At 37.8% G+C, this 238,822-nt stretch overlaps 1 protein-coding gene, 2 non-coding genes and 1 pseudogene across 7 annotated transcripts; 2 read left to right on the plus strand and 2 right to left on the minus strand.

Moving 5' to 3' along the window:
- Nucleotides 1-36,192: 36,192 nt before the first annotated feature.
- LOC112627293 lies at nt 36,193-36,291 on the minus strand. Its single transcript, XR_003120136.1, has one exon. It is a non-coding gene; the product is annotated as a small nucleolar RNA U13 (small nucleolar RNA).
- A 1,666-nt stretch (nt 36,292-37,957) lies between these two features.
- DMXL1 (Dmx like 1) lies at nt 37,958-213,941 on the plus strand. 5 transcript variants are annotated; one of them, XM_025388443.1, is made up of 45 exons: nt 38,001-38,162; nt 38,460-38,561; nt 62,946-63,071; nt 66,557-66,628; nt 69,508-69,586; nt 74,507-74,639; nt 78,812-78,878; nt 80,489-80,667; nt 83,414-83,603; nt 85,571-85,739; nt 92,762-92,974; nt 96,967-97,220; nt 97,329-98,013; nt 98,103-98,224; nt 107,985-108,074; nt 108,683-108,785; nt 111,016-111,135; nt 111,424-111,645; nt 112,872-114,554; nt 116,059-116,166; nt 128,751-128,920; nt 129,439-129,536; nt 130,836-131,001; nt 131,804-132,065; nt 134,697-135,787; nt 136,630-136,821; nt 140,005-140,081; nt 142,113-142,240; nt 142,754-143,002; nt 154,653-154,831; nt 159,112-159,251; nt 161,956-162,041; nt 163,334-163,535; nt 168,835-168,952; nt 172,007-172,069; nt 181,207-181,293; nt 184,751-184,872; nt 185,219-185,360; nt 188,983-189,043; nt 197,935-198,062; nt 202,621-202,713; nt 204,372-204,463; nt 205,773-205,825; nt 209,181-209,398; nt 212,131-213,941. In XM_025388443.1, the coding sequence occupies exons 2-45, from the start codon at nt 38,475-38,477 to the stop codon at nt 212,353-212,355; spliced, it is 9,144 nt and encodes a 3,047-aa protein (XP_025244228.1). In that variant the 5' UTR covers nt 38,001-38,162; nt 38,460-38,474; the 3' UTR covers nt 212,356-213,941. The 5 variants fall into 5 exon arrangements, with proteins under 5 accessions (XP_025244227.1, XP_025244231.1, XP_025244228.1 ...); XM_025388442.1 differs by having other exon boundaries at nt 37,958-38,561; XM_025388446.1 differs by lacking the exon at nt 172,007-172,069 and having other exon boundaries at nt 37,967-38,009.
- On the minus strand, nt 90,477-92,008 carry LOC112626397 (annotated as a pseudogene).
- On the plus strand, nt 102,705-102,812 carry LOC112627165. The gene has a single exon (XR_003120034.1). It is a non-coding gene; the product is annotated as a U6 spliceosomal RNA (small nuclear RNA).
- Nucleotides 213,942-238,822: the final 24,881 nt, after the last annotated feature.

Here is a 238,822-nt window from a genome sequence, read left to right on the forward strand (position 1 = left end):
ATAAAGCATTAGGGATACAAAGTGAATAAATGTATAAAAACTTAGTTTTAATGGAGTTTACATTCTAGTAATCCTATTTCTGCCTTTGCCTTCCTTAAAACTATTCTCAATCCTGCAGCCAAAGTGATCCTATTAAAACATAAATCAGATGTCACTTTTTTGCTCAATGCCATCCAATGACTTCCCATCTCAGAGTCAAAACCAAGGCCCTGCCTACTACAAAACACATAGCCTTACATGATTTGCCCTGCCAACCCTGACTCACCCTCTTTCCCCGTCACCTGCTAGTCCTCCCCATGCACTCCCCTTCAGTCATGTTGGCCTTGCTTCTCTTCAGACTGGCCAGCCACACTCAGGGCCTTTGCACCGACTATTCCTTTTGCCTGGAATGTTCCTCCTCCAAGTATCCATATGGCTAACTCCCTCAATTCTTTAAGATCTTTAACCACAAGGTGCTTTCCCAAGTAAGTCTTCTCTGGCTACCCTTTTTAAAATGTTAATTTTAAAATTCACATTTTATATCCTCTTCTTCCTTGTTCTTTTGTTTTTCAGTTTCTTGTCATCTTATAATATATTCTATGCTTTATTAATTTATCTTGTTTATTGTCTATCTTTCCTCTTGAAAGCATACTCTATAAGCCCCTGGATTTATATGTTTATTCACTGACAATGTAAATGGAAATCAAAGCTTCACAAAAGAATACTTATCCTCATTATCTGTGATTTACTAGGACTTTTTATTATTTATTTTGTTAAAAATACTGGTCTTAAGCCACTAGATAGATTTCATGACCCACTCATAGATCATGATCCACAGTTTAAATGACACTGCCTTAATGAAAGCTTTCATTGTATCTGATAAATTTGTTTCATAGCACATCACAACTCTGTGTGTGTGTGTGCATATGTGTGTGTGTGTGTGTGTTTATTCCCTGCCCTACTGTGGGTCCTATGAGGGGCTGAAAAGTCAGGGCTGCCTTACTCACTGCTGTTTCCAGCACCTAGCATAGTACCATAACAAGTCCAAGTCATGTGCACACAGAAGTTAAAAGGGAGCAGAAACTGTAAGCGGAAGTTAGCCACCAGGAAGACAATGAACAGAAACACAGAGGGAAGTAGAAACCGACCCATGAAAGAGAGAGACAGAGCTGTACTTCCAGTTCTCAGCCCATAAGTTTTTTTACCCCCGTTCTTTTAGACTGAGTTTTTGTTTTTTGGAACTAATGCTACATTAGTAGCAGATGAATTAAACATCTTGATCAATCAGAGCAAACAATCCAAAAACTTCAGTAAAATAAATATCAATAGTTTCTAAATTTTAGGAAAGTGATATTGGGTAAATGGAAGGATTAATTTTGTAGTCTGGAGACGGGGAAGACAGAAAACCATGTTTGCTTCTGTAGCCCGCATGTCCCTCTACCACCTAGCCAACTGGCTTTGCTCTGCGGCTTAGCTCTGCCACACAGAAGGGCTCCTGCCTGGCCCCTTACCCTATAGAAGGAAGGATAACCTACAGTGTTTTAGGAGGATGCTTTCAAAGGTAAATGGAACTCACGGGAGTGATCTCTCTCTCTCTGTGTCCTCTCTTTTAGGAGGCTTAGGTAAAATAGGTCTGATCCTCACTCAGGGAAGTGTCTAGGTTAGTAATCCAGGCCAGCTCAAATTTAGGTATTTGGACTTGCTCTTTTCCATTTTAGCACATTTGTCTCTACCTCATTTTATATAAGAATTATAGGCCAGGCACGGTGGCTCACGCTTGTAATCCCAGTTCTTTGGGAGGTCGAGCAGGTGGATCACAAGGTCAGGAGTTCGACCAGCCTGGCCAATATGGTGAAACCCTGTTTCTACTAAAAATCCAAAAATTAGCTGGGTGTGGTGGTGGGTGCCTGTAGTCCCAGCTACTCGGGAGGCTGAGGCAGGAGAATCGCTTGAACACAGGAGGCAGAGGTTGCAGTGAGTCGAGATGGCGCCACTGTACTCCAGCCTGGGCAATTGAGTGAGACTCCGTCTCAAAAAAAAAAAAAAAAAAATTGTAAAATCTGAGATTCAAATTTGACCATTTAGATGGTCCAATCTAACTCACTACATTCTGTATTGGAAATAGGAGACAAAACCTCAGATAGAAATAGTGTTCTTATGAATATATTGTTTTTTGTTTCTCATATATATAAAAATATACATATTTAACCACACACACATATACAGGAATATGTATTTTTGGTATTATTTTACATTCATTAATTATTTTACTTTCATAAATTTCCTTAGTAGTGACAGACTTATCCATAAAGCTAACAAACACTAAGCTTCAGTGCTTCACATTGCTTGGGCCCCTTCTAAGAAATGAAACTAATTTTGTCTATTATTTTGAAGAAGTCCTCTCAAACTGTATAATCTTCACGCTCCATAAAGTCTGGATCTAACTATACCTTCACGAATGTTATCGGTTGTATTGGCTGAGTAGGGTTAAAGGTTTCAGGAACTCAGGTTTGACCAGCAGCCCTAGCTCTCATAAGGAAAAAAAGAGACAGTATAATAATAATATATAGGCCAACAACAGAGAAGTCCACTCATTTAATGCTTACTATATCTAAGAACCTTCAAATCTGCAAGGCTATGTCTTTCTTTCTGAAAGCAAAAATTGGGGTATAATGTAGGGTTGCAATTTATCCCATCTATTAGAAACTTTTGGTGGCAGGATGAAAAAGAAAATCCTTGCCTTTCTCAGGAATGGAATTTTTCTGTTCACTAAGTTTCCTTCTGACCACGGCATCTCCAAAGCCTCTGCAGCATATGTGCAGTGAGCAGCCCAGAAGAAGGCTGAGTACAGTGTATGAGACTGCATCAATGCATATAAATTGACTTGAATGATAATTCCAGAGTCATTACAAGCTTCGTCTTTTTTTCAGTCAGTAAAGCTTAAACAATGAGTTCTTACGTGGTCTTACTATCATGAGACAGCAGCAGAACTGCCCTCAGGCTCAACACAAAGTCACCCAAGGAACCAGCAGCCTCTTGGAATCATCGAATATCAAATGGACCTTTGCTGCATGTACTCAACCTTCCAAAGTAGTGTTAGATACCGGCAAGAAACACATACTAGACCCAGGATGCACCACAGGACTTTATGTTTATCTCTGGCCATCTTTAGCCTGAACATTAAGGTTAAAACAAATGTGTTGGCTGGGTGCAGTGGCTCACGCCTGTAATCCCAGCACTTTGGGAGGCCGAGGTGGGTGGATCTCCTGAGGTCAGGAGTTCGAGACTAGCCTGGCATGGTGAAACCTCATCTCTACTAAAAATACAAAAATTAGCCAGGCGTGGTGGTGGGTGCCTGTAATCCCAGCTACTCAGGAGGCTGAGGCAAGAGAATTGCTTGAACCTGGGAGGCAGAGGTTGCGGTGAGCTGAGATTGCACCACTGCACTCCAGCCTGGGCAACAGAGTGAGACTCTGTCTCAAAAATAATAATAATAATAATAAAAAAGAAACAAATGTGTCAAGCACTCTGCTACATACTTTTGCTTATATTAATGCATTTAATATCATTCTTGCCATTTGTGAAAAGCCTAATATTATCTTGTTTTCCAGGCTATGACAGTGCTTTATAGCCTAAGAAATGTTCACATTTACTTGCATTCTTATAGACAAAATTATTCAGCTTTCTATAGTGAAATTGCAATTATCTGTGATGGTTGGGCATTTGAGTGTTTTATATACAACATTTGAGTTAATTTTTTTTAAACGTAGACTATAGTGTATAATATTAAAATTATACTTAACTGATGCCTGTAATCCTAGCACTGAGGCTGAGGTGGGAAGATCCCTTGAGCCCAGGAGTTTGAGACCAGCCTGGCCAACATAGTGAGACCTTACCTCTACAAAAAAAAAATTAAAAATTAGCATGGCAGCATGCTCCTGTGGTCCCAGCTACTCGGGAAGCTGAGGTATTAATAGGAGGATGGCTTGAGCCCAGGAGGTCAAGGCTGCAGTGAGCTGTGATCACTCCACTGCACTCCAGCCTGGGCAACAAAGAAAGATTCTGTCTCAAAAAAAAAAAGAAATATATATATATATACACACACACACACACACACGCACACACACACACAAACATATACATATATATAATATGTTTAAATCTTTGATTCAGAAAACTTTTGAGGTTCTTGTCCAATCTTGGTCATTATTATAAATTCTACTATAGGCTGGGCATGGTGGCTTACACCTGTAATCCCAGCACGCTGGGAGACGGGGGTGGGCAGACCACTTGAGGTCAGGAGTTCGAGACCGGCCCTACTATAGGCCAGGCATGGTGGCTCACGCTTGTAATCCCAGTACTTTGGGAGGCTGAGGCGAGCGATCACATGGTCAAGAGAACGAGACCATCCTGGCTAACATGGTGAAACCCTGCCTCTACTAAAAATACAAAAAAAAAAAACTTAGCTGGCCACGATGGTGGCAGCCTGTCGTCCCAGCTACTTGGGAGGCTGAGGCAGGAGAATGGCATGAACCCGGGAGGGGAGGTGGAGCTTGCATTCCCTCAGCCTGGGCGGCAGAACAAGACTCTGTCTCAAAAAAAAAAAAAAAAAAATTACAGAAAACTGATTTGAATGCAAACTAATTTCATGATTATCTTGTAATATTAAATGCAGAAAAAATAGTTATTTGGATAATCTGATAGTTTGGATGAGAGATAAATAAAAGTGTACTATAATGGTCAATTCTCCTAATTAACAAGATATTAAAATATATATTTTTAATAGTGTGTTTATTTTTATTGTGATAAAATATATATAACATAAAATTTGCTATCTTAACTATTCTTAGATGTACAATTCAGTAGTGTTAAGTCCATTTACACTGCTGTGCAACCAATACACTATCCGTCTCCAGAACTTTTTTATCTTCCCAAGCTGAAATTCAGTATCCATTAAACACTAACTTCCCATTCCCCCTTCTCACAGCCCCTGGAAACCACCATTCTACTTTCTGTCTTTGTGAATTTGACTACTTTAGGTACCTCATATAAGTGGCATCATACAGTATTTGACTTTGTGAATAGCTCATTTCACTTAGCATAAATGTCTTCAAAGTTCATCCATGTTGTAGCATGGGTCAGCATTTCCTTCCTTTTTAAGGCTGAATAATATTCCATTTTCTGTAATACCACATTTTGTTTATCCATTCATCTGTTCATGGGCATTTTGAATTGCTTCCATCTTTTGGCTATTGTGAATAATGCTGTACGAATGTGGTTGTACAAATAGCTGTTTGAGTCCTTGCTTTCAATTATTTTGTGTGTATACCCAGAGGTGAAATTGCTGGGTCATGTGGCAATTTTTTTTTTTTTTTTTTTTTTTTTTTTGAGACGGAGTCTCGCTCTGTCGCCCAGACTGGAGTGCAGTGGCCGGATCTCAGCTCACTGCAAGCTTCGCCTCCTGGGTTCACGCCATTCTTCCGCCTCAGCCTCCCGAGTAGCTGGGACCACAGGCGCCCGCCACCTCGCCCGGCTAATTTTTTGTATTTTTTAGTAGAGACGGGGTTTCACCGTGTTAGCCAGCATGGTCTCGATCTCCTGACCTCGTGATCCGCCCGTCTCGGCCTCCCAAAGTGCTGGGATTACAGGGTTGAGCCACCGCGCCCGGCCCATGTGGCAATTTTTAATTTCAAGAGGAAACACCATACTGTTTTCAACAATAGATGCAGCATTTTACATTCTCGCCAGCCATGCACAAGGGTTCCAATTTCTCCACATCCTAGCCAACACACATTTTCTTTTCTTTCTTCCTTTTTTTTTTATAATAGCCATCCTAATGGGCATGAAGTGGTATCTCAATGTGGTTTTGATTTGCATTCCTCTAATGACTTATGATGTTGATTATCTTTTTATGTGCTTATTGACCATTTGCATATCTTCTTTGAAGAAATTTCTATTCAAGTTGTTTTTAGTTAAGTTTTTAATAGGCATTCTCTTTTTACTGATACAAAACATTTTGTGTATTTATGGGGTACATGTTAGTATTTGTTATATGCATAGAGTGTGTTATAGTCAAGACAGGGTATTCCAGCTATCCATTACCTTGAATATTTATCATTTCTATGTATTGGTAACATTTCAAATTCTCTATTCTAGCTACTTTGAAATATACAATACATTGTTGATAAAAATAGTCACCCTAGTCTGCTACATTGGGGCTTATTTCTTCAAATGTATGTATGTGCCCCACTAATCAACCTCTGTTTATCCCCTCTTCCACCCACATCTTTATCCCCTCTTCCACCCACACACTCTTCCCAGCCTGTGGTATCTATCATTCTATTCTCTATATCCAAGAGATCAACATTTTTAGCCCCCACATATGAATGTGAACATGTGGTATCTGTCTTTCTGTGCCAGGCTTATCTCCTTAACATAATGACCTCTAATTCCATCCATGTTGCTGCAAAGGACATGATTTCAAAGAAGACATATTTTTTGAATTTGTCAGTTATGCCCAGATGACCCTGGAGCATCTTGAAGTGTCATAAAGCAAGGAAATGCTGAAACAAAACAATGATCAGATGGGCGCAGGGCTCTCACCTGTAATCCCAGCTACATAGGAAGCTCAGGCAGGAAGATCTCTTTAGGCCAGGAGTTCAAGACCAGCCTGGGTAACATAGTGAGACTTTGTCTCCAAAAAAATTTTTTTTTAATTAGCAGGAGGCCAGACATGGTGGGTCACGCCTGTAATCGCAGCATTTTGGGAGTCTAAGGTAGAGGATCGCTTAAGCCCAGGAGTTCCAGACCAGCCTGGGCAATATGGTGAGATGCCCCCATCTCTTAAAAAAAAAAAAAAAATAGCCAGGAGTGGTGGCATACCCCTGTAGTTCTAGCTACTCAGGAGGCTGAGGCATGAAGATTCCTTGAGCCCTGAGGCAGGAGGATTCCTTGGGTCCAAAGCTGCTGCACTCCAACCTGGGCAACAGAGCTAGACCTTCTCTCTGAAAGAACCAAAAATGAAAAAATAAACAACAATGTAGGTACGTCAAAGCAACATTGGAGCTGACTGAAAGAATTTCCAATGGCCAAAGTTGAAACAGTTTGAGCCACAATATAAAATGGCATTGGATTATAAACCAATGTATAAAATAAAATCTATGAATCCATGCTGATATAAACAAATGATTGGATAAATAAATGAGCAAGGGAGAAAAGACAAATCTCTCATGCAAAAAAAATTCCAGATAACTTATATAGATATTCCACCCTCAAGAAAGGGGAACTTAACTTCCAACTCCATAAGTGTGGTCTGTGAATAGTGACTTCTTTCCAAATAGCACAGTATAGGAAGGAGGGAAAAATAATAACTTTCCAATGGAGAAACTTGACAAACACTGTGTCAGCCAGGTGATCAAGGTCAACATGACCAGTGATAAATCAGTTGGTAAATGTAGCCTTAATATTATGTGATGAAAATAGTACTTCAGCCGGGTGCAGTGGCTCACGCCTGTAATCCCAACACTTTGGGAGGCCAAGGCAGGCAGATCACCTGAGGTCAGGAGTTCAAGACCAGCCTGACCAACATGGAGAAACCCCATCTCTACTAAAAATACAAAATTAGCCGAGTGTGGTAGCGCATGCCTGTAATCCCAGCTACTCAGGAGACTGAGGCAGGAGAATCGCTTGAAACCTGGGAGGCAGAGGTTGCAGTGAGCTGAGATAGTGCCATTGCACTCCAGCCTGGGTAACAGAGCAAGACTCTGTCTCAAAAAAGAAAATAGTACTTCACCTCTGTGGTCTTCTCCCAAAATCGTATAACTTCAGTACAATCATGAGAAAACAATCAGAGAAACCTCCATAGAGGGATATACTATAAACTACTTTACCAGTACTCCTCAAAACTGTCAAAATAATCAAAAACAGAAAATATCTGAGAAAGTGTCATAGGCAAGAGGAGCCTAAAGACACATAATAACTCAATGTAATGTGATATGCTTAATGAAATCCTGGGACAGAAAAAGCATATCAAGTCCAAGAAATATAAATAAACCATGGACATTAGTAAAGAACAATGTATCAATATTGGTTCATTAATTTTAACAAATATACTTTTTTTTTTTTTTTTGGAGACAGAGTTTTGCTCTTGTTGCCCAGGCTGGAGTGCAATGGCACAATCTCAGCTTACCACAACCTCCGCCTCCCGGGTTCAAGCGATTCTCCTGCTTCAGCCTCCCGAGTAGCTGAGATTACAAGCACGCACCACCACACCTGCATAATTTTGTGTTTTAGTACAAAATTAGTACAAATTTAGTACAAAATTCTCCATGTTGGTCAAGTTGGTCTTGAACCCCTAACCTCAGGTGATCCGCCTGACTTGGCCTCCCAAAGTGCTGGGATTACAGGCGTAAGCCACTGCATCCGGCCTAAAAATATACCATATTAATGAATGTTAATAATAGAGAAAGTGGTATGGGGTGTATGGGAATACTGTACTATCTTCTCAATTTTTCCATAAATCTATAAGTGTTCTTTTAAAAGTCTATCATTTTAAAAAAGTTTTCAGTTATTCTAATAAAAGCATATCATTTACACATTAAATCATATTTTCTGTTTAGTTGAAGTCATTTTAGGAGGCTAATATTTGTGAATCTTTAAAAATTTATGCCACAAATAGGCTTAATTCTACTTTAAAGTGAAATAAGCAACTGATCTGATTAATCTAATTTATGGAATGCTTTTGATATTGTGTGGATTTTTTTAATTAGCAAAAAAACTAAATTCAACAAGAAATCCTTCTTTCAATTTATTTTATTTGACAAAATGACCAGAAACCTACAGAAGCTATAAAATTTCTTAACTAGATATTTCATATGGAAGGGAGGAAAAGTTTTTATCCCTTACATAAAAAGGTTATTTCAGAACTGATCTATACCAAAATTAAAACATCTTTTGAAGTTTTATAAAACAATAAGTTAACATACGACTCTCCAACCTTGTAATTTTCTAGCACCTTTTATCTGTGCAGTCAGGCATTTCACAGCACCTTACGATACATTTACAGTGACTTTTCCTGAATGGGAGAAGCAGAGGAGTCAAATGACTTATACTAGATTCTCCATGAGTCAGAGGTACAACTGTTCCAATGAGTCATTACCTATTAGTTCTAAAGTAATTGTCAGGAGAATCATTTAAACATAAACCCCACAAATCATAGAAGGAAAGAACATTTTAAAACATAGCTATTTTCCTACCAGCTTTTAACAATAACTGGTTTGAGAATAAATTTAGAGGGATTCAAATACCTAAAGACATTGTTAAAATGCAATGCAAAGATAAAGATTTTTGTTTGTTTGTTTGTTTTGAAACGGAGTCTCACTCTGTCACCCAGGCTGGAGTGCAGTGGTGTGATCTCGGCTCACTGCAACCTCTGCCTCCCGGGTTCAAGCTATTCTCATGCCTCAGCCTCCCAAGTAGCTGGGACTACAGGTGGATGCCATCACGCCTGGCTAATTTTTGTATTTTTAGTATAGAAAGGGTTTTGCCACATTGGCCAGGCTGGCCTCAAACTCCTGACTTCAGGTGACTCGCCTGCCTTGGCTTCCCAAGATATACTAATATCTGTTACATTTATGATAGCCTACATAGGAAGTACATTAGACACGTCAATAGTTTTCTTTTTTCCTTTTTTTTTTTTTTTGAGACAGAGTCTTGTTCTGTTGCCCAGGCTGTAGTGGTGCAGTGGCATGATCTCGGCTCTCTGCAACCTCTGCATTCCATGTTCAAGTAATTGTCCTGCCTCAACCTCCTGAGTAGCTGGGATTACAGATGCCCACCACCACGCCCAGATAATTTTTGTATTTTTAGTAAAGATGGGGTTTCACCATGTTGGCCAGGCTGGTCACGAACTCCTGACCTCAGGTGATCTGCCCACCTCAGCCTCCCAAAGTGCTGGGATTACAGGTGTGAGCCACTATGCCTGGTGACAAGTCAATAGTTTTCTACTAATTCCGTCATTAGTATCTGGTATCCTGGCTTGTAAGATAACCACCTGATAAGTAATCTAACAACACTGTGGCAGAAAATATAATTATACAATTATTAGATGGTATAAAACAAGAACATCTGATCACAGAGTTTTTGCTACTTTGACCTTTAGTGATAAAGTTTCTTATGAAAACACACACCAGAAATAAAGCACTAATATTTTGTATACAAGTCTAAACTTTTATAATAATTAGTTCTCACATAGACTAAAAAATAGGTTGGGCCAGATACCCTTGTTTTCAAATTATGAAATGTAAGATTGTGCTATTAAGAGACTGTATTTCAGACAACCCATTTAAAGCAGTGTGGTTTTAAAAAGCGAATAATAAGTAGGAAAACACTTGATCTAAAGCTCACTGGGGAAAAGATACGTTAACGTAAGAGATCCAATAATTCTAGAACGGTATGACATTGGCACAGGAATCTCTAACCTTGTTGGTGGAGGCCTATGAGGTCAGTAAGATTGTGTGCCAAGCAAACAGCAGATTCTAGTCAAATTCCTGGTTACCTGGTTACAGTATTTGATAATGAAAAATGAAAACCTTGTTCTTTTTAGTTAGTACATGTTCTGTTAGTATAAATTTATAGTGACAGTGAGACACAGGACTAGCTGGATTTCCCAGGCGGACTAAGAATTCCTAAGCCTAGCTGGGAAGGTGACCGCTTCCGCCTTTAAACACGGGGCTTGCAATTTAGCTCACACACGACCAATCAGATAGTAAGGAGAGTTCACTAAAATGCTAATTAGGCAACAACAGGAGGTAAAGAAATAGCCAATCATTTGTTGCCTGAGAGCACAGCAGGAGAGACAATGATCGGGATATAAACCCAGGGATTTGAGCCCGCAAGGGCAACCCCCTTTGGGTCCCCTCCCTTTGTATGGGAGCTCTCTTTTCAAGCGCACTCTTCCGGTCCCTGTTGGTTACGGTTGCAGCTGAGCTTTCACTCGACATTCACCTCTGCTGTTTGCCACGGTGGCAGACCCGCGGCTGACTTCCATCCCTCCGGATCCGGCAGGGTGTCCGCTGTGCTCCTGATCCAGTGAGGCGCCCATTGCCACTCCCGATCAGGCTAAAGGCTCGCCGTTGTTCCTGCATGGCTAAGTGCCTGGGTTCATCCTAATGGAGCTGAACACTAGTCACTGGGTTCCACGGTTCTCTTCCATGACCCATGGCTTCTAATAGGGCTGTAACACTCACCACATGTCCCAAGATTCCATTCCTTGGAATCCATGAGGCCCAGAACCCCAGGTCAGAGAACACTGATGGCTTGCCACCATCTTGGAAGCTCAGCTCTGGGAGCAAGGACCACCGCCTCCCCCACCCCCACCCCCTCCACCCCTTCCCCCCCGCCTCCAGCAACAACAGAACTAATAAAACTCTGGGACCTTGCGGTAAGAGTATATGTAACATAATATAAGGTAAGTAGATCCAGCAAAATGGTATTAACTACAGGAAATACCCAAAAGCCTTCATTAGAAAGGAATCTTGGCCAGGCGCGGTGGCTCACGCCTAGAATCCCAGCACTTTTGAAGGCCAAGGCTGGCTGGTGGATCACCTGAGGTCAGGAATTTGAGACCAGCCTGGCCAACATGGTGAAACCCTGTCTCTACTAAAAGTACAATAATTAGCTGGGCATGGTGGTAGGCACCTGTAATCCCAGCTACTTGGGAGGCTGAGGCAGGAGAATTGCTTGAATCCCAGAGGTGGAGGTTTCAGGGAGCCGAGATCGCGCCATTGCACTCCAGCCTGGGCCACAAGAGCGAAACTGAGTCTCAAAAAAAAAAAAAAAAAAAAAAAAAGCAATAACCTTATCTTTAGCCTAGCTCCTCTATCCTGCCAGCATTTGCGTTTTACACATTTTTAGAGTTACCCAGTGGGTCTATTCCTGTTTACCTCACTTCTCTGTTCTTCCCTGTTTTCCAGTCCATCAAGGTCCCAGCATACAAACACAGAGCATAAATAATTAATTCCAGAGCAGTCACGTTGGATATTGTGGTGTTTGGGAACAAAACTTTTATATGGCACTTTCCATTCAGTATACTTTGTTGAACCACGTAAACTGCCTTACTATTCATGGGTAATTTGTTTGGATATGGGAATTGGTTCATAAAATAGAAACTTAAATTGAACAGGCATTTAGTGAAATTGCACTTTCCTTGATGATGCAGGTCTGTCTTAGACTCTAGTCTCGACAAGCTAGTCTAGAACTTCTGACCACAGGTGATCCACCCGCCTTGGCCTCCCAAAGTGCTGGGATTACAGGCGTGAGTCACCGCGCCCAACCTACGATGATTGCTTTTAGAGTGCAGGGAGATGTAGAGATAAAAGAAGGGATAATGGGCTGGGTGTGGTGACGCACACCTGTAATTCCAGCACTTCAGGATGCTGATACAGGAGAATCACTTGAGTGTAGGAGTTCGAGACTAGGCTGGGGAACATATTGAAATCCCTGTCTCTACAAAAAATAGAAAAAATTGGCTGGGCACGGTGGTTCACGCCTGTAATCCCAGCACTTTGGGAGGCCGAAGTGGGTGGGTCACCTGAGGTCAGGAGTTCTAGACCAGCCTGGCCAACATGGTAAAATCTCATCTCTACTAAAAAATATAAAAATTAGCCGGGCGTGGTGGCAGGCGCCTGTAATCCCAGCTACTCGGGGGGCTGAGGCAGGAGAATCGCTTGAACCCAGGAGGCAGAGGTTGCAGTGAGCTGAGATTGCGCCATCACACTCCAGCCTGGGGGACAAGAGCAAGACTTCGTCTCAAAAAAAAAAAAAAAGAAAAAAGAAAAAAAAAAAAATTAGCCGGGCATGGTGGTGCATGCCTGTAGTCCCAGCTACTTGGGAAGCTGAGGGAGGAGGATCACTTGAGCCCAGAAAATTGAGGCTGCAATGAGCTGTGATCATGCCACTGCACTCCAGCCTGGGTGACAGAATGAAACCTTGTCTCAAGAAAAAAAAAAAGAAAGGGCACTGTGCAAATGGATTAAGCCTAATCTGACATGAATTTTGTCCCACGTGACAAGATTAAAGCAACGACAAAGAATTTCCTGATATAAAAGTCATCTTCTTCACTAACAAACCAACTCAAGAAGACACTTGCTTTATATATATATATATATATATATATATATATATATATTTTTTTTTTTTTTTTTTTGATAGGGAGTTTCGCTCTTGTTACCCCAGGCTGGAGTGCAACGGCACAATCTCAGTTCACTGCAACCTCCGCTCCTGGGTTCAAGCGATTCTTCTGCCTCGGCCTCCAGAGTAGCTGGGATTACAGGCACGCGCCACCATGCCCGGCTAATTTTGTATTTTTACTAGAGACAGGGTTTCTCCATGTTGGTCAGGATGGTCTCGAACTCCTGATCTCAGATGATCTGGCTGCCTTGACCTCCCAAAGTTCTGGGATTATAGGCAAGACCCACCACACCCAGCCATTTTATTATTTTTTAAAAAAACAGGCCGGGCACGGTGGCTTACGCCTGTAATCCCAGCACTTTGGGAGGCCGAGACGGGCGGATCACGAGGTCAGGAGATCGAGACCATCCTGGCTAACACGGTGAAACCCCGTCTCTACTACAAAATACAAAAAACTAGCCGGGCGAGGTGGCGGGCGCCTATAGTCCCAGCTACTCAGGAGGCTGAGGCAGGCCGAGGCAGGAGAAACCCGGGAGGCGGAGCTTGCAGTGAGCTGAGATCCGGCCACTGCACTCCAGCCTGGGCGACAGAGCGAGACTCCGTCTCAAAAAAAAAAAAAAAATAATTTGTAATCTACACTTTGAGCAACTGGCTTCTTTTAAACATTATTTAAAACCAACAATTTTAACATCCTATTAAGTTTGTTCAAACTATACCGAATTTTTCCATTTCATAAACTAATTTATAGCAAATGGCCAGTGGGGAGAAACAACTCTTCTAGGAAAAAACTGAATCTGGCATTTACGGGCTGAGCCAAATGTCTGCTTAGATTAAATGAGATGTGACAAAAATCAGTATTAGTGCTTGTCCTTGTAGTGAGAAAAAAATAATTAAAAAAAAATCAATCCAGGCATGATGGCTTATGCCAGTAGTCCCAGTTATTTGGGAGGCTATGATGGGAAGATCTCTTAAGCCCAAGAGTTTGAGTCCAGCTTGGACAAAATGCAAGACCCCATCCATTAAAAAAATAATAAATCTAAATAAATAAAATGAAAATCGGTATTAGAATATGTCTAGGCCAGGCATGGTGGTTCACGCCTGTAATCCCAGCGCTTTGGGAAACTGAGGCAGGCAGATCACAAGGTCAGGAGCCCAAGACAAGCCTGGCCAACATGGTGAAATCCTGTCTCTAGTAAAAATACAAAAATTAGCTGGGTGTGGTGGTACATGCCTATAGTCCCAGCTACTCGGGAGGCTGAGCAGGTAGGAGAATTGCTTGAACCTGGGAGGCAGAGGTTGCAGTGAGCCAGGATTGCGCCACTGCATTCCAGCCTGGGGGATAGAGCAAGACTCTGTCTCGCAAAAAAAAAAAAAAAAAAAAAAATATATATATATATATATTCGAATATGTCTAGAAGAATACCCAAAACACACAGTGATCAGCTCCAGGAACTGGGTGGCTGGAAGACAAGGGCAGGAGAAAAACATCTCACTATATACCCTTTTGAATTTTTGAATTTTAAACCATATTAATGTACTATCTATTCAAAAAAGGAAATAGAATTTTTTTTTAAATTAAACTAACAGTTTCCCTTGAAATATTATGAAGACCGATAACATAATCTATTGGGAAAACCCTATTCTTAAAACAGTCAAATACACAGCAAATGCCACCCTATCCCTCAGGTTAATGAGCTGTGCTATCTTGCAATCAGGAAGAATGCAGTCAATCAAGTGTCTTTTAGAGTCAAAGAGCAGTACTCCAAAAAGCCATATCCATAATTATATTTCATTGTGTGCCATCATATGTTATTTAATATGCTCATTAGGGTGAAAAATGGGTGTGGTTCCAAAATTAAATCTTTCAGCTTTATGGATAAAAGGGTAAGTTAAAGTACAAAGGGAAAATAATGTTAAGCTTCTTTTTCTTTTTAAACCTCAGAAGGTTTTATTAATCTCAAGACTGACAGACACAAAAACCAAACTTTGATAAAGGAGATGGACAAGAACATACACAATAGATTATGAATTATTCAGTATAGCCTATTTTAAATCCTGCATTTAAAAATACTTCTGACAGGCGCAGTGGCTCACACCTGTAATCCCAGCACTTTGGGAGGCTGAGGCGAGCGGATCACGAGGTCAGGAGTTTGAGACCAGCCTGACCAACATGGTGAAACACCATCTCTACTAAAAATACATAAAATAGCCAGGCGGGGTGGCGCAAGCCTGTAATCCCAGCTATTCAGGAGGCTGAGGCAGGAGAAATGCTTGAACCCGGGAGGCGGAGGTTGCAGCGAGCCGAGATCATGCCACTGCACTCCAGCCTGAGCAAAGAGCGAGACTCCGTCTCAAAAAAAAAAAAAAAAAAAAAAAAAAATATATATCTATATCTATATATCTATATTATATGTACTTTCAGTATTGTTACTACTGATGGGGATTAAAATGATTGAATCTGCTAGTAACAACAAAGAAAATATCTTGGAATTACTTTTCTTTAATACTAGTATCAAGAAATTTGATAGAGACAAAACTGCAGGCAGCCGGGTATATGTAAGAGGCAGGAGAACATAATGGCGATAGCACTTTTTTAGGCCCACTTCTCTGACCCTATCTCTAGCTCTATGCCAACACACTTTTCTTCCCTTCCTTCCAATAGCTTGTCCCAGGCAGCAGGAATTGTAGAAACTGTCTCTGGACAGGTATACAAATAACTAAACAAATATCATACAGCTAATAAATGATAAACACCAGGAGCAAAGTGCTATGGACGCACAGAAGCATAGCTGGTGGTATTCTGACCTGGCCACTTTCTAGTGCTATGAGTACTGGCGTTGCCATAGCAACATCCTGGTAAATGAAGATAAAGTTTAGATTAAGGGCTGTGGTAGAGGAAACAAAATTTAATAAACAATCTATTGTAAGTACAGTATATGAATGGGTACATATAACTTTGCTTCCCCTTGGGAATTAATGGCAATTTTTTTTCTGCTAAAATATTTTGTTTTCTCATCTTGGCCCACATAGAGGAAGTAAAAAAATAAAAGAATATAAAAAAAGAAAAACAAATTTGTTAACTTATTACAATTTTAAAAAATGTTTCTCTCTTTAAATGATGGGTGGCAGTGCTATGAGTATTTGAGTGCAATTCATAATGTAAAACCTCTGTTGTGCTTTGGAATGCATTTGAGGAAGAAGGGAGTTAAATCTTCACCTTCCTTATTGCATTTTGCTTAAGCTAATACTACAATTAATTTTAATCTATTAAGACGTTAATGATGTTTAAGCTGAGTAAATTGGATGAAGGAAAATGCTAACTAAAATTTCAGAGTTGGCCCATAGAGAAGGTAATTCAAACTCCAACATACATGTGAGGCATTTAAGTCCAAGGAAAGAATATGTTATTCTTTTCTTTTTTTTTTTTTTTTTTGGATGGAGTCTCGCTGTCTCACCCAGGCTGGAGTGCAGTGGCGTGATCTCAGCTCACAGCAACATCCACCTCCCGGGTTCAAGTGATTATCCTGCCTCAGCCTCCTGAGTAGCTGGGATAACAGGCGTGCACTGCCACACATGGATAATTTTTGTTTATTTAGTAGAGATGGGGTTTCGCCATGTTGGCCAGGCTAGTCTTAAACTCCTGACCTCAGATATTTGCCCACCTTGGCCTCCCAAAGTCCTGGGATTACATGCATGAGCCAACGTGCCTGGCTTCTTTTCTTATTACTATTAAAAATGTTTTCCTAAATTCTCCATACTTTCTCGATGTCTACTCTAACGCCAACTTGCTATACTTCTTTCAGCTGCTTCTAACATTGAGCTAAGACGAGATTAGATACCGCAGGATCTAGTGATAGCATAAACAACCTCCCTCAGCTAAACTGGCTTGAAACAGTAAGGTAAAACAAAACAAAAATATCTTAGAGACTGAGCTGTGAGGTTCACAGAGAAAAGTTAAACATTCAGTGTACCAACAGGGGCATTCATCAACAATATTTATATGAGTGTCTACTATGGACCAAACTTAGGATTGTTCTAGGATTGTTTATAAATGTCTATATCTACAATGAGAGGCCCTAATTCTGACCACATTTAAATTTGATAATGATAGTTAAAATGAGGAAATACCAGAAGGGGCTTATATGCCTTGTTATTTTATTTATTTTTATATATTGTCAATAGAGAAGAGATCTCACTATGTTGCCCAGGCTAGTCTAGAACTCCTGAGCTCAAGTGATCCATCTGCCTCAGCCTCCCAAAGTATGAGGATTACAGGTGTGAACCACTGCCTCAGCCACCTTGTTATTTTATTTAAAATAACAATGACAACCATTAACATTTACTATTAGTAACATAATATTAAGTATTTACTGTTAGTCAGAAACTGAGCTAATCACTTCACTTATCTAAACCTCTCTTACCTCTCTCTTATCTAACTCCATGAAGAAGGCACTGGTTTTTGAGACAGAGTCTTTCTCTGTCATGCAGGCTGGAGTGCAGTGGCACAATCTTGGCTCACTGCAACCTCTGCCTCCTGGGCTCAAGTGATTCTCCTGCCTCAGTCTTCGAGTAGCTGGGATTACAGGTGCTCGCCACCACGCCCAGCTAATTTTTGTAGTTTCAGTAGAGACAGGGTTTCACCATATTGGTCAGGCCGGTCTCCAACTCCTGACCTCAAGTGATCCGCCCGCCTCAGCCTCCCAAAGTGCCAGGATTACAGGCGTGAGCCACTGCGCCCAGCCAAAGGCACTGTTTTATCATTTTACAGATGGGGAAACCAAGACAAGGACACATAGTACCATGGCTGACCAAAAAGCCCATGTACTTACCCTGCTGTACAAACTTTTGGGATTTTAGTGATGAAGAGGAACAGATTGGTATGATCTATATGACTATGAAGTGATACACGCCGGTGGGGGTGACTCATGCCTGAATCCCAAAACTTTGGGAGGCCAAGGCGGGTGGATCACCTAGGGCAGGAGCTCAAGACCAGCCTCCCAAAGTTCTGGAATTACAGGTATGAGCCACCACAACCAGCTCATATTCAAAATTCAGAGAAAATGAACTCTTAGAGATGTCAAATCATTTTTGTAAGATTATATGTTGATTAAGTGGCACAGAACCTAGTCTCTCTGACTCCAGAGCATTTCTAGGATTTCATTTTGATCTAAACCCTAGGGAATGGGAGAACACATGTAAAATATTTCTCTCACCTAAAACGTAAAACAAATGATGGCAATGTGCCATGAACAAGGAAGTTAGCTTAACCCTCTAAACCTGAGATCCAAAACTAAAAGGAAAAAAAAGGATATGACATGTTTCTGTTTCCACCATTAGGTTTTTCATTGCTCATACTCTGAAATTAATATATTTATACTCTTTATAATATTTATTTATATTATTTATATTAATATGACAATAAGGCTGGGCGTGGTGGCTCCCGCCTGTAATTCCAGCACTTTGGGAGGCAAAGGCGGGTGGATCGCCTGAGGTCAGGAGTTCGAGACCAGCCTGGCCAACATGGCAAAACCCCGACTCTACTAAAAATACAAAGATTAGCCAGGTGTGGTGGCAGGTGCCTGTAATTCCAGCTACTCAGGAGGCTGAGGCAGGAGAAGTCCTTACACCTGGGAAGCAGAGGTTCTGGTGAGCCGAGATTGTGCCATTGCACTCCAGCCTGGGCGACAGAGTGAGACTCTGTCTCAAAAAAAAAAAAAAAAGAAAAGTTAAAAAATACTGAGTAAGGGCATTGAATTGTGGTTCAGATGGCTTAGTGTAATACTTCTCTTCATGTACAGTGTTTACTAACAACAGTGCTCCATAACAATAATTAGAAAACCATCAGATGATAGCATGGAATGTGGGGTTTAGGTTACAAAATGATACTACAAAAACAGAAATGGTATTTGTGTGTACACATCCACAGATACAAGCACATACCCAGACACATAAAAAAGTACATATTTGTTATTCAAGTATAAGAATATAGGCAGCCAGGCGTGGTGGCTCATGTCTGTGATCCCAGCACTTTGGGAGGCCAAAGAGGGCAGATTGCTTGAGTCCAGCAGTCCAAGAACAGCTTGGGCAACATGGCGAAACCCCATCTCTACTAAATATATATAAATTCGCTGGGCATGGTAGCATGAGCCTGTGGTCCCAGCTACTCAAGAAGCTGAGGTGGGAGGATTGCTTGTGCCCAGGTGGTGGAGGTTGCGTTGAGCACCACTGTACTCCAGCCTGGGCGACAAGTGAGAGACCCTGTCTCGAAGAAAAAAAAAAAAAAAAGAATACAGGCCATCTTTGTAAATATTCTGAATATCCGAACATAACTGCTTTCCAATTGAATAACATCTGGTTAAAAGTAAACACATTCTCATGAATTTATGCTTATCCACAATCTAGAATGAGGTTTTAAAATATTGCAGCAACTGGGTTATGGTGGGAGAAAGTATGTCATTAGAACTGAATATGTGGCATGATTCTTAAGCTAAGTTTTAGGGCAATTAAGAAATAAGTAAGACTATCAGAATTAAGATATATTTATAATAGTAAAAATCAGAAGCTTTTCAGCTAAAACATTCTATGTACTAATACAAAATTATGCTTTTACCAAATCCTTCCCCTTACTCCAAATGTCTTTCTTTAAGGTAGGGATCAAGGTACACATATTTTCCACATTTGGAAATTATGTTCTTTGGTAACAAAGAAAAGATAATACAAACTGTTTGTAGATCCCTGGACCTGCCACACAAAGTTTGCAGGTCCCTGGACTGGCCGAGCTGCTTCATAAACCTTGCTTAAGCTGCCTTTGCTTACGCTACCCACTTTGCCTGGAAAGCCTTCCCTTTCCAGAACAGTCCAGAAGAAACTGTTCCATATCCATTACTGTTCCCTTTCTCAAGAACTGACAATTTCCTTCATATGGCAAATCCTGTTTGCCTGACAGGTTACTTCTGTAAGATTATTTATATTGGTTATTGCATTTACTTGATCACATGCTTCTCCCACATAACTGGATTGTGAGCTCTGTTGAATGCTGGCATTTTGCAGACTCCTTGATTCTCTTCAAATATGTAGCTTTTTGAAGTATCATGAGGGCTAAGATCTTAGTTAAGTGCCAGAGCATTCCTACTTTAACAATAGCTACCTCCTTAGGAAACACTACAATACTCAAAATTCTTTAATTAGCTGACCATTCTTTTTGTTGTTGTTAAGATAGGGTCTCATTCTGTTGCCCAGGCTGGAGTGCAGTGACATGATCATAGCTCACTGTAGTCTCAAACTCCTGGACTCAAACAATCCTCCCACCTCAGCCTCCTGAGTAGCTAGGATTACAGGTGCATGCCACCATGCCAGGCTACTTTTTGAAACAATTTTTTTTTTTTTTTTTTGTAGAGACAGGGTCTCACCATGTTGTCCAGGTTGGTCTTGAACTCCTGGTCTCAAGGCATCCTCCTGCCTCAGCCTTCCAAATTTTGGGATTATAGGCGTGAGCCACTGAATCCAACCCAGCTGGCCATTCTTAATTGGGCTCCTCCTGAGATCAAGAACTCAGGAGCACTTTAATTAATGAACTATCCCCAAACATATCTACTTTCTCTGGAAATGTTAACATTCTAATCTAGCTAACAAGCTCTAGTGAGCACAGTGAGTTTAAAACTGTCCTTACAGGGTTAACAAGAATTCTGGAGAGAAATATAGTTATAGTTAAGCATTATCAGGCTGTACTTTGACCCACTTCCTCATACCCAAAAGTCATCAAACACTAGATGCTGACAATTTGCATTCCCATTTTTCCTTTCAATAGGATTTCTGATGTTAGAATCATAAGCCTTTGTTTAAGAATTGCTTAAGCAGGCCACGTGGGTGGTCACGCCTGTAATCCTAGCACTTTGGGAGGCTGAGGCGGGCAGATCACCTGAGGTCAGGAGTTCAAGACCAGCCTGGCCAACAAGGTGAAACCCCGTCTCTACTACAAATACAAAAATTAGCTGGGCGTGGTGGTCGGTGCCTGTAATCCCAGCTACTCAGGAGGCTGAGGCAGGAGAATCACTTGAACGTAGGAGGCGGAGGTTGCAGTGAGCCAAGATGGAACCACTATACTCCAACCTGGGTGACAGAGCAAGACTCCATCTCAGGAAAACAACAACAACAACAAAAAGAATTGCTTAAGCACATCCTGAATTCCAGCAGAACAGCTGATGCCAACCAGTTTAAAGACCCCCAGGAACCACAGAGGACTGAATCAGCATGATAATACAGTTTCTTCATCTGTCGCATGACTTCACCCTGTACTCTTTGACCAATCAATGATATCCATATTTCAGCCCAATCTACAACCCTTAAAATTCCTAGCCCCCTCTTGCCTGCCACCATGTAAAATGTGACTTTGCCCCTCATTCACCTTCTGCCATGACTGGCGAAGCCTTCCCAGCCATGTGGAACTGAGATTGAGTGCTTTGTGGGAGCAAGCCCTGCTTTTCCCTTCGGTTTCTGAACTGTACCTCCTTGGCAGATTAAAGCAATGAAAGGGGTCAGAATTTATTGGTGTTAAGAAGTCAGCCTCAGCACTAAGAGAAAGAAGGAAGGAAGGAAGGAAGGAAGGAAGGAAGGAAGGAAGGAAGGAAGGAAGGAAGGAAGGAAGGAAGGAAGGAAGGAAGGAAAGAAGGAAGGAAGGAAGGAACGCAATGAAAGCATTGTAAGAAATATTTATATGGCAAATGTTATAGAGAAAAACCTCAAACCAAATTGTATTTCAAAAAATGTTGGAGGAAGTGTTATATATTTTTATGTGCTTAAGAAAACAGTTAAAAAGAATTTCACAGCATTGGGTCTATTAAGTACATTTATTCCAGTGATTTCCCGGATATTTCCAAGTTCCATTTAAAATAGACATCTCCTATCAAGCAATCCTTTGAAATTACTTATTCTTTTATGGTTGTAAAGAATGGAAATGTAGTGCTTTTAATGGAAACCCTAATAAATGGAAGAAAAAAATCCTAGCCCCAAGCCCCTTGAGGAGATGGATTTAAGTTTCCTCCAGTCTCCTCATTTGGCAGCCTTCTGATTAAACCTTTCTCTGCTGCAACATAGTGTCTCAGCATATTGACTTGCTGTGTGCATGGGGCAATGGATCTATTATGGTTACAAGTTCTGCCACTTCTGGCAAGGGGTTATATTCTAGGGGTGAATTTAGTTATTTTTTTAACAGTGTAGTGTAAGTGACATTTTTCTGTTTTAATGTTAAAATATGACCCACCAACAAACAAGGTTAAGTCTGGATTTTCTAAAGGAATTTCCAATCTATTTAATGTACAGATATTTCACAAACACAGGTTAGACAATCAAGAGTTTCCTTTTCTTCAGGTGATGGAAGGAAAGTAATAGGATTTTCCAAGATTATAACAATGATTAGAAATATGTAACAGAGAAGGTAATAGGATTTCATAATAGATAAGCTTATTTACTAAGAAATGTTGTATATATTCAGTGAGAACCAAAGATTATACAGCATGAAGGACCATGACATTTAAAGGAGACTCCAAAAACAAAAACAATTGCTGAAGTTTCTACTAGTTTAGCTGCTGTGGCTACTGTCAGACAAACCAAACAAAGCTGCTAAAGGGCTCTTTTTTTTTTTTTTTGAGATGGAGTCTCGCTCTGTTGCCCAGGCTGGAGTGCAGTGGCGCGATCTCGGGGAATGAGGCTGGGTATGGTGGCTCACGACTGTAAACCCAGCACTTTGGGAGGCCGAGGCGGGCAGATCACCTGAGGTTGGGAGTTCGAGACCAGCCTGACCAACATGGAGAAACCCTATCTCTACTAAAAATACTAAATTAGCCAGGCTTGGTGGCATATGCCTGTAATATCAGCTACTCGGGAGGTTGAGGCAGGAGAATTGCTTGAACCAGGGAGGCAGAGGTTGTAGTGAGCTGAGATCGCACCACTACACTCCAGCCTGGGCAACAGGGTGAGACTCTGTCTCAAAAAGAAAAAAAAAAGAGAAAGAAACATCGTAGGCTAATTTGTTTCAGATGCAGATATCCAGGCTCTTGGCCTCCTGAGCATCTGGGAGAATTCCAGGAAGAGTTAGCCACTACTACAAAAAATCTGCAGTCCTCCCAAACTCAGTAGAAACCAAAACACAGAGCTACCGTAATCAGATTTATTTTCATAACCAGGTTCATGTTTTGGTTTTTGAAGTTTTGCTTGCTATTCAAGTATGCTACTCAAATCTCAAATCGTTGCTCTCAGCTTCTGAGCTTTGTGAGTTTAAATGAAATCTGCTCATATCTGAGGTTCCTCAAGCAAATATTTCTTGGTTTTATTATCCTTTTTCCCAGTGAATTATACAGCAGACAGTTTGGTTGCCTACCCAACAGCCATTTCCAGCCCCTCCTTTCATGCACTACTTTTTTTTTTTTTTTTTTTTTTTGAGACAGAGTCTCACTCTGTGGCCCAGGCTGGAGTGCAGTGGTGCGATCTCAGCTCACTGCAAGCTCCGCCTCCCGGGTTCACGCCATTCTCCTGCCTCAGCTTCCCGAGTAGCTGGGACTACAGGCACACGCCACCATGCCCGGCTACTTTTTTGTATTTTTTTAGTAGAGATGGGGTTTCACCATGGTCTCAATCTCCTGACCTCGTGATCTGCCTGCCTAGACCTCCCAAAGTGCTGGGATTACAGGCTTGAGCCACTGCACCCAGCCCATGCATTTCTTTTTCTAAGGCTAAAAACGCTAATTTTCACTTCCCTAGCCACCCTTGAAACTAGGGGTTTGCAATGTGGCCCACTTCTGGCCATTGATATATAATAGGAAGTTTGCTTGGTAGCTTTCTAGAAAGATTTTTCTTCCTGATAAAAGAAAGGTAGAAAGTGAGAAGCATGCTTTTTTCCTTCCCCACCTTCCTGCTTTTCTGTATGTTGTCTGGTGAGAACAAAACATTTGGTGCTTCTATAGCCCATGTGTGCCCATCGGGGAAAGCCTACACTTTGCTGCTGAACAATTCTGGAACTATCATTGTTGTATGACTCAATTGTATGTCTTTATTTTTAGTTTTTCAGAGACGGGGTCTTGCTGTGTTGCCCAGGCTGGCCATAAACTCCTGTCCTGGGCTCAAGGGATCCTCCTGCCTCAGCCTCCTCTGGCATACACAGCTGGGAATATGGGCACATGCCACAGCCTAATAATAAATATTCATAAAATATATATTTAATAACATATTATAATAATATATATTTAATAATAAATATTTTTTATTTAAGCCACTGCTAGTTGCCTTATCTGTTATGTACAGCCTAACACATACAATATAAATATTATTTATGCATTAGAATATTTAGTATAGCCATCACATTTGCATTTGTTGATTAGTAAACATATGGTTAATGCTTCATTTGTTCCTTTTCTGGAATGACTGCTAGAAAGTTGAACAGTATATGGAAACCTTTGGAGCAATCTAATATTTCAATTAAAAAAGAAGAGAGAAACATACAGACTACTACATTCACTCTGTATAGAAACATCATTAAAGAGACCCATAACCAGGAATTGCCATCATAATATGAATGTGATTTTTAAACTCAATACTTTTCTAATCCTATTCCATCTCTTACATTCTCTGCTTTTTAAAAATAGCTTTATTGAAAGATAATTCACATACTATACAATTCACAGTTCCTCTTTAAAAGGAATTTGCATCATACTTTGTAGAATGAAGACTATTAAGTTTAACCTTTCTGTCTAGATAGTCTCTATCTCTACATTTACCATGTCCAAGACCAACCCCTCCACCCTTGATTCCTTATCTCCTGGGTGTTTACTCCATTAAGAGTCTTTAATGTCCTTCCATTTATATAGGGAGCTACTTCTTAAATAGGCCTTTCCAAAGGAGGCATAGCAGTGGGGTGTGACACAAATGGGGTTAGCTAAGCCCTGTGGTCAGACAGTAAGAGGTCTGGGCAGAGCAAGATTGCTGACTAGACCCAGGCAGCAGGGCTTGGCAAGTTTAGGAGACCAAGCAGGCTTTAAAGCTTCTTTTAAAGGTAGCAATCAAGGTCAGAGAAGCAAATTAATTAGACTTTTCAAAACAGTGGTCCTGAGCCACTGCTAGAAAGGACTTGTTCTCTGCAGCCTAGGAAGCTACCGCCTTTTTATCTACTGTAGTGTAGGTATTCTCCAGTCATCATCTTTCCCTGTGACAGCCTTGTAGATATCAAGGCAATTTAAAAACTTCTTAGTCCCCAAAAAGCAACCAAACAAATAGATTTAAAAAAAAAAAAGATTGAAGGAAAAAAAAAAGATACTGTCTTCATCTATTCAAGGGTTCTCAGTCTCCAGGTCAGATTCAAGCCTCCAATTGAGTCCCTCCTGGCGAGTTAATTCTTCAGAGTCTTGTCATTTTTTTCATAGATTTCCTACTTCAGGATCCTGCTTGAGAAAAGGACAGTAAGTAAGTAAAAGGGCAAAGACAATTTACACAATGAAGGTCTCCTAATGTCTTCATCATCTAATCTAACATTGATAACCCCCACTTTACCAAAGTACATTTCTGACAGTCACTAATGACTTTCTAAAATCCTAAATCCGATGTTCTCTTAGACTTCAATTCTTTTTACTCTCTGAGCAGCAACCTTTTTTCCCCACCAGGCCCTTCCTAAAACCATTGTTCCTCAATGCCTCTCCTATCCACCTGACTGCATTAGAAGAGTTGATCCCTCGACTACTAATATTGGGTAGTCACTAAGCTTTAGTTCGTAGTTCTCTACTCCACTTTCTTCACTGTCTACCTTGGAAATCTCCTCCATTCCTGAGGCTAAACTCTTGACAAAAGATAACTCTTGGTTTTGTATTACCTGCTCTGACAGCATTCCTGAATCCCAATTCCATCTGTCCAACTATCTTCTGTAATAGATGCCCCATGATTACTTCAGATTCTAATGCTAAAATTAGTCTTAGCCTTACCTACCCAAAATGGCTTATTCTACTATTTTCTCCCTATCTTACTACATTAGTAAAATATCATTTCCTTAGTCATCCAACCCTGCTAATACAGTGGCTAGTTTCCACTACTACTTTTCTTTTCTCTCTCTCTTTTTTTTTTTTTTTTTGAGACAGAGTTTCACTCTTGTTGTCCAGGCTGGAGTGGAATGGTGCGATCTCGGCTCACTGCAACCTCTGCCTCCCAGATTCAAGCATTTCTCCTGCCTTAGCCTCCTGAGTAACTGGGATTACAGGTGCCTGCCACCATGCCCCGTTAATTTTTGTATTTTTAGTAGAGACGGAGTTTCACCATGTTGGCTAGGCTGCTCTCAAACTCCTGACCTCAGGTGATCCACCCACCTTGGCCTCCCAAAGTGCTGGGATTACAGGTATGAACCACCGCACCCAGCTTCCATTACTTTTCTAAAATAAATCTTCAAAATGTTTTCCCTCCTTTTTTCCAAGACAAAAACTTTTCTAGAAAAAATATTAAGCAAACAAATGTAATATGTCAGACACCAGACTGCATTATCTATAATAAAAATTAAAAATATGTAAAAATACCATTATATATTTTAACATTTCATTTTTTAAAAAATAGAGATGAGGTCTCTCTCTATGTTGCCCAGGCTGGTCTTGAACTCCTGACCTCAAGCTATCCTGCCTTGCCCTCCCAAGTTGCTGGGATTATAGGCATAGCCCACTGAGCTTGGTCAAAATATTTCATTTTAAAGAACACAAGCTTGAGGGTGAGATTTTTTTTCTCCCCAGAAATATATGCAGTAGAGCAACAATTACTTTTTCACTTATAGCAAAAGATATTTCTTTTATCTACCTTTAGCTCTTTAGATTTAGAGAGCAAAAGACCTACTTACTGAAAATCCATTATTGTTTAATTAAAGCAGTATGTGCAAACCTGGAGCTTTCCCTGTACGGACGCTTTAAATCCAGGAACTATAATCAAAAGCCTCTGCACAGAGAATATATAAGTGTTCTTCTAGAATACAGGGAAAGGTATTGTGGATATTTGAATTTCTAGCAATTTCAGTGACAGAAATGAGTGTTTTCAGAAAGCTGCTTACTGAAATTCTTTCTTAAAAAAAGTTATCTCTTTTTTTTCCTTTCTGCTATACCAGGAATGAAAACTCAGCAGGCGAAAGATTAAGCAATTCACCCATTCCTCAACTCTGCTTTCTTCTATTCATTGAGAACTCTGTTACATATTTTTCTGTAGAATTTTCACCTTGTGTCTATACTTTTATTTTTAAAAATCCTTTTCCACCCGGGTGCAGTGGCTCACACCTGGAATCCCAGCACTTTGGAAGGCCCAGGCGGGTGGATCTTGAGGTCAGGAGATCGAGACCATCCTGGCCTCGATCCCATCTCTACTAAAGATGGGAAACCCATCTCTACTAAAAATACAAAAAATTAGCTGGGCATGGTGGTGGGCGCCTGCAATCCCAGCTACTTGGGAGGCTTAGGCAGGAGAATGATGTGCATCCGGGAGGCGGAGCTTGCAGTGAGCCGAGATCGAGCCACTGCACTCCAGCCTGGGCGACAGAGCAATAATCTGTCTCAAAAAAAAAAAAAAAAAAGGTTTAAAAAATCCTACTACTGGCAATTAAAGTTAGTTTTGTTAAGTTATGTATTAAGCACGTTTCAGGAATCATATTCTTGCTTTTCTCTAATCTCTGGTGTTCTTCTCTCTGTTAATTCACATGCTTAATATTTTCTAAAGATGCAGGAAAACGAACTCTCATGTTGGTGGAAATTTAAGTTATCATGTATTAGTCTTGTGATCCAAAGTGACAGAAATAGAATTCAAGCCAACTTAAGAGAAAAAAAAAGTAGATAGAGGTTGGGCATGGTGGTTCACACCTGTAATCCCTAACACTTTGGGAGGCCAAGGTGGGAGGATTGCTTGAGGTCAATATAGCATGACTCCTCTCTCTCTCTCACTAGATAGATATATATATATGTAAAGTAGGTGGGGAGGATTTTGTGCTCACATAATTGGGTATAATGGACATTAAACAGGACTGGACCAAGAGTTCAAGTGAGGTTGTCATGGCTTCCTTTTACTCCCTATCAAAAAGTTCAGCTCTACTTTTCTTTCTTTATTCTTCCTAAAACACTCAGGGGTCATTTATGTTCAGGCACAATGTTTAACTACTTCAAAAATGCAAGAGTTCCCTGCTGGATGCAGCAGAAAATCCTGGAGAAAGATTCTGATTGACCCAACTGGGGTTCTTCCCTGAGTCAATCACAGTAGCCAGGGAAACAGAGTTGAGGCAGTATAGCCCTGATTGGGAAAGGGCATGTGTTCTGTGTTGCCGGACATAATGGACTTAAATCCCAGCTAGCTGTGTGACCTTGGGAAATTACTGATCTTTACTGTTTTCATTTCCTTATCTGTAATCTAGGGATTACACTGTAAAGATTACATTCTGTGTAGAAATACACAGAACAATCCCTAAAAAGCAGAATATACTGCATAAATCCTACTGAGTATTTTTATTATTGGTCATGTGTCTTTCCTTGTGGTTTGCGTGGGAGGGGTTGCTATGAGTAGGAGGTGGTAGTGGAGATGGAGAACAGTGTAGAGTGGTGGGCAACCAAAATAGATTAGCTGCTAAATACCTTTCTGAAAGGTAATTTGAAAATATTCATCAAAAACTGTAAAAATAGGGTCAGGCCCAGTGTCTCACGCCTGTAATCCCAGCACTTTAGGGAGTCCAGGAGTTCAAGGCTGCAGTGAGCTCTGATAGCAGCACTGCTCTCCAGCCTGGGCAACAGAGATCCTGCCTCAAAAAAAGGAAAGAAAAACATTGTGAAAATATGCACACCCATTAGAGACTAGCTGCATAGTGTATGTTATATACACATAATGGATTACTATGTTGTCATTAAAAATGATGCTAGAGAAGTATATTTATTTATAGGCAAAGATGTTCACAACAAATTGTTGCATTTTAAAAAAGATTATAAAATGATTAAGCTATAATCCCATTTTTATTTTTTGGTAAAAAATGTGTATAACAGACATACAAAAACCTATTAATAGTAGTTACCTTTAAGTGGTGAGATTTGGATTATACTTTGTAAAAAATAAATAAATAAAGATGAAGTCTCACTATATTGCCCAACCTGGTCTGGAACTCCTAGCCTCAAGTGATCCTCCTGCCTTGGCCTCCTAAAGTACTGGGATTACAATTGTGAGTCACCATGCCCAAGATTTAAATGAGTTTTACCTGCTTTTTTTCTTCTGTATTTTCAGATTTTTTTGATAATGAACATATTTACACATACATTTTTTAAAAAATTAAGTAAATATATTCCATCATTTTAAAGTAATTCTCTTCTTTCCAAGAATTACACTCCCACTTTCCACTTATAAGACAGATAATACTAATTTTTAAATTCACAATTTGTATATTTATTATTGTTCTTCATATTTATTTTATCTTCTTCATTTGCTATCACATTAGTTATTTTTGCAATTTCATAATTATTATAAATGTTCCTTTTACACCAGAAATTTTATTTTCAGCCTGGCACAGTGGTACAAGCCTGTAGTCCCAGCTACTTGGGAGGCTGAGATAGGAGGATCACTTGAGCCCAGGAGTTTGAGACCAGCCTAGGCAACATAGCGAGACTCCATCTTAAAGATAAAGATAAAGAAAGAAAGAGGTTTTATTTTCAGCCACGCCTGTGTATTTCTCGCTCTAATTTAGTAATGTTGTAAAATTATGTCATTAATTTATTTAGTTCTGAAATCTTCCTTCTCTTCTCATTTGATTATCATCTCATCTCTGAGGTTTTAATTGAATTTGTATCATTACATTACCATGCAAAGCTACCTGAGAAAATTTTCTTCTTTTGGGAGAGCTATGCTTCGTTTGCTTCTGGATTTTGCATGCTAGATTTTTTTCTTTTTTAACCCTCCTCCTTCCCTTTCTTTTTTCTCCTGTACAGAGGCAGTATAGCATAACAGTTAATAACTTCTGCCTCTACCCCTTACTATGTGACTTGGGCAAGCAAATTTACTCTGTCTCAGTTTCCTTACTTGTACAAGGAAGAAAATAATAGAGGAAAATAATCGGGGAGGAGGGAATAATAGTATCCATCTCTTCAGATTGACATGAGGATTAAATGAGTCAATACAGAATGCTTAGAATAAATAGTACTTAGTTTACTAAATATTCACTTAATGTTAATGATTACAATGATTACATAATTGGTATTTCTTTTTAATGTGCCTATGGTATCTAACTGGCGTCTATACTGCTAGACTTGGTTCCCCTGTCCCACTTTGTGAAATGTGTAGGATTTATGTAATCTACTTCTAATGAACTCTCTGATACTTGCCAGACTCATAATCCTCTTCACATGGGAGTTACCACTGGAATTTGGACCATTCCCTTAATTCAGAGTAGGGCCCTGGAGCCTATGTGTCTGCTAACGAGAGGTAGCCCAGGTTGTGGTTGTTCATTTCTCTTTTTATTCATCTCTGTTGTCAAACTAAAAGAAAAGAAGCTGAGGCAGAAATAATATAGAGTTTATTTGGGCCAAAGTAGAGAACAGCTGCCTGGGACACACTTCCAAATTGTCTTGGGAAGTGCTCCGTTCAGACCTTTGCTACAAGCAGATTTTTGAAGGCAAAAAGGGGACAGGGAGTGGGCTTATACAAAGTCATTTGTCAGGAATTCTCACCAGTTCACAGGAATAACATTGATTAGTGATTGGCTATATATTGTTGAGCTACAGTGTGTGGGTTATACTGTCCAGAATGCAGCATTGTTAGATTAATTTATAGTTACTTGTAGCAATAGCTAGTATAGCTGGTAGTTTCTTTTCTTTCCTTTTTTTTTTTTTTTTTTTTTTTGAGATGGAGTCTCACTCTGTCCCCCAGGCTGGAGTGGTGCAATCTTGGCTCACCACAACCTCCAGCCTCACCATAACCTCCAGCGGGTTCAAGTGATTCTCCTGCCTCAGCCTCCCCAGTAGCTGGGATCAAAGGCGGCTGCCACTACGCCTGGCTAATTTTTGTATTTTTAGTAGAGACAGGTTTCACCATGTTGGCCAGGCTGGTCTTGAACTCCCTACCTCAGTTGATCCGCCCACCTCGGCCTCCCAAAGTGTTATGATTACAGGCGTGAGCCACCAACCCCAGCTGTGAAAGCAGTTTCAAGAGATTACACAGTTCAAGGAGAGAGATAGGATATGAATGCTGTCTCATTTTAATGCCTTTCTGGGCCTGATAATTTAAAAGGGCTTACATTCCTCATATAAAAAGTGTGTGTGACCAGGCATGGTGGCTCATGCCTATAATCCCAACACTTTGGGAGGCCGAGGTGGGTGGATCACTTGAGCCCAGGAGTTTGAGACCAGCCTGAGCAACATGCCAAAACCCCATCACTACAAAAAATACAAAAATTTGCTGGGCATGGTGGCATGTACCTGTGGTCCCAGCTACTTGGGAGGCTGAGGCAGAAGGATCACCTGAGCCTGCCAGGAGGTCAAGGCTGCAGTGAATCGTGATGGTGCCACTCCACTCCCGCCTGGGTGACAGAGTGAGACTCTCCTCAAGAAAAAAAAAAAAAGTATGTGTTTGTGTGTGTGTACATGTATATAATTCTTTCTTTGTCCCTCTCTAGCAGCTATTTCCACTTCCCTCAGGCAGAAGACATAAAAAATAAGAATATACAGTAGTTCCTGTTCACATCTTTCTAAATTTGGATTATTTGTACAAATTCTTTTTTTTTCTTTTTTTCTTTTTGAAACAGGGTCTTCCTCTGTCATGCAGGCTAGAGTGCAGTGGTGCCAATCATGGCACATCGCCGCCTCAATCTCTTGGGCTCAAGCGATCCTCCTACCTCAGCCTCTAAAGTAGCTAGGACTACAAGCATGCATCACTACCCCTGGCTATCAAATATCTATATAACCTATACTATTCCTGATGAATTTTGCTGTAGGCAAGGTTGCTTTTGGCAGTAGAGGCAAGTTTCCAGAGTAACTAACATCTTCATTGCACAGACACCCTCATATTATTTTTGTGAGATAATGAGGTTAGAATGCTTGTGAAATTCAAGCAACATACTGCCCTTGATTTAGGCTTAGTTATGAGACTAAGAAGTTCCCTTACTCCTAACTTCCCTCATCTATCAGTATTGGCAGTGGGGACCGAAGCCCCTATAGGTGGATCTAGTGACAGAGGCCCTGGGAGAATAGGGATTTTTTTTTTTTTTTTGAAACAAAGTCTCGCTCTGTCGGCCCAGGCTGGAGTGCAGTAGAGCGATCTCAGCTCACAGCAACCTCCGCCTCCCAGGTTCAAGTGATTCCCTGCCTTAGCCTTCCGACTAGCTGGGACTACAGGCACGTGCCACCACACCCTGATAATTTTTTGTTCATTTGTTTGTTTATGAGACGGAGTTTCACTCTTGTTACCCAGGCTGGAGTATAATCGTGTGATCTCAGCTCACTGCAACCTCCACCTCACAGCTTCAAGCGATTCTCCTGCCTCAGCCTCCAGAGCAACTGGAATTATAGGCACCCGCCAGCACTCCTGTCTAATTTTTTGTATTTTTAGAAGAGACAGGGTTTCACTATGTTGGCCAGGTTGGTCTCAAACTCCTGACCTCATGATCCACCTTCCTCGGCCTCCCAAAGTGCTGGGATAACAGGCATGACCCACCGCCCCCGGCCCTAATTTTTGTATTTTTTAGTAAGACAGGGTTTTGCCATGTTGGCCTCTGGACCTCAGGTGATCCGCCCACCTGGGCCTCCCAAAGTGCTGGGATTACAGGTGTAAGCCACCGCCCCCGGCCAAGAATAGGGATTTAGATTGGTCTCTTTGGGGTGGGGGAGGAGGGTAATGACAAGGATTTCAAGAAATCAAGAGTGGGCAAGACGCATGATTATTTCCCAATTTGACCTATCTTCCTATATGCTCCTTTTCTTTCCAAGAATCTCAGAATTTGGCCTGCTTGAGTTTCTTTACACTATCACTACCCACTGACTCTTACGAAATTCCCCCTCCTCCTGAGATCGCACCACTGCTCTCCAGCCTGGGCGACAGAGCACGACTCTGTCTCAAACAAACAAACAAACAAAATCCCCTTCCTCTTGAAGACTAATATTGAAGACAACCTAAGTTATCTTTGGCTTGCCAGTCTCAGAAACCACATAGCACTTAGGTTATGTAAGAGATCTTGCTGCTAGTAATAATGCAAACTATATAAGAAAAGACTTCCTTTATTTTATTTTTAATTTTTTATTTGGTTTTTAGAGACGTGATCTCACTGTTTTACCTAGACTGGACTTGAACTCCTGGACTTTCAACTGATTCTCCTGCCTTAGCCTCTTGGGTAACCGGGACTACTGGCGCTGCACACAGCAAGACTTTTTTTTTTTTTTTTTTTTTTTTTTGAGCCATCCTTTCTCTCTTATTTTTTTAGAAACTAAAAAAGAAAACCACCGAAGTACACAGTCAGTGAGCATTCAAAGGATGGATTGATACAATTCAATTATAGTTGAGGGGATAATTAGACTCAATGATTCTCCAGGATTTTTTTTTTTTTTTTTTAAAGACAGTGTCTGTTGCTCAGCTTAGAGTGCAGTGGTGTGATCATAGTTCACTGCAATCTGGAACTCCTGAGTTCAAGGATCTTCCTGCCTCAGCCTCCCAAAGTGCTGGGATTGCAGGCGTTAACTACCACACCAGGCCCTTCTCCTGGATTTCTTGGATTAGCAGGTGGATTTGTGAGCCTTGGGTAGAAGTAAGGTGGAGACTGTGAGCAAGTAGAATGGAGGCATGCAGTGCTGTTTTCTAGACCCGCAGTAAGGAAACAGGAAGGGAAGGATGAGGAGCAAACAACCTACAATTTACTTTCACCTCCTCTACCTTCTTATTAATCTTCCCATAAGGTCAGAATCCTGTCAAAGTCACACAATAAATCAGGAATAGATTTAGGATTCGACAGAACCTTATTAGGGGAGTTTTACAACATTAGGAGATGATCCATGAGGAGCAGCAGCTTGGAGGCAAAAGGAATTTTGTTTATTGTTGTTATTTTTTTTATTTTTATTTTTTGTGAGACAGAGTCTCGCTCTGTTGCCCAGGCTGGAGTGCAGTGGCACAAACTCTGCTGGCTGCAAGCTCCATCTCCCGGCTTCACGCCATTCTCCTGCCTCAGACTCCCAAGTAGCTGGGACTACAGACGCCCGCCACCATGCCTGGCTAATTTTGTTTTCTGTATTTTTAGTTGAGATGGGGTTTCACCGTGTTAGCCAGGATGTTCTTGATCTCCTGACCTTGTGATCTGCCCGCCTCGGCTTCCCAAAGTGCTGGGATTACAGGTGTGAGCCACCAGGCCCAGCCTGTTTTTTTAAAAAAATAGAAATAGGGCCTCACTATGTTTCTCAGGCAGGTCTCAAATTCTTGGTTTCAAGCCGTCCTTCTGATTTGGCCTCCCAAAGTGGGATGGATTAGAAGAATGAGCCACCTTGCCCACCTCATTTTTGTTGTTGTTGTTGTTATTTTGTTTTTGAGACAAGGTGTCTCTCTGTCACCCAAGCTGGAATGCAGTGGCACCATCACAGCTCACTGCGGCCTCAAACTCCTGGGCTCAAGCGATCCTCCCACGTCAGCCTCCCAAGTAGCTTGGACTACAGGCATGCACACAACACACTTCATTTTTTAAAATCTTTTTTTTGTAAAGATGGGGTCTCCCTTTGTTGCCCAGTCTGTATTTTTCATAGAGCCGGGGTTTCGCGATGGTGGCCAGGCTGGTCTGGAACTCCTGAGCTCAAGTGATCCTTTTGCCGCAGCCTCCCAAAGTGCTGGGATTACAGGCGCAAGCCACTGTGCCTGGCCAGTAATTTAAATAAACACTAACAGATGCACAGAGCTGTAGAAATGGCATTGCTAAACAAAATGTTGTGAATAATCAAGTTAAACTCCCTAATTTTACAGATGAGGAAAGTCAGTCTTAAAAATTAAACAAGCCGGGCGCGGTGGCTCAGTCCTGTAATCCCAGCACTTTGGGAGGCCCAGGCAGGTGGATCACCTGAGGTCAGGAATTTGAGAGAAGCCTGACCAACATGGAGAAATCCCGTCTCTACTAAAAATATAAATTAGCCGGGCGTGGTGGTGCATGCCTGTAATCCCAGCTACTCAGGAGGCTGAGGCAGGAGAATCACTTGAACCCGGGAGGCAGAGATTGCAGTGAGCCGAGATCATGCCATTGCCCTCCAGCCAGGACATCAAGAGTGAAACTCTGTCTCAAACAAACAAGCAAACAAACTTAAACAGGCTTTTTCATGGTCACACAGCTAGTTACTTTGAGAATCAGGAATAGATCATAGATTCCCTGACTACTCTTGTTGCTCAGGTTTTTTTGTTTTTTTTTTGAGACGGAGCCTAGCTCTGTGGCTCAGGCTGGAGTGCAGTGGCGCCATCTCGGCTCACTGCAAGCTCGGCCTCCTACGTTGACGCCATTCTCCTGCCTCAGCCTCCTGAGTAGCTGGGACTACAGGCGCCCGCCACGATGCCCGGATAATTTTTTGTATTTTTAGTAGAGTCGGGGTTTCACCCTGTTAGTTAGGATGGTCTCAATCTCCTCTGACCTTGTGATCCGCCCGCCTCGGCCTCCCAAAGTGCTGGAATTATAGGCGTGAGCCACCGCGCCCGGCCTCTTGTTGCTGTTTCATTCTCATATATGGAATGCTCTTCAAAACTAACAACTAGGCAAAATAGAATGAGTAAACATGTAAATTATGGGCCAGTCACAGAACTTATGTGGGACCCACACAAGTACATACAACAATCCTGATTCTGGTTCTAAAATATAAAATTAAAAAGCACTTGAAGTATAATTTGAAATAATAAAAGACAAGTCAAACTGTAGGTATGTTAGACCTCAAAAATATATCTATTCTTAAAAAAGACAAATTAAGTTTTGTCCGTCATCTTATGAAAAGCCTGGAATACATAATGACATTCATTATTTTTTGTAAGTTTTGGGATTTCCCCCCCCCCACCCCACATCAGGTGGGTAATGTGCAGATGGCACAAGGTTTGAGGGAGGGACATCTCACACAAGTGTGAACACACAATCATCACACTTATGAACTACAAAAGTAACTCGTAAGTAGCTTTTTATTACAAGACAAAGTAAATGTACATTGCAAAAAATGCAGTACAAATAAAAGGAAATAAAGTTACTAGTACTTGTCCCATCCAAGTATTATTATAGTTTGAAGTCTTTATACTACAAAAAAAAGCATATAAAAAACAAATTTAGTAAAATTCTAAAAACCACTTGTTTCATTTGGGGAGTTTCTTTCTTTCTTTTGTAGTTTCTCTGGTTGCCCAAGCTGGAGTGCAATGGCGCAACCTCGGCTCACCGCAACCTCCGTCTCGCAGGTTCAAGCGATTCTTCTGCCTCACTTTCCCGAGTAGCTGGGATTACAGGCGCGTGCCACCACGCCCGGATAAGTTTTTTATTTTTAGTAGAAACGGGGTTTCACCAGCTGGTCTCAAACTCCCAACCTCAGGTGATACCCTCCCCCGCGCCCGACTTCCCAAAGTGCTGGGATTATAGGTGTGAGCCATCATGCCCGGCCTATTTGGAGAGTTTTTTTGAGGGTTTTGTTTGTTTGTTTGTTTTGAGATGGAGTGTCTGTCACCCAGGCTGGAGTGCAATGGTATGGTCTTGGCTCACTGCAACCTCAGCTCCCGGGTTCAAGTGATTCTCCTGCCTCAGTCTCCCGAGTAGCTGGTATTACAGGCGGGAGCCACCACACCCGGCTAATTTTTGTATTTTTAGCAGAGATGGGGTTTCACTATGTTGGCCACGCTGGTCTCGAACTCCTGACCTCGTGATCCGCCCTCCTCGGACTCCCAAAGTTCTGAAATTACAGGTGTGAGTCACTGTGCCCGGTCTATCTAGAGAGTTTCTATACACATTCATGCAACGTTTACAGAACCCTTGAATGGGTGGGACTGGTGCGGTGCTAGACATTAGGGGCACACTTGTGTCCTGTTTCTCTCTATCCCAAAAGGGCTTACGTATACAGGGGGAGACATAAACAGATATTTGTCAATTATAATACAAAACTTGTGTCAAAATACAATGAGAGTTGAATCTGTTTGTAGCTGTGACTCTGATCGTTCTGGAATTCCTAGGTTCTTTTCCAAAACAAAAGCTTAATGCTGAGCTGGTGTGTTGTTATTGCCAGCACTATTTCAAATCATGTGTTAAGGTAACTTAGGCTAAGAAAATACCACTTTACTACTTGTCAAGTAAGTGTTCGAGCCTTTCAAAAACCATCCCGTTTAGGCACTTGGAAACACGCGCAAAGCTGGAGAAACCAATAAGCTGCTAACGTAGACGTTTCAAGGGTCACATTTACTTAAGAGACACTCGGGCCGCCAGGGGAGCGGTGCATATTGGGACTTGTAGTCATACCAGAACCGAGGAAACTGCAACTCCATTTAGGATGCACTTCTCCCCTTCAAATTTTCTGGCCCAACAGTTAGATTAAGCCCTAACCTAAAGCATAACTTACCACACCTCACTCATTCTGGGTTCATCAGGCTTCTGCCAGGCTTATCATGTTCAAGCTCAAACGCACGGCGTTCTCCTGTACAAGCCTCAAAGAGATTGGCTTGTCCTCGGCGGTGGGCGGAACCCTAGATGGACCGGGGGTCGGGATTGGCCAGTTTCTGACTAGAAGAGGCGTTTTTATGTTCACTTGCTGATAAGTATACTGTGGTAAAAAGTGAATCCTTTACCACAGTAGCAGCTTCGCCGAGCGAAGTCTCGCGATATTTCGGCCGCAGGGCTCTACAGTCGCGTAGTGAGTGGCGGAGGACTGCGGGGGTGGCGGGCACCGGAGCCGGGAAGGGACAGGTCAGGCGGGGAGTGCGAGCGCATTCTGCCTCCGCCGCTCGGGCTGGGTCAGGAGTGGCTGCCCGAGGTCCTCTGGTGGAGAGCGCGGTCTTCCTGGCCAGTGAGTCGGCCCCGGGTCGTGGCTGGTGAGGGGACCCTGAGCTTCACCTGGGCCAGCGCGGGCAGTGACAGGTGCGCGAAGGAGCCCGGCGCTCCGCCCGCTCGCCGACCCGCCCCCTCCGGGCCTCGCCCTCCAGGGCTCGGGATGAGTCGCGGGCCCCAGCTGAGCGGCTCCGGCTCCAGGCGCCTGTCGCTGCTTCTGCTGTCGCCACCGAAGAGCGGCCGCCGCCCCTGAGGGAAGGAGGGAGGGAAGCGGCCGCTGACCCGTGGCATGAGCTGGATGCGGTGTCCGTTGCAGGACTAGGGCGCCGACATGAACCTGCACCAGGTGCTGACCGGGGCTGTGAACCCTGGCGACCACTGCTTCTCCGTGGGCAGCATTGGCGACCAGCGCTTCACGGTGAGTGAGGGAGGCCCTCGCGTCGCCCGTGGCCCGGCCTTTGCCCGTCATTCTGGGCCAAGCTCGGCCCAGAACGACGGGCAGAGGCGCGAGCGACTTGTCGCCCCAGGGTTGTCCCTACCACCCAGAGCTGGGCAGACCTGGCCCTTGAGAACTAAGGAAGCAAAACCATTTCGGTCAGTGAGATACTGTTTGGAGCCTGAACTCAACTTAGAGAATGTTTTGTAGGATTTTTAAAGTTTTTGGTCTGACTTCCTTGGACCGGGGTGCTTTGCCAAAGTCGTTTGTCCAAAAATCTTTGTTGAGTAACGAGTTGGAGGCTTTTTATACCATTCTGTAGGTTCAAATTATTAAATTTAGGAATGATGGGGATTGGGTTCATTTTGTATTCTAAGTTAAGGTCAAGTATCTTTGTACTTAAAAAAAGTGGGTGTCTCAAAACAATTACCAGTTGTTTGCTATCAACAACTAGCTTTGAGAACAGTGCTTTTCATTTATTTTCTTTTCAAATTCCCTGAGAAATAACTTCGGAAAGAAAAAAAGCCTTTTCATTTTTAACAATGTTTCTTGGATATTTTACAGTAACCCGGTAATCCCAGGTTAAGGTTGCTTAACTTGCTTTTCATTGGTCACATATTGACAAGAAGAGGGCACCAGACTTCGGGCTACTTGTCAGTATAGTGGCATTTTCTGCCTTAACTATAGTTTTTTTTTTTTTTTTAAATATAACAATTTCAAACTATAAGTCAGTAATTGCACATGATACTTTTGTCTACATAAATTTATAATGCTAATGATTTTTGCTACAATTTGTGTAGATACCTCTTTAGTTGTGATTAAAAGTAAAACTTGTTACTGCCTGGGAATACTGAGTGCTGTAGGCATTTTTCCTTTAAAAAAAAAAAAAGTAAAACTTAATTTTGTATAAGTGACACAAAGTAAACAACGTAACCAATGCCCCAAGTTTAGGAGTCTTAAATTTCTAATCTTTTTCTCTGCTTTTAATTTTTCTGTGGTCTTCGTTGCTCAGAATAAATAATACTCAGCATTTAACATGGTGCAGGCATTTAATGCCTGAATTGTACTTTTAGAATTGTGCCAACAAGCATTTTGCTTTCAAATAGAGACTGTACCTCTCCTTTAGATTGACTTATACACATCTTAATTCATTGGGATTCCGATTCTAAATGTTTGCCCAGCCTGAATACTTGGGAAAAGAGTGAGCTCTGAGGGTCCCAGTGAGCAACTATAATTTCCTTACAGCTGGGCATTGCTCTCTGCTCTTGCTACTTAAGAGGGAAATAAAACATCATCCTTAGAAGGTTTTCCTACTGGGAAATTATAGGATAATAATGTTGCATTATCTGTCATTTGCTAAGGTTATATGAATTCTTTCTCCAGTGTAAATTCTAAGAACTTTTGCTTTTTAAAAAATTTTGAAATGAGGGCCGGGCGCGGTGGCTCAAGCCAGCACTTTGGGAGGCCGAGACGGGCGGATCACGAGGTCAGGAGATCGAGACCATCCTGGCTAACACGGTGAAACCCCGTCTCTACTAAAAATACAAAAAATGAGCCGGGCGAAGTGGCGGGCGCCTGTAGTCCTAGCTACTCGGGAGCCTGAGGCAGGAGAATGGCGTGAACCCGGGAGGCGGAGCTTGCAGTGAGCTGAGATCCGGCCACTGCACTGCAACCTGGGCGACAGAGCGAGACTGCGTCTCAAAAAAAAAAAAAAAAATTTTGAAATGAGGGCTCCCTCTGTCACCCAGGCTAGAGTGCAGTGGCGTGATCACAGCTCACTGCAGCCTCGACCTCCCTGGCTTAAGCCATCCTGCCACCTTAGGCTCCTGAGTAGCTAGGACTACAGATGTTAATCACCACGCCTGACTAAGTTTTCTATTTTTTGTAGAGAGGGGTCTCCTTATGTTGCCGAGGCTGATTTCAAGTCCCTGGGCTCAAGTGATCCTCCCACTTATGCCTCCCAAAATGCTAGGATTAGAGGTGTGAGCCACCATGCCCAGCCCTAAGAATTTTTTCTAAGAAGGCATTCACAATCTGTGTAAGCAGTGGTGTGAACTTCAGAGCATATACAGTATGATGGCCTATTTATATACCTGGATGCATTCCTCTATAAAACCTTGGTGAATGTCTCTGTATTATTTTTAAGGAGAGATCAGTTAATATGCCAAGGATTAGATAGATGGTCATCCTGTACCATCACGTAGCTTGTTGGTCAGTTCTGCTGAATTTTAAAGTTCGTTTCCATAGAGTAAGATTTAATCTCCCACCAAGCCTGCTGCAGATTTCTTCCAGGTCTCTGGAAGCATTCAGTAAATAAAGTAAAAATAATTTTTAAGTATAAAGAGATCTCAGCTCTCTTTAGTTTTGATGGAATTTTAAGGATTTGACAGTCATGGTTTTCCTTTGCAGCCTATCCATCCCTGACTCTTTAAGTTGATTACACTCATTATCCTGGACACTTATATACCCCTTAAATTTATCTCTCTTGAAATCACCCTTTTTTTTTCCTCTCATTAAAAGGCGGAATCTATTGTTTACTTCTTGAGTAGTTTTTTTTTTTGAGATGGAGTTTCACTCTTGTTGCCCAGGCTGGAGTGCAATGGCGTGATCTCATCTCACTGCAACCTCCGCCTCCTAGGTTCAAGAGATTCTCCTGCCTCAGCCTCCTGAGTAGCTGGGATTACAGGCATGCACCACCATGCCTGGCTAATTTGCATTCTTTAGTAGAGGTGGGGTTTCACCATGTTGGTCCGACTAGTCTCGAGTTCCTGACCTCAGGTGATCCACCTGCCTCGGCCTCCCAAAGTGCTGGGATTACAGATGTGAGCCGCTGCACCCAGCCTTGAGTTGTGTTTTTAACCTCTTTTGATTTTGACTTTTCTTTGATAGGAAAATAGCAAACATTAATGGTAGATGGTATGTGAAGACTAAAATATCCCTCAGTTGCATTTTACTTGAAGTGGAGCATGACATCTTCCTCTTGTAGTTTCCCTTGAAAAATTCTTTTATTCCTTCTGGTACTTTGTGCCTTCTCTTAGGACAGTCCTGTTTTTGTAATTCCTCCCTTTGCGTGTTTGCAGATATCTTACCTGTTCTTGGTTTGAAAGATTACAAGATGTGAGATCTTGTTTTACTCATAAAGTCTGACAGGTTTTAAATGGAAATGAAACTGAATGCCACTTCTCCTATTTTCTAGATTTGAAAATATGAAATTACCAGTGCAGGTTAATCATATCTAAGTATTAGATACTTTTTTTACTACCTCAACAGGCATCAAGCTGTTTTGACTTTGCTCTTAGTAAGAAATCCTCTTGTGGGCAATGACTATCTCTGCTGTGCTTTCAGAGCACTTTCTTTGCATCTTTATTATATCATTAACCAGTCTTGCCTTGTGTATTGTATGTGTGTGACTTCCCAGCCTTCATTGTGAGCACTTAGAACAGTGACTGAAAGAGTGTTTAAACCTAACAGTAAGGTCATTACTTGGAGTTGATTTCCAGTGTGGTCCCTTATAATTAGCTGTTTATCCATTAGCAAGTTCTACTCTTTGAATTTCTTTTTTTCTCTGTGTAAAATGGGACTAAAATAGTATTATTCATAGAGTTGTTACATGAAAAAGTGCTAAGCTGTAAGTCTGTGGTTTAGCACATGAAAAACTCTCAAAAATGTCAGTTTTCATAAAATTAAGGTTATATTGTAATGCCTAACAACAGAAAGTACTTCGTAAGTCGTGGTCGAATTAATGAAAAATGGATAGAGAAACCTTACAGTAATATAATTAATAATTGCTGTATTTAAGAATAGCTTTAATCATTTAGATTTGAGTCCAAATGAATATTCCTGTTAGTTTCTTTTTTTTTTTTTTGAGATTGAGTATCACTCTATCACCCAGGCTAGAGTGCAGTGGCGCGATCTCAGCTTGCTACAACCTCCGCTTCCCAGGTTCAAGCTATTCTCATGCCTCAGTCTCCCAAGTAGCTGGGATTACAGGCACACACCACCACGCCCAGCTAATTTTTGTATTTTTAGTAGAAACGGGTTTCATCATGTTGACCAGGCAGGTCTTGAACTCCTGACCTCAAGTGATCTGCCTGCCTCAGCCTCCCCACATGCTGGGATTACAGGCGTGAGCCACCGTGCCCTGCCTGTTAGTTTCTTTTTCAAAGTCAGTTGTTAGGCATTTTATCATCAACATCAAGTGAGCAACTAGGGGAGACTTCAGGTATACTCAGCAAAAATTCTTTATTTTTTCCTTATTTACTGGAATGCTTCCTTCATGCCTTTTTCCTTGTTAATTTCCTACTGCTCTTAGTAGGAAAATTTTTTTAAAAAAATTAAAAAAAAAAAAAAAGGAGACAAGATCTCCTTATGTTGCCCAGGCTGGTATCTAACTCCTGGGCTCAAGTGATCCTCCCACCTCAGCCTCCCAGGCTGCTGGGATTGCAGATGTGAGCTTCCATGTCCAGCCTACAATTTTTGTTTTTAGAATTAAATATAATCTGTTTATAAAAGGCAGCAAGTTAAAAAGAAGACTAATTAGAATCTACATTTCTAGATTCTATTTTTATGCATACTGTTGATATGATACATTTTTTTTCTTTTTCTTCTGTAGTTTATCCATACTTAGGGTTGAAACTGTGAATTGAATGACATGGAAAGGGAGATAATTTCCGAGACAGAAAGATTGTGCCAATATATAGGACTTCCTATCTCTGATTTGGAGTTTAAACACCTTGGCTATGGGAGGGAAAGCAAATATGTTATAGCTCCAATTTCCCTTTAGTATTAGAAAACTCAATATTTCCAGCTAAGGGAATCTGGATTAGAAATCAGAAGACTGCAATTATGAGAGTGTCATTAGAGAAATAGGGCTGAATAAGCAGTCTTCTTCATCAGCTTTCTGTAATAAGCATCCTTGAGTTTAGCTTTGTTGTGTTCACTTTAAGGAAACTTTTATTGGTAGCGGTGTGATTGTCAAATCAGGAGGATGGGAAGGTTTTTTTTTTGAAAGGGGACATGTGAGTCTTTGTGATTGGGGAGAATATAGAAGGGGAAAGATTGCTACTGCTCATATGTGAAGAAAGAGAAAGATGTTTGTGGTGCATATAATAGTACAAGTACTAAATTGGACTTTAAAATATGTTGGCCTGTTTTAAAACATAAAGTTTTTTTTTGTTGTTTGTTTGTTTGTTTGTGAGACGGAGTCTCACCGTGTCGCCCAGGCTAGGGTGTAGTGGCGCCATCTGGTTCACTGCAAGCTCCGCCTCCCGGATTCAAGCCGTTCTCCTGCCTCAGCCTCCTGAGTAGCCGGGACTACAGGCACCCACCACCATGCCCAGCTAATTTTTTGTATTTTTAGTAGAGATGGGGTTTCACCATATTAGCCAGGATGGTCCCGATCTCCTGACCTCGTGATCCGCCCGCCTTGGCCTCCCAAAGTGCCGGGATTACAGGCGTGAGCCACCGTGCCCTGCCAAAACATAAAGTTTTATAGTGTTAAAGTACCTTTAAAATAATTGAAATGGTACTAGTTCTCAATACTTTATTATATTTTAAAGATAATAATTACTGCATGCCAGACTTAAAACCTGTGTCATTTAAACAGGACATATACCAGAAAGGAATTTTTTGGGGGTGTTTACCTGGTATTGTTGATTAAAACTAGAATGCTGACTGTTACAGCCTTGAATTTTATTGAAATTTAGAATATTTGAGAAGATTCTGTGCCAAAATTTAAAGTTGAAAGTTATATTTTGATTATATGCTTGATAGCACATATGTGACTCAGGTTGAAAGTTACATTTTGATTATATGCTTGATAGCATACATGTGGCTCAGTTCTTCCTGTGCATCGTGTTTAGTTTTAAAGTTGATAAACCTAATGCTGTATGTGCCTAATAGAAGGATTTTCATTTGTCAATTTAATTTTATTGGTTAATAATAGATTATTCTGATTACAGATCTTTTATTATTATTATTTTTTAATTAAAACATTTTTAAATAAAAAGAGATGGGGGTCTCACTATATTGACCAGGCGTGACCAGGAACTCCCGGCCTCAAGTGATCCCCCCATCTTGGCCTCCCAAAGTGCTGGGGTTACAGGGGTGAACCACCAGGCACAGTGCTATTTTATTTTATTTTTTTGAGGCAGGATCTTATTATATTGCCCAGGCCAGTTTGGAACTCCTGGGCTCAGGTGAGCCTCCCTGTGATTACAGGTGTGCCCTACTGTGCCCAGTGGTTATAGATCCTTTGACAGAAGCAGCTGGTGACATCGACAGTTTATTTGATAGGCTGGTGCTCCTATTATTGTTTTGATAACCTCCTACATTATAGTCGGGGCACCTTGAAATGAATTTTTGTGAATAATTTATTTTAGACAGATCTGTAAAACCAGTTTTACATTTTGATTTAGAAGTTTCATGTGTTGTATTACATCTTAGGTTTTGTTTGTTTGTTTGTTTTAAGACAGGGCCTCACTCTGTCACCCAGGCTGGAGTGCAGTGGATCTCAGCTCACTGCAGCCTCTGCCTCCTGGCTGAAGTGATCCTCCCACGTTAGCCTCCCAAGTGGCTAGGACCGCAGACACGTGCCACCATTCCTGGCTATTCTTTTTTTTTTTTTTTTTTTGTATTTTTTTCGTCTCTCTCTCTCTCTCTATATATATATTTTTATTTATTTATTTATTTATTTATTTATTTATTTTTTAAAGTACAGATAGGGTCTCGTCATGTAGCCCGGGCTGTTCTCAAATTCCTGAGCTCAAGCAGTCCACCTGCCTCAGCCTCCCAAAGTACTGGGATTACAGGTGTGAACCACCATACCTGGGCTGTTTTAGGTTTTTATTTAAAATCAGGTAGACAGATTATTTTTATTTAAGAATTTAGTGGTACAAGGATTATTTTAAAATCATGCACAGCCCATTCTGTTTCATTTATTTATTTAAAACAATTTTTTAGAGGTGGGGTCTCTTTGTGTTGCCAGGGCTAGTCTAGAACTTCTGGCCTCAAGCGATCCTACTGCCTCAGCCTCCCAAGTAGCTGGGACTACAAGCCTGTGCTGCTGCACCTGGCTCATATTTTCACTTTTATTTTCACAAACTTTCTAGTATTGAGAACATGGAAACTGGAGATTTAATATGCGCTTTTCTTTTAGAAACGAGACCACTTACATGGATTTGGAGCTTGAATTATTTGTCCGGGCACTGATTCCTCTGTTCTTAGCACATATTTGTGAGATATTTATTTTATTTATTTTTTTGAGGCAGAGTCTTGCTCTGTCACCCAGGCTGGAGTACAGTTGTGGGATCATAGCTCACTGCACTGTCAACCTCCTGGGCTCAATCAGTCTTCTAACTTCAGTCTCCCAAGTAGCTGGGACCACAGGCGTGTGCCACACCAGGCCCAGCAAATTTTTTGTTTTTATTTTATGCGGAGATGGGGTCCCACTATGTTGCCCAGGCTGGTCTCAAATCCTGGCTCAAGTGATCCTCCCACCTTGGCCTCTCAAAGTACTGGGATTACAGGCATGAGCCACTGCACCCAGTCTGTGAGATCAAGGAGTTCATATCATGCTTGTGTCGCAGGATGAAGATAACTATATGGAAATCAGACTTTAATTCTTGAGCTTATTACCTGTTGTTTCACAGTTATTGCTACACATTTTAACTTCCTAATTTATATAATTTAGCATGAGTTAATTTAGCAACACTCTTTGTTGCCAGTATCCTTTAACTCTCTTAACCCTTTTTGTTTACACCAGTCTGATAAAATTCCACACACTTGATCAGTCTCATGTTCCTGTATATCTTGTGAGCACTACTAGACGATGTAAAGAAATTCCTGTGGGAGGCCGGGCGCGGTGGCTCAAGCCTGTAATCCCAGCACTTTGGGAGGCCGAGACGGGCGGATCACGAGGTCAGGAGATCGAGACCATCCTGGCTAACACGGTGAAACCCCGTCTCTATTAAGAAATACAAAAAACTAGCCGGGCGAGGTGGCGGGCGCCTGTAGTCCCAGCTACTCGGGAGGCTGAGGCCGGAGAATGGCGTGAACCCGGGAGGCGGAGCTTGCAGTGAGCTGAGATCCGGCCACTGCACTCCAGCCTGGGCGACAGAGCGAGACTCCGTCTCAAAAAAAAAAAAAAAAAAAGAAATTCCTGTGGAAAACAAAGTCATGTTTGCCAACCTCAGATGGGACCTCAAAGCTTTCCAGGAATCCTCCCACCCATCTGCTCATTTTTCCTTTCTTGCACCTTCTGAAACCTCCCACTCCAGTGCTCTCTTAACTCATGTAAACTTGTTGCCTGGAATCATTCAGATGGCAGCTCCCTCATTTTTGACTACAAGCCGAAAAATCGACTTATATCAGCATCCATTCTTTCCTTCTCTTCTCCTGGTGCAGTAAAATAGATGTCCCCCAGAATTGTCCAGGGTTAATCCGTCTTCCTGGTGCCCTGGATCTTATCTCTTCAGGCTGTCTCTGGGATCTCAGCCCTAAAGTTATCTCTACTTTTTTCTTTCCAGAGGTTCTAAGACATGCTTTAAACTCTCATCTTGAAAAACAGCCAGCCAGAAAATCCTTTGATGCCACATCCCTCTTTATCTTTGACTTCAGAGTCAAAGTCCTTGAGTTGTCTGTATTTGTTGCCACTTTTATGTCCTGCTCACTTCTTAACTCACTGTACTTTGGCAGCTTTTGTCTGCTTAGTCACCGGTAACCACATTGATGCTAATTTGAATCAACAGATCTCCTCTGTATCTTGCTTTCTCTTTGGCATTTGTCATGTTGATCATTTTCTCCTTCACTTTCCTTGGCTTAGTTATACCATACTTGCCCCCCAACCCCACCCTCTTAGTCGTTCTCAATGTTCTTTGCAAGATATCTTTCTTGTCTATCCCTTAAATATTGGTGACCGTCAGGACTACCAGGCCTTGGTCCTCTTCTTGTTTCATTCTACATGCAGCTCCTGGTGTATAGTCTGTGATGGTGAGATCCCTGTCTTGAGCTTCATATTGATAATTTTAAATACCTTTTGGATTGTTCCACTTGAAGTTACTACAAATAATCAATTTTAAAATGTTTTGCACGCCCATAATCCCAGCACTTTGGGAGGCTGAGGCAGGTGGATTGCTTGAGGTCATGAGTTCTAGTCCATCCTGGCCAACATGGTGAAACCTTGTCTCTACTAAAAATACAAAAAATTAGCCAGGTGTGGTGGTAGGTGCCTGTAATCTCAGCTACTCGGGAGGTTGAGGCAGGAGAATCGCTTGAACCTAGGAGGCAGAGGTTGCAGTGAACCAAGATCGTCCCGCTACACTCCATCCTGGGTGACAGCAAGACTTCGTCTCAAAATTAAAATAAAATAAGTAAAATGTTCCATACTCAGTCAACTCCCCTACCTTGGTGCACCTTGCAACCCACACCCCCATTTGTTTTGTTTGTCCTCCTGTGTTCATTATCTCTGTGAATGGTTCCATTATCCAGCTATTTTTTTTAAGCCAAAGATTTGGAAATATCCTTAACACCTAATCCATCTACATTTTTCTTATACAATCAGTCAAGCCCTGTAGATTCTGTCTTCTGAGTAATTTTAATGTATTTCCATTTGTCTTTTCAGTAGTGCTGTTACTCTGTTGAAATAGCCTTTTAACCTGTGTCCCTGTATTTAATCATGCTTGTCTTCAACTTAAACAATACTGCCAGAGGGACCATTTTAAAAGGCAGATTAGGATAAAGTGTGAATTCTTCCCAATGCATTTTACTGTACTTTTCTAGTCTCTCATCACTTTTCCTCCTCCCTGCAGTAGTTGCCTCCCTAAACTTTAGCTGTATCTAACGTCTTTCCATTTATACGGTAAGAAATGCTTTCTTATTTCCAAGCCATTTCACAAGCTGTTCAGGCAGCGTTTCAATTCCCCCTCCCTATGCAAAAAAGGCGTAAATCTGGCTAACTCATCCCTAAAACCTTGGTTTAGATGTCCCTATTCAGACTAGATGATCTTCCTATTTGTAGCCTATCTTGTAATTGCTTTTTCAGTTGTTACCCACTAGAATTGTACTACCTCTAGGGGCAGTGACTTCATGTTGCATTCCAAACAGCTGGCAAGGTAGGGCCTAGTAAATACATGAGGACAAATGGGACAAAGAAAACCTGTGCTGGAATCAGAAGAGCTCCAAGGACTAAGCTGTCTGTTGTGGGCAAGGCAAAGAAGACAGCTGCGTTTGGGCTGCCTCCCCTTCTTCACTCCCAGCTTAGAATCCTCAAAAAGTCAAATCCAGATGACTTCTTGGAAGGCCTTGGGGTAAGGAAGTGTGATTTCAGCTTTCCATTCACTCCCCACAGAAATAGCACTCTTTCTTGATTCATTTAACTAACATTTATTGATGCCATATGTGTGCGAGGCATTGTTTATTGGTAGCTAAAATCTTTACCTGAGTCAGAACCTTTTTAAAATAAAACATATTTTAATGTGTAAAAACTGCTTGAGAACATACTTTGACTCAAACGTCTTCAGACTTAAGTCAATTAACAGGTATATATAGTTGGCTTCTGGTTACTTTTTGTTTTTATAGGAGGAATAAGAACCCCTAAGTATTGGATGCAAGAAGTGTAGATGAGAAGTTAATTTGAAGAAGATATAGAGCTGCAGAAACAAAGATTGAAGACCAACTTACACTTTACCAATTTTAACCAGAGGTGCCCTTGCTTAACCTTTTCGTTTTAACTAATGGGGACAAATTGAGTCTGTACATGGAAAATTTTGTTCTTGTGTGTATTCGAAGGTAATTTTTGTCCATAAGTGATAAAGGATTTAAGAAAAGAGTTCCTTTGGAATTAAAAATTGAGTTTTTACTGCATTTGGGGTCCTGCTATCTAAAAATATGAGAAAGAATTATGAATAAACATGATTCTTGCCCTTCGGGAGCCTAAGTTTATTGTTGTCTGAATTGATTGCTGACATAATTATTTCCCAGAGAAAGTTTTAAGATAACGTGTGTGTGTGTGTGTATGTGTGTGTATTTATATGTTCTTAGAATGCTTTATAAAATCAATTTTTATTTTTTTTGTTTTTAGTTTTTTTTAGATACAGAGTCTTACGGTGTTTCCCAGGCTGCAGTGTAGTGGTGCAGTCATAACTCACTGCAGCCTCAAACTCTTGAGTTTAGACAGTCATGCTACCTCAGCCTATTGAGTAGCTGGGACTACAGACATGTGCCACCATGCCTGGGTTATTTTATTTTTCTAGAGACAGGGTCTCACTCTGTTGCCCTGGCTGGAGTGCAGTAGTGTGAACACAGCTCACTGCAGCTTCAGCCTCCTTGGCTCAAGTAGATCCTCCACCACAGTGTCCCAAGTAGCTGGGACAACAGGCACGTCCCACCATGCCTGGCTAATTTTTAAAATTTTTTGTAGAGTGGGGTCTCATTGTGTTACCCACACTGGTCATGAACTTCTGGGCTCAAGCAGTCCTCCCGCGTTGTCCTCCCAGAGTGCTGGGATTATAGACGTGAGCTACGATGCCTGGCCTTATTTTATTTTTTAATTGATGAATAATAGATGTACATGCTTTCAAAGTGTGATAATTTAATACATTCATATAATTTGTAAAGATTAAATCACTGTACTTGGCATATCCAGCACCTTAAATATTTGTGTTTATGCTATAACTATTCGAATTCTTCTAGCTATTTTGAAATATACAATGGATTATTGTAAACTACGGTTATAGTACTGATCTGTCTGACACTAGGTCTTATGACTTCTATCAAATGTTTATTAGTACCAATTATTCAACTTCTCTTCGTCCTCCCCACCAACACCCTTAGCCCTCTGTTAACCATCAATCTACTCTCTATGAGATCCACTTTTGTAGTTCCCACATATGAATGAGAACATGTGATATATTTGTCTTTCTGAGCTTCGCTTATGTCACTTAGAATGACCTCCAGTTCCATCCTTTTTATTGTTTATTTCTTTATTTATTCATTTGAGTCAGAATCTCAAAAAGGCTGGAATGCAGTGACCTGATCTTGGCTCACTGCAACCTCTGCTTCCCAGGTTCAGGTGATTCTTGTGCCTCAGCCTCCCGAGTACCTGGGATTACAGGCATGTGCCACCATGCCTGGCTAATTTTTTTTTTGTGTGTGTGTGTATATATGTGTGTGTGTGTATATATATGTGTATGTGCATATATATATGTCTGTGTGTGTATATATATGTCTGTGTATATATTTAATAGATATGGGTTTCGCCATGTTGACCAGGCTGGTCTCAAACTCCTGGCCTCAAGTGATCTGCCCACCTTGACTTCCCAAAGTGTAGTTCCATCCTTATTGCTGCAAATGGCAGGATTTCATTCTTTTTAATGGCTGAATAATATTTCATTGTGTACATATACTACATTTTTTTCATCCATTGATGGGCACTCACTTAGGTGGATTTTATTATCTTGGGTACTGTGAGTAGTGCTGCAATAAACATGGGCACATAAATGTCTTTTTGATGCATTGAATTCCATTCTTTTGGATATATACCCAATAATGGAATTGCTGGATCGTATGGTTGTTCAGTTATTAGGTTTTTGGTTTTTTTGAGATAGAGTCTTGCTCTGTTGCCCAGGCTGGAGTGCAGTGACACAATCTCGGCTCACTGCAACCTCCGCCTCCTGGGTTCAAGGGAGTCTTCTGCCTCTGCCTCTGAGTAGCTGGGATTACAGGTGTGCGCCACCACGCCTGGCTAATTTTTGTGTTTTTAGTAGAGATGGGGTTTTATGTGAGACAGGCTGGTCTCAAATTCCTGGCCTAAGGTGATGTGCCTGCCTTGGCCTCCGAAAGTGCTGGCATTACAGCCCTGAGCCACCATGCCTGACCAGTTACTAGGTTTTTGAGAACCTGCATACAGTTATTCATAGTGGTTGTACTAATTTACATTCCCACCAACACAGTACAATGGTTCCCCTTTCTCTGCATCTTTTGAGAACATCTGCTGTCACCAGTCTTGTTAAAAGCCATTTTAACTGGGGTGAGATGATATATCTTTGTAGTTTTTATTTGCATTTTTCTGATGATTTGTGATGTTGAACATTTTTTCATATACCTGTTGGCCATTTGTATGTCTTCTTTTTAGAAATGTCTGTTCATATCTTTTTCCTTTTTTTTTTTTTAAGACAGAGTCTTGTGCTGTTTGCCAGGCTGGAGTGTGGTGGCTCGATCTCGGCTCCCTGCAACCTCTGCCTCCTGGGTTCAAGTGATTCTCCTGCCTCAGCCTCCAAGTAGCTGGGATTACAGGTGCGCACCACCATGCCTGGCTAATTTTTGTATTTGTAGTAGAGATGGGGTTTTGCCATGTTGGCCAGGCTAGTCTCAAACTCCTGACCTCAAGTGATCCGCCCGCCTCGGCCTCCCAAAATGCTGGGATTTCAGGCATGAGCCACCGTGCCTGCCCTTTTCCCCAAAAGGGTTCTTTTTGCTTAAAATTGTTTTGGCTATTTGGGGTGTTTGTGGCTCCACATAAATTGTAGGGTCATTTTTTCTATTTCTGTGAAGAATGTAATCTGTATCAGAATACCAAAGACAGTCTTCACAGAAATAGAAAAAACGATCCTTGGCCGGGTGCTGTGACTCACGCCTGTAATCCTGGCACTTTGGGAGGCTGAGGCGGGTGGATCATCTGAGGCTGGGAGCTCGAGACTAGCATGTGACCAACATGCAGAAACCCCGTATCTCCTAAAAATACAAAATTAGCCAGGCATGGTGGTGGCACATGCCTGTAATCCCAGCTACTCGGGAGGCTGAGGCAGGAGAATCGCTTGAACCTGGAAGGTGGAAGTTGTGGTAAGCCGAGATCGCACCTTTGCACTCCAGCCTGGGCGACAAGAGTGAAACTCCATCTCATAAAAAAAAAAAAAAATCCTAAAATTGTTTTCAGTATGGTCATTTTAACAATATTAATTCTTCCAGTCCATGAGCATGGAATATCTTTCCATTTTTTGTGTGTCTGCATCAATTTCTTTCATCAGTTTTATAGTTTTCCGTGTAGAGATCTTTCACTTCTTTGGTTAAATTAATTCCGGCTGGTCACGGGGGCTCATTCCTGTAATCCCATCACTTTGGGAGGCTGAGGAGGGGAGATCACTTGAGGCCAAGAGTTCAAGACCAGCCTAGCCAACATGGTGAAACCCTGTCTCTACTAAAAATACAAAAGAATTAGCCGGGCATGGTGGTGTGCACCTGTTGTCCTAGCTACTCGGGAGACTGAGGCATGAGAATGGCTTGAACCCAGGAGACAGAGGCTGCAGTGAGCCAAGATTGGCACCACTACGCTCCAGCCTGGGTAGCAGAGTGAGAATCTGTCTCAAAATAAATAAATAAAATAGTAATAATAATAATAATAAATTCCTGGATTTTTTTTTTGTTCTTTGTAGCTGTTGTAATGGGATTGCTTTCTGATTTCTTTGGCAGATTGCTCACTGTTGGTGAGCATACAATGGTATATGCTGTTCTATACACCATTGGTGTATAGAAATGCTGCTGATTTTTGAATGTTGATTTTGCATCCTGGAATTTTACAGAATTTGTTTATCCATTCTAACAGGTTTTTTTGGTGGAGTCTTAAGGCTGTTCTGAGTATACAGTCATATCATTTGTGAACAAGGCTAATTTGACTTCTTTTCCAATTTGGTTACTCTTTATTTTTTTCTCTTGCTTAACTGCTCTGGCCAGGACTTCTAGTACTGTATTGAATAAAAGTGGTGAAAGTGGGCATTCTTGTTCCAGATCTTAGAGGAAAAATCTTCAGTTTTTCCTTATTTAGAATGACGATAGCTGTGGGTTTTTCATAAATAATCTTTATTATTGTGAGGAATGTTCCTCCTATGCCCAGTTTGTTGAGGGTTTTTATCAAGGGATGTTAAATTTTATCAAATGCTTTTCCAGGATCTATTGAAACTATCGTATGGTTTTTGTTCTTGTTTCTGTTAAGGTGATATATCACATTTATTGATTTACATATTGTATTCGTCTCTTTTCATGCTGCTGATAAGGACATACCCAAGACTGAGCAAGTTACAAAAGAGGTTTATTGGACTTACACTTCCACGTGGCTGGGGAGGCCTCTCAATCATGGCCGAAGGTGAAAGGCACATTTCACATGGCGGTGGCAAGAGAGAGAATGAGAGCCAAGCAAAATGGGTTTCCCCTTATCAAACCATCAGATCTCGTGAGACTTATTCACTCCGGCGAGAACAGTATGGGGTAAACCACCTCCATGATTCAATTCTCTCCCACCTGGTCCCTTCCACAACACATGGAAATTATGGGTGTACAATTCAAGATGAGATTTGGGTGGGGACACAGAGCCAAACTATATCACATATGTTGAACCATCCTCACGTCCCTGGTATGAATGCCACTTTATCATGGTGAGTGATCTTTTAGTGTGTTGTTCAATTTGGTTTGCAGGTGTTTTATTGAGAATTTTTGTATCTGTCTTCATGTGTGATATGGGCTTGTAGATTTTTGTTGTTGTTGTTTTGTCTGGTTTTGGTGTCAGGATAATGCTGGTCTCCAGATGAGTTTGAAAGTCTTCCTTTCTCTTCAATTTTTTTTGAAGTGTTTGAGTAGATTGGTGTTAGTTCTTCTTTAAATGTTTGATAGAATTCAGCAGTGAAGCCATCAGGTCCTGAGCTTTCCTTTGATAAAATACTATTTATTATGGCTTCCATCTCATTACTCATTATTGATTTGTTGAGGTTTTCTATTTCCTTGTGGTTCAATCTTGGTAGGTTGTATGTGTCCAGGAATTTATCCACTCACTTCTGGATTTTGTTGAATTTGCTGGTATATAGTTGTTCATAAGGATTCTTTTTATTTCTTTGATCTAGTTGTTATGTCTTCTTTTTAATTTGTTACTTATTTGGGTCTTCTGGTTTTTTGTTAGTCAAGCCAAAGGTTTATTTATTTTCTTTAACTTTTCATTAAAAAGTTTCATTTCGTTGATCGTTTTGTCTCAATTTCATTTATTTATGCTCTGATCTTCATTTTTTCCTCATATGAATTTGGGTTTGATTTGCTCGTGGTTTTCAAGTTCCTTGAGGTGCATTATTAGGTTATTTGAAGTCTTTCTACTTTTTTTCTTTTTTCTACTTTTTAAATGTAAGCATTTATTGCTTTCAACTTTTCTTAGTACTGCTTTTGCTATATCCTGTAGATTTTATGTTGTATTCCCATTTTCATTTGTTTTAAGAAAGTTTTAATTTCCTTCCTAATTTTGTTACTGATCCATTGGTCATTCAGGTGCATATTTGTGAAGTTTCCGAGGGTTTTCTTACTTATTTCTAGTTTTATTCCATTGTAGTGAGAAAAGATACTTTATATGATTTCTCCTTTTAAAAAAATTGTTCAGACTTGTTTTGTGACCTCAGATATGTCTATTTTTGGCAATAGTCTATGTGCTGATGAAAATAATATGTATTCTGCAGCGGTTAGGTGGGTGTTCTTTAAATGTCAGGCCTATTAGATCTAGTGTATCGTTTAACTGATGTTTCTTTTGTTGATTCTTCTGTTAGATGATCTGTCTATTACTGAGAGTGGGGTGTTAAATTCTCCTACGTTTTGTATTGCATTCTATTTAGATCTATTCACGCTTGCTTTATTTTTAATTAATTAATTTATTTGTTTGAGACAGAGTCTCATTCTGTTGCTCAGGCTGGAGTGCAATGGCGCGATCTTGGCTAACTGCAACCTCTTTCTCCCAGGTTGAGGCGATTCTCCTGCCTCAGCCTCCCGAGTAGCTGGGATTACAGGCACCCCCACCATGCCCAGCTAATTTTCGTATTTTTAGTAGAGAGAAGGCTTCACCATATTGGCTAGGCTGGCCTCTAACTCCTGACCTCAGGTGATCCACCAGTCTCGGCCTCCCGCTGGGATTACAAGTGTGAGGCACCATGCCCAGCAGTGTTTGCTTTATATGCTTGAGAGCTCTGGTGTTGGGTGATGGAGATATTTATAATTGTTATATCCTATTTCTAGATTGACTGCTTTATCATTATATAGCAATCTTTGTCTCTTTATAGTCTTTGATTCGTAGCATATTTTATCTGATGTAAGTATAGCTAGTCGGGCTATTTTTTGGTTTTCAGTTGCATGTAATATCTTTTTTCACTCCTTTACTTTCAGTCTATGTATGCTTTTATTGGTGAGGTGGGTTTCTTGTGGACAGTATATAGTTGGCTCTTTTTTCTTCATTTATTCAGCCACTCTGTGCCTTATAATGGGAGAATAAAGCCCCTTTACATTGTGTTATTAGGTTGGTGCAAAAGTAATTGTGGGTTTTCCTTTTAAAAAAAATATTATTGGTAAGTAAGGATTTACTACTGGCATTTTGTTGTTTTTCTGGTTGTTTTTCTACTCCTGTCTTCCTTTCTTACTGTTATCCTTTGTGGTTAAATGCTCTTCTCTGATAGTGTGTTTTACTTTGTTACTGTTCATTTTTAAAGAATTTATTATTGGTTTTGGCACTGTGGCTACCATGAGGGCTCACATAAAACATCTTATTGAAGTGCATTATTGTCTTAAAGCTATGACAGCTTATATCTCAAAGAATAGAAACAAATAAAAATAAAATTCTATATTCACATTTTTGGCTTTCAGTTATCTTAATTTGCATGTTTTTATATTGCTTATCTCTTAAAAAGTTACTGTAGATATTGTTTTTGATAGATTTGTCTTTTGGGCTTCATAATAGAGTTATGAATAGGTTACATACCACAATTATAGTATTCTTCTAAATTTGTATGTGACTTAATTTTTCTATTGAGTTTTATATCTTCCAAAAAAATTTTTTTTTTGCGTGTTAGTGGTTTTTTTGTTTCATGTTGAAGAACTCCCTGTAGCATTTTTGCAAGTCTTGAAGGTGGTGGATTTTGTCACCCTTTGGGAAATACTTTATCTCTCCTTCATATTTGAAGGATAACTTTGCTGGCTACAGTATTTGTAGAAGACAGTATTTTAGTGTCACCTAGCTCCTTCCTGGCCTATGTGGTTTCCCTTGATGAATCTTTTGCCAGACAAATTGGAGCTCCTTTACATATATATATATTTTTGAGACAGAGTCTCATTCCATCACCCAGGCTGGAGTACAGTGGCATGATCTCAGAATCACAGCAACCTCTGCCTCCTGGATTCAAGCGATTCTCACGCCTCAGCCTCCCAAGTAGCTGGAATTACAGGTGTGCCCCACTTCACCCTGCTTATTTTTGTATTTTTTAGTAGAGATGGGGTTTTGCCATTTTGGCCAGGCTGGTCTCAAACTCCTGGCCTTAAGTGATCCACCCACCTTGGCCTCCCAAAGTGCTGGGATTACAAGCATCAGTCTTGTGCATAGCTGCTTCATTTTTGATGCTGCCTTTTTATTTATTTATTTATTTATTTTTTTAATTTTGAGACAGAGTTTCACTCTTGTTGCCCAGGCTGGAATGCAATGGCACAATCTTGGCTCACCGCAACCTCTGCCTCCTGGGTTCAAACAATTCTCCTGGCTCAGCCTTCCTGAGTAGCTGGGATTACAGGCATACGCCACTGCACCCGGCTAATTTTGTATTTTTAGTAGAGACGGGGTTTCTCCAGATTGGTCAGGCTGGTTTTGAACTCCAGACCTCAGGTGATCCGCCCGCCTTGGCCTCCCAAAGTGTTGGGATTACAGGCGTGAGCCATCGCACCTGGCTTTTGTACTGCTTTTAGAATTTTCTCTTTGTCCTTGACCTTTGAGAGTTTGATTATTTTATGCTTGGGGTTAGTCTTTTTTTTTTATTTTGGAGAAGGAGTTTCGCTCTTGTCGCCCCCCCCCCACACCCCGCCCATGCTGGAGTGCAATGGCTAGATCTCGGATCACTGCAACCTCCACCTTCCGGGTTCAAGCGATTCTCCTACCTCAGCCTCCCAAGTAGCTGGGATTATAGGCGCCTGCCACCACACCTAGCTAATTTTTGTGTTTTTAGTAGAGATAGGGTTTCACCATGTTGACGAGGCTGGTCTCGAACTCCTGACCTCAGGTGATTCGCCCGCCTCAGCCTCCCAAAGTGCTGGGATTACAGGCATGAGCCACTGTGCCTGGCCACTTGGGGTTAGTCTTATTTGGGTCAAATCTGTTTGGGTTTTTCTGGCCTTCATCTACCTGGATATTTATGTCTTTCTAAAGTTTTGGAAAGTTTTCTGTTATTTCTTTGGATAAGCTTTCTACTTCTTTCTCTTGTTCAAATCCCTCTTGAATGCCAATTCTTAGATTTCATTTTTCGAAGTAATTTTTTATATCTTGTAGGCAACTTCATTACTTTTCTTTTTTGTTTTTTTGTTCTCTGTATGTTTTTAAATAGCCTGTCTTTGAGCTCACTGATTCTTTCTTCTGCTGGATCCGTTATTCTGTGGAGAGCCTCTAATGAATTTTTTAGTTCAGCAAATGTATTTCTCAGTTCCAAGATTTCTGTTTGAGTTTTAAAAAATATTTCAATATCTTTATTAACTTTTTCTGATAAATTTCTGAATTGCTTGTTGTGTTATCTTAGAGATCACTGAATAGTTGTTTCCTTAAAACTATTTTGAATTCTTGGTCAGAGAGCTCACATATTGCCTACTGGTTAGGGTCAGGTACTGGTTCCTTGCTTTGTTTGGTGAGATCATGGTTCTGTGTTTGCTGCATGCATTCATGTGTTTGTTTATTTATTTATTTATTTGACAGTGTCTTGCTCTATTGCGTAGGCTGGGGTGCAGGGGTGAGATCACAGCTCACTGCAGCCTCAATTTACCAGGCTCAAGTGGTCCTCCCATCTCAGCCTCGTTAGTAGCTGGGACTGCAGGCATGTGTCACCACACCCAGCTAATGTTTTTATTTTTGTTTTTTGTAGAGGCAAGTCTTGCTGTGCTGCCCAGCCTGGTTTTAAACTCCTAGGCACAAAGGATCCTCCTGCTTTGGCCTTCCGGTGTTGGGATTATAGGTGTGATCCACTGTGCCTGGCCTGCTGTTTCTCGTGGATGCGTGCACCTGTGTCTTTGCATTTATGGATTAGTTATTTATTGTAGTCTTTGGCTTGTTTTGGTTTATATTGGGTATCTTTATTTAGAGATTCTTCACTGCTAAGCCACTGCCCCTTTTTAGGCTCCAGGTGTTGGCCTTAAGTCCAGGTTCACCGTGGCTGTAGTAAACCGTCAAAGGGCCGCGCTTCCTAAAGTGAGGAGATCCCACAGGAGGTGTCTCAGCAGAGTGGGAATGCTGGCTAAGGGTTCATGTGCTGGAAACCTGTGGGACAAACCTCCTACAGGGTAGTGTTACAACTGAACAGCCTCTCTCTTGTGGCTTGTCCTTTGGCTGAGTTATGGAGCAGTATTTTCAGGGATGCGGATAATAGTACCTGCCCTCTTTGTTTCTCCCTGTCCTCAGAGATATTTCTTTAGGCACTTGTGATGCTTCTTATGGGTTAGGGCTGTTACAGATATCCTGCTAGAGAACCCAAGATGGTGGGGAAGCTAGCTGTTCACCATAATCTCACTTTTTCCAGTATAGAAACAATGTTTGGGGAAGTTTTCTATGCCCTAGGTGCTGGGCAGAATTGGGGGAGGGGTGTTGTGAATGTGGAAGTCTCTTTGTCTTTTTTCATTTCTGAAAATTATCTTTTTTCATTCCTGTGGCCCCAGAACTGTCTTGTCTTCATATTTGAGTTCTGGGTTATTTCTGGTGATAATTTCAGCACTGTATATTTGTTTTGGATTTTCTTTTTATTTAAGAAAAATTCTTTTTTTTTTTTCCATATGGGGTCTTGCTGTGTTGCCCAAGCTGATCTCAAACTCCTGGGCTCAAGTGATCCTCTCTCCTTAGCCTCCTGATTAGGCGGCATTACAGGTGCCACATTGTATGCATCTATGTTTCATTTCCTTTGGAGGTGAGTGAAACACCACCTTTTTGGAGCCACAATTATTATTTTTTAAATAACAGCTTTTTTGAAATATAATTTACATACCATAAAGTTCACCCTTTCAAAGTGTCAATTTTGGTGGCTTTAGTGTATTAACAATGTCTATTGCCACAATCTGATTATAGAACATTTTCCTCACCCCCAAGAGAAATCCCGTGTCTATTACCAATCACTGTCTATTTGCCACTACCCCTAGCCACTGGCAACTGCTATCTTACAGCCACTTGCATTGCTTGTTTGCTTATTTATACCAACTGCCTTACTGACTCTATGAATCTGTCTATTCTGGAAAGTGAAATAATAAAACGTGGTCTTTTGTAAAGTTCATCCATGTTCTAGCTTTTATTAATACTTTTTATGGCTTAATAATAATCCGTTGTAGGGATATATACTATATTTTGTTTAGCCATGCACAGTTGATAGACATTTGAGTTGTTTCCCTTTGTGGCCATTATGAATAATGCTGGTATGAGCGTTGATGTACAAGTTTTTGTGTAGACATTTGTTTTCAGTTTTCTTGAATACAGTCATATCTTGTTTTCTTGCCGTTTCCTTTATTGCACTTCAAGTATTATGATTTTTACAAATTGAAGTTTTGTGGCAACCCTTTGTTGAGCAAATCTGTCAGTACTATTTTTTCCAGCTGCATGAGCTCACTTTGTGTCTCTGTCGCATTTTGGTAATTCTCAAACTATTTCACACTTTTATTATTATTATTTTTGAACAGAGTCTCGCTCTGTCACCCAGGCTGGAGTGCAGCAGCACCATCTTGGCTCAGTGCCACCTCTGCCTCCTGGTTTCAAACAAGCATGTCTGGCCAATTTTTGTATTTAAAGTGGAGACGGGATTTCACCATGTTGGCCAGGCTGGTCTTGAACTCCTGACCTCAAGTGATCTGCCTGCCTTGGCCTCCCAAAGTGCTGGAATTACAGATGTGAGCCACCATGCCTGGCCTCTTTTAAAATTATTATTATACCTGTTATGGTGATCAGTGATCTTTGTTACTATTGTAATGGTTGTGGAGTGCCAATGAACTGCGCTCCTGTAGGACAGTAAACTTAATAAATGTTTTGTGTATTGTGACTATACCACCAATTGGCTTTTCTCTCATATCTCTTTTCTGCTCAGAGTTCCCTATTCACTGAGACACAATGATATAGAAATTAGAATAGTTACAACCCTACAGTGTCTTTTAAGTGTTCAAGTGAAAGGAAGAGTTGCACATCTCTTCCTTTAAATCAAAAGCTAGAAATGATTAAGTTTAGTGAGGAGGGTGCGTCGAGATGGGCCAAAAGCTAGGCCTATTGTGCTAGTTAGCCGTTGTAAATGCAAAGGGCAAATTCCAAAGGAATTAGAGCAAATCTAAATTGTAAACATGTAAAATTCAACACAATATTTTGAGAAACAGTGACAATTAGTATTCTCAAAATTTAATATCAAGTAGAAAAATTAGTTTCTAAATTATGTGAAAGACAACTTCTCTTAAAATTAGCCTTTGGAATTTATTCTTGCTAATGGTCTTATGACAAGTCCTATGATCCCATCATGGATATTTATATAGGAGAGGAGATCATCATGTGGTTTTTTTGTTTGTTTGAGCCAGTTCTTTTCACTTTGTGATACTAGTGGAATCATACTTGATTATTCTTTCTTATTTTTAGGTAAAATTCCAGGCAAACATGTTAAGTAGGCTAGGCCCTGTTGGTGCCATGGAAATAGCAGGAAACCAAGAATCAAGAGATCAGGTTCTGAAGCCCACTCTGCCGTTAAGACGCTATCAACTTATTTGGGCCTTGATTTTCTTTTCCATATAGCACATTCATTTGTATGGTCTCTCAAGTGCCATTTTAAATATTTTTTTGATAGCATATACAGAATAATTTTGGTTTTGGTAGGAATTAAGATAAAGTATATATGAAGTTTTTTTTTTTTTTGAGATGGCGTTTCGCTTTTGTTGTCTAGGCTGGAGTGCAGTGGCGTGATCTCAGCTTGCTGCAACCTCCACCTCCTGGGTTCAAGCGATTCTCCTGCCTCAGCCTCCCAAGTAGCTGAAATCACAGACATGCATGACCACGCCCGGCTAATTTTGTATTTTTAGTAGAGACAGGGTTTCTCCGTGTTGATCAGGCTGGTCTTGAACTCCAGACCTCAGGTGATCTGCCTGCCTCCGCCTGCTAAAGTACTGGGATTACAGGCGTGAGCCACTGCGCTCAGCCTGAAGTATAATTTTTAAATACATGTGCTTGTGCAGAAATGAGGAGCAAGTAGAGAGTTGATAAAAACTTTATGAACTCAGGTTGGAAAACAGTTTGTGTTAAATGTTTTATTATTGTAACGTGTTCCAGCCTATAATATGAATCCTAGGAGAACAACCATGTACCTGTAATGGAAGAAACTCCTGTGATCAAAGAAGGTGGTAGGGAAAAGGATACACACAAAAAGAGTTCTAGTTGGGAGAGTTATGTTAACTGTTGTAAAATTGAAAAAGAGCTATGAAATGCCTGCCAACAAGTCTTGAACTGTGTATACTTTCTTTTGTTGTGGTGACTGTTTTTGTGAAATCAAATGTTTCATTTATTCCATTTATAAATTATTAGCTGCATTCTAGGCCCTTGTTTTAGAATTGAAGACTAGAGTAGAGAACAAGATGAACTTGAATCCTTCCTTTTTGGAATTTAACTTTTAACAATAGATATGGACAATAAACAAGACATTTAAAAATTGTGATATATGCCATGAAGAAAATAAACCGTAATGTGATAGAAAGTAATGGGAGAGATAGTGGTTGGGAACTGTGACCTGAATGTTGGAAAACAGCTAACTAGAAAAGACCAGGCAGATAAACACCTTGAGATGGAAAAAGGAACAGAAACAAGAGCCAACTGAGAGAAGGAAAGAATAGCCTGAGATGGGGTTATGGAAGGACCACCATTTAGGATACTGACCATGGTAAGTTGTTGAGATTTTATTCCAAGTGCAGTGAAAAACTATTGAGGGGTTTAAGCAGGGAAAATTACTTGGCGCAATAAACATTTTTCAAATATCACTCTTTGTGGAAATGCATTAGAGGGAGGCAAAAATGGAAGTTCGCTATTAATAGTAGGAAAGGAGAGAAATATCGTGGTTTGGTTTAGACAAGGGTCATTCATTGGAGATGAAAAAAGTGGACAAAGTTGATGCATATTTTGCAGATAGGACTGACAGAATTTGCTAATAGGCTGTATATTGGGAGGTAAGGGAAATAGTTCCAAGTACAGATTTTTTTTGAAGAAAACATCTAAAATTGGTCTTTTAAAACATTTATTCTCCCTGCCTTAAAACATGATAGTTAATACTAGTATTCTACATGGTAAATGTTTCCTTGACACTTCTATCATTTTTATTTTATTTTGTTTTTTAGGCTTATGCATCTGGATGTGACATTGTAATACTGGGAAGCGATTTTGAAAGATTACAGATAATCCCAGGAGCTAAACATGGAAATATTCAAGTGGGATGTGTAGACTGTTCAATGCAACAAGGCAAGGTTTGTAATCTTGTAATATACAAATTTGTTTGGAATATGGTTTTTGTCAGGATAATCTCTGAAGTATGTATTTCCTATTGAATTAGAGACTTGACTTTGTTTCAAAGATAGTGTAGCTAGAAAAATTTTTGGCTCTCTAAGATGCATTCCAAGAGTGCCAGAAATTCTATTCTTATATAATTTTAAATTATAGCATCATCTTCTCTGAGAAAGAAATATAGTACTTACTGATATAGAATGAGTCTAAAGCTTACGTATTTAAAAGGTGATTGGATTGGGGGAAAGGAGTAACAATAAATCTTCAACATTTACAAATAAACTAAAGGAAATGATTTAGAGCTTGTTTGTTTGTTTGTAAACAGGTAGTTATCTCCTTGTAACTTCTGTGTAACAAGGGCTGTGTAACTTTGTGGAAATGAAAAACTCTTCTAGAGTTTATAATATTCTAAGCCCATAAGAAAAGTGAAAAACTTTATCTGGACTTCTATTTGCATATGAAAAGTAAAAAGGTAGCCTTGAAAGTAAAATAGTAACAACAAAAACAGAGGAAACAAAGTATAAAATTCTTCTAGATCAGGTTAAATACAGTTCCTATAGTACCAGAATGAGAAAGTCATACTAGTAGGCAAGGCAGCATAATATATAGCTTAAAATAACTCCATGTAGGCATAGATGGTAAGGCCTATGTATAGTTGTAGCAAGACTGGACTGAACTTTGCAAATATACTCATATGGTTCCACTAGAACATTTTGTGTAAGGAATCAAATTCGTCATATAAGAGTCCATGAACCCAATCATTTGTTTTTAAATCTAATCTTCATTTGAGGTAAACCTTCTAGTATTAAAAGTTGCTTCCTGGGACCTAAAGATACTAATTATAAAAGGAGTTTCTGTTTTCTCAATCTTTACCTATTTGTTGAACTACTATTCTTTTTGTTACATGGTATTCCTTCCCTTTAATATAGTTACAAGTATCCCCTATCTTTTGTTGAGGCCTCTGATGACTTCTTGCTATACAACAAAAATGCTCTTTATTATGGAATGCTGAAAATCCTTTATTTTTTTATTTTTTTTTCTTTGAGATGGAGTCTCACTCTGTTGCCCAGGCTGGAGTGCAGTGGCGCAATCTTGGCTCACTGCTGCCTCTGCCTCCTGGGTTCAGGTAATTCTCCTACCTCAGCCTCACGAATAGCTGGGATTATAGGTGCCTGCCATCATACCCAGCTAATTTTTGTATTTTTAGTAGAAACGGGGTTTCACCATGTTGGTCAGTCTGGTCTCAATCTCCTGACCTCGTGATCTGCCCTCATTGGCCTCCCAAAGTGCTGGGATTATGTGAACCACGGCGCCCAGCCTATCCTTGAGATTTTTATTTTCATTCTCTTCATGTTTGTTTGGTCTCCTAGCTCTTCTGTTCTGTAATCTTTCTTAACTGTATAAAAACTTGCTTAATACTATCTAGACTCACATGGAGTTGGTTAATGTTAAAAATCTAATTTAATACTTTCCAATATGGGCTATCTTTTTGTAATAGACTATATGACAGTCCAGGTTAGAATGAAGAAATCATGGCCAGGTGTGGTGGCTCTTGCCTGTAATCCCAGAGCTTTAGAAGGGTCAAGGTGGGCAGATCGCTTGAGACCAGGAGTTTGAGACCAGCCTGGGGCAACCCTGTCTCTATAAAAATAAAAATAAAAAGTAAATAACCGGACATGGTGGTATGCTTCTGTAGTCCTAGCTACCTGGGAAGCTGAAGTGGGAGAATCACTTGAGCCCAGGAGTTCCAGGCTGCAGTGAGCTCTGATTGCACCACGCACTGCAGCCTGAGTGACAAAGCAAGACCCCATCTCTAGAAAAACAAAAAGAGGAATTAAGAAGTCATTTGGTTTTATAATCATTCTAATGAAGAAATATTTTCTTCATTTACAGATATCGGTATTATCAGAGTGGTTCCTTAAAGTATCAGGAAGAAAATTGGCAGGTTCTGGTACCCGGGGACTTTTGACTGTTTGCATTTAAGAAGGAAATGTTCTTTGGGAAGCCAAGGCAGGTGGATCATGAGGTCAGGAGTTCAAGACTATTATGGCCAAAATAGAGAAACCCCGTCTCTACTTAAAAATACAAAAAAAAAAAAAAAAAAAAAATTAGCTGGGCATGGTGGCAGGCGCCTGTAATCCCAGCTACTCAGGAGACTGAGGCAGGAGAATCGCTTGAACTCGGGAGGCAGAGGTTGCAGTGAGCCGAGATCCCGCCATTGCACTTCAGCCCGGGTGACAGCGTGAGACTCTGTCTCAAAAAAAAAAAAAAAAGGAAATGTTAACATCATAGGCACCTGTATTTTTATTACTGCTGTTTTTTTCTTCGTACTGTACTACCACCTAATTCATTTTTCTGAGAAAATTAATCCTCATTTATCCTGTTATTCATCAGCTTCAAAATATTCTTAGCCCATTACCTTGGAAAAGTTCAAATTGTTCACCTTGGTGTGAGGCATTTTACAACCTGGTTCAGACCTGCCTTTTTAGTCTCAGGTACTCTATTCTGTTAGAAGGAGCACTCTCTTCTTGGTGGGATGGTGGTCATTCACCTCTAAACATATATTACCTGTTTTAATGTTTACACCTGTGTTCATACTGTGCCCTATTTATAAAGTTGAATACTTGCTGCTTTTTTGAAATCCCACCCATAATTAAAAGCCCAAATTAACACTTCCTTCAGATCAGTGCAGCACAAGTGAGATCTATATCCTAAGAACTCAGAATACTTAAAATATCCATTCACAGTTTTTTTCTCCATATGTATGTTGTGTCCTCATACCTTCCTCTTTACTAGATCATATGTTCTTTTTTCTATCCATGATCCATTCATTTAATCTCTCTCTGTCTGTCTGTCTCTCTCTGTTTGATTTCTGATATTTTGATGTTCTTCATATGAGACTCACTCAAGTTTTAGTAGTAGTGACCTTATAAGACAGAGCCAGGAAAGGTTATGATCCATCAATTTAAAGAGTAAATTCAAAGGATAAATAAAGTAAAATATGTTTTAAAATGTACTCAGGAGTTTCTAGAGGAATAGACCTAAGTTATATTTTTGAAACGTTAATATACACTGACAGAATTATGAATTTTGAGGATGGATGACAACAATTAACATTTACTGTGCATATTGTATGTCACTTATTATATGCTAGGTGTTTTACAAGTGTTATTTCAACCCTCAAAATAATGCTGTTAGGAAGATAGTGTGCATATTATGAACACTGATATGGAAACTAATGTTTGGAGAGATTAAGTTGTTAGTTACATAGTAAGTAGCAGTTTAGGATTCTAATGCAAATGTGATAGTCTTCAAAACTGACATTCTTAAGCATCAGTGAGTGAAATTGTGTGTATTGGCATAAAGTTACAGTATTCATTTCTTTGCTTTTTTTGATTCATAAGTAAGTTAACATATCCCTGATAAGTTCTTTTTTTCTTTTTAAAAGATTGCAGCATCTTATGGAAACGTTATCTCCATTTTTGAACCAGTTAACCTACCGAAACAAAAGAAAAATTTGGTCAGTAATTTATGATTTTTTCTTTTAGGAATTGAAATGTGTTAAGTATTAAAAGAGCATAAAATCAGAGTGATCATCGAGTATATCAGTATAACTTATATACTATAATTGAACCTACATGTTAAATTCCATTTTGATATTAAAAATATATTTAAATTTTTCATTGGAATAGTTAAAATAAATCGTGCCGATGAATTGTTAAAATGCTTTATTATTTTATCTCTGAAATTTTAAATTTTATAATATTTCAAGAGTCAGTAACCTAAAGTTTGGCACTTACTTTATTGCTAGTATCAAATACCCTCGTCCAGCCATATGTAGTACTTTTTCTTTGTTTTATAATCTACCTTTATACAGGTTTTTTGCCTCTTCAGGGCTTAACTTTCTTGCATTATTTAGATCATGTAATACAATCGTTAATAGGTCAGTGAATGTTTTTCTTTATAAGGAAGCTGTACTCAGAAATAGTTCTGAAAACTGGTTACCCAATAGTTTATAAATATTTGGATCATGTTAGTAGATTTTATAGGTTCTTTAATGCTCATGCCTGTAATCTTCTCTACTTAAGAGGCTGAGGCAGGAAGATTGCATAAGGCCAAGAGTTTGAAACCAGCCTGGGCAACATTTTTAAAACAGTTTAGCCAGGCATGGTGGCGCATGCCTATAGTCTCAGCTGCTCAGGAGGCTGAGACGGGAGGATCATTTGAGCCCAAAAATTTGAGGTTGTGGTGAGCAATGATTGCAGCACTGCATTCCAGCCAGGGTAACACAGAGAGACCCTGTCTCTGAAAATAAAAATAAAAACAAACCATCTGAAAAAAGATAAGTATAGTGTCATTGAAAGAGCAATGTTTTGGGGGTCATAGGACTGATTTCTATTTCTGAGTCTGTCTAGCTAGTTGGTCTTAGGTAAGTCAGCCTTATGAAATTCTTTGCTCAACTCTCAAATTGATTAATATCTATTCAGTCTTGATAGGAATATTATTAGGCTAACATGTCAAAGACCATTTAGAAATACATTAATTATAAAGGACTAAACTGTTTTAATAGCAGACATACCTTTATATATCTTTTGATAGTTTTCGTATCATCTTCACTTAGCTCGTTAGTATTTTACAAATTACTTCAAACCTAGTTTGTACAGCTATTATTTCTTCTTTTTACGAATAAGGCAGTAGAGTAGGCTCAAAGAATATAGTGACTTGACCAGTGAAACTGCTGGTAAGCCACAGAACTAAGAGTAAAACCATCTGTATTGATTCCTAGGTGTGAGCGTCCTTTTCTTATCTTGTGTTGATGAAAACTATTTTCTGAGTTAATTGATATTTATCTTTAAATTTCACAGTAGTGTTCACACTTCTGATTTCTATTTGTTTTTACAGATTGCCTAGTGAATCCAATATTTGAGCCTCTTTAAGGCTTAAGAATTAGTAATTGGCAGTACTAAAAAGAAATTTTTTAGGTGATTACCCTACCCAGCCCAATTGAACAGTGTATTTCAATACTCAATAAATATTTATTAAATAAAATAAGTGGCTTTTGAAAATCACTATGTTATGTTAAAATGCCTTTATTGGGAAAGATAAAATAGAGAATTTCAGTGTTTGCCCATTTTCTCCTTTACTAATTATGAATATAATGTATAAAACTCAAAAAGAGGCTGGTTTGTTGGCTTATCAGCACTGACTTTGCAGAAGGGATAATAAAAACTTGAAGAAGGGCTAAAGTGGATCAAATGGTAAAGTTACAGACTTGAAAGATGTATAGAATATATGATTCTAGAATATAGTCTCAGAATCTTCAGATCATTGTAAAAATATTTCCTTTTCTTTGTATATTACAGAGTATTCTTTTAAGATGGTGGTCTTCATGAGAATTGCACATCACAACTACTGTTTGTGCCCAGATCCTGCCCTGGGAATTTCTAAATCTGTAGCTGTAGGATTGTGTCAATGCACTTATATGTCTTGTTCTAGAGAGGGTTCTGGTATGTACTGTGATTGAAAGACGTTCCTGCAAGACAGTGTTTCATGAAAGCATATTCTGTAGGTCACCTATGTCAAAATCACCTGGGGTGTTAAAGTACAGGTTTCTGTGCCCCATCCTGAAACTTTTGAACCTGAATTTTTGGGCACAGGTCTTGGAAATTTGAATTTTTAGTAACATCTCAGGCTATTCTTTGTTGTACCAAAGTTTGAGAGCCACCACATTAAGAGAGTATGAATCTCAATCTGTAATTGGGCTGTGAACTTAGTGTAGGCCACAACCTGAATTTAAAAAGAGAATGAAAGTATCAGAGTATGTCACATGTAATAAGGATAAACGTAGGTTGTATTTATTTGTATGTGTATGTGTTCTGGGTCACAATACATTGTATATTTCTTACTGATTTGCAGGCAGAAAAAAGGGGAAAATTTTGCTTTAAGAAGTTGTAAGGCGATAAATTATATAGTAGTATCAAAACGTTACATCTTTTATTCTGAATATTCCCACATACCATTATGATCTCAGATGGGGATAAAACAGTAAAGGAGAAGAAAACATCAAATAGTAAAGCCACAGACACATTTAAAATTAAATTTTTAACTGTAACTGTAGTAATAATAAATTAATAATTAAATCTGAGGTTAATAAGACTGTTATCCAAGGTAGCATATGGTTATTGGCTGTTTATACTAAAGATAGAATTTTGACCACCAGTAATGGATATTCTCTCACATGTCTTCTTTATCATATATTCTCTATTTTTGTTGACTGAATTGAACATTTTGTTATCTTTAAAATTGTGTTATTGTAAGAATAGCAAGCGTAAACGTACACATTTGACAGAGAAAAGATGCCAATCATAATGGGCTAAATGACTCTTTTCTTAATTTTAGGAATTATATAGTCAGTGGCAGAAAAGTGGCCAATTTTTTCTGGAATCAATAGCACACAATATAACTTGGGATCCCACAGGTAAGAAAATAAGCAGGATTAACTAAAATGAAGTATCATTTGCCTAGTTGTTCTTATTTTTATTACTCTCATGTATTTTACTTCTGCTGTGTGTAAGATTGTGGGGAATACCAAAGAGGTAAAATGGATTACCCTTTTAGAGTTTATACTGAAACGAAGACAGATATGCACTGTAAGAAATGAGAGAATGTTCTAAGTGCCATAATAGGATACCCATTGTTTTTGGAAAGAGATATTTCTCTGGAGAATTAAGGTTTTATTGAAAAGGAGTCTTTGGACCTGAGAGTAAACAGACTTTAGCAATGAAGCTTGAGTAGATGGAACAGGAAAAAAGTGAAGTTTAAGAAAATATATGCCGGGCGTGGTGGCTCACCACTTTCCCAGCACTTTGGGAGGCTGAGGTGGGCAGATCACCTGAGGTCGGGAGTTCGAGACCAGCCTGACCAACATGGAGAAACCCCATCTTTACTAAAAATACAAAAAATCAGCCAGGCATAGTGGCGCATGCCTGTAATCCCAGCTACTTGGGAGGCTGAGGTTGGAGAATTGTTTGAACCCGGTAGGTGGAAGTTGCAGTGAGCTGAGATCATGCTATTGCACTCCAGCCTTGGCAACAAGAGTGAAAATCCATCTCAAAAAAAAAAAAAGAAAATATAATGAATATTTGTATCAATTATCTATTTCTGCATTAGAAAAGCATCCTCCAAAATGATGGATGGCTTAAAACATCCATCATTTTGTTGCTTATGATTCTATTGGTCAGGAAGGCTCTGTGGGAATGGCTTGTCTATTGTTCCATGTGGTAGTGACTGAAGCAGTTTATCTGCAGCTAAAAGATCCAAGAAAGGCTTTGTTCACATATCTGGGCCTTGCTGCTTACCATCTACTGCAGTGCCTTTGTTCTCCTCCACATGGCCTCTTCTATGGCTCTCTCTAGCAGAGCAGCCTGGATTTTACATGGTGGCTGCATTCTGAGAGTGAAAGTGGAAGCTACAAGGAAGTCCCAGAATGTTATTCCTGCCACATTATATGGTCACAAGTCCAGCTAATATTAAGGGATGGCAGACATAGACTCCACCTCTTGATGAAAGATATGGCAAAGTCATATTACATGGCGGCATCAACATAGGGAGACATAATTTATTGGGAGCCATTTTTGCCATTCTACAAAAGTGACCGAAGGCACAGAGAAAGAAAGCATAAGATACATTATAATAAGGATTAGTACTTCACTGGGCTGAGTCTTAGTGGTGGTAAGGAGATAAGACCTTACCGTGTTATAGGAGACCTTTAAAGTCATGCTAAAAAATTTGAATTTAATTATTTATGGTTGTCTAAAAACTATAGATTTTCAAAAGAGGCTAGTAATGTAAGATTTATGGTTTTGCGAGATTGGTCTGCCAGCAGTGAGTTAGAAGGGTCAGTGGCAAATGGAACAGGAGAAGGAGTGACCTTTGGAGAGGTTGTAGTCTCATTAGTCTGGATGAGAAATAAGAACTTATTTCAATGCCTTTTCCATAGTAGGTGCTGAATTAATATTAAATGAATTAATGAATAGTGAAAGGTATACATGGATGTGAAATGTGTTTAGGCAGTAGAATTGACATTACTTGACAACTGGATTTGAAATACTTTGAGAGTATCTATGACCACACAAAGAGTAATATGTAGGAGTTAGAGGTAGTGGAACATAAGGTGTTAATTGGATATGTGGACCTTGAGAAGCTTGTATATCATAAAGCAATGTATAGACATTTGAATCTAGAACATAGAAAGTTATCTTTAGGGCTGGGCACGGTGGCTTACACCTGTAATATCAGCACTTTAGGAGGCTGAGTGGGGAGAATTGCTTGAGCCGAGGAGTTTGAGACCAGCCTGGGCAATATAGGGAGACTCCCATCTCTACAAAAAAATTTTTGGCAAGTTAGTCAGGCTTGGTGGCCAGCACCTGAGGTCTCAGCTACTCAGGAGGCTGAGGTGGGAGGCTTGTTTGAGCCCAGGAGGTTGAGGCTGCAGTGAGCTGTGGTCGTGCTACTGCATTCTAGCCTGGGTGACAGCAAGACCTTGTCTCAGAAAAAAAAAAGAAAAAGGAAAAAAAAAGTTATCTTTGGAACATAGAAATAGAAGTCATCAGAGAGAGAAAAATATTTTTAGATGGTGTTGGTAAACTGATTAATGCCTTTCTTTTGTGTCCAAATTTACTATTGTATCTTGCCTAAATCATAAGATTTTCTGTTTTAGACTTTTTAAGCTTTTTTCCTGCTTTAATATCCGTAATATCCTGCTTTAATATCCATAATTTAGTATCTGTAATAGCTAATTCTTAGAGTTTGAAATCAGTATACCATATTATATCTTACCTACTTTTGTTCCATTCCATACCTGGGATTAATTTTGTATTCTGTATTAAATTCTTAATCTTTTATGGGATATCTTAATTTATCTTCAGTTTATATTAAGCAAAATAAAACTTGTATTTGTTGGTAAGTTCAAAAGTGGAATAATCAACATATTTAAATGGAATGTTTCATTACTTCTTGTGCTTTTTTTCTTCCCCTGTCTGTGAAACCTTCTATCTAGTTGCTCTACTGTTTATTGAGCTTCTGCTTAGTACCTGGCCTGTGCTAGAGACTTTGTGCATATTATAGCTAATCCTTACAACAACTGTATTTAAACCTCAAATTTTGTAGATGAGAAAAATGGAAACTCAGAAATTGCCCAACTAGATCAAATTCACATGGATAATTAAGCATCTTACTTGCGATTTAGACACAGGGATTTCTAATCTAAAGTCTATGCTAGAGATCCACTTTCCTTTTGAAACAAGAAAACGAGGGCCAAGCATGCTGGCCTGGCCCATGCTTGTAATCCCAGCAGTTTGGGAGGCTGAGGTGTGAGGGTTGTTTGAGCCCAGGAGTTTGAGACCAGCCTGGGCAACATAGTGAGACCCTGTCTCAGCAAAAAATTTTAAAAATAGTGATTATTCTAGAAATAAACAAATCTATAGTCTTTAATTGCCAAGGTGAATACCATCTTTATTGTCAGTTTTTTTGCCAAAATTGCTTGTCTTTTGTGTGGATGATAGCATGACCTTCTACTTAATTCCCAAGTCATAAAGTTGGGACTCTGTCCTTTAAACCTCTTGTTTTTTCCCTGTATTTATTTGGTGTCAAACCTTGGCAATTCTTTTTTTCATTTTTTTCTTGAGACAAGGTCTTGCTCTGTTGCCCAGGCTGGACTGCAGTGGCACAAGCATAGCTCACTGCAGCCTTGACCTCCCAGGCTTGAGTGATCCTTTCATCTCAGCTTCCCTAGTGTCTGGTACTACAAACACATGTCTAACTAATTTTTGTAATTTTTTTTTTGTAGAGACAGGGTTTCACTGTGTTGCCCAGGCAGGTCTTGAACTCCTGGGCTCAAGCAGTCCTCCCACCTTGGCCTCCCAAAGTGGTGGGATTACAGGTGTGAGCCACTGCACCCAGCCTTGACAATACTTTTTGAAACGGTTTTCAGATGCTGGCTTTTTAAATATTTGGTTGAGATCCTTATGATTTACCATCTGAATTTTTAATTTTTAATTTTTTTTTTTTTTAGGCAGAGTTTCACTCTCTTGCTCAGGCTGGATTGCAATGGCGTGATCTCAGTTCACTGCAACCTCTGCCTCCCAGGTTCAAGCGATTCTCCTGCCTCAGTCTCCTGAGTAGCTGGGTTTATAGGCATGCTCCACCACACCCAGCTAATTTTGTATTTTTAGTAGAGATGGGGTTTCTCCACGTTGGTCAGGTTAATCTTGGACTCCCGACCTCGGGTGATCCACCCGCCTTGGCCTCCCAAAGGGCTGGGATTACAGGTGTGAGCCACCATGCCTGGTCTACCATCTGAATTTTTATAGTTAATTAACCAGGTTTAATAGTTTAATAGTTGGTTAGCCACACATTTATGTTTTCCTTGATGTTGTCTGTCTCTAGAGTTGTTTTCTAAGAAGTATTTTTAACCTTTGTATACTAGAGTCTTTAAAATCTCGATGAAAGTTACAGATTATCTTTCTGGAAAAATGCATATATTGTATGTGTGATTTTTGTATGTTATCTCAGTAGAGGGGGACTCACAGGCCTCGCCATCTGTTGACTGCCCCTCCTCCAGTTAAGCCTTCTTGTTCTAAAATACAGATCCAGTTTTATAACAACTCCCCCACAATCCCCCACTGCCACTTGAAAATCTTTTACTCCCAACTACCTATAACCTTGTTGAAACGCTATGAACTTGAAAAAGTCTTCACAGTCTCACCTTGGCATTTTTTCCATGGTAATTTTTTTTTCTAGCCTTTCCGTGTATGTTATTCCTTAACCTATACCAGGTTAAGAGGCATTCTTAGGAAAATATATGAACTTATATGTCTTCATGCCTTTGTTCATGTTAGGTTTCCTTTCTGAAATGCCTGTCTCTTCTGCTTATTCATCCATTAAGAACCAGGTTGCATTTCATCACTTTCCTGGCACTTTTACTACAGGTACACATTAATGTCTCCTTCCTGTGGGCTTCCATAAAGCTTTGCACACATTTCTATCATGTATATAACACTTTTACATGGTATCGTATTTCCATGTCTTTCTACTGAAATATGAACTCATGAAAAAGGGCAATGTTTTATTTGTCATTGTATTTCCAATGTCTAGCACAGTGCCTGGGACAAAGAAGATGCTCATTAAATATTTGTTAAATGAGAGATTATAAGATTTCTTCCTTTCTATCTCAAGCTATTTTAACAAAATTAAAATACAGCCTTCTCCTCTGTTCCTCAAAATGTATTTTTTTGATATTTGACTTTTTTAAGAAGTTGTTTTATGTGAAATTCTTGAACATGTAATTTAAGTCACTATTAAATATCTAAATATAAATGATGAATAATTTTTTTTTTAGGCAGTCGTCTTTTAACTGGTTCGAGCTATTTGCAACTCTGGTCCAATACGAACTTGGAGAAGCCAACTGAAGATGAAAATTTAAATAAAACAGATCTTAACTTTGGAGATTGGAGATGCATTTGGCATTGCAAGTAAGCAATTAATTAGGGGAGTAAACTGATAAACCTATTGTTCTATGTGGTTTTATTATAAATGTATTTTAGTTGTATAAAACCACACTGACATAAAAAAGTGTTGCTTTTTAGTCTCTGGTATGCTTTTTCTTATACATAAATAATTTTCTATTTCCTGTGTTCTACAAATACATTTTTTAAAAATGTCAAATAAAATAGGAAGAAACATAAATGTGTAAGGCCTATATGAAGACCATTAAATACAAACTTGCCAAATTATATAAAAGTTAGATGACTTTCATGCATTTGAATGGAAGACTTCCTATTGTGAAGAAATCTATATTTCCCACATAATCTATATATTGAACATAATCCTTACCAAAATCTGAGTCGAATTTCTATTGAGCATGGTTCTAAGCTCTGCTTAAAAGGACAACTATGGGAAAGTCAGAGAAATTCTGAAAGAAAGGAAGAATAAAGATATACAGTATAGTAAAATGAATTCTCATGCCACAGATGATCAAGCATTTTGTTATTGATGTAGGAATGGACAGATTAGGATCCAGGATTAGACTCTGAAGTGCAACGATGTGAGGCTCACTGCAATTCTTACTGCCTCCCCGGTTCAAACAGTTCTCCTGCCTCAGCCTCCTGAGGAGCTGGGATTACAGGCACGCGCCACCACACGCAGCTAATTTTTGTATTTTTAGTAGAGACGGGGTTTCACCATGTTGGCCAGTTTGGTCTTGAACTCTTGACTTCAGATGATCTGCCTGCTTCAGCCTTCCAAAGTGCTGGCGTTACAGTTGTGAGCCACCATGCCCAGCTGTAAGGTAGTATTTTATAGTAAGGAAAACTAGCTAGCTCTGTAGAGGGGAAATTAAGTTAGAGTCTTTCATACCTGATACCAAAACAAATGTGAGATGGAGGAAAAAATTTCTATAAAATGAAACAAAAATATTAGAGGAAAATACAGGTGAGATTTTATATTTTAGAGCTACATTGTGCAGTATGGTAGCCACTAACTGCATGTTATTATTGAGCACTTGAAATGCAACTAGTCCAAACTGAGATGTGCTGGACTTCAAATATTTAGTATTAAAAAAAGTGTAAAATATCTCTAACATTTTAAAAAATATGTTGAAATTAAAATTTTATATATTAGGTTAAATAAAAAATATAATTAATTTTGCCTGTTTCAACTTTTAAAAAAAATGTGGCTGATAGGAAATTTAAAAGTACATGTTTGGCTAAGTTTGTCATTTATGTTATATTGCTGTTTGACAAGAAATGCTGCTTTAGAGTTAGGGAAAGACTAAGAATGACTCCCAAACTGGAAATGGATAGGCTAGGAATAATTAATAGTTCTAACCGTATCAATAAAACGTTTCTATAAAGCAAAATGTCCACAAGGAAAGAAACACAAACATGAGGAGAAATATGTGCAGTTTTGGGCAAATTCGTTTTTAAAAGTAGGCCTTAAATTAGTTAGAAAAGAACAGGTATCACAATAGTAAGCAACTTTGGGCAATGGAGAGAAAATTTTAAGAAGGTATAGAACATATTAACAATAAGTGCGATAAAAGGTGTTCTCACTTGAAATCAAGAATGTGAAATTTCAGAAAAAGGATGAATCTTATGTAATAGTGTTTAGAGAAATAGGTACTCTTGTATACTGTCAATAAGGGAGTAGAGTACAGTTGGTATTATTTTTTGAGATGGTGTCTCACTCTGTTGCCCAGGCTGGAATGCAATGGTGCGATCACAGCTCACTGCAAGCTCCACTTCCCGGCTTCACGCCATTCTCCTGCCTCAACCTCCCAAGTAGCTAGGACTACAGGCCCCCACTGCCACGCCTGGCTAATGTTTTCTATTTTGAGTGGAAACAGGGTTTCACTGTTAGCCAGGATGGTCTCGATCTCCCGACTTCATGATCCTCCTGCCTTGGCCTCCCAAAGTGCTGGGATTACAGGTGTGAGCCACTGCACCCACCCTGATATTGTCTTTTTGGAGCATACTTTGGAAGTATGATTCAACAGGCTTAATTTTTTTCATGTCCTTTAAATAAGTTTTCCAGATTTCATTCATTCATTCAACAAATATTTGTTGAATGGTTCCAGGCAGCTATAAAGATGCTTAGAATATTGCGATGAACAGATAGGGGTAGATAGAAAATAAACCAGTAGACTGGTATAATAGGATCTTAAGTGAAACTGACTAGATTTATATGAAGTGATAGCATAAATATCACGTATCAAAGTAAGGCAGACGTCCCATATGTAGAATTTACAGAGGAGATTTCAAAGGAGTTGGTTCCATGTATTTTGCAATCCTCGAATAGGTAATGGGTTAACATGTAGAAAGGGAATAGAATTTTGCATAAATAATTCTTTAGAAAGAACTGTAGGCCAGGCATGGTGGCTCACGCCTGTAATCTCAGCACTTTGGGAGGCCGAGGTGGGCGGATCACCTGAAGTTGGCAGTTCAAGACCAGTCTGACCAAGATGGCGAAACCCCATCACTACTAAAAATACAAAAATTAGCTGGGTGTGGTGGCACATGCCTGTAATCCTAGCTACTTGAGAGGCTGAGGCATGAGAATAGCTTGAACCCGGGTGGCAGAGATTTTCAGTGAACCGAGATCACACCACTGCACTCCAGGCTGGGCAATAGAGTGAGACTCTATCTCAATAAAAAAAAGAAAAAAAAATAGTATTTTGTCTTAAGGATATCCTTAGGATTAACCAGATGTTCTGAAAATGTGTGTGCAGGCATGTTCACTTCTCTTTTTGTTGTTGTTGCAGCAAAAATTAGAAAACAGCAGTGAAAAATTATTTGAAATCATTGTAAACATATACAATGGAGTATCATAAGCCAATAAAATAATGTAGATCTGTACACCTGGAAAAATATACACATCTTTTGCATCTATATGCAAAGATGTTCATGACAAATTTTTGTTGTTGTTGTTTGAGACAGAGTTTTGCTCTGTCACCCAGGCTGAGTAGAGTAGTGTGATCTCGGCTCACTGCAACCTCCACCTGCCGGGTTCAAGCAATTCTCCTGCCTCAGCCTCCCAAGTAGTTGGGATTACAGGGGCGTGTCACCACACCTGGCTAATTTTTGGTATTTTTAGTAGAGATGGGGTTTCATCACGTTGGCCAGGCTGGTCTTGAACTCCTGACCTTGTGGTCTGCCCACCTCAGCCTCCCAAAGTACTGGGATTACAGTCGTGAGCCACCGTGCCTGGCCTGTGTCATATTTTTAATGGGTGGTAAATAATATGACTTCAGTTTCTAGCCCTACTTCTCCCACCTTTTTCTGCAGAAAGTAGAGAGAGCAGAGAAAAGGATTTGGAAGTTTATGTATTAAAATGTTAAGATTGGCTTTGTCTGAGGAAAGGATGTGGCAGTATTGGTGAAAAATATTAATGATTTCATTTTCTTTTTATCTGCCTGTATCAACTTTTCTACAATGTATTATGCTTAAAATCAGAAAAAAAAAGTTATTTGTATCTGAAATGAAATGTGAGAGAATTCCTCTTTGGATATCTTTACAAATAAATTTAGTATTGACCTATCTAATCATGAATTTGGTCAAAGAAAAGGAAAGTAATGATAGTGGTGGGTGTCTTGAGATCAATATATATGAGTAGCTGTAAGGGAAGGCAATGAAGAGAAATGAACCAAAGTTCCTTTGAGAAGAAAAGGCAAGTATGTACCAAGTATATAGGTGAAGCTGGTAGGCTGAATCCCTAATTGCTGCAAGTCCCGTGTTAACCCACATATAATCTTTAATTAGGTAAGTATTACCCTAAGGCAAATTTATTATATATTATCCCTGAAAATGTATGTTGGCATATAGGGATCCATGGTTCTGGAAACTAGATTTCCAGATTTAAAAAATGAAACCATTCTCTCTCATTCTAAGGGAATGAAAGTTAAGACTTTTTTGTTTTAGACTTTAAAGATTTTGACAAGCCATTCCTTCCATGATTTTATGGATGGATGTTTTTATATTTAAAGTTTGTCTTACTAACTAGTTCATTTTTCAGGTACACAAAGATGTGAGTGTGAAACTTATAAAATTTTCTGTCTTTTGAACCAATTGCTGATGTATAATTTTGAGAATATTGAACTTTTTCTTTTTAGTTTTCATTGCAAATTTTTCCTTATCTGTTTAATTTACAGAACTGCTTCCCAAGTTCATTTAATGAAATTTTCACCAGATGGAGAATTTTTTGCCACTGCTGGAAAGGTAAATTGTGAAAATGCTATTGCCAAATTATGTGTTTATAGTTTACTTTGAAACTTTAAAAACATTAACTGGCTTCATTCTTTTATTTATTTAACTTGAAAATAATAATTTCCATTAACAATTTTTTGTTTGTTTGTTTTGAGATAGAGTCTCCCTCTGTCACCCAGGCTGGAGTGCAGTGGCGCAGTCTTGGCTCACTGCAGCTTCCGCCTCCCAGGTTCAAGCAATTCTTCTGCCTCAGCCTCCCAAGTAGCTGGGACTACAGCCACGCGCCACCACGCCCGGCTAATTTTTGTATTTTTTAATAGAGATGGGGTTTCACCATATTGGCCAGGCTGGTCGCGAACTCCTGACATTACAGGCGTGAGCCACCTTGCCCGGCCATTAAAAATTTTAAGTAGCAGAAATTGACTACATTATTGTGGTGTTAAAAGACTGTGTGATATAATTGAAATAACACAGACATAGGGGCAGATCTGGATATAAATCTGCCATTTACCAGCTTTATCCTCTTGGGCAAGTTAATCTTCTTGAGCCTTTCTTTTCTCATATGTAATATGAGGAAAAAAACACCTACCTCATAGATCGTTAATCATAGGATTAATTTAGACAATATAGGCAGTATAGAGTCACCGGCACAGTGCCTTTCATGTAGTATACAATCAATAAAGCATAGCTTCAACTTACATTACGTTTTAGCTGATGTATATTAGGCTGTTTTTAATATATAAGACTTCATAGGCTTTCTAGAAAGATACTAGTAACCATTTCTTTAGTGTGCATACTTTGTTATTACCTGTTGATTTTAAAGCAATGTATTGCTTTGAAGTTATTTTTATTCATTGGTTCATAGAACATTTCATGAACTGCTAATAAGTCAAGTTATTGTTCTCATGGCTCAAAGCCTTCTGCAAACTAAGAGTGTAAGATACTCTAAAACCACAGTAAGGTTTTTGTTTTTTAGGAGAGAAGTGGAGCTGTTTATTCTGATTGACTTTACAGGTGGGAACTCAGTTATAGCTTAAAAGCAGTACCTGGTACATTCTAGTCTCCTTTGCTTTTCCCTTATTTCCCAAATTAGGACTATAAATTTGATTGTACATAGAGTATTTTATGTAGTATTTATATATTAACTTGTTATTTTCATCATCAACATTTTCTTTGAAAAGTCACATGAAAATTCATGAAAAAGTACTTGGTTGGTTTTTTTTTCCCAATAATTAGCAGTCTTCATAAGTCTTCTAGTGGTATTGATTTTTTTTTTAATATTTGGCTTACTGGAAAAGAAATCCTTAGTTTTATCTTTCAGTCTTTCCTGAATGACTCCATTCCCCATACTCTAGTAATCAGCAAGCGTTTTTCTTGAACACATTACACACATTCATGCACTTCAGTTTTTAAAGCACAATTAGGGAATGCTAATAGAAAAGTACCAGAATCAGAATTTTGTTCTTAATTCCTCTGTGCCCAACGTCTCTTCCCATCCCCAAGTTCTTGCCATTGGGGAGAAGAGTCTTACTTTTGCTGTTTGGAGAAAAGTCTTACTTTTGCTATTTGATTTAATCTTTAATTCTGATCTGCATGTTTTTCTGGTTTCTTTTTTTCCTTAGGATGACTGTCTTTTGAAGGTATGGTATAATGTAGAAAACTGGCGGACAGCTGTTACTTCTCCAGATAGAAGTTCAGAAAAACAATCCCAAGGAGAAACTGACTTTTCTTTTGTGTATCTGGCCCATCCTCGAGCCGTAAATGGATTTTCCTGGCGTAAAACAAGCAAATATATGCCTAGGTCAGTGGATTGGTCATTTTCCCCCACGTATTAAGGAACATCATCTTTGTTACTTTTGATTGCTTCTCTCACTTTTGAGAGTTCGTAGTTAATAGGACTTCTGAGCCTATGAAGATTGGAGTAATATTAAATAGTCTCTGGCCTGCACATCTCTGGCTGTGGGTCAACTATGTTTGATGCTTAGGATAAGAGCCATATTAAAGGAGTTTAAGCTGGGATAATTTACTCCATATCAGATGTCTTTAAGTCACAGAGTTGTACGTATTTTCTTTTTCTTTTTGTTTTGTGTCTAATCCTGTCATCTTTTTTCTCCAGATTGTTTGTTTATATTTTTACATAAATACTCTGTCATCTTGTACCTACTAGTATCTCTTCCCTGGTTTTCTTCTTTTAAAAAATAGCTTTATTAAGAGGATATACCATTAGTTCTTGTATGTTTATTTGACTGCACCCGCCATATCTGAGGAATAGAAAGAGTAGGTTAATACCCTACATTATTCTTCTTTGAAATGGGTGTAAGTTTTTTTTTTTTTTTTTTAATTTATTTATTATTATTATACTTTAAGTTGTAGGGTACATGTGCATAACGTGCAGGTTTGTTACATATGTATACTTGTGCCATGTTGGTCTGCTGCACCCATCAACTCGTCATTTACATCAGGTATAACTCCCAGTGCAATCCCTCCCCCCTCCCCCCTCCCCATGATAGGCCCCGGTGTGTGATGTTCCCCTTCCTGAGTCCAAGTGATCTCATTGTTCAGTTCCCACCAAATGGGTGTAAGTTTAACCACACAAGCACACAGTGACACACACATACATACCCCCAGTCCCTTCTTTTTTGTCTGTAGTTCTGGAAAGAGTTAATATCGTACTGAATTTTAGTAGGTTATAGAGACCTATTACTTAAATACACGTAGAAATTCCCTATTTTTGTTTGTTTGTTTGTTTTTTGTTGTGTTTTTGTTTTGTTTTGTATTGAGACAGGGTCTTGCTCTGTCATCCAGACTGGAGTGCAGTGCCCCAATCATGGCTCACTGCAACCTCCACCTCCTGGGCTCAAGTGATCCTCCCGCCTCAACTTCTCAAATAGCAGGGACTACAGGTGTGTGCCACCATGCTGGGCTAATATATTTTTTTCTTTTTGGATTTTTTGTAGAGATGGGGTGTTGCCACGTTGCCCAGGCTTGTCTTGAACTCCTGAGCTCAGATGATCTGCCTGCCTCAGTCTCCCAAAGTGCTGGAATTACAAGCATGAGCCACTGTGCACAGCCAGAAATCCCATTTTGTACCATATGGCCATTTTCAATTTGGCCACACCATGTGGCATTTTTTTCCTAACTTTTCACTGTTTTGTGAATTTTGCTGACTAGATGTTTTGAGCTATAGTGTAGCTATAGCCAGGACAGGGATAGAGAAAAGAGAATGAGAAAAAATGGAGTGAGTTGGGTGTGAGGATGGGGAAAGGAGGAGAAACAAGGGGTTGGGGAAGGAAAGAAAAAAAGATGCTAGGAAGGGAGAGGTAGGGGACAGAAGGAGAGAGGTAGAAAGGGAGGGTGGCCTGGAAAGTCTGTGAAAGCAAAGAATGGTGGGAGAGGGAAGCCCAGAGAGGAGGTAGAAAGAGAGAAGAAGAGAGGGAAGTAGACAGAGGAGAGGGAGCCAGAGGGAGAGAGATGCAAGAATGGAGGAGGGAAGGAGAAGGAGAGAGCAACCAATACAAATCATGCTGTTCTCCCTTCTCTTCTGCAACTTCTTTTTTAGTCAGGTAGGTATGTTTAACAAAGTGGCTACTAGGCAGTATTTTGATTTCTTTTCTCATTACTTTAACTCACTGAGTTACTGATAAAACCTGCTGATTGTTCCATTTTTAAAAATCAGATATATATGCTGGAACAAGTTGCTACTACAAAATATTGTGACTTTTTCTTTCTCTCTTGTAAAGTTACTGAATTCCCTGATGGAAGGTAGTCCTTGTTGATAGGGTTTCAGCCTTTGAGTTCTTGATGCTTATGGGACTTATTAACATATATGTAATTGATTTTTGCTTTTATTTTAAGGAGGTGGCAAAAAGGAAATTAACTGAAAGTCAAGGATGACTAAGGAGGGGAAGTGTTTAGTACTTACTTTATCATGAATATTCAATTCTTGCATTTCACTGCTTTGGGCATCTGTTAGGCAAGGAGAGAATAAGTGTACTCAGTAGTTACTGTCGGTTTTTGTGACTGTGCAGGTGCCTTTATAGGAAGTAGAAATGAAGCATATGATATAATTCAAAGAACTATCCACTCAAATCAGAAAATTTTATTACAAGATGTGGTTGTTTCTTGTGTGTCAATTGAGAGATTGTGGCTTAATCTCAGTCTTTGTTTTTTTAGATGTAAAAAGAATCTTATTGAGAGCTGGGATGGTGGCACACACCTGAAATCCCAGGATGAGGCGGGAGGATTACTTGAACCGGAGGATTGCTTGAACCCAGGAGTTTGAGAGCAGCCTGGGCAACATAGTGAGACCACATCTCTTAAAAAAAAGAAAGAACTTTTGGCAAGATTATTGAAACAAGAACTACTGAATTCTAGGCAGAAAAGACATAGATTGGCAAGCATTTGCTGTGATGAAATCTATACATATTGATATTTTCTTCATTAGCATCTTAGTTGGTACATTTAAGTAATTACAGAAATATCGTAGAATTGTCTGTGATACTATGTGGTATTTGTATTTTTGCTTCTAAAATCTTTTCATTCCTTAGGGCTTCTGTATGTAATGTACTGTTGACTTGCTGCAAAGATAATGTGTGTCGTCTTTGGGTAGAGACATTTTTACCAAATGATTGTTTGCTATACGGAGGTGACTACAGCCATTGGACTGGATCAATTAATTTAACAAATAACTTCAAGAGAAATGCTTCCAGTAAAGAACGAGTTCAAAATGCTTTAGAAGTGAGTGTTTTTGTTACATTACTTACTACAAGTTTTAAAACCTTTGGTACATTGCCATTTTGGTAACAAAGTAATGTTATAAAAAATCTGTATCCTAGGAAAATCATTCTTAGAAAATTTTCAGTTCTATTTGGTTCAAAAATATCTTTTTATCTAGATTTTGTCTGAAACACAAAACTACCTGTAATTATGAAGTTAATCTTAGGTTTACTGATGATGATGATAAAAGGTTGATTACATTTGACTTAGCTGAAATAACGTAAAGTAAAATCTGAGAATGCAAAGATTTAACTCTAAAAATAACTTATTTTTCCTTTCATAGAGCTTGAGTAGTTTATCCTATTCTGTTTTTCTACCATTTTATCTTTAGAAACCCCACCCCACCCCCCAGAACTTGGGGTCTTTACAAATTAATATTGAAAGTGAAAGTCAATTTTTGGTTTTTGGACATGCTAAAGGTAGAATAGTAATACATTTGATCATAGCCTAAAGGCTGAGAAACAATAGAATAGTAATATAGATTCTTTTTTTTTTTTTTTTTTGAGGCAGATTCTCACTCTGTCAGTCAGGTTGGAATGCAGTGGCATGATCTTGGCTAACTGTATTCCTGGTCTTAGCCTCCTGAGTAGCTGGAATTACAGGTGCACATCACCATGTGCATGCCCAGCTAATTTTTGTATTTTTTAGTAGGGAGAGGGCTTCACCATGTTGGCCAGGGCTGGTCTCGAACTCTTGACCTCAAGTGATCTACCTGCCTCGGCTTCCCAAAGGGCTGGGATTACAGGCATAAACCATGGCGCTCGGCCTATTATTTTCTTAATATTGAAAACAGGAGGTGATTTTATGTTTTGTGGATTTGTTTTTTTTGGGGGAGGGCTGCTTGTTGTTTTTTGAGACAGAGTCTCTCTCTGTCACACAGGATGGAATGTAGTGGTGTGGTATCAGCTCACTGCAATCTCTGCCTCCCGCATTCAAGCAATTCACCATCCTTAGCCTCCCAAGTAGCTGGGATTACAGGTGCGTGCCACCACGCCTGGCTAATTTTTGTATTTAAAGTAGAGATGGGGTTTTGCCATGTTGGCTCAAGTAATCCTCCCACGCAGGCTGATCTTGAACTCCTGGCCTCTAGTGATCTGCCTGCCTTGGCCTCCCGAAGTGCTGGGATCACAGGCATGAGCCACCACGCCCGACCCTGAAAATAGAAGTTATTTTAAAACAATTTATCTTTGAATGCTTTGTATGATTATGCAGCAACTATTTTTCTAATTTGAATAGTATTCTCATGGCTCAGAATATAATAAATTCTATATTGATTCAACAACGAATAGAATGGTTACATGTAGTAATAGCTGAAAGAAGTTATTGACCAGGAATCTGAAGACTTGTTCTACCTTTTGCCCTGTCTCTTCTTAGCTAGATGATCTTGGGTTCTATATAGACTATTTTATCATATGAAAGATGAGAATAACAGTATTTACACTGCCTGCCTCGTGGCATCAAATGGGATGATCTCTATGAAAATGCTTTGTAAATTATGAAATGTCCCATGTGCAATGGTAATATTGTTTAATACTATGTGGTCATAAGGAGTTAGCTATAGACAAAAGAGGACAGTGTGTGTAGAGACGTCATTCACAAACAATAGTATTGGAAAAAAAAATTTTTAACATTTGATTTTAGGAACTACATTCTAAGAAAATAAGCCTAATAAAAATTGCAAAATATTGTGTGAGGATTAAGAGAACATCCAGGTACTTTAAGTCATAACTTTATTCTTCAGGTTCAAATTTGCTATACCAAAATATTGAAAGATGTTTTTACATATAAAATGTTAAAAGACGTTTTTACATATAAAACATATAAAATGTTCTGAACTAGGATATATGTAACTTCTGAAAATCATTATGTAACCTACACATGTACGACTTTTGACAATATAGGCATTAGTTTTGTTTCTATTCACACAGGTAAATCTGAGACATTTTCGAAGAGGTCGGAGGAGATCACTTGCACTTGTGGCACATACTGGATATCTGCCACATCAGCAGGATCCTCATCATGTGCACAGGAACACTCCACTGCATGCCAATGCACTTTGCCACTTTCATATTGCAGCCAGCATCAATCCAGCCACAGGTAATGAAACATTGTTCAAAACATGTTTCTGAAATTGAATAGTTTGATTTTATGACAAGTAAGTTATACTTTTAGTTTTCAAATAAGTAAAATATTGGAGGTGACTTTCTTAGCCCACTTTTCATCGTAGCAAGCTCACTGATTTCTGTTTGTTTGCCCTTTAAGACCATGATTTGACTTGTGAGTTAGGATCTTGATAAGGCATTGAAGTTCATTATTAGTTTATTCAAAAGATAGTATTTGAACTGTTACTTAATAAAGGTTAGTACTACGGATGTAGTATTGTATTTTTTTACTTTTTATTTTTTGTCGCTGTGTTGCCCAGGCTGGTCTCAAACTCCTGGCCTCAAGCAGTCTTCTTGCCTTTGCCTCCCAAAATGCTGGGATTACCAGCATGAGCCACCATGTCCAACCTCTAAAAGTAGTATTTTATAATTATCGTATAGTTGTTAAAATCTTTGTGTTTGGTACTTGATCTTTGGATCCATTCCATAAAGAGGGCAGAAATATGTAAAAGTTATTACTGGGAGAATTAAGAAACTTATCTCTGTAGTCAAATATGTACTATTAGACTAAGAGATCTAGAATATCTGGGTCTACCTATGAATTTGAAGATTTAAGTACTTACTATTTTTGAGATAGGGAATCCCTCCTGTTACCCAGGTTGGAGTATAGTGGCATGAACATGGTTCACTGCAACCTCGACTTCCCAGGCCCAGGTGATTCTTGCATCTCAGCCTCCCAAGTAGCTGGGACTATAGGTGCATACCACCATGTCCAGCTAATTTTTTGTATTTTTAGTAGAAACTCAGTTTCACCATGTTGTCCAGGCTGGTCTCGAACTCCTGGGCTCAAGAGTTCCACCTGCCTTGGCCTCCTGAAGTGTTGAGATTATAGGCATGAGCCACTGTACTTAGCCAGGACTTACTATTTTAGTAACTTTTTTTTTTTTGGACAGAGTCTTGCTCCGTTGCCCAGGCTGGAATGCAGTGGTGTGATCTTGGCTCACTGCAGCCTCCGCCTCTTGGGGTCAAGCGATTCTCATGCCCCAGCCTCCTAAGAAACTGGGGTTACAGGAACGTGCTACCATACCCAGCTAATTTTGGCATTCTTAATAGAGACGGGTTTTCACCATGCTGACCAGGCTGATATTGAACTCCAGGCCTCAAGCATTCTGTCCGCCTCGAGTAAATAATTTTTATGATTCTAAAAACTAGTTTGTCATAATTGGAGCCTGGAATATTACTTGAGAAAAATATTAAAGGCAATATTTGCATAAGATGTTATTTGTACAAAAAGTGAAAAGTAAAAGCCTACTTTTCACCTCTACTCCACCTTTGTCCCTCTCTCTAGAAGATAACCACTAACAACTATTGATGAGTTTTTGTTTGTTATGAAATATTCTTTTTTTTTTTTTTTTTGAGACGAACTCTTGCTCGGTTGCCCAAGCTAGAGTGCAATGGCATGATCTTGGCTCACAGCATCCTCTGCCTCCTCGTCAAGCAATTCTCCTGCCTCAGCCTCCTGAGTAGCTGAGATTATAGGTGCCCACCACCATGCTCAGCTAATTTTTTATATTTTTGGTAGAGACGGGGTTTCACCATGTTCACCAAGCTGGTCTCAAACTCCTGACCTTGTGATCTGCCTGCCTCGGCCTCCCAAAGTGCTGGGATTACAGGCAGGAGCCACCGTGCCTGGCCTTTCTTTACCTTTCTTTTAAAAAATAGATTTGGAGAAAATTGTTTATACTCCTTGAGTTCATTCTAGCCTTTACAGTTTAGCAGACACCAGCATGATCCGGGTTTGATTTAATGTGATACTTAAATTTTTGCTTACTTCCACTAATTAGGGATTATTTGCAACAACTCACTGGATTTGTACTTCAGTATACTCATTTTTACATTCATATCAAAAGTAACACCAAGGAGCTGGGCACGGTCGCTCATCCCTGTAATCCCAACATTTTGGGAGGCTGAGGTGGGCGGATCACCTGAGGCCAGGAGTTCAAGACCAGCCTGCCCAACATGGTAAAACCCTTTCTCTACCAAAAATACAAAAAAAAAAAAAAAAAAAAAAATTAGCTGGGTGTGGTGGCAGGCACCTGTAGTCCCAGCTACTTGGGAGGCTGGGGCAGGAAAATTGCTTGAACCTGGGAGGCAGAGGTTGTAGTGAGCTGAAATTACACCACTACACTCCAGCCTGGGTGACAGAGCGAGACTCCATCTCAAAAAAAAAAAGAAAGTAATACCAAGGAACAAATGCTTTTTTAGCTGAGGTGACTGTCTTGAATGCTTTCCTTGAACATGAGAAGGGAACCTCAACTTCAGTCTTGATGCTAACATATAAGCAGTCTGTCTTAGAAATAGCTCATTAAAGAGGTTGATAGGTCAGTCTATTAAGTAAAAACTAATTGTTGTTGATATTAAGATACATACGTTACTAGTTCCTTTGACATTATGGTGATGACTTTTTTTTTTTTTTTGAGACAGAGTCTTGCTCTGTCGCCAAACTGGAGTGCAGTGGTATAATCAAGGCTTGCTGCAACATCTGTCTCCCGGGTTCAACCGATTCTTCTGCCTCAGCCTCCTGAGTAGCTGGAATTACAAGCAGGCGCCACCACTCCTGGCTAATTTTTGTATTTTTAGTAGAGTTGATGTTTCAACATGTTGGCCGGACTGGTCTCGAACTCGTGACCTTGTGATCCGCACGCCTCGGCCTCCCAAGGTGCTGGTATTACAGGCGTGAACCACTGCGCCCAGCCAACTTTTTTTGTGTGTGTGGATCAGTTTAAAATTTGCTTGTTATCAAAATTCGTTATAAATTAAGATATTTCTATTAACAGAGCTACAAATTATAGACGTCATGTGAATATTTTAAAGTTTTAAAACATTTATGGTTAAATGAATTATGCTATATGACCTAAAATATGTAATTTAATTTCCTTTACAATAGATACATTAAATTTACCATTTAAATCTGTTACTACTAATAATAGTGGCAAACATTATGTTGGAAATCTTTTCTTTTACATCACATTGTTATGTGGATTTTTGACAGTAGAAACAAAAATACAGAAATGCAATATATGAATATAACTAAATGCAGAATGGTGACTTTTTTCTCTTCGAGGGTAAAAAGACTTTTTTTCTCTTCTAGTGAAATAGAGAGACAGCATAAATAGAAAAAGATTGGTTCGTTAGCTTTACAGTTTTGCCTAGAAATTATCTATGAATGCATTTTTCCCCCTGCTACTTACCGAGAGTATAAAAAGGGAGTTAAAGGAAAGTTTCCTTGTTGGTTACTACAAATTATCTATGAATGCATTTTTCCCCCTGCTACTTACCGAGAGTATAAAAAGGGAGTTAAAGGAAAGTTTCCTTGTTGGTTACTACCATAAGAAAGATGCTATATTCTATTTTAGCAGGGCCAATATATGGGAAATATCTAAATTAAATGTTGTAAAAAAATGAATTAGTAATGAGATTCTAGCTAAGGAGGGCACTAAATGAGGATTATATACATATTTATTTATTTATTATTGTTTTTTGAGACAGAGTCTCACTCTGTCACCCAGGCTGAAGTACAGTGGTGCCATCTCGGCTCACGGCAAACTCTGCCTGCCGGGTTCATGCCATTCTCCTGCCTCAGCCTCCTGAGTAGCTGGGACTACAGGTGCCTACCACCACTCCCGGCTAATTTTTTGTATTTTTAATAGAGGCAGGGTTTCACCGTGTTAGCCAGGATGGTCTCGATCTCCTGACCTCGTGATCCACACGCGTCGGCCTCCCAAAGTGCTGGGATTACAGGCATGAACCACTGCATCCGGCCAATGTATATTTTAAAAATCCAAAACAAAGGTTACTATAAAAAAGCTCTAGATGCATTGTAAGCATATAGGTTTTTTTCTTTTTTCATGTGTATTTTTAAACAATGGAAGGATCAACTGTGTTAGACTAAATTATGTTATTGGCTGGGTGCAGTGGCTCATGCCTATAATCCCAGCACTTTGGGAGGCCGAGGCAGTGGTGAAGTCAGGAGTTCAAGACTAGCCTGGCCAACATGGTGAAACCCCGTCTCTACTAAAAATATAAAATTAGCCAGGTTTGGTGGTGCATGCCTGTAATCCCAGCTACTTGGGAGGCTAAAGCAGGAGAATCACTTGAACGTGGGAGGCGGAAGTTGCAGTAAGCTGAGATTGCGCCGTTGCACTCCAGCCTAGACAGCAACAGTGAAACTATGTCTCAAAAATAAAATAAAATATAAATATATGTATTTATTACATTATTGTATATGCTTCATTGAATGGAACCTTTGTATTATAATTATCGAAAAAGCAGTTTGCGTCATATTATGGCAATTTATCCTCATTGAAAATCTTGCAGTATCCTTTTATTTTGGAATAGCCTGTCAACAGTCATACCACCAGGACATGAATGTATAACAACAAAATGTTCTTTTGCATTAAATTGAGGATATCTGTTCAATGAAAGACAAAAAGGAAAATGTAGGAAATGTACTTAGAGCTGTTATTTCTAAGTGCACAACACCATGGACAATTCAAGGCATCATAACCTCCATCAAGAACAATAACAAAAAAAATTTTTGTCAGGCTGTTAAATCCATCATTATAGACAAAACTGGTGAAGATTGATTAGACAGATTCATCTAACACTGATGTCCAAGCTGGCATTGACAACTAATGCATAACTGGTGGTCAGTAGAGAATTTAAAAGATCTTCACTTTCTATTGTTCTTTTTCAGGGATCTTGAAGAGTTCTGTTCTAAAATATGTTGTTGAGTTGAGCTTCTCAGTTTGCTTTCTCATTCTCAAACGGATACCGTTTTTCCTCTAATTATTTGCCCTGTGCTTAAATTCCTTTTTGCTCTTGGCGCCGTTGGAGCTCAGTTTCATGGTCCTTCAGTTTTTGAACTTTTTTTTTGACCTTCTCTTGAACACCTTCTCCATCTCTGTCTCCATCTTCTTCATTTTAGCTACATGCTCTCTTCTTTCCTCTTCCGTTTGTGCCAGAGGGCTCTTAGTAAGCTGCCCTTTATTCTTGTTGTTACCAACTCCATTGTAAGTCAGCTGCCAATTTTTTGCTTCTGTAGTTTTCGTAGTGGGCATTATCAGGAACATCTTTCAAGTCTTGTATGTGTGTTCCTATCAACATACTCCTTTGAATTGTAAAATTACAGTGTTCACCATATTCAACATCAGCAACACCCCTAGGATACTGCTTTCCTCTGACTCTCTTGCCATTAACTTCAATAGTAGTATTACTGCCTACCACAGCAAGAGGTACACAGTCCTTTTTCCCTTTTTTTTTTTTTTTTGGAGACAGAGTCTCACTCTGGCTTCAAGTGATTCTTGTGACTCAGCCTCCCAGGTAGCTACGATTACAGGCACATGCCACCATGCCCAGCTAATTTTTGTATTTTTAGTAGAGATGGGGTTTCGTCATGTTGACCAGGCTGATCTCGAACCCCTGGCCTCAAGTGATCTGCCTGCTCCGGCCTCCCAGAGTGCTGGGATTACAGACATGAGGCGCTGCACCCAGCCAGTCCTTTATCTTTTTAACAAGTTTATTTTCTTCATCTTATGTTTTTGGAAATTCATATATTTAATTTTATGTTCGTGGATTTCTTTCATTATCTGTTTTTAAACTATTGACGTTTCTCTGGTATCAGCATGTCTGCTTTGGCAATAAGTGGGATGATACTCACTTTTTCAAGCAAAAACTTCATAAACTTAGTATCCAATGGTTTAAGTCCATGTCCTGAAGGAGGAATGAAGTATAAACAACACTGTACCCTGTTATCAGGCATCTGACATCTGTTTTATCATGATTCTCCATTTAGGTGGTCCTCAATTTCCTGTCAGTGTAGTCAGTAACCAACAATTACTATTACCCATTGCAACTCTAAATCCTAGGATATCAACTCTTGTGAGCAGCAACTGAACACCACCTTCTTTGATTAAAACTTTGTGTAGTTCCACCTGCACAATCTTTTTAATTCTGTGAGAAGGATCTGGATACTCTGGAGAATACAAATCTGTGAGGAATAATGAGTCGATTAGTGTAAAGTTTCTGAATCCAGATTTACCAACTACCATAAGTATGAATTCCAACCCTCTTTTCACTGATTTTCTGGATATTTGATTTGGGAGATCGGAAAAATCCCACATAGACTTCAGGGTTCTTCTGTTGAGCTACGATGCTGCTGTTGATGCTTCTCTCCTCAGCAGCGGATCTCTTGCTGACTGGCATCTCCTCCCCACTCCATGACTAGCCCCAGCTGGAAATCTTATTTAGAGGTTAAATAAAATGTATTCCAGAGATTTAAAGATAAATATTATAAATTTATTCAGACCTGTAGAATGTACACCACCAAGAATGAACCCTAAGGTAAACTATAGACTTTGGGTGATAGTGATGTGTCAGTGTGGATTCATCAATTGTAATAAATGTAGTAGTGGATGTTGATAATGTGGGAGGCTGTGCATATGTAGGATGGGGAATATGACTGTACCTTTGAATTTTGCTATGAACTTAAAACTACTCTAAAAAATAGTCTTTAAAAAATCTCAAAATAGGCCGGGCACAGTGGCTCACGCTTGTAATCCTAGCACTTTGAGAGGCTGAGGCAGGTGGATCACGAGGTCAGGAGATCAAGACCATCCTGGTCAACATGGTGAAACCCTGTCTCTACTAAAAATACAAAAATTAGCTGGGCGTGGTGGCACATGCCTGTAATCCCAGCTACTCAGGAAGCTGAGGCAGGAGAATGGCCTGAACCAGGGAATTTGCAGTGAGCCAAAATCACGCCAGTGCACTCCAGCCTGACAACAGAGCGAGACTCTGTCTCAAAAAAAAAAACTCAAAATAAAATTACAAAGTGAAAGAGAAAGACTTTCAGGCAAACAAAATATAAATGTAATAGTAATAAAAATATGAAACCATGGATATTTCATATGCTAGAAGGTAAAAATTTTAATTTTACAATCTTTTTTTCTCTTACAGACATTCCACTTCTTCCATCTATTACATCTCTGAGTCTAAATGAAAATGAAGAGAAGACTGGACCTTTTGTTGTACACTGGCTAAACAATAAAGAACTGCATTTTACTTTGTCCATGGAAGTTTTTTTACAGCAACTTAGAAAAAGTTTTGAACAACCATCTTCTGAGGCCAGTGTAGAAGATTCTAATCAGGCAGATGTAAAATCTGATGAAGGTAAAACTTTAAGAAGAAAGAAAAATTTAAAGTTTTGTTCAAAATAGCAGACATTTTCGTATTAGGGTAAAACTAGCTACTTGTAGGAAATAAACTCCAAAATTGCAATGACGTGATCTAAACATGGACTAGCTCATTTAATAATCTAGTGTAGATATTTCTGTTCCAGGTGGCTTTCTTCCACATGGTTATTTAAGGACTCGGGCTTCTCATTCTTCTGGTTTTGTTAGCCCTTAGGACTTTCCTCTATAAAGGACTCTCTGTAGACTGGCAGCATTGGTGTTACCCAGGAGCTCGTTAGAATGCATGTCTCAAGGTCCACACAGACCCACCAAACCAGAATCTGCAGTTTAATGAAATTTCCAGGTGGTTTGTATGTACATTAAAGTTTGAGAAGCATTGGAACTAGTACCTTAAATTTCTCTGCCTTTGGCCTTCAGTTGGTATAGAGAGAGAGGTAGAGAGAAAGAAAGCATAGCTGTTTTCTCAGCCACCTTGATTGACACATATCACTTACACTGTCATTCAGCTGACAAGAACTAGTCACAGGGCCCGTGTAGTTCCTGACTGTATAGGCTTTATATACTGAGAAATGGGAAGTAAGAAACTGTGGTGGGCAGCTAGCCATGTGTTTTGGTTTTTTTTAAAGTTTTCTTTTAATGTCAAGATTGTTCGTGATCATTAGGGAAGAAAAATCGAACAAGTATACACAAAGTTTCCACATTATTAAGTTTGATAAGTATCCTTCCAGTTTGATTCTTTTCTTATGCTCATACAAACATCTAAATACAGACTCTTAAAAGTTGTACTGTGGGTGCTCATTTTTATACAGAAATAATGTTCTGTACTTTGTTTTTTTTTGTTTGTTTGTTTTTTCGAGATGGAATCTTGCTCTGTCACCCAGGCTGGAGTGCAGTGGCGCAATCTTGGCTTACTGCAGCCTCCACCTCCTGGGTTCAAACAATTCTCCTGCCTCAGCCTCCTGATTAGCTGGGATTACAGGCACCCGCCACCACACCCGGCTAATTTTTGTATTTTTAGTAGAGACAGGATTTCACCATGTTGGCCAGGCTGGTCTCAAACTCCTGACCTCACGTGATCCACCCACCAGGGCCTCCCAAAGTGCTGGGATTACAGGCGTGAAACACCACGCTCGGCCTGCACTTTGTTTTAATTCAGTCAGTAATGGGCAGTTTTTCATTTCATTGTATTTAATGGTTGCTGAGTATTCCATGTCTAAGGAAAATGTCTAATAGGTCTTCTATTGATAGACATTTAAATTGATTTAAATTGTTTTTCATTATTCTAGGTACAACGACTTGTCTTTTTAATTTTTGTGTGAGTTTTTCTATAACCTTGATTTCTAGGTGTAGAATTTCCAGGGAGTGTACCAATTTTAAATATCAATAACTTCTGACAAATTGCCCTCCAGGAATGTTTTACTAGTTTTTACTTCCTCTTAGTGTATCTAAATATATGCTTTACATCCTTATCAACACTGGATGTTTTCATTATATTACTTTTTTTTTTTGCCAGTTGATAACGGGACAATGGACAACTTGTTTTACTTTGCATTTTCTTGATGCAAATTAAGCAGAATATCTTTTATTATATTTTAGCTCTTCTGTGACTTGCCTTTTAATACCCTTTATCTAATTTCCTGCTGAGTTTTTTTTTCTAATTGATTTGTATATCTTGACTTACTTTTTAAATCTGGTAAACAGTCAAAACTTTAAAAAAATATGTCTTTTCAGAGAAAGGCTCTATATTGCTAACCAGGAATTGGGGGAGGGTGAGGGGACTGGGATTTTTGAAAGAGGAAAGACTATACATATTTACCTGTGTTGATAAGTTGATATACAGTTTATTTTTTATTACTGAGGTGTTGAAGGAAACCTGGAAATTGGCACCATAAATGCATTCCCTTGAAATGGTTTCTTTAAGATGCCATACCAGTTACGAGTCCGTACACCTAGAGGATAACTAGTGTAGCATACTGAGATTTGGATAAACCTGGTACTTTGTAGAAAGTACAGATTACACTCAAATAATGTATTTTAAAAACTCAGTCCCGGCTGGGCGCGGTGGTTCAAGCCTGTAATCCCAGCACTTTGGGAGGCCAAGGCGGGTGGATCATGAGGTCAGAAGATCGAGACCATCCTGGCTAACATGGTGAAACCCCGTCTCTACTAAAAATACAAAAAAATTAGCCGGGTGTGGTGTTGGGCGCCTGTAGTCCCAGCTAATTGGTAGGCTGAGGCAGGAGAATGGCGTGAACCTGGGAGGCAGAGCTTGCAGTGAGCCAAGGTCGCGCCACTGCACTCCAGCCTGGGCAACAGAGCGAGACTCTGCCTTAAAAAAAAAAAAAAAAAAAAACAACTCAGTCCCAATTATAGTTCCAATTCCAATTCCCTCTTTTTAGCGTGAGCAAAACTGAGGTCCGGAAAAGTAGTGTGTGTTACTAAACGTTAGCTGAGTGGTTAAATATAGAACATCTGGATTGAGAAGCCAGTTTACTTATTTTCCAGTTGATACTACGTCTTCTATCAGTAATCCATAATCCACTGACTGAGTCCTGTATGGCTACTGATTACTCAGTGAACTCCAGTGACCTTATATTCTGGAGCAAAGTTACTTTTAATGCAGAGCCCATTTCTTATTAATATGAAAACTGTTATGTTTTTCATCTTGAATCCATTTATAAAGATATTTGTGTGTGTGTTTGTACTAGTTGTATTACTTTTACTAAGGCATTTTATGTTCCTCACACTCAAGGCAAAGAAATAAAACATAATCTGAAGAAAAATATATACTTCTTCAAAATAAAAAGAGTCTTCTTCATTATGCGGATCTGGGCATATTGTACAGTACTTAATGGCTCAAGTGGATCAAAGTACCAGTTTGATGTTGATCCACTGAATAAAATCTCATTCATATTTGATGACTGAACTAACTCTTTGGGGGCTGTGATAGATTGAACCATTCTGGTGATATCCCCAGATCTCACTAAATAAGAAAAGGCTCTACACCAGAATATATAACAGTTGATCTGGCTATAAATTATATCTATAGGCTCTTTATTATTATAAGGTGGCAAAAGAGGCCCCTTCTTGAGCACATGGTTAATAAAAGTAGTATTGTTGTCTATAGATTGCTGGATTGATTTTGTGTTGTTATAATGAAGATAAAGTACATATACCACTGTCAGATTAAGAAACTTCCATAACTTGGCCAGGCATGGTTGCTCATGCCTGTAATCCCAGTACTTTGGGAGGCCGAGGCAGGTGGATCATGAGGTCAGGAGTTCAAGACCAGCTTGACTAAGATGGTGAAACCCCATCTCTACTAAAAAGTACAAGAATTAGCCGGGCACGGTGGCAGGCACCTGTAATCCCAGCTACTTGGGAGGTTGAGGCAGAATTGCTTAGACCCGGGTAGCAGAGGTTGCAGTGAGCCGAGATCACGCCACTGTGTTCCAACCTGGGTGAGAGTAAGACTGAGTCTCACAAAAAAAGAAACTTCTACAACTTGTCTCAGTTGTTCAAATAATGGAGCAAGTTCCTTTTCTGGGTTGACAATTAGTCCTATATTGGCATTGCTGCTGGCTATGAAACTCACCACCAAAGGTAAGCGATTAAATTGAACTACTTGGTAGGTGTTATAGTAACAAATGATACTTTTATTTTTTGAAAGTCCCGAGTTTTCTCCTTTTGTCTGTGCAAGGGCAAAAGTAGATAAGAAACTAGATTTCAAAGCATGCTCTGGAGCATTATCATTAAGCATTGCCTTTACTAGTTTATTATAAAGGATATTGCAAAGGATACAGATACAGAGATGTGTAGGGTAAGGTATGGTGGAAGGGGTATGGAGCTTCCATGCTTTCCTTAGGCATGAGACCTCCATGTGTTCAGCTATCCAGAAGCTCGGTAATTCTTAATTTACAGTAAAAGCCTGATTGTATTTACTTGGTTTATGAACTCTTTTGCTTATAGAAACGGATGATGGTGTTGATGATCTGAAAATAAATCCTGAAAAGAAGGAATTAGGCTGTGATAAGATGGTACCAAACTCAAGTTTTACGTCATTATCATCAGCTGCCATTGATCATCAGATTGAAGTACTTCTGTCTGAATGGAGTAAAAATGCAGATATGCTATTTAGTATTCATCCCATGGATGGTTCTTTGCTAGTTTGGCATGTGGATTGGCTGGATGAATACCAGCCTGGTATGTTTCGTCAAGTACAGGTACTACTATTATTTCTGGAGAGCTACTTTCTTGTTTATGTGGGTACTGTTTTCTGATACCTCTTTATATAATTTTATATGTTCTAACACTTGCTTTCTTAATTCTAGGTGTCCTTTGTTTCCAGAATTCCAGTAGCTTTCCCCACAGGTGACGCAAACTCTCTCTGTAAAAGCATAATGATGTATGCCTGTACCAAGAATGTTGACTTGGCTATTCAGCAAGGGAAACAAAAACCTTCTGGCCTCACCCGTTCCACATCAATGCTTATTTCTTCCGGTCACAATAAATCATCTAATAGTTTAAAATTAAGTATTTTTACTCCTAATGTTATGATGATTTCAAAACACGCTGATGGTTCTCTGAATCAGTGGCTGGTCAGTTTTGCTGAGGAATCTGCTTTTTCTACTGTTCTCAGTATTTCCCACAAATCTAGATATTGTGGTCATCGTTTTCATCTTAATGATTTAGCTTGCCACTCAGTATTACCATTATTGCTGACAACATCACACCATAATGCATTAAGGACACCAGATGTTGATAACCCAAAGCAACCTTTTGATGCTCTAAATATTGAAGAATGCTCTTGGACACAACAAAATAAAAGCACTGTTGATGTGGCGTTTCAGGATCCCAATGCAGTTTACAGTGAGCTTATTCTTTGGAGGGTTGACCCAGTTGGGCCATTGTCTTTTTCTGGAGGAGTTTCAGAGCTTGCCCGGATTAATTCTCTTCATGTTTCTGCCTTTTCCAATGTGGCATGGCTGCCCACTCTTATACCCAGTTATTGTCTGGGTAAGTATTCTGGTTTTTATTTCAGTAATTTAGATTTGCTGACATTATCATTAAAGGGTGAAATTTTAATATTTGTAAATACTTTCTAGGTGCATACTGCAACTCTCCTAGTGCATGCTTTGTAGCCAGTGATGGACAATATCTGAGATTATATGAAGCAGTTATTGATGCTAAGAAACTTTTATCTGAGCTTTCTAACCCTGAAATTTCTGTAAGTAATGTCTTTTAAAACAGCTTAAGTATATAATGTTATGTTTTTAGATATTTTATATTTTTGGGGTATGTTCTAGAATTGTGACCTATAATTTGTAATAAGCATTTGTATCTTTGTTTTATTTTTTCACATTTGTATTGTACTCTTACAATGATTCTAAGCTCCTTTAAAAGGAAACCATTTCTTTCACTCTTTGAAAGAAAGTAGAGTCTGGTCTCCTAAAATATGTTTCTGTAACACTTCTTTGCTCGTAGATAAATGAAGACTACTGACAGTATAATGTAGAAGTTATATCGGTCCATCTGCAATTATTTTATAGGCCAGAGGAGCTGGAACAACAGGAATAGAATTTTTATCTTAAGCATGAAAAGAAAGAGCCCTTAGCTTGGTTACGATTCAGACAAGAGTTCTTTCAGTATTGTTGCAAGGCTTTTGCCTTATGACAGGCCACATTTGTTCTCATACCCACCTAATAACAACCTTCTAACTGCATTGTCTTGGAACATCCAACAAGCAAGCATTTCCACTTTTCTGGTTTTGACAGTTTTTCTTTTGGTATCTCCAGAGGTAGCCTTCAGCTGTACCAAGCTTTCTATTTAGGAGATTCAAGCCATCTCCCTGACTGCCAATTAATGTATTTGTTAATGCTTGGCTTACAAAGTTGCATAAATGTCAGTGATCTGTTCCAATCCTGTTTTTTTTCTGTAAGTTAATTTTAATGCATAACTTTGCAGAACACAAGGTTTTCCAAAACATGTATATAGTGTCACAGTAGAAATGTATATATTTGGGGGGGGTCTTCTATTTATCAGGCATTTTTAAGTAATGGGAATTTAGATGTGAAGAAAACAGGTAAAAATTTGTATTGTAGAGCTTATATTCTGGTGAAGGGAGATACGAAGAAAACAGATAAAAATATATTAATTAAAAAATACTATGGAGAGAAACAGTGTTGCAGAAGAATTAGGGATTGCCAGGGAAGTTGCTGGTCAGGGAAAATTTCACAGATAAAGTACCATTTGAGTAAAGATCTGAAGATGTGGGAACTAGATATGTAGGTATTTTTTAAAGGGAGAGTGATTTGGGAAAAGGGACAGCTAGTTCGGAGATCCCGAGGCCACAGCATGTTTGGTATGTGATATGGTTTGGCTCTGTGTCCCACCCAAATCTCATCTTCAATTATAATCCCCACATGTTGAGGGAGGGACGTGGGTGGGAGGTGATTGGATCATGGGGGCAATTCTCCCATTCTGTTATCATGATAGTGAGGGAGTTCTCACAAGATCTGATGGTTTTAAAAGTTGCAGTTTCCCCTGTGCATGTGCTCTCTCCTGATACCTGTGAAGAAGGTGCTTGCTTCTCCTTTGCCTTCTGCCATGATTGTAAGTCCTGAGGTCTCCTGAGCTGTGTAGAATTGTGAATCAATTAAACTAATTTATAAATTACCCAGTCTGAGGTATTTCTTTATAGAGTGTGAAAACAGCCTAATACAGATAATTGGTACCAGGAGTGGGGCACTGCTATAAGGATAACGCAAAAATGTGGAAGCAACGTTGCAACTGGGTAACAGGCAGCAGTTGGAATAGTTTGGAGGGCTCAGAAGAAGACAGGAAGATGTGGGGAAGTTTGGAACTTCCTAGAGACATGTTGAATGACTTTGACCAAAATGCTGATCGTGATATGGACAATGAAGTCCTGGCTGAGGTGGTCTCTGATGGAGATGAGGAACTTACTGGGATCTGGAGCAAAGATCACTCATGTTATGCTTTAGCAAAGAGACTGGTGGCATTTTGGCCCAGCTCTAGAGATCTGTGGAACTTTGAACTTGAGAGAGATGACTTAGGTTATCTGGCAGAAGAAATTTCTAAGCAGCAAAGCGTTCAAGAGATCACCTGGCTTATTCTGAATGCATTCGGTTATATGTGTTTATAAAGAGATGGCTTGAAATTGAAATTTATGTTAACTTACGTTTAAAAGGGAAGCAGAGCATAAAGGTTTAGAAAATATGCAGCCTGACCCTGTGGTAGAAAAGAAAAACCCATTTCTGGAGAAGAATTCAAAGGCTACAGAAATTTGCATAAGTAACCAGGAGCTGAATGTTAATAGCCAAGACAATGGGGAAAATGTCTCTGGGGCATGTCAAAGATCTTCATGGCAGCCCCTCCCATCAGAAGTCCAGAGGCCTAGGAGGGAAACTGGTTTCATGTGTCAGGCCCAGGACCCAGCTGCTCTGTGCAGCCTTGGGATTCAGTGCCTTGCCTCCCAGCTGCTCTAGCTCCAGCCATGGCTAAAAGGGGCCATGGTACAGCTCGGGCTTTTGCTTCAGAGAGTGCAAGCCCTAAGCCTTGGTGGCTTCCACATGGTGTTGGGCCTGTGGGTGAGCAGAAGATGAGAGTTGAGGCTTGGCAGCAACCACCTAGGTTTCAGAGGATGTATGGAAACAGCTGCATGTTCAGGCAGAGGTCTGCAGCAGAGGCAAAGCCCTCATGGAGAACTTCTACTAGGGCAATGCAGAAGGAGAATGTGGAGTTGGAGTGTCCCACAAAATTCTACTGGGGCTTGCCTCATGAAACTGGGAGAAGAGGGCCATCATCCTCCAGACCCCAAAAAGGTAGATCCACTGACAGCTTGCACCATGTGCCTGGAAAAGCCGTAAGCACTCAACACTAGCCCATGAAAGCAGCCACAGGCATTGTACCCTGCAGGAGCCACAGGGGCAGAGCTTCCCAAGGCCGTGGGAACCCACCTGTGTGTCAGTGTGCCCTAGATGTAAGACATGTGGTCAATGGAGATTTTGGAGCTTAAGATTTAATGACTGCCTGGCCAAGTTTCAGACTTGCATGGAGCCCATGGCCCCTTTGTTTTGGCCAGTTTCTCCTATTTGAAACAGAACATTTACCCAATGTCTGTGCTCCCATTGTATCTTGGAAGTAACCAACTTGCTTTTGATTTTACAGGCTCATAGGCAGAAGGGACTTCCCTTGTCTCAGATGAGACTTTGGACTTGGACTTCTGGGTTAATTCTGGAAGGATTAAGACTTTGGGGGACTATTGGGAAGGCATGATTGGTTTTGGAATGTGAAAAGGGGATTTGGGAGGGGCTTGTGTGAATTGATATGGTTTATTGCTGTGTGCTCACCCAAATCTCATCTCGAATTGTAATTGCACATGTCAAGGGAGGCACCTGGTGGGAGGTGATTGGAACATGGGGGCCGTTTCCCTCATGCTGTTTGCCTGATAGTGAGCAAGTTCACACAAGATCTGATGGTTTTAAAAGTGGCAGTTTCCCCTGCGTGGTTTCTTTCCTGCCACCTTGTGAAGAAGGTCTTACTTCTCCTTCACCTTCCACCATGATTGTAAGTTTCCTGAGGCCTCCCCTGCCATGTAGACCTATGAGTCCGTTAAACTTTTATTTATAAATTACCCAGTCTCAAGTATTTATTTATAGCAGTGTGAAGACAGACTAATACAGTATGTAAAGGAACAGCAATAAGGCTACCGTGGCTAGAGAAGAGCATGTGAGGTGGAAAATAGTCAGGGATAAAGTCAGAAAGTTAGCCTGGCCAGGTCATATGAAGGCTGATAGGCCATTGTGGTTACTTCAGCTTTTACTCTGAATAACATGGAAACCACAGAAGAGGTATGAAATGATTGAAGTTTTAAATGATTCCTCTGGTGGCTATATAGATTAGCCATGGGATGCAGAAGTAGATCTAAAGAGACCAATTTAGGAACCAATTACAGTAGTCTAGGAGAGGGAAAAAAGGAGCTTAGAATGTAGCTAGTGGTAACGGCAGAGATGATAAGAATGGCCAAATTCAAGATGATGTTTAGAACATTGAATAGCTATGAATGAACTGGATATGGTATGTGTGTGAGAAAAAAAGAGGACTCCCAAGGTTCATTGTTGAATATTAGGAAGAATAGAATTGCTGTAAATTGAGATGTGGAAGAATGTAGGAGTAACAGGTTTTGAGGGACAGGGAAATTCAAGAGTCTGGCTTTAATCATGTTAATTTTGAGATGCTTGTTTGAGAGCCAAAAGACATAGTAGGTTAGTATCTGGAGTTCAGAGGAAGGTCTGGCCTGAAGATATGCAATAGTTGTCAGCATATAAATTTAAAGTTGTGGAAGTCGGTAAGATTGTCAAGGGTGAGACTATAGTTAGAAAAGGCGAGGAGGAGCGATGGCTCGTGCCTGTAGTCCCAGCCGTTTTGGAGGCCAAGGCAGGCAGATCACTTGAGTTCAGAAGTTTGAGACAAGGTTGGCCAACATGGTGAAGCCCCATCTATTAAATATATAAAAATTAGCCAGATGTGGTGGCAGGAACCTATAGTCTCAGCTACCCGGGAGGCTGAGGCAGGAGAATCGCTTGAACCTGGGAGGCAGAGGTTGCAGTGAGCCAAGATCACATCACTGCACTCCAGCCTTGGACAACAGAGAGAGACACCATCTTAAGAAGTGATAGATTGAATGTGTGCTCACTTCAGCAGCACCATATACTAAAATTGGAATAATACAGAGAAGATGAGCATGGCTCCTGGGCAAGGATGACATGCAAATTTGTGAAGTGTTCCATATTTCTCCAGAAGAGACTGGGGACCTATATTCAACATCGTTAAAGAAAAAAAAGTCTTCAACCAAGAATTTCATATCCAGCCAAACTAAGCTTCCTAAGTGAGAAGAAATAAGACCCTTTTTAGATAAACAAATTTTGAGGGAGTCTGCCTTACAAGAGGTCTTGAAGGGAGTAGTAAATATTGAATGGAAAGATCACTACCACCTGATATAAAAACACGCTTAAATACACAGACCAGTAACACTATAAAGCAACCACACAAACAAGCCAGCATAATAACCAGCTAACAACACAATAACACAATCAGATCCACGCATATCAGTGCTAACCTTGAATGTAAACAGGCTTAATGCCTCACGTACACGGTATAGAGTGGCAAACTGGATTTAAAAAAACAGTCGTATGTGGTCTTCAAGAGACCCATCTCACATGTAATGACACCCATAGGCTCAAAATGAAGGGATGGAGAAAAATCTACCAAGTAAATGGAAATCAGAAAAAAGCCAGGTTGCCATCCTGATTTCAGGCAAACCAGACTGTAAACCAACAAAGATTTTAAAAAGACAAAGAAAGGCATTACACAATGGTAAAGGGTTCAATTCAACAAGAAGACCTAACTATGGTAAATATACATGCAACCAACACAGGAACACCCAGATTCATAAAGCAACTTCTTAGAAACCTACAAAGAGACATAGACTCCCACATAATAATAGTGGGAGACTTCAATACTTCACTGTCAGTATTAGATCATGTAGGCAGAAAATTAACAGATATTTAGGACCTGAACTCAACATTGGACCAAATGTATCTGACAGACTGCTGCAGAACTGTCCACCCAAAACAACAGAATAGATATTCCTCTCATTGCCACATGGCACATACTCTAAATTGGACCACATAATTGGACATAAAACAATCCTCAGCAAATGCAGAAGAACCCAAATCATATGAAACACACCGTTGGACCACAGTACAATAAAAATAGAAGTCAGGATTTAAAAAATAGCTTAAACCAGGCAATTACATGGATATTAAAAACATGCTCCTGAATGACTTTTGGGTAAACTGTGAAATTAAGGCAGAAACCAAGAAGTTCTTTGAAAGTAATGAGAATGAAGATACAACATGCCATAATCTCTGGGACACAACTAAGGCAGTGTCAAGAGGGAAATTTATAGTACTAAATTCCCACATCAAAAAGTCAGAAAGATCACAAATTGATAACCTAACGTCACAACTGAAAGAATTAGAGAAGGAAAAACAAATCAACCCCACAGGTAGCAGAAGATAAGAAATCATCAAAATCAGAGATGAACTGAAGGAAATTGAAACACAAAATACCATTCAAAAGATCTACAATTCCAGGAATTGGTTTCTTGAAAAAAATTAATAAGACAGATACATTTCTAACTAAGAGAAAATCCAAATAAACCCAATTAGAAATTACCAAGGGGATGTTACCACTGACTCTACAGAAATAAAAACAATAATCAGAAACTACTACAAATACCTGTATGGACACAGACTACAAAACCTACAAGGGATGGATAAATTCCTGGACACATACCCGCTCCTAAGACTGAACCAGGAAGAAATTGATTCCCCAAACTGACCAATACGAGCTCCAAAATTGAATCAGTAATAAATAGCCTACCAACCGAAAAACCCAAGGTCTGAGGGATTCATAGCTGAATTCCACCAGATGCACAAAGAAGAGCTGGTACCATTCCTACTGAAACTATTCCAAAAAATTGAGGAGGAGGGACTCCTCCCCAACTAATTTTTTGAGGTCAGCATTATCCTGATAACAAAACCTGGCAGACACACAAAAAGAAAGCCCAGTATCCTCTGAATATCAATGCAAAAATCCTTGACAAAATACTGGCAAACCAAATCCAGCAGCACATCAGAAAGCTAATTCACAATGATCAAGTAGGCTTAATTCCCAGGATGCAAGTTTTGTTCAGCATACGAAAATTAAATGTGATTTATCACATAAGGAGAACTGCAGACAAAAAACACATAATTATTTCGATAGATGCAGAAAAGGCTTTTGATAAAATTCGGCATTCCTTCATGTTAAAAACTCTCAATAAACTAGGTGTTGAAGAAACATACCTCAGAATAATAAGAGCCATCTTTGACAAACTCGCAGCCAACATCATACTGAATGGGCGAAAGCTGGAAGCATTCCCCTTGAAAACTGACACAAGGCAAAGATTTCCTCTCTTACCACTCCTGTTCAACATTTTATTGGAAGTGCTGGCCAGAGCAATCAGGAAAGAGGAATAAAGGGCATCTAAATAGGAAGACAGGGAGTAAAACTATCACTGTTTGTACATGACATGTTTCTATATCTAGATAACCCTATGTCTTGGCCCAAAAGCTCCTAGATCTAATAAACAGCTTCAGTAAAGTTTCAGGATGCAAAAATCAATATACAAGAAATCACTAGCATTCCTATACGCCTACAACAGCTAAGCTGAGAACCAATTCAGGAAGACAGTCCCATTCCCAACTGCCACAAAAAGAATAAAATACATAGGAATACAGCTATCCGTGGGGAGTGAAAGATCTCTACAATAAGAATTACAAAACACTGCTCAAAGAAATCAGATAAGACACAAACACATGGGAAAAAGATCCTATGTTGATGGATAGGAAGAATCAGTATCATTACAATGGCCATACTGCCCAAAACAATTTACAGATTCAATGCTATTCCTATCAAACTACCAACAACATTCTTCACAGAACTAGAGAAACCTATTTTTAAAGTCATATGGAACCAAAATAAGAGCGTGTGTAGCCAAGGCAATCCTAAAAAAAAAGAACAAAGCTTTGAGGTATCATGTTACCTGACTTCAAACTATACTACAGGGATACAGTAACCAAAACAGCAGAGTAGTGATACAAAAACAGGCACATTGACAATGGAACACAATAGAGAATCCAGATATAACACACCTACAACTCTCTGATCTTTGATAAACCTGACAAAAGCAATGGGGAAAGGATTCCCTATTTAATGAATGGGGCTGGCAGAATTGGCTAGCCATATTCAGAAAATTGAAACTGGATCCCTTCCTTGTATCATACACAGAAATCAACTCAAGATGGATTAAAGACTTAAATGTAAAACCTAAAACTCTAAAAACCCTGGAAGACAATTCTAGGCAATACCATTCTGGACATGGGAATGGGCAGTGATTTCACGACAAAGACATCAAAAGCAATCATAACAGAGTAAGTAGACAACCTACAGAATAGGAGAAAATATTTGCAACCTGTGCCTCTGAGAAAGGTCTGAATATCCAACATCTATAAGGAACTTAAACAAGCTTACAAGAGAAAAACAGCTCCATCAAAAAGTGGATAAAGGACATGTGCACTTTTCAAAAGAAGATATACATGTGGCAACAAATATGATAAACTCAGTATTACTGATCATTAGAGAAATGCAAATAAAAACCGCAGTGTGACACCATCTCACACCAGTCAGAGTGGCTATTATTAAAGAGTCAAAAAACAAAAAAACAGGTGCTGGTGAGGTTGTAGTGAAAAGGGAACACTTACACACTGTTGATGGGAGTATAAATTAGTTCAGCCATTGTGGAAAGCAGTACTGTGATTCCTCAAAGAGCTAAAAACAGAACTGCCTTTCGACCGAGCAATTCCATTACTGGCTATGTACCCAGAGGAATATAAATCATTCTGTGATAAGGGCACATGCATGCAAATATTCATTGCAGCATTATTCACAATAGCAGAGACAGAATCAACCCAAATGCCCAAGAGTGACAAAGAGTAACAGATTGGATTAAGAAAATGTGGTGTGGCTGGGTGCGGTGGCTCAGGCCTGTAATCCCAGCACTTTGGGAGGCCGAGGCGGGTGGATCACGAGGTCAGGAGATCAAGACCATCCTGGCTAACACGGTGAAACCGCATCTCTACTAAAAAAGTACAAAAAATTAGCCGGGCGTGGTGGCAGGCACCTGTAGTCCCAGCTACTCGGGAGGCTGAGGCAGGAGAATGGCGTGATCCCGGGAGGCAGAGCTTGCAGTGAGCCAAGATCGCTCCACTGCACTCCAGCCTCGGCGACAGAGCGAGACTCTGTCTCAAAAAAAAAAAAAAAAAAGAAAATGTGATGCACATACACCATGGAATACTGTGCAGCCATAAAAAAGAATGAAATGATGTATTTTGCAGGAACATGGGTGGAGCTGGCATTCATAAAGCAACTTCTTTATGGAGGCCATTCTTTAAGGAGGCCATTATCCTTAGCAAACTAACACAGGAGTAGAAAACCAGATACTGCATGTTCTCACTTATAAGTGGGAGCTAAATGATGAGAACTCATGAACCCAAAGAATGGAACAACAGACACTGGGGACTTCTTCAGGGTGGAAGGTGGGAGGAGGGAGAGGACCAGAAAAAATAACTGTTGAGTAGTAGGTTTAGTACCTTGATGATGAAATAATCTGTACAACAAAGCCCTGTGACATCAGTTTACCTGTATAACACACTTGCACACGTACTCCCAAACCTACAATGAAAGTTAAAAAAAATTAAAGATTGAATGCTGGAAAGCTCTGTTAAAAGTAGGGTGGAAATACAAGGGTGAATGTGGCGTATAATGGAAGGCAAAAGAGAAAAGTATTTCAAGGAGGGAGAAGGAATGATTACCAAGATCAGATGCTGCTGATGAAGCAAGTACTGTAAAGATTTGAAAATAGACCACTGAATTTAGCAGTGTGACCTTAACTAATGCAGTCAGGACATGAATGGCTCAAGAAATCAGCATACTTGAATAGTATGGAATCTTGTTTCTTTAGCTCTATCCTTCCTACCTCAAAATTAATGTTTAAAAAGCACTAATTATTAGAACATTTCCAGGAGATTGAAATCAGTTTTTTACATTTATTGATATAATTTTTTTCCCTTAACGGTTATCAAGCATTGCTTTTGTTTTTCTCTGTACCAACTGAGCTGTAATGCTTTTTCATTTGTATGTTACTTCCTATAAAGACTGAAGACCTAGTATTTTTATAGTTGAAAGGGACTATATTTAAGCCCACTTGAATTTTATTGTTATTTATCTGTTATGCCTGAAATTTTGTTACTCTTATTTGCATATGAATTGTTTAGTAAATTATCAATTTTTTAAAAAAACAGAAATATGTTGGTGAAGTCTTTAACATCGTCAGTCAACAATCAACAGCCAGGCCAGGATGCATTATTGCATTAGATCCCATTACCAAACTTGTAAGTATTAATTTTGGGGGGGAGGTATATTTTAAAAAGTTTATGAAAGCATTTTGCATAAAATCTATATATTAATGTAATTTGATAATTTGCTATATATTTACAGGTAAAGTAGATTCAGAAATTAACTCATCACATAATAGATAACATACTATTGTATATTTTACTTTCTAGACTTCAGACTAGAAAACAAATTATAATGCTCATTACTATATTCACAACCAAATAAATTTCAAACTTTGACTCAAACATATTATAAAAATATTATCATATTACCATTAGATTTAATAAAGTGGTGTTAGGTTCCTCATCCTTGGTTATGAAAATCACTGGAAAGAAAACTAGGTTCCAATTTGTGGCTAAATAAAAACTGGTGGATATTATTTCTTACTTATAAAGACTTGTTGTAATGAAAGCAAATGATCTTGACCTAAATTTTTATATTCATCTGTTTAATCTAATGGAGGTACCATACACTTACATTCTGCTGAACGTTTGAATCTTATTCTGCCTTTAAATATCTCATTATGAAGTATTATTTTTCTGGTTATTTAGCATTAGGTAAATAACACATAGGTCAACTTACGTTGATATGTATTTATATTCAGCATGGGAGAAAAACCCAACTGCTTCATGTTTTTCAAGAAGACTTCATTTTGAATAACCTTGAGAAGAAAAACCTTGGCAAAGACAACATTTCATCTAATGCAGGTAAGGAAGAAGTGTTTATGGAATGAGAAATACTATGTACAGTATGTTAGGCAGTTAATAAAGATGAATTGGTGAAATGCTTCACATTGTCTGTTTGAAGTAAAAATTGTTTGGAGTAAGTTTGTTTATTAAATATTTATCATAAATGTGAGTATCTTTTTATTCTTAACCAGGTAAGAAATATGAACAAAATTAAAGGGGCATCTTGGTTTTATGTTTTTTAAACTGCATTAAAATAGAAATGCTTTATTATTAACATGTGAGAGCTTTTTGCATGGATGGGGTCCTACCCATCCATTTGGATATTATGGACCTCCTGCCTTTTGAAAATTTATAATTTAAAGAAGTAGCTTAAAACTTCAAGCTAGAAAGTCCTTAATTTAAAAACTAATTGTCTTAATTAATGTTTTTATAGTAAAACAGGTTTTAAAATGTCGTTAAACTCCTCTCATCAACATTATTACTTTACATGAAGGCACACCGAGTAAAATAAAGCTAAAATCTCTTGGTCATCACTTGAGATTATAGAGCCAAACCAAACTCAAAAATGGCATTCTTGAGGATCACAGTCTTATAAATCAATTATACAGTATATGCCCGTTACACAAAGAAGTTATCAAGATTCAAATGTTAAATATCTTCTGCATTTGTTCAGAATTTTTTCTCCTCTTGTACATCATGTCTTTCTGCCACCTTTTCCATTTTTCTTCTTTTATGAGAAGTACTTCTTAGAGTTCTGCACTTTTATGTTGACATCTAATTTCTTACCATTGCTTTAAGTCTTCTATCAGTTTTCCCTGAATTAATGAGCTGTGCAAATACACTTTATGTGTTTTTTTAACTCTGAACATGGTGGAAATATGCTAAAAATGGGGATTAAAGATATCAGACATAAGACATAGGATTATTTATTGTGTAAACAAAAATATCCTTTCTTTTCATATTAAAATATTAATGAACATGTTAATGTTGTTAACAATTTAAGTCTCTTTAAAAGTTTTAAAAGAAGTTACTCTCCTTTGCATAAGGTTGAGTTTTTCTATGATCTTCACGTATTCTAATATTTTCTTCTTTCGGATTCTTCAATTTTTAATGTATTTTTTTCTCTCTTTAAGGCTACGATTTTTCTTAAAATATTCAGGAAATTTTTACTTTTACCCAAAAACTATTATGTTCATTATTAGAGTTTCCTAGAAAATACCTAAGGAGTTATGATTTCATTTCTTTTGCTCTATTATGAAGAAGAAAAATGTTTTACAAATATTTTCAGTATTGGAGCATTTTTTGTTGTTAGTGAAATTATCAAAACTAGGATTGATTTCTATTCTTTTTTCTTTTGTTATAATCTTTATCATTCCTTTTCTCTTAATTTCTGTATTTTGGATGCCTAACTTAGAATACATTACCAAAGTTACCTTTTCATTTAGGCTGTCAATACAAGATGATTTAAAACATTTATGGTTACCATTTTTTTTTTTTTCCTATGCAGATTTATAAAAGGGCAAAGTCTTTGTGCCCTTCTATACCTGCTTTCTCATGTTTTACATGTTCTGTGATTTATTTTGTTTTTATACTGTAATTTTCGTTTACCTAATTGTGCACATAGTGAATAATAACTTATAATGAAGAAAATTTGGATTAAAATCTCTTGTTAAAAAGGTTTTTTCAGGCGATAATAAGTCATTGATTTTTTCTGATGTATTTTAAAAGGATATGTTTATTTTGAGCAACTTGTTTGCTGTTTAAACTGCAATTTGGGCGAAGACAAATTTTCTTGAATGATACGTTTTATAATGAATACTTATAATTTGGCCATTGGATAAATATCCTGAAGTCATCATCCATTATGGACCCTACTCATTTGAAAAATGTTTGGCACCACCATTTCATCATAATATGTTGAGTTTAAGTATATATTGCATAGTTCCTATCTGTTTAGAAATTTTCTGCTTCATATGGTTTAATCTTTGTGAACAATTTGATGATGATGACTCTAAACCTGTCAATTCAAACATGAAATAGCATACATATTATTGTAAAAATTTTAAGTTAATACAAATTTGTATGGTAAAGGATTTGAATATATTTTATAATACCACTTGTATTTGAAGCCTTAGGTAAAAGTTTTTAATTTTCTTTTTTTTAAAGTCCAATTATTTTAACTTGGCATATTTAGCAAGTTGTCTCTTTTATACATATTAACAGTGAAAAATATCGTTAATACCAACAGGCAGCTCACCTAATGGATTTTCTGAGAAGTTCTACCTAATTGTCATAGAATGCACTCAAGACAACCGTTCACTATTACACATGTGGAATTTACATCTAAAATCAATTCCTGTCTCATTAGGTGAGTCTTTTGTGTGTGTGTGTAATTTTAATAGGCATAAGTTAACAAATTACACAAAATTAGATAATTTGGTACATATTTCTTAAAGCCATTCTCATTAAATGGTGATAACTGTAGATTATTCAATTAATTTAAAAATCTTTTCTTATTTTCTTTATGTGAAGAATCATATTTATATGTTTACTATTTTCTCTTTTACAAGGCAGTTTCGGATTGTGAAATGTAGCAATCGTAATATTTGTAGGGCTCCCCTGCCTCAGTTTTTGGTTCTTTTCTTATGTTTTATAGATGAAAAAGTAGATACAAAATTATCTGAAGCAGTTTGGCAGCCAGAAGAACATTATTCTTCTTCTCCAGAGAAGATCCTATCTCCTTTTTCACAAAAGTATCAGGCTTGCAGAGCAAATCTCCAGAGTACCAGCAAGTTGACTCTGTTTTCAGAAATGGTTTATAGCCAAGAATTGCATTTGCCAGAAGGAGTTGAGATAATAAGTATTAAGCCATCAGCAGGTTTGTAAATTTTATGAAAAGAGACTAATTTTGTAACACATGCGTATTTACCAGGTATTTAAAAATAGGTGCTGCGACTACCTCTTAAATCCACACAGAACCAGAAATGGAAATAATAATATTCAAGTACCCTAAATTGAAGACTTATAGTTCTCATTATGTTTTCAGATTACTCTGACATTTATCAGCCAGTTCTAGTCTTAAATATTGATTTCTAAAACACATTTCGTTTGTCTTTTGGGAAGACAAAGGGACAGTTTCTAGAGCGGAGATGGTAACTGAGTTGTCCCTTATTTGCAAACTTTGATGGTATTGGCAATAGCTTCCTGGAGCCATGATTCTGATTGTATGGTTTCTGCTATATATTTATTATCCTTATTCTAGAGCAGTGGTTTTCAAAGTGTCCCCAGGCCAGCAGCATCAGCATCCTGGAAACTTGTTAGAAATGGGCCACCCCATTTCTTGGGCCACCCAGGGTTACTGTATCTCAAACTCTGGGATGGGACCCAGTGGCCTGGTCTTACAAGCCTTTCAAGTGATTCTTATGCATGCAAAAGGTCAAGAACCACTGTTCTGGAGTATCAAGAATACTAATCAAAAATTAAAATCAAGGCCCCTGTTTTAGAAAACTAATAGTGCATGATTACTTTAAGTCTCAGCAAATGTTAAGTTCTAATTAGAAATCTTCTCAGCATTTGTTATGGCAAATATACCTCAATCATCAAGGGCCCTGTAAAGTGACCATTCAGTACTTGAGTAAACATAGGCCATTCACATTTATATTGAAAAATGTAAAAGAGAAGGAGCCAGTGAGTGTTGACAAATTAAAAAAAAAATGCATTGATAGCTTTAAAATTAGATTTATAATGTATAAAACTAGCAAAGAGCTGTGAAACAAATTCTGGATTGACTAGAATTCAAGTTTTTAAATTCTGCCTATGCCGAAGTTGTTTGATTTAGGCCCAAGATGTTTAACCTTCAAGAATTGAAGTAAATTATCTCAGAGTTCCCTTTAAACTCTAGGTTTTGGTGATCCTTTCTTTTTTATACCTTTCTGATGTCATTAAAAGCCTCTTTCTTACTATTCTTGCTGCCTCTTCTTAAATAAATATAGGCTGTCATGCTCTTAACAGTAGTTAATACAAAAAGACTAAAATCTTAAGTACATAAAAACAGAAGTATTTAACCAAATTTGACATTTTGTTAATGGATTATTTTTATTTTAGGACATCTGAGTTCATCTTCTATATATCCTGCATGCAGTGCTCCTTATTTATTGGCAACTTCATGTTCAGATGAGAAAGTAAGATTCTGGAGATGCAGAGTAACAGATGGACAATCTGCCACATCAAAGAATGGAAAAATTGATCTTGCATATGTTTGGGAAGAATGGCCATTACTTATTGAAGATGGACTTCAGAGCAATAGTAGTATAACTGTACCTGGTAGGCCTATAGAAGTTAGCTGTGCACATACAAATCGTTTAGCAGTAGCTTATAAGCAGCCTGCATCTAATAGTAGATCTTCCCAGGACTTTGTGATGCATGTAAGTATTTTCGAATGTGAGTCAACAGGAGGTTCATGTTGGGTCCTTGAACAGACAATTCATTTGGATGAGTTAAGCACAGTATTGGATTCTGGCATTAGTGTTGACAGTAATTTAGTGGCCTATAATAAACAAGAGATATATTTATCTAGTAAAGAGAATATCACATCAAACACAAAGCATTTAGTTCACTTAGATTGGATGTCTAGAGAAGATGGTTCTCATATCCTGACTGTAGGAATTGGATCAAAACTTTTTATGTATGGACCCCTGGCTGGCAAGGTACAAGACCAGACTGCTAAGGAAAGCCTGGCGTTTCCTCTCTGGGAGAGTACTAAAGTTGTGCCCCTTTCTAAATTTGTACTATTACGAAGTGTGGACCTGGTTTCTTCTGTAGATGGCTCCCCACCTTTTCCTGTTTCTTTATCGTGGGTCCGGGATGGCATCCTTGTGGTAGGAATGGACTGTGAAATGCATGTGTATTCCCAATGGCAGCCATCTTCTAAACAAGAACCTGTTATAACAGATTCATACAGTGGGAGCACTCCATCTATAACAAGTTTAATGAAACAGAGTAACTCCAGTTCTGGGTTACATCCTCCAAAGAAAACTCTGACTCGATCCATGACCAGTCTTGCACAGAAAATCTGTGGAAAGAAAACTGCATTCGATCCTTCAGTGGATATGGAAGATTCAGGTCTTTTTGAAGCAGCTCATGTACTTTCCCCGACTCTACCTCAGTATCATCCCTTGCAGCTTTTGGAACTCATGGATCTTGGTAAAGTTCGGAGAGCCAAGGCCATATTGTCCCATCTTGTTAAGTGCATTGCTGGGGAAGTTGTGGCTTTGAATGAAGCTGAATCTAATCATGAACGCCGCCTTAGGTCTCTCACAATCAGTGCTAGTGGAAGCACTACCAGAGACCCCCAGGCATTCAACAAGACTGAAAATACAGATTACACAGAAATAGATTCTGTTCCTCCACTTCCTTTATATGCCTTACTTGCAGCAGATGATGATAGCTGTTACTCATCTTTGGAGAAATCTGGTAATGAGAGTACCGTAAGTAAATCAAACCAGTTATCAAAAGAAAGTTATGATGAGCTTTTTCAGACTCAACCTGTAATGACTGATACTCATATGTTAGAGACAGATGAAGAAAATACAAAGCCTAGAGTTATTGACCTTTCACAATACAGTCCAACTTACTTTGGACCTGAGCATGCTCAGGTTCTTTCTGGCCACTTACTTCATTCTAGTTTACCAGGACTCAGCCGGATGGAACAGATGTCTTTGATGGCCTTAGCAGATACAATTGCAACAACAAGCACTGATATTGGAGAAAGCCGAGACAGAAGCCAAGGTAAAACTAAACTCCATGCTGATAACATTTTTACTTATTTTCACAGAAAATAATTTTAAATAATTATTATTAAAATGATGCCATTAGCTAGGCACAGGGGCTTATGCCTGTAAATTCAGCTCTTTTGGAGGCTGAGGCAGGAGGATCACTAGAACCCAGGAGTTTAAGACCAGCCTGGGCAACATAATGAGACCCCCATCTCTATGAAAACAAAAAAAAAATTAGCAAGATATGGTGCCTCATGCCTGTAGTCCTAGCTACTCAGGAGGCTGAGGTGGAATGATGCTTGCGCCCAGGAGGTTGAAGCGGCAGTGAATTGATTGTGCCACTGCACTACAGCCTGGGCAATAGAGCAAGACCCTGTCTCTTAAAAAAAAAAAATACAATTAAGGTTTTTTTTGGAAACATCCTTGCTACCTTCACAACAGTTTTAACTTTTTCCCCCCCAGACTATCATAAACAGTAAACTCTTAATATGCACTATTTATCCCATAAATCATAGTACTATGAGCAAGTGCACAAAGACTCCTTATGCTGGTCATTTTTACTAATTGTCTGCTTAGTATTATAAGAGATCCAACTGAATCTTTCTTAGTTTAGCAAAATTTAACAGATTCTTATTAAACAATTATTTCAGGTACCTAAAAGTAAAAGGTGATTTCTGGTTTTTTTCCCTCATTTTGTAATAATCCACTATTAACAATTATAATTCAGTTTTTAAAACATTGAGTTTTTTTTTTTTAAATTAGCATTAGTGTATACTCCTACCTAGAAAAGCATAATGTAATTAGATCTTTTCCTCACCCAGAGAGCATTTTAAAAAAAACACTGCTGAGTTATGAACAGTTTCCCATCAAATCTCAAGTTCTGAAATGAACCAATTGAGCCTTGTGGACCATATATATGTCAGTATCCCTTTGAACGAAGCTTGAAAGGAAAATTTAGGGTAAATTTAATATAACAAAATTAAATTTAAGAAAAATTAAGTTGGTTATGAATCTTGACACTTTTAGCGATATTACTAGTAGATACTATTTTTGATGTGATATGTTATAGGTGTTTTATGTTTTTAGTTTTTGCTTCAAGGAAAAAATACCAGGCCCTCCCACCATAGAACTATTTCTTCCATTGTTAACAGCAGATTACTGGGGTGGATGTATGATTTGAATAAACCGTATTGATTAAAGATATTACTGTACATGTGCCACAGAAAAGGTTAAACTGTTCAAAAATCAGTCACAATTTAAATAAGATTTCAATCAGAAGAGGTCAGATTCTAAAGAGTATCAGACTCTCTTTATTCTCTTTTTTTTTTCCAATTGTTTATACTGTTTTTTCTGTAATGTAAAATTGTGTAGAAAAAGATAAATGTTAGAAAATATTTTAGACTGATAACTTTTTTTTGGGGGGTCAGGTTAAGAATGTTATATGCCTATATTTGGTGTTCTTTTGCTTACAATTTTTTTTTTTTAAAATACGTTGCTTCCCCTTTCTCCCATTGCAGGTGGAGAAACTCTTGATGAATGTGGACTAAAATTTCTTTTGGCTGTTCGACTCCATACCTTTCTTACAACTTCCCTTCCAGCCTATCGAGCTCAACTCCTTCACCAAGGTGATTTTGATAGTAATCTATTAAAGGGAAATAAAGCGAGTAGAAAATGAGAGACTTGGGAGTTTTTAAACTTGTTTTTACCCAGACATGATAATGATGACAAATTTAACACATTTTAAGTTCCTTTATTTATTAGAATGTTTATTTCTTCATAATCTTTGCTTAAAACATTGGAATTTTTAATGGTAGACAAAAGGAGTTAATGAAGAAACAGGTACTGGGAAATTGGATATTCTGTGTTAAAGTTTTTAAATGCATGTTATGTTCAAGGCAAATTAGTATTGTTTCATTTTCTTTAATTTATTCTTTAGATTGTCTTTTTTCTCCTTTTTTTGACATTTATCTAAATTCAGTTTTTCCACCAAACTTTGAATAACATTTTTGTTATAATGCATTCTCAAATTTTAAATGTTTCACAGAGTACAGAATATTGAAAGTATAAATTTACCCACACTTAAAACTGTTAAAATATGTATTTCAGATATTAGTTTAGTATATTTCATGTATTCTGTATTTAGTGCTGTGTTTCAGATACTGTTAGTTCTCTTACTTTGAACTGTGTTAGACTTTGAACTGTCTTAGCGTAACTTAATAGATTCTTATTAAATGATTATTGTAGGTATCTGAAAATAACATTGTCTTAGTTCAAAGTGAGAGAAATCTCACTTAAGTTCACTTAAACAAAACAGCATGTTTTTTGGCTCATCTCCCAGGAAGTTCAAGAAATAGAGCTAGCTTTCAGCATTATTGGATCTGTAGGTTTAAAAGGTGTTATTGGGACCTTGCAGTTTAGCCTTTTAGCCTCTGCTCCTTCGTCTCAGTCTCTTGCTCGTACCTTTTGTCTGTCTCTTTGTTTCTGTATTTTCTTTCTCTCATTTTGTATATAGCTTTGAAAAAAGTAAAGTTGAAAATTCTAAATAAAATTCTTTTTAGTTTTTTTTTTTTTTTCTTTTTGAGATAGAGTCTTGCTCTGTCATCCAGGCTAGAGTACAGTGGTGTGATTTCTGCACACTGCAACCTCCATTTCCCGGGTTCAAGTGATTCTCCTGCCTTAGCCTCCCGAATACCTGGGACTACAGGCACATGCCACTACGCCTGGCTAATTTTTGTGTTTTTAATAGAGATGGGGTTTCACCATATTGGCCAGGCCAGTCTTGAACTCCTGACCTCAAGTGGTCCGCCTGCCTTGGCCTCCCAAACTGCTGGGGATTGCAGGGGTGGGCCACCTTGCCAGGCCAAATTCTCTTTAAAATTTTTAAATTGTAATTTAACACATTAAAATTGTGTATATTTATAGGGTCCAAAGTAATGTTATATGTATACAACGTGCAATGATTAAGTCAAACTAGACATATCCATCACCTCAAATATGTAGCATATTTGTGGTAAGAATATTTGAAATGTACTCTCTTAGCAATATTGAAATATACAATACACTATTATTAAAGATAGTTACCAAGCTGTGCAGTAGATATCAGAAATGTATTCCTCCTAACTGAAACTTTGTACTCTTTGACCAATGTCTCCCTTCTCATCTTGTCCCCAGCCTTGGGCAAATACCATTTTATTCTCTGTTTCTTTGATTTCAATTGTATTTGATTCCACACATAAGTGAGATCATGCAATATTTGTCTATGACTGGCTTATTTCACTTACTGTAATGTTCTCCAGGTTCATCCGTGTTGTTGCAAATGACAAGATTTCCTTTTTTAAGGCTGACTGATACTCCAGTGTATATACGAGCATACACGTTTTTGTTGTGCTTTGCTAGGTTGCATTTTGCAAATACAGCAGTTTTTACAAATTGAAGCTTTGTGGCAACCCTTTGTTGAGCAAGTCTGTCAGCACCATTTTTCCAACAGCATGTGTTCACTTCATGTCTCTGTGTCTCATTTTGGTAATTCTCACAATATTTCAAACTTTTTCTGTCGTCTGTGATCAGTGATCTTTGTTGTTATTATAATGGTTTTGGAGTGCCATGAACTGTGCCTACGTAGGACGTTGAATTTAGTCAATAAATTGTGTACTGTGGCTACAACACCAATCAGCCATTCCCCTGTATTTCTCCTGCTCAGACCTCCCTATTCACTGAGACATAACCAATATAGAAATTAGGACAGTTTAACAACCCTACAGTGTCTTCTAAGTGTTCAAGCAAAAGGAAGAGCTGCATATCTCTTGCTTTAAATCAAAAGCTAGAAATGACTAAGCTTAGTAAGGAAGGCATGTCGAAAGCCAAGATAGGCTGAAGGCTAAGCCTCTTGTACCAAACAGTTTACCAAATTGTAAATGCAAAGGACAAGGTCCAAAGGAAACTAAACGTTCTCCATTGAACACATGAATGATAAGAAAGCGAAGTAGCCTTATTGCTTATGTGGAAAAAGTTTGAGTGGTCTAGATGGATCAAACTAGCCACAAGATTTTCTTATGCCAAAGCCTAGTCTAAAACAAGGCTCTAACTCGTCTTAATTTCATGAAAGGTGAGAGAGGTGAGGAAGCTGCAGAATTAAAGTTTGAAGCTAGCAGAGGTTGGTCCCTGAGGTTCAAGGAAAGAAGCCTTCTCCGTAAACTACAAGTACAAGGTGAAGCTGGATCTTCTGGATAACATGCTGAAGCTTCTACGTCATTCAGCACTTGCTTCAGCATGTTTTCCAGAAGGTCTAGCTAAGATAATGGATGAAGGTGGCTACACAAAAGGACAGATTTTTAAAGTAGATGGAATAGCCTTCTTTTGGAAGAAGATGCCATCTAGGACTTTTATAGTTAGAGAGAAGTCAGTGCCTGGCTTAAAGGACAGACTGACTCTTGTTAGGGGCTAATGCAGCTGGTAACTAAGTTGAAGCCAATGCCCATTTACCATTCTGAAAATCCTAGAGTCTTTAAGAATTACGCGAAACCTCTTCTGTCTGTGCTATACGAATGGAAAAACAAAGCCTGATGGCAGCACCTCTGTTTATAGCATCATTTACTGAATATTTTCAGCCCACTATTGAGACCTTCTGTTGAGAAATAAGATTTCCTTTCAAAATATTGCTGTTATTGACAGTGACCTGTTCACACTAGAGCTCTGATGCAGATGTACAAGGAGATTAATATAGTTTTTATGCCTGTAACACAACATTCATTTTGCAGTCCATGAATCAAGGAATGCTTCCAACTTTTAAGTCTTATCATTTAAGAAATACATTTCATAAGGCTATAACTGCTATAGATAATGATTCCTCTGATGGATCTGGACAAAGTAAATTGAAAACCACTGGAAAGGTTTCACCATTCTAGATGCCATTAGGGACATTTGTAATTCATGGGAGGATGTCAAAATATCAACATTAACAAGAGTTTGGAAGAAGTTGATTGCAGCCTTCACAGATGACTTTGAAGGGTTCATGACTTCAGTAGAGGAAGTAATTGCAGATATGGTAGAAATAGCAAGGGAACTGGAATTAAAAGTAGAACCTGAAGATGTGACTGAATTGCTGCAATCTCAGGGTAAAATTTTAGCAGAGCCAGGCATGATGGCTCATGCCTGTAATCTCAACACTTTGGGATATTGAGGTGGGAGGATCGTTTGAGGCCAGGAGTTTGAGGACCAGCCTGAGCAACATAGACCCCATCTCTGAAAAAAATTTAGGTAGGTTTAGTGATACGTGCCTGTAGTCCTAGCTACTCAGGGAGCTGAATGGGAATATCACTTGAGTCCAGGAGGTCAAGACTGCGATGAGCTGTGATCACACCACTGCACTCCAGCCTGGGCAACAGAAGGAGACCCTGTCTCAAAAAAAAAAAAAAAAAGCAAAAACTTCAGCAAATGAGGAGTTGCTTCTTAAAGGATGAGCAATGAATGTGGTTTCTTAAGGTGGAATCTACGCCTGGTGAAGATGCAGTGAACATGGTTGAAATTAAAACAAAGGATTTAGAATAGTCCATAAACTTAGTTGATAGAGCACTGGCAGGGTTTGAGAGGACTGGCTCCAATTTTGAAAGAAGTTCTAAATTCTATCAAATAAAATTACATGGTATAGAGAAATCTCACATAAAAGGAAGAGGCCATCTGTGTGGCACTCTTCGTTGTTGTCTTATTTTAAGAAATTGCTACAGCCATCCCAGCCTTCAGTAACCTCTACCGTGGTCAGTCAGCAGCCAGTAACATCGAGGCAAGATTCTCCATCAGCAAAGAATATGACCTGCTTAAGGCTCAGATTATTGTTACGTTTTAGCAATAATGTGCTTTTTAATTAAGGTATGTACACTCATTTTAGACATAATGCTATTACACAGTTAATAGACCACAGTATGATGTGACCATAACTTGTATAAGCACTGGGAAACAAAAAGTTGTGTTACTCATTTTACTGCAATATTTGCTTTATTGTGGTGGTCTGAAATCGAACCTACGGTATCTCCAAGGTATGCCTATATATGAGACATTTTCTTTATTAATTTATTGATGGATACTTAGGTTGATTTGATAACTAAGCTATTGTGAATAAAGCTACACTTAACATTGGAGTGCAGATAACTCTTCAACATACTGATTTCACATCCTTTGACTATATACACATAAGTGGGGTTGGTGGATCATGTGGTAATTTTGTTTCTATATTTTTTCTTTCTTTTTTTAGTTAAAATTTTTTGCTTTTCTTCTCTTTTAATAAAACATTGTCCCAGAATGTTTTTAGATATTTGAGGAACCTTCATACCCTTTTCCATAATGGCTGTACTAATTTATGTTCCCACTAGCAGTGTACCAGGCTCCCCTTTTCGCCACTTCTTTACCAAAACTTTTTTTTTCTCTCTTTCTGGTAATAGACATTCTAGCAGGTGTGAATTGTTATCTCATTATGGCTTTAATTTGCATTTTCCTGATGATTATGGATGTCAAGCACCTTTTTCATTTATCTGTTGGACATTCATATGTCTTCTTTTGAGAAATATCTGTTCAGGTCTTTTGTCCCCTCTGGGTTTTTTTTCCCCCCCCAAGAGATGAAGGTCTTACTCTGTTGCCCAGGCTGGAGTCAAACTCCTGGCCTCAAGCCATCCTCCTGCCTCAGCCTCTCAAATAGCTGGGACTACAGGTGTGCACCACTTGTGCCTGGCATGTCCATTTTTTAATTGAGTTTTCTTGCTATTGGGTTATTAGAGTTCTTGATATATTTTGGATATTAACTCCGTATCAGATATACAGATTGCAAATATTATTTCCCAATCCATGGCTTTTCTCTTCACTCTGCTGATTGTATTTTTTGCTATGCAGACATTTTCAGTTTGATGTAATCCCATTTGTTAATTTTTGCTCTTGTTGCCTGTCCCTTTGGTGCTGTGTCCAAAAAAAACCATTGCCCAGACTGATGACATGTAGTTTTCCCCCTGTGTTTTCTTCTCGTGGTTGTATAATGCAGGTCTTATGTTTAAGTCTTTAGTCCATTTTGACCTATTTTTGTATATGGTGTGAGGTAATGGTCCAATTTCATTCTTCTGCATGTAGTTATCTAGTTTTCCCAGCACCATTTTTTGAAGAAACTATCCTTTTCTATTGTGTGTTCCTGGCACCTTTGACAAAAATCAGTTGAGTATAAATGTATGAGTTGATTTCCACGCCTTCTGTTCTATTCCATTGGTCTGTGTTTCTGTTTTTACACCAGTACCTTGCTATTTTGATTACCCTAGCTTTGTAATATAGTTTGAAATCAGGCAGTATGATGTCTCTAGGTTTGTTCTTTCATCTCAAGTTTACTTTGGGTATTTGGGGTTTCTTGGTATTCCTAATGAATTTTAGGGTTTTTTTTCTTTTTTTCTATTTCTGTGAAAAATGACATCAGTATTTTGATAGAGATTGCATTGAATCTGTAGATAATTTTGGGTAGTTTGAACATCTTAACGATTTAAAAATTAAATTAATTTTTCCAATCTGTGAACACTGGGTATCTTACCATTTTTTTGTGTCTTCAAATTTCTTTCATCAGTGTTTTACAGTTTTATTGTAGAGCTCTTTTACTTCCTTGGTTAAATTTTTGTTTTTAATGAGATGGGGTCTTACTGTGTTGCCCAGGCTGTTCTTAAACTCCTCAGCTCAAACTGTCCTCCCACTCTGGCCTCCCAAATGCTGGGATTACAGACGTGAGCCACCAGCCTGTTTTTTTTTTTTTGTTTGTTTGTTTTGTAGCAATGATTAATGAGATTGTTTTATTTATTTTTTAAATCAGATCAGATAATTTGTTGTTACTGTATGGAAATGCCACTTCTTTTTGCATTTTAATTTTGTATCCTTCATGTTTAATGTAGTTGTTTATTAGTTCTGTTTCTTTGGTGGAGTCTTTTGTGTTTTCTGTATGTAAGATTGTGTTGTTAGCAAACAGTGACATTTTTACTTCTTCATTTCCTAGTTGGATGCCTTTTTATTTCTTTCTTTTGTCCAGTTGCTCTGGCAGGGACTTCTAGTACTATCATAGTTGAGTAGAAGTTGTGAGAGAGTGCATTTTTGTCCTCTTTCTGATCTTAGAGGAAAAGCTTTTAAATTGTCACTGTTGAGTATGATGTTTAGCTCTGGGCTTATCATTTGTGGCCTTTATTGTGTTGAGGTACATTCCTTCTGCACCTAATTTTTTGAGAGTTTTTGTCATGAAAGGGTGTTGAATTTTACTTGATGCTTTTTTTGCATCTGTTGAGAGGATCATATGGTTTTGTCCTTAATTTTGTTAATGTGAACAGAACGACATCAGTTAATTTGCACATGTTGAGCCAATCTTGAACCCTTGGCATAATTCCTACTTGATCATACTGGGTGATCCTTTTATTGTGCTGTTAATTTGGTTTGCTAGTATTTTGTGGAGGGTTTTACATTTGTGTTTATCAGGGATAATGACCTATAATTTTTATTATTATTGTTATTATTTTGTATTTATTTTGCCTGGCATTGGCATCAGGGAACTCCTGGTCTCATAAAAAGAAGAACTTTTCTTTCCTCTTCTGTTCTTTGGAAGAGTTTAAGAAGGATTGGTGTTAGTTTTTCTTTAAATGTTTAGTAGAATGCACCTGTGATGTGATCAAATTCTGGATTTTTCTTTGATGGGTTGACGGGAGACTTGTGTGTGTGATTTTTTTTTTTTTTTTGAGACGCTCCTGTCACCCAACTCTGGAATGCAGTGGTGCAATCTCGGCTCACTGCAACTTCTGCCTCCGGGTTTCAAGTGATTCTCCTACTTCAGCCTCCTGAGTAGCTGGGGTAATTTAGTAGAGACAGAGTTTCGCCATGTTGGCAAGGCTGGTCTGGAACTCCTGACCTCAAGTGATCTGCCTGCCTTGACCTCCCAAAGTGCTGGGGTTACAGGCATGAGACACCGTGCCTGACCTGATGGGAGACTTTATATTACTGATTTATGTGCTTACCCATCATCAATCTGTTCAGATATTTTATTTCTTCATATTTCAGTTCTGGCAGGTTATCTGTGTCTAGGAATTTATCCATTTCTTCTGGGTTATCCAATTTGTTGGCAGATATCTGCATATTCATCTCTTACAATTATTTGTTTGTGGTATCATTTGTAGTGTCTCTTCTTTAAGTTCTAATTTTATTTTTAGTCTTTGGTTTATTTATTTATTGAGATAGAGACTTTCTCTGTCTCCCAGGCTGGAGTGCCATGGCGCCTCGCAGCTCACTGCAACCTGTGCCCTCCTGGGTTTAAGCGATTCTCCTGCCTCAGCCTCTCAAGTAGCTGGGATTATCGGCTTGCTCCACCACACCCAGCTAATTTTTGTATTTTGTAGAGACAGGGTTTTGCCATGTTGGCCAAGCTGGTCTCGAACTCTTGACCGCAAGTGATCCTCCTGCCTCCATCTCCTAAAAGTGCTGGGATTACAGGCATGAGCCACTGCGCCTGGCCCTTCTTTTTCTTAATCTTGCTAAGGATTTGTCAAGTATATTTATCTTTCCAGAAAACTGACCCTTAGTTTTGTTAGTTGTTTTTCCCTGTCATTTTTCTAGTTTATACTTTATTTATTTCTACTCCGATCTTCATTTCCTTTCTTCTGTTAACTTTGGGCTGAGTTTCTTCTATTTTTAGTTCCTTGATGTATAATAGTAGGTTGTTTATTTGAGAGAGAGAGAGAGAGAGAGAGATACGGGGGGAGGAACTGAATGCTGTGATTTTCTCTCTTAGAAATAGTTTTGCTGCATCCCATAAATTTTAGCATATTCTGTTTTTGTATTTGTTTGTCTCAAGATAATTTTTAATTTCTCTTTTGATTTCTTCTTTGACCCATTGTTTTTTCAGGAGCATATTGTTTAATTTCCACAAATTGGTGACTTTTCCAAGATTTCTCCTGTTATTTATTTCTCATTTCATACTATTGTGATCAGCAAAGATACTTGATATGATTTAATCCACTTGAATTTTTAAAAACTTGCTTTGTAATCTAACATATTATCTATTCTGGGGAATATTCTTTGTGTGCACAAAAAGAATGCATATTCTCTTGCTGTTTGGTAGAGTGTTCTGTACATGTCTTTTAGGTACATTTGGTCTGAGAGACTAAACATTGGTCAGATCCAGTGTTCTTAATTTTCTGTCTGGATGGTCTGTCCTTTGTTGAAAGTAGGGTATTGAATCCCCCTATTATTACTGTATTGTAATCTCTCTCCCTTTACTTTCTTTAATATTTGCTTTCGAAGTCTAAGTGCCTCTGATGTTGAGTATGTATATATTTATAATTATTAATATCCTCTGGATGAATTGACCCTTTTATCATTATGTAACATACTTCTTTGTCTCCTTTTACAGTTTTTGACTTGAAGTCTATTTTGTCTAAGTATAGCTACCCCCATTCTCTTTCGGTTTCTATTTGAGTAGAATTTATTTAAATAAGAATAAATTTGTTTTAATTTTCCTCTATATATTCAAGTAGTTCACTGAACTTTTTAAGTGGATTATTCCAATATTCATCGGTCATTTCATAGATCTGTTTCCTTTGGGTTCATTATTGGAAATTTATTAGTTTCTTTTCGAGATATAATGATTCCCTGCTTCTTCACCATTCTTGTGTATTTGCTTTGGGGTCTGCACATTTGAGGAGACAACAACCTCTTCTGGGCTTTATAGGTGATTTCTGGCCAAGATAGAGCTTCACTATTAAATCTAGCCTCTGATTATGCATGGTTTAGCCTGAAATGACCCCAGGGGGGCAGGGCTTACAGTTGGGTTCTCTAGGTGGCTAGGCCCCTGCCTTTAGGTTCTGAGGTTGGATGATGCTGCTCTCTAGGTTCTGCTGTCTGGCAAGACCACTGGCTGGTCTCTGCAGTCATTCAGAGCTGCTGGCTGGGTACTGCGATAGCCTCTAATTGGGCTGGGTCACAGGATGTGTTCTCTGGCCAGGCAGTATTATCATTTGGGTTCTGAAGTTGGGCAGGGTTGCAGGCTGGCCCCGAAGTTAGGCAGAGTTGTTATTCCAGATGGACAGATTCAGAGGCTATGTTTTATAGAAATGCGTGTTTGAAGCTTGCCTTCCTGCCTGAACGGAGCCTTGGTGTGAGGTCTGGGGCTGGGCCAAGCCCCTGTTTGGCCTCACAGGTTGGGCAGGTCTGTCCTCTAAGGAAGTACACAGTGATAGGTGTCTCCCTGCCTGTGTGGGACCTTGGGGTGGTGTTTGAGGCTGAGCCAAGCCACTGTTTGAACTCTCTGGTTGGGCAGGTCTAGCCCCTGAGCTTTGCTGAAATATGCTGAGGTAGTTGTCTACCAGTCTGGGCGGGGCTTTGGGGTAGGCTCTGAGGCTGAATGTGGAGGTTAGCCATCTAAGGACTGAAGCCAGGTTTAATTTTTTACCATGCTTCTGGAAGCAACCAGCTTGACTTTGCAGGTAGGATATGCCATTGGCTGTTACCTCTAATTGGATGCTACTACTGGCAGGAACACAGAGCTACCACCAACATCTGTAGGCTAGTTGCTATAAGGTCTAACTCCTTTATTTGTTTCTACCCAACCCCAGATGATCTAGCTATGACATTGCCCACATTGTTTCCCTTGAGGTGAGACCTGCGTGAGCTTCCTGGGAAACATTTTAGAACTCTGGGGAAGCTCAGTGCCTGACTGTGGCTTGCTTTTCCCACTGTACAAACTGGATCTAGGGAATTTTCTCTTCGTACCACAAATCAGCTTGGACGGGAACGGATGATGTGCTCAAAGTGAGACTGTTACTTTTACCCTTCTACTGTAGTTTTTATTTGGTTCTATGGTCCACAGAGGTGTCTCAGCTCATTCCCAAGTTTGTGGGTAAAATGGCATTTTCTTTTCTGTGGCTAGTTGCTACTTAAACTCTCTTTGTGCAGGGGTGTCTGTCTTTTGGGGCTTCTATAACAAATACCTTAGACTGGGTAATTTATAAATAGGAACAATTTATTTTTCATATTTCTGGAGACTGAGAAGTCCAAGATCAAGGCACCAGCAGATTTGGTGTCTGGTAAGGGCTTGATCTCTGCTCCATAGTTGGCACCTTGTTGCTACATCCTTAAATGATGGAGCTGGTGAAAAGGACTACCTAGTTCTCTTGATCCCTTTTATAAGGACGTTAATCCCATTCATGAGGGCAGTGGCTAGTTATCTCCTTAAGGCTCTACCTGTAAATGCTGTTACATTGCAGGTTAAGTTTCACCGTGAAATATGAAGGGATATAAATATGCAAATCATGGCAAGGAATGAAACCTGGGACTTCTATTCCTGCCATCTTACTGATGTCTAAATCAGATTATTTAATTATTTATGAAAATGTATTGAAGTTGCTAGAGAGATGACAGGAATACAAAAATGATTTAGAATAATAGTCCATTCACAATGTAGGGTTTTTTTTGTTTTGTTTTAACCTTTTATTTATTTTCAGTGTTCCATATAGAAAGCATTTCACATTGCTTGGCATGGGAGGTAATTCCTTGCTTGACTTAGGTTAAAAATTTGAGGCCGTGTATCTCAAAGCCACATCCTATAGTTAATTATTTACTTTACCTAGTAATGCTAAACAGAATATATTATGAAAAGTCAAAATAGAAGCAGAGCAATAAACATGTGTATTCCATCGGGTTGAGAGAATTACTGACATAAATAATGATGTATAAATATACAAATATCTTACTAATATGGTGATATGGAGTAATAATTACTGTGTGACAGATTCTATTCTAAATTTTATAACTATATTATTTAATTATCAAAACTATGTTATAAGATAGTTCCATGATTATTTGCATTTTATATACAGAGAAATTGAGGCATTTAGAGACAATGTATCTTATCTAAGATTATATGAAGATAGTTCATGATTATTTGCATTTTATATACAGAGAAATTGAGGCATTTAGAGACAATGTATCTTATCTGAGATTATATGAATATATTAGGCTGGTACAAAAGCAATTGCAGTTTTTGCCTTTTTTAATGGCAGAAACCACCTGCAGTTACTTTTGTACCAACTTAATAGTAACAATAGAGCTGGAATTTTATTTTTATTTTCATTTTTGAGACACAGCCTTACTCTGTCACCGAGGCTGGAGTGCAGTGGCATAATCTTGGCTCACTGCCACCTCTGCTTCCCCAGTTCAAGCGATTTTTCTGCCTCAACTTCCTCAGTACCTGGGATTACAGGCACATACCACCTGTCCGGCTAATTGTATGGTTTTGTTTTGTTTTGGTTTTGAGACAGAGTCTCGCTCTGTTGTCCAGTCTGGAGTGCAGTGGCGCAATCCCGGCTCACTGCAAGCTCTGCCTCCCGGGTTCACGCCATTCTCCTGCCTCAGCCTCCCGAGTAGCTGGGACTACAGGCGCCCACCACCACACCTGGCTAATTTTTTGTATTTTTAGTAGAGATGGGGTTTCACCGTGTTAGCCAGGATGGTCTCGATCTCCTGCTCTTGTGATCTGCCCACCTCGGCCTCCGAAAGTGCTGGGATTACGGGCATGAGCCATCGCTCCTGGCCTAATTGTATGTTTTTTAAGTAGAGACAGGGTTTTCACCATGTTGACCAGGCTGGTCTCAAACTTCTGACCACAAGTGATATACCCACCTAGGCCTCCCAAAGTGCTGGGATTATAGGTGTAAGCCACCACTCCCAGCTGGAGCTGGAATTTAATGTATACATTCGGATTCTGGAGTCTTTACAGTGCTATTCCTCATTCATCAACCTGAACTGCTTACTTGATTCTTTTTTATTAATTCCTTGGAATTACATCCACAAAACAAATGTTGACCAAAGGAAGGTGAAAAGCAGCTTTCAAGATAGAAATATATCAACATAAAATAATGCTTTAAGTGTTTCTCATTTTTAAAAAAGGATCATAAATACATTAGCACAGTGGAATTTGCCATAAGCATTTTTTCTTTTCCTTTCAAAAAAATATGCTATTTCTACAAAACATATATATGCTCATTGTAGTGATATAGTTGTTTGAAGAAGCAAAAATTTTTAAAAGCCCATATTTCTAATCTTAAACTGTGAATCTCATAGAAGTTTACACATTTATATTGAAAATATGGAACATACATTTCTGATAATCATATAAGCGTATTTATATTTTTTATAAACATCATTTTTGACATTTCTTCAGGCCTGTCTACAAGTCATTTTGCTTGGGCATTTCACTCAGTAGCAGAAGAAGAACTGCTGAACATGTTGCCAGCCATGCAGAAAGATGATCCCACTTGGTCTGAATTAAGAGCTATGGGTGTGGGGTGGTGGGTCCGGAATACTCGCATCTTACGCAAATGCATAGAAAAAGTAAGTGTTTTATTTTGGTGTATAAGTGAATTAATATTTTTTGGACATTTCTTTAAATGGCATTTCATATCTTCTCTGCCATTACTCCCTTTTGTTTTTGAAGCGGCAAAAGACTTTTGAATAGTCTTTATTTATATTTCATTTATAACGTATTTCAAAATACCTAAAGTTTTAAAATGTGTATTCTAATTCCCAAGTTTTTAATTGACACACTTGTTAGTAGTATATGTCTGATCTTTAGAAAATAATATGTGTATATGTTTAGAAAAATGTAAAAATAGTACAAAATAACTTGTAATGAAAGGCAATAGTCCTATTATTTCTTCTCTGTAACCATTGAAGCCACCACTATAAGTCACTTTTGTTACTATTTTATATATACATGCACACATTATTCATGTACATATTTTTAAAATTTTATTAAACATTCAGTGGATATGTGCCAGCCTTGCATATGAAGGAAATTACTTGTTCAAAACTGTTTCTGTGAATTTTTGATCAATATTTTTTGATTATAGGTAGCTAAAGCAGCCTTTTATAGAAAGAATGATCCTTTAGATGCTGCCATTTTTTACCTTGCAATGAAAAAGAAAGCTGTGATTTGGGGATTATATAGGTAGGTAAAAAAAAAAAAAAAAGCTTCAATGTGAAAACCTGTTCATAAGAAGTAAATGAATGAAGTAAGATTTGTTGTTCTTGATGTTGATTCATGTAGATTCTTAGTTGTTTTGTATTTAAGAGAGAGATTTCATAAGGAAAAAGCCCCAAGTGTTTTTCAGAGTGGAAGAAACCTGATGAGGTCAGTTTAATTAATTTTCAGATTTATCAATCCAGAAACAATATTTTGCTTAAGAACTTCTCATGCTCCTATAAAGCAAAGGTAATGTATTAGTCCGTTTTCATGCTGCTAATAAAGAAATACCTAAGACTGGGCATTTTACAAAAGAAAGAGGTTTATTGGACATACAGTTCCACGTGGCTGGGAAGGCCGCACAATCATGGCAGAAGGTGAAAGGCATGTCTCATGGCAGCAGACAAGACAAAAGAGAGCTTATGCAGGGAAACTCCTCTTTGTAAAACCATCAAGTCTCTTGAGGCTTATTCACTATCACAAGAATAGCATGGGAAGGACTTGTCCCCATGATTCAGTTACCTCCCACTGGGTCCTTCCCACAGCACGTGGGGATTCAAGATGAGATTTGGGTGGGGGCACAGCCAAAACATATCGGGTAACTAAACCAGAAACTTATACTTGGGACATGGAAGGAGAGGAATTAATTGGTGGAGTCTGGAACAGGCACCTACCTCTGTGCTGTGGGCCAGCGTACCCCACAAAACTACCTCCTTCCTGTGGGCCCCACCTTCTTTCTGAGCTGAATTCACTTAGAATTTTTCTCTCTCATTTCTCAGCAAGACTGGTGAACATGATTACCATAAATAGTTCATCATTTGTTTGAATTTATTTTCAGATGACCCACATGAACAGCAACCTTTGGGGGGAAGAGACTTGATGATTTATGGTGGTTTTGATTCAAGGCACATTCTTTAGATTTTTATCTCTTAGGTCATTCTCAGATGGGCAGGGGTGAAAAGTTACTGATGAGTTTCAATGGTGGCACACAAGTTAATATAAATTAAACATTTTGCATGGATGTAAAAGTAATTTTCACAGTCTTGCTAATGTAGTTTTCTTTGTATTTTGAAAGAAAAACTTTTTGTAATCTCTGAGATTTATGTAACAAATGTTTACTTAATATAATTTTTACTGGGAAAAGAAGCAGATATATAGTAAGGTATGAACTGGCAGATGTTTCTGTTGAGCCTTAGCCAAATCCTAACTTAAGAAAATTGATTCTAATGTAAAAAAAATTGTATTCCAAAATTTTCATACCGTTTTTTTTTTCTTCGTGTATAGAGCTGAAAAAAATACCAGGATGACACAGTTTTTTGGACACAATTTTGAGGATGAAAGGTGGCGTAAAGCAGCCTTAAAGAATGCTTTTTCTTTGCTAGGCAAACAAAGATTTGAACATTCTGCAGCATTTTTTCTTTTAGCTGGTTGCCTCAGAGATGCAATTGAGGTAATTAATGAAATTTAAATAACAAAGAATAGCAATGTCATCTTTTAAAGCTCTATAGTGCTTAAATTTTAATTTTTTAAAATTCAACTTTATTGGAAATAATACAAGGCCAAATATCTAAAATAACTGTTAATATTTAATAGAGACATTTAAAAATGTGTTAACTTGAATGGTATTTATACAGAATTAAGATTAACCAAATGGTGTTTGTTAGTTGGTTGAGATAGGTAATTGATTTGACTCTTAAGAATATTCAAAAAATTAAAAGGTTTGTCCTACCAATTTAAACTTATTTGAACCCCATATCTGGCTCTGTATTATTTGATGAATGTTAGAAAATCCTTAACTGATTATTTCTTAGTAAACTTTAAAAAAATTATGAATATTTAAGATATAACATTTGTCTCAAATTGTCCTTTTGCTCAGAGTTTCATACAAGTAATTCAAAATATCCTTTTAATATGGAGACTCAAGTCTCCCGGGGTGGATGGAAACTAATAGAGGTTCAAGACAAAAATAAAATAATATAGCTTAAACTGATATCATTTAAATTATCCATTATTTCCTCATTTAGTTTAATTTTTGCACATATATATTTAGTACTAGAAGGTAGATTTGCAAATATTAAATGTTGTCAAGTAGATTTGGTAAAAGCAAGCAGCATATGTTTTGTTTCTTATCCTTCTTTGCTAATTTTGGATATTTATAAAGCCTTATATTTTTCCAGTTATTAGTGAGTTAACTGAATTTATACTAAAATGAAACCTGCTCCTGCTTATTTAAAAACAATTTTTTTTTAAAGGTGTGTCTTGAGAAATTGAATGACATTCAGTTGGCTCTTGTAATAGCAAGACTCTATGAGTCTGAATTTGATACATCTGCAACATATAAATCTATTTTACATAAAAAAGTTTTGGGAATCGATTCTCCTGTCAGCGAACGGTGTTCATTGAACATAAATATGCATCATGATCCTTTTCTTCGGAGCATGGCATATTGGATTTTGGAAGATTATAGTGGTGCTCTGGAAACATTAATAAAGCAACCTATCAGAGAGAATGATGGTAAGCTGCACTTCTAAGATGTTAATGATTAAGAGTATTATTGGTAATTGCTACATGTGCAGATCACTCTATCAGGTGGTAAGGGTAATACAAACAAATTGAATTCATGGTCTTTATAACAGTTTTTGGTTGGTTGTTGGGTTTTTTCCTCCAGAAAGATAAATCCTTTGAAAACAAGTAACTTTGGATTTTCTGTTTTTACAGAATAGATTTATTGAACATAAATATTGTCAACACTTGAATATAAACATATTGAAGAAATACTGCTATAAAACCAGTTTTTAAATCTTAGGTTGAATTTAGTGTGTTTGTCAATCAGTTTTAGAATTCTTATAGTGAAAAATGTGTTCAGTGTAAAAAAGGGTTGACTTAAGTGATACGATTAGAAAATCTTTAGCTAGATAAACTTTTTGACTGTCTTGTTATGAACTGGTAGAGCTTATGTACTCTTTTGAGTCTACTAGTACCTTTTCTTTTAGAAATCCTCTTTGTTAAAGCTTTCTCAGAGGCCAGTATAAAATGGAATTCTTTATATAGATGCATATAAAAAGGAGATTTACTGTTCAGATATTTTTTCATAGATTGAATTGTGTTTGGTAGCTGATAAAATACATATTATATTATTTGGAATACCAATTGGAAAAGGGTCTAGTTTATAGATTGTGATGTGGTATCATTTAATCAGGAAGTGGCCTTTGTCTTACTTTCTAAACCTTTGAGAAAGCTGGTTGACTCATTTGTTTAAGTCTCCTAGCCATTTAAGCTAAAGATTTTCAAACTAGCCTCTGTGTAATGAAGGAAAATGTAAATGCCTTTTCCAGCCACTTTCTAAGTGTTTTTATTAAAAAAAAAAAAAAAAATTTAGATGCCGTATCTTGCTTTGTTGCCCTGACTCATCTCAAACACCTGGCGTCCAGCTGTCCTCCCACCTCGGCCTCCCAAAGTCTGGAATTACAGACATGAGCCACTGTTCCTGCCCTCCTTTCCCTTTCCCTTCCTGTTTCCTTTTCTCTTTTCTTTTCTCTTTTCTTTCGTCTTTCTTTCTTGAGATGGAGTCTCACTCTCACCCAGGCTGAAGTGCAGTGGTGCTATCTCAGCTCACTGCAGCTTCCACCTCCCTAGCTCAAGCAATCTTCCCACCTCAGTCTCCTGAGTAGTGGGGACCATAGGTGTGTGCCACTGTGCCCAGCTAATTTTTTTGTATTTTTGCTAGAGATGGGGTTTCACCATGTTGCCCAGGCTGGTCTTGAACTCCTGAGCTCAAAGTGCTGGGATTGTAGGCATGAGCCACCATGCCCAGCCCTGACCCACCTTCTCTTTTTTTTTTAGATGCTCTGTCACCCAGGCTGGAGTGCAGTGACGCTATCTCGGCTCACTGCAAGCTCCACCTCCCGGGTTCACACCATTCTCATGCCTCAGCCTCCCAAGTAGCTGGGACTACTGGTGCCCCCAACCACACCCAGCTAATTTTTTGTATTTTTAGTAGAGATGGGGTTTCACCGTGTTAGCCAGGATGGTCTTGATCTCCTGACCTCGTGATCTGCCCGCCTCGGCCTCCCAAAGTGCTGGGATTACAGGCGTGAGCCACTGCGGCCGGCCTGAGCCATTGCACCTGACCTTTTCTCATACTTACACATATTAATGTAAAAATTGTATTTTGATTTGGGACTAGTACATTTGTACATTTTTATATACTTTTATTATCAATTAAACTTGTATTATTCTAGAAGAAAATTGCAAAAAAATAATAATAGTGGCTTTAACCAGAATGATTGGAATGGAGGCAGAGAGAGGTGGTTGGGTTTGGGATATGATTTTAAGATTGATTAGATAGGACTGGATTTGATATGGAGTGTAAAGGAATTAGGAGTCAAAGGTAACTCTTGGCTTTTTAGATTGAACAATAGGTAAATGATACGGGGAAGTATTGTTTTAGATCATGAAGCTTTTCTCTGATAAGGTGAACTTTGAGCAGAGAACTGGTTGAAATGAGTTAATCAATGTAGATATAGGTAAAGAGTGGTTTTAGTCAAGGGCACGCTAAATAAAAAGGTCCTGAAGCAGTACATGTAAGTAGAAATGAAATGTAGGCTTTTGGATACAGGAGTTTAGATTTTCAGTGTGAAGTTGGGACTGGAGATAGAGATGACGTCCAAGTTATCAGCGTGTAGATGTTATTGAAAGTCATGGGACTATATGAATTCAACTCAGGGAATATATATAGAAAATAAGTCAGCAGTTAAACCCCAGGAGACTCTCAGCGTTCAAAGGTAGAGAAGATGAGGAGGACTAGCAAAGCAGACTGAGGAGAAGTATCCAGGGAAGTAGGAGAAAAAGAACTAAGAGTCTATAACTGGATGTTTTAAATTATCCTAGAATGTTACCTGAAGAGATTTGTTTCAATGGGAAAGAAGCATAATCTTTGTTTTCCTACTTTGTTAGAACATGTCCATTATACATATGATGCTGTCTCTTCAGTGCCATGGATCATTGTGGCCTATTAGTAAAATTTTGTCAAAAGACCCTGTAGATGAAGGTGTCATAGTAGAGAGAGAAAAGACACTGTGATATAAACACACAGTTCAACTCTTGAACAACTTTTCTTGGCTCATAAAATGAATTTACTTTCAGATCAAGTTTTATCAGCCTGTAATCCTACAGTTTTTAATTTCTACAATTATCTAAGAACACATCCTCTTTTGCTGAGACGTCATTTTGGATCATCTGATACATTTTCCACACATATGAGTCTAACAGGAAAAAGTGGACTGGCAGGAACAATTAATTTAAGTGAAAGACGATTATTTTTTACTACTGCCAGTGCTCATTTAAAAGCTGGCTGCCCAATGTTGGCTTTGGAAGTATTATCAAAGATGCCTAAAGTCATCAAGAAAACAAGACCTTTTTGTAGAGCTTCTAGTTTTCTGGATACTAGTAAAGACAGTTCTCCTTCTTCTCCATTAAAGTTGGATGCAAGGGAAGATAAGTCTTCTGCCATTGATTGGTCACAGTCACTGATAAATGGTTTTGGATCTTCTTCAGAGGGTTCCTCAGAGAAGCAATCAAACTCTACTCTTTCTTTTGACTGGAGCCAACCAAGTGTTGTATTTCAGGATGACTCTTTAGAGTTAAAATGGGACAGTGATAATGATGAAGAAAATGAGGATGTCCCTATTTCAATGAAAGAACTAAAACCTTTACAGAGAAAAACAGATAAAAAGTTAGATGATGTAAGTTCTAACTACACAGAATCTTTCAGCACACTAGATGAAAATGACATTATAAATCCATCAGAAGATATAATTGCAGTTCAATTAAAATTTAGAGCATGTTTAAAGATTCTCACAGTAGAACTTCGTACTTTATCTACCGGCTATGAAATAGATGGTGGAAAATTGCGTTACCAACTATACCACTGGCTTGAAAAAGAGGTGATAGCTCTTCAGAGGACTTGTGACTTTTGCTCAGATGCTGAAGAACTACAGTCTGCATTTGGCAGAAATGAAGGTGAATTTGGATTAAATGAGGATGCTGAAGATTTGCCTCATCAAATGAAAGTGAAACAACTGAGAGAAAATTTTCAGGAAAAAAGACAGTGGCTCTTGAAGTATCAGTCACTTTTGAGAATGTTTCTTAGTTACTGCATACTTCATGGATCCCATGGTGGGGGTCTTGCATCTGTAAGAATGGAATTGATTTTGCTTTTGCAAGAATCTCAGCAGGTATGTAGTTTACTTGATAGTCAAAAATAGTACATGTCTAAATCTGTTTTTGGTGTTGCTTTTCTGGTTTTGAATACTAAGACTTGATTTTCTTCATTACAGTCGCTTTAGGGAATGCTCCCTTTTGTGTGGTCCTTCATATTATGAATTAGTAAAGTTGGGTATTTATAGTAGTTTCAGGCAATTCAGTATCAGGCCTTATGACCTGCTTTATTCACACTCCAAAGTGTTGTCTGAATGCCTTGTAGGGTGACAGACTTCTTTTTTTTTTTTTTTTTTTTTTTGAGACTTCTTATTGCAAAAGGATATTGTCTTGTTTTTGTTTTCCTTCTCTGTCCCCCCTCAAATGTCTTTTTTTTTTTTTTTTTTTTTTTTTGAGATGGAGTCTCGCTCTGTTGCCTAGGCTGGAGTGCAGTGGCACTGTCTCGGCTCACTGCAAGCTCCGCCTCCCAGGTACAGGCCATTCTCCTGCCTCAGCCTCCTGAGTACCTGGGACTACAGGCGCTCGCCACCAAGCCCAGCTAATTTTTTGTATTTTTAGTAGAGACGGGGTTTCACCATGTTAGCTAGGATGATCTCGATCTCCTGACCTCATGATCCGCCCGCCTCGGCCTCCCAAAGTGCTGAGATTACAGGCGTGAGCCACCGCGCCTGGCCAATGTCTTGTTTTTAAATATGATTATTGGAATGCAGACTTCTTCACATCCCTTCTAACTCTAAGTTTCTATTATGCTTTTATTTTTTAATTGTTTTGAAGTGTTTTAGAGAGCCCTTGATTTACTGAAGTAATGGTTTGTAACTATAAATAGTTGGTTAACGTTTTATCCCTCTTTGTTTTTAAGGAAACGTCAGAACCGCTATTTTCTAGCCCTCTGTCAGAGCAAACCTCAGTGCCTCTCCTCTTTGCTTGTACAGCCAATGCCAAAACAGTAGTTGCCAATCCATTATTGCACCTTAGTAATCTAACACATGATATTCTCCATGCCATAATAAACTTTGATTCACCACCCCACCCTGATATCCAAAGCAATAAAGTAAGTATGCTTGGTTTCAAGCTTTCAATTCATCTATACAGTGATAGAACTGCAAGATAAATATTAAGGTTGTTTTTTTTTTAAAGTAATTTTAAACATCAGACTAAGCATAGCAATTGTTACCTTATCAAGTTTATGTTGATTCCTATTAAAGAAATCTTCTGGTTGTAGACTGGCTTATCTTACTCATGTTACTTATACCCAATAGAGTTCTTGAATTTTTTTTTTATCACAGTGCTTATTTAGTCTAACTGCTTTGAGAAAAATAGGTGAATATGAGTGATTGCTTTAGTAGTACATTTAACCAAAAAGCTCATTGTTTTTTAAATATAGAAATTTAATATTTTAATGTAAAGGCACTAGTATGCAAATGAAGTTTTCCCTTATTAATATTAAAGAAATCCACATTTTAGGGATAATGTGAACTATTTGCCCCCATTATTCCTCTAGGGTAGGCAGTACTTTGTGAACCAGCTACAACAGAATCACCTGCAGTGCTTGTTAAAAGTCTGGATTCTCAAGTTCACTCCAAACTTATTGAATCAGTCTGTGAGAGTATGTCCCAGGAATGTATATTTTTAAAGATGCTCCTTGTGTGATACTAATGCATGCAACTAATTATATTATTATAGTTAATTGTCTAATCCACCAAAGCATCCTATTCATCGTTACTCTATCTGCTGTTAATGTCGCATTTTATCTTTACTTTCCAGACATACTGAAATCTTTTGAAGTATAACTGACATTGACTATTTTCATATATCCCTAGAGTTGTTTTTGAGTGTTCGTTTGTTTTTTTAATAGACTATCATGTAGCTCTCATCCACCTCACAGGTTATATCACACCAATTTGATTTTCTGTTTGCCTGATGGTGGACTCTCCTACAATATTAGCCTCTTTAGTTACCTTAATCCTTGCAATTGAATTTCACTACTTATTTTTCTGTACTGCTCTGTAGTATAAATGCCCATAGTGCTTATTATACAGTTTGGAATTTAATTTCTTTCAGATTGTGCTTATTTTAGCCAAATTATATTTCATATTTAAAACTCAAATTATAGCATACCTGTGGTGTATCAGTTAGCTTTTGCTGCTTAAGAACTGTCCTGAGGCCAGCATGGTGGTTCATGCCTCTAATACCAGCACTTTGGGAGGCCAAGGTGGGCAGATCACCTGAGGTCAGGAATTGGAGACCAGCCTGACCAACATGGAGAAACCTTGTCTCTACTGAAAATACAAAAAATTAGCCGGGCATAGTGGCACATGCCTGTAATCCCAGCTACTCGGGAGGCTGAAGCAGGAGAATTGCTTGAACCCGGGAGGCAGAGGTTGCGGTGAGCCAATATCGCACCTTTGCGCTCCAACCTGGGCAACAAGAACAAAACTCTGCGCCCACCCACCACCCCTGCAAAAAAAAAAAAAAAAAAAAAACAAACCTGTCCTGAAACATTTGTGGCTTAAAAAGCCATCATTTATTTTGCTCATGATTCTGTGGGTTGGTTCATTAGTTCTTTGTTTTGGGCCAGCTGTACTAATGTCTGGACTCTCTCATTCATCTTTGGTCAACTGGTGGATTAATTGGGTTCTAGATGATTTAAGATGGTATCATTTACATTTCTGGTGGTTGGCACATGTTGACAGCACTGACAGGAGAATCTGAGTCATATATATCTCATCCTCCAGCAGGCAAGCCTAATATATTGGTCTGGGTTCACCAAAGAAACAGAATCAGTATGTATGTGTATGTATATAATGAGAGATTTATTATAAGGAATTGGTTTATGTGGTTTTGGAGGCTGAAAAGTCCCAAGATCTGCAGTTGGCAAGTTGGAGACCCAGGAGAGCTGAAGGTGTAGTTCCAGTCCAAATCAGAAGGCCTGAGAACCAAGAGACCTGTGATTTAAGTTCAGGTCAGAAAGTCAGCAGCCTGAAGACCCAAAAAGAGTTGATGTTTTAGTTCAAGTCTGAAGACAGGAAAAACAATGTCCCAGCTCAGTGCAGTTAGACGCGAGTTACTCAGCCTTTTTGTTCTTTTCAGTTCTTGTCAGTTGAGTCTACTCACATTACAGAGCACAATCTGCTTTAATCAGTCTGATTCAAATGTTTGTCTTACTTGAAAACATCTCACAGACATCCAAAATAATGTTCGATCAAATGTCTGTGCACCCCATGGCCCAGTCACACCTAGATTTTTTCCACGTGGTGGTTTCAGGGGTTCAAGAGCAGCAAGAATATAATTTGCAAGGCCTTTTGAGGTATAGATTCAGAACTCACACTTTACTTCTGTTGGGTCCTCTTGGTCGAACAAGTCAAGCCCAGCTTAGATACAGTGAGTGGAGAAGTAGGTCCAATTCTCTCTTGCAGAAGCTGCAAAATATTGTGATCATTTTTGCAAGTCCCATACATAGTTTTTGTCATCTTCAATTTTATATTATCTCTTAATTCATACCACGTTTTATTGACATTTCAAGGAAAATTTGGCAATTAGATTTGATATGTCATTCTCCATTTTTATCTACAAAAAGACTGGCATACTTCACAATCAGAATATTCTAGTCTAGTTTGCTTTCTTACCTAGCTGAAACTTCTCCTTCATCCTCAGTTCTACCTAATGTGACGGCACTTGCCATGCTTGTTTAGAGTCTTCTCTTCCTTAAAACAAATGCCTGACTTCACTGCCTTTCAGTTACTGCCTTTCATACCTTATATCCTTTCTCTTTTCTCTAGTTTCAGTCTCTTCAAATTGTTTTCTAAGGTAACTAGAATATGTGGTAGCATATTCTTCAGTGACCTATCCATTGGTGAACTGTCAGTTATCAGACTGTCTCTTCATATTTTGGTTGAGGAAAAAGCAGATTGAGTGTTGGAGGGCTTACTTTAATACACGGTTCATGCTCTACTGGAGAGCTGACATCTGTTCCCCTTTGCTCTAGAAAAAGAAATTAGGCAGCAAATGTGTGTTTTATAATTTCTGCTAAAGGCTTCAGTGTGTTTTGTTTAAATTTTCTGTAGTGAGACTCATGTAGATAAAAATGAGTGTTATAGAAAAAATGGAAATAGTTTATGAAGGCAAAGAATCAAAAATTTTTTCATTCTTTTAAGAATGCTGATTATAGTAGGTCTTGAAAAAAAAAAATCTGTACTTTAAAAAGGTTATACTTAATTTTGTTTTTGTTTTCCAGGTATATGTAATGCATACTTTAGCAGCCTCACTTTCTGCTTGTATTTATCAGTGCCTTTGTGGTAGTCATAACTACAGGTAACTATCTTTTTATGAAATTTAAGAGTGCTTACAGTAAGCAATGAGGTTTCATATTTTGTATGTTAGTGATTTAGAACTATATAAAACAGTCTATTTTAAATAATGCAAACAGCGTATGGTTGAGGTTTTGAGTACTTTTTGTTCATCTTTGAAATTTTTATGGCAAATGAATCTCAAACCTTTATTCAGTATAACTTATTTAGCAGCCTATTACTGATCACTGCCTTATGTCAGACATTGTGATTGGCACTGAGAATTTTAATGCAAATAATAAAATAAGGTCTATTTCTTAGGGTCAGTCTAGTTAGAGACAAACATGTGAGCTGATAAATGATATGTATGCAATATGACATAGTACTAAAATGGTAACTACAACAAAACGGTAGATAGTAACAGGTTCAGGGAGCACAGGGGAGGAAGTAACTTGGAATTGAGAAAATTTTACCAAATAATTGATGTATGGGATATTTCTCTGTATTTCTCTTTATGTTATAAAGGTTTACTGTAATTTATCTAGGCTTTAAAAAAATAGTTTGTTACCCTCTGGGGTCTTTCTGTATCTATCTTTAGTTCTTTGAAATACTCTATTTCTTCAAATATTGTCTCATCTCTTTTCTATCTTTCCTGTTAAACAGATATTGCAACTTCTGGGTCATTTCTTAATGTTCTTTTAACTTTCCTATCCTATGTTCCTTTTCTTTATCTCTTTTTGTTTCATTTCAGGATAAATTCTAGCTTCATTTTCCAAACACGGATTCATTATTCAGCAATGTCCTGTCTTATTTAGCAAGAATTTATATTTTAGAAATACTGTTTTTCGTTTTCAAGATCTCATTGAATTTAATAGTTGCTTCTGTTTCTATAACATTTCTTGATTTAAAAATTTTTTTTGAGTATGAAGTACTTTAATTTACTGATAAATTGGGTTTCTCAGGTGAAGATCTTTTGTTGAGTTTGTTATTTCTTACATGGTGTCAGCCTTCCTTATTGATTTTTGGTTGTCTATCAATTTTGTTTTTGAATTTTCTGTGGGTAGCCTTACTTACCACCCTGGTTGTGTATTTCCCAAGGTAGCTTCAACTTGATTTCGTTAACCCTGATCCTTCAGTAATTCAGTTTCTTATTATTTAGACTTTATTTTCATTAACTTCTTTTTATCTTTCCTATCTATGATTTCTGTAGAAATAAGGGTGGTTTTTTTTGTTGTTACTCTGCCATCTTGAAACTGGAAAGTAAAGAGAAACTACAAAGGCATCACAATGTTATAACCAATGAGATTTGCCAATCATAACACATTTACACCAATAAATGTGATATATTTAAGTATTATATTCATGTACTTAATGTATGATGTAGGCATTTCTAAAGGACTTAACATAATTCCTTATACCATTTTCTGTCAGAATTATTTCATAGTGTATGTCAAGCTGCAAGTTTTTTTGTTCATTCATCTGTTAGTCTTCGCTTTGCATCTTTTACTTGGGGAAGCTTATTCTGAATTCTCAAATTGTGTGAAATACTCCTCTATTTTGCCTTGATAGCATCGTATGCATAGGTTTCATCTTTTAAGAGCAGTATGATAACATTATTTGTGTTTTGTTCCCCTATTAGAGTAAATTTTATAGGGACAGAAACATTGTTATTCCTTATATGCCTAGTACCTGCTACAGTGCCTGATGTAGGGTAAACTAGCCATTATACATAAAAGGGAGCCTAAAGTGACTTCATTTTCAACCAGATAACTATGTTTTTAAGTCAAATATGTAAGCTTGCTACTTGTAGTACATAGTGATTTAGTTTTCTCATTTGTACTTACTCTATCTCTTAAAATGTGTTTTAATTTAGAAAATGTGTATATTTACACTTAAAGAATACTTTGTTTTCATATAGCACTAGACTGTACAGTATAGTACTTAGATGTACTAGCAGTATAATCAATAAGCAGAAATTGATAGTCTTGAAATTAGATCTGAAACATGAAAATATTATATACAGTTTATAGATTTAAATATTGTTTTCTTCTCTTAGTTCATTTCAAACAAATCAGTTTACTGGAATGGTATATCAGACGGTACTGCTTCCTCATCGACATTCTTTGAAAACAGGAAGCTTAGATGAAGCAATAACTCCCAATACATCACCAGCTCAGTGGCCAGGTATAATTTTTATGTGTAGATCATTTTTTTCTTAGTCTTGTTTATAATCTTAGATAAGTAAAAAGACGATTTTAGTTTTGCCGCTTGATAATCATTATTAAATATTGTTAGAATTGATACCAGTTCAGTATTCACCACTCATTCTGAATTATACAGTTACTTAACATTAGTATTCCGTGATTGTTATACTAATGTGACTCAAATGTTTTGTAATACCGTTTTTTAAATCATTTTGCTTTTGTCATACTGGAAAAACATGTCTATGAAATTTTATCTATCAGATCTCAGTCATTAAAGATTTTAATGTTTAATGTTAAAGATTTTTAATGTTTCTCTCAAATAGCCTATTTGTGCATTAACTGTAATAACTGCTACTACTCTATGAATCTAGGGAAGAACATACAGTATTAAATCCTGATACAATACATTTTTTCCTAAAATTAGGAAAATATAGTTAATTTTTAATTTTAAAAATTTATGGTCAGTGACAGCTATGTTTGTTTGTTGTTCTAGGAATAACTTGTCTAATTCGACTTTTGAATTCTTCTGGCGAGGAAGCCCAGTCAGGGCTTACAGTCTTGCTCTGTGAAATTCTCACAGCAGTGTATCTTAGTCTCTTCATCCATGGCCTGGCCACACATTCAAGTAATGAGCTATTTCGGATTGTGGCCCATCCTCTAAATGAAAAAATGTGGTCTGCTGTATTTGGTGGAGGTGCACATGTTCCTAGCAAAGAACAGACACATTCAAAAGCTTTACCTGGTGAGTTAAAAAAAATTTTTTTAAGACTGAAGCTTTATTTATCTGAGTGATATCATTCTCAAATGTAATTACATTTTAATTTAGTTATAGAAAGTTCTTCTTACAGACCATTTGTGAAAGCATGAACAAATAGTTATATGATAAAATGCAATATTAAAGTTTCTGGTGCAGTTTTTAATCTTTAAGATATTCCTGTACCAACAATTAAAACGATGATCTTATGTAAATTTATTAAATATTTTACTATTGAAACTTTCATCTGTTTTGAAACACACTGTAATATTGGTTTTTGTTCTATCCCAAATACAGATTCTTTCTTCTTTCTTTGGCAGGAAGGCACTTTGCTATGCCTAGCCCCCACCAGGTAGTGGTATTCTCCATGGAATGTGTGGGCTTTTCCAAAGCTCTTTCAGCCATCAGTTCTCATAGCCCTCCCAGTCTTGCAGGCAAGATATGAGCTTTAGAAATAGGCTTTTATCATTCAGCTTGCTTTGTGTTGTTTTGAGGGGCTGGGGTACAGTGGGCCAGTTTTATTTTGTTTGGCATTTATAGAAAATTGAGAAGTTTCCTTTGATCAAGCCATATTTTTGATTTAAAACAATGATTAGCAGTTTAGAAAACTCTCTCTGCTATTTTATTCTGCTTTTAAATTCTTTGTTTTTTATATCTCTGACCCTTAGACTTTAACATTTTAAAGTGTGTAAAAATGAAACACTGTCAGTGCTAATCATAGAAAATCAGACTATGGCTTGAAATGACTAGAAAAACATTTCAAATTAGGCTGCTTTATGATTTGCATAGTATGATTCCGGCCATTAGAGTTTTTGGATTTCTAAGTGTTCATGATGAAAAGTAAATATTTTAAGTGAATATTTAAGTGATTTAAGTGATGAAAAGTTAATATTTTTTTCTAAGTGAAAAGTAAATATTTTAAACAATTATATCCCCTTTTAAAAACTTTCTAATGTTAAAATTGTATTTTTTTTCATGTGTTAGCCCATGTGTGATAATCTTGGTTTTTCAATTGTGGAGGGCATGAGGAGTAGGTTTATTTTTAATATATAGTACCTGAAAACTTATTTCATTCTATACTGATGTTGAATAAATTGAAAATGTCAAAAAAAAAGCCCTATGCGTACATTTAAGAGAGAAACTCAGCAAAATGATTTATCTCTTCATGAATTTTCATTCACTTCTTCCCTGACGTTTACACTGAACATATGCTTGGACATATAGGTGTATGTGGGCTTGGATATATATATGTTTTGGGAGGTCAAGCAGTTGGTGAGGGACATGAGAGAGTAGGAAAAACTTGAATTCGGCTTCATTATTTAGGAGAAAATTATTGCCAAAATCTATACCATGATTGATGAATATTCTTTGAATGAAGCTATATTAAAAGGAAGTTAGAAAAGTTACTATCTTGTTAAAATATTTAAAAGTTATTAGTAGCAATGTTGGCATAAATTATACTTTTCAGAAGCAGTTTCCACTAAGCTGTGGCCCTGCATGACTATATAGCAAAAAATCATGATGGCCTAGCTTCTACTTCCTCTCCTTAATTGAAATTGTTTCTTCAGTTACCTAGGACTCTCATACTTTCTAGTCTGGGTCCTGCCTCTTTCTTCCACCAAGAAAAAACAGGCAGGAATTCATTTATGTATAATACTTACCATGAGGCAAATTCAGTTTATAACTTAGAGCAGAGTTCAATCAGCTTTTTCTGTAAAAAAGCAAATATATATTTTAGGTTTTGGAGTCCATTTGGTATCTCACAACTATTTAGTTCTGCCCTTGTAGCACAAAAGCAACCATAGACCATTTGTAAACAGATGAGTATAGCTGTGTTCTAATAAAACATTATTTATCTGTTGGATTGCAATTTGCCAACCCCTGCTTTACAAGTAGAAACACTTTATTATTGCTCTATTTGGAATAGAATATTTGCCTTCCCTGTTAAAGGAATTTCAGGTTTTAAGAACAACTAAAGTTAATATTTTGGGACATAGAGTTCACCATGAGTCTCTTAAAGTATTTGACCTAACCACAAATTGTACTTATGAAATAGTATAAATGGCATCAGAGGAATAATTTATAATCTTCCCTGCCATGGCCCTTAGCTTCCTTGAACAAATCTAGGGGATAATACAGTTTTTGCTGTTGTAAAATTCTGAATATGTAGAATGCTAACATGACTTTTCCAGAAGCCTGATACCATCCTGCCTAGTACTCATCCACCTATCACACTTCACTTACTACTTTGATGACAGTTTTATCTCTCTGGTCCCTGCCATTTGCCTTAAATTAAACTTATTTACTTCTTCTTTTTCTTCTTATGCATGTCAGATTTCATATGCAAATTTATCTTATGTAACAAATTTACCTTTGCTTATTAAAATATTAAGTATTTTTAGTTTTTGTAACATTCCTTTTCTGTTTTTTAAAAAGTTGCTTATTGTGCTTTTTGTATAGATTTTTTTTTTAAGACTAATTTCACATGAAATTTGCCTTGGACTGTATTTATACTTGAGATATCTGAATTCAATTAAGGAAAAACTTTCAAAGTCAAGGGAAGTAAGATCCACAGCTCTGTTGAGTTTAATTTTAAATTAAAAATTGGTAAATTAATTTTGACCATGTTTTTAATATGTTCTGAGAAAAATTCATTTGTTAAGACTGTGATCTTGTTGATGTAAAATGTTTACAAAGGGGTAAATTATTGCTAAGGATGTCCAGATAGCCATAAAAAGAAAATGGAAAATCCGTTCTTATTAACTAGCCATCAGGTCTCAATTTCTTCTATTTTCCTGAGCACAGATGTATGTAAAGAACCTGACTGAAAGTCCAGGTTGATCTTTGTATAAGGTTGGTGCAAAAGCAATGGCAAAAACCACAGTTACTTTTGCACCAATCTTATTAACCCCTGTAGTTGTTGGTTGTAGGCAAAAATACCATTACATAAATTATTTTGGGGAGCCATTATAAGTCCGTCATAAGCTGTATCCTACCACTTATTTAACCCCAAGTAAAAAATAAAGTGACCTAAAATTTAATCTGCATCTATATGTTTAGCCTCAATCAATAATAAGGAATACTGAAAACATATTGTTCACTTAGTGGTAGGGCTGGATAGAGTCATATCCAGGTTATATGGTGCTCATCTGTCCTTGAGTACCCAGAAAGTATTCTAAATACAATCATGGAAGTAACTGAAGGAGTACTTAAAGAAAACATGAATGGTACAATTTGTCCATTTGCTAACCAGAAAAAAAAGGAATATATTCACTGAATGATGAAAACTAAAGGCCTGCTGGTTTCAAAGCCGATCTAATTGGAAAAGGAGCAGGAAGGCTGGGTGTGATGGCTCACACCTGTAATCCCAGCATTCTGGGAGGCGTAGGTGGGCAGATCAGCTAGGTCAGGAGTTTGAGACCAGCCTGACCAACAAGGTGAAACACTGTCTCTACAAAAATTAGCCAGGTGTGGTGGCGCACGCCTATAGACCAAGCTACTCGGGAGGCTGAGGCAGGAGGATCACTCGAACCTGGGAGGTGGAGGTTGCAGTGAGCTGAGATTGTGCCACTGCACTCCAGCCTGGGCAAGACAGCAAGACTCCATCTCAAAAAAGAAAAGAAAAGGAGCAGGAAGAAAAAGAAAGGGAAAGAAGTGAAGGTCCTATGGAGTAGGGATCCACTGAAAACTAGAGAGAGAAAATTTCGGAACAGAAAGTCAATCAAGACAAGGAACTACTAGCAGCATTGGCTTTTAATATAAAGTTCAGAAATCTCAGTTTTTCAAAGGCATTATTATGTTGCCCTGAAAACTTACCGAGGCAGGACAGCAACCTGATAAATTTTGGGTTGTAGGTAAGCAGTTCTGTGTGTTTGGATTACTGCTAATCGTAATTATGATGTCCCAAGAGTCTAATTGCATTAAGTAATGTTCAATATACATTGTTGACCAAGGGAATAAAACAGTGTATTTTAGAAAAGTCAACTTGAATCCAGTTAAAATTAATGTATATTTAAAATTTTTTATCTTTTATATTTGGCCAATGAAAGCTGATAAATCTAGAATATTTCATCTTCCTGACTACTCAAACCAGTGTCAAAGCATTGTATATTGAAGATGAAGTACATGTATGTTGAAATACATTGTATATTGAAGACGAAATACATTGTATGTTGAAGATAAAATACCCTTAAACATGTTTTCTAAAAAGTGTTCCATAAGTTTCGGTACTGTATTATGAGAGGAATTTGAAAGCCATCATTTGTTTTCCTTGTTCTGTTATAAATTTGGATTTAAATTTTCTTTGCAATGATGGCCTCATGAACTAGATTATATTTCATTCTATATAGCTATTATATACTTAATGTATTCTTGTAGTAACATAATATTTAAAGATAACTTAAGCTTCATAGCTGAAGAAAATGATAGATTTTTATTAGATGCTAGTCTGGTAGGTCAAAATTCTTAACAAAAATGTTAATGTACATGAATTAATTTTTAATTAAATCTTTTTTGTGAATTCCACTTTATATGTTATGGAAGAGTTTGATTTTTCTAATTAACTAAAACTGTAGTGCAGGTATCTGTTCATGGAGCTCTGAATTATTTTGTTACTGTGGTCGATTTTTAAAGAAGATAACCAGCTAAGAAATAGCAATTTTCAAAAAATTACTTTTTCTGCTAACAGTTAGAAATCCATACTTTTGCTTTTTATTCTATATTATAAATAAAACAACGTTTTTAAGAAATTTTATTGTGTTTTGTGATACTTGCATTTATATGAACTGTGAATTATCTATCTTAATAAATTCATAGTAATGATTTTTTTATGTCTCCAAGTTGAGGAATGGAAATATAAAATAAATATTTTATTTGTGGTAAGCATGTCATATATTTTTTACTATGAGATTGCTAATGATATTCTAGACATAAAGTTTATTTCTGACTTATTATGCTAAAACAGATCAGAAAATCCATGTTTTGCTTTTTCTTATAAAATTTTTATAAAAATAAAAGTTCTATATTCAGTATTCAAAGATTATCACATCATTGCTATCATTCCTTTAGCAAAATAAGCAAAATGGCAAAATATCGTGACTGGAAGAGCTAAGACTTGAGCATAGTAAAATGTAAAACAAAATAGGTGATTTAAGATATAATTGAATATGCCAAACATTTAACTGGTGGTTTATTATAAGGAACTTTTAAAAGACTGCTGAACTTCAAACTAACTAATTCTGTGGAAGGGAATACTTTTTTTTTCTATTCTTTTCTTTTTGAGACAGAGTCTCATTCTGTCGTCCAGGTTGGAGTGCAGTGGCGTGGTCTCAGCTCACTGCAGCCTCCGCCTCCTGAGTTCAAGTGATTCTCCCACCTCAGCCTCCCAAGTAGCTGGGATTACAGGCATGCATCACCATACCCGGCTGATTTTTGTAGTTTTTGGTAGAGACGGGCCAGGCTGGTCTCAAACTCCTGACCACCAGTGATCTGCCTGCCTTGGCCTCCTAAAGTGCTGGGATTACAAATGTGAGCCACCACGCCTGGCCAGGAGTACATTTTTTTGTTAGACTTTTCATGGAAGACCATAAAATGTAAATTTTAATTTAAAGTTTAAAAAGTATTCTATTCATTAATTTTACAAATGACTCAGGAAGGCAAATTTTTATATAAGAGTAGAGAAAGCATAGAAGATAAAAGAAACTCCAAGAAATGTGCATGTATAGATTTTTACATGTAATTATTCTTTTATTTCACTGGTAAAGCCGGATGACAAAAGAAGAAACTAACCTTGTAAGAAATACAACATTCATTTATCTGACCTAGACTCCCTCATTCATGTTTTCTTCTTTTTTTTTTTTTTTTTTTTTTTTTTGAGGCAGGGTCTTGCTCTATCGCCCAGGCTGGAGTGCAGTGGTGCGATCACAGCTCATTGCAGCCTTGGCCTCTTGGGCTCAAGTGATCCTTCCACCTCAGTGCCCCAGGTAGCTGGGACTACAGGTGCATGCCATCATTGATTAGCCTAGTCAATTTTTTAAGTTTTATTTTTGTAGATTCAAGGTCTCACTATACCCAGGCTGGTCTTGGACTCCCGGACTGAAGTGATCTTCCCACCTCAACCTCCCAAAGTGCTGGGATTACAGGTGTGAGCCACCATGCCCTGCTTCATTCAATATTTCTGTGTACCTTACTGAGACCAATCATGGGATCTCTCTCTTCAACCCGGTTTTCTAATATTTCTGGCAGTCCTAAGTCCTGCAGCAAAATGGCTTGAATATATTTTCTCCATTCTAATTTTTTTATCATGACTAAAAACACATGACATAAAATTTACCAAGTGAGCCATTTTTAAGTATATAGTTTAGTGGTAAGTCTATTGTGATGAAACAAATCTCTGGAACTTTTTCGTCTTGTGAATCTGAAACTATACCCATTAAACAGTTTCCCTACTTCGTACAATCCCTGGTAATCACCATTCTACTCTGTTTCCAGGAATTTGATTACTTTATATACCTCATATAAGTGGAATTATATAGTGCTTTGTCTTTTTGTGACTGGTTTATTTCACCTAGTATAATGTTCATCCATGTTGTAGCTTACAACAGAATTTCCTTTTTAAAGCTGAATATTCCATTGTGGGTGTATACTCCATTCACATTTTCAATAAGTTTGTTGAGTTTGGGTGAAATCTTATATATAGAACCGTATTGTGGCATTCAGGGTGATTGAAAAGTAAGTACAACTCTAGGGCAGTGACTTCAGGCTTTTGAATACATTACCTTATCCATAAAACATGCTTGACCAAATTCTCAATATATGTATATTTATGTCTACTGCTATCGATCCAGATGTTAAACATTGACAACATTTAGTTTCTTCTCCTACTTTCCTTCCTCCCCTTCTTTCCTCTGCTTTCCTGTCCCTCTGCTCCCATCTCTCCTTTCTTCTTGTCCCTTCTCCTTTCCCTCTATTTCTTCCCCTGTCCCTTTCTTCTCCTGTCCCTTTCTTCTTCTCCACTACCTCATTCCCTTCTCCTTCTGCCATTTTCCCCTATTTATCAAAAAATAAATCTAAATAGAAGTTGTGGTATTTTCCTTCCATATTCCAGTGAATCATTTTGTACACCAACTACCGTGGAGACCGCCTTGCTCTGTGTTTTGGAGACAAATCATCACTTTCTATTGATATTTATTATTTCATTTTTATAGATATTTATGGAGCCATGTTCAAGATACTGTGTATGGTAATGATCCTAGGAAGACTTTGAGGGTCAATCTTTCTAAAAGCTGGATAGTATCATATTCCAGACTTTTTTTTTTTTTTTTTTTTTTTTTTTTTTTTTTTTTGAGACAGAGTCTCACTCTGTCACCCAGGCTGGAGTGCACTGGCATGATCTTGGCTCACTGCAACCTCTGCCTCCCAGGTTCAGGTGATTCTTGTATCTCAGCCTCCCAAGCAGCTGGGAGTACAGGTGCACACCACGACACTTGGCTAATTTTTGTATTTTTGGTAGAGACAGTGTTTTGCCATTTTGGCCAGGCTGGTCTCAAACTCCTGGCCTCATGTGATCTGCCTGCCTCAGCCTCCCAAAGTGCTGGGATTATAGGCATGATCCACTGTGCCTGGCCAGACTTCTTTTTTTTTTCAATCACTAATCTTATTCTTTGAGGATTAAGAAGTACGTTCAATTAATTGCTTCTTTAATCCTTTTATTTTTGGAATAGTTGAAGTTTAGTTGGAAAATCATGTTTTACATTTAATTTTGAGGATTTGTTTTACACTTAGTGTTCATGTACATTTGTAGTCCTCACACTTTTTACCTGAAGATAAAGAAAGGTTAATATATACCTCTTAGGAGACTGAAGACTTAGACTGAATTGGCTTGCTGAAAGCAAGAAATAAATTTGAAATCTGTTTTGCCTTAAACTTACATGATTTCTATCTTTTCCATATTTTGGGGCTCAGTTTGAAGGTCCAGACTAATGTTTCTCCTGAAGCTTCGTGTATCCTCTGGCAAACTCATGAATAGCTCTGTGGATATGGGTGCCTTAGATTAAGAAGTAGAGAATGAGGCCTGCTGGTTACTTTAAGTTCAGTTTTTTTGTTGTTTGTTTTGTTGTTGAGACGGGATCTGGTTCTGTTGCCCAGGCTGGAGTGCAATGGTGTGATCTCAGCTCACTGCACCCTCCACCTCCTGGGCTCAAGAGATCTTCCCAAGTAGCTGGGACTACAGGCATGCGCCACCATGCCCAGCTAATTTTTGTGTTTTTTTGTAGAGACTAGGTTTCGTCATGTTGCCCAGGCGGGTCTTGAACTCTAAGTTCAGTTTTTAAAGAAATAACATTTAAATCTAGGTTCAGAATATTAATTTCGTTGTGCTGATTTTAAATGATAAACTGAAAAATAAATATTAACTTAACCTTCCCCTTGTATTTTAGTTTTAATCACAGCAATATATGTGTGTGGTAACGAGTCTAGTAGTACAGAAAAATTTATAGAAAGGAATGTTTTCTTATTCCTCTGCTCCTCCCCTTCCCTGTGTGTAGCCTGTTAACCATTTCTCCATTTCTGTTTTGGGTTCTTTGGGGAGTTACTTTTATAATTATTAGAAAACCACATTCAGATATTCTGAGGGTGAGGAAAGGATTCTTAAGGGAAGGAAGGCATATTTGTCTGTACAGTCTACTGTCTTGACATGGAAACTTTGTTTTAAAAAGTACTTCCTGGGAAAGCAACTGAAACTTATTTTTTAAATTTATGTCAGGACATGATTCTGTTTTTCCTGTGAATGCCTTAGTTTTTCTTCAGTCACTTTATAGCCTCCCTACACCTCTTAAAATTCATAAACTCTGTGTTCAGGTTGCTCTTAATTTCTCCCTAATACTATTTTTTTCTTCTGTTAGTAATAAAGTAGCTGTTTTCCCATAATAATAGAACAGTAGAGTTAGTTTTCACCCAAGGAGTGGCAAATGTTCTTGATATTTGATTATTAGCATTTTCAAAAACAACCAGTTGAACACCCTAGCAGCTCTAGTTTGAATTGGTGCCCCTAAACTTCACAACCAATCTGACCTAACAGGATTCAAGCATAAAATTGCCTGAAGTCTTCCTACAATTGGAGGACAAAGAAGAGGGAGTAACTACCCTATTGACAAGTCACAGGTCATTTCTTGTTTGCTGGGTGACATCGCTAATGTCCTTTTAGTTAAAACATCTAAAGTAATACACGTTCATTACTGTAAAACTGCCAATTTTTTTTTTCCTTTGGTCCTGCTTCATGAATAGGGTGGTGGTGGTGGTGGTGGTTGTTTGAGACAGAGTCTTGCTTTGTCGCCCAGGCATAATCTTGGCTCACTGCAACCTCCCCCTCCCAGGTTCAAGCAATACTCATGCCTCAGCCTCCTGAGTAGCTGGGATTACAGGCACATGCCACCATACCTGGCTCATTTTTGTATTTTTAGTGAAGTCAGGGTTTCACCATGTTGGCCAGGCTGGTCTCGAACTCCTGACCTCAGGTTATCTGCCCACCTCTGCCTCCCAAAGTGCTGGGGTTACAGGCATGAGCCACCGCACCCAGCCAAAAAGTGTTTTAATAAGTGGTTTTCTACTTCCTGGTGTTGAGTCTGTAAATTTTAAATGTTTGCTCCCAGTGTGGTTAATATTTTCATGTCACATGACTGGATTCACAACTTGTACTTTCAAGTGTTTTCTGTCTTTAAAAACTCTCATGTTTTACCTTTAAAACTATTTTTATCTACCAATGGGTCAGTAAAAGAAAAAAAGGAAACTATTTTTATGACATAGCAATCTTGGCAAAAATCTATTAATTTAACATTGTACATTTTATTTTTTTCAGAGATTGTCTATACTCCTTGGTTCACATGCTTTTTAATAACATAAAATCAGCCAGGTGCAGTGGCACCAGCCTGTAGTCCCAGCCACTCAGGAGTCTGAGTTGTGGGTATCCCCTGAGTCCAGGGATTAAATCCAGCCTAGGCAACATAGGGAGACCTCCATCTCTTAAAAAAGACAAAATAGTAATGTTAAAGCCAAATTATAAATTGATAAATTTACTTTAAAACTTAGCGGCCGGGCGCGGTGGCTCAAGCCTGTAATCCCAGCACTTTGGGAGGCCGAGACGGGCGGATCACGAGGTCAGGAGTTCGAGACCATCCTGGCTAACACGGTGAAACCCTGTCTCTACTAAAAAATACGAAAAACTAGCCGGGCGAGGTGGCGGGCGCCTGTAGTCCCGGCTACTCGGGAGGCTGAGGCAGGAGAATGGCGTAAAAACCCGGGAGGCGGAGCTTGCAGTGAGCTGAGATCCGGCCACTGCACTCCAGCCTGGGCGACACAGCGAGACTCCGTCTCAAAAAAAAAAAAAAAAAAAAAAAAAAAAAACTTAGCATTAAGTTTTTGAAAGGTAAAAAAATACCTCTATAGTTCTCACTTTTCACTTGATGAGAAGTTGGTAAACTACTGTTTAAGTTTTAGAATGTGTGTTAATGTATGCAGCAGTAATACTGGAAACTTGATTGTTGGTTATCAAATGTTAGTAAGAACAAAGAAAAAAATTTACACATTTAATCTAACAGTTCCTTTTAAAATCATTTGAAAGATTAAGTAATAATCTTTTTATGCCACTTTTTAGTAGTCTCCTAGAATACTAATATTTTTTTCATCTTTCCCTTTTTCTGAAATAACCAAATTACTATATTAAACTCAGCTTGACTATAGCTTGTTATAATGCATGTGCATGCTGTGTCTGCAAGCTGAGACGCTCAAACAATAAAACCAAATTGTATTACAGCACAAGTATTTTCTTTCCTGTGGAAGGTAAGTAAAATCTCATTGGAACCATCAAAGGAGAATATTGGTGTGCCTTAATGTGGAATTGTTTGCCTGTGTATTAGATCATGCCTTTGCAAAATCCTTGATTATCTACTGGTGATTTGCATTTTGTAACTCAAGGTTGATTAAAGATTTGTATAACTTTTTTAATGCTAATGTCTTTAGTATTCTGAGGTAATATACTAAAAAAATACTGCCTAATTGTGGAGTGTTCACAAAATAAAACAAGAAGATTGCATTATTTTCTTCTTTGTCATTCCATTGACTAGAAAATTCTATCTCTGAGCCATTTCCAAAAGTTTGAATTAGTTTAAGTAGTTATGGTGCCTGAATTTTGTTTATATTTTCTAATGAAAAATATAGTTTTAGATATAAGGCCACATGATTACCGAAGAATCTCAGAAGGGAGTTGTTGCTTTTAATTAACACTGACATCCCATGATAATCTTTAAAAAAAGCAAAGTAGAAGGATGTTGGAAATTTCCTATCATGTTCATAGTTAAATTGTGGACTGATTTATGGGTGGATATTACATCCTTTTATCTTTCACATATAATAGATAAGTCAGCATTTAGAGAGAGAGAGACAAATTGAGGAAAAAGCAGAGGTTGCTAGACAAAAATGTTTGTCTTCCTCTATTTATTTTCTTACCTGCTGTGTACTTTCATAATCTTAATCTTATTTTTTTGTGCGTGCTTATTTGTAATTAACCTTAGATCTTATATAAACACAGGTGAAATAAATGCAATGAAAATAGTACTTCAGTAACGTTTTATTTTCTTTTTATTAGTTTCTTCACTAGTTGAAGAAGGAGAAAAACAGAACAAACGTTTTAGATCATCAAAAATGTCTTGCAGAGAATCTGCCCCACTGACCCCTTCCTCAGCACCAGTAAGCCAGGAGTCACTGGCAGTTAAAGAAAAGTTCATCCCACCCGAGCTCAGCATCTGGGACTATTTCATAGCTAAGGTAATTAAAATGCTATCTAGATCAATATTTTCATAGTCAAATAGAAATGAGAATATCAGAAATAAGTGTAATTTTTGGTGCTTCCAAATGTTTTCACACTTTGGTTTAGAAAATTTTCGTTACTATCAGGCTACATTCCAAAAATGTATACCTTAGAATATTTTGACCATATTTCATAGAGTTTTTAAGGCAGTTTTTTGGTAAATTATGATGTTTGCATTTTAAACAACTTTTGCATTTTATTATATTTTTATGAGATAAAAGATAATTTGCTTAACACTCTCATGTTAATGTACTTGATGGTGATTAAGAAATCAAAGTGCTCTGGTCATCTATCATCCATATACATTTTTTTTTATACTACAGCAGTCTTTCATTATTCTGAAATGCATAAATTTCAATTACCAGTGTTTAGTTAAGTAACATTATTCCCTCAACAACATGGTTCAAATTTGTTACCACAGTATATTAAATATGAGTAAACTTCCCTGCTTCATTCTAGAAATCACTATGTAAATATGCACTTTTTGATCAGTGACCAATCATATCAGTTCTTTTAAAGTCTTTCAGTGATTGATTATGTAGCACCTGTTACTCAGTTCATACACAGCAAAGCATGCAGTTGTTTTGTTTCTTCTCCTGTGATAAACCCATATGATAGAGTACAAAATTGGATTTAATCAGAAGAGGGAAGTGGCCAACTAAGATGAAAGTGCATCCATAAAAAAAGTGATAGTACTGAGAGTGATATTCAAGTTGAACATAATGAAGTTAGAGAACAAATAGCCAACCGTGGGTATGTTGACAATGCTGCCATTTGAAAGACTCTAGATGTACAGCCAGAGGAATTTAGTGAAGATGAACTTATAAATGTAGAAAGTAGTTGTGATAAAATGATGAAGATGTTCAGAGATAGTGACCTTGCCAAAAAACTTCACATTGAAGGGATTCACAGCATTGAAAATGCAAAGAACAGTATGTTGGAAGCTGATAAAATCTTAGAAGTGTGACAGTTTGTTTAAGGCACAGAAGAAATGCTTGCTTCATATCCTAAGTTACAGAGATAAAAGGCAATCGCTACTCAAACTACTCTTGATAAGTTTTTTACAAAGAAATAAAACATGTTATTTCTTTGTATTCCTAATATTTTAATTACAGTATGTTAAAATTAGTTTATTTTAAAAAATTTTTTCTATTCATTTATAGCTGATGGTAAGAGTTTTTAGTGTTTTGACAAATGTTTTTAAAGGTCACAAAACATTTGTAATTTTTCCCATTGATTATTATTGCTCTGTATAGTTTCTGCATGCATGGTCATTTTTATAGTCATGCAATACTGTGCGAAACAAGGACTGCCTATATAAGTATCTTTCACTTTTTGTGTCATCAGCCACATCCCTCACATTCTCAATTTCCAGACGTTCTCCTGCACAAATTGACATCTAACTCTAACTGTTCTCTGGTGACAAAAGTCTTCCAGGCCTACTAAGCTATGGCTTTTATTTTTCTCATATCCTACATGCTTAAGGGTAATGAAGGGAGTTTGTGTCTCCTTGTTCCTCACTGCCATTTTTTGAGTGATTTATTTATTCATATATTCAACAAATATTTATTAAGCACTTCATTTATCTAGGAATATCTTTATTTCACTTCTATATTTTGAAGGAGAGTTTTTGCTGGATATAGGATTGTTGGTTAGCAAGGCCTTCTTTAGCTGTCTTGTTTCTGAATCTTTTTGTTAAATGTCTAGGGTCTGCCCTTACACCCAGTCAATATCACAACTTCAAAGTAGTTGAGATGTTACCTTCCCTAATTGTTTGCTCCTGAGATCTCTGTTACTTTTGATAATGCCTATGGGCCTAGAATTTTAAAGACAACCCCTCTGGCAGGGCATCAGAACTCTAGTCTTCACAGCCTGCCCTGCTGACGCTGGTGGAACACCTACACCACAGAGATTGGGGTAGAATGGGAACAGCTCCTAACCAAGTTCTCACTGTTTTACCCAGATCAAATCCCATAGATTTTTTTAAATAAATACTTCTCTATGTGTTATATGCATGGGTCAACCATTGGTTGTTTTCTACAACTTTGTTCAATTTTATTGTTGCTTTTTGGAGAAAGGACTTACCAAGCTGTTTACTCAGCTGTTCCAGAAGTTCCACTCTCCCTGCTATGTTTCTTTGTTGGTCTTCCAAGGTTTTACAACCTTTTTTTCAAACTTCCCACATCTCCCTTTCCATCCTATCCTCACTCTTAATTGATGACCTCACCTTGTAAGTCTCTGAGAAAGATAGAATCAGACAAAACTTTTTCATCATCCCAATTTAAAGTTACAGATCAATTACATTTGTTCCTGGCTTATTCCCTCCTGTTATAGTGGAGGAAAAGTCCTTCTATCAAAGACCATTTTCTCGAGTTCTACTCTGAATCGCATTCTTTCTTTTCTTCTCTACTCTCCCCTGTGTTTTCAGTTCTCTTCCTCTCTGTCGAATCCTTCACATCAAGATGAAAATGTGCTTTAGTATCTCCCATCCCAAACCCCTGCTTTGACCCTGAAATATTTTCCAGCTGCTATCCCATTTTTCCCACTCACATTCAGCTTTTCAAAACTATAGACACATGTGCTTTCTACTGCCTTGTTTCCCTTTCATACTTACTTAGCATATAACTTTCTGACCCAGTTACACCCATTAAAACTGCTCTTGTTGAGATTCAGGTGATATCCATGTCAAGTATAGTGGAAACTTTTTAATTATTTTCTTAATCTGTCTTCTTAGCATCATTCAACATTCTTCACTACTCCTGCCTTGAAATGCTTTTCTCTTCTTTTCTCCTGATGCGAGTTTCTTGTAGCTTTTTTTCTTAAACTTACTATTTATTCCTTCATAATCTTCTTTCTTCATCCTTCCTCTTCTATTTGACCCATGAATGTTGGTCTTCTTCGTCATTTGTACATTTTATATCGGTTTTCCCCAAAACCTTCCCTCTCATACCCAGTCTTTCCATTTTATGAAATTATATATTCATCCTTATAGTTGCTCAAGCCAAAAACCTGGGAATCATTTGTTTTTCCCCCACCTTCTCTTGCTCTCCAAATCTATCAGCAGATCTGTCGGTGCTTTCTCCAAAATATGTCTTGAATCTACTATTTCTCTCCAGCTTCATTACTAACCACCTATATCCAAGCTGCCAACTCCTGTTTTAGTTACTGATGTCTCCATTTCTACTCTTGCCATTTAGCTTTTCTCTCATAAGAGATTGATCGTAATGATATACTTAGCATACAAATCTCAGAAGCTGTCTTCTACCTACAACTTATTGGTGGCATTCCCTTACATTCCTTTACCATGGCCTGCGAGACCCCATCTGAGCTGTCATTTGCTATTCTCTCCAATCTTTCTCCCAACATTTATCTTTCCGCTTAGCAGACTCAATCAAACTATTTTCAAACCAAACTCTTTCCCAAACTCTTTCTGCATTCTTTTTCCACTGTCTAAAATGCTTTTCTTCCCTCTTGTTGTATGGTTTATTCCTTCTTGTCCTTTAGTTCTCATACTTTTCTTTTTTTCTTTTTTTTTTTTTTGAGACAAAGTTTGGCTCTGTTGCCCAGGCTGGAGTGCAGTGGTGCGATCTCGGCTCACTGCAACCTCCCCCTCCTGGTTCACACCATTCTCCTGCCTCAGCCTCTCAAGTAGCTGGGACTACAAGTGCCCACCACCACGCCCAGCTAATTTTTTGTATTTTTAGTAGAAACGGGGTTTCACTGTGTTCACCAGGATGGTCTCGATCTCCTGAACTTGTGATCCGCCCGCCTCGGCCTCCCAAAGTGGTGGGATTATAGGCGTGAGCCACCGCGCCCGGCGTCTCGTACTTTTCAAAGAGGACTTCCATGATCACCTTATCTCAATTCTCCTTATTCTCCATTTCTTTTCTTTGTAGCTCATAATACAAGTTGTATTTAGTTTTCTGTTATTTGCCTATTTTTTCCACTAACATGTAAAATGTAAATGAGGGTGGTGATTGTATCTGTCTTAAAAATTCTTAAATCAGGTAGAATTCTTGCCGCACAGTGAATACTTAATAAATTTTTGTTGAATGGATGAAAAAATAATGGAATTGTATCACGTGATGTCAAAGGCATAGGATGGTAAGATAATAGTTACTTACCTCTCTTATAGTGAAGTATCTGCAAATGAGATGAATTATTACTGTTAGACTATATGTTTGAATGTATTAAATTAGATATTTGGCTGATAAATTTCATGATTCCTTTATTTTAGCCTTTTCTACCCCCTTCTCAAAGTAGAGCTGAATATGATTCAGAGGAGAGTCTGGGAAGTGACGATGATGATGATGATGATGATGATGTTTTAGCATCAGATTTCCATCTCCAGGAGCATTCTAATTCAAATTCATATAGGTATGGAATATTTTATTTTAAATTTCTTTTTAAAAATCATGGTTTATATAAATAATATTTTTGAAAAAATACGTGTGAAATTAATAGCTTGTTGACTTTATAACACATTATAACCCAGATTTCTTTAGTTGAAATTGTTAAATTCCTTTCCTTAACAATAATTTCTATGTTGACTTTATAACACATTATAACTCAAATTTCTTTAGTTGAAATTGTTAAATTCCTTTCCTTAACAATAATTTCTCACATACCTTTGTTTGTCCATTAATGGACTATCCGTAATTTGCATCATTCCTAACAAATCTTGCTCCAAGATTATACATTGCATTTTGGGCTCTAACATAAACAAGTTCTACTGTTTTAGTCTAGAAAATATAAAGTATTTTCAGTAGAACACTAGTACTATAAGATATCAATAGGCACTATCTTCAAAAAGTACTCTGTATACCATATAAATGTTCTAAATGCTCACCTCTGGCTCCAGTACTGCGTTATTCTTACATTCATGAATGATGGAATATTAACTTGTCTCTGTTGATATGTTTACATCTAAAACATATATATGTTTTACTAAAACATGGTATGTTAATGGCGTGATAAAAAAATGTAAATTTTCCAAAAGAGATAAATGTATGAGGACATTGAAGTCATTCTTTATTTAAAAGTTACTATGAGATTATTTACTTCCTGGTTTATTGAGAGTTTTTTTCCCCCTGCTGAATGAATTTTACTTTTTCAGTATATAAATCATTTAAAAGTCAAACTGCACAACTCAACAACAAAAAGACAAATAGGCCGGGCACGGTGGCTCACGCCTGTAATCCCAGCACTTTGGGAGGCCGAGGCGGGCGGATCACGAGGTCAGGAGATCGAGACCATCCTGGCTAACACGGTGAAACCCCGTCTCTACTAAAAATGCAAAAAATTAGCCGGGCGAGGAGGCGGGCGCCTGTAGTCCCAGCTACTCGGGAGGCTGAGGCAGGAGAATGGCGTGAACCCGGGAGGCGGAGCTTGCAGTGAGCCGAGATCGCGCCACTGCACTCCAGCCTGGGCGACTAAGCAAGACTCTGTCTCAAAAAAAAAAAAAAAAAACAAAAAGACAAATAATTTAAAAAATAAACAAAGGGCTGGGCATGATGGCCTATACCTGTAATCCCAGCACTTTGGGAGGCCAAGGTGGTCAGATCACTTGAACCCAGGAGTTCAAGATCAGCCCAGACAACATGGCAAAACCCCATCTATATTTCTAAAAAAAAAAAGTGTTAATGAACAAAGGACTTGAATAGACATTTCTCCAAAGATGATATGAAAATGGCCAATAAGAATATGAAAAGATGTTCAATATCATTAATCATTAGAGAAAGGCAGATCAGTTTCCCAATGAGGCAACATCTCATATGCATTAGGATGGCTACAAAAAAAAAAACATAACAGTGCTGGCAAGGAGGAGGAGAAATTGGAATCTTTGTGCACTTTTGGTGAGAATGTAAAATGGTGCAGCAACTGTGAAAAACAGTATACTGGTTCCTTAAAAAATTAAAAATAGAAATTAACATATGATCCAGCCTTTCCACTATGGATATATACCTGAAAATATTGAAAACAGGGACTGAAACAGATATTTGTACTTCCCATGTTCTTAGCAGCACTAGTTACAGTAACCGAGGGGAAGAAACAATCAAGTGTGTTTTAACAGATGAATTAGTAAACAAAATGTGCTATGTATGTTGAACGGAGTATTATTCAGCCCTAATTAGGAAGGAAATTCTGACACATGCTACAACATGGGTATAATGCTAAGTGACATAAATCAGTCACAGAAAGGGTTATAGTATGTGATTTCACTTATATGAGGTACCTAGAATCATGAAATACATAAAGACTAAAAATAAAATAGTGGTTTTCAAGGGCTGGCGGTGGGGGGAGAATGGGGAATGAATTTAGAGTTTCAGTTTTGCAAGATAAAAAGAATTCTGGAATTGGATGGTGATGGTGGTTGCACAGCATTATGAATGTACTTAATGCCCCTGAACTATAAACTTAAAAATGGCCAAAATGGTAAATTTTATGTTTTTGTACTACTGTTAAAAAATAACTAAAAATTCAGTCCTTTAAGAAATAAATATGTTCCACTTGAAATAAAAGAGAAGCTGACTTTTTTTTAAACCAAACTATATAAAAATGTGAAATCACAAGTTTTACTTAAGCTTCTATTTACTCTATCCAATTTCTTCTGCACATCCTCTACAGCAAATCACTTTTATTAGCTTCTGGTTTATCCTTCTGTTTGCAAATAAGCAAAAGCATCTGTCCAAACTTATTCCCCCAGATTTTTTGCAGAGGGTAGCATACTACATATAGTGTTCTGCTACCTGCTTTTTATTTATTACTACATATGAAAACTTACTCCATATTAACATTTAGAGATCCTTCTTCATTACTCCTTATGGTTACCCTAATATTCCTTAGGTCAAAAATAGTTATTCAACGAGTACTCTCGTTGTGGACAATTTTGGTTATTTTTGCACTTCTGCTATTGTAGATAATGCTGAAACGACTAACTGGATGTGTATATTATTTTGTTTTCATAGAGGGGTATATTCAGGTTGATTCCTAATAGTGGAATTTGTTGAATCAAAGGGTAGTATACTTTTCTAAATCCCTATAGAAATTGTTAACAGATCTATTGTTGCTTTATTTTTAGTTGGTCCTTGATGCGGTTGGCAATGGTGCAATTGGTGCTCAACAATTTGAAGACTTTTTATCCCTTTGCAGGTCATGATCTTGCAGGTAATAAATAGCTCCACTTGAACTCATGGTACCATTGCTTTTGACTTACTACCTGTTTTTTTTGGGTTTTTTTGTTTTTTTTCTGGAGTGGGGGGGGGGAATTTTAGTGACATCCTGTTATAGAAGTTAGATTTCTTTTAACTAAACCATCCGTCTGTAAATGTATCTGTCATACTGTTAGGTGCTTGAGGAGGGCAACATCCAAGAAATCAAGGGCACTGAACGTGATATGATTGACTATATTGAGACTCTATACTCTAGCCAAGTGTTAAGGGATTTTACAATGGAGAGAAAACTAAACAAATGCAAAAGCTAGCAATTATTAACTTCAAAGGAGGAAAAGATTGTACAGGAAAGAAAGGGGCATGATAACATTCTAAGTGATTCTGCTATGAACTGTAGTTCTGTATATATGATACAGTAAACACAAAAATACCAATTTAACGAAATATTTTTATGAGACTCTATCATAATGATGACAGAGGAGTTTATTCTGATTATGCCATAGTAGTAAATCAGTAGATCATTTCTGAAATTGAAAAATTAAGTATTAAGCATGTTATTTAGATATAGAGAGGTAAGTAGTAGGAATAACTAAAAGTTGAAAGTGAGATTAGGACTCCAGAGTATGGATGGGCAGAATTGCAAAGTGCTGAGTTCCATGGCAAGTATTATTTAATTTTAACTTTATGTTTTGTTTTCATTTTCTATAGCTCTTAAAGAGTTATATGCCATACAGAAATTAGTCCGATACAAATTAAAGCAGGGGTGTCCAATCTTTTGGCTTCCCTGGGCCACACAGGAAGAATAATTGCCTTGGGCCACACATGAAATACATTCATACTAACAACAGATGATGAGCTTAAAAGAAAAATCACAAAAAAATTCATAATGTTTTAAGAAAGTTTACGAATTTGTGTTGGGCTTCACTCAAAGCTGTCTGGGCCGTATGCAGCCTGTGGGCCATGGGTTGGACAAGTTTGATTTAAAGCAATTAATTTTCCCCACATACATATTTTCAAAATCTTCAGATACATTTTTCTTGTAATATTGAAGTCAGAAGCAGTAATGTTGAAATACTTACACAGATTTATGGCATACCTTTTGTAATCCTCTGGATTTCTTTGCCCATCTCACCTTGCACATCTTCCCTGCCAAAGTGTATGTTAATATTTAATCTCAGTCTTTTTTTTTCCTGCATCCGCTCTCCCTGCTCTCATTTCAGTCTTCCTTAAAATTGAATATGGCATTTTACTGCATAAGATTAATATGAGTCAGTGTTCCCATTTTAGAGCTTCCAGTTAGTTCACCTCTTTGTCATGCGGTTCTAAAAACTCTTCAATGTTGGGAACAAGTTCTTCTCCGACGACTTGAAATCCATGGTGGGCCACCTCAAAATTATATCGCAAGTCATACCTCTGAAGAGAGTTTGTCTGCAGGTCCTGCAATTCTTCGCCACAAAGCTTTACTGGAACCTACGAACACTCCTTTCAAGTAGGTTTTCTTATGAATATTGTTTGGGTTTTTTTGTTTGTTTTTTGAGATGGCATCTCACTCTGTCATCCAGGCTGGAGTGCAATGGCACAATCTCAGCTCACTGCAGCCTCTGCCTCCTGGGTTCAAGCGATTATCCTGCCTCAGTCTCCTGAGTAGCTGGGATTATAGGAGCCCGCCACCATGCCTGGTTAATTTTTGTATTTTTAGTAGAAATGGGGTTTCACCATGTTGGCCAGGCTTGTCTCAAACTCCTGACCTCAGGTGATGCACCCGCCTCGGCCTCCCCAAGTGCTGGGATTACAGGTGTGAGCCACCACACCCACCCTGAATACTGTTTTTAAGATAGGAGTTTTACTTTTTGGGCTGCACATTCTTGTCATAACTACTCAACCCTGCCAATGTAGAGTGAAAGCAACCATAGACAACATGTACACAAATATATTCAGTTGTTGTCCAATAAACTTTATTTCTTAAAATGGTAGGTAGACTAGATTTGGACTGTGAGCCATAGTTTATTGATGCCTGCTCTAGAGCAGTGCTGTTCAAAATAACTGGTTACAGAAGTGTTAAAAGTTTATAGCACTAAGCAACAGTCAACAGATGCAGCACAATTCCTGTCAAATTACCAACATCATTCTTAACAGAATTAGGAAAAAACTATTCTAAATTTCACATGGAAGCAATAGAGCGCTGGATTAGCCAAAGCAATCCTAAGCAAAAAGAACAAGGCATCACATTACCTGACTTCAAACTATACTACAAAGCAACAGTAACCAAAACAGCATGGTACTGGTACAAAAATAGACAAATAGACCAGTGGAACAAAATAGAGAACCCAGAAATAAACTCATGAGAATTTGTTCTACAGATTATTTCATCACTCAGGTAGTACTAAGCCCAGTACCCAGTAGTTACTTTTCCTTTTTTGGAGACAAAGTCTTACTCTGTTAACCAGGCTGGAGTGCAGTGGCATGATAACAGTTCACTGCAGCCTTCACCTCCTGGGCACAAACGATCCTCCTGTGTCGGCCTCCTGAGTAGCTGGGATCACAGGCATGCAACACCATGCCCAACTAATTTTTTGTATTTTTTGTAGAGACGGGGTTTCACCTTGTTACTCAGACTGGTCTCAAACTCCTGTGCTCAAGCAGCCCATCTGCCACAGCCTCCCAGAGTGCTGGGATTTCAACTGTGAGCCACCATGCCTGGCCCCCAATAGTTATTTTTTCTGATCCTCTTTCTCCTCCCCCCTCCCCCCTCAAGTAGACCCCACTGTCTGTCGTTCCCTTCTTTGTGTTCACGAGTTCTCAACATTTAGCTCCCACTTTTAAGTGAGAACATACAGTATTTGGGTTTCTGTTCTTGTGCTAGTTTGCTAAGGATAGTAACCTCCAGCTCCATCCATGTTCTTGCAAAAGACATTATCTCATTCTTTTTTATGGCTGCATAGTATTTCTTGTATCTGTACCACATTTCCTTAACCAGTCTGTCACTGATGAGCATTTAGGTTCGTTCCATGTCTTTGCTATTGTGAATAATGCTGCAGCAAACACTTGTGTGCATGTGTCTTTTATGGTAGAATCATTTGTATTACCCTAGGTATATACCCAGTAATGGGATTGCTGGGTCAAATGATAGTTGCATTTTTAGCTCTTTGAGGAATTGCCATACTGCTTTCCACAGTGGTTGAAGTAATTTACACTCCCACTGACGGTGCATAAGTGTTCCCTTTTCTCTGCAACCTTCCCAGCATCTGTTATTTTTTATAAATAATCTGTTATTTTTTAATGATAGCCATTCTAACTGGTGTGAGATGGTATCTCATTGTGCTTTTGATTTGCTTTCTCAAATGATCAGTGATATTGAGCTTTTTTCTTATGCTCATTGGCATGTACGTCTTCTTTTGCAGAGTGTCTGTTCGTGTCCTTTGCCCATTTTTTAATGGTGGTGTTTGTTTTTCTTTTGTAAGTCAGTTGAAGTTCGTTATAGATGCTGGATGTTAGACCTTTGTCAGGAACATAGTTTGAAAATATTTTCTCCCATTTAGGTTGTCTGTTTACTCTGTCGATAGTTTGTTGTGCAGAAGCTCTTAAGTTTAATTAGATCCTATTTGTCAATTTTTGCTTTTGTTGCAATTCCTTTTGGGGTCCTTGTCATAAAATCTTTGCCTGTTCCTATGTCCAGGGTGGTATTGCCTAGCTTGTCTGCCAAAACTTTTATAGCTTTTGGTTTAACACGTAAGTCTTTAATCCCTTTTGAGTTGATTTTTGTGTATGTTGCAAGGAAGGGGTTCAGTTTCAATCTTCTGCATTTGGCTAGCCGGTTATCCCAGCACCGTTTATAGAATAGGCAGTCTTTTCTTAATTGCTTGTTTTTGTCAGCTTTGTTGAAGATCAGATGGCCAGAGGCATGTCACCTTATTTCCCAGTTCTCTATTCTGTTCCAGTGGTCAATGTGCCTGTTTTTGTACCAATACTTTTCCATGTGGTTACTGTATTTTTGTAGTATACTTCAAAATCAGGTAATGTGATTCCAGTTTTGTTCCTTTTGCTTAGGATTGCCTTGCTATTTAGGCTCTTTTGTTGTTGTTGTTTCATACTAATTTTAAAATAGGTTTCTCTAGTTCTGTGAAGAATGTTGTTGGTGGTTTGTTAGGAATAGCATTGAATCTGTAAATTGCTTTGGGCAGTATATCCACTTTAATGATACTGATTCTTCTTCTCCATGAACATGGGATGTTTCTTCCATTTGTTTGTGTCTTATGTGATTTCTTTGAGCAGTGTTTTGTAATTCTCATTGTAGAGATCTTTCACCTCCTGGTTAGCTGTATTTCTAGGTATTTTATTCTTTTTGTGGCAGTTATGAATGGGGCTGCCTTCCTGATTTGGCTCTCATCTTAGCTGTTGTGTATAGGAATGCTGGTGATTTCTTGTGCACTGATTTTTGTATTCTGAAACTTTGCTAAGTTGTTTATCAGATCTAGGAGTTTTTGGGCTGAGACATAGTGTTTTCTAGATATAGAATCATGTCATCTACAAACAGGCATAGTTTTACTTCCTGTCTTCCTATATGGATGCCTTTTATTTCTTTCTCTTTCCTGATTGCTCTGGTCAGGACTTTGGATACTAGGTTGAATGGGAGTGGTGAGAGAGAGCGTCCTTGTCTTGTGTTTATTTTCAAGGAGAATGCTTCCTGCTTTTGCCCATTCAGTATGATGTTGGCTGTGGGTTTGTCATAGATGGCTCTTACTATTTTGAAGTATGTTCTTTCAATACCTAGTTTACTGGGAGTTTTTACATGGATTGATGTTGAATTTTATCAGAAGCCTTTTCCGATATAATTATGTGGTTTTTGTCTTTAGTTCTGTTTGTGTGATTCATCACGTTTATTGATTTGCATATGTTGAACCAAACTTGCATCCTGGGAATTAAGCCTACTTGATCATGGTGAATTAGCTTTTTGATGTGCTGCTGGGTTTGGTTTGCGAGTATTTTGTTGAATATATTTGTGTTGACATTCATCAAGGATATTGGTTTGAAGTTTTCTTTTTCTGTTATGTCTCTGAAGGTTTTGGTATCAGGATAATGTTGACTTCATAGAATTAGGTGTGGAGGAGTTTCCCCTCCTCAATTTTTGGAGTAGTTTTAGTAGGAATGGTATCAGCTTTTCTTTGTACATTCGGTAGAATTTGGCTGTTAATCCATCTGGTTCTGTGCTTTTTTTGGTTGGTATGCTATTCATTACTGATTGAATTTCAGAGCTCATTATTAGCTTTGTCAGGGAATCGTTTCTTCCAGGTTCAGTCTTGGGAGGGTGTGTGTGTCCAGGAATTTATCCATCTCTTGTAGGTTTTGTAGTCTGTGTGCATAGAGGTGCCCATAGTAGTTTCTAATGGTTATTTTTATTTCTGTGGGGTCAGTGGTAACATCCCCTTGGTCATTTCTAATTGTGTTTATTTGGATCTTCTCTCTTTTCTTCTTTATTAGTCTAGCTAGCAGTCTCTCTGTCTTACTAATTTTTTCAAAAGACCAACTCCTGGATTTGTTGATCTTTTGAATGGTTTTGTGTGTCTCAATTTCTTTCAGTTCAGCTCTGATTTTTGTTACTTTTTATCTTCTACTAGCTTTGGGGTTTATTTGTTCTTGCTTCTCTGATATTTTCCATTATGATGTTAGGTTGTTAATTTGAGATCTTTCTAACTTTTTGGTGTGGACATTTAATGCTATGAATTTCCTCTTAATGCTGCCTTAGCTACGTCCCAGAGATTTTGGTAAAGCATACCTACTTTTGTTAGATCCTATGGCCCTAGGCTAGGGATCAACAAACTATGGCCATCCCCGCAGGTGAAATCCAGACTTCTCCATGCTTCTTTAAATAAAGTTTTATTGAATTATAGCCATAAATGCTCTCAATTTTGCATATTGCCAGTGGTTGCTTTCCCACTGGAAGTCGACAGTCCCTAATTCGGTTCTGAAATGTTCCAAAATTCAAAATTTTTTGAGTACCAACGTGATGCTATAAGTAGAAAATGCCACATGTAAGTATTTAACACAAACTTTGTTTCATGCATACAATTATTAAAAATATAATTTCTCACCTTCACTGCCTGTAATCCCAGCACTTTGGAAGGCCGAAGTGGGTGGATCACCTGAGGTCAGAAGTTCAAGACCAACCTGCCAACATGGTGAAACCCTATCTCTACTAAAAATACAAAAATTAGCTGGGCGTGGTGGCAGGTGCCTGTAATCCCAGCTACTCAGGAGGCTGAAGCAGGAGAATCACTTGAACCTGGGAGGTGGAGGTTGCAGTGAGCCAAGATCGCCTTGTTGCACTGCAGTCTGGGCCAAAGACTGAGATTCCATCTAAAAAATATATATATACACACACACACACACACACACACACACGTGTGTGTATGTATGTATATATATAATTTCTTACCTTCAGATTATGCATGTAAGATGTATATGAAACATAAATGAATTTTTAATTTAGACATATATATTCAAATATTTCTAAATCTGAAAATAGATGAAATTCAAAATACTTCTGGTCGCAAGCATTTTAGATAAGAGATACTTTACCTGTACAGTATCAGACTTGAGTAGTTGTGGCAGAGACCATATGGTCCACAAAGCCTTTAAGGAAAAGGTTGGTGATATGATCTGCCTCCAATCATATAGTCTGATTGCAGTTAACTTATTATAATAAACATTTATATGGCACCAAGGAATTGTTGTCAAGTTAATCAGAAATTTCTGAGGTTTATAATTAAATTTGCTGTCTCTCTCTGTAGATCCAAACACCATCTGGCACTGTCTGTGAAGAGGCTTTGGCAGTATTTGGTGAAGCAGGAAGAAATTCAGGAAACCTTTATCAAAAATATATTCACAAAGAAACGGTGTCTAAATGAGGTCTGTATAAGTTAAAACCTGTTTACTATTTTATTATTGAAGTCTTTTATATTATTATGTAACCATTAAAATGAGATGTATTTTACAGATTTTATATGATAAACATAGGCAATTAATGCTTAGAAAAGTGTAATTTAGAAGGGGGCAGTATTTTCATAAATCAATTTAATTTAATTCAAATTAAAATGGGACTTTTTTCCTTGAAAAAAATGTTTAAGATTCCGCATCTTGTTTCTTGTATTTTGAATTGTCATGATCATCAATTTAAGAGACAAGATAGAAATTTTCTATGATTTTTCATGTGACAATTAAAAGAAGTCTATCTTAGAAGTTTAATTGTAACTGGGTTTATATACTGAAAAATTTTTATTTTATGTATGTATTTTTTTTGAGACGGGGTCTCTGTCACTCAGGTTGGAGTACAGTGGCACCATTTCAGCTCACTGCAACCTCTCCCTCCCAGGCTCAAGCAATCCTCCCACCTCAGCCTCCCAAGTAGCTGGGACCACAGATGCATGCCACCATGCCCAGCTGATTTTTTGTATTTTTGGTAGAGACAGGGTTTCACCATATTGCCCAGGGTGGTCTTGAATTCCTGAGCTCAGGCAATCTACCTGCCTTGGCCTCCCAAAGTGCTGAGATTACAGGCTTGAGCCACTGCACCCAGCCAACTTTTTAAATATGTACATTTTCTTTTCTGTGGATTATGCTTAAATTAATGAAATTTTACAAACCCAAATTAACCTATACTGTAACTGGTTGCTGATACCTTGATATTATCATAATGGTTTTTTTTTTTTTTTTTTTTTTTTTTGGTCATTTAGTTTAGTGCTAGTAATAAGTACCAGTTTCATGATATGGGGAACTTGCTTCTTTCATTTGAGAAGTTTTGTTACTAAAAAGTTCAGGTGAACTAAACAGTAGACATAGTGATGTAGTCAATTATTTTTGTCTCCTGGACTGATAACAAAGAGTTCAGAACTGACATTTGGTATGTGAACCACATTTTGCGTAGCACTGAACTAGTCTGAAAGCAAGCTTTGTACAGTTTTTGAAGTTGGAGGAAACACTGAAGATACTTCAGTTGAAGAAATAAATTGAATGGTTTCACAATAGACAAGCAAAAAGCAAGATGACATCTAACCTTTCTGCCTTAAAGGAAAATTACATATGTATCTCATTGTCTCTCAGTTTAAGCACCAATTTTAAGTGGAAACTGTATATGCTATTATTTACTATTTGCCTCATTTTGTAAATGTATTCGAATCAACCAAGTCGGGAAATAGTGTGTAGTATTCTTGCTGACTTAGTAAGAACTTTGACCTGAGTGCCTTTGTATAATATTGAAATTTAGACAAACATGAATGTATTTCATTTGTTTATTTGATCTTTTTTAAAAAAAAAAATTGATATATTTGACTAATCTTACAAAAATCTTATTTTTCTACTGCTGATATGTTTGGGTATTTGGGAAATGAAGTAGTTCTGAAAACAATACAAAGAAACTATTGAACCATTATATTGTCTAGTTGATCCAGGAATAGAATCATTAAGGAAATAGAGTAGTATAATCAAGCCAGAATACATAAACGTAGCAAATAATAAATATAACTACACATTTTAAAATTTCTGTTATTCTTTGGAGTTTCATGATATCTCAAGAAATTTTTAAAATTATTTTTATTGTAATTTTAATCAGAAGCATGAACATGAATGTTAGACTGACAGTTTTGTGACTATCATTAAGCTAAATGTTTTCTTTGAATTTTGTTTTTTTAATTCAAAATGACTATGATAGCCCTTACTTTGCAGTGTTTTGATAAATTTATTTAAACCTTGACACAATTAATTGTAGTTATTAAAAGTTTGTTGTTATTGCTTTGTTGTTTTATTCTTGATAGTGATACTCTTAAAAATAGTGTCTTTTTGATAACGAATATGAAAAGAAAAATGTTGTATAGTAAAGCATAGATTTGAATGGAATTAAATAGAATCTTTATAGAGTTTGTGTAAAATTAATCTTTACTGGAAAGTTTACTAGTCTATTTTTAGTATTAACAAAATCACCTTCCATCTCTTATTTTTCTAAAATGATGATTATACTTAAATAGTTTAATTGAAGTCACGTGATTTTCCAGGTGGTTAAGAGATACATATATGACAGGCCCTGTATTTTGGATAGCAGGTGATGGGAGAGTATTCTGAGAACTGCTCTTTCTTTATTTATGTGTTTGAAAATGAAATTTTATTTACAGTTTCTTCATCTGACCCTAAAATCCTGGTTTTCACAGATCTTTTCTTTTCCTGTATAGTAAGGTTTACTGGTACATGTGTTTTAAAATAGAATGTCTTCTCTCTTTGTATTTAAATAGAAAGTACAGACAACTGCAATTAGATTAAGTCATTCTTAATAAAAACTTGGGACTTGACAACTCCCATCATTGTTCCCAATTCCTTTTTCTGTTTTTTTGTTTTGTTTTGTTGAACTTTCTGAGAAGAACTAAAAGTCTTGGAACAACTCTTTCTTTAACAAGTACTGCTATTCCCTTTTAAGAAGTATATGTGCTTCCAAGCAATTTATTGACTGTTTCTGGCTTCATCAGTGGAAGAGAATTATAAAAATGTAGAAATTGAAATTTTCTAATCAAGAGATTTTCCTGAAGGTTCAGATGTGGAGATAAGACATAGCAGTGAGTAAGAGAATAATTCAACTTTGTTGATAGTGCTCTGACACCACTAGCTCTGATTATTTTAATATAAAGTACTTTGGTTTCAATCATGCTTTAATGTCAACATTTCGAAATTGAGTAAAAACTTCTTAGGGATAGAATAAAAATTATAGTGGTAGTTAATGAGTTCTGAGGGATTAAGTGTTGCTCATCCCCTAACCATGCACATGCTTCTTATAAGTTGTGTGAAATTTTAAGAATAACTCTATATAGTGTTCTTTTCTAGTAAATTTGGTTTAAAATATAACATTTAAACAATCCCCAGTATTTGCGTGTTACATGTCGTCTTTACTCTTTGTCATGTGGTTATTCTTTCTTGATGAAGTCATTAGAGGACAACAGTGAAACCATCAAAAATTCTATGATGGAGGAGCCAAACATCAATAAGGTACAAAATATCATTCAACTGAAATTAGAAATTGCATTCTTTCACAAAAGAACAAAGCATTTGCATTTTAGTTTTAAACTGGTCTTTGTTTCCAATGGATTTAAAGTATTGTTCCCTCAGATTATTCTCCTTTTATTTTAACAACTTAAATACTGCAGTTGTAAAAGTGATTTCTGTTTTGTTAGATAAGAGAATGCAATTTTAAAGAGAGTTGAATGTATCTTGTTTTGGCTACAAATTTTTATGAGTAAATATAACTAAAGTTCTTAATACATGTGATTACAAAAGCAATTGTTTAGTAGTGTTTTAATTCTACAAGTATCACTTTTGAAGTTAAATTTCTCTCCTATGATACTAATTCCTAAAAATATAGTACATACTGTTACATAGCGTTTATTTTACTGGTAGCAACAGCATGTAGCAAAGTGCCTTAAGGGTACATAGTAAGTACTCATGATACTTGAGAATCAAAGCACAAAAGATGAGAATCTGTATAATTATGAAATAACTCCTAGGTGTTCTGTGATTGCATATTCAACTATGACTTTATTTTATTTTATTTTTGAGACAGAGTTTCACTCTTTCGCCCAGGCTGGAGCGAAGTGGCACAGTCTTAGCTCACTGCAACCTCTGCCGCCCAGGTTCAAGTGATTCTCCTGCCTCAGCCTCCCTAGTAGCTGGGATTGTAGGCAGCCACGACCACACCGGGCTAATTTTTTTTTTTTTTTTTTTAGTAGAGACAGGGTTTTGCCATGTGGGCCAGGCTGATGTCAAACTCCTGACCTCAGGTGATCCACCCGCCTTGGCCTCCCAGAGTGCTGGGATTATAGGCGTGAGCCATCACGCCTGGCCAACTCAACTGTGACTTTATGAGGTTGATATTTAACTCATGTTTTTCATATTCTCATATTAAAACAATCTCAGCAGTGATTTTTAAGTGAAAAATTTCTCAAAAAAATTGTTAAAGTTACTAATTTCTACCTCTCATTCTTTCCAACGGGAGTCCTTTGGTAAAATAGGAGAAATAATTCTGTGCAATTACTTAAAAAGCCTGATTTGATATCAGGTGTATTTTATAACTAAAACTTTTGCAAAATAAGTATATGTGATTCATACTTTGAAAATTTCTAGTGGCCTTTGGGGGTTTTGAGGGAATATAATTCAAACTTTTAATCAATTAACAATTTTCCTTGCCTGGGTATTGATGATTACTTACTACTGTCACTGTCTACACATTATCAGGAATTTTTTTTTTTTTTTTTTTTTTTTTTTCTGAAGACAGAGTTTTGCTCTTGTGGCCCAGGCTGGAGTGCATGGCACAATCTCAGCCTACTGCAACCTGCACCTCCCAGGTTCAAGCAATTCTCCTGCCTCAGCCTCCCGAGTAGCTGGGATTACAGGCATGTGCCACCACGCCCAGCTAATTTTTGTATTTTTAATAGAGACAGGGTTTCTCCATGTTGGTCAGGCTGGTCTTGAACTCCCAACCTCAGGTGATCCACCTGCCTTGGCGTCCCCCAAAGTGCTGGGATTACAGGCATGAGACACTGCACCCAACCACATATCAGGAATTCTTATACAAACATTTTTGTTTTGATACTGTTTATAAAATGTTAATCAATGTTGTATTTCTATAGTCATCTTCATGCTTGACTTGACATCATGTCAAAATGCAGTCTTTTTGAGGGGTGGGTTAACATCATTTTGGCCAGCATTTTCCAAGCCCACTGCTATATAGTTTTTTAAAAAACTTTATAATATATGCCTGACCTAAAATAACTACATATATTTAAAGTGTAAAACTTGTTCAATTTTGGCATGTGTATACACTAGCGAAACCATCACCACAACCAGGATAATGATTATATCCATCAGTCCCCAGGATTTAATCCCTCCCTTCTTTTTCTGTCTCACCTGTGCCCTCTTCCCCAAGCAACTACCGAATTTTTTCCTGGCGTTAAAGATTAATTTGTTGTTTTCTGGAATTTTATGTAAATAGAATCATATAATACGTCATTTTTGGTTTATAGTCTGTGTCTGTTGACTTAGCATAATTATTTCAAGATTGATCTATGTTGTGTGTTTTAGTAGTTCATTCCTTTTTATTATGATGCTTATTACATTATATGGATATACCATAGTTTACCTGTTAATGAACACTTGAGCTGATTTTATTTTGGACCTATTCCAAATAAGGCTGCTTTGAATATTCATGCACAAGTCACATTGTATGGAAAAATGCTTTCATTTCTCTTGTGTAAATGCCTAGGTGTGGAAAGACTGGATCATGTGGTAGGTGTATGTTAAACGTTTTATGAAACTATTCAAATATTTTCCAAGGTGGTTGTACCATTTAGGTACATTCTCAGTGGGTGGTGTACAGAATCCCATTCTATTTTTTTTTTTTTTTTTTAAGGCAGGGTCTCACTGTGTCTCCCAGACTGGGTGCAGTAGTGTGATTATGGCTCACTGCAGCCTCGACCTCCCGGGCTCAAGCAGTCCTCTTGCCTCAGCCTTCTGAGCCGCTGGGACTACACGCATGCATCACCATGCCCAGCTCATTTTTATTTTTTGTAGAGGTGGGGTTTCTCCATATTGCGCAGGCTGGTCTCAAACTTCTGGGCTCAAGCAATCTTCCCACCTCACCCTCCTGAAGTGCTGGGATTACAGGTGTGACCCACCATGCCCAGCCTTGCCTTACATTCTTTTTTTTTTTTTTTTTTTTTGAGACGGAGTCTCGCTCTGTAGCCCAGGCTGGAGTGCAGTGGCCGGATCTCAGCTCACTGCAAGCTCCGCCTCCCGGGTTCACGCCATTCTCCGGCCTCAGCCTCCCGAGTAGCTGGGACTACAGGCGCCCGCCATCTCGCCCGGCTATTTTTTTTTTTTGTATTTCTTAGTAGAGACGGGGTTTCACTGTGTTCGCCAGGATGGTCTCGATCTCCTGACCTCGTGATCCGCCCATCTCGGCCTCCCAAAGTGCTGGGATTACAGGCTTGAGCCACCGCGCCCGGCCTGCCTTACATTCTTACCAACAGTTGATGTAGTCTATATTTTCATTTTAACCATTCTAGTAGGTATGTAGTAGTAGTTCATTGTGGTTTTAATTTGCATCGAGCATCTTACCACATGCTTATTTGCCATTTGTCTATCTGCATAAATTGCCTTCAAATGTTGTGTTTATTTTGTATTAGGTTGCTTGTTTTCTTAATTCAGTTTTAACAGTTATTTGTATGTTCTGGATAAAAATCATTTATCAGAAATGTGATTTGCAAATATTTTCTCTTATTCTGTGGCTTGTCTTTTCATTCTCTTTACAAAGTGCTTTCATTTTATTTATTTATTTTTAAACAAAGTCTTGCTCTGTTGCCTAGGCTGGAGTGCAGTGGTGTGATCTTGGCTTACTGTAATCTCCACCTCCCAGGTACAAGCCATTCTCAGGTGTGCACTACCACACCTGGCTAATTTTTGTGTTTTTAGTAGGTGAGTAGAGTGGATTTCACCATGTTGCCCAGGCTGGTCTCGAACTCCTGGCCTCAAGTGATCTGCCCACCTTGGCCTCCTAAAGTGCTGGGAAGAGGGGCATGAACTACTGCAGCTGGCCACAAGTTCTTTTGATGTGCAGAAGTTCTAATTTTGATGATGTCTAATGTATTAGTTCTGGTTATTCATTTTCTTTTGGTGTTGTATTTAAGAAATCTTTGCCTAGCCTAAGATCACAAAGACTTTCTCCTATTCTAAGTGTTTTAGAGTTTTAGTATTACATTTAGGTCTATAATACATTTCAAGTTAATTTGTTTACATGGTGTGAAGTATAGACCTCAGTTCTTTGTTACTGTTGTTGTTTTTGCATCTGTATTTACAGCATTATTTGTTGAAAAGATTATCTTTTCTTTCACTAAACTATCTCTTTCACCTTTTCAAAACTGACGCAGATGTGTAGGTCTAATTCTGGAGTGTATTTTGGGCCATTGATCCATCTTTATGGTAATAGCTCACTGTCTTTATCACTATAACCTTATAATAAATCTTGAAGTCATGTGTTATAAGTCCTTCAAATATATTCTTCATCTAAGTTCTTTTCTTTTCTTTTCTTTCTTTTTTTTTTTTTTTTTTTTTTTTTTTGCGCCTTATCACTCTGACTTAGAACTTCCAGTCCAGTGTTGAATAGAAGCGATCACCAGCAGACATTATTACCTTGTTTCTGATCTTGGGGAAAACAGTCTTTTATTATTAAGTAAAATGTTTCCTTTAGGTTTGTTGTAGATGTCCTTTATAAGTTTGAGGACGTTTCTTTGCATTCCTACTTTGTTAAGAGTTTTTAATAAGAAAAGGATGTCAGATTTTTATCAAATGATTTTTTTTTTTTTTTTTTGCCTACTATTGAGATGATCATGCTTTTTTCTTTTTTAATATGATAGGTTAATGAATTTTTTTAAAATGTTAAACCAATCTAGTATTCCCAGCATAAGCTATACTTGGTCATGATGTGTTATCCTTTTTATATATATAGTTACATTTGATAAAATTTTAAGAATTTTTACATCTGTGTTCATGAAGGATATTAGTTTGTAGTTTTCTTACAATGTTGTTTTTGTTGGTCTCAGATTAATGCTAGACTCTTAGAATGAATTGATGAAGATTCTCTCCTCTTTAATTTTTGGGAAGAATTTTTATAGAATTGGTGTTATTTCTGAAGTGTTTGGTAGAATCCTGAAGTTTTTTAAATGGCAAAGTTGTGTCTGTTTTGGTTATTGTGAATGATGGTGCTATGAACATTGATATACAAATATCTCAGTCTCTGCTTTCAGTTTTTTGGGGTATATACAGAAGTGGAATTGCTAGATCATATAGCAATTCTGTGTTTAGTTTTTGATCTGCATAATCTCTTTAAATCTCTTTTAGCATTAATATTTGGATTCTTTTTTCCTCACATATCCAGCCCAATCAAAGCATGGCATCTTTACAAAGTGTGACTTGAAACTTTAGGAGATCTTTTGAGACCATATTCATTGTGATTTTTTTAAAATATAATGTTATGTTGTGAGGCCTTTAACAAATAAAATTATGTTCATAGCACACGCAAGTTCCGTCTCTGTTTTTGGCTGACTGTATCATGTTCCTGCTTCCTTCCCTTCCCCAGCTTAGATTTCATGATCCATCATGGAATCAGTCAATCACTTGCAAACATCCTTATCTCTGTTCTTCCTACACTATACTTCCCTTGAAAATTCCCAAATCTGCTTAACCCCAACTCTTTGTCCTATTCTGTGCCTGCACTCAAGCAGCTGAACATGTTTGGAGGAAAAGCACAAACCCTGGAGCTTGCCTCACTTTAAATAGCACAAATCCCAAATTAACATAAAACTTACCCTGCAGTCATAATAAATTGCTCTATAGCAAATTTGTTTTTTCATTTTCATTTTCATACTTTTTCCATTTCCTCAAACTTCCAGTATTTGTTTCCCACTCCCCACATATCAATATATTTTGCTGTTAAAATAAGTGCAGTCAGCAGTGATTTAGCCTAACCTGCCCATCATCATCTAATTTCTGCTCTATATGCAGATATTTTCTTCTGCCTCCTTTAACAGTGAGTGAACTGTCACCCTTTTATTCAAGAGCAGATCTTTCACTTGTGCACAGATCTTACCTGCTTTCACCTACCGGAGGACTTGTCTTCAGTTCTTAATAACTGAAGCCCATCTCCCTCTCTCCTCATCAGTAAATGTTTACCTCTCTCAAATTATTCTCATTAGCATGAGCAAATATATTTTAATGTTTTGCCTTTAAAAAATACTCCATTTCTCTAGTCTCCAATATAGCAAAATTCACTTAGAGTTGCCTATAAAGTCATTCAAGATTTAAGCAATAATGTTAAAACACTGTAAACAAACCACCCAGCTTAAGAAATAAAACATTATCAATTCCGTTGAATGTCTCTATGATCCTTTCCCGGTGGACTCCGCTTCTTATTCACCAGATATCACATTCTCTCTAATTTAGTTATTATTTCCAGCGCACTCCACTGAGATTGTCATAGACATGGTCACCATTGACTTCCAATATACTAAATTTAGTAGTCAATTATCTGTCTTCATATGATTCAACTTCTTAATAATCATTTGGTAGTGTTGACCCATAACATTTTTCTAAAATTGTTTCCTCACTTAGTTTCCATAATATCAAACTCTTCTATTTCTTATGTTAGCTAATTGATAACTACTGAATTGTCTTTTTCCGGTCCTTGAAATATTGGTTGCCCCAGAATTCAGTTCTCTAACTTTTTATCTTTTCTATCTTTATTCTCTCCTTGGGTTATCTCACGATTTAAATATTAATATAATCTGTATACTGACAACTCTCTAATCTCTCTAGTCCCAACTAATTTCCTGAATCCAGACATTGACTGCTGCAAACCTACTCCCCACTGTTTCCTTCACTTATGTCCATCTCAGTAAATGGTACCTTTACTCACCCAGCTGTCAGGCCTGATAACTAGGATTCATCCTTTTTCTTTCCTTCTTTTACTCAGACTATGATTACAGCCCATTAACAAAATGTATCCCAATTCCAAACACTTATCACTGTCACCATTCCTACTTCCCTAATCCAATCCACTATGATCTCTCACTTCAGCTACTGTAGTTGCCTTTTAACTGGTTTGCTGGCAGTCATTCTCAAACTCTTTATGTTTTGTCTCACAATAGCCAGACTTTTCAAAATCCACCAATGGTTTCTCTGACTTAGAACAGGATGTGAACTCTTTATTATTTCTTTTAAGGCCCTGCAGGAGCTGAACTTCTACCTTTATCTCCAGTCTTACCTTCTGCCACTTATGGTCATTCACAAATTTAATCTAAGACTTCTGAGATACCACCATTTCTTTGACCCACCCTCATGACGTTCTGATTATGTATCTGACATGGGGTTCAGAGTCTTTGTATTTAAAAAAGAAAAAAAAAGTCACCTCAGTTGACTGTTATTCAGGTTATCTTGACACTACCTTATTGAGAAACAATGTTCTTAGTAAATAATGAGGACAGGAATGTATTCCTACATAGAGAAAGGTTTTCTGAAGTTCATACCTGCAGGAGCTTTCCTCCCATACATGTAAAGTTTAAAAAAATTCCCCAGGTGAAACTGGTATGATCCCCCCATCCTACCATAACCAGCAAGTAGCACATCCCTCTATTCCATGGAGCCATCATCTTTCTCTGTCGCCAATTTCTTCATAACCTAAGAATGAACATTTAGTATACTTGAGATACGAGGCAGATTGGTAGGTAAGTTGGAATTTTGTCATAAAATTATGGAATTTGTTATGTACATCATTAACAGATGATCAGCCTTTTGTAGTCAGAGCTGAGACTTCCCTTAGAAGACAAGTTGATCCTCAAGTCAACCAGAATGTTCAGCGAATACTGAAATTCTTCATAAGTAAATTATACTTTAGATTAGAATATATTTGGCTCTTTATATATGGTGACTGATTTTTGTTTCCGTAGGGGTATTTTGGTTTGGTTATCTTGTAAGTCTCTTTCAGCTTTCCAATTGAACACTCATCTTAATTGCCTTCATTTTATTTATTTATTTATTTTTTTGAGACAGGGTCTTGTTCTGTTGCCTGGGCTGGAGTGCAATGGCTCAATCTCGGCTTACTGCAGTCTCTGCCTCCTGGGTTCAAGCGATTCTCTTGCCTCAGCCACCCAAGTAGCTGGGATTACAGACGCGCACCATCACGCCCAGCTAATTTTAGTATTTTAGTAGAGGCAGGTTTTCTCCATGTTGGCCAGGCTGCTCTTGCACTCCTGACCTCAAGTGATCCACCTGTCTCAGCCTCTGAAAGTGCTGGGATTACAGGCATGAGCCACCATGCCTGACCTTAGTTACTGTTTTTAAAACACTGCATATTCTGATCAGTTCTGTGGTCAATGGCCAGGCATTGGTGATATTTCTATCAAAATTTTGCAGGAAGTAAATTTATTGTATGCTGATTTCAAATAATGTATGTGTTTCACAGTAAGTCTGTGAACGTAATTAATTTTAAAAGATTGAAAGTTAGGATGACCAGGCATGGTAGCTTACGCCTGTAATCCCAGCACTTTGGGAGGCCAGGGCCGCCAAATCACCTGAGCTCTGGAGTTTGAGACCAGCCTGGCCAAAATGGTGAAACCCCGTCTCTACTAAAAATACAAAAATTAGCCGGGCATGGTAGCAGGCGCCTGTAATCCCAGCTACTTGGGAGTCTCAGGCAGGAGAATCACTTGAACCTGGGAGGCAGAGGTTGCAGTGAGCTGAGAGTATGGGCCACTGCCCTCCAGCCTGGGTGACAAGAGCAAGACTCCATCTCAAAAAACAAAAAAGATAATATGAAATAATGTCCTATATTAGGCAACAATTCAACTCTTTAATTGCCTCCTCTTTTCAACTTATTTTAGTAAGTGTTGAATTTACATAGTGTTCTTTTCTAAGTCCAAAGATGTATACACTTTGTCTGAAGTAAGCAGAAGGTCAAATATATGTCCCCCATCTAAAGTACATAGAATTGTGGTTTATTTAGCTACTAAAATGATTACTCACTTGGGCAAGTTACTTTGCTGTTCAGGATTTCAGGTTTCTCTATAAATTGAAGGTTAACTACAACCAGCTGGCCAAATCTCACCTGCCTCTATATAGCCCATGAGCTGAGAATTTTTAAAGATTTGAAAGAAATTGCAACAGTGACCCTTTGTGGTCTGCAAAACCTAAAATATTGACTGTCTGACCTTTTAAATTTTTTAAAATAATATTAAAGAATTATAATGCTAAGAAACTTGGTAAATACATTTTGCTTTAATAGTTAGAATGCGTTGATCCTTTAAAGTTACTTCACTGTGTCTTGGGCGGATAACCACTTAATGAAGTTGTGTGTTCTATCAGCTGTTTTTTTTTATGTGTAAAAAAGCAAGTTTGAAGAAATTTAAATTTCCCTTGTCAAACTTTGTTTTAGGGATAATTAGCGTATACAATAGTCCTTTAGAATTGAAATATCTAGTTTCTTAAAATAATTTATGAAGTACTAATTGATAGATAGGCACATATTATTAGTTCTGTTACTAAAATCACTGCATTTTTGGATTTTGTTTCCTTTTATTTAGATAGAAGCAGATTTGGGATATCCTGGAGGTAAAGCAAGAATTATTCATAAGGAATCTGATATCATTACTGCGTTTGCTGTTAATAAGGTAAGTACATAGACATTCTTCTTTTGTTTATTAAGTATTTATAGTTGGATAATATATTCTGTTTTATCAGTTTATCCAGTATTTCTTTCCCAAAGCTGCTTCCAGTTCCTTAAATTGCAACCTGGATACTTCTTTTATTTTATAAAATGATATTATTTGATAATGTGATTTTGTTATTATATGATTTTGGATATGTAGCTGATAAAATACATAATGTTTTATTACTATGCAGAGAGAAGTACCAAATATATAGACAATCGCTTTTAGGATTTGTACAATGTAGTACAGTAGTTAACCCACAGAAAAAGTTTTTTATATTCCTTATGAATATGCCAAATGTGGTTCTGGGTATTTGGTAAGATTTAAGCTTATATGTGACTCAAATTCTCCCTCTTTGATGTATACCTCCAATAGCTGCCGAACATGTGTATTTTCTTAGTATTTCTTAAATTTCTACTTAACATCCTCCTTAGATGTCTATATGCTCCTTACAGAAGAGATGGCCTTAGGTAATATAGTCCAAGATTGAAATCTGTCTTAATCATTTTCCCCTTCTATCTCCCCTAATTGCCTTGCTGTATAGTTCCTGATGACTTCTAATTATTCTTTTGTTTTCCTTCCATTAACTTAAAGGATATGTGTATCTTCTTTTTGTGTATTCATAGAAGATACCTAAAGGAGATATTGTATACATATATATAAAATAAATAAATTTAAAATAATTTTTAAATATTATATAGATACATACCCTGTAATATATACAGGGAAATGTGATATACAGGAAAATTACCCATTTAGTAATCGTTTCACCAATTGGTTTTCTATCTTTCTGTGCTATGTCTGTCTTCTCTGAATTCTTCTGGATAGTATCTTTGTTGTTCTGCGTCCTTCACTTCATTTCCCTCTTAGACACCATTGAGCAATGACTGGTTAAGGGGCTGATTCCAGATTTGCCTGCTTCAGACAGTTCTGTTGTCAAAGAAACAGTTCTGTGTGAAACAGGCAAATCTGGAGTCAGCCCCTTAGCCAGTTGTAATATCTGTGTAACGTGATATTATATATACATGTCAAATGCAAAATTATTGGCCAGGTGTGGTTGCTCACACCTGTCATCCCAACATTTTGGGAGGCCAAGGCAGTAGGATCACTTGAGACCAGGAGTTTGATAGCAGCCTGGGCAACATTATGAAACCCTGTCTCTACAAAAAAAAAAAAAAAATTATTATCTATACCTGCATTACCTGCTCTTTCTTGAAGAAAATATTATTTAAAATATTCTGTACTATAAAAGAAACTAGTTGTTTTCTTCTTGAGTGTTTATATATAAGTACTGTTAATGAATAGTTATTCACATATATAAAGTCTACAGGTTACTGTCTATGAATATGCCTTTTTAATTTTTATTTCCCCAGATTTGCTATTTTTATATTTTTATTTATTTATTTTATTTTATTTTATTTTGAGACAGAGTCTCACTCTGTCGCTTGGGCTGGAGTGCAGTGGCACAACCTTGACTCACTGCAACCTCCACCTGCCAGGTTCAAGCGATTTTCCTGCCTCAGCCTCCCAAGTATCTGGGACTACAGGTGTGCACCACTACGTCCAGCTAATTTTTGTATTTTTAGTAGAGACGGGGTTTCACCATGTTGGTTGGCCAGGATGGTCTCGATCTCTTGACCTCGTGACCTGCCCGCCTCGGCCTCCCAAAGTGCTGGGATTACAGTTGCGAGCCACTGCGCCTGGACGATTTGCTATTTTTAATATCCTTACTAAATTTGCAGCTGAGAAATAATACCTTTGCTTTAAATTGCATTTTTTAAAATGCCATTGAGATTTTTTTTGCCATTTGTTTAGTTGGGAACTACCTGTGTCGAAAACTATGAAGGGTCTCAGATTTTACCTTAAATTAAAACTAACAGTTACCTTTCTGTTTCTTTTAGTTGCCACAGAAACAGTTCTCTTTGAGGCAGGCAGTGGATTGTTTAAACAGTCCATTTAATTGATCCATTAAACAGTTTAATGGATGCTGTTAGAAGACATACGATTCTTTGATCAGAGACAAACGACAGTTTATGTCTAACAGCAAAAGCAATAACCAGAAAATCAGTGCTTTACACTGGTTCCCTGAGCCACAATTTCCAGAGAATGACGGGAAGAGGGCCAGATGATACCTACCTTACCTACACACATAGTAGGTTATATTATAGGAGAGGATCACCGAGTTTAGGGAAACCAAATCTTTTATAATAGATAGTAAGTATTCTTGCCCTTTGCTCTGGAGGGAGAGATGATAGTTATACAAACATCCTGGTAATTATACTGCAGAAAAAAGGGCAGACATGACTCACTGATAAAACATGCAGAATTTGGGAGACCTGTGGAGAATTACCACCCAATAATCTAGCTATATCATTTTTTCATTTATTTCTAAGATCTCAGTTTTTTCTTAATAGTTTGTATTAGAATCTTACATAGCAGTAATGGTAATCCTATTTTCTCTTTGATGTCATTATCTTCCTGTTTTCTGTTTTAAAGATATGCATGCATTCGTTTATTTATTTATTTATTTATTTATTTATTTATTTATTTATTGAGACAGGGTCTCATGCCTGGTGCCCAGTGCTGTGGTGCAATGTCAGCTCACTGCAGCCTCGACCTCCTGGGCTCAAGCAATCCTTCCACCTCATTCTCCCAAGTAGCTGGGACTGCAGGTGCATGCCACCATGCCCAACTAATTTTTGTATTTTTTGTAGAGACAGTGTTTTGCCATGTTGCCCAGGCTAGTCTCGAACTCCTGAGCTCAAGCTATCTGCCTGCTTCAGCCTCCTAAAGTGCTAGGATTATAGATGTGAGCCACTGCACCCAGCCAAGATGTACATTTTTGATTCACAGGCGTTTAAAATGTCATGTCATTTAATCTTAGCAACTTTTCATTTGTGATCTTTTTCTGGCATACTTCTCCCACTATATTTCTGCCCCTACACCTTTTTTCTGTGACCCTTTCCCACTTCTTTTTTTTTTTTCCCCCTAAAATTGAAAAGCTTTAGGAGAAAGTTGTTTTATTTGAATAATTAATAATTATTTTTTTAGTTTGGAGTTCCTTATTGCCCTCACCTTTCTGTACCCTACAGGGCTCCTATCTTCCTCCACATTCCTGAATTTTGCAAACCTTAGAAAGATCATAGCATTCTAGCAGTCTAGAAAGACAGTACTAGGAGAGGAAATAAAATGCTGCATGTATTGCCATTTATACTGGCTTTCTATTGGATGTACTTTTCCTAGAACATAAACATATCTCCAAACTGAAGCTTATTATTTCACTAAAAGTAAGAATGCTGTATATCTTGTACTTTAGTTTTCACTGTTAGAGGTCATTACAAAACTACCATTTTCAAAAGCAGCTTATATACATATTTTGCCTGTTTCTTTTAAAATTACTGTTTGACTTATTTTTCAGGCAAATAGAAACTGCATAGCAATCGCTTCCAGTCATGATGTTCAAGAACTGGATGTTTCTGGAATTCTGGCCACACAGATCTACACTTGGGTAGATGATGATATAGAAGTGGAAACCAAAGGGTACCTTCATACTTTGTTTTTATTTAGTAATGTTGCAGTATGAATGACTATATTTACTGAACTATCACTTTCAAAAGATTCTTTAAAGCAATTTGTAGATTGTTAGCAGAGTAGAAGCTGATATGCTAAATGAGGGGTGGCAAGAGCTTTAAATAAGGGAATTGAGAGAAGAGTAAGTGAAGGGAAAAGAAATTGTTCAGGTATGAGGTCATTGTGTGTGAGTTACGAATAAGAACTGAAGAAAATTAATTTTAAAGGGAACTATAAATTCAAATTTTAGACCTTTCAAGTGTAAAAAAGAAAGAAATGATGAGTTGTTTTTATTCTAGTTGACATTCCTTTATAGATCAGAAGACTTCTTGGTTATACATGCTCGTGATGATTTAACAGCTGTTCAAGGTACAACTCCATATACACATAGCAATCCTGGCACTCCAATCAACATGCCGTGGCTTGGTAGTACACAGACTGGCAGAGGAGCATCTGTGGTATGTAAAGTTAAAAATAAGTTTGAGTTATATGTAACTTTTTTTTTCCCTTTAGGTTAATGGGTAAAGGATGATTTAAAACATTTTTCTTAATTCCTAAAGTTTTAGTAAGTCTTACATGTTGGAAATTGTAAATTTTAGTAATGAAGAATAGTATGTTTTCATTTGAAAGGGTAATAACAAATTGTTTCAAAAATATACTTTGCTTGAAAACCAAAGAGCTATATTTTAATTAAGAATTATTTGAAACATAATGGTTCAGATCAGGCTTCAGCAAGCTATTCCCCATAGATCAAATACTACCCATGACCTGTTTTTATGTAGCTAATATGCTAAGAATGGTGTATACATTTTAGTGAAATGGTATACGTGTTGTTTTTTCAGTGGTTGAAAAAACAAACATAGTATTTTTTTGACACATGAAAATTACATGAAACTTGATTTCAGTGTCTTTTTATAAATAAAGTTTTATAGGAACACAGCCATAGTCATTTGTTTCTATTTTGTCTGTGGATGCCTTCACACTACAGCGGCAGAATTGAGTATCTGCAACAGAAAGTAAATATTCATAAAGCCAAAACATTTGCTATCCAGTCCTTTATAAAAAAAGGTTTGCTAACCCCTTGTCTAGGTATCTTTTAATGGATATCAATTAACAACTATATCCATATTACCACTTTTTTAAATGCCAGGACAAATATTTTTTTTTTAACAAAAACAACACAATTTTTTAAGTTAAGCAAAAAGCAATATAATGATGAACTGAAACATAATTTTTCTGTAGTGATGGAGGATCTGTTTTAACCCTGATTGCCTAGAGATGTGATTCATGTTTGTACTTCCAAGAGTTTCCTTTATTATTACTTAGGGTATAGGAACTAATGAACAGATTAGAAGAAGCAAAAAAAGGTTAGATAGTTTTTCAGAATTTCATAAGTCCTGTAGAATGCTTTCCTTGACCAAAAAATACATATTTTTTTTCATTAATTAGTATGGGTAATTGTTCAAGTAAAGGCTCAGTCATCTTTAATAATACCTTGTAATATTTTGTACCTAATGCAGTTCCTTTATAGTTGATATTACCTTATAATTTGCAGTGTCTGTTGTAGTTGTTATTTACTCGTACTTAAACATTCTTCAGATGAAGCTTGAGATCCAGAAATGTCAAGTGGTTCAACTTAGGTCACTTTGTTAAATGTGTCTTGGTGGAGCTTGTTTTAAAGACTTCTGTTCTCCTTAGTTCAATGATTTCAAGTAGCAGTGTTTTAAGGATTAAAATGAACTTGAAAAGCAATCTAGTAATTATTCAGATGAAATGATTTGGCTCAGTAGTGGTTAAATTCTTTTTCCAGCTGACAGGTGTGTTACAATTCATTTGTAAAACTTACTGATATTATAATCTTTTAAAGGAGAACTCAAGGGGAATATGCCAAAGAAGTGAATAGGACTAATAGGCACTTTTTGAACTCCAGCTTCAGAGACTACAATATAGTTTTTCCTGTAACATCTTTCTTGCTGGTCTCTTCCTCCTCCTGTTCTTTACACAGCAGCAGCCAGTTACTGTTTTCTAAAACATCGAGATTGTCACTCACTTTATAAAAAATTTCAGATTTCCCAATACAACTTTTAAATAACATTAATATGGCCCTGCAGAATTTAACCTTCTGCCATCTCACCTCCCTATATTCTACATCTGATTCTCTTTGCTGTAGTTACACTGGCTTCTTTCTGTCTCTTGAACGTATTAAGCTCATGGTCATGTCAGGAGCCCTTGCCTTCCCTTCTGCTTAAAATGCTGCATCCCTCTGTTTTACCATTCACATCTCAACTCAAATCCCCCCAGATTTCCCTGGCTTCCCTAGTTAAGGCATTTGCTCCTACCCACTCTACCCCCACTCAACTTATATTTTATCATCTTTATCATCCCTAGCACTTACCAGTTATTGAAATTATTCATTATTTAGTTGTCTTTTTTTTTTTTTTTTTTTTTGAGATGGAGTCTCGCTCTTTTGCCCAGTCTCTAGTGCAGTGGCGCAATCTTGGCTCATTGCAACCTCCACCCCCTAGGTTCAAGCAGTTCTCCTGCCTCACCCTCCCTAGTAGCTGGGATTACAGACATGCACTACCATGCCCAGCTAATTTTTGTATTTTTAGTAGAGATTAGGTTTTGCCGTGTTGGCTAGGCTGATCTTGAACTCCTGGCCTCAAGTGATGCACCCGCCTTGGCCTCCCAAAATGCTGGGATTACAGGCATGAGCCACCGTGCCCTGCCTTAAGTTGTCTTTTTTATATGCCCTGGAATCTAAGCTGTTTGAGAACTTGATTCTGCCTGCCTTGCAGATTGATGATTTCTAACTAGAATGGTATCGGACATATAGTAGGTGTTCAGAAAAATGTGTTTATACTCCAAAGCTTTGTAATACAGAAATCAACCCTAGGCATAACACTAAGGATTGAATTTTCTTCCTACCTAAATCTTAGAGGGTCATCTTTTTATTTTGAATAATTGTGATTTGTTAACATAAGGGTTGGGATTGCCTCACTCTACCCTCAACAGAAAGACACCAGTAGAATAAGGTTCTTTTTTACGTGGATCTTCTAAAGTAATGATTTTACATAGTCTACATACGCTTTCAGAAACTCTTTTAAACCTGTGTTTGTGTATTTTTTTACTCATGGTTCTCCTGTGAATATTTAAAAAGAAGACAAAAGCAAGATAGGAACCTTCAAGAATTTCTTTAAGAAGAACATGGGATTTAAATATGAAGTTTACTAACCAGAAGTCATATGCAGCAGGTTTTTATTTTTTCTAGAGAATTGATAAAATATTTTCTTAATCCTTTCAGTTTATCAAATGATAAAAATTAATAGCAAAAAAAAAAAAAAAAACATTATGACTAGCTTCTGCTATTTTGGAGTATAACTGCATCCATATATGTGTTTCAGTTTTTTTATCCCTCACCTTTTCTCTGGCCTAGTCTCTGTCCTCCCTACCAACTCCCCACCTTCTCCACAACTTTAGGCTAATTGAACCATTTAAAATCCAAAAGAATAACAATAACAAAATCTACCTGAGACTGATGCTACAAACTTAAGATAACATATATTTGTAGTTATGATGCTATATAAATAGGAAATGTTCTATAAAGTTTTCCTTTAATTTTATGTATTTGTTTTATTCTTATTTGACAGGCTAAATTATTCAAAGCATAACTTTAAAATGAGTAAATACATAGTTCCAAACTATCAGTTTTTAAATTTATTTAATTTTATCTTCTTTTATTTTCACATGCTCCTGTCTTTTAAACTTATACTATTCAGAATTATTACTGAATAATAAATTTAATGGGATCAGAAAAGAATTGACAAGAAAGGAGGGAAGACTAAATTCTTGAGAGGAATTTATCTTTAGATCTTAGTCAGTAATGCCCAAAATATATGTACAAATATAAGAGCTGCACTATTAAATCTCTGTTATCATGTTTAGTATTTTTAGCACCTATAATGATCGTTATGAACTCACGTAAAAATAACTACATGAATGTTATTTGAATTTCCTGTCACAATTTACATGTTTAATCCTTTTTATTGTGGCTGTAAAATAATTTTTCTATTTTACCAGATGATTAAGAAAGCCATTAATAATGTTAGAAGAATGACTTCTCATCCAACTCTTCCTTACTGTAAGTTGAATAATAATTAGCAATTGTCCTTTCTTATTCTTAAATCTATTTTTGGTAATTTTATTATAAGAAATGTATGGGAACCTTTTTGTTTTAATTGAAAGCATTTATTAGACTTTTTTTCTAGAGAATATTTGCCAGTAAATAGAATCTTGATTTCAAAACTGGGTAAAAATAGAAAAAGATATTTCCCTAAAAGAGAAGACTGATTTAATGAAGTAAATTTTTTGGCGTTTTGACTACCAATCAAAATTTGCGACTACCAATACACAAAATCTGTGTATTTCTAAGTTAACACATTTTATCTTTGAACATTTCTGGATTTCTTTGATCATGCTAAATTATAGTGAATAATTATTTTAATAATAGAACCACTGCCAACCTTTATTACATAAGCCACAACCATACCTTGATTATTTATTACCTCATTATACTCAGTTTGTATTTTATTACTTTTTTTTCAGTTTGTCTTTTATGAGACACATTAATAGTAAACATAGGAAGTTATTATTAGTAAGTTTTTATATTCTGAGGCAGAATATATTTGTTTTCAGTTAATCTTCCTAGGAATCTCAAAAGTTTCTCTTCCTTCAGCCAAGAACTTAATTAATGGGGAATTTATTGGAGGTATTGATTCTGGGGGGTTGGAATCAATACTCATTGGTGTGTGAGTATTCCAATTTTTAACATTTTTTTTTAAGTTATGCCCTTCGTCAAGTTGTCCTACATAGTAACAAGAATAGTGCTTGTTAATTAATGAGTATTCATGTCCCCCCAGTTTAATAGCCTATTAAAAACTTTAGAAACTTTTGTCTTGGGAGATATTCTGATAAAATGCAGTTAACAAAATCAGTATTCTTTTCTGCTTCATTTATGATAAATGCTCAAATGATCTATTATCAAAGTTGTATACTCTGTACAAAAAAAGGCTCAAGAGAACCATATATGTAAAATGAAGAGAATAACATCTGTTACTTATGCTAGAGGTATAAAATAATATAAAAAATTTGTCTGGCCGGGCGCGGTGGCTCAAGCCTGTAATCCCAGCACTTTGGGAGGCCGAGATGGGTGGATCACGAGGTCAGGAGATCGAGACCATCCTGGCTAACACGGTGAAACCCCGTCTCTACTAAGAAATACAAAAAAAACTAGCCGGGCGAGGTGGCGGGCGCCTGTAGTCCCAGCTACTCGGGAGGCTGAGGCCGGAGAATGGCGTGAACCCGGGAGGCGGAGCTTGCAGTGAGCTGAGATCCGGCCACTGCACTCCAGCCTGGGCTACAGAGCGAGACTCCGTCTCAAAAAAAAAAAAAAAATTTGTCTGTTTTCAGTATGTCAAATTTATTCATCACTAGAAGTGTGTGTTTTTTACCCACAAGTTTAACGTAAAGTGAGAACTGAAAAACAGTCATGAAGCCTGTAGTGTTAAGGAGTCAAAATGTGTTTTTTATATAAAATTTAAATAATATTACTCCACATCAAGAAATACTTGATACTGCTTAAAACTACCCTATTCTATGCAGTCTGGTTTGGAAGTTTTCTGAGATACTGAAGGGACCTCATTTTTCTCTCAATCCCATACCATGTGTCCTGGCAGGTGTACATACCCTATACCTCAAGCCCATAAACTTTAAAGTGTCCACCCTTGAAGCTTCAAAGGTTCAATGGACCTATTGTCAGAGGTGTTAGACAGCATCAGTTACTGCTGTTGCTGTCTTGAGAGATAAGTACTTTCTCTGTTTAGAGAACTGCTATAACTAGCAGATAAGACACCTAAAAAATTAAAAGCTAATTACTGGATTTTTTTTCCAGTATATCTTTTCATGTCACAAACAAGTCCCACAGATAATAATTTAGTTTGATAACAAACACTTTTCGTGTTGTGAAAATGTTATGAGACAGGATTTTTTTTTAAATATTAGTCTGAAGTTCAGATACCTCAGGATAGCTGTTTTCTTTCCTTGGAATAGATCTTTTGAAAAATCCTTAAACAACTTTTTAGAAGTTAGCCTAGTACATTTATAATTTTCTGAGTAGAAAACACACTGTTTCTTTATACTGTCATGTACACTTCTGATACCAGATGTGTTGGCTTTTGTCCACCCCAAACCATTCTCCACCTCTCCAAGTACTGGCTGGGTGCCTTGTAATTTGGTTTAATTATGACACAGTCTTCCTGGAGTCACAATCATATCCTACAGGTTAAGGGCTCAGTCCCACAAAACTGCTCCTTATTTCAGACACCAATTGCAGGTTATCAGTTGTCACCTACACATCTGACATACTGGCTATAAATCAGAGTGCCCACCGCCCCCTCCTTGGGTTGGATTAATTTGTTACAGTGATTCACAGAACTCAGGAGAAATACTTTACTTACATTTATCAGTTTATTATAAAAGATAATCATAAAAGAAACAGATGAAAAGTACATAGAATGAGGTCTGTAAGACTCCTAAGCAGAGGAGCTTCTGTCCCCTTGGAGTTGGGGTGCGCTACAAACCTGGCACGTGGATGTGTTCACCAGCCAAGAAACTCATAAAATCTCCTTGTTCAAGAGTTTTTGTAGAACTTAATCTCCAGCTCTTTTCCCGCCCTTTTCTGGAGGTTGGCGAGTGGCACTGAAATTTTCAATGCTTTAGGCTATCTGTGGGACCCCATCTAAGTCACTGCATTAGCGTAAATTCAGGTGCTGTTCCATGGATTTTACTAGCTGTATGCCAGGATCCAGGGACAAAGACCAAATATATATTTTATGTCACACTGGATCATTTTTTCGCCTTCTAAAATGTTTAATGTGTTTTCCCTTTTTAATAAGTATTTGTTGAAATCATACTACATGATAGGTTCTATATAAGCCTAACTGAGCAAAAGTGAAGTCTGCTCTGCTGAAACATTAATAAGGAATCTCAGATAAGACTTTTAAAAACCTCTGGAGGCTTGGAAGCCAAGCCAAGGACTTGCCATTTGATTTCACCTGCAATCCTATAGATTTGGGTGATTTCCTCTTTTCTTGAGGTCCTCAGAAAATCCTGGGATTCCCTTGTCTGCCAGGAAGTGATAGTCCTTACTCTTCTGTAAGGCAACCATGTAAGGGGCTATATGTGTACAGTACCAGGTCAGTTTTTCTGGTGTTTTGGGTTTTTTTCAAGGTGCCTTATTTGCTCTGTCAGCCTTTGGTTCCTTAAAACTTTCTGGGTCATATCTGATATTGTGCATAGTCTCCAATATGATGTATGAGTCAAAGCCTTGGTAATATGACTGATATTTTCAATTATGTCCTGCTATAAGAAGGACAGGTTCTTCTTGCTTTTACTCCTGGCAAGCTGTAAAGAACAGATTCTTATTGAACTTACGCAAATAACTATATTGCCATGAAAATAAAAATACTCACTAATAGCTTCCAAATTCTGGAGGGATCAGGTAGGGAGAAAAAGTAATTGTTTTATCTTTGTTCATGAAGGCATACTTTGCCAAATTGCCATAAACTATTGAATAACATAAGAGAAAATAAAGTTTTTCTTAAATCTGGAAAACAAAATATTAAAGAACTAGCAATGTTTCAAAACCACAATTCTTAAAAAACCATAATTTTTCTTCGATAAGTTATTAGCCTCTCATACTTAATTCTTGTTCAGCTTGATCTTGGTTAGCAGTTTAATGAATTTATAAGTTTTCTCCCTTAGAGTTCTGGAAGTTCTTACACTGTCCAATGATAGGATCTAAACGTTATCAGAAACCAGTACCTTTCAGAGTCTTTTCTATGAATCTCCTTGAAGACAGAGCACTTTAGGATTATAGTTACTTGCAAACACTTTCAGTGAAGATCAGGTGAAACAGTAGCCATCTGTCAGTGACAAAAGACTTAACATGGCCATAGCTAAAGATCAGTTCATTATCATAATGCACAATAGACAAGTAAATTTGATTGCTTCTGTGGCATACAATATTTTAACAGAATAACTGAAAGTATGGCTAATAACATTACACCAGAACATATCAGATTTTTAGAAACTTCATACAATTTCTGGAATACGTATCTAATATCATATACCCATACAAATATAATATAAGAAGGTATCACCTTTATTTGACAATGTTTCCCATGCAATTTAACATATCAATTAAGCCTAATTAGTTTTAACAAAGCCTAATTATTATAACATTTTTCTTTTTAGAGGGAGAGAGAACAAATTTTTTTGAGATATTCCAAGGGCCTTTTGGAAACTCGCAAAGTTAGAGTGAGGTCAAAAGTACTTCATTTATAATGTATTTTTGGGAAATTTGTCAAAAATACCAAACGGTTTAAAACACTTGATTATAATAAGATTTTTGTGGAAAAATATTTAACCAGAGTGATAATTTAAATACTTCAAAGGCAAACACAGAAAGTTACATTGTTGTAGAAAAAATCCTTAGCTATTTTAATGTTGTAGGAAAAAACCTTAGCGATTTTAATATTGAAATATAGCTAATTTAATAATAATGTTAATATTAACATTAAGCCTTAGGTAATCAAAGACCTAAAAAGACATGAAGCACAGGAAATTATCTTGATGAAACAAAATCTCTGCTGGGTGCGGTGGCTCATGCCTGTAATCCCAGCTCTCAGGGAGGCAGAGGTGGGAGGATAGCTTGAGTCCAGGAGTTTGAGACCTGCCTGGGCAATATAGGGAGACCCCGTTCTCCACAATAAAGAGGAAAAAAAAAAAAGACAAAGAAACAAAATCTCGATTTTGTAGTCAGATTACTTAAAAGGTAAAAATAATAATATTAACATTAGGTCTTAGGTGATCAAAGACCTAAAAAGACATGAAGCACAGAAAATCATCTTGATAAAATCTCGATTTTGTAGTCAGCTTGCTTAAAAGGTAAAGGAAAACCTTTCACAATCTCTTATCAAGAGAAAACCAATACTCCAGTAAAACTTTGTGCCAATGTACTTCTGATATTAAGACTCATCATTCTTTTAATAACATATATAAATACATATTAGCCAGCTTGGCCATACCTAACATTATTTTTCCAAATTCCTCTTACACAAACCTTCTATAGCATTCTTGTATCCGTACATATTTTGTTCTGTACTCTTCCTCTTTCCCAGTATAGAACAGTCTGCTTTAGTACAAAAATTATTCTTTTTCCCATAAGAAAAACATCCTTCACACCTCATAGCTTCACATTCCAAAAACATCCTACTTTCCTGACATACAAAATTATTTATTTCAGTAGTTTTCATTACATATATTGATTAGAATTCTTAACTGTTAGTGATGTTAGTTTCTAGTGAAAACTAGGTAATAAGAAGTTGTGCACTGTCAGTCACACCAGCATTCTATAGACGAGCACATCTATACTCTTTCATAATTTACAGAAGCATGTTCTTTTTCATAGTATAGTTTTTCAGTGTGTCACAGGATATGTTTACTAACAGACCCAAATATCTTTATTCTTCTGTAATAAGAAGCCAAAAGTAGATAAACTTATGTTTAGCAATTAATGTTTTAGTATTTTATGTAATTTGGAAGTTATCTAGATATTCAATTAATATCTATCATTTAATTTAACTTAATGAAATACTTAGGGTATAAGTTGTCAAAGGGATTTGGAAAACTGTTTTGAAGTAGACATAACACCAGACAAGGCCAGCCATCAAGTTAGTTATTATTTATTTTTTACTAACAAATTTTGTAACAAAGATAACATGAGTGTATTTGACTAGTAAGCATAAGTAAAATAAAAGGTGTATATCACATTATATTTAGTGCTGGTAACTCTAAGGATATGCCTGCTTTAATTAAACCAACAAACTTAAATTAGCTTTCTTTTTACCAAAGATTATCTGACATCAGATGGACTTGAAAAACATTTGGGTCTGTTTCTATCTTTCTAAAAGTTTAAGGAATACTTAATTTATATAAGTGCTTATTTTTCTTTAAGCCCATTATATATAATTATTAAAAATTTTGACAATACCATCTGGTAATAGAAAAATATCACATATATTTAACATATATATAGTCATACACAAACATACAGGCAGAAGCAGATTCTATAGTTTTCATTCTAAATTTTAGTGATCTGCCAGATATAAAATATCAAACTCAGTAGTTTATAAAAAGGATATTTGGGCCGGGCACAGTGGCTCACGCCTGTAATCCCAGCACTTTGGGAGGCCAAGGCGGGCAGATCACAAGGTTGGGAGTTTGAGACCAGCCTAGCTAACATGGTAAAACCCCATCTGTACTAAAAATACAAAAAATTAGCTAGGCATGGTGGCATGCACCTATAGTCCCATCTACTCAGGAGGCTGAGGCAGGAGAATCGCTTTAACCCAGGAGGCAGAGGTTGTAGTGAGCCAAGATCACACCATTGCACTCCAGCCTGGGCAGCAGAATGAGACTCTGTCTCAAAAATAGATAAATAATAAATAAACAAATAAATAAAAACGATATCTGGATCCAAATTGTGTTCCTGAAAATGGGACAAGATTACCCACCCAGATTGCTAAAACTTTACTAGTATTTGTGGAAGAAGACTTTTAAGATTTCTCATTTGTCTTTTGTGAATACTCTTCTAGAGAGACAATTTGCAGTTCATTTAGTCTTCTAGTAGCCTCTGCATACCAATAAAAAATGCCTCCCAGTTTGTGAAGCATTAGAGATTCCCTTTTATTTAGTGCTTCCTGTAGATGGACAATTTTGTATAAGTTAAAAACTTCCCTGTTGTGGCCACCATAATTCTAAACTGTCTTTGGTAAATATACTCATTTCTCTAGGAAAGCACAGGTTCTGGGTCCATAATGTTTATACATAAAATTAGCTGGAGTTCCAGTTGGAGGAGTTCTTGAATTCCTTAAATTCAGAAGAACCCATGATTTTTTGTCCTTCTAAAATCTTACCTACCTGAGGCCTCTTACTGGACCCAATCCAGTCAGGTTCAGTCTGACTTCCAGAGCCGATCTGGATGAAAAATGCTTAAAGGGTAAAAGTTGCAGGTTTCAGCTCAAGTGGTAACCTTCAAATGTACAATGAGAAACAGTAAGCACAAGGGACCTACCGGGAGGTACCTGTGCCCTGGTTACTTGTTGCTCCTGGAGGTCATCAGGGGTCTCCTTCCTGTTCCTCTGCTGAGAACTCTTAAAACATAGGCACATTAAAAATATAATGAGTTTATTTGAGCATTCAGCTCAAATTCATGAAGTGGGCAACACCAGACCAGAAGCAATCAAGGCTTCACCGAGGTGGCATGAGGGGAAAACTTTTATAAAGTGTTCAAGGAAGCAAAACAAAGACAATATTTGATTGGTTAAAGTGGAACGTCCTTAGTTAGAAGTTAGTTGGGGGTTTCTAATTGATAAGCGTCTAGTTAGAAGTTAGTTGGTGGTTTTTGATTGGTTAAGCTTAAGCTTCATTCTACTGTTTACATTGAACTGAGTTTTGATTTGCTCATATAGGCACACAAGGCCCTGGAGCTGTCTTAGCCTAATAGCCTCCCAATTAATTTCTTTTTTTATTTTATTTTTTTAAAGAGACTGGGTCTCATTATGTTGCCCAGGCAGGAGTTTTATGGCTACTTACAGCACAATCAAGGAACACTACAGCTTTGAACTCCTGGGCTCAAGTGATTCTTCTGCCTCAGTCACCTGAGTAGGACTATAGGTGTGTGCCACCAAACCCAGCTCTTAATTTTTTAACATCGTAAAATAATAATAGAAAAGTTCGGTGAATTTTTTTTTTTTTTTTTTTTTTTTTTTAGTACAGCTACCGTAATTTATTTTTCTGATTAAGCTATGCAAGCGCATTGGGGGAAAGGGAGTAGAGCCAGTCAAATACCTAGTCTCAAAAAACTCTATCTACCCTCCTACCGCTGCCCAATGGTAAAACATTTCAAACCCATTGAAGTTCATTTATTTTAAATATTTGATAAGGAATGAGGGAAACTTGACTGATATGTGACTAGCAAGTGCTAGATGTTTTATATAAATGTAATTTTTTACTACCTCCATACCACATTAATATTGATAATTATACTCTATAAATTGAGTGGTATATGATAGGCATATTTCTGAGTGATCTCATTTACTACTCACAACTGTCCAGTGACTTATATATCATTAGTCCCTTTTTACAGGAAGGAAATAGTCTCAGAGAGATTAAGTAAATATCCTAGTATAACACAAATAATAAATGGCAAAGTGAAGAATTAATAGTCATTAGCTTATTCATATTTATCAGTGAAACAAGAAGTCAGGTGCAGTGACACATTCCTATAAATCCCAGCCTCTTAGAGGCTGAAGTGGAAGGATCACTTGAGGCCAGGAGTTAAAGACCAGCCTGGGCAACATTGCAAGACCCTGTCTCTTAAAAAAAAAAATAAATAACTACAAAATTAAAAAATAAACATAATACATATTTGAGATACTAGGCCAATCAGGATAGCTTAGAACTGATTTTTTTCTTTAGCATGGCATTTAAAACCTTCTTTAATCTGATTTTTTTCAAAGAAAAATGTATACACATTTAAACATTGATAGTATGATAAGGATTGGTTCTACCTAAGAATTTGTTATAATGAGTAATATATAATTTATTATAAAAAATAAAAGGCTATTAAGACATCACTGAGATAACTTTAAAGGGAAATAAAATTTATAGAGTTATGATCTAAATGCTCCTATTGTATTTGAGGATGTGTTCTTAGTCAAAGGAAAATGTATAACTATTTTTATGATGAAGAGTATTCAACTGAAATTTCATACAAAGGTAAATTTATATAAATTGACTGATTTATTTCCTAGATGTTTCTTTCATAAAGATTTTCACATTGGATTAAGAAATAACTTTTCCCAAAGATTCTTGAAATAAATATGCAATCTTTGCCCTCTTGTAATGCAGATCTGACAGGCGCTCAAGATGGAAGTGTAAGAATGTTTGAATGGGGCCATTCTCAAGAGATAACCTGTTTTCGATCTGGTGGCAATTCAAGAGTTACAAGAATGAGATTTAACTATCAGGGAAATAAGGTATTATATAAAAATGTAAATGGTAAAAATAATTTATTATGTTGGAGGTTTATAAATATCACTAGTTTGGGTTTCTGAAAAGAACAGCTCAGTGGGTAATAGTAAAGTATTCATCTATATAGATTTTTTTAAATTCTTCTCAAAGAACACTTCACTTGTTCTTCATGGAAGTATGTTATGTAGGTGTCCATTAAAACTCATTTAAGTGATTCTTAATGACCAAACGATTATCAATTCACCTTATATTACACACTTTTTATTATTAAATGCTCCTACTCTCTTTATCCCTTGGAACCTACTCAACATGTGATCCAGCAGCAAGTAACATCTAGAGCGTATTATAAATGCATATTATTATTCCTTCTCCAGATGTACTCAATCACTATCTGCATTTTAACCTGATATTGTTGTGATTGTACAAATATTAAAGTTTTTTAAGAGGAAGGGGTACTGCTCCAGAACAGAACATCAGCAAACTACATCCTAGCCACCTGTTTTATAAATAAAGTTTTATTAGACCACAGTTACCCCCATTCATTATTTTTCTTTGGCTACTTCCTACTACAACAGCATACATAGTTCAGGAGAACAAAGATCTTATAGCCAGCAAAATATTATATGGCCACCTAAGAAAAAGTTTGCCAGCCCTGCTCTAGAGCATCCTTTACTGTCTTCACTTCTCATAATCCTACTTTGTTCAAACTGCCCCCCGCTTTTGACGTTAGACAGCAATCTTTTATTGAACAGTACTCCTTGTGAAGCAGGGCTAATTTAGAGGCAGTGCACCCACAACCAGCCCAAACTGCCTCTTTTTGCTCCTAATATCTTATTAGGCCTCTACAAAATGATTAAAGGGTAAATCAATCTTCTTTTTGTTTTCAGGGCCATGCTTCACCAAAAATTACTCTCACAGACTCTAACTGATAGTTTACCTTGCCTTTTCTTTCCCCTCAGCCTCCCAACCTTAAAATTCTCACATGTTCCTTTTATCATTGTATGCTGCAGCCTTTTTTGTCTACCATGTTTGTCACATGACTGTATTTTCATTTCACAAAAGTCAATATAGTTTTATGTAGTTGTGAAACAAAATTTTGAGAGCTTGTTTCTTAATACCAGTTAGCAACGTTCTTATCTTCTTAATGGGAAATTAAGGGAACTTAGTACAGAAGCCTTTACAATTCTACTGTACTTTCAATTGTATTCTGTATCAGTATGCTTTTTGTGGTCATGCATTTCCACTTTGGTTGTCAGTTTTATATTGCTCCTAACTAATCTCTATACCTGAACCCTTATCTCTCTAATGCATCTTGCCAACATATTATATAACCAAAAACATAGTTACATGATTACAATATAGATGAGATCACATTATTATTTTTTTCAAGAACCCTTTAAGGCTCCTCATGTCAAATTCTTTAACAAGTATTTAAGACCTTCTATAATGTGACTTTATTTTTCAGCTTTAACATTCACTACAGCCTTCTGCATAGGCCATTTTAAGGCACAAAAAACTGCTTGTCTTTGCCTGCCCAGGTATCTTTGACAGGCAGCCAACTTACTATTCATTCACCTTAGCCTTGATGAAGTCTAATAGCACAACCCCTAAGCATGCTATCTCTTCTAGTAGGGAAGCCTCTTAAGGTAAATGGAAGAGATGACCCACACTGTATCACAATAATTCTGATGAATTTGATATTCAATTATGAATAGAAATACAGTGCCAAAAGCCAGTGAATATTTCAGAACTACTAAGTGTCTGGAAAGGGGTATTAAGCAGAATAAATAATAAATAACCTATGAGGACTAATTCCTCAGAGATTCAAGAATATATTACATTTGTAAAACAAGAACAGACTAGCATTAAACAGGGACAGTAGGAGAATAGAAAAGAGTTATTGGAAATTAAAAATATGATTCCCCAGCCGGGCGCGGTGGCTCAAGCCTGTAATCCCAGCACTTTGGGAGGCCGAGACGGGCGGATCACGAGGTCAGGAGATCGAGACCATCCTGGCTATCATGGTGAAACCCCGTCTCTACTAAAAATTACAAAAAACTAGCCGGGCGAGGTGGCGGGCACCTGTAGTCCCAGCTACTCGGGAGGCTGAGGCAGGAGAATGGCGTAAACCCGGGAGGTGGAGCTTGCAGTGAGCTGAGATCCGGCCACTGCACTCCAGCCTGGGCGACAGGGCGAGACTCCATCTCAAAAAAAAAAAAAAAAATATGATTCCCCAAAATGTGGTCAGTCGGGGAACTACTTATTAGAAAAGCTAAACGGCAGAATGGAAATAGTTGAAAATCGGGTTTCTTGCTGGGAAGCACAAATTAAGAAATTATCCCATGATGATAATAATTTAGGAAATATTTCAGAAGAAAAAATGGAGGAAAAACAGTAGTCAAAGGAATAATAGATATTTCCCCAAACCAAATTGAGAAACAACACATACCTGCACACATCCTGTTTGTATATCTTTTGGTTTTTAAAGAGAGAATCCTATAAGGCTCTAAAAAGGAGTGAGAATAAAAATGGTTACTTACAACCCACATCCCACCCTGCCACTAAATGTCATTGGCCTATTACAAATAGATAGGAGAACAGTATTCACAGAATTCCGATGGACAAGGAATGGGAACTGAGTCGATGTCCATCCAAACTATCATTCAAATTTGCTGGCAAAATAAACATATTTTTAGGTATACAGAGACTTAACACATTCTATGTGTATACCCTTTCTGAAGAACATACCTAGATTTACTCCAGAAAACATAAGAGAAACTAGAAAAAGGAATAGACCTGGGAAAATATTTTTAACAAATATAAAAACAATAGGTTAAATATTCATAATATTCATCCTGTCAGTCAAATTTTTTATAAGACAAATAATAGAGAAATAGATAAAAGATATTAACAGTTTACTAAGAAACTATGCCTGGCCAATAGCCCTCAACCCTCACTAATAATTGAAGAAATGCAAATAAAATGAGACTTATTTTTGTCTGCATAAAATTAACAAGTATTTTAGATTTTAATAATACCCCATGTTAACTAAAGTGTAAGAAAAATGACTCAATTTATATTACCACATAGGATTTAATTTTGGCATAGTCTGTTAATGTGATGCTCTTTAACAAAACTTTCCCATTTCTAGATGTCTATCCTACATAATTATGCAAAGGTATATGTATATATAGGAATGTTCAAAGCAGCCCTTTTTATATTAGAGAAAATTGAAAACGATATGGGAAAAGTTTTAAATTATAAAACCACTATACAGTGTAATACTACACACAGCACAAGAATGAGCTAAATGTATGTGTATTTACATGGGAAAGACAGTTACAATAAATCAAAAATGTAATTGTGTAACGTTATTATGATCCCATTTTTTTAATGCTATGTTGTGAATTTTTGAATATTCATAGAAACAAATCTGAAAGGAAACATATCAAATTGTTAATAGATGTTAGGTCTAGAGGCAGAGGAGGGTAGGAGTCCAAAGCAGACATTTGTTTTATTTTATATACTTTATAATAAGCTGCATTATGGCCGGGCGCGGTGGCTCACCCCTGTAATCCCAGCACTTTGGGAGGCCAAGGCGGGAGGATCACAAGGTCAGGAGATCGAGACCATCCTGGCTAACACAGTGAAACCCTGTCTCTACTAAAAATATAAAAAATTAGCCAGGCGTGGTGGCAGGCAACTGTAGTCCCAGTCACTTGGGAGGCTGAGTCAGGAGAATGGCGTGAACCCAGGAAGCGGAGGTTGCAGTGAGCCGAGATCACACCACTGAATGGCGTGAACCCAGGAAGCGGAGGTTGCAGTGAGCCGAGATCACACCACTGCACTCCAGCCTGGGCAACAGAGACTCCATCTCAAATAATAATAATAATAATAATAATAATAATAGAAGAAGAAGAAGAAGATGAGGAAGAGGAAGAAGAAAAGAAAAGAAGAAGTAGAAGAAGAAGAAAAGAAGAAGAAGCTGCATTATTTTTATAATCAAAGGAAAAAATTTTTGCTGTCTTATCCTTCAAGATCTGTATCACATACCTCCCTTATTGGATTATTTTGACATCTTACCAATCAGAGTTGCCCTGAGCGCCCATAGAGGAATTATTTTACTTTGGTAATCCTTACGTTATTTTACTTTGTACTCTTGTTCATGTGTTTTCCTTATTGTTTGTTTCTGAAAGTCCTTATTTTGTCTTTTTGGAAATGAACAGTTTTCTTTCTTATATATGATAAAGTTCTGTCATTTAGCATAATCTGTTAATCCAGTATCCTATTTTTGTAATACTTATAGAGAATATATAGACTGTGCTAGAGGCTAGTATAATAAAATGGGTGTCTAATGTTTGTTCTCTTTATGTCTACCCTGGGATTTTTAAAGTAGTAGCTGAATGGTTTTCTGAAATAGATCCATGTATAGGTGAAGTGAAAAATCAAATGACATACAATCAAATGTTTAAGAGTCAAAATATGAGTGTCACACTGAGGGTAAGGATAAATATATGCTTTTATATTTATATTAAATACTTTTAAATATTTTCTTTCTCTAAGTTTGGAATAGTTGATGCTGATGGATATTTAAGTCTGTATCAAACAAACTGGAAATGTTGTCCAGTTACTGGAAGCATGCCTAAGCCATACCTGGTAAGCCAAGAATTTCTACCTTTAAATAAAATTTGAATTTTCATTTTAAATAAGCCAAGAATATGTATTTGAGACAAGAATTATAGAACTAATAAATAAAATGTAGTCCTGTGTTCTTAGTCACTTTACTGTAAGATTCTGTCCTTGTGTTATGCGAAAATTACCCTGTGAAGCATAAAATTCTAGTCTCTGGTAATTTGGAAAGTTGACATGTATAGAAGCAACATGATGCCCCCAGATACCTATATATCCTGTGGATTACTACAGCCCTTTTCTAAGCTCACTAAGCTGGTTATTATATTATGCCTAAATAGAATGATTACCAAACCAATGCATCTGGTTATTTTTCTGCGATTATCTCTTATGAACAAAGTGAAAAGGACATCCTATAGCTGGTGCTGTTGTTATTTTCCTGTTCATCTCTTGTTTTAACAGAATATTGATACATCTCTATTCAGGACTATGCAGGCTTTTATGAACTTTCTATGGCTTCATAGAATACTGAATTTGTATTTTATATGCTTCAGTGAAGCCCTTTATTAGGACTAAGCAATTCCTATCAGAAAAAAGTTAAGAATATAGATTAATCGCTTCTTGGCTTTTTTGCTAGGATCAAATGAAGAATATAGGTTAAGATTCTGGTAATTTGCCCAAGGTTAATTGCTAGAATACAGTACTGATCTTAGTAAACGCAATCTAGCATGGGAGGATTGATTAGGGTACCTTGAAAGAATATTAATACTGTTTCTCATATTTTTATTAAGCCTAAAGATTTAGATGTTTAAGTTTATGTTCTCTAAGGGACTGGTTTTTTTTTTTTTTTTTTTTAACTTTTAAAAAAATAAATTGGTTTAAATTGTGAATGAGTGGCTTTTGGAGATTAAGAGGATTTTGTCTGTTTTAAGGATACATAATCTAGCACAGCTCCAGTAGTGTTCCAGGGGAAATGGGGAGGTGGCTCAAAGGAATAATCCTTGGTGTGGTGATTTTGGGATACTTAAAAAAATTCATTTTTTATTAAAGAGAAATATCTAAAACATAATTTTGAAGCTTTTATAAATGATGAAACCTCATAATTGTTTGGTAGAATATTGAAAAATGGTATATGTTTTCTAATTTTGATAACTATTAGTAATTTTTTTCATGTACTTGAATTTTTAAAAGCTTAAATATTTTTGAAAAATACCTGTCAATTATTTAACAAAGATAATTTAGTATCATCTAAAATTCTAGTTTCTATGTTCTAAAACAAAAATTTTCACTATACTGGGGAAAATCTTTAAGTTTAACCTCCTTGTGTTTTCCTTTGAACTTTTGGTTGAACAAAAGCAGAGAGATTTCATAACAGGTCATGACATGTGCTGCCTACTTAAATAGTTCAGGAAAAGTGTGTGTATGTGTGGATGTCTACAAATATGAAAGAGAAGTAGAAGCAAAACCAATGTGCCAAAATGTTAAAAAGTTGTTGCATCTGGGTAAAAGGTATATGAAAGTTCTCTGTATTACTTTTACAATTTTTCTAAAGTTTAAAGGAAAAAAAATGATACAGAGGATTTAAGAAAGCCAGAAACTACATGATCACTTTTTGAAGAATACATTTGCCTGGTTATGACATTTTTAGTGAGAGCAGTAACATGTATTGTTTGTAACCATTCCAGACTTGGCAGTGTCATAACAAAACAGCCAATGATTTTGTCTTCGTTAGTTCCTCCTCTCTGATAGCTACAGCTGGTCTTTCAACTGACAATAGGTAAGAGATGATAGCTAAAATTGAAGTATGAGAAAGTATAGCTGAACTTTTTTTTATTGTTCCTGTCCTTGTGTTTCATGAAAGTTTACTTACGGCTTTAGATACAGTATTTTTATTCTAAAAACTATTATTTGTTGGCCATGTTATTCCAGCCCCACCCCCAAAAGCTGTGGTTGTAAGAAAGTGTCATCTCCTGCCCTAATGTCTGTCTGCCGCTTTTGATTTCTGTCATATAGCTGAGTTCTGAGATCAAGGCCCACTGAGTTTGCTTAGCTTTTATATTTATCTGTAAGGCCTCATTTTGCACTAGAAACAGGATTGTAAGACTATAGATTCTTCAGCTCGTCTTCCGTAGATATTTCTTATGTATGTTGGTCCCCCCACACGGTAGAAATAAATTTTCTTTGTGCTCAAGAAAATTCAGCATCTCTCCTATTATGTATGTCAGTCCAACTGTTAGAGAATCAGTGAATACAAAACAAGTTTCCATATTCAGCCTTCATGTATTATTATTTGTAAATGCTTGTTAATCTAAAGTTACTCAAATTTTTAAGCTATAATAGTAGTTTTAAATTTTCTGTAAGACTTATGGGTCGGGCACGGTGGCTCATGCTTGTAAGCCCAGCATTTTGGGAGGCCGAGGTGGGCGGATCACTTGAGGCCAGCAATTTGAGACCAGCCTGGCCAACATGGTGAAACCCCATCTCTACTAAAAATACAAAAAATAACCAGGCATAGTGGCGGGTACCTGTAATCCCACCTACTCAGGGGGCTGAGGCAGGAGAATAGCTTGAACCTGGGAGGCGGAGGTTGCAGTGAGCCAAGACCACGCCGTTGCACTCCAGCCTGGGCGACAAGAGTGCGAAACTCCATCTCAAATGTGGCCAGAGCATGGTGGCTCATGGCTGTAATCCCAGCACCTTGGCAGGCTAAGGGAGGAGGATCACTTCAGCCCAGGAGTTTGAGACCAGCCTGGGCAATATAGGGAGACCCCATCTCTACAAAAAATTTTAAAAATTAGCCAGACATGGTGGCACACATCTGTAGTCCCAGTTACTCAGGACACTGAGGTGGGAGGATTGCTTGAGCCCGTAAGATCGAGGCTGCAGTGAGCCAAGATTCCACCACTGCACCCTTTTTTAATACAAAAATTAATGTCATATAAATTTGTTGGTTACTTGTATTTGTTGTTTTTATAAATTTAAGAACCTTCTGTGATTGCAAGGTTTAGTCACACAGTTATATATGACATATTTTTTATTCTGTTAACTTTTTGTGTCACGCAGAAGTAATCTTTTTTTTTTTCCAGAAACGTATGTTTGTGGGATACTCTTGTAGCACCTGCCAATAGTTTAGTCCATGGTAAGTTTTCAAAGCATTTTATAAATTTTGAAAGTCAGGAAATTCATAAGCTAAGTATTATTTATAAATGGATTTGTTACTAATGACACTTGTATTTATTAACCCATGAGATTTATTTTGCCTATGATGGTAGGATTTGAAAGCAAAAGGATGCAATATACATAATTAACTCTTCACTATACCTTGATGGGGGGCATTGGGACATAGATAATATAAAAATCATTTGTCTTTACTTTGAATCTGATAGCCAAAGGTTATTGTAAACATGATGTAAACTCAATATTATGTCCCCTCTCACCACTCCTATTCAGCATTGCACTGGAAGTCCTAGCTAATGCAGTAACACAATAATAGGAAATAAAATGTATATAAATGGAAGGGAAGAAATAAAACTGTCTTTATTCACAGAAGACATAATTTTCTGTAAAATATCCCAAAGAATCTACAAAAGAAACTCACAAGTATAGCAAGGTCCCAGAATACAAGGCCAGTATACAGTTGACCCTTGAACAACATAGGGATTGGGATGCTGACCCCTGCACAGTTGAAAATTCTCATATAATTTTTTATTCTCCCCAGAATTTAACTACTAATAGCCTAGTGTTTACTGGATACCTTGTTAATAATATAGCCAGTTAACACATGTTTTGTATATGTATTATATAGGAAGCTAGAGAAAAGAAAGTGTTATGAAAATCGTAAGAGTACATACAGTAGTGTACTGTATTTATTGATACTGTAAAGTTTATGTCATCTGTTTACAAGGTGAATTATCCGTCTGAAATGGCAGGCAACTACAGCTGCAGACCTTAATTTGTGGTGCATATCAAGCAATTCAACTTTTTTCGTGTAATGTCTTCACTTTTCTCTGCTTTTTGGGAACACTTCCAGCATTACTAGTGGCATGTTGTGTGGTTCCCATGGTGTTATTCAAGGTTTACACTATTGCACTAAATACAGTGAAGAATTCACAAGTACCACAGCAGATCACTTTTCACCGCAATATACAGTTTACTGGAGAGAGGACCTGCCCACGTGGAAATGATTAGCATCACACAGCATTTTAAGTGTATACTTGAAACACTTAGGAGCTAACTGCAATAGCAACAGGAGGTGGTTACTAAATTATAACAGTAGTACAGTATGTACTATAATTAATTTTATGCACTTATGATTTCATACTGTATTTTTGTTTACATTTCTTGACTGTCAGTGGCACCACTTACAATCTATATTTGTGTGCGTACATTTCAATAAATTTAACTTTTTATAAAGATTTATGTATATTTTATGGTAGTAAATGATAAAATAGACTAGCATCTACATGTATTTTATGCATTCATAGCATACTTTTTCATAATTTTTTTGGTATTTCTTGGCTATGTGGGTTGTCTGCAAGTTTTTTCAAATTATCTCAAATCTTTAAAAAATGTTCCAATATATCTATTGAATAAATCAAAGAAGATCTAAATAAATGAGTGATACTCCACATTCACAGATTAGAAGACTCAATATTCTTAAGATGTCAGTTCGTCTTGATTTTATAGATTCAACACAATCCTAATCAAAATTCCAGCATGCTACTTTGTAGATACCAACAAACTGATTCTGAAGTTTATATGGGAAGGCAAAGGAATAGCCAACCAAATACTGGAGAAAAACACACTTGTGGGACTCACACTATACTATCTGATTTCAACACTTATAAGCTACAGTAGTCAAGACATTGTGGTATTAGTTTAAGAATATACACATAGATCATGGAACAGAATGGAGAGCCCACTGATAGACTCACATATATAGTAGACTTATCTTTAATATGTCACAGAGGCAATTCAGTGGAGAAACGATAGTCTTTTCAACAAATAATGCCAGAACAATTGAGTGTCAACATATAAAAAATTGAACCCAGATACAGACCTCACTTTTCATAAAAAGTAACTCAAACTGGACCATAAACCTGCATGTAATATACAAAATAATAAAACTCCTGGAAGGAATGAATAGAAGTCAGAATAGTGATTGCGTTTGTTGGGGAGGAGAATCGACCATGAAAGGGCATGAAATTACCTTCTGGGATGATGAAAATATTCTGTACCTTGATCTTAGTGATGGTTACACAGATGTATTCATTTGTCAGTGCTCATCAAGGTATATACTTAAAACGTGTGCATTTTCTTCTGGGAAGTTATATCTCAAAGTACTGGTCAAAGTTCCTTCTCTATAATTAATTTTATTTCAAGTCTTACAGTAATAACCAAGTGCTTAGTTTATGCCATGGACTCTACATGATCTGCATATATGAACTAATTTAATCATCAGGAAACCCTATTAGGTTGGTGATAATCTCTTTTACAAATGATGAAACTGAGACTTAAGTAATTCAGCAAAAGCACACATTTAAACCCACACAGAAACCAGGATTGAAACCCAGGCGATCTAACTCCAGAATCCTCACTCTTCATTATGCAATATTCTCCTTAAGCTATATGCAGATTTTTTCCCTAAAATTTGTTAGGCTGGACTCTTTTTTAAAGAAAAATAGTATCGTATTTTTATGTTTCTGATACTGATGTGTCTTCAAATTCATGAATCTTTTCTTTTACGAGGCTTAATCTGCTGTTAATCCCATCCAGTTCCTTTTTTATCTTGAGCCTTGCTGTTTTTAATCTGTTAAATTTTGATTTAGGCCTCTCATGCCTCTACTTAACTTATAATTATAATGGACTTTTACTTTCCTTACCTACTAATTCTGTCATCTCTGTCATTTCTGGGTTAGTTTCAATTGATGGATTTTTCTTCTCCTTATGGGTTATATTTTCCTGCTTTATTACATTCCTGTTAATTTATTATTAGATGCCAAGCATTGTGAATTTTACCTCATTAAGTGTCTATTATTTTTGTACTCTGTAAATGTTCTTGAGCTTTGCTCTGGGATAGGTCTAACTTACTTGGAAACAGTTGAATCTGGGAGACCTTGGTTAAACAGGATCAGAGCAACATTTGGTCTAGGGCTGATTTTCCTCCACTACTGTGTCAAATGCTTCTGAGTACTCCACTGAGGCTGGTATGGAACCAGTTCAGCCAGGGTTCCTCTCCTAGTGCCATGGTCAGAAAACTCTAGGCAGTAAGCTTAGGGCAGTTTTATGACCAACCCAGTTTGTTTCCCATCTCTCAGAGATCATGCTTCATTAACTTACATCCAGTGTCTCAAATCATTGGTTTTTATATTTCATTTGATTTTTTAATTGTTTCAGGCAGGAGAGCAAATCTGGTCTATTATTTCACCTTAGCCAAAAGCCAGAAGTCTATGTCTTTTTATTGTTAAGTGTTTTTGTTTTTAATTTACTTTCAGCTTTTACCTGCCATGACAGTGGAGCCACAGTTTTAGCATATGCTCCAAAACATCAGCTACTAATATCAGGTGGCAGAAAAGGTTTTACATATGCATTTGACCTTTGTCAACGACAACAGAGGCAGCTTTTCCAGAGCCATGATTCTCCTGTTAAAGCCATTGCTGTTGATCCAACTGAAGAGTACTTTGTTACAGGATCTGCCGAAGGCAATATAAAGGTAAACATAATTGATGCCACAACATCTACAAAATGAAAAGAAATCTGCAGAAACCTTAGCTCTTTAATCATGTCGATGCCATCAGTCTGTTTAAATAATAGTTATATTAACTCCTTTGTAGTCAGCAATGGTAATTGCTATTTAATCTTTCAGTGAATGTAATAATATTTAACTTGAAAATTTTATATTTTTCATTTGTTTTAAAATATGTTTAATTCATACTAAAACACCAAATTTTCCATGGATATAAACATAATGCAGATATTAGAGTTTGTCTTGACTCCGTGTTCAGAGTTACATAATTTACTTAATTTCCAGGGGCTGAGAAATGTATTGATAATTTTCTTTTATCCCACATTGTTCCCCATTTTTTCATATATATTATTATCCAGTCACTCAGTGCCTAATTCAAGAATTGTGGATAAACCTTGCCTTTAGCAGTCCTTTTCAGAGTCCTTTGTGTTGAAAACTTAAAGACAGGTTGTTTAAAATGTTAAGCAGCTTGTTAAAAATGTTAAACAGCTTATTAAATATGCAAATTGCTGGGTCTCATCCCAGAAATACTCAGTCTATAAGTAAGTCCAAGACTCAGGGATCTGCATTTTAATAACACATACCTAGTAATTTTAATGGAGGGTCCTTTAGCCCTGTTTGGTAATTGGTAAGTCAGTTTAGACTAATCCCCATGTTGTTTTAATAATCAGCAACCCTAGACTAGAGGGGTTTAGTTTCATTGAATTTATTAATTTAAACACTTACTTAGTAGAATCAGATGGGTTTTTTAGAGCCAGCAAATTATTTACATAATTCTCATCCAGGAAAAGACTAGAATTATAGAATTTTTAAAAGGCTTTTTCTTAAAATCAAATATATATATATATGCATATATATATACACATATATACACACATATACACACACACCAACAGAATTATTTTCCTTTAGTTTGAAACTACTTTCTTATTTGAACTGACTGTCTAGTTTAGAATATGCTATAGTTAGGTTGGTTCTTTTTTTTTTGAGACGGAGTCTTGCTCTGTCGCCAGGCTAGAGCACAGTGGCACGATCTCGGCTCACTGTAACCTCCACCTCCCGGATTCAAGCGATTTCCCTGCCTCTGCTTCCTGAGTAGCCAGGACTACAGGCGTGTGCCACTATGCCCTGCTAATTTTTTGTATTTTAGTAGAGACGGGGTTTCACCATGTTGGCCAGGATGGTCTCGATCTCCTGACCTCATGATCCACCTGCCTCTGCCTCCCAAAGTGCTGGGATTGCAGGCATGAGCCACCGCACCTGGCCTAGATTGGTTCTTTAGTTTGTACTTTGATCCTGCGGTTTATTGTTTAATCAAGGTTAAAAAAAAAAAAAAAAAAGACTTGAAAATATACAATGTATTCATAGGTGGGGTAGTATGAATTTATGAATTTCTTAGAGTAAATAAACGTTTAAAAAAATGATCTCCAGTAAAACCAGGAAATAAGTTGGTTTCGCTAAACCTAAAATAGATGTCCTGAAAGCATTTAAGTTCTTCACATAAGTAAAGGTGCTTATAATTTGCTTTACAAACAGACACATTTATTTTGATAAGGGCTGGAAATACAAAATCTTAGTAAATTAAGTATCCTGAAATTATAATAATTAACTTTGTCTTATGGTTAAAATATAGCTTTGCCTGGTCAGAGGGCCTCTAGGTGTCAAGTACTTCCCTCTTTCCAGCTGTTCTGATCCCTGGTTGAACATTCAGTAATATAAAGAAGAGATTACCTTAATGTACAACTATACAGCAAAAGCTCTGCTAAGAGATAGGAAACCTTGATTTTAATCCTTATAGTATTACAAGTTTCTGTAGCATTGTACACTTAACCTCCTTGTTACCTACATTGTCTCTCTTACTGGATGAATTTTTAAGTATTTTGTGTTAAAGCGATTGGTAAATTACAACAGCCTATACAGAATCAAGGTGTTATGATCCTAGGCCTACACAGATTTTTCTCTATTTTTGTTTTGGAAATTCCTTACTGCACAGGAATGCAGGCCTAAAATTTTCATTTGGTTTCTTTTCTTTTCTTTTCTTTTCTTTGAGATGCAGTTTCACTCTTGTTGCCCAGGCTGGAGTGCAGTGGTGCAATCTTGGGTCACTGCAAACTCCACCTCCCAGGTCCAAGCCATTCTCCTGCCTCAGCCTCCTGAGTAGCTGGGATTACAGGCATGCGCCACCACGCCCGGCTAATTTTGTATTTCTTTTTTTTTTTTTTTTTTTTTTTTTGAGACGGAGTCTCGCTCTGTTCCCCTGGCTGGAGTGCAGTGGCGCTATCTTGGCTCACTGCAAGCTCCGCCTCCCGGGTTCCTGCCATTCTCCTGCCTCAGCCTCCCAAGTAGCTGAGACTACAGGCGCCTGCCACTGCGCCCGGCTAATTTTTTTGTATTTTTAGTAGAGACGGGGTTTCACCGTGGTCTCGAACTCCTGACCTTGTGATCCGCCCGCCTCGGCCTCCCAAAGTGCTGGGATTACAGGCGTGAGCCACCGCGCCCGGCCAATTTTGTATTTCTAGTAGAGATGGGGTTTCTCCGTGTTGGTCAGGCTGGTCTCCAACTCCTGACCGTAGGTGGTCTCCCCACCTCAGCCTCCCAAAGTGCTGGGATTACAGGCGTGAGCCACTGCACCTGGACTCGTTTGGTTTCTTAAGGTCATTATCAACCCTAATTTTCCTTTCGTTCTTAATATCTTTCAGATTTGGAGTCTCTCTACCTTTGGTCTTCTCCATACTTTTGTCAGTGAACATGCTCGGCAGTCCATTTTTAGGAATATTGGAACTGGAGTGATGCAAATTGAGACAGGGCCCGCAAATCACATTTTCTCCTGTGGAGCTGATGGAACAATGAAAATGAGAATACTGCCAGATCAGTTTAGCCCTTTAAATGAAGTGTTGAAAAATGATGTGAAATTTATGCTATAACATTTTTACAATAAGATGTACAATTTATTACCTACATGGAAGTAGTCACCAGATGTAATATACAGTAATCATTCTCTATGCCACAAATTAGCTAATGCTTTCTTGTTTTTATATTTATTTTATGGAGCTTTGCCCTTGATGCACTGATGCCTTAAAAATTAACAAGGTCATTCAGAAGTAGATTACATTGCCTAAAGTAGAATGTGTAAGTAATGCTGTAATAATACATATCATAGAATATTATAATCAGTATGTCATAGTGTTAAAGGTGTTTTGTTTTCTTATTAGTACTCTTCCACAGGCATCTCTGCATGAATTTCTTCCACAGTAAAAATACCTTTTTTGAAAAGGCAATTGTACATAATACTTATCCCTTAATTCACCACACTCTCACTTCCTTTATTAGCCTTATACATCTCACACTCTTCTTAATGATAGACATTTGAGTAAGAATGAAAAAAATAATGAACATCTTCATTAAAATTGTCATTGAGATGTCAGTGATAAATGAGCCAGATGGCTCATTATGTAAGGTTTTCATCAGTTTCCCCTCTGGAGCCCAAGTTATATGTATGTATAGTGTGTGTGTGTGTGTGTATCTTACATATCTTATTTGAACTTAGTTGTACATATTAGCAAAAACTGGTTTTTCATGTGTTTTTGTGCCATAACAACTACGGCCACTAGAATAACTTTTTTTTTGCAACTGTGCTTTTCATTTTAAAAAAATTTTTGAGTTCCCATCCTAATTTTCAAATAAGTTTCAAGGAGACTTTCAGGATTATTGTTTTAAAGATTAGATTTAGTCAAGTAAGTCTTAGCAGGCAATAAAGTTTCTGTGGTGGCATATATCATATAAGACACTTAAAGTAAGTTTGTGAATTTGTCAACTTTTGGAGCATCAAACATATCTTACTTAAATTTTATTTTATCTTATTTTTAGGTGCTTTTAATCTCAAAATTCTGAAAAGCTTATAGCAGTGTTTTCAGAAACAAATGTGAAAACAGTCAAATTAAGTAGACACTGTTTAGAAATGTAAAATACTCTCCAGATCTACCATTAATAGAAAATAAACTAAACCTTATATTTTATTTTTGCCAAAATATTTTATTATAAAGTATGACCAAAATATTTAAAATGCACAATGCTTTTAACTTAAATGCGCTAACCCTGTTTCTGTCTGTTTTGTGCTGTACCTTTTCTGATTCAGAATTATAGAAAACTTGATAAATACTTGATTTTAACCAATGAGACTACAGGCAGATGAGACTAAGTGTTTATGGGACAATTATATACTATTTAACTTAAATATATTTTGTTTAATAGGAAATATATAATAAGAGCATTTTATGTAATAAAATATGGGCAATGATTATCTTGGAAATTAAAGAGTCAAAGCAAAGAAATGAAGGGCTGATAAAATGAATTTTGTAATATCCTCAGGATACTTTTATCTTAAAAGTATGTTTGTAAATTGTATTTCAACAATTTTAAATGTGTTGAGCAAGTTGCAGTGAAAACACTGTCATTATGTAGAGAGTTTATATGCACATAATAACCTGTACCTATAAGTTGTGCAATAACCATGCGTGACTATTTTGCCATGGAGAAATCTGACAGCATTGCAAACAATAATATTGTTTGATGTAGTTAACCTTAAGTTATTTTTCAGCAATTTCTTCACAAATCAAGATTCAAACAGCTTTAAATAATTTCAATGAGATAAAATATTTACTATTATGCTTATTAGAACAAAAGGTGTTAAGGATGAACTAAATATTTTAATTGAGCGTTTATATGGATAATCATACATTATGTAAGCCCATATGTATTTACATCCAGAGTCATAATATTTTAAATAAACAATCATGCAGAAACTTTTTTGGGGGATATACTATTGTTTTAAGATCTCTGCCAATTTAGCTGACTTAAAATATGTGACATTTTAAAAATCAAGAATTTCTACATTTGTATTTGGTTAATGTAAGGAGGATGGAATAACTTTCCCAAATAGCCTGTTCTTTTCTACAGTCTTTTTAAGTTGATAGGTAAGCATTATTCAAGGAAGGTGGGAATAAAAATTGTTGAAATGTTTAAGTATAAAATGATGTACATATATGTAAAATTTCATTATCCACATTAATGGAATAGATACATCAAAATACATTTTTTGATTGTGTGTTTTCTAAGAATGTGGCTTTGTGATCATATAAGGATTCACAGCATTAACAAATCTTATTTTCTGAAATCTAGGATTTTTCTTAACTAAAACCATGGAACAGTCATCTCCATCCTCCTTTCTTGCTCTTTGCCCTTGCCCTCCCTTTGAAAAAAAAATTATTTTTTAAAAAAATTGCAGAAATTTCTCACATTGGTCTCAACAATGGAAACACAATACAAAGACACATTCAAAGAAAAGCCTATACAACCTTAGGGTGGAAGTGATCTTTTAACAAGATTGGAAACACAGACATATTTTACTTAATAAAAAATTTAAATGTCATATGGCAGGGACCACAGTCAAAGTTAAAACAACAAGTAGACTAGAAGAAATATTTGTATAGTAATAGGAAACATGTCAGTGTCTCTGTATACAAAGAGAAGTTTAAGTTATTGGAGAAGTGGTCAAACTGTGAATAAGCAATTCACAGAACAGGACATTGAAAAAGTCAACAGATATAAAGTATGTTCATCTTCATTATAAGGGCTAATGGAATGTTTTTTTAAAAAGTATTATTGTAATACTAGTTTTTATCATTGGTTTAAGATTACATAGTGACAACATCCATTTTGGTGAAGATACAGGGAAATTGGCAGAAACATTGCTGACAAAGTTATCTGGGTGTGAATTAAAATTGAATACACATAACTTTCAGTGACCAACCTTTTGAGAAATTATAAAAATAAAAGCATCCATGCACAAAAATGTAAGCACACAGATGTTTATTGAAACATATTCTGGAGGCTGGGTGTGGTGGCTCACACCTGTAATCCCAGCACTTTAGGAGGCTGAAGTGAACAGATCACTTGAGGTCAGAGGTTCGTGGCCAGCCTGGCCAACATGGTGAAACCCATCTCTACTAAAAATACAAAAATTAGTGGGATTTGGGGTTGTGAGCCTGTAGTCCCAGCTACTCAAGAGGCTGACACAGGAGAACCACTTGAACCCAGGAGGTGGAGGTTGCAGTGAGCCGAGATTGTGCCACTGCACTCCAGCCTGGGTGACAGAGCAAGACTCTGTCTCAATAAAATAAAATAAAAATTTTAAAAACTGGAAATCTAAATGTTAATTAGCGAGTAAATGGTTGAATAAATTGTGGTACATACATGTAATATTATAGAATATTCTCTCACCACTAAAAAGAATATTAGATGTGTATCTGTTGGCCTGAGAAGAGGTTGATGAGGAAAAATAATTACAAAGCAAAAGATACAATATCCTATATTTAGATTTTTAAAAAATATAGATGAACAAAGAAATGTGACAAGAACAAAGAAATGAACAAACAAAACTTTTAATATTGGGAAAAGGATGAAGGGTGTAATAATTTTCCAAACTACTTTAAACCTCTCTCAGTAAAGTCATAATACCAAAAAGTTTTGTTGAATGTGTGTACTTGGGAAAAATTATTTTTAAACCAAATAGTACTTCATGACTTTGGGAGCTGCTCTATTGAATAAAGTGATCCAGTGTCAGGAACACTCCTCTTTGAATTGTTGAGATATTTTTGGTGAAATTTATTTAAGCTGAATGTTAAAATGTTACCCTTTGGAGCGGGAGTCCTGAACCCATGGGCCACAACTGGTACCGGGCTGCACAGCAGGAGGTGAGTGTCAGGGGAAGCTTCATCTCTATTTACAGCTGCTCCCCATTGCTTGTATTACCGCCTGAGCTCCGCCTCCTGTCAGATCGGTGGAGGCATTCGATTCTCATAGGAGCCGGAACCCTATTGTGAACTGGGCATGCAAGGGATCTAGGTTGTGCGCTCATTATGAGAGTGATGCCTGATGATCTGTCACTGTCTCCCATCACCCCCAGATGGGACCATCTAGTTGTAGGAAAACAAGCTCAAGACTCCCACTGATTTTATATCACTGTGAGTTGTATAATTATTTCATCATATATTACAATGTAATAATAAAAAAGCTGCACAATAAATATAATGCGCTTGAATCATCCTGAAACCATTCGGCCCCTGCGACCCTGGGTCCATGGAATAATTGTCTTCCCACGAAACCTGGTGCCAAAACAGTTGGGGATTGCTGCATTGGAGTACCTGGAAAAAGCTGATCATAGATTATTTGAATGTGCCTGTTAGTATTTAGAAATGTGTGTAGATTTTAGTACAGTTATTTTCAAAGCTGAATCTCTTTTTGAGCTTTTCAAGATGGTTTTCCTTTCCACTTGGCTGTCCCTGCATATATATGGTCCATTATTCAGGGAACTAATACTAACTGTTTCACAGGGGTCCTTGGAACAAGAACACTTGAAGTTCTCCCACTGCAAATACAGATGAGTAATAGAAACAATTGGTGTGACAACACATTTCACTCGACAGTGGAAAAAATGCTTTATTCACAGACAGTCAGTTATGTGTTCAATGTACAGGTATGACCTGTGTAACAGAACTCAAGCCAGTATGGTGTATCAGCCCTGGACATATGTTAAATAAGTTTTAAAAATCCTTTGGAATCTACTCTTAGCATCATTTCTGAAATTGCAGCATATTTATTTTTTGAAGCCATACCTTTCTTTTCAGTTTATTCTGAACACAAGCAAAGATAATTCCTTAAAATAGTATCTGGTTGTCTGTATTTGGGTTGTTTCATTCTGTGTTTTGCAGAAAATGCATCAGATTATTATGGCTATTCAGACATGAAGATAACTAAGCAAGCTACAATACTTGCAATGTATTTTAAGATCTCATGGGGCTTTTTCCTAATGAGAAGCTTTATGGGGCAGGGAGGGTGGGAAATGCTCCATCTGGAGTTTACATTAGAGAAAACTTCATGTGTAGATGAATGTAGCCCCACAAATGAGGCATTTCTTCTGAGAATGCAGCTCCACAAGAAACAGCCTAGCAAATGAAGCAAGGGCTAGACTTCAGCCCAACAGACCCCCCTAATAAGTTATATAAGCATTCACCAAGGCCCTGTACCTCATAGAAGCCTAAGATTCTTATACAGTGATGACAATCACGTAAATTTCAACTGTTCCACAAATCCCTTTAAAGAAGAAAAAGAACAAATCACTCAGATACTATACCTAAGCATATTAGATGGCAGAGAAGGCAGCAACCTTTAAATTACATATAATTTGGGAAATAAACATCTGAGTCTCCTAGACCTCACACTATAGCAGAAAATGATTGGAAAGGGGGTACATAGAAGAGTGCAGAAGGATTCTACTGGTACTGACACAATATGAACTGGAGTTTAGAAGGAGAGAGTCTCATTTTGAATGGTGAAATAGAACAAATAACTGGCTACTGAAAAATAGAGAGTTGGAAATTGTATGTGATTAGATGTGAATATTTTGGGAAATTAGTTCTGAAATAGGAGGCCATCTTCAGAGGAACTGATGTCCTCTGGAGGCTTATTGGTGAAGGGAAAAAAGGAAGTAAATGAAAGTGTCATTTAACAAGATACCAAAGAATCCAAAAATATCCTCCATAAAGATGTGTGATTTTTTTAAAGGAAATCGTGATTCACTTTACAAATAAAGCACTGTGTTCCTGAATGAAAAAACAGCCCCCCATATTCTTTCCTACACTTGTCCATAAGATTATTTACTATTATAATGTGAATAGTTGACACCACATGTGAAAAAAAAAAATCCACACAAATTTACTCTCAAAACTTTTTTTTTTTTTTTGGAACATATAAAAACACTCTAGGCCGGGTGCAGTGGCTAGTTCCTGTAATCCCAGCACTGGAAGGCCCAGGCAGGAGGATCGCTTGAGCCTAAGAGTTCAAGACCAGTCTGGGCAACATAGGGAGACCAAAAATTAGGCATGATGGCACGTTCTTGTGGTCCCAGCTACTTGGGAGGTTGAGGCAGGAGGATTGTCTGAGCTGGGGAGGTTGAGGCTGCAGTGAGCAGTGATCACACCACTACAGCCTGGGTCCAGAGTGAGACCATGTCTCAAAAAATGCAGGGGAGGAGGAGTGGCTCATGTCTGTGATCACAGCACTTTGAGAGGTCAAAGTGGGAGTCCAGGAGTTCAAGACCAGCCTGGGAAACATGGTGAAACCCCTTCTACAAAAGAAAAGAAAACAGAAAAATTAGCCATGCATGGTGTCACGTGCCTGTAGTCCCAGCTACTCAGGAAGCTGAGATGAGAGAATTACTTGAGCCTGGGGAGGTCAAGGCTGCAGTGAGCCATGATTGTGCCATTGCACTCCAGCCTGGGTGACAGAGTGAGACAGTCTCAAAAATAAAAATGTAAATAAACCACCCTCCAAAATAATTTCATGAAACAGAGGAAAGCAGTAATTCAAAACATTCTAACTTATTAATTGATCAACAGGGTCTCACTTTTGCCTAGGCTGCATTTACAGGACCTGCATTTACTCAGGAATGAAAACAGCAAAATTATCTCATAAATCAAGGCTAAATTAGAAATGGCCCAAGGGAGAAGAGATATGACTGAAAGCACACACTGAACAGAGAGGATAGAAATTAAATGAGCCAAAAAATGAAGTAAAAAGCTGTTGTAGAGAAAATAATAGATATAGAACATAGACAAATATGCAACGTTTACAGGAAGGCAGAGCTCTGCGTGCAGAGCCAGGAGTTGTAAGCCCAGAGAGCAGAGCTTTGAATCACAGGATTATTTTCAGGCCTTGAAACTGAATGGAATTTTCCCTGCTGTACTTTGAAATTGCTTGGGACAATGTCGGCACTCCATCAAAAATTACTGGACAGGAACAGAAGCTGAAAAATGTGACTCATACGAGAGAAATATCAGTCAATAGACACAGAAAACATGGCAGACTAGAAGTTCTAGCACTTGTCTCTCTCACAAGGACAACCAGAACAATGAAAACTACATTTTAGTCTGGGCATGGTGGCTCACGTCTGTGATCCCAGTGCTTTGGGAGGATGAAGTGAAAGGATCACTTGAAGCCAGGAGTTTGAGACCAACCTAGGCAACATAGCAAGACCCCATCTCTACAAAAAATTATTTAAAAATTAGCCAGACGTGGGTGGTGCATTCCTGTAGTCCTAGCTAATAGGGAGGCTGAGATAGGAGTATTGCGTGAGCCCAGGAATTTGAGGTGTATCACAGTGAGCCATGATTGCACCACTGCACTCCAGCCTGGACAACAGAGTGAGACCCTGTCTCAAAACACTACATTTTAAAAACACCAAACAAAAATAAAACAGAGGGAGAGTGCCAGAGTGTCTCAGAGGAGTACCATAAATCTAGATGGGAACAGAAACAGCCACATAGAAAACAGAAGAAAACACTGGATCTCTACCACCCCATTCCCCAACTAGGATTAGGTGAAAACCAGGAGGAACTTCTTTCAGTAAGTAAGTAGGAATGAGGATTGTAGCAACTCCCATCAATACCTTGGGCACCAAAAAAAAAAAAAAAACGGATAGGAGGCAGGACTAAATCACTGCTGCCGCTCATACAGAGCAGTGGGTGGAGACTCACACCGTGAACTCTTGCTCCAGGAACTACTGCAGGAATATACCACGAAAGCTGAGCGAATCCACAGACCCTTTGAAGAAGCGGATTGCTCCTGCAGGACCCAGGAGATAGCGCAAATACTGTGAGTGCCCAAACTGTGAAAGTGGGAAAGAGGGATCATCTGCCCCTGAACACACACCCTCACTGGGAAACCCGAAAGTTCAGATCGTGGGAGAAGGATTTGACCTTACCTGGAGCTGAGACAATTTAGAAAGCCAAGTAAAATACATGGGTAGAGGAAGCAGTGGGAAAAGTCCTGTGGGCTCTCTGGGTCCCCACGGAAGCCATTTCTGACTTGTCTCACAGGGATCCTTGGAGAGGTCTGCCAAAGGAACAGGGAAAAGACCGCAGGGAGAAGGAAACCTCCAGCTGAACTTTGTAACAATTTCAACTGAACACAAAGTCTCCTGGCCAGAACTCGGGGGATGGTGTGAATCAGATGTGCAGACTCCATAGGCGGGGAGGTGCGAAAGCCCTGCTTGCTTCCTCAGCCAAAAGGCTCCTAGCCTGGGGCAAGTTCTCAGCCCTGCTTGCCCACTGCCTGGAAACCAACTAGGTGCTGTTGGTTGGGGGGCATGGTGAGAGTGAGATCGGCCTTTTCGGTTACATGGGAAGTGGGTGAGGCCTGTAACTGCCAGCTTTCCTGCACTTCCCTGACAACCTGCATGACACAGCAGAGACAGCCATAATCCTCCTGGGAACACAACTCCATTGACCTGGGAGCCACACCCCCATCCCCAACAGCCACCGCAGGAGCCCTCCCCAAGGAGAGTCTGAACTCAGACACGCCTAACCCTTTCTGTACCTGATGGTCCTTCCCTACCCAATCTGGTAGCCAAAGACAAAGGTCATATTCTCTTGGGAGTTCCAGGGCCCTGCCCACTGGCTGATCCTCCTCTATACTACCACAGCTGATGCTCTCTTGAAAGGACTACCTCCTGGTAAAAGGTCAACCAGCACAAAACTAGTGCATTAAACAACTACAACTAAAGACACTCAGAGTCCATTTCACTCATCTGCCACCTCCACAAAAGCAGGTACTGATATCCATGGCTGAGAGACCTGAAGATGATTCATGTCACAGGACTCTGCACAGACACCCCCCAGTACCAGCCCAGAGCCTGGCAGCCCTGCTGGGTGGCTGGATCCAGAAGAGAAATAATAATCACTACAATTTGGCTCTCAGGAAGCCACATCCCTAGGAAAAGGAGGAGAGTACTACATCAAGGGAGCACCTCATGAGACAAAAGAACCTGAATAGCAGCCTTGAGCCCCAGATCTTCCCTCTGACATAGCCTACCCAAAATGAGAAGGAACCAGAAAAACAACTGTAATATGACAAAATAAGGTTCCTTAACACCCCCCAAAAATCACACTAGCTCACCAGCAATGGATCCAAACCAAGACAAAATCCCTGAGTTGCCAGAAAAAGAATTCAAAAGGTCAATTATTAAGCTAATCAAGGAGGCACCAGAGAAAGGTGAAGTCCAACTTAAGGAAATAAAAAAAAAATGACACAAGATATAAGCGGGAAAATCAGTATGTCAATTAAAAACAATAAAAGAAAAAAAAAGAGACTCAGAAATTACACATAATGGAATTAGAAAAGGGCTGTAAAACAGCTATAAATATGCACAAGATCTGAGGAAAAACATTAACTTAATAAAAGCAGATGGTAGAAAGAACTATATTGAACTTTTAGAGATGAAAAATAGAATATCTGAAATAATTCACTGGATGGGCTTAATTCTAAAACACTTTGGAAGAAAAGATCAGAGAATTTAAAGATATGGCAAGTGAAGCTATTCAAGAGAAAGCAAACATAGTAAAAAACGTTAAAAAATTAGGAAAAAATTAGGAAAAATTTAGAAAAAAATACAAGAGAGCAAGGAACACTGATCAATTAATGATGCTATAATACATCTACTTAGAGACCCAGGAGAATGAAAATAAGAGGAAGAAAAAATACTTTAAAAATAGCTTTAAAATTGTCCAAATTTAGTGAAAACTATAAACCTGAAGATACAGGAAACTCAAAAACCCATAGTTGAGACAAGGTCTGGCTCTATTGCCCAGGCTGGAGTGCTGTGGCATGATCTCAGCTCACTGCAACCTTCCATCTCCCAGGCTTGAGTGATCCTCCCACCTCAGCCTCCTGAGTAGCTGGCAGTGCAGGCACACACCACCATGCCTGGCTATTTTTTTGTATTTTTAGTAGAAATGGGGTCTTGCCAGTCGCCCAGGTTGATCTCAAACTCTTGAACTCAAGGGATCTGCCCACCACAGCCTCCCAAAGTGCTGAGATTACAGGTGTGAGTCACTGTGCCTGGCCTCCATAACTGGATTAACACACACACATACCGCCATGATGCTTCATAATGGCATTGCTGAAAATCAGTGATAATGAGAAAATGATAAATGTAGACAAAGAAAGCAATATATTATGCAAAGAAAAACAACATAAACAAGTCTTTCCTCAGAAACTATGCAAGTCAGGAGACAATGGAACAATACCTTTAAAGTGCTGAGGAAACAACAAAGACAAACAAAAAATCTATATCCAGCAAAAATATCCTTCAAATATGAGGGCAAAACAAAACCCTTTTAGACAAAAGAAACTAGTGTATTTGTAATTTGTTGCCAATGCATCTGAACTACAAGAAATATAAAAGGATGTGTTTTAAAGATTCAGTGCTATTCCTGTCAAACTACTAATGACATTCTTCACAAAACTAGAAAAAAACTATTTTAAAATTCATGTGGAACCAAAAAAGAGCCCAAATAGCCATGGAAATCCTAATAAAAAAGGAGTAAACTGGAGGGATCACATTACCTGACTTCAAACTATACCACAGGGCTACAGTAACCAAAACAAGGGAAAGGACTTCCTATCAATAAATAGTGCTGGGATAACTGGCCAGCCATATGCAGAACATTAAAGCTGGACCCCTTCCTTACACTATATTCAAAAATTAACTCAAGATGGATTAAAGACTTACATGTAAAAACCAAAACTATAAAAACCCTGGAAGACAACTAGATAATACCATCCTGGATATAGGAATGGGCAAAGATTTTATGACAAGGACACAAAAAACAATTGCAACAAAAGCAAATATTAACAACGGTGATCTAATTAAACTTAAGAGCTTCTGCACAGCAAAAGAAACTATCAACAGAGCAAACAGACAACCTATAGAATGGGAGAAAATATTTGCAAACTATGCATCTGACAAAAGTCTAATATCTAGGATCTATAAGGAACTTCAACAGATTTACAAGAGAAAGACAAACAACTCCATTAAAAAGTGAGCAAAGGACATGAACAGACACTTTGCAAAAGAGGACATACATGAAGCCAAAAAGGATATGAGAAAAGCTCAATATCACTGATCATTTGAGACATGCACATCAAAACCACAATGAGATACCATCATCATTTTTTGACTGTTTAATAAAGTAAAAAAATAACATGCTGGCAATGTTGCAGAGAAAAGGGAACACTTATACACTGTTTGTGGAAGTGTAAATTAGTTCAACCATTGTGGAAAGCAGTATGGCGATTCCTCAATGAGCTAAAAACAAACTATTATTTGCCCAAACAGTCCTATTACTGGATATATACCCAGAGAAATATAAATCATTCTACCATAAAGACACATGCACATGTATTCACTGCGTGTGAATTATTCACAGAGCAGCATTATTCACTATAGCAAAGACATGGAACCAACCTAAATGCCCATCAATGACAGAATGGATAAAGAAAATGTGGTATACATATGCCATGGAATATCATGCAGTCATAAAAAAGAATGAGATTGTGTCTTTTGCAGAAACATGAATGGAGGAGAAGGCCATTATCCTTAGCAAACTAACACAGGAACAGAAAACCAAATACTGTATGCTGTCACCTATAAGTGGGAGCTAAGTGATGAGAACATGTGGACACAAAGAGAGGAACAACAGACACTGGGGCCTACTTGAGGATGGAGGGTAGAAGAAAAGAGAGGAGCAGAAAAAATAACTATTGGGTCCTAGGCTTAGTACCTGGGTGATGAAATAATCTGTACAACAAACCCCTGTGACACAAGTTTGTCTATATAACAAACCTACACAGGTACCCCCGAACCTAAAATAAAAGTTAAAAAGGAAATGTTAAAACCAAAAAAAAAAGTTCCTTTTTTCCTTTTTTCTTTTCTTTTTTTTTTTTTTTTTTTTTTGAGATGGAGCCTCATTCTGTCACCCAGGCTGGAGTGCTGTGGCACAAACTTGGCTCACTATAATCTCTGCCTCCTGTCTTCAAGTGACTCTTCTGCCTCAGCATCCTGAGTAGCTGGGACTGCAGGCGCCCGCCACCACGCCCGACTAACTTTTGTATTTTTAGTACAGACAGGGTCTCACCATATTGGCCAGGCTGGTCTCGAACTCCTGACCTCGTGGTCCTCCTGCCTTGGCCTCCCAAAGTGCTGTCACAGTGCCTGGCCAAGAGTTCCTTTTTTTAAGGAGTCAAATTTTTTTAAAAAGAAAATTGAAAAAGGAATTTCTTGGAAGCTTGGATCTACATTAAAAATTAGCAGTTCCAAATATACTAAATAAGTGAGTATATATTTTAAAAAGGTTTCTTGTGTTTTAATTTTTTCAAAAGATGGCTAGGCATGGTGGCTCACGCCTGTAATCCCAACACTTTGGGAGGCCAAGGTGGGCAGATCGCCTGAGGTCAGGAGTTTGAGGTCAGCCTGGCCAACATGGTGAAAACCCATCTCTATCAAAAATACAAAAATTAGCTGGGCATAGTGATATGTGCTTGTAGTTCCAGCTACTTGGGAGGCTGAGGCAGGAGAATCACTGGAACCCAGGAAGCAGAGGTTGCAGTGAGCTGAGATCGCACCATTGCAGTCCAGCCTGGGTGACAGAGCAAGACTCTGTCTAAAAAAAAAAAAAAAATTACATATATATAAAATTGTTTAAAGCAAAAAAAACTATTTTTACAGTTATATGCATAAGTAAAAGTAAACTATGTGACAATCATAATATAAAGAGTGTTATTTTTAATATCCTTTACAAAGATGATTGTTATTACTTGAATTGTGTCCCTGACAGAATTCATATATTGAATCCCTAAGCCCTACTTTGACTGTATTTGGAGATAGGCCTTTAAAGAGGTAATTAAGGTTAAATGAGATCCTACAGGTGGGGCCCTAATTCAATATGACTGATTTCCCTATAAGAACAGAGACTAAAGAGAGAGAGATATTTGATATGTGCATGCACAAACCAAAGACCATGTGAGGATACAGCAAGAAAATGCTCATCTGCAAGCCAAGGAGAGAGGCCTGTAGAGAAACCAGATGTATTACCTCGATCTTGGACTTCCAGTCTTCAGTACTGTGAGAAAATAAATTTATGTTGTTTAAGCCACCTGGTCTGTCGTAGTGATCATGTAGTTTTTAGTTGTGCCAGAACAAACCAAAAGCGCTTCCACTGGTCAAATTTACAATAATTTGATCATCAAATGTAATGTTAATTAAATGTTAAACTTTGTATGCTGTGTAACCAACTACTCTGTAATTTAGTGATTTAAAATAGCAACCATTTGGTAATGTAATGTTCCATGGCTTTGTGAGTCTAGAATTCAGAGGACTCATCTGGGCAATTCTGCTGCTCCATGTGGCATTAAGCATGGTCGCCCAGTAATATTCAGCTGGCAGCATAGCTAGTCTGGAGCGCCAAAGACAGGTTTACTAACACACCTTAGAGGGCAAGACCAGAAGTCTGGGCTCAGGTGGGCCTCTCTCTCTACGTGTAGTTTCAGGGCCTTTCCATATTATCCCTTCAACAGGGTCCAGACATCTTACATGATGGCTTAGGGCTCCAAGAATAAATGTCCCAAGAGATAGTTGAAGATAATAGTCTCTTAAGGTTGGACCTAGAAACTTGCACAATGTCATTTCTATCATATTTTGTTGGATAAAACTTCACAGAGCCCATCCAGATTTAAGAGAGGGGGCCGTACCCTCCATCTCTGATGGGTTAAAGTGTCAAAGAACCAGTTGTGTCCACTTAAAATCTGCCACCATCCACCCTCTGTCCATAAATTATTTATGTTTCTCTTACATATAAAATAAACTCCCTCCTTATAAAACTCTAGCAGTTTCATCCTACTACATCATCAGGACATTAGGACCAGACTCAAGCCTCAAGCCTCAGGATCCCCATTATTTAAATCAAGTCCAAGCATCTATTAGGCATTTTTTTTCCTTTTTTTTTTTTTTTTTTTGAGACAAGAGTCTCGTCGCCCAGGCTGGAGTGCAGTGGCATGATCTCGACTCACTGCAACCTCTGCCTCCCAGGTTCAAGCAATTCTCCTATCTCAGCCTCCTGAGTAGCTCGAATTATAGGTGCCCACCACCACGCCTGGCTAATTTTTGTATTTTCGTAGAGATTGGGATTTCGCCACATTGGACAGGATGGTGTCAAACTCCTGACCTAAAGTGATCCGCCTGCCTTGGCCTCCCAAAGTGCTGGGATTGCAGGCTTGAACCACTGTGCCTGGCCTCTACTAGGCTTCTTTAAAAGTATGACACCTCTCATTCTGAAGACATGTGAACGAAAGAGACAAACTGTGTGCCTCTTATACGCCAGCCATACAGTGATGAAACAAAGATAGAATAGCTCTCTCCCATTCAAAAAGGAGGAAACATTAGAATTACATAGCAGTCCCTGGTCCATAGAGATTCTAAAATTTAGATAGGCACGTGTTGGTGGTTCCTTGAATAACCCTTTTCCCTGGGAGTTACTCTCCACAGGTCTCGGCTCCTCCCTCTGGACTTCCCACCACCCAACCCCCACTCCCAGTCATTCTTCCTTTTCCATAAAAGTGGACCACGGTTTCAACTGATTAGTTTTCTCAGTCTCATTTCTGGCCATAGAAGCTTAAAGGCTCAAAGGCTTCTTTAAATTTTATACGGTTCCCATATTTTACAGTTCAATCTAGTAAAATTCTTTTTAAAACTTTGCGAATTTCTTATATATTGAATTATAAACCACTCCACTAGACAAAAACCACACCCATATTGTCTTTTTCTGAGACAGGCTATTCTCTACCTTGGGCCACCGGTAAAACTGCTGTGGTATACCACCTTCAGATTCCTAGAAATCCTGGTGTCTCACAGAAAAGGTCTACAAGGCACACCCTTATATCCTTCTGAGGTCTTAACAAAGGGACTAACAACTAAAATCTTGGCCATATCTTTACTTTGAGATCATTTTTAATCCACAACGATGTTGAATAAATTTTTTAAGTCCAGGAGACCATTGCTATGAAGAGTGAGAACTCACACATGATAGTAAGTAGTATACCAACTCTTTACCCCGAGGATTGGTACTTACAATGAAAGAAGTAAGGCTATTGAAGGAGAACAATGTGGAAGTCAAAATCTACTAGGTAAGGGTGCTGTTCTTGGAGCAATACAGGACTAAGATGGGAACTTGTCTTGCTTCAAATCAAGTAGAGCATTCCCAACTTGGACTAGCATTTGGTGAGTAGAGGGAGTGGAGGCACACAAGAGAGCTCTATCAATAGAGTCAGGAATTTAAGGCATATTTATTTATTTTAAAAGGAGTTGAAAATGTAAAATTGTGTCCTCAAGGACAAGACAAAACAAAACTGGTCACTGTGATATTTGGGATAGGTTCACATGAGATTTGAGATGGTCCAAAAGGAGAAAATAATTCAGGTGGGGAAGAACTCACGCAGAGAGACTAATAGTGCAATCATAGAAAAATAAGGATTCCGGCTAGAAACAACACTATAATTCCTAAGAATGTCTTAAGGGGTGGCCAGTTAGAAACACACAAAGAACCTAGTTTCATGGGGAGTGTGGCTGACCCAACTGGGGACAGTTGTAGATAAAGTCACATTTTGAAGCAGCTTATAGTTCTAGCAAGCTTTCCTAGCAAGAGATGTGTTTTTGTGCCTATGTTATCGTAGGAGGTAAATAATTCTGCTTAAAGAGTGAAAAATACTCTAAAATGGAGGTACAGCCATTAGTGATACGTAATAGCCATGAGTGGCGATTGAGGTCTATTAAAGCAATGGGAAAAGATCACTGTCTTAAAACCTTGATTCTTATTCTATCCCAGAGTTTCTATTATTTAATAGAAAAAAAACTATACTCTTTATCTCACTCATCTGGTTACTTTGAGGACAAGATAAGGTTTTATGATAATCCTCCAAAAATAAATAGGACTTGAAAGATAGAGTTGAAACAGTGGACAATTAAAGAATAATTTGGAAGAATGGTGAAATTATAGCCATGCTTTGAATCAGGCATGTTCATTGGCACATTCCCACAAAGATGTAGTTAAGGCACAAAGGCAACATAAACCTTCCTGTGGGCTGCATTTAAGTTGCACATCTTTGCTTCAGTACTTTGCAGCTTGCTGGAAAATGTTAAACCTATCTTTCCCTTTTCTCTTACTTTTGCCTGTAGTATCCTTCTGTCTGCTTGGCAAACTCCAGTTCATCCTTTTGACTCAAATGGATGGAACGTCCTTTGTGAAATCTTCCCCATTTTCCCAGGGAATGTGAGTTACTTCTTTTCTCTCCTCCCAGACTATTTGTGCTTACATTTTTATTGCATGTATCACAGTGCCACACAATTATTTCCTTACACTCAAAAAGAAGATGCTTTCACTGAGGAAGCAGAGTAAGGGCTTGGAGCAAAAGAGAAGAGTACACAAGAAAACCGGGACAGAGATTTTTTTAAAACTTCACAACTTTCTCTGGAGTTAGTTTCCTTACCTTCAGCTGGGCAGAAGCAAAAATAGAAGGCATGCACAGAAGTATTTTTGGCATGCAGCTACAGTGACAGCTATCTCTACTTGATGTGATTTACGGAGTTTGGGGGTTTTTGGGTCTGAGAGGATTCGTCAATTTAGATGTAGCTACAATTATTTTAGAATATATTTAGCCATTGAGTAATGGACTAGTTATTAGGAGCTTCTAGATTCCAATGTGTTTTATTGGCCCCAAATTGGAAACATGCAAGAGCTAGCTTGAAAAGGAAATGACCCAAGTATCTATTGGCCCAAATAAGACAGCAAAGTTAGTTATCTCGCTGATTTCTAAACATCACCACAATATCAAATAAGGCGGAGAGGAAAAAAGGCCCTATTCAATTTCGTTAGTAACAAAATGATGAATTGATTTTCAGTGCAAAGGACCCCAGGGTTGCAAGTCACGTAACCTGAGCATGCCCAGATAAACCAAGTATTCCCAATTCATGACCCTGGAGCCAACCACAGCAGAATCTAAGTACTCAGAATGAGGAATGGGGATGGAATTAAGAAGTGAGGGGTACTGTGTTTTGCTGCAGTGTGGATTTAAGGACCAAGGACCCAGCATCACCTCTTTGCATGACCCAATCAGATCATGCCTCCTTGCATTGTTCTCTCTCTCTCACAGTTATCCTCTGCCTATAAACCCTGCCTCCAGACCCCAGCCTGGGGAGACAGATTTGAGCATTGCACCCTATCACCTTGCCAGTCAACTTGCAATAAAGCTTTCTCTTTTTTCAAAAGCCGGTGTCATAGAATTGTTTTCTAAACACATTGGGCGGTGAGCCCACTGATAGGATGCAAGTTGCCTAAGATTTCAGGGGTTCCTCACTCTCCATTCCTCTCCAAAAGTAAACACTGAGACAGTGGTCACTCTGCATTGTTTCTACCATTAGAGTCTCTGGTCTCTTAGGGTTACATGGTTCTAGAAAGTGGGTCATGCCAACAGAGAGTGGGACCTCCATGTAGAACTTTAAATTTTGTATTTTTTTTTAATTTTAGCATTTTTATATTTTGCAGGGGAAGTACAGAAATGAAAGATTGAGGATAAAAGGGAATGAATAGTTAATGGAATACGGCCTCTGTAGATAAAAGAAAGTGATTGTGGAGGACCCAGAGAACTGGTGAATGAGTTTGCTCTGATCCATTGAGACAAGAAGAAAGGAAGTCAAGATGAATGTGAATGCAGATAGCATTTTGGGTGGCTGGGGCATGATGTCAAGAAAATTCTCTATTGATGATCTCTAAATTTCCCATGAACTAGGAAGTGAAATCATATATTAAGAGAGTGGGAAAAGTGTCTTGAGGACATGGTTAAAAGATTAAACCCCTTCTCCTTCCCATCCATGATGCTGGAGGATATGCAGGCTGCAGGATGGCTTAGTGGAGACTCAACGTCATAAATCTGTAGTGGTTCCCAGTTTCACACTTTTTGGTTGTTAAGTAGTCCATATGAAAAATGTGGATGGCTAAAAAGATTTGCCAGGTGGGTACAGGGAAAGAACAATGGGATAAAGGAATAGGGAGGACTAGCAAGGGAGTGACTGATGTGTTGACTCTTGGAGTTAGGCTGGATAGGAAAAGAGGCTGAGTGGAAGAAATGCAAATCTAGATCAGATAAAAGAAGAGTGTGGATCAAGGGTGGGAAGTTGTAGTTGGGGTATAGAATGTCAGAGGTACAGATAAGAAAGGTAGAGGTGGATCTGAGGGTGCTGCTACAGGGTGCAGCCAGGGACAAGGGAGACTAAAATCAAGCAATGGTGAAAGTTACTGGGGTTGAGGTTTCAAACACCATGATATCCTGGGTGACTGTCACAGGAATCATGCAGATGGAACTTCTCCTTCTATCTCACACGGTAGAAGCTAAGTCTCATTAAGGTTTTGTGCTTTGTCCAGAGTCATCCAGCTTACACAGGGCAGATCCAGTATTAGAACTCTCAATTGGTGGTAACAAATATCACTATCCATAGGCATTCAGAGATAGTTTCTGATTATTTGGGGATGGGAGAGGAGAAGTGTCTACAAACCCTTTTAATCCTTTAAATCCTAGTTTAGTTGCACTACTGCAGAATCCAGAGGTATTTAGAAAGTACCTATCTTTGTCCTTCTTTCCACTGAATGACATCACCAATGACTGACCCTGCCAGTCCTGAAACCCTTTAAATCTACCTCCATGACTCATCTTCCTTCACTCCCTCCATCCCCTCAATCTCCAAGCTTTGATAAGTCTTGAATGCATATTCTCCTTTCCATCCACATAGTTTAGGCCGTCAGCATCTGTGTTAGTTTTCTACTTTTGCCATAGTAAATGATCATAAATTTAGGAGTTTAAAATGTAGGCCATAAATTAGTATTAGTCTCACCAGGATAAAATTAAGGTATCAGTAGAGCTCAATTACTTTCTGAAGACTCTAAAGGAGGATCCATTTCCTTGCTTATTTGGGTTATTGGCAGAATTCGGTTTCTGCTGTTGTAGGACTGTGGAAGAAATGCAAGTCTAGACAGATAAAGAAAGTCAGTTTTTTTGTTGGCTGTCAGCTAAGGTCTTTTCCCAGTTCCTGGAGGCTATCCACAGTCCTTGGTTCATGGTTCAGGTTGAGTCCCTCTCATGCTTTGAATCTCTTTGACCCACCCTTCTTCCATTTTAGGGGATTCATGTGATTAGATTGGGCTCACTGAAATAATCCAGGATGATCCCCCATCTCAATGGCATCAATCTTAATCACACCGGCAAAATTTCTTTATTTTTTTTTTTCATGACCGAATGAGAAGGTAATACCTGCAATAATTCTTTTGCATGTAAGGTAACGTATTTACAGATTCCAGGGATTAAGAAGTGGACCTCTTTCTGTAACTCTACTAATTCTGCCTACTGAAGTATCTCACCCTGACATATTTCAATATTTCCTAAGCAAGTTTCTTGGTTCTGGGATCTTCTATGTTTCCAGATTAAACTTTCTAGAACCACACCTGACATATCTCCTGTGCTTAAAACCCTTCTGGCTTCCTACCTATCAAAGGTCAAATTCATGTTGTTTAGTTTCTATAGGAAAACAGCCCTTGAGTTTCGTCCTGTTTTACTGTTTTAGCTTCATTCCGGCCATCATTCCACTTCTCCTCCATCCTTATTCGGGCTTGAAAAAGTTTTCTTTGATTCTTCTTCACTTATAGCTGCCTTTGAAGCTCCCATTTCTTCTTCCAAACCCAGCTCAGATATCACCTACTCCAGGAAGATCTCCCTGACGCCCTTCCCCAAAGTTACAACCACAGGACAAAGTCCTCTTTTAAAAATCTCCGTACCTTGTGTATGTTTCTATCTTTTGCATTAAACCCAAATGTGTTGTGATTTTGTCTATTTCACCTATCAAGAGTTTACTTTCCTCTCTCCAAGCCAAACTCGGCCATTTCCCAAACGTGTAACTTTCTTTGGGAAGGCTATTTACTTCACGATGTCTCCCTTTCCCTTTGTAAACCAGGGATAGCAACAGGATCTATATCACAGATTGTTGTGAGGAATAGAACGGTGACCTACACATATTAAGTTTTACTAGTATTGAGGAAAGAGAGAGACCCTCTCATATTGTTTTATATTGTTTTATACTCAGTACCTGTTGTAAGAAAAAACAAGGAAGTAAAACCAAAGACAGGCAGCCCGGCGCCAGGCCTGAAACCAGGCCTGGGCCTGCCTGGCCTAAACTCAGTAGTTAAAAATCAACTCATAACTTAGAAACCGATGTTATTCATAGATTCCAGACATTGTATAGAAGAACATTGTGAAACTCCCTGCCCTGTTCTGTTTCTCTCTGACCACCGGAGCATGCAGCCCCATCATGTACCCCCTGCTTGCTCAGATCAATCACCACCCTTTCATGTAAAATCTTTAGTGTTGTGAGCCCTTAAAAGGGACAGAAATTGTGCACTCGCGGAGTTCGGATTTTAAGGCAGTAGCTTGCCGATGCTCCCAGCTGAATAAAGCCCCTCTTTCTACAACTCAGTGTCTGAGAGGTTTTGTCTGCGGCTTGTCCTGCTACATTTCTTGGTTCCCTGACCGGGAAGCGAAGAGACTGACAGACAGACAGCCGAGGCAGCCCCTTAGGATGCTTAGGCCTGCCCTGTGGAGCATCCCTGCCAGGGACTCTGGCCAGCCTGAGTGGCGCGATCCAAAGAGCGCTCCCGCTTCGCCAGAGAAGCGTGTAGCAGGCCCCCGCGGAGGATTAACACAGTGGCTGAACACCGTGAAAGAACTGGCACTTGGAGTCCAGACATCTGAAACTTGGCAGGACTGGTCTTTGGAACTTGCCCACTCCATTTGAGTGGAAGCGTGGCCTGATCACCTACGGCGTGCCTTTATTGGCACTTTGTTATTGGTTTTGGTTTTGACTTGAATTGCTTGACAGGACTGGTCTTGGGAACTTGCCTACTCCATTTGAGTAGAAGGATGGCCTGATCACCCATGGCGTGCCTTTACTGACACTTGGTGGACTGGTCTTGGGAACTTGCCTACTCCATTTGAGTAGAAGCATGGCCTGATCACCCACGGTGTGCCTATACTGGCACTTTGGTTTTTGTTTTTGACTTGACTTGGATTGCTTGATACTTTGGTTTTGGTTTTGGCCTGGCTTGGATTTCTGGATACTCTGATTTTGGTTTTGATTTTGGTTTGGTGTAAACTGCAGAAGTGTGTGTGTGCCCATTTCTACCTGTTTTTTGGTTTTGTTTTGTGGTGTGCGTGTGGTATGAGCGTGGTGTTTTGTCCCGAAGAAGCATGGGTCAGGCACAAATAAGCCCCCCCAACTAGGAACAATGTTAAAAAATTTCAAGAAAGGGAAAAAAGGGGGGAGGCAGAATTTATATAAAAAGAATGTTACATGGTAAATTCTTGTCTTGAAATACATTAACTGGTTGTTTAAAAAAATGTTTGTAATAAGTCAGAAAGTTGAAACATGTCGAAAAATTGTCTGCAAAAGTTGTAAAAGAAAAAAGTTATAAAAAAATTTTTATGCAAAAAATGTTGTATAATTGAAAAGTAATTAGGCCTCCTGAGTACTATTGAAAAAACAGTTTATGTGCAAGCTGTATAAGAAAAGTAAAATATACCTTTGGTAAAAAGATTATAAGGAGGCATAAATAATGTGGATTTTTACCTACATTAAAAGGTTAACAAAATTATTGTTTTAAAAGTTTAAGCAAGTTTTAAAATGTTAATTGTAAAGAAAATTCTGTGTGTAAACATATTAGCTAAAGTTAAAAAGATATCATCCAGTTTTTCTGTGAACTGGACATTAAAGAAAAAATGCAACAGGTTTTTCTTAAAGCATCAACCTGCTCTTTAACAAAAATTATAAAAAGTTAAAAAGAGTCTACAAAATCTTACCTTATGGTCAAACATAAAAAATTGGAGAAATATGTCTATAAGGTTTTATTAAAATCAAGTTCAACATTAATAACACACTAATATAAAGGTAAGATTTAGCTTATCTGGTATAAAAATCATACAGGAAGCATTATTAAATATAAAATGGTGTTTAACTTTCTTTGGTCTAAAAACTAATAAAAAGAGATCTAAAGAAAACATTCATTTTACTAGAGGATCATAGAAGTTAAAGACTTAAACTTTGCCAATTAACACAACATACCAAGATGCAAATGCCTGGTTGAAATGGATCAAAAATTCCATCTGCACGTTAAACAAAAGCAATTGTTATGCTTGTGCACATGGCAAGCCAGAGGTCCTCCTTCCACTAAGGTGGTCCTCCAGTCGACCAGGCATGGTCTGCATGGTAGCTCTGTTCCAGGATTCTACAGCCTGGAGTAATAAGTCATGCCAAGCTCTCTCTGCTATATCCCGAGGTCCCTGCGGCTCAGCCCCCAAGGGACATCCAGCTTCCATCTCCCAACACTAAGTTCACTTCGTGTCTCTCACAGCAGGGAGGAAACTTAGCATTCCTTGGAGACCTGAAGGGATGCAGTGAGCTTAAGAATTTTCAAGAGCTTATCAATCAGTCAGCCCTTGTTCATCCCCGAGTGGATGTGTAGTGGTATTGTAGTGGACCTTTACTGGGCACTCTGTTGAATAACTAGAGTGGGCCTTGTGCTTTTGTCCATTTGGCTATCCCTTTCACCCTGGCATTTCATCAAGCAGAGGAAAAAATAATAATAATAAGACATTGTAAAGCGAGAGAGGCCCCTTATAGGTCTTTCAACTCTCACATCTATTTAGATGCAATTGGAGCCCCGCAAGGAATACCAGATCAATTTAAAGCTTGAAATCAAATAGTTACAGGATTTAAGTCAATATTTTGGTAGATGACAGTCAATAAAAATGTAGATTAGATAAACTACATCTATTACAGCCAACAGCAATGAGCTTTTCAAGAGTTAAAAAGAAAAACTCACATCGGGCCCAGCCCTGAGGCTACCTGACCTGACAAAACTTTTTACACTCTATGTGTCAAAAAGAAAAAAAAAATGGCAGTTGGAGTTTTAACCCAGACTGTAGGGCCCTGGCCAACGCCAGTGGCCTATCTCTCAAAACAACTAGACGGGGTTTCCAAAGGCTGGCCCCCATGTCCAAGGACCCTGGCAGCAATGGCCCTGTTAGCACAAGAAGCAGATAAGCTAACTCTTAGGTAAAAACTAAACATAAAGTCCCCCCATGCTGTGGTAATTTTAATAAATACCAAAGGACACCATTAGCTAATGAATGCTAGACTAATTAGATACCAAAGCTTGCTCTGTGAAAATCCCCGCATAACCACTGAAATTTGCAACACCCTAAACCCCACCACCTTGCTCCTGGTATCAGAGAGCCCAGTTAAACAGAACTGTGTAGAAGTATTGGGCTCAGTTTATTCTAGTGAGCCCAACCTCCGAGACCATCCTTAAACATCAGTAGGCTGGGAGCTGTACGTGGATCGGAGCAGCTTCACCAGCTCCTGCAAAGTCACTCTGAAGAAGATGACAAGCCCTGCTGTAGTCACACCCGGAAGCTGACTGGTCCACGCATGGCCGAAGCATGAGGAAACTCATCGCGGGACTCATTTTCCTTAAAATTTGGACTTACATAGTAAGGACTTCAACTGACCTTCCTCAGACTGAGAGCTGTTCCCAGTATATACATCAAGTCACTGAGGTAGGACAAAAGATTGCTACAGTACTATTATTTTATGGTTATTATAAGTGTACCAGGACTCTAAAAGAAACTTGTTTGTAAAATGCTATTCTATCCAAGGTATGTAGCCCAGGAAATAACCAATCTGATGTGTGTTATGACCCATTTTAAGCCTCCCATGATAACAGTTTTAAAAATAAAATTAAGAACTGGTCCTTTTCTAGGCGACACAAGTAAAGTAATAGCTAGGACAGAAGAAAGAGGGGTCTCCAAGCATATAACCCTAAAATTTAATGCTTGTGCCACTATCAATAACAATCGGCATAGAATAAGCTGCAGTTCTTTAAATTAAAAAAAAAAAGGTTACACGGCAGGAAATAAGTATATCTGCCATGAATTAAGCACATGTGCAAACGTGTGTAATTACTGCTCTTGTGTCATCTAGACTACTTAAAAAAAGGATAAAAAAGATCCTATTTAGCTCCAAAAAGGAGAAGGCAGCCCCTCCTGTATGAGTGGAAGCTGCAACCCCATTGAAATTAATAATTACAAATCCCTTAAACCCAAGGTAAAAAAAAAAAAAAAAAAAAAAGGAGAACATGTATCTCTGGGCATCAATAGAAAAGAACTAGGTCCTAAAGTAAGTATCTCAGTAAAAGAGGAGGTTTGTAAACTCTTTCCGGAACAAGTATTTCAGACTTTCTCCGATAAACTAAATGTGCCAGTACCAGAGACTCCAGAAATTTGTTTTTGCAATTAGCCGAGCATGTAGCCCAGTCTCTAAATGTCACTTCATGTTATGTTTGTCAAAAAACTGTAATAGGAGATCAATGGCCATAAGAAGTCCGATAATTAGTGCCTACAGACCCAGTTTCTGATGAATTCCTGGACCAAAAGAATCACCCTGATCATCTCTAGGTTCTAAAAGTCTTAATTATTGGTCAATATTGCATGGCTAAGAAAAAGAAAAAAATTCACTCATTCTGTAGGATGACTTAGTTGTCTGGGGCAAACATTGTGTAATGGTACTGAAAAAAAAAACCAGTTACATGGTGGAGTTCCAATTACACAGAAAGAGATTCATTCAGTAAATTTCCAAGGTTGCAGACTGTCTGGACCCACCCAGAATTCCACCAGGACTGGACTGCCCCCACCGGGTTTTACTGGATATGTAGACATAAAGCCTACGCTAAGCTGCCTGACCAGTGGACAGGTGGTTGTGTTATTGGCACTATTAAACCATCTTTCTTCCTACTGCCCATAAAATGAGGCGAACTCCTGGGCTTCCCTGTCTATGCTTCCCGCAGAAAATGAAGCATAGCTATAGGTAATTAAAAAGATGATAAATGACCTCCTAAAAATTATACAATACTATAGGCCTGCCACTTAGATACAAGACAGCTCATGGGAATACTGGACCCCCATTTACATGCTCAACTGAATCATATGGTTGCAAGCTGTTTTAAAAATCATCACTAATAAAACTGGTCAAGCCTTGACTATTCTGGCCCAGCAAGAAACTCAGGTAAGAAATGCTATCTATCAAAATAGATTGGCTCTCAACTACTTGCTAGCAGCTGAAAGAGAGGTCTATAAGAAATTTAACCTTACTAATTACAGTCTACACATAGATCATCAAAGGCAAGTAGTTAAAGACATAGTTAAAAATATGACAAAACTGACACATGTGCCTGTACAAGTGTAGCACAAATTCGACCCTGAAGCCATGCTTAAAAATTAGTTCCCAGCGCTAGAAGGATTTAAAACTCTTACAATAGAAGTTATAATAGTAATAAGAACCTGCTTACTGCTCCCCTGTTTGCTACCTGTACTTCTTCAAATGATAAAAAAGCTTCATTCCTACCTTAGTTCACCAAAATATTTGCTTCAGCACAAGTGTACTACATGAATCACTATCAATCTATTGCACAAGAAGACATAAGTAGCAAAAATAAGAGTGAGACCTCCCAATAATAAAAAGTGAGAGTCTCAAAGGGGGGAAATGAGGAAAGAGAGAGACCCTTTCATATTGTTTTACATTGTTTTATACTCAGTACCTGTTTTAAGAAAAAACAAGGAAGTAAAACTAAAGACAGGCAGCTGGTGCCAGACCTGAAACCAGGCCTGGGCCTGCCTGGCCTAAACCCAGTAGTTAAAAATCAACTCATAACTTAGAAACCGATGTTATTCATAGATTCCAGACATTGTATAGAAGAACATTGTGGAAATCCCTGCCCTGTTCTGTTTCTCTGACCACTGGTGCATGCAGCCCCTGTGATGTTCACCCTGCTTGCTCAAATCAATCACGACCCTTTCATGTAAAATCTTTAGTGTTGTGAGCCCTTAAAAGGGACAGAAATTGTGCACTCGGGGAGCTCGGATTTTAGGGCAGTAGCTTGCCAATTCTCCCAGCTGAATAAATCCCTTCCTTTTCCAACTTGGTGTCTGAGAGGTTTTGTCTGTGGCTAGTCTTGCTACAGTATTATTAATATTCCCAGCCCTCTGTGCCCTGCTGCCATGTAGTAGGGGCTTAATTGATGTTTACATCGTACTCCCACCAGAAGGTCCCTCGCCCTTGAAAGTGGCTACCCCAGGCCAGGGCCCCTCAACAGACTGAAGATCCAGATTCTACTCCGTCCTGGCAGTTTCGGGTGGCCCCTGAGAAGGGCAAGCCTTCGGCTCCCCAGGCAAGGACAGTCACAGCTAAGTCCGCGCGGGGGCGGCAGAGAGCCAGGACTTTCCAGGAGCCAATGAGTCTTTAACTCCAAGAGGAAGCCCTGCATTGCCCGCCAATGTAAACCAGGAATCAGA

This window comes from Theropithecus gelada, chromosome 6, assembly GCF_003255815.1.
Source record: "Theropithecus gelada isolate Dixy chromosome 6, Tgel_1.0, whole genome shotgun sequence".
Classification (NCBI taxonomy): domain Eukaryota; kingdom Metazoa; phylum Chordata; class Mammalia; order Primates; family Cercopithecidae; genus Theropithecus; species Theropithecus gelada.

Coding starts and splice junctions, on each gene's coding strand:
- DMXL1 (XM_025388442.1), top strand. CDS start 38,475: ATGAACCTGCACCAGGTGCTGACCGGGGCTGTGAACCCTGGCGACCAC. Junction 69,587..74,506: donor TATAACTTGGGATCCCACAG/GTAAGAAAATAA, acceptor TTTTTTTTTTAG/GCAGTCGTCTTTTAACTGGT. Junction 135,788..136,629: donor TTTTGCAAGAATCTCAGCAG/GTATGTAGTTTA, acceptor TTTGTTTTTAAG/GAAACGTCAGAACCGCTATT.